This window comes from Macaca mulatta, chromosome 9 (assembly GCF_049350105.2).
Source record: "Macaca mulatta isolate MMU2019108-1 chromosome 9, T2T-MMU8v2.0, whole genome shotgun sequence".
Taxonomy (NCBI): Eukaryota; Metazoa; Chordata; class Mammalia; order Primates; family Cercopithecidae; genus Macaca; species Macaca mulatta.
The window spans coordinates 83997885-84286242 of record NC_133414.1 but is presented as its reverse complement, the minus strand read 5'-3'; the positions used below and the strand labels follow the sequence as shown (position 1 = coordinate 84286242).

The window sequence follows — 288358 nt, the reverse complement described above, 5'->3', positions numbered from 1 at the left end:
GGTTGGTTGAAACCATTGGTGCAGAACCTATGGAAATGGAGGGTCAACTGTATATCTAATAATGCACTCCGGGAAAATGGCAAATAAAAGAACAAACTACAAAAGCAATAGCTTACTTATATTGCAGAAATAAAATTTAAAAACTTAAGAATATAAAGTATTCAATCACAATTAATTAACAAGAAATAAAGTATATTATTTGAAAAAATACTAATAAAATGTTCAAGAGATTTATGGTTTTACTTTTGTAATGCTTATTTTTATAAGGCTACAGAAAGTGTATTGGACCAGTTCTGCTTCTGATCAGTACATAAAAAATGAGATTAGATTGTTGCGGCCACCCTAACAATGACAAAAAAGGTGAATAGCCCACAAAATTAAAACTTTTCATAAAGCCCATAAAAGAAATGAAGTATCATGGTCACTAGGTGGAAACACCATAGAGTAGATGAAAGAAAATGAATTTTGAAAGATTAAGTGTTCACTACTATGAGGGTTTATAATACCTGAAAGCTCCAGATGCAAGATTTCTTGGCTTGACATTGATTGACCAACTCTTTTCACAGACCCCCTCCTTGTGTTCACAAGAAAGATTTGAGTTGGATCCAAAGACCTAAAAAAATTCCACTCTATGATGCGCAGCAACATGACTATATACTCCCTCAGACTATACTCTTCTATAAAATATGTGAGCCATAAAATAACTCCCTGCAATTTCAATAAGATTGAAATCACAAAATGAATTTTCTCTGACTGCAATGTGATTAAGCTAGAATTCAATAACAGAAAGATATGTGGGACAACACAAATTATTTGGAAATTTTAAAAAGCATATCAAAATAATTCATACCTCAAAAACAAAAAAAGTCTTTTGAAAAAATATTCTATGCAAATGAAAACCAATAGTGAGCAGGAGTAGGTATTCTTATATTAGATAAGACTTTAAAGGAACCAAAGTATTAAAAATAAGACAAAGAAAGTAATTATGTTATAATAAAAGGGTTAATTCAACAAGAAGCCATAACAATCCTAAATATATATGCACCTAACTCTAGAGCACCCAGATTCATAAAACAACTACTACTAGACCTAAGAAAAGAGATAAACAGTAACACAATAATAGTGGGGGATTTCAAAACTCCACTAATAGCACTAGACAGGTCATCAAGGTAGAAAGTCAATAAGCACTGTACTTAAACTGCACTCTAGAACAAATGGGCCTAACAGATATCACAAAACATTCTACCCAAGAATTGCAGAATACACATTCTTCTCACTGGCACATTTTCCAAGATAGATCATATGATAGACTACTAAACAAGCCTCAATAAATTTTGACAAATAGAAACATAGCAAGTATTTTCTCAGACCACCGCAAAATGAAACTAGAAATCAATTCCAAAAGAAGCCCTGAAAACTATACATATTAAACAATCTGTCAGAATGATTTTGGGATTAACAATGAAAGATGGAAATCTAAAATTTTTCAAATGAATGATAACAGTAACACAAATTATCACAACTGCTGGGATACAGCAAAAGCAGTGCTAAGAGGAAAATTCATAGTGTTAAACAACTACATCGAAAAGTCAGAAAGATGACAAATTGACAACCTATTGTCACACCTCGGGGAACTAAAATAATAACAATAATAAAATAAAAACAAAATAAACTCAATCCCAGTCAAAAATAAAAAATTAACAAAGGTCAGAGCAGAACTAAACTTAATTAAAACAAAAAAAAATACAAAAGACCAGTGAAACAAAATTTGGTTCATTTCAAAAAATGAAATTGATAGACCACTAGTTAGATTAACCAAAAGAGAAGACAGAAGATTCAAATAAGTTCAATTAGAAATGAAAATGGAGACATTACAACTGATACCACAGAAATATAAAAAATCATTTGAGACTACTTTGAATATCTCTATGTATACAAACTAGAAAATTTACAGTAAATGAATATACTTCTGGAAACATACAACCACCCTACCTTGAATCAGGAAGAACAAAAGTGCTGAACAGGCCAATAACAAGCAGTAGTTAAAAAGCTGCCAAGAAACAAAAGCCCAAGACTGGATGGATGCACAGCTGAATTCTACCAGATATTCAAAGAAGAATTGGTACTAATCATACTGAAAGTATTCCAAAAGGTTGAGAAGGAGGGAATCTTCCTAACTCATTCTATAAAGCGATTATTACCTTGATACCAAGCCAGAAGGGACATAACGGAAAAATAAAACTACAGATCAATATCCCTGATGAACATAGGTGCAAACATTTCTTAACAAAACAATCCCATGAAATTGTGGACAAGTGACATGAACAGACTTTTCGTAAAAGAAGATATACAAATGGCCAATAAACATTTGAAAAATGATCAACATCACTAATCATCAGGGAAATGCAAATTAAAACCACAACCAGAATGGCCGTTATTTAAAAGTAAAATAATAATAATAATAATAATAATAATAATAGCTCAGATACTGCTCAAGATAAAAAAATAATAAATAAATAAATAAATAAATGTTGGCACAAATGCGGTGAAAAGGGAACACTTATACAATTCTGATGGAGATGTAAATCAATACAACCTCTGTGAAAAACAATATGGAGATTTCTCAAAGAAAGAAAAGCAGGTTTATCTTTCGATTCAAGCATCTGACTGGTGGGTATCTATCCAAAAGAAAATGAGTCGTTATATCAAAAACACACCTGCACACACATGTTTATCACAGAAGAATTCACAGTTGCAAAGGTATGGAATCAACCTAAGTGCCCACTCATGGATGACTGGATAAAGAAAATGGACTACTATTGGACTACTTATTCAGCCATCAAAAAGAATGAAGTAATGTCTTTTGCAAGAACTTGGATGTAATTGGAGGCGATTATCTTAAGTGAAGTAACTCAGAAATGGAAAACCAAATGTTACATATTCTCATTTATAAGTGGGAGTTAAGATATAAATGAGATAACATATAAATGTGGGTAGGTACACAAAGGCATACAGAGTGGTATAATGGACATTGGAGACTCAGAAGTAGGGGAGGTGGGAGGAGGATAGGGATAAAAAAGCTACTGTTGTGTACAGTGTACGGAATTCAGGGATGAGTACACTAAAATCCTGGATTTCACCACTATACAATTTATCCTTATGAGCAAAAAACCACTTGCACCTCAAAGCTATTTAAATATAAAAATTTAGAAAAGAAAATATTTAGAATTGAAAAAAAATAAAAACACAAGTTATAAAAAATTGAAAGATGCAGCCAAAGCAACGTTTAGAGAGAAAGTTTTAGCAAAAAATGCTTATGGTAGAAGAGATGAAAAGTCTAAAACGATCACCTTAAGAGGTTGGGGAAAGAGCAAATTAAGAAAGAGATGAATAAATTTTAAAAAGAGCTTTAATCAGTCAATAGAAAACAGGAAATCAGTAGAAAACAATGAGAAGAATTAAAATAGAGAAGATTCAAATAATTAAAATCAGAAGTAGAAAAGGAACTTTGCTGTAGATACTAAAGATACGGAAGTAATAAGGTAATATTATGAACAAGTGTATGCCATCAAATTTGATAATTTAGAAAAAAAAGGAAAAATACTTAGAAGACATTTACTGAAGAAGAATTAGATAGCTTGTAAAGCCCTATATCTATTTTAATTTTTTTGTATTTGTAAGGGATCTGCCCCCATGACCCAAGCACCTCTTATTAGGTCTGAACTTCAACATGAAGGATCAAATTTCAACATGAAGTTTGGGGGGACAAACATCTAAGCTACAGCAATTCAAATACTAATAAGTGAGTTTATCAAGGTTATGGGATACAAGGTGAAAATATGCACATTGTTGTATTTCTATATATAATCTGCCCCCCAAATTCCTACAAAAGTAACTCTAACTGGGTATGATCTTTTGGATTCTGATTCATACTACACTGTTTGATATTTCAGGCTTTTAAAAATATGTAAACATGAAAATAATGAATATAATAAATTAATAAATTCAATTAGCATTAATTTACTATAGATAAAAACTATATATAAAAATCATTTTGGTATTTTAGTTGTCTTCATTGGGAGGGTTGGCTCAAATTGTCTTGTTCACCATTCCTGGAAGCAGAAGTCCAGAGACCCAAATGTTTCATCCATTAGATTGGCAAAGATTGTGATGTTGTGAAATTTAGAACTAATCTAAACGTCCCTTAATAGAAGAATGGCTAAATAGGTAAAATATGTTTTTAGGTATTAAGTTAGAAATAACTTTAAAAGCAGTTAATTTTTAAGTCAAGTTTTACAATACTTATAGTATAATACAGTATATTAAAAATATGTATTTTCTTTGAGTATACATTTTTTTCTTCTGGCATCTCAGCATTTTTTCCAATCATATGCTTTTTCACTTTATTTTTGAAAATATTTATTTTTGAGTAAAGTCAAATACTATTTATTTTAACCTATTTAGCATAACTTTGTATTAAAATGTGTTCTTAACATTCTGTATAGTTTTAACATTATAATTATTAATCAAAATCAAATTTACTTAAAACTCAGGGTAGTTTATTTATTTGAAATTAGGCACTCGTTTTAGTGGCTGTTATTATTATTCATAAGATGTGAGAAAGAGTGATATTCTATTAATGTATGATTACAACATGGATATACGTTTTTTAAAAAGATTTGTAAAGGAAGACTTTTATAAGTAAATAAAATGAGTCCCCCTGATTATAAGTCACTATTCAATAAAAGCTGAAGAAATTGATGTTTGGTTCATATCAAACAATGAAAAAAGTAGAATCTCTATAAATGTCTCATTGTTATATTGATACATTAAAAACATTAGAGCAACTATTTGAGTAAATGGTGTTATAATATCATAGTTTTGGAGTTCCTCCAGTAAATTAAATGTTTACTCAAAACAAAGTTAAGGTAAGTCATGCCTCAAATGGGTGACCAAAATACATTGAAAGTGTAAATATTTTGGTTTCTTAAGAAATGAAGTTGAACTAGCTTCATTACTTGCATTGTACATAAAATATGGATACTCTTTTTTTTTATGTGTGATTACTACTGTGTGAGATTTAAGCTAAAACACAAATTCAATAAAGGGATTATTCGATGTAGCTCTACACTGGGATATGCATTTGTTCCAATTCTGCTGCTAAATCATTCATGCTTGCTACTAATAAAGAATAGCTCAAGAGTAATCCCTAGAGGAAAATAGCATGAGGAAGACAAGTCCAATTAGTTTTAATGCTATACTAGGTATATATCTTATTTTTCTCCAACATAAATGAAGTTTAAAATATTGGTGCAAAAGTAAATTTACTGAGCTTCCTATTATTTAGTATTATATATAAAAAATGTATAGTGCTGAAAAACTATTCTCAGTAAATATTCAGGAATAAATGATGCAATACTAGAGCACTGCCTTTGGAATCAAACAGATGTTATATAGCTAAACAAAACCAACTGCCATAAATGGGTCTTAGGAATGACTGAAATTTAAACTATCGGTGTCAAATTCTAACCAAAGCCAATACATACATTATATAGGTTGTTGTAAGCTGCATGCTACATGATTATAGAGATTTTAAAGGCAGTCCCAGAGACTCAGGGTTGCAGCAAAGTGATCTCTACTTAATCTTAATTTCCCTGAGCAACCAGCGTAAGTCTTCAATGCAGAAAATGCTCTTAATGAAAGGGCAGCAGGTACTAGTGGGGATATCACCAGAATGATAATTGGAAGTCTGTAAGTTTTTGTCTCTGTAACCATGTTTCCTTGTCTGTGAAGGCAGTCCAGTTTCAGTGCTGGGGGTTCTGGGAATTATATGTAATTCCCCAAAAGCACTGACTTTTCCATCAACTGAGCACTTTCAAATGGAGTAATGTCTTAAAGACCCAAAGTACCACAGAGTTTCTGCAGTAATAATGACAGGATTTAGGTGGCACCTAAATGTTAAACATTTCCAGCTGCAGGCAGATTCTTCCTGTGAATTCAAGTAGCTTTTGGATTTGGTTTAATTATTTCTTATACAACTTCAAAATCTAGTGTGCTTTAGAGTAACTACTCTAATAATGTATGTACTCTAATACATTTGTCATTTCTTGACAAATGTATTACTTTTTTAATCTCAACTCAAATAGTGCCTTGCTTAAAGCTGGTATTCAACAGAAGTTTGCTGAATGAGTGAATGAAAAACTAAGTGAATGAAAAGCAGACCTTAAAGTCCGGCAAGAAAGCAGACCTTTTGAAATAGAAAGACGATTTAAAGAGTTAAATCATCTTTTGATGAGAATGAGGCAACCCTAGATTATAATCGCTCATTTTAATATTAAGAGAGCACATTTCATTATAGAGAAAACAGTCTTTTTTTTAATTGAGTAAGCAAGAGAGTGAGTGAATGAGTGAATAAAATTAATTATTATGATTTATAGAAAGCTTAGACTTTGATATTTTTTACAGTGTGAGCTGCAGTAATTAACTGCTGCTATCCCACAATCAGTTCATAAATATTACTTTAATAAGCTGCATAACATTTGGCTCAGATGTTTGCCTTAATTAAAATTTAAATCCCATATTATTTCCCTAATTTAACAATGCAATATTGTACACACGTTATTCAAGAAACACATTTGGTTAGGATCAAATTCAGAGGATAGAAAAAGGAAGTTGAAAACATGTAATTTGGTCAAGGAAGGTGGGAAGTACACTTTTCACAGAATTATATAGACAAAAAATTATAGTAGAAATATGAACACAAATGTCATACCCATTATTCAGTATCCGGAAGTATAAATATTTACATGATGGAAACTGCAGGTTGCTAGCAAATCTTTAGGTTCCTAATATCCCACTAAGTCTGCATTTAGTCAAATACTGAAATGGGAAATATAAATATTTTTAAAATATTTAATCATAAGTAATTAAAGCTATTTTACCTAAAACCTTAATATTTATATATCTGTATTAACTATGTTTTGGCCAGAACAATTGCCATGGCCATTTGAAATAAAGCACAGGCTATGAAGCACAAAAATATGTTTAAATTAGATTCATTGAGTAACTACTAAAGTAGTGCATTATATGGAATTGCTTTGAAAATGAATGATATTCAAATTATGTATATATAATAAATCCTAGAAAACATAGGAAACTCGATTGCCCAAGTATGTAATTTACCAAATCTGTTTGAACATTAAGTTGTCTTTTACCCAAGTAATCCTTTCATAGACCTACTATTCCCAATAGAAACTATTGAAAGAAGTGAGATTGAAAATAATATAAATATTCTAAAATCACTAAATTATAGGAAGTAAATTTTCAAAATAGAACAGTGCCAGGTTGTGCTTTTATAGCTTTTAAACTAATGATAAAATCAACTACTTAGTTTTGTCTTTGCAAATATTATAAATAAAACTAATTTCTTATCTTTACACCAGAGAAAGTAACTTTCTAGTATGGAATACACTGAATTTCTCAGGAGAAAGATGCTGTTTAATGCAGGCACTTTTGATTTTCAAGTTTAAATAACTACTCTAACCATGCTAGCAACATTCAAATTAATAGCTGTAAAATTTGCTATGGAGTGTAAACATTAATAAGCACTTGATATTTCCAAATGCTGATTAAAACTGGAACTCACTAAAAACCATAACCATAGTTTAATGTAAGTGATTTAGCTATTTCTTAATTTGAGGGAAAAAAAAGTCTATTTTTCTGACAGGAATATTCTACTGGGGTTTTTGAGAAAAACACACAGACCAATGGTTTTATTTTTTGTTTCTTTGTTTTTTCTTCAGACGGAATCTCCCTCTGTCCCCCAGGCTGGAGTGTAATGGTATGATCTCGCCTCACTGCAACCTCTGCCTCCCAGGTTCAAGCAATTCGACTCCTCAGTCTCCTGAGTAGCTGAGATTACAGGCGCCCGCCACCACGCCTGGCTAATTTTTGTATTTTTAGTAGAGATGGGGTTCACCATCTTGGTCAGACTGCTTGAACTCCTGACCTCAGGTGATCCACTCACCTTGGCCTCCCAAAGTGCTGGGATTACAGGCGTGAGCCACCGAGCCCGGCCCAGACCAGTGAATTTTCAAATGTCTTCCGCAGAGCAGCTGTATCAGCATTCTCTGTAAACTTAGAAATGCAAATTGTTGAGCCCTACCCTAGATATACCAAATCTTCCGGAAATAGAATCCAGAAATATATTTTATCAAGTTCTCTAACTGATTCTGATGTAGGCTAAAATCAGAAAGCCATTGGTATAATCAGATCCATGAAGCTGTTATTTTCTAGCTTCCTCCAACAGAAAGAATTGATGGCTGTTTGGAAAGCAGGCTGTATCGTTGGGTCTCACAGAGCTCAGGGTTGTCCTGGCAGTGGAGGGGCAGTTACCAATACAGGCAAGGTCATCATAGGTAGAGCCCATGGATGAAAATGGAAGCCATATTGTTGAAGGGGTTTGAGGTCAGAGCTGGAAAACGAAGTTTAAACAAAATGATCAATCAAGGTGTCAGAGGTGTTTGAAACAGAGCAACTCCATCTTGTATAGGGGCTGGGTAAAATAAGGCTGAGGCCTACTGGCCTGCATTCCCAGGAGGTTAAGCATTCTCGCCATAGGATGAGATAGGAGGTCAGCACAAGATACAGGTTACAAAGACCTTGCTGATAAAACAGGTTGCAGTAAAGATGTGGGCGAAAAGCTGCCAAAACCCACCAAAACCAAGATGGTGGTGAAAGTGACATCTGGTCATCCTCATGGCTCATTATACATTAATTATAATGCATTAACATGTTAAAAGACACTCCCACCAGCACCATGACTGCTTGCAGATGCCATGGCAACATCAGGAAATTACCCTATATGGGCTAAAAGAGGGAGGAAATCTCAGTTCTAGGGATTGCCCACCCCTATCCTGGAAAACTCAAGAATAATTCGCCCATTATTTAGCATATAATCAAGAAATAAGTAAATGCAGTCAGCAGACCATGCTGCTGCTCTGCTTGTGGAGTAGTCATTCTTTTACTCTTTTGCTTTCTTAACAAACTTACTTTCACTTTGTGGATTCACCTTGAATTATTTCTTGCCTGAGCTCCAAGGACCCTTTCTTGGCATCTGGATCAGGATCCCTTTCCAGTAACAAAGATAATCACAATAAGGGTAAAGAAACTGAAGCCTAGATTTAGGTGCAAGCAAATGAGATCAAGGAGCTATGGATTATTTAAGCTTTTTAAAATTCTTCATCTTTGAAATGACAAATACAATACTACTTGTAGAATTATCATGAAACTTAACAGCAATAGTTAACATAAGTAGAATTATCATGAAACTTAACAGCAATAGTTAACATAAAATTAACACCTAATATGTGCCAGGAATTTGTCAAGAGCATTATCTATTTTCCTCACAGATCTTATGAGATAATAATAAATATCATTCCCAGTTTATAAAGCAGGAAACTGCAGCATAGAGAGATTGAGTAACTTACTTAATTTCAAATGGCTGGTGAGTTATGGAGGTGAGATATAAACAGAGGGGGAAAAACTGGGATCTATGCTCGCAGATAAAGTACTTAGTACATTTCCTAACACAGAGTAAATCCTCTAAAAAACAGGAAAGGAAAATTAGAAAGCTTATGCAATGGAATTGGAAGGAATACTGATCACTGAGTAAGACCAGAAATACCTTCGTACCCATCACAGTGGTTTCTATTTCAATATTCACGTCTACAATGAAAGGCAAGGATGAAGTGAGGCATGAGTTATCTGGATACACTTTGATTTACTACTTTTAATATCATTATGATTTTGAAATTTCTTTCACTGTGTTTGGAATGTTTATCCTCATTTTAATTGAGAATCTGTTAAGACTCTGTGCCTTCCTATGTCATATCACTTTTTCCTGATAAGCAGAACATGATGCTAGCTAGCATGTCCAATTAATAATGTTTATGATAAACTCCCATGGATTCGACTATTGTTAAAGTAAAATATGCCAAAAATATTTGAGATTTATTTACTGGATGAAAAAATAATTTTCAACAATCTTTGAGCTCCAAAATGAAAAGCAGTGTGGTGATGTATCTCATAGAGCCTGACACCAGCCAGAATACTGTTTTTATTTTTTAAGTGCTATTTGCAGGAGAACTTGCAGTATTCTTCACAGAGGGGATCTGTTCTTGGGAATTCTGTACAGGAGAGGGCACTGGAGCTCTGTGACACAGCAGAAATGGCCTTGGGGCTTTTCAAAAGGTGCCAATAGAAATTGAACCAAAGGATAATGTTATAATTCTGTGGTATATTTGGCAGACACTTTTTACCATATATATTGCTATTGTATTCAAAGAGCAAAATCAGAATTTTGATGACAAGCTGAAAATGATTTGCAGAAAAAAGCTCTGTATTTGCAATTTGCCCCCAACGCCCTAGCCCCTACCTCTTGCTTTTACTGAGGGAAAGTGCTACTACAGGGAAACTTGCTCAAATTCACAAATTCTAATCTGGACCTCATGCTTTGGCAAGTTACTTAATCTCTTTCTGTCTTGCTTTACTCACTTGAAAAATGAGAATAATAACACTTTCTTCTTTCTTGGAGTATTGGTGAAAATTAATGCATTAATGCTTTTAAAGAACTTTGAATGGAAAAAAGATGTGCTATGTACAGAACAATATTGCTTTCCTTCTCTTTCAAAGTTAAACAAATACTTCCTGACCAGCAACGCTACGGAAAAAAGTTGATCTAGACTCAGCTCTTCGAAGGTATAAATATGCTCAAATATTTGGCTTTGTGCCCCACAGTCAACACTAAACAAGATTAGTGGAGATTTGCTGTTTTGGGCTACCAAGCAACAATTTTCTTAACTTCAGTGAAATTTGTTTTGGGAAACTAACTCTTTCTCATTCTTTTACTCATGGTGGTACTATAATTCAGTGCTCCCTGAGTTCCTTATCTTGAAAGGGTGAAGTAAGCTAATCCACTCTTTTTCCCAGGTATTTTGAATTCTATTCAAAGTTAATGCAAAGATAGCTAAAAACCCCCAAATGGTAGAGCATACCTTCCGGTTACTTTCTAAATTTATTTTTCTAGTTTCCAGCTGATTCTATCACTGTAATCAAAGAGAGACTCTATCACTCAAGTCAAATATCACTCTACTCAGAGTCATTGAGTCAACTTGTTTTACTTAAAAACTAAATATCCATAAAAATAAGAAAATTCTAGCTATGATGACTAGTCAGGAGATTCCTGGGAACAAAAAGTATCTTATAGAATTCGAATTAAAAACTTGTAATGCAAATAAATAAATAAATAAAAGAGGAATCAACTGAGTTGCCACAGTAGTATAAAATTATATAGACTTATGTATCATTTCATCTTTGTATTTTTATCTTTATGTCTTTAAATTTAAACCATTCTCACTCTTGAGTCTGTCTGCAACTCAGGCATAGCTAGAGAGGAGATTTTGAGTACTCCTAAGGAGGAGTACTTCTGTAACAACACAAGTGTGTATTATCAGTACTCTAATCTTAGATACACGTGACTGTTCTTGTATGAGTGTCTGTCCCATGAAACGAGAAAACCAAGTCTTTTAAGAAATGGTGTATTTGGATCTAGACCAACATAAATTCCAGGTTAGGTAGAGTGCCAGTGAGGTGTCCCTACCAATGTGGGAACTTACAAGGTCAACCAAATGATCAGTGAAATTTTAACCGTCATTCATATCTTGGAAAATCCTACAGGACTTGAAACCCTTCCTCGATTATTTTCTCAGTTACTGATTGTAGAGTCGAAATAGATAACTTCAGAAACTGAGAGGATTTCCCCAGTGAATTCCTGATTTGTGAAGTTGCCATTAAGGATATTTACTGAGCACCAGCCATTGCTATGACATAAGTTTTTAAACTTCTGAAAGCATCAGAATCACATGGAGAACTTCTTAAAGCAGAGACTGCTAGGCCACTCCCAGAGTTTGTAACCTAGTAGGTGTGGGTTGGAACCCCAAAATGTACATTTTTAATAAGTTTCCACTTGATGCTGATGCTGCCAATCTAAGGTACACATTTTGTAAACCACTGTGCCCTATCAAATAGGAAGCATAATATATGAAAGAACGAAGATTATAAAATAAGGCAATAATATTCTATTCAGTGACTTGAATGATGCAAAAAAAACAAAAAGAAAGAAAAAAACAAGAAGTGCAGTTATTGCTGCCTTCTCATTTCAATCACCATTTAACTGGGTGCATAACACAACAGGATCTGAGAATGATATGGGATTATTATAGATGTATTAAAGTGGCAACTCTAAGAAAGCTTCTATACATTACAGAAAATCCAATCATCATATAATAACAGGCATTCAGCAAATGACACATAAATTATTCTTCATTTTGATCTGAATTTGTAAATAAATGCTGAATAAGAGGTTTGGCCAAGGGCAAAACTATAATGCAATAGATGATGAAGAAAGAAAATTATTAAAAAAAACAGCTACAATATATTAACATGTGACAAATTTAGGACTACAGAGGACCTCTATTTCCTTTCTTGTTCTTTTGCTTACATTTATATATATTTTAATCTTATTTCTCGCCTTCTTTTCTTACACTATGGCATATAAGATGTGTTGATGGATTCAGGTATTAGCCAATTACTCTGTAGAATGAAAGAAAGTATTTATCACTTAATCCACAGAAGAAAAACAATGAATGAATTGGGTCCAAAGCAAATGAGAAACAGACAGCTTTTAACATAGAGTTTGTTTATAGCAGCAATAAGACTTTGGCTTGTCTCACTTTGAAAAGGGCAAAGTATTCTTAGGGTTGAGAAAGAGCTTTAGTATTGTAGATAGAGCATTTTGGAAGCCATAAGTGTAGGCAAAAAGGAAAGGCACCATAAATATTGACTACTTTTGACACTTTCCATCCACCGCATATTTTTTAAAGATCTTAATTTTCTTTTGGGTTATTATCTTTCTTCTATTTCATACTTAGGAACCAGGTCACCCTGCTCTTCCACAAGAGAAACCAATGTTCCTAGAGAATCTACTTCTAAATATATATGCTCTCTGTTTTGTAGTCCAGAGGCTATTTCATGATCCTATTTTCTAAGATTGAACACTTTCAAGTGTATTGGCAAGAAAATGAAAGAAATTCATGGATAATATTTTTTAGTGATATATTCAAGGTGAGTTTTAAAAAGATCTTCATAATATAAATACTCTGAAAATTCCTTATTCTTTGCTGCTCCAAAATTGATCATTCAAAGCTGTCATAAAACCCTGTAAACATCCCTTCATCTCATATCTCCTCAAGAATTTTCTTCAAGTTTGTGTGTGATCTTTATTATAAAATAACTGATTTGGATTTGAACATAATTTCAAACATTTAACAGGAATTTATATTTATTTCCTTCATCATAACTTTTACCTGTTTCCTAACATTCTATTTTAACTGATTCAGTCTAGCTCTTTACAAATACTTGGCACTAAAATTTATCTCTTTAATATATAACAAAAAACTTTTATGGTATTGTTTTCCTTTAGAAATTTTAAGTTTATATTACCAGGGAAATATAGACATATATAATTTTATTCCTTTTACCCCTCTGGCAAGAAGCCAAAATAACATTTTTAAAAATATTTCTTCTAAAGATTTTCTTTTTTTTCTAATTTTCTAATTTAGCACTTCACACAGAATTTGTGCATAATGTGAGGCAGATGTTAAACTTTTGTTTAAATTGTTGATGAATTTTCTCAGCACCATTTTTTGAATAGGTCATAATTTCTTAATTGACATGTGGTTCCACAGTTATGTCACATTTGCCTCTTTATTTCCACAATAGCACACTGTCATAATCTTACTTGTTAACTTGTATACAAGTTGTCTTTTTAACTCACCGAATTCAAGCTTCATAAGAGCGGTAACTCATGTGTCCTCTTCAATACTTCATTTTTAGAGCCTAGAATCACTTGCACATATTCGATTCCTCAAAACATTAATAGAATAAAGACATAAATTTAAAAAAATAAATGAGTGATTAAGTTTTTCAAAGCATAAATATATGTGTGTATATATATGTATTTGTGTATATACCTACATATATGTACACACATACACAAGTATTTGTGCTTATAGTGTTAATAAATCCACTGAAAAGATTTTTTTTTAAAAGAAAGATACCATTCCAGTGAGCAGTTTGCAAAACAGAGATGCAGCCTTCAGTACAAAATAAAGGTGCGCTGACATTAAGATTGATCACAGGTCACAGTCTATTGGTTAGGTCCAGTTGGTGAAATGGGACTTTCCAGCAGCCTTTGATCCAGACTATGTAAACAAGAGCAGACAGCTATGAAAGTTCCTATGCTACTTAAGCATGGTTTTTTTTTTCCTAGGAACGCAGAGTACATAGGTGACGTCTAGTCAGCAAATGGCCAATTAGCCCCAGTTTGAATATAGGCCCATTGAGCCACTCAAGATCCATCTGGAAGGATCGGCTCTTTGAAGGTTACAGGAGATATGTGTGTTATTTAGGAACTTGGTAAATTTGGGTCTACTTGATCTATTGAGAAAAGTAAATTAAAATCTTGTAACCCTACCTGGGTTTTCTCAGTTTCCTAGTTAATATGTTATATTTTAAAGAATATCATGTTGTTAGTTGCTTAATAAATAATGACAATTATTTATCTTAAATAGTAACTATATAATTAAAATGCCTGCAGTTGTTATACATTTTTGCCTTAAATTTATTATTTTGTTATTTACTTGTGTTTTTGTGTTTATTAGAGATGGTATCCTTGAATAGTACTGAAGCTAATGCCTGGTGTAGACCTGGTGTAGGCAGCATTGAATGAAAGAGTTACTATGCACAATTTATTCCAACCTGTGGATTTAATTTATTTAAAGTTAATTATGCTTCAGTTTGTTTGTTATGACAGCCCTCTATAATGTTATCAATAAAAAACAACTTAAATAGGAAGAGCTATGTAACTTTTGTCAACACCACCCTTGATACTAACCTGGGTAAAAGGTAGAAAGGTAGTCACCCTTTAGTGTGCCACATTGCTGTTCATAGATCCACCTACACTTGTTTCTCAGCCTGATACTCAACTACAAGAATTTTTACCTTCTCATCAGTAGAGGACAAACCTGACATGAATATTTGAGAGAACATGGGACAGAATAAAGGGCTGATATGTCAGAAGACGAAAAGTAATTCCATCCTAAAAGAGTATCATTTGTCAACTTAAAGAAAATCTGATACTTTGATCATGTTTGGTATTCTGTATGATATTTTCAGTCACATTTTTGAAAGGGCAGCTTAACCCAGTGAATTGTGCTTTGCCTGGGCATTGAGATCTCAATTCCAAATCACTTTTTCAGTGACCTTTCTTTGAATTATTAAATTTTCCTTGTTATTCAAATGGAAAGCACAAATAATGTGAAACTTCAAATTATGTGATGATATAAAACTTGAAACTAGAAATAAGGTTTTAGGTGACAGAAAACTTTAGTTTATAATATTTCTGAAGAAAATATTCTTCTTTTTATCCTTACTTTTACAGCAGAATTTTTTTTTTCTGGAAGCATTCTCTTTATTATTATTTTTATGAGAAAAAAGGGTCAAAAACATATTTGTTGGAGGTGATTTCCATTAAAAACAAGCTAGATTCATTGTCTTGGGGAATGAACAGTCTCATATGATATGGTGGGGGTTATTGTTTGCTTTTAGCAATTTAATTAAAAGTTCAAACAAGTAAAGCCCACAGGTGATTTCTACCAGAGAGTAATTTATTGCTAAATACTATTCTGCTATTCTGAGTAGTACAGCACAGAAAGTAGAATGTCTGCTATAAGCAGTCTAATTTATGAAGGGAATACATTTAGCAATTATTAAATAGTATACCTTTCTTATAGGTAGAAGGAGAAAACACTTTCGGCATTTAGCCTATCTATCAGTTTGTTTGGGACTAACTGTTTTATTATTTGTATATATTGGTACCATATCCAAAAAATATGTTTCATTGATTTCCCCTGATTTCAGTATGCATATATATTCAGTAAATCTATATATGTAAATATATGTACATATATACAGTATATTACTATATATACATATATGTATGTGTGTGTGTATATATATATAGGTGTAGGTGTGTGCACTTTTATGTATACTTACACACCCAAGAATGTATATATATTTCTTTGGTTTAGGTCATTATCTTATTTTTATAGGTTTATTTGTGAGAAAATGATTCTTCTGTCCTTCACCAGGAGTAGGAAACATCATGAGGAATCCCTTGGACTTATGTTAAATAGTAGAGTTATTAGAATGTCTAAGAACTTTGTTGTAACTAATATAGCTACAAAGTATATGCAAAAAAACTTACTTATAGCTATTTCACCACCACTATGCTTGCCTAAGATGCCTTATCTTCTGTCATATTTTTGGGTAGAGAAGGATATTGCTTTTATGACTCATAATAGGGTACTTGATCAGGGTACTGCAATATGAGACAAAAAAGGAATAATGGGCCTAATCTATGAATTTATACTGCAGGTCCTCATGCCAACTGTATTAGTCAGAGTTCTCTAGAAGGACATACTAATAGGATAGATAGATATATATATATAAAGGGGAAATTATTAAGGAGTATTAACTCACACTATCACGAAGTTCCACAATAGGACGTCTGCAAGCTGAGTAACGAGGAAGCTAGTCCAAGCGTCAAAGCTGAAGAATTTGGAGTCTATGTTCAAGGGCAGGAAGCATCCAGCCTAGGAGAAAGGTATAGGCTGGGAGGCTAAGCCAATCTGAGCTCTTCACATTCTTCTGCCTGCTTTTAACCCAGTCACAGTGGTGACTGATTAGATTGTGCCCATCCAAATTAACAGTGGGTCTGCCTTTCCCATCCCGTTGACTCAAATGTTAATCTCCTTTGCAACACTCTCACAGACACACCCAGGATCAATACTCTGCATCCTTCAATCCAATCAAGTTGACACTCAGTATTAACCATCAAAAGTCCACCCCTTGTCAACTTGAACACATACACACCTCCTGAGATCATTCATAATCTTCAAATAAGACAATTATAAGGTCATAATTATGCATAACATAATACAACTATCCTTCATACAGCTGGAAAGGCACCAATCCCCAATCCAAATGTTATTACATAAAGTTAAAAACACTTAAATGCTAACATGAAGTCAATAAATCTTATATCACATGATAAAGGAAAAAGGAAATAAAATGAAGATATTTTCTTAGTACAAGTGTATGCATGAACAAATATTTTTTTGTTTGTTTGTTTGTTTTGTTTTTGTTTTTGAGACAGAGTCTTGCTCTGTCGCCCAGGCTGGAGTACAGTGGCCGGATCTCAGCTCACTGCAAGCTCCGCCTCCCAGGTTGACGCCATTCTCCTGCCTCAGCCTCCCGAGTAGCTGGGACTACAGGCACCCGCCACCTCGCCCGGCTAGTTTTTTGTATTTTTTTAGTAGAGACGGGGTTTCACCGTGTTAGCCAGGATGGTCTTGATCTCCTGACATCGTGATCCGCCCGTCTCGGCCTCCCAAAGTGCTGGGATTACAGGCTTAAGCCACCGCGTCCGGCCAACAAATATGTTTTTAACAAAAGAAGGAGGAAATACTCATGACAATTACAGTCCTCCTTTCTCAACTAGTCACTTGGTTGTGGCTGGCATTGATGACTACCTTCTTCTACGACCCATTCTGTATTCCCTTTGCCTTCAGCAAGCACCTCAGCAGTTTGTGGATTTTTTTTCCTGGTGGAGTGACCCAAACCTTCATTCCTGAAGGATCTGTCTGGGCCATTTGTAGTCCTGCCTGGATTGGGATGTTGTAGTTTCCTATTGACCTTAATCACAGGGCATGGTGATACTAAGACACACCAAAAGGGATCTCCTGTATTCCACACGTACTCTTTCTTACTTCCATTATGGAGTAGTAGACAGATTTCATCTTGATAGTCCGGGTCAGTCACCCCAGCCAGTAATGTAACTCCCTTCTTAGCCTGTTGACTTAAAGGTAGGAAGAGCCCAAAGTGTCCAGGTGGCAATCTCAACTTCCAATTTAATGGAATCGTTGTGTCTCCTGGTAGGAATGTTCCTCCTTCTGGAACTAAGACCTCTAGGCCAGCAGAACGTAATGTCGTGGGAACAGGAAGCAAAAATTTTGTTAGTGAATCACTAGGGGTGATGGTGAGGGGTGTCACTTCCACTTCCACCCCTTGATTCCTGGACCCATGAATCCTGGCTATGGGAGAAACAGTATCATACATTGGATGCTAATTCAGAGCATACGTGGCCTTCCAGAGAACTTTGCCCTAGCCCTGCAAAGTATTGTCACCTAGTTGGCATTGTAATTGTGACTTCAAAAGGCCATACCACCATTCTATCAATCCAGCTGCTTCAAGATAATGTGGAACATGGTAAGACCAGTGAATTCCATGAGCATGAGCCTACTACTACATTTCTTTAGCTATAAAGTAAGTGCCTTGGTCAGAAGCAATGCTGTGTGGAATACCATGATGGTAGAAAAGGCATTCTGTGAGTCCACGGATAGTAGTCTTGGCAGAAGCATTGTGTGTAGGATAGGCAAACTCATATCCAGAGTAAGTGTCTACTCCAGTGAGGACAAATCTCTGCACTTTCCATGATGGAAGAGGTCCAATATAATCAGCCAGCCAATGAGTAGCTGGCTGGTTACCCCTAGGAATGGTGCCATATTGAAGGTTCAGTGTTGGTCTCTGCTGTTGGCAAATTGGGCGCTCAGCAGTGGCTGTAGCCAGGTCAGCTTTGGTGAGTGGAAGTCCACGTTTCTGAGCCCATGCATAACCTCTATCCCTGCCACCATGGCCACTTTGTTCATGGGCCCATTGGGCGATGACAGAGGTGGCTGGGGAAAGAGGCTGAGTGGTGTCCACAAAACAAGTCATCATATTCACTTAATTATTAAAATCCTTATCTGCTGAGTTCCCCCTTTGGTGAGCACTCACATGGGATACAAATATCTTCACAGTTTTTGACCATTCAGCGAGGTCCATCCACATACCTCTTCTCCAGATTTCTTTGTTACCAATTTTCCAATCACACTTCTTCCAAGTCCCCAACCATCCAGCCAAATCTTTGGCTGCAACCCATGAATCAGCATAAAATCTCACATCTGGTCATTTCTTCCTCCATGCAAAGTGCAAAACCATGTGCAATGCTCAAAGTTCTGCCCACGGGGAAGATTTCCCTTCACTGCTGTCCTTCAGGGAAGTCCTAGAAAGGGGCTGTAGTGCTGCAGCTGTCCACTTTTGGGTGGTGCCTGCATATTGTGGAGAATCAACTGTGAACCAGGCCCTAGTCTTCTCATCCTCTGTCAACCGATCATACGGAACTACCCATTAGGCCATTGGTGCAGGCTGGGGAGAGAAGGAAGGGTGGCAGGAGTGGAGACCATGGGCATTTGAGCCACTTCTCATGAAACTTAGTTGTGCCTTCAGGATGTGCTCAAGCTCAATCACATATATACCACTTCCATTTGATGATGGAATGCTGCAGTGCATGACCCACTTTATGACTAGATGGGTCATAAAGCATCCAGTTTATGAAAAGCAGTTTAGGTCACATGTTGACTTGATGACCCATAGTCAAACATTCAGTTTCCACCAAAGCCCAGTAACAGATCAAGATCTGTCTCTCAAAAGGAGAGTAGTTATCTGAAGAAGATGGCAGAGCTTTACTCCGAAATCCTAGAGGCCCCTTCTGTGATTCACTTTGGGGGCCTCCCAAAGGCTCCAAACAGCATCCCTCTCTGCCATTGACACCTCAAGCATCATTAGATCTGCTGGGTCATTTGGCCCAAGTGGCAGAGCAGCTTGCACAGCAGCCTGAACCCATTGCAGAGCCTTCTCCTGTTCTGGACACCACCCAAAACTAGCAGCCTTTCAGGTCAATCAATAAATGGGCCTGAGTAACCACCCACATCAGGAATGTATTGCATCCAAAATCCAAGTAGGCCCACTAGGAGTTGTGCCTCTTTCTTGGTTGTAGGAGGGGCCAAATGCAGCAACTTATCCTTCACCTTAGAAGGAACCACATCAACAGGACCCACAACATTGGACCCCTAGAAATTTTACTGAGGTAAAGGGTCCCTGAATTTTAGTCAGATTTATTTCCCATCCTCTTGCACACAAATGTCTCAGCAATAAGTCCAGTGTGTCTGCCACTTCTTGTTCACTGGTTCCAATCAGCATAATATCATCAATGTAATAGACCAGTGTGATATCTTGTGGAAGCAAAAAAGCAATCAAGGTCTCTTCAAGGAAGATTATGACACAAAGCAGGAGAGTTAATATACCCCTGAGGTAGGAGAGTAAAGGTATATTTCTGGCCTTGCCAGTTGAAGGCAAATTGCTTCTGGTGGGCCTTATGGACAGGAATGGAGAAAAGGGCATTTGCCAAATCAATGGCTGCGCACCAGATACCAGGAGATATGTTCATTCGCTTAAGCAATGAAACCACATCTGGTACAGCAACTGCAATTGAAGTCACCACTTGGTTAAGCTTATAATTAACCAAGATCCATCTGTCTTCTGCACAGGCCAAATCCGAGGGTTGAACGGAGATGTGATGTGAATCACCACCCTTGCGTCTTTCAAGTCCTTGATGGTGGCACTAATCTCCACAATCTTTCCAGGGATGTGATATTGTTTTTGATTTACTATTGTTCTGGGTAGACTAGCTGTAATGATTTGCATTTGATCTTTCCACCATAATGGCCCTCACCCTACTAGTCAGGGAGCCAATGTGGGGGTTGTGCTTGATGCTAAGTACATCTATGCCAATTATACATTCTGGCACTGGGGAAATGACCACAGGAAGAGTCCAGGGACCCAGTGGATCCACCATAAGTTGGACCTGAGCTAAAAATCCAGTAATTACCCAACCTCCATAAGCCTCTACTTTAACTGGAGGACAACAGTGATGTTTGGGGTTCCCTGGAATCAATGTCAGCTTAGAGTCAGTGTCTAGTAGTTCCTGAAATGTCTGATAATTTCCCTTTACCCAATGCACAGTTACCCTGGTAAAAGGCTGAGGTCTCCTTGGGGAAGGATGGGAGAAAGATTAACAGCACAAATTGTCAGTAGTGTATTGGGGTCCTTCCTCAAGGGGACCTAACCTCCCCTTCATTCAAGGGGTTGTGGGTCTGTAAACTGGCTCAAGTCTGGAAACTGATTGAGGGAATGTGGTTCTCTGTTTTTATGATTCAAATTAGTCTTTTGTCCACTCGACCTGGAAGTTTTCTGCTTATATAAATTAAGTAGGAGTGCAGTAGGTTTCCTATCAATTTCACTTCTAGGCACACTATGATTAATTAGCCAATGCCAGAGCTCTATAGGAGTAAAACTGTTCCAATTGCTGCTTTGCTTCTGCTGTCCATTACAGTAGCTATGCTCACCTTGCCTTTGATGATTGAGTGCTGCCATTTGGCCCCTGCCACCTTGGGATCGAATTATTCCCATTGTATTTAAATTTTGTAGTTGAGTGACTGCTGTTCCCACAGTTAGATCTGACATACAGAGAAGAACAATTACAGGGCTTTTTCAAAGATGCAGGTGCTGTGCTCACAAATCTCTTTCACAAAGCATTGGTCAAGGGTGTATCTTCTGGACCCTCCCAGCTGGGATGAGGAGGTCTAAAGTGACTAATCCACTCCACCATCCCAATCTCCCTAAGCCTTTGACTCCCATCCTCTACATTAAACCAAGGGAGATCAGGCATTTCCATCTCGCTCACAGTGGGCCATCTTTTAATTCATCTTTCAGCTAACAAGCAAATAAATTATTAGAACCACTTTTAACTCCCCAAGCTGCAACATTAAATGCAGAATCCCTACATAGTGGGCCCAAATCAATAAATTCAGCCTGATCCATCTCTGTTCCTTCCAACATTATCCTGTACCCTTAATAGCCATTCCTATGTCTGTTCTCCAGATTTCTGCTTATATAAATTAGAAAACTGATGCACATCTTTTCAAGTGTGGGTCACACTCTGAACCTCACCTCTAGGGACCTGCCAGGACTTTAGTCTAGCTATAAGTCTAGAAGCAAATAGGAATGTTGGAGGTGGCTCCTGAAGAAAATCAACATTGTCCTGCCTGGCAGCTGCCTCACGGGAGGATATCATTGTTGCCTTAGGAAGCACAGAGCTTATCTCCTCGGAAAAATGTAGAAAGGCTGATGGCAGCATGGGTCAGGGAGGGGATGTTGCCACTACTGGGGGTGGGAAAGCTGCTTCTTTTGGCAAAAAAACGTTCATCAGAGTTCACAACTCAATATCCCCAGCTTCATCAAGGTCCTCCCACACATCCCCATTCCAAGTTGCAAGGTCCCATTTTTTTCCAATCAATGCCCTCACTTTAACAGTAGATACCTGGTGAGGCTGTACATGCACCTTTCATTGAAGGTCAGCTGCTCACATGATAAGAGCTTGTCTCTGATTTTCCACAATTTTACCTTATTCTCTACAGGAGATAAGACTCTCACTCAGCAACCTTAGCAGATTTGAAGCTCAGTGTCTGCTTCTGAAGCTGGGAATTAGAATCCCTGAGTTCATTATTTTCTTTCATCCCTTTTCCAGTTAACTTAGAAGCAACCAACCAACTTCATTATATTCCTTGGTTCTCCACATACAGTCAAAGTTATTATGTATAGAGTCACTAAACTCCTTGCCTCTCACAAGCAGTGAATCAGGAGTGTCAAATGCATTTATTTTGCATAACTCTCTAAACAGTTCATGCCAAGGATTATCAGTATTGTCCGTGCTATTAGAAATAGAGTCCTTAGCATTTTTTAGTTTAATCATATTAAGCAGCCAACTCCAGAAACCCTAAAAGCACAAAAAGAACTCCATCCTTAATACTCTGCTCCTCTAGAACCACTCCTGTATCAAAATTGGCTTTAGTCAGGGTTCTCTATTGCATCCCTCAATCCAATCAAGTTGACATTTAACCATCACACCAACCATGACCAGATAAGGGCAACTTAATATTGAAACTTTCTCAATGTGAATACTGCACTGGTTTGCCAATGGTTAGATTGGCCACTATGATGAATCTTTCTGAAATGAGATTGCCAGTCTTTCTGAAACTAAATTAAATGGTTTTGATAACACAGTCATGTACCTTGTATCAATGTTTTAGTCAAGGACAGACTGCATATATGAGGTTGTTCCATAAGATGATAATGGAGCTGAAAGTTTCTTATTGCCTAGTGACACTATAGCTGTTGTAATGTCATAGCATCTTACATTATCTTTTCTATGTTTATATGTGTTTGGATAAACAAGTATTTACCATTGTGTTATGATTGCCAACAGTGCTCAATACAGTACCATGCTGTACAGGCTTGTAGCCTGGAGGCTATAATGTATAGCATAGCTGTGTAGTAAGCTATACCATCTAGGTAAGAACACTCTATGATGTTCACACAATAATGAAATTGCCTAAGGATGCGTTTCTCAGAAATGCATATATCCCCATTGTTAAGTGATGCGTGATTGTACTTACTTAATAGTATCATTTAGAGACGTAAGTTGGTCAACACGTGCAATGTTCTCAAAGTTACATATATTGTGGTGTTCAGTAATGACTGGAATATGGATAAGTGAAATTTTATATGAATGTAGAAGCTATATTTTTATACTCTCTCACCATGTATTCCAGATAACTTTTCTGTCTCGTTGAAATGCTTTGTAAAAATAAATCTAATGTTTGATCAATATTTCATAACATGGATTGAGCATAATTGTTTAACCATTCCTCTGTTGAAGATTTCATTTGGGTTCCAAATGTTTTACTACGCAAATACAGTACTAGCATAAATATTGTGATTGGGTTTTGGATTTTTTTTCCCTAGAAGTGAGTTATTCAACTGTAAGTATCGGTTCAAAAATGAACAATTTAGAGGCCCTTGGCACATATTTCCAAATTGCTTCATGAAAAAATTGAATAAACTTCCATTAACAAATAGTAGATAATAGCCTCATTCATACTTGCCATCATCAAATATTATCATATTTTGTTTTACTCATTTCATAGTAAAGATTTTGTTTATTGCCAGTGATATTGAACATATTTGTATGATTAGATTTTGTATTTTCTCTTTTTTGTCCTTTTTCAGATTTTTTTATTGGTATTTGCATGTGTGATGGTTGTAAATTAGGAGTTTCCTGTCCTTGGTTCACAGAGATGAATTATGAGAAAACTATCATGACTTACTTTATTAGCAATAAATTCATAGATACAGAAACCAATGGAGAGATATGGAAGAAAATAGTAAGATCTAAATGTAAATATTCTCTTTAGCTTCTAGGAATGTGGAAGCTCCTACTCCCCAGACCCTTCCCTGTCTTGGAATTACCATAGACTTTTCAGAGGGAAGTTTGATCAACAGTCTCCCAACAAAGTAGAGAGGAGACAAATTTTAATCTAATACTGGAAAGTAAAATTGAATTATTGGGTATGAACACAGAGGATACAGTCTTGACAGAAATTTCTCATAAAAATATTTATGATTTTGTGACACAATAGATTTCAAGCACTTTCATATTCATGGTATCATTCAATATTTATAAAAATCTTAGAGTACAGAAAAAGAAGTGGACAGGGAATATACACAACAGTGTGAATCCATGTAGCTTATGGAATTATGGAATATTTCATTTTTCATGTTGTGAGATGTGATGTTTTCAGAAAGATAGTGGCACACTATGGAGAGAAAAAGGAAAGACTGTATAGGTAAACATGAAAATGTTTACCTTTCACTGAACCCACTGCTGTACCCTTCTTCAAGGAGAAAAAGAAGATGTGGAGGGAAAATTCTTTTTTGCATTTCATAAGAATATTAGTATCCAGGATGAATAAGCAGAGATCTGGGCCTTGGAGATCTGTACCAGTGGAAACACCTCGGTCTGATTCAGTGAATTACCTTGTAATGGCACTAGGACCAAAGGCTGCCATATCACTGCTTGGCTGATGCTAATATCAATGATGATGGGATAACTTCAACTTAATCAGGATTAAAGTGTGTCTGTGACGGAGGATTAACAGCAGAGAGTCGCTGAAGCAATAGCCCTTTGTTGCAGTTGGCACCTCTATGGAGCTATGGTAGTCAGTGGCCACATAGTTCTAGTTTGGCTAACTCCAAAAGAGCAGGGGAACCATAACATTTTTCATGGACAGGGCTAAGACACTCCTGGAGGACTTCCTAAATTATCTTGGAAAGAGGAACTTTGTAAGGGCCAACGTTCCATCCAGCCAGAGGCATCAAGAGCCGTTATAATTTCAGCATTGTAGTAATCATTTCACAGAGTATATGCACAGCTAAAAATAATGCCCTTAATTTCTTCTCTCACACACAATGGTTTATTTCAATTATCTACATTTGTGCTAAGTAGCCCCTCCTCTTGGACATGGTTGATTGGAACAGAGAGGATGTCTGACACAAACTGCGCAGGTCAATGGTAATGTAAGCCAGGAAACTGTGTGCTTTCCACCTTTCATTCCCTGTGTAAACTAAATAGCAGAGAAGGCAGCTTTTCAGAGAATGAAGAATGAAACATCCTTTTGGTTCACTGGGATCCCAGGCTCCTGACAACTATTTAGGCTCTGCTTCTGGCCTTTCATAGTTCAGCAGCACCCTGCTTTTGAAATCTAAAAATCTTTAGTTTTCTTAAAAATCTAGGATTACAATAGCTCTAGCTGGCTAATTTTGGGGAAAACAATGTGGTTCCAACTAATTATATATTAATGTTAATGACATCTATTATATTTTCGTTATATCCCCATGCACTTAGGAGGCACAAATACACATTGTGTTCATTGAATTCTTCTCTCATAAAATAGGAACCTCACTTCTTAGAATTCTTAGAATTAAGCACGTGTTTTGAACATGGAAACAGTTCTCATTTAAAACTGTTTTTAATTTTTAACTTGTATGGATACATAGTAGTTATATTGATGGAGTACATGAGTGTTTTCATACAGGCATGCAATGCATAATAATCACATAAGAGTAAATGGGGTATCCATCATCTCAAGCACTTATCCTTTGTTCATGCTATAAACAATCCAGTTATACCTTTTTTGTTGTTGTTGTTGAGATGGAGTCTCACTCTGTCACCCAGGCTGAAGTGCAGTGGCACAAACTCGACTCACCGTAACCTCCGTCTCTTAGGTTCAAGCAATCATTCAGCCTCAGCCTCTCGAATAGCTGTGACTACAAGTATGTAGTACCACATCCGGCTTTTTGTATTTTTAGTAGAGATGGGGTTTCACCATGTTGGCCAGCCTGGTCTCAGACTCCTTACCTCAAGTGATTCTCCAGCCTCAGCTTCCCAAAGTGCTGGATTACAGGAATGAGCCACAGTGCCCAGCTCAGTTATATACAGTCTTTTCATTATTTTGAAATGTACAGTAAATCATTATTGGCTGTAGTCACCTGTTGTGAGACCAAATACTAGATCTTATTCATTCTATCTAATTACATATTTGTACCTGTCAACCTTCCCCATTTCCCCTGCTTCACTACCCTTCCCAGCCTCTGGTACCCATCATTCTACTCTGTATCTCCAAGAGTTCAAGTGTTTTAATTTTTAGCTCCCACAAATAAGTGAGAACATGTGAAGCTTGTCTTTCGTGCCTGGCTTATTTTATTTAACATAATGACCTCCAGATTTGTTCATGTTGTTGCAGAAGACAACATCTCATTCTTTTTATGGCTGAATAGTACTCCATTATGTATAAGTGACACATTTTCTTTATCCATTCACCTGTTGAAGAAAACTTAGGTTGCCTCCAAATCTTGACTATTGGGAATAGCGCTACAATAAACACGGCAGTGCGGCTATCTCTTCAGTATACCAAGTATCTTTCTTTTGTGTATATGCCTAGCAGTGGGATTGCTGGCTCATATAAAAGTTCTATTTTTAGTTTTCCGTGGAACCTCCAAACTGTTCTCCATAGGAGTTGTACTAACCTATATTCCCACAAACAATATTCAAGAGTTCCCTTTTCTCCACATCTCCTCAAGCATTTTTATTGCCTGTTTTTTGAAAATAAATAAATAAATAAATAAAAGACATTTTAACTGGGATGAGATATCTCATTGTAGTTTTGATTTGCATTTCTCTGATGGTCAATGATGTGGAGCACTTTTTCATACAACTGTTTGTCATTTGTGTCTTCTTTTGAGAAGTGTCTATTCAGATTTGTTGCCCATTCTAATTGGATTATTAGATTTTTTTCCTATAGAGTTGTTTGGGCTCCTTATATATTCATGTTATTAATCCCTTGTCAAATAGATAGTTGGCAAATATTTTCTATGGGTTGTTTCTTCCCTTTTTTTTTTTTTGTGCAGAAGCTTTTCAACTTGATGTGATTTCATTTGTCTATTTTTGCCTTGGTTGCTTGTGCTTGCAGGGTGTTACTCAAGAAATCTTTCCCCAGTCCAATGTCATGGAAAGTTTCCCCAAAGTTTTCTTTTAGCAGTTTCATAATTTGAGGTCTTAGATTTAAGTCTAATCCATTTTTATTTGATTTTTGTATATAGTGAAAGAGTGGGTTTAGTTTCACTCATCTGCATATGGATATCCAGTTTTCCTCGCACTATTTACCGGAGTCTGTCCTTTCCCCAATGTATGTTCTTAGTCCCTTTGTCAAAAATTAGTTTATGTAGGAATATGGATTCATTTCTGGGTTCTACATTGTGTTTCATTGGTCTATGTCTACTTTTATACCAGTATAATCCTGTTTTGGTTACAATAGCTCTAGTATTATTTGAAGTCAGTTAATGTAATTCCTTCAGTTTTGTTCTTTTTACTCAGTTTAGCTTTGGCTATTGTGGGTCTTTTGTGAATCTATATAAATTTTAGCATTGTTTTCTATTTCTGTGGAGAATATCATTGGTATTTTAAAATAGATTACATTGGATATGTAGATTGCTCTAGGTAGTATAGACATTTTAACAATGTTGATACTTACAATCCATGACCACGAAATATCTTGTGTGTGTGTGTGTGTGTGTGTGTGTGTGTGTGTGTGTGTGTGTCCTCTTCAATTTCTTTCATCAATGTTATACGGCTTTCATTGTAGAGATCTTTCCTTCTTTGGTAAGTTAATTTCTAGTTATTTAATTATATTCATAGCTATAATTTTAAAGTTTGTGAATGGTGTTACTTTCTTAATTTGTCTTTTACACTGTTTGGCATTGGTGTATAGAAATGTTACTCATTTTTTTATGCTGATTTTTCTTATCTTGCAACATTACTGAATTTATTCATGAATTCTAATAGTTTTTTGGTGATATCATTAGGTTTTTCCAAATTTAAGATTGTATAATCTGCAAACAAGGATAATTTGACTTCATCCTTTCTAATTTAGATGCCTTTATTTCTTTCTCTTGTCTGATTGCTCTAGCAAAGACTTTCAGTTCTTTGTTCAAAAACAGTGGTGAAAGTGGGCATCATTGTTGGGTTCCAGAGCTTAAAGGAAAGGCTTTCAGTTTTTGCCCATTCACTATGGTACTACTCGTCATATACAGCTTTTACTGTGTTGAGGTATCTTCCTTCCATACACAGTGTTTGGAGGGTTTTTATTATGAAAAGATGTTGAACTTTATCAAATGGGGTTTCAGCACCAATTGAAATGATCATATGGTTTTTGTCCATTATTTTGTTGATATGATGTATCACAGTGATTGATCTGTACATGTTGAACATCCTCGCATCCCTGTGATAAATCCCACGTGGTCATGATGAACAATCTTTTTAATGTGCTGTTGCGCTCAGTTTGCCAGTATTTTCTTGAGGATTTTTGCATCAGTGTTCATCAGGAATACTGTCTTGTCATTTTCTCTTTTGATGTGTCTTTGTCTAGTATTGGTAACAGGGAAATATTAGCCTTGTGGAAATAGTTTGGAACTATTCCCTCCTCATCTATTTTTGGAATAGTTTAAATAGGATTGGTACTAGTTCTTTAAATGTTTGGTAATTTAGGTCCTGAGCTTTTCTTTGCTATGAGTTTTTTTTTTTTTTTTAATTACAACTTCAATTTTGTTACTTGTTATTGGTATATTTGGGCATTGGATTTTTTTATGGTTCAATCTTGGTAGGTTGTATGTTTCTAGGAATTTATCCATTTCTTCTTGGTTATCCAATATATTGGCATATACTTGCTCATAGTAGCCTCTAATGAGCCTTTGAATTTCTGCAGTATTGATTGCAGTGTTTCCTGTTACATCTCCTACTTTATTTTTGGAGTCTTTTCTCCTGTTTTCTTAGTCTAGTTTACTTTAAAATTTTTACTTTAAAAAAACCCAACTTTTCATTTCATTGATTTTTATATTGTTTTATTTCTTTTCATTTCATTTATTTATTCACTAATCTTTAGTATTTCTTTACTCCTACTAATGCTGGGTTTGAATTGCTCTTGCTTTTCTAGTTATTTATGATGCATTCTTAAGTTATTTGAACTTTTTCTACTTTGTTGACATAGGCACTTATAGCTACAAACTTCTCTTTTAGCACTATTTTGTTGTATCCCATGGGTTTTTGTATGTTGTGTTTCCATTACCATTTGTTTCAAAGAAATTTTATTGTCTAATTTCTTCATTGACCCACTGATCATTCAGGAAATTAAAGTTGTTTAATTTACATGTCTGTACACTTTCCAAATTCCTCTTGTTACTGATTTCTAGTTTTATTCCATTGTGGTCAGAGAAGATACTTAATATAATTTCAATTTTTTGAATGTTGTAAGACTTGTTTTGTGGCCTAACATATGATCTATCCTTGAGACTGATCCATGTGCTTAGGAAAAGAATGTGTATTCTGCAGCAATATACTACAAGGCTACAGTAACCAAAACAGCATGGTACTGGTACCAAAACAGAGATATAGACCAATGGAACAGAACAGAGTCCTCAGAAATAATACCACACATCTACAGCCATCTGATCTTTGACAAACCTGAGAGAAACAAGAAATGGGGAAATGATTCCCTATTTAATAAATGGTGCTGGGAAAATTGGCTAGCCATAAGTAGAAAGCTGAAACTGGATCCTTTCCTTACTCCTTATACGAAAATTAATTCAAGATGGATTAGAGACTTAAATGTTAGACCTAATACCATAAAAATCCTAGAGGAAAACCTAGGTAGTACCATTCAGGACATAGGCATGGGCAAAGACTTCATGTCTAAAACACCAAAAGCAACGGCAGCAAAAGCCAAAATTGACAAATGGGATCTCATTAAACTAAAGAGCTTCTGCACAGCAAAAGAAACTACCATCAGAGTGAACAGGCAACCTACAGAATGGGAGAACATTTTTGCAATCTACTCATCTGACAAAGGGCTAATATCCAGAACCTACAAAGAACTCAAACAAATTTACAAGAAAAAAACAAACAACCCCATCAAAAAGTGGGCAAAGGATATGAACAGACATTTCTCAAAAGAAGACATTCATACAGCCAACAGACACATGAAAAAATGCTCATCATCACTGGCCATCAGAGAAATGCAAATCAAAACCACAATGAGATACCATCTCACACCAGTTCGAATGGCGATCATTAAAAAGTCAGGAAACAACAGGTGCTGGAGAGGATGTGGAGAAATAGGAACACTTTTACACTGTTGGTGGGATTGTAAACTAGTTCAACCATTGTGGAAAACAGTGTGGCGATTCCTCAAGGATCTAGAACTAGATGTACCATATGACCCAGCCATCCCATTACTGGGTATATACCCAAAGGATTATAAATTTTGCTGCTATAAAGACACATGCACTCGTATGTTTATTGCAGCACTATTCACAATAGCAAAGACTTGGAATCAACCCAAATGTCCATCAGTGACAGATTGGATTGAGAAAATGTGGCACATATACACCATGGAATACTATGCAGCCATCAAAAAGGATGAGTTTGTGTCCTTTGTAGGGACATGGATGCAGCTGGAAACCATCATTCTTAACAATCTATCACAAGAACAGAAAACCAAACACCGCATGTTCTCACTCATAGGTGGGAACTGAACAATGAGATCACCTGGACTCAGGAAGGGGAACATCACACACAGGGGCCTGTCATGGGGAGGGGGGAGGGGGAAGGGATTGCATTGGGAGTTATACCTGATGTAAATGACAAGTTGATGGGTGCAGCACACCAACATGGCGCAAGTATACATATGTAACAAACCTGCACGTTATGCACATGTACCCTACAACTTAAAGTATAATAATAATAAATAAATTAAAAAAAAAAAAAAAGAAATGTTCTATAAATATCTACTAGGTCCTTTTGGTCTATAGTGCATATTAAGTACAACGTTTCTTTTTTAAGTTTCTGTCTGGATGATCTGTCCAATGCTGAAAGTGTGATGTTGAACTCTCCAGCTATTATTGTATTAAGGTCTGCATCTCTCTTTGGCTGTAATAATATTTGCTTTATATATGGCTGCCCCAATGTCAGGCGCATATATATTTACTATTGTTTTATCATGTTGCTGAATTGACCCCTTTGTCATTACCTAATGACCTTCTTTGTTTCTTTTTATACTATATGTCTTGAAATCTATTTTATCTGACATAAGGATAGCTACTTCTGCTCTTTTTTGGTTTCCATTGGCATGGAATATCTTTTTCCATCCTTTTATTTTCAATCTATGTGTGTCTTTATACTCATCACATTAGTAGTGAACATACCACAATTACAATATTATAATTTTCTGTGTTTCTCTGTGCATTTATTATTACCAATTAGTTTTGTACCTTCAGATGATTTCTTATTGCTCATTAATGTTGTTTTGTTTCAGATTGATGAACTCCCTTTAGCATTTCTTGTAGGACAGGTCTGGTGCTGATGAAATCTCTCAGCTTTTGTTTGTTTGAGAAAGTCTTTATTTCTCCTTCTTGTTTGAAAGATATTTTTGCCAGATACATTATTCCAGGGTGAAAGCTTTTTTTTTCCCTTTAGCACTTTAAATATGTCATGCCACTCTCTCCTGTCCTGTAATGTTTCCACTGAGAAATCTGTTGTCAGATGTATTGAAACTCCACTATACATTACTTGTTTCTTTTTTTTTGTTGTTTTTAGTATCCTTTCTTTATCCTTGACTTTTGGAATTTTTATTATTAAATGTCTTGAGGTTGTCTTATTTGAGTTCAATCTGCTTGGTGTTCTATAACCTCATATTTGAATATTCATATATTTCTCTAGGTTTGGGAGGTTCTCTTTTATTATCCCTTTGAATTAAACTTTTTAACTTATCTCTCTCTGTCTCCTCTTTAAGGCTAATAACTCTAGGATTTTCCCTTTTGAGGCTTTTTCCTAGATATCGTAAGTGTGCTTCATTCTTTTTCAGTCTTTTGAATTTTATCTCCACTGACTGTGTATTTTCAAGTAGTCCGTCTTCAAGCTCACTCATTCTTTCTTAGGCCCAGTCAATTCTGCTATAAAGAGACTGATGAATTCTTTGGTATGTCAATTGCATTTGTCAATTCTAGAAATTCTGTTCGATTCTTTCTAATCGAATTTCAATTTCTTTGTTAAATTTATCTGATAGGATACTGAATTTCTTCTCTGTGTTATCTTAAATTTCTTTGAGTTTCCTTAAACCAGCTACTTTACATTCTCTGCCTGAAAGGTCACATATCTCTGTCTCTCTGTGATTGGTCACTGGTGCCTTATTTATTTTATTTTGTGATGTCTTGTTTTCCTAAATGATCTTGGTGGTTGTGGATATTAGTCAGTGTCTGGGCATTGAGGAGTTAGGTATTTATTGAAGTCTTTGAAGTCTGGGCTTATTTGTACTCATCCTTTTTGAGAAAATTTTCCAGGTAGTATTCAAAGGGACTTAGGTTTTATGATCTAAGTATCTGTTCACTGCAGTCATATCTGCCTTAGGGGGTCACCCAAAGTCCAGTAATGCCATGGTTCTTATAGACTTGTAGAGGCACAACCTTGGTGGTCTTGTATAAAATCTGGAAGATTTCTCTAGATCATTAGACATACTCTTGTTCTCTTCCTCACTTTCTCCCAAATAAATGGATTCTCTCTATGCTGAGGTAACTGGAGCTGGGGAAGGGGTGACACAAGCACCCCTGTGGCCAATACAACTCAAACTGCACTGGGTCAGTCCTGAAGCCAGCACAGCACTGGATCTCACTCAGAGCTTGTGGTAACCACTGCATATGTTTGCTCAAGGCCCTAGGGCTCTATAACCAATAGTTGGCAAAGCCAGCTTGGCTTGTGCCTTTTCTTTCAGGGCAGTGATTTCTCCCTGGTCCTAAATGAGTCCATAGCTGCCATCTGTGAGCCAGGGCCTGGAGTCAGGTACCTTAGGAGAGTCTACCTGGTGCTCTATTCCACTGCAGCTGAGCTGACACCCAAATCACAAGGCAAAGTCCTCCCACTCTTCCTTCCCATTTACACAAGCAGAAGAGTCACTTCCCACGGACACCACCACCCCAGGCCTGCAGTGAGTACTGTCTGGCTACTACTGATGCTCATTCAAGGCTCAAGAGCTCTTCAATCAGCTTGTGGTGAATGTTACCAGGCCTGAAACTCTCCTTGCAGGGCGTCAGGCTCTTCTTTGGCTCAGAGCAGATCCAAAAATGCTGTCCAAGAACCAAGACTTGGAATCAGGGACCCCAAGAGCACACGTGGTACTCTACCCCACTGTGGTTAAGCTGGTAACTAAGCTGCAAGACAAAGTCCCCTTTATTCTTTCGTATCTTTTTCCCAAACAGAGGAATCCTTCACTTTAGCCATCACAGCTAAGAATGTGCTGGGTCACACCCGAAAGCCAGCACAGCTCTGAGTCTCATTCAAGGCCCATGGCAAGTACTGCCTGGGTAATGCTGCTGATTATTCAGGGCCCAAGGACTCTTTAGCTAGCTCGTGATGAATCCTGTCAGGACTGGGTCCTTCCTGTCAAGGCAGCAGGTTCCCTTCCAGTTCAGGGTGTGTTTAGAAATGTAATCTGGAAGCTAGGGCCTGGAATGGAAACCCCTGCCTGGTGCTCTATCCTACTCTGACTGAGCTAATGTCCAAGTTGCATGTCAAGGTCCTCTTTTCTCTTCCCTCTCCTTTTCTCAAGTGAAAGTAAGGAGTCTCTCCTGGAGCTGCAAGCTGTGCTGCCTGGGGTTGTGGGAGGGGTGGCACAAGTACCCCTGGTGTCTCACTGGTTTGTGTGTCTCTCAGGTCACTGGCTCTGACCCTAGCACAACACAAGGACTTGCCCCAAAATTGCAGTCCTTGCAGCCTAGACTGACTTTCAAGTTTGTTTAGGACTTCAGAGTACTTTGGCCCCATGGTGGCAAGACTTGTTGGAGCTCAGGTTCCAACTACTGTGAAAGATAATTCCTCTCTGGCTAGGGTTCATCTAGTTGCTCCCTCTGTGAGCATTGGCTGAGTTTTGCCTGGTGTTGCTTTCTGCTATGATAGTGCACCACTGAGTCCCAATGCAGTGCCCCACAATCACTGCTTTCTCCCTCCCCCAAGTGCACAGATTCTGTCTGTATGATATGTGGCTGCTGCCAGGGAATTAAGGGAGTGATGGCATCAGCAATTCAATATTGTCTTTCTTCCTCTCCTCAGTGCCTCTTTTGTTAATATGAAGTTAAAACCAGATACTGTGAGCACTCTTCTGATTTTCTGGTTCTTATGAATATATATATATATATGTGTGTGTGTGTATATATATATATATATATTCATGCCAGTTATATATATTATATAACTGGCAACCTCCAGTTCTCATTTTTGAGAAACTAAATAGTAGAAAACTACTTCATCTGGAATCTTACAGAGGTAGTCAACCACTAGTTGGGAAATGGACTATATGAAATTTAAAATCTATATGTCCCCTTATGTTTTGCATCTAAATGAATTACCATAAATTAATTATTTAGCACTGTATTGCATTTCACAAAATAGGTATTTATTATTAGCATCACTCTAATACAGGGGAATTTGAGGAAAATATAATACAAACTCCCTTTATTCAGTATTTAATATCAGCATTCTCTGTGTGTGGAAAACAAATGAAGAGGAGAACAATGTGTCTTCAAGACAGGAGCAACCATAGACAGAATAACAGGCTTGAATGAACTTTGATCTACAGCAGAAGCCTCCTGCAGCTACCGACTTCACAGAGACAGGGAGGTAATGAGATTCCTGGAGAGGAACACTGCAAAGTAGGTAGATTCATTGAGCCCAACACAGTTGCTGTGCATTAATTTTCAGATAATGGAGCATAACTAAAATCAGTACAGGCTGAGGGCTGCAATCTAAACAGCTTCAAGTTTAGAAGCCGTCAGTGTAACATGAAGAAGAGTAGACGATGCTCAGTGCCAGAGAGTTAAAAAAAATCCTAGGCAGCAGTAATCAATATCAGATGTGTTGCTATAGTAAACTTATTAACTGTGTTTTAGAGTGATAAAATTGTATAATGAATTTAAAGATATTGATTCTAAATATAAACACTATTTTTGTGTAGTGTCTTACATTTTTCTAATGGAAATTTCATAGGATAGTTGTTTATTTATTCAATGAATATAAATACAACTCAGTATTTGCTATGTGTCAAGAGCTAAGCATGGAAACATAAACAAAACCACGTCCCTTCCCTCTAGGAGCTCAGAGTCTACTTGGTGAAATAAAACATCAGTGATTCCAGAAGAACACGAAGGGTACTGCACGAGATGTTAGGGATATGGAGAAGATGGCCTTACACGGATTAGACTGGGAAAGGGGTTTCAAGAAAATGTTTTATTCATGAAACTATCCTTGGTCTCAATGTTTCTCTCAGGAGGTAAACTACTTTTTTGTTGATTGCACTGCCAAAATCTGAAGGAGACCTATATTTCTAAACAAAGCTTCTGTGTTTTTTTCAGGGCAATACAGTTGTGTTTTGTGGTAGACTCAAAATTATCACTGAGAGATTCAGATACTCCATGAAAGATTTATATAGATATACATATTTTCCTGTGGCAGTCTTAAGAATTAATAAAAATGACTCTAACTGGACCATATCAATTATTCCATATGCCAATTATGCCCAAATTGTGAACCACAGGGAGGTATTGTGTATTGCATGTTTATGTATAATAATGTACATTTTTTATGTGTGTATACACACAGGATACTGAAATGAAAGTGGATCTGAATATTTTCCAGGCCAGATGTAGGGTAGTCTTGTTGGGAATGAGTATGCAATGATGACAAGTCTTAAACCCCTTTCTTCTTGAAGATGGATTAAACAAAAGATTTATTTCCAATGAATCAAGTTTAGAAAGAAAAGTAGCATTACAATAGAGAAACCTGGCAAAAACTAACACTAATCAGTAATGTCATGTGGATATCATGCCCATCCTGATATAATATAATGAGAAGAGTGCTTCAGCTGTTTGGTACTTTTTTTCTACAAACCTATAACCCCAGACTAATCATGAGAAAACTATTAGACAAATCTAGAATGATGGACATTCTTCAGGATACTTGGATAGCACTACTTAAGATTGTTAGTGTCCTGAAAAACAAGGAAAAACAGCAACTGTCACAGACCAGGGTAGCCTGGGAAGACATGCTTCCTAAATGCAATGTGGTAACCTCAGTTGGATCATGGAACAGAAAGAGGATATTAATGGAAAGGCCAGTGAAATATAAATAAAGTATGGAGTATAGTTAAATAATCATTACCAACATTGGTTATTAGCTTTGACAAAACTTAGTTTATATCACATTAGCGTAATTTGCAAATAATGGGGAAAGCTGAATGAAGGATGTACAGGAATGCTGAACCATTTTTGAAATTTTTCTGTAAGTCTAAAATTATTTCCTTCCCTTTCAAAAATTTCCTTGTGGGGAGATACCAAATCTACCTCGTGATTTGCCTTCTCGCTAATCCCTGGAAATCAACAGAATACAATGGACTTTAGAACTTTTACCAAGTGTGATGTGAGCTTGAAATCCTAGAATTGCGGCTCCTTTTATTCATGGCAAAATTCAGAAACATTTTTCTGGTTCTCTGAGCTCCACTTATGCATTGGGGATAAAAATTGATAAATTGATAAATCATATTTTATCCTTAACATGTTTTAGGAAGATTACATGAGAGTAAAAATATACAGTAGAGATACATGGTGGATTTTTAATAAATAGTAATTCTTTCTTTATATATTCTGTCAGTAGTACCCTCTGAATATCAAGGTAAACCATTAAAAACATTACAGGACCTAATTGGAGACCTTTTTTTTAGCAATTAATTAATGAACTCCTATGTGTCTGGCACTATGTGTGTTCTGATGATAAATGATTAATAAGCAAACTTACTATTTAATCAGAAAGCCCAGCAGAAAATGAGTCAATAAAAACATGAAATTAAAATGCAATAAATGCAAAGGCTTTGAATAAGAAAATGTGTGAAAAATAATAGAAGAATAATGATGTCGCTCACAGAGTCTACGACTCAGTAGAAGGCGGCAAAGAGGCACGCCTCTCTTCTATCTATTTCTCTTCCTCTTTCTTCCTCTCTCTCTCTCTCTCTCACACACACACACACACACACACACCCCTCTGTCTTCCCAAACCAATATCTGATTCCATTCTGCAGCTTCTGAGTTGGTTAATTTTGACAAAGAAAGTCAAAACACGTGGCCAATTACTTCAACTATAATAAATTATGGTTTAACCTTACTGGTATTTATAAACCCTAAATTTAAGGTCGCATAAGAAAGAAAGAAGTTTTCAGCAACTCAAAATATATTTTCATATTCAACCAATATGTGCTAGCAGGTTGATTTATTTCAATCACACTTCTGACTTTAGAGAGGCTGTTTTGAAGAAAGGGGTTGACAATTGCTTCTCAAAGATGAAGAGAAAAAGAATGCATCAGGAAAGCAAGTAGAGGCCAGGAAACGAGATTCTGGATATGCCAGAGGGAAAGGTGCGGGCAGTGTGATCACTTATAATAACCAGCCCCTTCTTTCTGGCTTTAATTATTTTCTGCTAAGTTCTCCTTCACCCGCCTTTTGCTCATTTTACTTTAGTGTGTGCTTGGTGTTCCTAAGGAAATACTATTTTAAAAGCTTGCTTGCCCATCATTTCCAACAGCTAAATTTGTTTCTTCCCATGGGCCCTCCGTAAACTTCCTATCTTCTCTAAATTCCCATACTGATTTATCATTCTGCTTCTCATGTTCCTTAAAGCTTTTAACCTTGAACTGTCATCGCTCAGATATATGTACCATTTCCTCTATGAGACTTTACCTCTTTAAGATCAGTGATCATATTTTATATGTCCACATCTTTCGAGATGTTTATCAAATTGCCTTGTATAAGGTATACATTTTAAAAAGGCTTGAATTAATAAATTTGACATAATAAATGTTTATCCATAGATATTTTTGATTATCACTAAAGGAACTTATTTCTACAGCTATAATCGGAGTGTTTTTCACATCAAAAATCATTAAGTTTTCTCTAATAAATATGTTTTATTCAGGCTGTGCTTCCAAATTGGACTAAATAATGTTTAAGATCACAAATATGGCTACCTTGAAGTTAATAAAACTTCTAAGAAAGTTAAGATTTAAACAAAAGATTTAATCCCTAAAGGACTGTAAAAATGTACAAGATTCTTTAACTGACAATTATTTTATAGCAGAGCTCTGTCTATTGGTTTCATCAATGAATCTAGAAGCAGTAGAGATATGATTAAACATTGAAAAATTGCAAATGAAAGTTACTTTAATAAATACAATCATATTGTTATTTAATATGCAACATTGGAATGTTAGCAATATGCATTTTACTTATTAATACCTACGTGAATCTCTCAAACTAGTTGTGGTGTTTTTAAATTTTAGATTCAGGGGGTACATGTGTTTGTTTATTACATGGTCATTATACGTGTAACAGTGGGGGGTGGGCTTCTAGTGTACCCATCACCCAAATTGAACATTGTATGCATTAGGTAATTTTTCAACCTTCATCCCCCACCACCACCCTTCCCCTTTTTGGAATCTCCATAGTCTATTCTTCCCTCTTTATGTCCATGTGAACCTGTTGTGCTCCCACTTATAAGTGAGAGAACCTGATACTGGATTTCCTGTTTCTGAGTTAGCTCATTTAGGATAATGACCTCCAGATCCATCCATGTTGCCTCAAAGAACATGATTTCAGAGGAATAAAATTAGACTCCTATCTCTCACCATATATAAAAATTAAATCAAAGTATTTAAAAACCCAAATGTAAAACCCCAAGCTATAAAAATCCTAGATGAACAACTAGGATTAACTGAGGAATTAACTTACTTCTGATAGAAGCCTAATCCTCAGAAAACTTGTCATTCAAAATAATCAATACATACCTGTCTAAACAGTGGTCCTCTGGTTGCTTACTATATAAAGAGACAGAAACAAACCACTACGTCTAGGGTACCTACCTCTCTCCTTTCCTCTTTCCTTCTTTTTTGACCTATTTTTGTTTCCTACTTTTATCCCTTTATATCTCTCAAACATGTTGTCAGTATGTACGGTGGATACATTAATATTTTGAAGTAAATTGATGATGGGATTTCATTCTGGATGTTATCATTTGAGAAGGTACTTGGCAGTATTCTGATCCACAGAGAAGAAGAATGATTGATAAGGCTCATTTATTTTCTCTGATCCCTCCTGAAAAGTGCTGAGACAACTTTTCCAACACCCTTGCTATCCTCATGGCCCATACCCAATATACTTCATCTGAACATTGCTGAAAAATAGGCATTATTTTTTCTTCTGCCATCACTTTGTTCTGAATAGTATAAAAATTTTTTGGTCCATGAGTCTAGATAAAGAATTCTTCCAGTTTATCCTAGCGGAAAAAATTGGCAGAGAATTCACACTCTACTTTTACCCTCCTAATTTGATATGAGGCTGCTAATAGAAACATTTATGTAAATGATACATATTAGCAACTGACCTTGAAAAATAACAACATTTCCCACCTACAAACAAGTCTCCACTTGGCACTTTACTAGTGATAATGATCCAGAACAGGTGTTAATTCTCAATTTGCAGGTTCATTATGAATCTGTTAAAGTTTAGAAGTTGAACATGTCTCTCATGTGATTCCAAATTTCGCCATTTTCATCTATATAGTGGGTTTATGTTCTCTTACTTACAAAGAACATATGCTCTGCAATGGTAATGTGGTCCATAACATATTCAGTATTACGTAAACATTCTTTCTCTTGAAGCATTTACCTACAAATGTGATGTATTCTCAGCTCCCCTCCTCATTTTAAAAGTTCGTTTAGATGACAAACTGTGGATTGCTTTAAAACGTTTTCACTTTTTCCCATGTACTTTTATAAAAGTTTGCACATCTTTTTTGTGGTGTACTCCGAAGAGCGTTTGTTTCTAACAGCATAGATAAATAAATTGCTGCCCACCTCAATCATTTGTTTTGTTTTCTATGGGGCAGATTAATCTGAAAACAAATTAGTATTAGTTATGAAAGCTTTCTCAAAAATCAAAGTGTTATGTATTCATAAATGCACTGTCCCTTTGAAATGGACAGCAGTAGGCACTGATAATATTTAAATACAGTGATTAAATTTTTCTTCTTAAAAAAATAGGTTTTCTTCAGGATAAGTCAGAGAAAACATAATAAAGTTACCTGGTGAATCTTCAAAATGTTGGAAACCAGAAATCTTACTGGAGCTAGTGAGAGAAGTATTTGAGCTTACACTGAAGTATAAGAATGTAAGTGTACTAGAAATATCATTTTCAACATGGAACATAAATAGAAATGGGCAGAACATATGAGAAAGCCAAGAATATTAACGTAGATACCAAGACTAGAATTCCTGTAAGTAAAAAACATAAATGAAACAATTTGAGGAAGTAAAAGTAAACAATTTAAATATGATTACTTTTACAGGAAAGTATTTGGAAACTTGAAATAGTCTCATATATTTTGTTATTTAAAATCCATTTTAAATATGTTGAAATCAAATTAGAGTTTACCAATTAGTTACAGGTATCTGAGAAACTATCGCTGGAATGCCAGAGAAAAGAAACAAGAAACAGAGCCATCATGTATTAAATGTCTATGGTGTGCCAGATACGCCTTTTAAAACTTCTGCATGATTTTTCCCAGTTAACCCTCACAAATAGCCTAACAAGTTAAAATGTTGTTATTTTTCAGATAAAATAATTGAAAATTTGAAAAATTTGATTCATGTACCTATACCAACACAAGCACTAAGTAGTGAAGCTAGAATTTAACTCATCCCTTTCATACTCTATCATTTCATATGTTTCTCAGAGGAACCTCAGTGACATCCAGTTGTGCAGAAATATATGTGCCTGCTTGTAGGAAGGATTTGAGCCTGCAGTAAGGAGCAATCTAAAGTTATTTCAGTTGGAGTGGCCATGAGGCAGAGACATTAGATTTTTTCATGGTTATTAATTGCAATGGGAGGAAGAGCTGCTACGTTAGAGGAGATTTAGTTTAGTAAGAGCTGTTTATGGCAGAGAAAGCAAGAATGGTGTAGTAAAGAGTCTGCAGAGACACTAAGTACTTTTTCTCAAACACATTTAACTCCCAGATAAGAGTGCTAACTAAAATGATAAAGTATGGTGTCCAGGCAAAGCTTATTGCTTGAGAAGATGCAGTTTAAACATGTTCTCTCAAGTAAAACTTGGAAAGACCATATTTTGAAAATGTTTGTTTGCTTTCTTGTTCTAATTGAATATAGCAAGTGTAAAAATGCCTTGAATTTCAAGGCCCTAAGAAAGTCAAAATAGCCTGAAGACTTTTGTTAATACAAAAGCTGATGATGTTTGTAAGAAATACAAACTCATGGCCCTCATAAAATAAGTTTGAGGCCAGAACCTTGAACTTATTATATGAGAGCCATAAGGTTCTATTAGTTTTTTCCAGAGAAACAGAACCAATAAGATGTGTATATAGGCACTGAGAGCAAGAGATTTATTATGAGAATTGCTTTGTGTGATTATGGAGGCCAAGAAGTCCAACAATATGCCATCTGCAAACTGGAGAACCAGGGAAGCCAGGGGTGGAGGGTGGGGGTAGTGGGGAGCTGGTATAAATCCTGGAGGCTAGGAACCAAGATCTCTGATGTTCAAATGTCCAAGGGCAGGAGAAGATGGATGTTTCAGCTTAAGGAGAGACAGGAAATGTATCCTTCCTCCACCTTTTTGTTCTATTTAGGCAGTAAAGAACTGGGTAAGGAACTATATAGGTGAAGGTGGATTTTCTTTACTCAATCTAGTAAATCAAATGTTAGTCTCCTCCAGAAACACCTTTACAGACACACCAAAAATAATGTTGTACCAGCTATCTAGGTATACTTTAATCCAATCAAGATGACACATAAAATTAACAGTAACAGAAGTAAATAGAGAAAAGAATGTTCAATAATAAGTGTGAATATTAGAAGATTGATTATGAAATAATAAAACTCTTCCAAACGTGGCTTACAGATGTCCTGCCTCAGGAACTAGAAGGAGGGTAATGCCATTAATAGAGCTCATGTGACAAAGCCATTTTCTAACTCTTGTGCAGTTGGCATCTAATGTAATGAAAGGTAACTCTTCCATCCAACTACAAAGTTCATGGATAGGTAAGACATTATTTGGACAACAGGTTTTAAAATTTGATTATGTATGGAATCTCCATTTTGAGAACTTTGGAATTCTCTAGTAATGTTGAAACACCCACCTTCTATGAACCAACATTTCCACTCTTAGTTATCTACACTACAGAGAAACTCATACACATATGCAAGAAAAAAATTTCTGATTGTAGAAAATTGAAAAAAACTTGTGTTCATCATATACACACACACGCACATTATATATACTATATACATAGCTATATAGTGTGTATATATAGTGTAGTGTGTATATATAGAGAGAAAGAGTGTGTGGATATGCAGTGTGTATACACATATAGTGTGTTTATAGTGTGTGTATATATAGTTCACACACTATATACACAATATATGTATATATATTACACACACTCATGCTGAGAGAGACATTACCAATTTCCTCCAGGAATGAATTTACCTCTAGATGAGGCATATATAGGATTAAGGTAAAATACAAAGGGATTTTATAAATGTTCAATTATACAGATGTTCTGGGGGAGGCACAGGTTGAGTCTTTGGGAAGCAAACATTGATTCAGAATTTAGTGTGCAGGATATTTATTAAAGAGTGTCCTTGAGATAGACATCTGTTGAAGGGAAGGGAAGGAAGCGGAAGAGTGCAAAGGGAAAAGTTAAAATGCAATGCAAGCCCAAAGGCAGTCTCAGCTGACCTTATGAGGATCTCTGTTGCTAACAAGGTCCATCAGGTTGGCTATTTATAGCCCAACCTGAAGTAGTCATTGGATACTGGCTATTCCAGAAGGGCCTTCCTTGCAGAGAATGGGTAACTAGAAGCTGAGGCAATTCATGAAGGGGCTGACAGCTGAAAACTCTCTCAGCGGACAACTTCTGGTAACAGCTGGCTCAATAAATTCTTCCTTTGAAAGAGAACTACGCTCAATTCAATAAACCAAGTCAAAGACAAATGAATAATAAAACTAGGAATAAATATTTGCAAAGAATATGGCTCACTAAGGGCACATTTCCTTAGTACATAAAGATCTCTTACCGCTCATGAGAAAAAGAAATAAATCAAATGATCTAATAAATACAAAAATGAGCAGAGAACATAGGCTACTCACTGCCACAATAAACACACATGGACATGTGCAAAAATAGGTAAATGACCATTAACAAAATGATATAATGACAAATCTCTGAAGGAAAAAGGACAACTTAAAACTATAATTAATTAAAAATCTTTGTTTAACAATTAAAAAGATATACTCTGTTAGCAAAAATATGGGAAGTATCACAATTGTATATTGACATATATTATTTAAAATGTATGAAGAACAATTTAGCACTACATACCATTTTATTAAGTTTATATTCTTGACCAAGAAATTTTCCTTCTAAAAATATATCCAGCAAATATAGTCACATGTATGCATAGGAAATATTCATCTGATCAAATTTCATAGTGTAAAACAGAAAACAAATAACAAAAATATCTAATAATATGGAACCTATTAAATAAATTACCCTAGAGCCACACAGTGGAATAACATGCAATCATTTAAAAATAATATATCTCTTTTAAAAGTATAAAAAATTAGAAGAGACACTTTTAGTGAAGAAAGAATAATAGTAAACACTGTATATAATGAACCATTTTTGTAAGAAAAAGTTGTCTCTATGTAAATACTCATTCCTCTCTCTCACACACACACACACACATACATGGACACTTTATACTTGTTTCTTCACAGAATCTCAAACCTCATTGGAAGAATACATCATAGAGAGGTAATGCTGATTTGAGGATAAGGATTAAGAACTCAAGGTAAGAAATAATCAATTTACTTTCAAAATTTGATGTCTAATTATTTTCCCTCTGAATAATTAAAATCTAATTATTTTCCCTCTGAATTTTAAAATAATTTAAAATTATTTTAAAATCTCTTAGGTTTTCCAGTGATAACAAATAAAACTGTGTGAAAGACATATACCAAAATCCAAATGCCTTCCTTAATATGTTAGTGAGATTTTTAGTTGCCTTTTTTTTTTGCAATGAATATGTTATTTCGATAAACAAGAATACAGTTATAAAAATAAATGATCATATTTTCCAAATTTAAATTATTAGAAATTATACAGTTTGAGGTATTAAGGAAGTAATATGGAAGTTTTGCCTGTGTTTCATGTTTCTTCAAATTTTACTTCAAAGCACATTTTCTATATTTGATTCGACAATTTTCTTCATGAAAATTAATAGAAATTTTATAAACTACAGATGCCTAAAAAGAAGAAAAATTCAAAGCTTTTATAATACCCACCAATAGGAAATGACCAAAGCAATCATATTTTTCTTGGTAGTATCTTTTGATGTGCATTTGCATGGGTGTGTTTTTTATAAACAAAACAGGGTTATATTCATTTTGAAGTTTCTTTATTGCAAGTAATCCATCATAAATATTTTAATGTTTTAATATTTTATAATCTGTTCAAAATATAACCTACATTTATGTTTCTATTTTATTAAAAAGATATTTTTGTTTAATTTGGTTTATTTTTGAAAAATCAAATATTTTGTCTTTTGTATTAAGCTGTTCATATTTAAGGGGATGTTAATTATTTTACATGCTTCAAAAGAATGTACTTCGACTATTTAATGACAATTTCTTGCAAAGAGAATCTTAAGGAATAAGATACGATAGTTACATCTCAAGTAATGGCCTAGCAAATTCAGTTCAACCTTAGCAATCACACACGAAAAAAAACACAATATGAAAGTGCAAGAAGGTAAACAACTCTTCTATGGAATCTACAATGAAAACTACTAGGTAACAAACCCTTGTAATATTTGAAGGTAGACCAACAAAAGCACTTCAAAACAGTTTGAACTCATATTCAGTAAAATTATTTCATCTCTGAAAATGAGCAGGCATACAGAAGAGTTTGGGGACTTGGTTTGCATTGCATGGGATGTGCTGATCCACTGCCATGAAAAGCTTTTGGGCATGTATTCTAGACATTAAATTATGGTAATTGAAATGGGAAAATGTCTGTAGCCTTTCTCAATGTGTTTGGGTTAGTTGCACATGAACATCTGCTTTCCCTTTATAACCCGAGACTGGAGAATAGCATCAATTTGCAGGCATTAACAACTTCTGCTCACAAAACAGCAGACAACTCTCTGTTGGAACATCACACCATATAGTCTGCTCAGGGAACAGTCTCTAAGCACTTACACCAGTATCAAGTCAATAAATGTACTTGCTAAAAAGAAAAGACATCAGTGTTCAGCCATTTTGTGTGAATATTTCTTTCTTCCTCTTTTCCCTTCTCCCATCCTTGAGTAGATGGAAAAGTTCATGTTTGTGCCATTTTAAATCACGATTGATAAGTTATTAAAACTATAATGTTTACACTATATTGATATGACTCAGAGTTCTCACAACCTATTCACTCTACTCCCTAGAGAAAACCATGGTATTGTTTCAGATCCTTTCTCTGTATAAATTATAAAGTATTATTTCTGTAACTAGCTTTTCCCATTCATATTATTGATATAGGTGTGATAAATGCAAGCATAGTAAGTATATCATGTCAAAAATCCATATGATTTCATTTAGGTATATAAAGTAATTATGTAATTGTTCTTCTGTAGAAAACTTTTTGCTAATGTAAATGATATTCCAAATATTAAGGACAAAATAATTTCAGTTTTATAAAAAGTATTTGAAGAGAAGAAAGAGAGGGAACTCTTTCCACCTTATGTTAGGAAGTCAGAATAAACATGACAATGATATCAAAAGATGAAAATGTAAAGGCCAATCTTTGTCAAAAACACATAAGCAAAAATCCATAACATCATCACTTTTTTTCAACATTGTACCAAATTGGGCAATAGAATAAATAAAGAAAAAGAAATAAAAGAATAAAAATTGGTAAAGTTAACTCTTGTGCTAATGTCCAAATGAATCTGCAAGAAACTCTTAGAATCATGAGTGGATTTGGTAAATTCACTGGAAAAACAATTATTATGCAAAAATCAATTTTACTTCGATACACCAGCAACATAAAATTTGAATAACCATTTTTAGTTTTATCAAAAATACACAGGTTTTGGGAATAAATCCAGTGGATGATGTGAAAACTACAAAACACTGTTGAAGAAAATGAAGAGTCCAAATAAATGTAGAGACATATGCTGTTAATGAATGAGAACTTCATATTTTAAATGTCACTTCACTCTAAATTTATTTTTTGATTCAATATATCCCCAACAAAATTGTGGCAGTTCTTTTTTTAATTGTTAAATGGTGAGTTGATTCTAAAATATATAGAAAAAGAATGGGCAACAAATAGTAAAAAAATACATTTTCCTCCATTCCTCTTGAAGTTCACAGGGCACTATCCTGTGTCTGATCAATTCTTGCCTTGGTCTAAGCAGGAGAAGTCAGAAGTGGAGGCAGGTCCACCCCAGCCTCTTCATGCTCTCAGTACCTATGCTTGGCTTGCATCCAGAGGGGCACCTTCTTTTTCTCACTAGTTTTCCTGAAAATATTGTGTGCTCTGGTTTCTTCTTCCATCAGATCTCATAGCACAATACCTTTGAAAGAGTACTTGTAGTTATTCTTCTAATTTTAAGTATTCAAGGTTATAGATTTGTTAGACAAAAGATAATTTTCTCTTTGTTTAGAGATATAGGATCAAAAGGGCCAGCTGTAATGTGTAGCTTGAATTTTGATCCAATTCTCCTTTGTTGTAGTTTTCTTTTTAGAAACTCTTCACAATGAAAATATGATGGATGTAGTATATGTACAATCTTAACAAACAATATCCTAAAACAAGAGGGTTGTTGGGTATTTAAATTAGTGAAATCTTAAACTTTTTGTTTGTCAAAGGAAATCTAAGGACACAAACAACATGTTATTGGGTATGTTTGAAGTGATGCATATCAACAATTTCATGAGTTGTCTTCAGCTTCAATTCTACATTTATCAATGCTGTTGACTTCTTTAGAAGTCCCTCTAGACTCACCAAGAAACTGGCAGAATCTCCAGCTAATTTGGAATAGAAATGCTATGTGATGAATTAATCTAGGTATTCAGCTTCTGATATGAGGACTCACAGCTCAGTTAAAATATTTTTCCTGAGTCACATAAATCAGAAATCCATTTGCAAAGAAGTGGCTTGCAGTTCCCATTAATAATTTTCTGAGGGTATCAAAATATACAGTTTTTCTTCATCAGTTTATCAACCACTTTATTTTGCAGGCATCATTTTTATACACGTATTACTTATGAATCCAATAGCTCTTTTTCTTTAAAATATCCTGACTAATAATAGAATTAAAATTATGAAGTGCATAGTGGCAGGGATATATTTATCTGTGAAGAGTGATGTTCTTAGAGACTTAGATACAGTGCTTAAATTGGAGAATATTACCAATATGTCTCCTATAGAAAAGATAACTCAGAATAACATATTAAAGGGTATTGGAAGTCCTAGCCAGAGCAATTAGGCAAGAGAAATAAATAATGGGTATCCAAATAGGAAGAAAAGAAGTCAAATTAGTTTTACAGATGACATCATCCTATAGCTAGAAAACTCCATAGTCTTGACCTCAAAGCTCCTTAAGCTGATAAACAACTTTAGCAAAATCTCAGAATACAAAATTAATAGCATTCCTATACACCAACAATAGTCAAGTGACAGCCAAATCAGGAACATAATCCCATTCACAATTGCCACAAAAGAAATAAAATACCTAGGAATACAACTAACCAGGGAGGTGAAAGACTTCTACATAGAGAACTACAAAACACTGCTCAAAAGAATCAGAGATGACACAAACAAATGGAAAAGCATTCTATTATCATGAATAGGAAGAATCAATATTGCTAAAATGACTATACTGCCCAAAGCAATTTGTAGATTCAATGCTATTCCTATCAAACTACCAATGGTACTTATCGCAGAACTAGAAAATAAAACTATTTTAAAATTCATGTTGAACCAAAAGAGACCTCAAATACCCAAGGCAGTCATAAGCAAAACCAAAAGAGCTGGAGGTATCATGCTACCCTACATCAAACTATACTACAGGACTATAGTAACCAAAACAACATGGTACTGCTACAGAAACAGACACATAGACCAATGAAAGATAATAGGAAGCCAAGAAATAAAACCACACATCTACAACTATCTGATCTTTGACAAAACTGACAAAAAAAAATAGCAATAAAGAAAGGAAACTCATTTCAATAAACGGTGCTGGGATAAGTGGCCAGCCATATACAGAAGATTGAAACCGAACCACTTCCTGACACCATATACAAAAATTAACTCAAGATGGATTAAAGAGTTAAATGTAAAACTCAAAACTATGAAAACCCTGGAAGACAACCTAGTAGAAATGGGAAAAGATTTCATGACAAAGACACCAAAAGCAATCACAACAAAAGCAAAAATTAACAAATTAAACAGCTTCTGCACAGCAAAAGAAACTATCAACAGAGTAAGCAGACAACCTACAGAATGGGTGATAATTTTTGCACACTATGCATCTGACAAAGGTCTAGTATCCAGAATCTATAAGAAACTTAAACAAATTTACAAGAAAAAAACAAATAATCCCATTAAAAAGTGAACAAAGGATCCTTTTCAAAAGAAGACATACATGTGGCCAACAATCATATGAAAAAAAGCTCAACATCACTGATCATTAAAGAAATACAAATCAAAACTACGAGATACCATCTCACATCAGTAAGAATGGTTGTTATTAAAAAGTCAAGGCCAGGTGCAGTGACTCACACCTGTAATCCCAGCACTTCAGGAGGCTGAGGCATGAGGTCAGGATATCGAGACTATCCTGGCTAACACGGTGAAACCCTGTCTCTACTAAAAATCTCAAAAATTTAGCCAGGTGTGGCAGGCACCTGCAGTCCCAGCTACTCGGGAGGCTGAGGCAGGAGAACGGCCTGAACCCAGGAGGCAGAGCTTGCACTGAGCCAAGATCACGCCATTGCACTCCAGCCTGGGTGACAGAGTGAGATTGTGTCTCAAAAAAAAAAAAGGCAAAAATAACAGATGCTAGTGAGGTTGTTGAGAGAAAGGAATCCTTATTCACTGTTGGTGGGAGTGTAAATTAGTTTAACCATTGTGGAAGGAAGTGTGGCAATTCCTCAAAGACCTAGATACAGAACTACTATTTGACCCAGCAAGCCCATTATTGGGTATCTACCTAAAGGAATATAAATCATTCTAACATAAAGACACATGCACATATATGATCACTGCAGCACTATTCACAATAGCAAAGACGGGGATTAAACCAAAATGCTAGTCAATGGTAGACTGGATAAAGAAAATGTGGTACACATACATGATGGAATACTCTGCATCCAAAAAAAGAATGAGATCATGTCCTTTGCAGGGACATGGGTGGAGTTGGAGGCCATTATCCTTAGTAAACTAACACAGGAACAGAAAACCAAATGCTGCATGTTCTCACTTATGAATGGAAGCTAAAGGATGAGTACACATGGCCGTAGAGGGGAACAATAGATACTGGGGCCTATCGGAGGGTACAGGGTGGGAGGAGGGAGAGAATCAGGAAAAATAACTAATGAGTGCTAGGCCTAATACCTGGGTGATGAAATAATCTGTGCAACAAACCCCCATGACACAAATTTACCTATGTAACAAACCTGCACATGTACCACTGAACTTAAAATAAAAATTGGGCTGGGCACAGTGGCTCAGGTCTGTAATCCCAGCACTTTTGGGAGGTCGAGGTTTGTGGATCACTTGAGGTCAGGAGTTGGAGAGACTAGCCTGGCCAACATAACTGTCTCTACTAAAAACACAAAAATTAGCCAACCATGGTGGCAGGTGCCTGTAGTCACAGCTACTTGGGAGGCTGACTCAGGACAATCGCTTGAACCCGGAAGGCAGAGGTTGCAGTCAGTTGAGATTGTGCCACTGCACACTCCAGCCTGGGCAACAGAGCAAGGCCCTGTCCAAAAAAAAAAAAAAGAGAAGAAAACAAAAGAATAAAGAAACATATATATACATGAGTTTAATATATAACATATATGTGTTATATATGTTTAATATATATTAAACATATATATTAATATATATTAAACATATATAATGTATGTTGTATATTATATATTATAAAATATGATAAACATATCTATATGTTTAACTGTATATGTTAAAAATAAAGAAAAATGAGGAAAAAAGACAAAAATAAGTACAACAAAAAAGAGGAGTGTTCTGACTAGACAGTAAAAATTTTGAAAGGAAAAGACAAAAGGAAAATATTTTCAAAATAATGTTTTAAATGTATGAAGGCATAAAAGAATTGAAGAAAATATCTCATTGTTCTACACGACTAAATATAATTTACTTTCACTTTCATGATCAAATTTATGATCACTTTTCTAAACAATTGTTTGTTTCACTTCATATCTGATTGACAAGTGTTTTCCCTTTTGCTAAATTAAAATAAACATGCATTTCTGCCTCATTTGATGGGTTTGGGAGAAAGAGAGACTTTTTATTAGTTTCACTTTTTATTTGTTTTTTTAAATCACAGAGGTGTTGGGATTTAAGCTTATGCTGAATAGCATGCTATTTAATGCTATCTTACAGTCATGAATGGATTTACAATGATTTTTCTGATAATGCCAATTTTGCAGACGTGTTATGACCCAGAATTTTAAGTTTATCTCTTTTGTTTTCAAATTTACTTTCCTTTTAAATAAAAAAAAACATGATTATCAACAGGTTTTATGTATTATTAATGGCTTAAAAATAGGGAATATTTTGGTCTTATAATGCATCCATTATTCATCCTACATTATTTCACTTACTCTTGAGCAAAGAAGGATGTGACCTTAAATTTTAAAGTAACAGCTGACTTGTTTGTCTAAAGCAAGTATCAAAGTCAACTGTCATTCCTTAGCTATAAGTTTAAAAGTTACTAACTTGTTTTTACGTTTAGAAAAGTCCCCAAAGTTTTTTATTTTCAACTTTGTATACTTAACAGATTTTGTCAGAAGAGTAAGTGCAGTTTACGATAGAAAGGTAACATGACAAATCCAAGAACTTTTGATGTACATTACTAACTGTAAATGTATATAACATGACTGACAATCTTGGTTAAGTTAATGTGAAATAGCTTTACAATTTCAATTTGCATTAGCCTAGTGATGATTTAGAATTTAACACCATTCACATAGTGTTTACTAAATACATACATGCAACATACACAGATTAAAAATATTACACAATATTTTAAGTTTTCAAATGTCCTCAAATAGTAAATATTATATAAAACTTAAGTTTCTTATAAAACTTTAAGAAGTTTGTATAGACACAAATATAGTTGATAGCATTATGAAGTTGGTATAAGACATTTACTGTTAGTAAGACATTTACTCTTTTGGACATCAGTGAACTTGTGTAAAATTGTACATTTCAGGGATGCTTCGGTGACTCAGTTTGGTGACAGTCTCTCCCTCACCTTCTGTTCTCTCACTCTCAGAGTAAAGGTGTCTCTTGTTAGGTTGACACCTCTCTCTCCCCTGTGTTTGTGCTTATATATGATATTCTCTAACATCAATGGATCGTTGTTTCTTCAGATTTTCCTTTTCTTCTCTGCATTCTAACCAGTCCTCTGCAACTTGGCTCTTTCTGTAAAGATTACGACTATGCTAAAATGCAAACTTCTTTCATATTATACTTATAATTATTTTACTGCCTTGAATATGATTCCTCCAAAGCTATGCACCTGTCTCTCCTCTTTCTTTCTGTTGATAATTGCCATTTATTTCTTAATCTTAAGTTTGAAGAATCTACCCCTGAATGCTCATTATATGAATTGCAGCTATCAAATGTAATGAATACTTTAGTTCTAATGTTGCTTCACCACATCCCCCCACAAAACATACCTAATCAGGTCCCAACTCCAATCCTACCTCTATAAAACCATGTCATATCAATTTTTGTTGATGTCTTTGTATTGCGCCTACATGGCTAGGATGAACTGTGTTTCTCAGAATTCCCATTGTTGTATATTCCTTCCAATGGATCACAGGAGAGATTTTAGAGATTAGAAGGCAAAAGTGAACCACAACCTTTTATTTTTCTAATGCTAAGAAAGGTCTAATACTAGGAAACAACAGAAGGTGTTGTAGCTCATGTATATTTTCATTTACCTGCTGGCTTGGGACACTAGATAACCTACTTTCTTCCAGATCTTTCTTCAACTTCTCCAAGTCCTGGGTAAGGACTTACTTAGATTCATGAGAAAAAGCACCAGTTTCTCTTGACACCATCATTGAAGTTAGAAGCAGTAAGACACTTAAACAAGTTCCAGTCTGTCCTCGTGGGTTCAAGCCCACGTTCATAAGTTCTAGTTTCTACTCATTCTCTCCTATTTCATATCCATCTTCCTTTCTGTCTGACCTCAGATGTCAAGCTCCAGGATCAGATGAGAAGACAGCAGCCTTTCACCAACTCTTTAGCCAATGTCCACAGTTGTACCAGGACAGATCCTTTTAATAAATTATGTAAGTATATCTATCTGTGTCTCATCAATTTTTATCTATCTATCATACACCTATCTTTTTACCTATCTATCTTTTATAATCATTTTCTTTGATGATCCTGCCTGGACTGATAGAGTCCCCTAATCTTTCCTTTTTTATCTTTTCTGACTTTGATCATTACAATCTCCTGACTGGTGTTTCTGCCTCCAGTCTTGCACCTCTCCAAGCATTCCCCCCAGCTATAAAAGTTAATTTAACGTTATCAAATTTATTTGTGTTATTTTCCAAAGTAAAACCCTGTTGTGGCTCTCAGTCACTTTCACTGCACACCACAAAACACAGATATGATCTCCAAGGCATTATGAGTTCTGGAATTTTAAAAAATCTCTCCACTGTTATTTTTCACTACAACCCCATCACCTATGAGCATTAGGTACACACTTTAGTTCAGCTATGCCTAAATACTTTAAATTCTTTAGACCTCCTTTGCTTTCATTCAAGCTCCTTCCTTACTTCTGTATTCACGATGAATATGTAACCATCTTCATGACTTATGTCAAGAAATATCCCTCCTGGTGATCCTTTCAGGTGAATAAAAGCTACTCCTGTATCAGTCATTTAATCCTGAATGATTATTGTTTATGTAAAGTCTTCCAATGATAAAAGTATAATTTACCAACTTTACTGATCCTTTACCTTTGTGCTGTGGCCCCTTAATGCACTAATAGTATTGGGGAGAGTGTGGTGGGGATTTAATTTTGGATCAACTTGGATGGTAACCTTAGTCAGCCAATGCAGTATGAAAAATATGTTGAACTCCACTCTGGGTCTCTTTATGCCTGATAAACTTGTCACAAGGATCTTTTGCTCTCCTGTGCATTTCAGTGCCTGTGGACAGCCTTTCTGACTCTTAATATTTAGTATATATAGACTGCTTTATCCACTTTTTAGCTTCCTCTTCCTATTCTGGCAAATATATGACAAACCCTCTTTAGTGATTTCAATGTGTATTTTGTTTTTTTGTTTGGTTTTGTTTCGTTTTCATTTACTTTCTTGACCCTTACTCTGGATTTGTGTCTCTCAGGTGTCATTCTGTATACTCGGCAGAGCTCTACGAAATTTGATTACGTCAAACATGCAAAAAGAACCAATGATAACTGATGCCTCTGTTCTACAACTCCTCAGAACATGGGACCTAATAATCTCAGATGATATTAGATTATATCACATTATAATTATAATTATAATCACAAACTAGCCCCACATAAAGCTGTGGGAGTCTAATATTGCATAACAGAGCTGATGTTTGGGATAAATGGAATTCTCTTCTCATCAGAGGCATCAACTATGACGGGAGCAGTGAAGGTGAAGAAGGATCGATTTAATGAGGACCGTTAGAATTCTAGCCCTAATTAACATTAGAATTAGCTACTTTTTCTCACACTACACCATGCACAATTTCAAACAGAAAAGTAGTGCCTAGTGAAACAGTGGAGCCTCATGTTAAAACATGAGGGTCTGAGCCAGAGGGTCTGAGCCAGAGGGTCTGCTTTTGATTTCTGCCTTAACTACTTACCAGCTGTGTGACTTTGGGCAAGTGTCTCTCTTCCCTCAGTTTAAAATTCTGCTGCTATTTCTCATAGGGTTGTAGTGAGAAATTCAATGAGTTTAATGGCAACCTTAGAATTCTTCAGGCAATGAAATATTAGCAATGGGAAGAATGAAAAGCCCCTGACATGGAGATCCCTTGATTTGTCATTTGAAAACAGGGAGTCTAACAGATGATTTCACATCTTTCCTTTGTTTCTTTCTTTCTTTACTCCTCCCTCTCCCTCCTTTTCATTCTTAATCAGACATTGCTCTGCTTTTCATGCTCAGAAATGTTACAAAGAATAATCCATTATTGCAGACTCTTATATGGAACCCTGAAAATGGGGCAAACCAAGTATTTATTTATTGCAGTAGGTTCACTTTGACACATCCACAATGGAGAGATGTAAGAGAGCTGCTTGTTTGAGAATTGTTTTGTTTTCTCTCGTTTCTTGTGGTCCTTTATCTTTTGACATTTCCACCTTCCCCACATTGTTCTTCTTCCTCATAGCCCTGATCCATGTGCAGGCATTTCGTTCTAAACAGCTTCCCTTTAAACTTTTTTTGCAGGTATTGAGGTATGAAGAGCTTCTCAGAGAGAAAAATGAGTGTAATGAACGCAGGAAAGGTGGTCTCCGTCGACTAGGAATAACCTACTGCAAAAGGAAGCATTCCTAATGTTGAGACTTATCACAGTCTTTTAGCTCTATTTGTCATTATGCCAAAAAAGTTTCCATTTTCTGTGTGTTTCCAAAAGCCTTTATTGTGATTTTATTTGGCTCAGAGTTTCAGAGTATAAAACTTCCTTCACATTGGAGATAATAGTTATCCTGCCCCATCAGGTTTTATTTTTAATTTTTTTGATTTCAGTTTCTAGATTTTTGTTTTTTGTTTTGTTTTGGTTTTGCCTTTGTGGCAAAGGAAGAAAAGAGAAAGAAATTTTTATTCTCTCTAGGAAGGAATTTTGTTCACAGTGGACATGACAATGAGGGTTCAAAGGCAGGGAATTCCCACACTCTGTCAATATGAGGGACACCTGTGACTCCTAGAGCTTAGGACAGGACTTTGAACAAAGTAAGTGTTAAATAAGTAATCATTTGACAGCTGAATGGAGTGTGTGTTCATGAGGCACTACTGATGGTGGCAGCAAAGTCAGAACAAAGACACTGAAAGCAACAATCTAGGCAGCACTGATGGCTCCTTCCTGGGTCACTTACAGCTACAGAAGAGTCCAGAGCAACGACTGTGACTGTGGCCCGACCAAGATGGACTTAGAGTTCCTTCCAACTTGACTATGCTTTAGACAAGTTTTTTCATGACTCCAGGCTGCTGGCCTCCCTTTTCTTGAAGCATTTACTTTACAAAACTTGAGATTGTAAATCCTGCCTCTGCCCCTTTTTACAATGCAAAAATGACTTTCTTAAGGTCCTGAGAACCATTTCTTTGAAAATGTGGTGCCTATACACCATGGAATATTACACAGCCATAAAAAAGAATGAAATAATATCCTTTGCAGCAACATGGATGCAGCTGGAGGCCATTATCCTAAGCAAATTAATGCAGGAACAGACAACAAAATATTTCATGTTCTCACTTAGAAGTGAGAGCTAAATACTAAGTACACATGGTCACAAAGAAGGGAACAATAAATACTGAAGATGACTTGAGGGTGGAGAGTAGGAAGAGGGTGAAGGTTGGAAAACTACATATTGGGTACTATGCTCACTACCTGGGTGATGAAATCATTTGTATACCAAACCCCAAAGACACGTAATTCACCCACATAACAAACCTGCACATGTCCCCTCTGAACTTAAAATGAAAGTTGAAAAAGGAAAAGCAATGTAAAATATAAACAGCAAGGAAGATAGTGCCCCTATCTCCCAGTTCCAGTGGGAGCGTAGGGGTCTTTCCACTTGAACAAAAGGGGCTTGCTATGTTCCAAGTCATAAAACCAACTCCTATTATGAAAAACAAGAACGTGGCTGGGCGTGGTGGCTCACGCCTGTAATCCCAGCACTTTGGGAGGCCGAGGTGGGTAGATCACGACGTCAAAAGAGCGAGAGCATCCTGGGCAAGATGGTGAAACCGCATCTCTACTAAAAATACAAAAATTAGCTGGCCATGGTGGTGGGAGCCTGTAGTCCCAGCTACTTGGGAGGCTGAGGCAGAAGAATCCCTTAAACCTGGGAGGTGGAAGTTGCAGTGAGCCAAGATCGCACCACTGCACTCCAGTCTGGCAACAGAGTGAGACTCCATATCAAAAAAAAAAAAAGAGAGAGAGAGAGAGAGAGAGAGGAAAGAAAATAAAGTTTACTTTTCCTTTGGGGAAGGCCAACTGGCAAACCCAGATGGCCTAGATTCCCCCATGTCCAGCTTTTAATAACTCCTCAGCTTTTATATCTGAGGAGCAGGGTATCTACACCTGCTCCATGCTAGCAACAGTATTAGAATAAAATTGTCTTCTGTCTGCTCATCGTGTCACCATGTCTGGTGCAATTTTGTCTTTAATAAGAGCAACCAGCAGAGTGTGGAATGTAAAACCGGTCACTTAAGGATTTGTCTTTAGGAACAAATCACCTGGAATAGCTTCAGCTACAGGTACCATAGAGCAGAGAGTTACTCAGACACTATTTATAACTGCCAGAGTAAGACATATGGGTAAAAAGAATTTGTTCAGTAACACCATATGTGGGGTAAAAAGAATCAGGTCTCCTGACAGTGCCATACACATACATTTATGAAAGCATGATTTACTTGAGGCTGGCTACTTAGGAGAGACTCTCCTCCTGGCTGTGTATGCTCTGAGTGACTGAATAATTTGGAGCTTTTTATGGAAAATAGATTGGGCAGAACTTTATTAATAATTTTGGCTTTCCTTTAACTAAAGAGGAAATCTCCATCTTTATTTATTAAGACTTCATGGAGGAACAAATCAAAGTCTAGCAAGACATTCTGGCCCGCCTCCTCCGACCCACTCTTTGAGTGAGGGTCCAGCATTTTTCTCTTGTGTTCTGAGGCTTCAATGCAGAAACTTTACTTTTCCTTTTCTAACAGTCACCTCCCTCCCTCACTCACTTCTCAGTCTTTGGTTATTCCTTTTCCAATAAAAACAGCCTCTGCAGGATTTTCTTTTGTGACTGTAGTTTCTGTGACAACTATAGAATTAACTGACTTGAAGACACAAAACTGGGGAGATAAAAGAAAAGAGAGAGAGAAAGATTAGGTGTGAGGCTATAGTTATAAACTGATCAAAGTTTCAGCTTATGACAGAAGGAGGTAAGTTAGTTGGAGAGAGAGATATACACAGAGCAGTATAGCACTTAGAGTGAGAAGTTATGAATATGGGACTGAGCCTGCTTTCTGTTTATAAAGCTATTTCTGGAACTTTCATGAACTTCTCTGTAAAATCACTACCTTACCCATCAAACAATTTTGATAGGAACAAGTGAGATAACACAAAATAATGTGCTATAAAGTACTATAAGAATTGTCAGTATTCATTTAAAAGATATTCAAAAGATGCTTACTCTAATAAACCTTAAGAGTTATTTTTATGATTTTTTTCTTCATTATAATTATAAATTTTTAATCCTGATGAGAGTTGGCAATAAAAGCAATTAAAGAGATAAGGCACTGTATTCATAAAGGGCCTGGACACATTTTTATTAACCAAAGGAAGAAATCTATCGTGGGAATTTATCAGCATGCCTCATGAAGCACAGGAAACCACTTTTAAACCTGTTTTTTTCACCCTTAGTCCCAAATCTATAATACAGCAACACAAACAGGCAAAATATGTTCCTCTGGGCTTCCTCTGTCCTAAGGGAGAAAATAAATTTATTCTGGTTTGTTTGTACTTTCCAGGAAATCAGCGTTTAGTAAATATTTAATAGTTTACTAACGGACTCCAAAAATCTGCTACCATAGCAGTGTCGGTAAATTAAATTTTGCTTGCTTCTCATTTCATGTATGTAATATAATTGGAATCTACTTTATTTTTAAAGAATGGACTTTATGTGTCATCTACAAGTCTTTAACATAAAATAAAGAATAACATTTATTCAATGTGTTGTGCGCAGTCATGTTCCTGTTATAGACAGCATAGTCTGTAAGACTACACATATTAAAATTGTTCACACATAGCTCCTATGTGGCATTTGATATCATAGCTCAGTGGTCTAAAAACTCGGTAATTCTCAGAAGACGACATGTTTCTCATATGCAGTCTTGCCATCTGCGGTATCCTGGTCAGACTCTATATATCCAATTACTGCAGTAAAAATAGGAACTACAATAACATAAACAGATGCTACACACTTGCTATGGTTGGAATGTGCCCCCTCGAACATTTATGTTGAAACTTAACCCCTATTGCAGTGGTATTAAGAGATGGTTCCTTTGGGGAAGTGATTAAATCATGAAGGTTCCCAAAACTACAAAAACCCTAAAACAAACCCAAGGCAATACATCCTAAACATAGAAATAGGCAAAGCTTTTTTTAACAAAAGCATCAATAGCAATCACATCGAAAGCAAAAATTGACAAATGAGATCTAATTAAACTGAAGAGCTTCTGCACAGCAAAAGAAACTATCTACAGGTTAAAGAGACTTGTAGACTATCCACAGGTTAAAGAATCTACAGAATGGGAGAAGTTTTTTGCAAGCTATATATCTGACAAAGTTCTAATATCCAGCATCTATAAGGAACATAAACATATTTGCAAGAAAAAAAAAAAAAAACCCTGTTAAAAAGTGGGAAAAGAATACAAATAGACACTTTTCAAAAGAAGACATACATGTGGCCAAAAAGCATGTGAAAAAAATGCTCCACATCCTAACAATTATAGAAATGCAAATCAAAACCACAATGAGATACCACATCATGTCAGAATGACTATTAATAAAAAGTCAAAAAATAACAGATGCTGGTGAGGTTGTGGAGAAACAGCAACACTTATACACTGTTGGGGGAGTGTAAATTAGTTCAACCACTGTGGAAAGCAGTGTGGTGATCCTCAAAGAGCTGAATGCAGAGCTAACATTTGACCCATCAATCTCTTTACCAGGTTTATTTACCCAGAGGAATATAAATCATTCTAACATAAAGACACATGCCCATGAATATTCATTGTGGTGCTATTCACAATAACAAAAACATGGAATCAATCTAAGGGCCCATCAATAACAAACTGGATAAAGAAAATGTGGTACATATACACCATGGAATATTATGCAACCCCAAAAAGAACAAGATTATGTCTTTTGCAAGAACATGGGTGGAGCTGGAGGCTGCTAACCCTAGAAAACTAACACAGGAAGAGAAAACTAACTACTGCATGTTCTCGCTTATAAGTGGGAGCTAAGCGATGAGAACTCAGGAACACAAACAAGGGAGCAGTGGACACTGGGGTCTACTTGAGGGTGTAAGGTAGGAGAAAAGAGAGGGACAAAAAAAACTATAGGATACTAGGCTGAATACCTGGGTGATGAAATAACCTGTACTACAAGCCCCCATGCCATGAGTTCATCTATATAACAAACTTTCACATATACTCCTGAACCTAAAATAAAAGCTTTTAAAAAAAAAAATCAGGAAGGTTCCACCTTTTTGAATGGATTAATCACCTGCAAAAGGGCTGGAGCGAACCAGCTTAGGCTCTTTTTCACTCTTTCATACTTCCACAATGTGAGGACATGAAAAACAGCTCTCAGCAGACACCAGATACAGGCACCTCGATCTTGGACTTTCCAGATCTGTAAAAACTTCAAAACACACATTTTTATTATTTAAGAAGTACTCAGTCTCTTTATTTTGAGGTTTTCCTTAAAACAGCAACAGAGACTAAAAGAACATTTTCTTTTATTTATCTGATAATAGACACATTTTATGAAGATTTCTAGTTTCTTGGATATCAATAAAATATTTTGTAACGTGACATTAGCTATTATCAAATAACGTATGGCAATGATTTTAAATATCAAAGTCTTATCGACTTGATTAACAAACAGCAGTCTCCTGCTCCTTTCCCTCCCCTGCCCTCCCTTTTCCTGGATTCCTACTCCACAGCAGTAATCATCCTCAGCTACTTTAACTCTAATTTAGTGCTAATTTGTTTGTTCTATTTGTCCATGTTCTTATAGAATACATTTGTACTATATTTGGAGGATTTTGAAATTCAGACATAGATATCCACTACTACCCTTACATTATATTCAGATATCAATATTATCTACTAATCTTGCACTGTATGTTGTAGGTACAATAATCTGTTATTTAGGTTTTTATTTCAAAATATCTAAATTTTCTTTCCTATATATGTCACTGGATATGATACTTGAATTTTGGAGATTGCTCTTATTCAGAACTGGCTCTGTTGGTTGTAAGTTCCTCGTTTTTGTTTGTTGAGGTCTTCGTCTTTCATACCACATCGTAATTACCCAGTAATCCTTGGTTGTCTACTCTATTACAAATAAAGCACTAAAAAGCTGATTGGAAGCCCTAAGTATATGAAAGAGATTTTTCACTAGCAGGTGGCACATTAACTTGAAAAACTTTCCATAAAATTATTGGAGGATTTCTGATTTTCAAAATCTATGGGTTATTTTCCTTCTTTGGGAAGGTAAATTCCCCTGAGAGAATTCTCCAGTCTTAGGGGAGAACATCTTGACAGCAAATGTCCTGAGAGCAAAATCAGGACAGGGGCATGAGCCCCATGGATTGCAACATAGTCCATCAATTAATCCCTCTGTTTCTGTTTTGCCTCAGACCCTAGTAATATCTGTTGTTCCCGGATTCGGAGTTTCTCAGATTCGATCTATACAAAGAGTATGCTGCCAATCTTCTACTGGATTGGGGAAAAGTTCTTCTTTGCTGTGTGGGCGGATGAGAAGGCAGCTGGTAGGCTAAGCGCTTTCAAGTCCCCTGGCACTTGGAGGGCTATTAAGTGTTCATGCTTGTTGAGTTATTCTTGGTTTTGCAGACGAGTAACTTGTGACTGGGTGTTGCTCCACTCTCAGCTTTGGTTGCGGATTCTGCTAAGTAAGCTGTCACTTTTCTATTGTCCTATCACCTCCTAAAATACTGCTGTTGTTGCCTCTCCTTTTCTTTTTACTTGGCGTGTATTCCCTTTGAAAACTTCTTCATTGTTAATTTAAAAGGATTTAGAATGCAACAGAGATAAACGTGTGTTTAACGTATCATGTTTAAAAAGAAGTTCACCATGTCTTTCTTTTATAGGATCTAAGCATGATCCTTCAGACGTAATATAGAGGAAATAAATTTCAAAAATTTTTAAAGTTACTTGGCAGAACTTTTGACAGCTATTTTCTGTTTAAAACATCAAGTCAGTATTCATATCTTTTTTTTTCTTTTATTCTCTGTTACGGCTTGGATACTTGATACCTCAAAACCTCATTTTGAAATTTGACCTCAGCGTTAGAGGTGGAGCCTCATGGAAAGTGTCTGGGTCATGGGGGCAGATCCCTCATGAATAGATAAATGCTTTGCCTCAAAGGGAGTAATGGTAAGTGAGTTTTTGCTCTATAAGTTCCCAAGAGAGCTGGTTTTTTAAAAGAGTCTTGTATCTCCTCGTCTCTCTTGCTTCCTCCTTGCCATATGATCTCTGTACATGCTGGCTCCCCGTCACCTTTCGCCATGAGTAAAAGTAGTTAGAAGTAGTCATCAGATGTAGATGCTGGCACCATGCTTCTTGTACACCCTGCAGAAGCATGAGCCAAATAAAACTCTTTTCTTTATGAATTACCCAACCTCAGGTATTCCTTTGTAAAACACTAAATGGACTAAGATAGTATGCAAGTCCTAATATTTTCAAGAAAATTGTAGCCATATTACCAACAACCGATGAGTCATTACTTCTCACTCTTTCTTCATTTTTAATACATGCTGCTCTTTCTAGCCACACCACTAGAATCTTTTATATAATCTAGGACATGATACTAATTATCAAATTATTTTCTATCTATTTAGGGTGTCCTTTGTTTGGCTACTTTGAGGTTTTACTTAAGGGGTTACCATTGCCCCATAGTAAATTCTTTACTTGTGTTCTGAGTGTGTTCACCTTTCCTAGACTGTAAAGCATAAAACTTGAGTTCATTCATTATTGAATGAGAAAATGCAGACTGCAAATACTTGTCTGTTAAGTTCGAAAACAGTGATTAATCTAACAGGTAGATTCAAATAAAACATTTTAAAGAGTATTTTCCTGTTCCCATGCTACATGAAAGATGCTTAAGTTAAAGAAAAAAAAAATAAGATGTAGAAAGGAAAGAAAGAGAAAGAGAGAATGTCAGGTGAAAGAAGAAAGTTTGATATCAGCAAGCCCCACAGAGTCCCAAGATGTCCAAGATGTCCAGAAGTCCTGTCATCACCTTCCTCTCTCCTTGCTGCTGCCTGGTGAGAATTGCCATGGAATGCAGCCAGAAAGTCACCAACCACCAGTGATGTTGATCTGTGCGGCATAAAGAGCCCCATGTAAGTGGCTTAGGACACTCATGAGACTCTTGGAATTGAAGTTGGGACATGAATCAAAGTTCTGTAAATGAATTATTCTAGTAAAGTCTCAATTAAGAATTAAATTATTATTTTTCCAGCTTTCTGAGGGTAAGGTAAAAAACTATATCTTGTCTACTTTCTTCAGTAACAGATTCCCAAGGTATAGTTTGTGGATTTCTACATTAGAATCACCTGGTGTAATTGTTAAAATAATATGACGCATGGCCCTACCACACTATCTTGGGAGAATTCCTGGAGTGGAGCCCAGGAATATGCTTTTGTTTGTTTGTTTGTTTGTTTGTTTGTTTTTTGAGATGGAGTCTCACTCTGTTGCACAGGCTGGAGTTCATTGGCGTGATCTCGGCTAAGTGCAACCTCTGTCTCCCAGGTTCAAGTAATTCTCCTGCTTCGGCCTCCCGAGTACCTGGGACCACAGGTGCCTGCCACCACGCCTGGCTAATTTTTGTATTTTTAGTATAGACGAGGTTTCACCATGTTGACCAGGCTTGTCTCGAACTCCTAACCTCAGGCAATCCACCTGCCTCAGCCTCCCAAAGTGCTGGAATTACAGGGGTGAGCCTCCACGCCCAGCCCCAGGAATGTGCATTTTAAAGAAACATCCTAGATTGGTGGTATGCACACTAAAGTTTCTCTACTATGATTATTATCTCTACTTTGAATAATCTCCAGCAGGGAGAAAATTGTTTATACTAATTAATAAAGAAATTTAAAAGTTTCTGTTTTTTGTTTGGTAGATTTTCTCCTACATTGGTATGAAGAACCTTCATTACCTGTCTAAACTTTAATCCTCTACACATGACTTCTTAAAATATTATTCTTAACTATAAATCTGCTTATTTGTTCATCCATCTATCCATCTCTTGTTCATTTGTTCATTCATGCATTTAACCAATGTTTATTGACTAGAATTATGTATTAAGCATTTTGATAGGCAGTGACCTAAAAATGTAACTTTAAGTAAAAGAATTATAGAAGAAAGGGTGAGGGCTTGAGGAATATATATCTGAGTATGGATCCTACATACGTTATTCATAAACTATATGAACTCAGGCAAGTTAGTTAATCTTTACACATTTACATCCTTAACTTTGATAGGTAAATAATGATTTCTACAATGCAGGATAACTGTGGACAGTAAGTCATATAATTGTTACAAATTATACCATGCAATTTGTGGCACATAATGCTAAGACTTCTTGCTATATTATTACAACAATCATTGTGATTATTATCCTTGTATACCTTGTACAATCTCCCACTACTGAATTACACAGGCTGAGGATTTGAGACTCTGTGTCTTGAAAGTGTAGCCTAACAGGGATTTCCTCCAGATGTGAAATGTACAGCTTGGAAATAATATCAAAAATGAACATACGGGCTGGGTGCGGTAGCTCATGCCTATAATCCCAGCACTTTGGGAGGCCCAGACAGGTGGATCACTTGAGGTCAGGAGTTCGAGACCAGCCTGGCCAACATTATGAAATCCTGTTTCTACTAAAAATACAAAGAAATTGTTGGGCATGGTGATGTGCACCTGTAATTCTAGCTACTTGGGAGACTGAGGCAGGGTAATCGCTTGGACCCAGGAGGCAGAGGTTGCAGTAAGCCGAGATGGCACTACCGCACTCCAGCCTGAGTGACAGAGTGAGACTCTATCTCAGGAAGAAAAAAAAGAAATGAACATATTATTATGTTTTTACATCAGTAATAAAGTGGACATTCAAGAATCAACTTAAGACTCTAATTAGAATAAAATACAGGCAAAGTAATGTGTGAAGCTAAGAGCACTGAGAACTGAGAAAACTGTTAAATAAAGAGATGCAGGAAGGTAAAAACTGAAGAAATTCTCTGAGTCTAAGTTTTATGTTGTGTGTAATCTTTATGTGGTATAATCATTGTAGGTAGAGAAGGGACTAGCAATGAAAAGAATGCTTTCTCTCCTTTAACTGTTAGCGAGGTAAAGGAAAAACCCATGAAGATGAATAATTAATATGCCAAATGGAAATGTGATAAAAGAAGTATATATGAAGTATTCAAACCACAGAAAAGAAGAAAATAGTTAAACATAGATATAGCATATAAAATACCTATTGAAAAAATGTTAAAAAACACAAGCCACTCAGCTGTCTTTAGAGCAGCAATCACAAACCCAAATGCTTACTAGGGACAGATATATAAATGAATGAAGCAGCTTCTGGGTGAGAGCATTATGAACACAGTGAGTAATTGGTGAAAACTGGCAAAATGAAGAGTATTCACATTGTCTGGTGAGAACAGCTGCTACTCAGGTGCAGGCAATTATTGCCATTTGAAAATAAGGCCCAATGTTGTCATCTAAAGATTTATGAGGAGCTGAATATCTACAATTTCAGGTGAAGTCTCTTACTAAAAGTGTGGCCAGGAATTTACAAAGGAAAAATCATACTCTATTGGAAAGAATAAAAGTCTGGTTGCAGACTATCAGTTTGAGAAATCTATTTAGATTTTAAGAAAATCTGAGCTGGCAAATCAAACTCTAACCCTATCAGGAAATCTCTGAGCACTAGCCTAATAAAAGTTCAACAATGTTAAAAGTTATTAAACTCTTTTATGTCCCCCCTCTCCACTGGTTTCTATATAGACAGGATTTTCTTAAGCATATTTCTGGCCTCTAACTATATCATTACTTACTTTGTCCCAAAGGGTAGTGAAGGGTAGTGAAGTGATACTTGGTTAGTGAGTATGGGAGCAAGAACTTAGTATGCCTAGCCCTGCTCTTCCTTTCTTCCTCTTGAAGTAAACTGCTCCTCAAGCAAAGGGACCTGCCACTGTTCTGTCAGGTACTTTACTACTTAGAAAATTGCTGCCCCAGACCTGAGTGGCTTGGTTTCAGTGATTGAATAGTTTGCCCAATTTAGGGACTGTGTCTGAGTGAGCAGACAGGCTCAGTGTATGCAGAATAACATTCTGCAGCCTGAACGTTCTATGAGTTATAATTTAGCTTCCATATGTTACCCATTCTATTTTACAAATGAAGTCTTATGGGAAAGAGGGTTGCTGTTTATCAGTTGCCTCTGAAGAACTTTAACAAATTTATTTTACCTTCAACTAGTGTTCTGTTTTAAAGTCTGCTAAAATATCATAAAGTTTATTTTGAAAATATTGATCTTGTCTAATTTTTATTCATACAAACAAAACCTAGGAGTCAATGTCACTGATTTACATAAGGTTACCCAGAAGTTACTGTCAAGACTATGGTAAAAAGTAAGATGGATTTCTTGTTTTGGGACTTGGAAGTTCTCACTCTCATTATCACAACAAGAAAATAATGGAACAATTTGGAAAAGAACAACTCTTCTTAAATCTATCTAATAATTGCTGTCACAGGGCAAGCTGCCAACATAGAAACTGGAGAGAAGGGCAATCAACTTACGATTTTACAACTTCACAACGTTGCAAAACCATCACAATTTGACATACTTCGAATTTTGAATTCTGATCTTTGCCTGGCCTAGGACTATGTGGTACATAAGATATTTGACACTTTTTTTTCTTTTATATATATATATATATAATTGCTTTGTATTAGGTGATTTTACCTAACCATAGACTAGTGTGAGTGTTCTGAGTACATTTAAGGTGAACAAGGCTAAGTTCTGTAGGTCTGGTGTATTAAATACATTTTCAATTTACAAGATTTATGATGGGTTTATCAGGATGTAACCCCATTGTATGTAAAGGAAAATTTGTACTGAGAATCACAATACTTTCAGAAGTCTTACCTTCAGGAGTCTAAATAGATTATTACTGAGATGAAAAAAAAATATCCCTTCCTGTTTCCAGCAGAGGGAAGGGAAAAGTAGCCATTTTGAAATGCACTCAGAGCTTTCTGTCCTCCTTAACAAAAGCCTGTCCTCAAGGGAAGCTCTTCTGTCACACCTTAATTGACTTTATTTTTACTAGAACAAGGTCATTTAATTCATAAATGGAACTGAAACAAATACACATCCAATGAAATTTTTTAAAAAAGGAATCTAGATAGTTTTTACAAAAAATAACAAGATATAGACTTAAATGTAAAATGAAAAACCATAAAAATCTAGAAGATAGCATAGGAGAAAATCTGTGTTGGGTGTAGAGTCTTAAACTTAAGACCAAAGCAACATGGAATTAAAAAAAAAAAAAAAAAAAAAAAAGGCATAGCTCAAAGATAGTGCAGGTTTGGTTCCACACTGCCACAATAAAGTAAACATTACAATAAAGTGAGCCATACAAGCTTTTCGCTTTCCCAGTGCATATTAAAGTTATGTTAACACTATGCTGTAACCTATTAAGTATGTAACAGCCTTATGTTTTAAAAAGTACAAACCTTCATTAGAAAATAATTTGTTGCCAAAAATAATTGCTGATAATTACCTGAGCCTTCAGCAAATCATAATCTTTTTGCTGGTGAAGGATCATGCCTCCATGTTGATGCCTGCTGACTGATCAGGGTAGAGGTTGCTGAAGGCTGGGTGGTTGTGAAAATTTCTTAACATAAGCCAGCAGTGGAGTTTGGCATATCACTTGACTCTTCCTTTAACAAAAGATTTACCTGTAGCATGCAATGCTGTTTGGTAGTGTTTTACCCGTAGTGTAGCTGCTCAACAGGTTCACCTTGCCTGCTGCCTAGACAGAGTCAATTTATCAAAGCAGGAGAATTGCAACAAAGAGAAAATAATTCATGCAGAGCCAGCTGTAAGGAAAAGTAGAGTTTTATTATTACTCAAATCAGCCTCCCTGAAAATTCTGGAATTAGAGTCTTTAAAGATAATTTCGTGGGTAGGAGGCCAGTGAATCTGAAGTGCTGATTGGTTGGGTTGAAGATGAAATCACAGGGAGTCAAAACTGTCCTCTTGTGCTGAGTCAGTTTCTCTATGGGGGCCAAAACTCCAGATGAACAAGTATATCGATCTGAGTAGTGCCAGCTGATCCATCAAGTGCAGAGTCTGCAAAATATCTTAAACACTCATCTTAGGTTTTACAATAGTGATGTTATCTGTAGGAGCAATTTCAGGAGGGTCAGAATCTTGTGGTCTCCAGCTGCATGACTCCTAAACCATAATTTCTAATCTTGTGGCTAATTTGATAGTCCTGCAAAGCCAGTCCAGTCCCCAGGGCAGGAAGTGGGTCTGTTTTGGAACAGGGCTGTTACTCCCCAGGGCAGGAAGTGGGTTTGTTTTGGAACAGGGCTGTTACCAACTTTGTTTCAAAGCTAAACTATAAACTAAGTTCCTCTCGAAGTTAGTTTGGCCTACACCCATGAATGAATAAGGATGGCTTGACAGTTGGAAGCAAGATGGATTCAATCAGGTCAGATCCCTTTCACTGTAAATAACTTTCTCAGTTATGATTTTGCAATGGCAGTTTCAATAATAGAACTTGCTATACTAGAGTCAATCTTTTCAAGCCCTACCACTGCTTTATCAACTAGGCTTAGAAAATATTCTAAATTCTTTGTTGTCATTTCAGCAATGTTCACAGTATCTTAACCAGGTATAGATCCCATTTCAGAAACAACTTGCTTTGCTAATCCTTAAGAAGCAACTGTTCGTGCATTCAACATTGATCATGAGATTGTAGCAATTCAGTCATATCTTCAGGCTCCATCTACAATTCTGCAGTTACTTTCTTCACTGAAGTCTTGAACTCCTGAAAATTACCCATGAGGTTTTAAATCAACTTCTTCTAAACTGCTGTCAAAGTTAATATTTTGACCTTCTCCCATGAATCACAAGTGTTCTTAATGGTGTTTAGAGTGGTGAATCCCTTTCAAAAGATTTTCAATTTATTTTGCCCGAATCCATCAGAGGAATCACTATCTATAGCAGCTATAGTCTATAAACCAAAAATGAAATTCTAAGCACCCCCCAACCACCTCAGTGGACCCCTCCTCTTGGCTAAGGGTATTCTGGAATTTGTCTGAAAATCTAGTTCAGGCTATGATGGAGTAGGAGGTTGGACATACCTCATTATACTCCTCAAGAGTTAATATCAATGCAGAACTTAAGTCTAATCAGAAACATTTTCAATGTATTCTCTCTGAAGCCTGCTACCTGGAGGCTTCATCTGCATAATAAAACCTTGGTCTCCCTAACCTCTTATCAGTTTTTTTTTGTGTGTGTGTGATGGAGTCTTGCTCTGTTGCCCAAGCTGGAGTGCAGTGGCATGATCTCAGCTCACTGCAACCTCCACCTCCCAGGTTCTAGCGATTCTCCTGCCTCTGTCTCCCAAGCAGCTGGGATTACAGGTACCTGCCACCACATCTGGCTAATTTTTGTATTTTTAGTAGAGACGAGGTTTCACCATGTTGGTCAGGCTCATCTCAAACTTCTAACCTCAGGCAATCTGCCTGCCTCAGCCTCCCAAAGTGCTGAGATTACAGGCATGAGCCACCATGCCCAGCCCCAACCCCTTATCTTAACCCTTTTTACCGATAGACATTCCTTTTTACCGATAATAACTCTTTCAACCAATTACCAATCAGAAAATTTTAAAATTTACCTATGACCCAGAAACCTCACACCTTAGCCCTTCCAGGTCCAACCACTGTAGATCTTATATGTATTGATTGATGTAATATGTCTTTCTAAAATGTAGAAAAGAAAGCTGTACCCATGGGCACATGTCATCAGGATGCACTAAGGCTGTGTCACAGGTGCATCCTTAACCTTGGCAAAGTAAGCTTTCTAAATTGATTGAGACCTGTCTCAGATGTTTTGGGTTCACAAGCCCTACAAAAGGTATTTATTAAATACAAATACTTGAAAGTCTAAATGACTCCTTGATCCATGGGCTGCAGAATAGATGTTGTATTAGGAGGCATAAAAACAAAAAAAAACAACATTAATCCTCTTGTTTATCTCCATTAGGCCTCTTGCATGACCAGGTGTATTGTCAATGAGCAGTAATATTTTGAAAGGATTTTTTTTTAGTAGTAACTCTCAAAAGTGGGCTTAAAATCTTTAGTAAACCATACTGTCAACAGATGTGTTGTGACCTAGGATTTGTTTTTCCATTTATAGAGCACAGGCAGAGTAGACTTGTCATAATTCTTGATGGTCCTAGGATTTCCAGAATGGAAAATTAGCATTGGCTTCAACTTAAGTCCCCAGCTTTTTTAGCCCTTAACAGGAGAGTCAGCCTATCTGTTGAAGCTTTGAAAACAGGCATTGACTTCTCCTCTCTAGCTATGAATGTCCTAGATGGCATCTTCTTCCAATAGAAGGCTATTTCATCTATATTGAAAATCTGTTGTTTAGTTGTTTATCTTAGCTACTCAGGTCTTCTGGATAACTTCCTATAGCTTCTACATCAGTACTTGCTCCTTTACATTGTGCTTTTATGTTATGTACATGACCACTTTCCTTGAAACTTATGAACCAACCTCTGCTAGCTTCAAACTTTTCTTCTGCAGCTTCCTCACCATTCAGCCTTCATAGAATTGGAGAGAGTTAGGGCCTTGCTCTGGGTTGGGCTTTAGCCTAATAAGGGAATGCTGTGATTGGTTTGATCTTCTATTCAGACTACTAAAATTTTCTCCATATCAGCAGTAAAGCTGTTTCTCTTTCTTATCATTCCTGTGTTCACTGAAGTAGCACTTTTAATTTCCTTCAAGGACTTTTCTTTTGCATTCATAACTTGGCTATTTGGCACACAAGGCCTATCTTTCAGCCTATCTCAGCTTTTCACATGTTTTTCTCACTAAACTTAATCACTTCTAGATTCTGATTTAAAGTGAGAGACGTGTAACTCTCCCTTTAACTTGAACATTTAGAGACCACTGTAGGGTTATTAATTGACAGAATTTTAATATTATTGTGTCTTGGTTAATAGGGAAGTCCAAGCAGGGGGTGAGACAGCCAGTCAGTAAAGCAGTCTGAAGGTACAGAACATTTATTATTCGTTTGCTGTTTTATATAAGTGCAGTTCATGGTACCCCAGAAGAATTACAATAGTAACATTAATAAACACTGATCACACATCACTATAACACATATAGTAACAATGAAAATGTTTGACATATTGTGAAAATTGCCAAAATGTCACACAGAGACACAAAGTGAGCACACACTGTTGAGAAGATAGCACTGATAGATTTGCTCAGTGCAGGGTTGCCACAAACTTTCATTTTCTAAAAAGCTGATATGTGAAGGGCAATAAAGCAAAGCCCAACTAAATGAGGCAGGTCTGTTTTGATAAATTGAACTTCATTAAAATTAAAAACTTCTGCTCTGAAAAGACATTTTTAGGAAAATGTACAGACAAGCTATGTGTTTTGCAAAAATCAAAATATTTGCAAAAACACATATCACAATATATAAAGAACTCTTAAGACCCAACAATAAAAAACAGAACCCAATTCAAAAAGCGAGCCAAAAATCTAAAAAGACACCTCACCGAAGAAAACATACAGAGGCACAAGCAAGCTTATGAAAAAGTTTTCTACGTTATATGTCATTAGGAAATTGCAAATTCCCTAATTTCCACTATTTCATTTAATAACCTCTATGACATACCCATGAAACAGTGCCAGTTGTTTGGTTTGCTTTTTTATGCTGGGGGGTAAGAGACATATAGCCATAGCTCTCAATTAATTGGGCTACTCCCTTCCTTCATGATTTAATTATTCTAGAATGCTTGAAAAGGTTACACTGCAGAACCCTGTCACAGCTCTCCACAGACTAGAATCCTGAATAATAGTATAGTTTATTAACATAGTTAGCTTACAGTGTGTATCTACCATACATGATTCAACAAATCAGTGTCAGCTCTGAGATACACTTAAAATACATTATGCGACCATATATACCTCCTCTAATGACCCAATGAAGTAAATAATGAGACATTATCACAACATAAAAGCAAAACCTTCACAAATAAATGTTTGAAAACACTCAAAAATATTTACCAATACTTATCTTAAAATACAGTTGGAATTTGCATTTCTATGTGAATATTAAATTGAGATAGATAAAATCTGAATTTCAAATTCTTAGAGTCATTCAGGCATTTCCAGTTCTTAATATCTCATTGACAGAGTGAATAGGATTATATTTTCATATATCTGTTATTGAAAGAGCCTGTTGCACAGAAATACAGATTTTTCAGTTTGGGAAAATTACTAAATTTTTTAGTATCTTCCTTTTTTTTTTTTTTTTTTTTTTTTACTATTTCTTCTTTTTCATAAATCCAATATTGAATATATAGAGATATTGGTATTTTACTTGTGGGCACAAGGAAATTGCAAAATAAAAATTCTACTTAGACAATTTTCTATAACAACATCACCTTTCAAATTATAAGAATAAATAAAGCAACATATAATAAGAATTCTTAGCATCTTTTGTTTATATGAAGAAAGCTGCCTATTTTGGACTCCTATATGAATGTGCACATTCACAAGCCTATGTTTGTATATGTGCTGGGTTAGATTAGGATCAGGGAGATTTGGAATGCAAAGGAGACTAGCATTAATATGAACATATGAAATTACTAAAATTTCAGTGATACCACCATCTATTTACACAAAGGCAAATGTATAGTTTTGGTTGGTTTAATATTAATAATACAAAATAAAAATAAATATTGAAATGTCAGTGCTTGAAGTTTAAATTACTAAGGTCTTTTGGAGAGAGTTTAGTAGTGTTTTAAAATACACACACACCACACACACAAATACACACATATACACACCTAAATTGTGTTAGAAAATATTGTATATTAAAATGTAAATAGTGGACACTCTTCTATTGTAGTATACATACTACAATATGTATGTATACTTCTACATCTAATGTATACATACATGGTATATTCATTTTATACTCAATTTACTAAACTAAGTAGAGTATACAAATTCATTATGTTTTAATTAGTGTATCTTTTATGGTACATAGTTCAGTGAAAGCCACAAAATAAAGAGAAGTTTCAAAGTTCTTTGATTCCAGAAGTAAATAGTTAAAAACCATGGGAATTTACTAAATAGCATTGAGCCATGATAATTCCTGATGAGCAGACACATATAATCAAGAACGACCATTAAAGGTATGGATACCTTTAAAGCTAAACCCTGGGGAATCTATGCCTTCATAACTTACCAATATGCTCCATTGTTAACTGCGATATACTTAAGGACCTATGGCTGGCACTTACCGATACAGAGAAATAGAAAAATAAAACTGAAAGGTTTATGAACTATATACTTTTGCCATGTAAAGAATTAAAGTCTATTTCATAGTTTAAACAGCCATTAACTAATTCTAGTGTTACTCTGATTAAATTCAGCAAATAATACTTAAGCAGACCATGGTAATCTCTGTGAAGAGATGAAAACTAGTGACTCTTGCCTTTGAGAAGTTTTCACTGTAAAGAAGGATGAGTTATTCTTCATGCTTTCTTTGGCTATAATGGCAAAATCATACTACTTACCAGCCATGAATGAATCTAGTATGGTATATGTAGTTATATACATGTTTAGAGGTATATTTTGTATGGCTTAGTATTATTTTTGAAAGAGAAAAATATGACATTATAGGTAGGTTAATAAAGCAGATAGAATGACAATAAAGCAATATTTTACGAATTTTGGAGAAATAAATAAGAAAAAGAATGAATGACATAAAGTTTCTAGTTTACTGTCTTCATGAAGAGATTAAATATCTGTAGGAAGTGTCTTGAACACAATTGATAAGTAATGTACTCCAAGAATACAATGAGAATGTACAAAAATAATCTGTAAAGCATTAAGACCGGTTGAGCAAGATTGTCATTTGAGTCCTGTGGAAAGAAACTCAGACTGATATTTTTTTTTTCTAAATGCTTTTCAGAATGACAATGGAAAAAGCAATAAAAACTCCATACCTTGCTCAATGTTGCATTATGCAGATAGAACAGGATACTCTCAATCTTCTTGAATTTATGCACAAAACAGTTTATCTTTACGTAGAAAACAATGACTTGTCTGCAATTTTCCTTGCTTGATATTCTAAAACATGAATATTCTTTATTAATTAAAAAGGTGTGCATGGTTGCAAATGAGTTCTCTATAAAATATCTCTTGCTAACCAGTAACCAAGAAAACAGAATGCTTCATATGATTTTGAACATGAACGTATCTCAGCAATCCTATTACAAAATCCACTTATGCTTGTCTCTGCCTTTCTGTTCCTTTTGAATGTTTTTAACATCCTTTTTCATCTCCACCTCAGGCAGTCAGGGCTCCTTTTCATTTCGCCTTCCTCAAAAACTTCTATGCTTGAACCTCACAAATCCTGGCATTTCAAAAACTAAAAGGTATTTCCCAATTAATTCATTAACAGAACATGTTGAATATACAACTACTTTTGCTTACTCTGAACAGAATGGAGGAGTTAATACATTTCTTCCATCTGAAAAGAAATTGTAAAGATCTAAACTCTTTCTTTGAATATCTACTTGCTCTCAAATAATTTGGTCAGTTGTCTTACTTTAACTTGAAAACTATATTCTTAAAAAACATACATACACAATTCCAAAAAAATGTTTTAGTCTCAGTTAGAAAAGTCATATGTAAATAGAGATAAAACTAATTATTCATGTCTTCTCTTTCTAAAAAATGTTTATGTATATATAACTTCACCTGTTCTAAAAATAATTAGGCAAAGCGATCATGTTAGAAGACACTTCGCTCTGATAAACTGTTGAGATGTTAAAATCAGGAGAAATTGGTAGAATTACAGAAACTACAGTTTGGAAGTGACCTTAGAGGGCATCTCATTTAACTGGCTGCCTCATGGATTGATGCCTTCAGAGAGGTTTAGGAGTAGTGACTGTGCGGTTTCTGCTTGAATACCTCCAGAGAAAGAACACTCACTCTTACAACCATACAACCAGGTTTCAGTTTCTGGAGAGCACAGTTAGAAATCTCTTTCTATTCTTCAGATCAGGGTCTACTTTATAACTCAAACAATAGAACTCCCATATATTTTTGTAAATAGCTTTACATTTCATAGCTTAAAGTTGAAATAAAAATGTGCATCCGTGGCCCTAACTAGGAGAAAGTAATATTCAAAACCAAGAGTGGCATCTGACATTGTCCACTTTGAGACTGAGTTTTGTTTTTGTATTTTTAAATCAGGCAAGATGGTAATCTGTTAGCCTAAGAATATCTATACTTATGTGTTCAAACTGTGGAATAATTATTTCTTACAATGACTGTCTAGCAGACTAGAACAACTAGGGGGCACTGTGGAAAGTTAAGAAAAATCGTATTAGTCGAGGAATATGTGGCTATTAGTGTGTGTGTTTGTGTGTGTGTCTATATAAGTGCTTGTAACTGTGTGGATGTGTCTATGCAGATTTTATGTTGTGTGTGTAGATGTGTCTGTGTGCATGATGAGTAAGAAAGGAGAGAAAATAAAGATTTATTGTTAGCTCTGACTTCTTCCTTGCATATCATTTAAACATAACGACAAATAACACTGGAGAGAACACATTTCACTGTTATACCTCATAGTTGAATCATCTGTGTTTTTACTTGAATATTGGACAGGTAGAAATTTATAAACAGCTTTAGATGAATTGTATATTATGTTGACTATTACATAAAATCCAAAGATTTTTCTGGTGTCATGTTGTGTGTGTGTTTGTTGGAATGTGTGGAGTTTTTGTGTGGGGGTGGATAATAATCATTTCTGTTAGGGAGCCATGCAACTTGACCACATGTAGCCAAGTTAAAGATTGGGACTCCCAGCCCAAATTAAAGATTATGTTTTGTTTTTTTTTTTTTTTTTTGTATAGAAGTAAAAGATTTCACCTCCAAAATGTGAAGAGAAAATGAGTAGATTTTGCAAGCACATACTAATACCTTCTGAATATCATATTTTGAATATTTTAAAACTTTGGGATTGCATTTAAATACCATTTATACATTTGAAATCTATGTTTTCTAGATATCCAGAAAGTAACACCAAAGGATTCATAAAAATATATTGGCAATTTTACTAATTAGAAGTTCTATACACAAATAAGTGAAACCAAAGATATGAGGTTATAAGAGCATAGATTTGGTTGTCTTTGTTCTATTTTCTGTGCTAAAATTACCAGCCATCTTGAATATGGCATCTATTATATAATTTTTGAATATGCCAAATAGTAAATGATCAATTTTATTTTATAAAAATATAGCAGTTGTTGAATTTTATATTTTCCATTGTCTGAACATATGCTATTGTTTGCCCTGTAAGTTTAAAAATGTTAAAAAGACAGTTATAAAAAGTTAAATCTTTAAATAATTACAGGCTTTGGAGAGTTTTTTTCCTTTGTGTTCTTTTCTATAGCTTTTAAAGTTACTTGGATAGAGGACCCCCTATTTACTTCTCTTGGCTCTGATATTTTTTGGACTCATTGCAGTTATAGCATACTCTCTGATATATTGTGGTTTACTTTAAAAAAATTCCAACTATCACTGTATGCTCTGCAAAATTTTGGTTGTGAAATAAATCCTCTATTTTGTTTTACATCCTGAGGCCATAGCTTGTAACTCTGGTGGCAAGGATTTGTTTAGCAATCCTGCCTTAGGGGAGGAGCCTTCTCTGATTCAGTATTTGCATGTCCCGTGTCTCTTAAAGGGCTTCACTCCCGTCTATAATCCCAACACTTTGGGAGGCATGTCTCGTGTCTCTTAAAGGGCTTTCACTCACGCCTATAATCCCAACACTATGTGAGGCCAAGGTGGGTGGATCACCTGAGGTCAGGAGCTCGAGATCAGCCTGGCCAACATGGTGAAACCCCGTCTCCACTAAAAATACCAAAATTAGCCGGGCGTAGTGGCATACAACTATAGTCCCAGCTACTCAGGAGGCTGAGGCAGCAGAATAGTTTGAAGCTGGGAGGCGGAGTGAGCCGAGTCGGCGCCACTGCACTTCAGCCTGGGCGACAGAGCAAGACTATGTCTCAAAAAAAGAAAGAAAGAAAAGATTATTGGGAAAATGAAGGTTAGATGCAAGGTTTGCTAAGTGTTTTGAGGTTACAAACTGCTTTTTGGGTTTTGAGAACTATTTGACTTGCTGGCTTCACAGTTGATGAGGCCTGAGGACATGTGGAACTAACCACGCCCCTAACTAAGAAGGCACGCCTTGGCTGCAGTTAGCACACGATTAAAGCAACTTTCCAAGTTTTACCTTAAAGTTCAAAATTGCTAGGAGTTGGAACTACTCGAAATATATTTACATGCAAGGTGAGTAAGAACAGTAAAATGTGTTTTTTAATAAAATGTTATAAGAAGGCATGGAAATGTAAACTTCTGTTTGGGATTAAAGGATTGTTTTGAGTTAAATTAGGAAAAAGCTGAAGGTTCAAAGAAGTGCTGGGAGAATTGTGGAAATTAATCTTGCAGAAGAGGTTCTCTGTGTGAACATACTGACTAGATTCAGAAAAGGGTATTATTTGGTTTTTCTGTAAATTGAAATAAAAGCATAACAAGATTTTCCTCAGGTGCTAATCTGCTCTTTGGCACATTTGTAAAGGGTTATAACAGGCTTTTGCTTCTTTAAAATTTCTGAGTCATGATTTTGGCAAAATAAATAACTTATGGTAATCTGGAATTCTATTTCATTGTATCAAGTTATTTAAACCTCAAACATTTAGCAGCCTTCCCAAAATCAAACCTCAGTTTCAAAATTGTCTTCCCTGGCACCTGGCTTTTCAATATGTCAGAGGTCTCCTGAAAAGAGAGGTAAACAGGAATATTTGACACGCTTAGGTCCATGGGATTGCAAAAATTATGCTCAATCTTCTTTAAGTTATATCTTGGTGAATAATCCTAATATATGTTTCAAAATTGTATGAGATTTCTAGAATTCCAATGGCTGACTATATGCTATCAATCATTAAAAATTAAGGTTGTTATGTTAAGTTATTGTAATCCACGGAGATAAAAAAACTTCAATCATGTTTCTAACTGTAACTACCCTGGACATTGTGGTGTTCACAGACAATTGTTGTCTTGTTTTAATCCTTTTCAAAGATGATTTATAACAGGCTATAGAACTTTAACAGGTGCTCTCAAACACAGGCTTCTGATAACTTTGGAAATTGTAACATTAGAATAAAGGAAAATGTACAGGACTCACAAGGAGCTGAAATGCTCACGAATATCAAACAAAACTAGAGTTAACTAAATGGACTGAACTCAAGAAACTGAAATCAGGCTGGAAGCAATGGCTCACACTTGTAATCCTAGCACTTTGGGAGGCCAAGGCAGGTGGATCACCTGAGGTCAGGAGTTCAAGATCAGCCTGACCAACATGGCGAAACCTTGTTTCTACTAAATGCAAAAAAAAAAGAAAAAGAAAAAATAGCCGGGCATGCTGGCGCATGCCTATAATCCCAGCTACTTGGGAGGTTGAGGCAGGAAAATCACTTGAACCCAGGAAGTAGAGATTACAGTGAGCTAAGATCAAACCATTGTACTCCAGTCTGGGTGATAAGAGTGAAACCCCGCCTCAAAAAAAAAAAAAAAAAAAAAAAAAAAACCTGAACAAATCTTTTTAACCTTTGCTTGGAATATTGCTGATCCATGTTTTGTTTTTCAGAGTCAAAGAAACTTTGAACTATTTATGGTCTTTAATAATTAAGTAAGGTAGGCGGGGCACGGTGACTTACACCTGTAATCCCAGCACTTTGGGAGGCTGAGGTGGGTGGAGAGGTCAGGAGATCGAGACCATCCTGGCTAATGCAGTGAAACCCCATCTCTACTAAAAATACAAAAAAATTAGCCAGGTGTGGTGGTGGGCACCTGTAGTCCCAGCTACTCGGGAGGTTGAGGTAGGAGAATGACGTGAACCCAGGAGGTGGAGCTTGCAGTGAGCTGAGATCATGCCATTGCACTCCAGCCTGGGCAACAGAGTGAGACTCCATCTCAAAATAATAATAATAATAATAATAATAATAATAATAATTAAGTAAGGTATACTCCTGTGATCAAGACTTGGAGCATGTTTGTTTTTCCCTGCCTGGCTGCTCTAGAAACTGGAAACTATCAGTGAGTATTCTTATGGCAATATAGTTGTTTGCATAAGTGCCATAAGAGTCCATTTGCAATGGCAGAATTCTTTTCTCGCTCTTTTCATTGTTTAATAATTATTATAGCAATAATAATAAATATCAATTATTACATGAACTTTCTGCATTTCTATGTTCTTACTGTGTTTTCTTATAGGAACACAAGACATATTGGATTATGACCCACCCTAATGATCTTATTTTACCTTTTTAAATATCCTATCTCCAAATACAGTCATATTCTGAAGTACTGGGAGTTAGGATTTCAACAAAGGATTTTGAAGGGGCACAGTTCAGTCTGTAACAGTGGTTAAAAACCCAAGCTCAGAAACCAAATTTTCTTTGCACAAATCTCAGTTATGCAGATTAGGAGATATGAGACCTTGGCAAACTTGCCAAGACCTTGGTGACACTCTATATGTCTTCTTGTTCTCATCTTTAAAATAAGAGGTAAAAGATGATTAAAAATTATTACATAAAAACAAAAGACTTAGGATGATGATGACACACTGAGAACTCAATATATGTTAGATATTAGTATTTTTTATCTCAATAAATTCAATTGCCGTAACTCTAAGTCCTCATCTTGCTACTGTGAAATTTCCCTTCTCTTCCCTCAGGGTCACCCATCAAAGGGTAGATAGTCTCATTACAATACTTACTTCTATATTTCCTTTCCGATTTATCAGTTCAACCTCTTTATTGACGCTGGGATTTATATGCATTGACTTAAGAATGGAGAAACTACAACAGCATTAGAGGCTGTTTTTAAATTAATGAGTCTTTCCACTTACACAATCAAACTGAAGATTAGTTGTTGATTTATGAGATACCCTCAGCTTGTATCTTGTGCCACATCCAAATCATTGCCAATTTATTTCCAGAAGGAGGATCAGTACCATTATCTGCTCAGTATCTCTCGTTTCAAGCACCTCTCAGAGAGAGAACTGAAACATCTTTATCATTACCAGAAGTAAAGCTAAAGCAAAAAGCTATTCTCTGAAGTCTGCTGGGGGGATGAAACTTCTCAAAAAAATACATCTCTGGGAGATGGGAGAGAACCTTTTTCATACCTTCCCTGAGAGAAGCAAAAGGGATGTGGGAAAGGGAGCATTCTCTTCTGCTAGGATAACATACTCCTCCTATAGTAATCCCATGCCACTGAGGGCCTAAGTTCTCAATGCTTCCGCTCTTTATTTCATCTAGACAGCCATTATTCTTTTTTTTTCTTTTGAAACAGAGTTTCGCTTTTGTTATCCAGGCTAGAGTGCAATGGCGCGAACTCTGCTTACTGCAACCTCCATCTCCCAGGTTCAAGCGATTCTCCTGCCTCAGCCTCCTGAGTACCTGGGATGACAGGTGCCTGCCACCATGCCTGGATAATTTTTTGTATTTTTAGTAGAGATGGAGTTTTACCATGCTGGTCAGGCTGGTCTCGAACTCCTGACCTCAAGTCATCCACCTGCCTTGGCCTCTCAAAGTCCTGGGATTACAGGCATGAGTCACCGTGCCTGGCCAACAGCCATTATTCTTATACACACCCACAGACCTAGAGAAGTTAGGTTGAAGTTTCTGTACCATATGCTACACTTGAGACCAGCCCCATTGCTCCACTTTCCCCATGGTAGGAATGTCAAGTTTTATCCAAGCCTTCACTCCAAACTCATTCTCTGATGCCTAATTAGTTCTTCCTTGTAGAGCCCTGTTTTCCTTTTTTTTTTTTTTACCAAGAAACTCCTTTCCTTTCTTGAACAAGTTAGAATCTGGTTCCATTCATCAGAGCTATTCTGATACTATTGAGTCTATATAGGGAAAGGGTTAAAGCTTGTATTCTTTAATTACCCAGGAAAGGTTGCATGCACTATCACCAGCAGCTGTCAGGTACAATACAGCTTCTGGCATGCGTTGGGAGGTGGAGGGTAGGGGGAATTATTGAAGCCTTTGTCAAAACAAAAACTTACATTTTACTGAAGATGCAAATTTAGTCAGTAAAGGAAGGGATACCAAATTCTCTCCCCATCTGCTCTTGGTTGATATGTTACTAAGCTTGGAAAAATTAGATGATTTTTTATATATATATATATTTTTGAGACGGAGTCTCGCTCTATCGCCCAGGCTGGAGTGCAGTGGCCAGATCTCAGCTCGCTGCAAGCTCCACCTCCCGGGTTTACGCCATTCTCCTGCCTCAGCCTCCCGAGTAGCTGGGACTACAGGCGCCCACCACCTCGCCCGGCTAGTTTTTTGTATTTTTTAGTAGAGACGGGGTTTCACCGTGTTAGCCAGGATGGTCTCGATCTCCTGAGCTCGTGATCCTCCCGTCTCGGCCTCCCAAAGTGCTGGGATTACAGGCTTGAGCCACCGCGCCCGGCCTTAGATGAATTTTTTAACCAGTGGTCTTCCCCCGTTTTGTAATCATCTGTCTTATAAACCAATAGTTTTATAGGGACATATTTTTAACTGCATGGAAATAAGAATATGTATATACATATATATGTATATAATTAATTCGTTTTGTATGCAAAGTTTAACAGAAATCATAATATTAAGAAATACAAAAGATTTGGAAAGAATCTAAATTAAGAAGAGAAAATAAATAATAAGAAGTGAAACTATAGGATAGCAAAAAGAAATAAATATGTGGTACTTGAGACTTCAGGATTAATTAATTCATTTTCAATACTTTTTAACAAAATAATTGTTTTATCTACCATTGATTTAGAATTTACTAGGATCCGGGCATTTCTCTAAATTTGTTTATATTATTATAAATCTTTATAAGTATAATATAAAAATTACTATGTTTATTTTACTATATTTTAAATAATTTATTTATAAATTCACTACATTTATTTTAAAGATAATGAAAGTGAGGAAGTCACAGAGAGATTAACTTTATCACACACAGCTAGTTAGTTGTAGAGCCATGGTATGAATCCAAATCTACAAATTCCAATTCTCTAAATTTTTTCTAAGTTGTTTTATGTTTAAGCTGTAGTTCTTAGTAATATATTTATATTTAGTGTTAATTTTTAACACAGCAATATACTATTTTTTTGTGTGTTGTTGTTAATAAAATTATATGGTCTTCAAAAATGTTTAAATATTTTTCAAAGCTTTTTAAAATTTACACTTATAATCATTAAATTTACTTGTGATTTATGTGGCACAAAGACAGGAAAGCATGTATATGACAACAGGTAAAATAATAACAAATCTAAAAATATAATAATGGCAAGAAATTAAACGAATTCAGAGGATATCATTTTATATTTAAAAAATCAAGAATTAAAATTTTGCAATATAGGAAAAGAAAGACATATAATACAAAGGCTAATGAAGAGGAAGATGGTTGATAGAAAAATAAAAATGATGTTGAAAAATAAAAATGATGTCAGAAATAAAAAACCATTGTAAATTAACAATTAGAGCAACACCAGTATTATCTTAACACACTGAAATTATAGAGAAAAAAATTATAGTACCCAGTTTCAACAAAGGGAGAGGAGAGCAAACTCGTTAACATTCACAAAAGTATAGGAGGAAACCATAAATACATAAAAATGGTTATATTAATGAATGATCATAGAGAGAAGATATCAGAAAGCCAACAAAGATATGATTGGTGTCCTTGATACAGGAATCAGAAAAGGAGAAAAAGAAGCAACATTCATTCTTATTTCTTTCAGCCTTAGGAACAAGTTAATTTGAAAATGTAAAGATAATTATATAAAAAGATAAAGAAATATCAAAGTCATTATAATACTAAGTAGGTCCACACTGATACATATATTGGCAATTTCAAGCAGAAAAAGAAAATGAAAAACCTATGTAAGAAAAATGAGGACAGATTCAGATGTATTCTACCACATAAAATGCCAGAACAAAATGAAATAATCTCTTATTTCATTAAGAGAATTAAGGAGGAAACGATTGTGACAAAAGATACATTAGCCAGCAAAGATTTTTCACTTATAAAGATAAAAAGCACATCAAAACAAGTATCTTTTCATGTTTAAAGCAATAATGCATGTATGAAGCAAAAACGAGTGATCATAAAAACACATAACATTTAAATAGTCTTTTAAGAAACAACAATGTGCAATGAGATGCACATCAAGATAAAGAATTCCAAAACAAGAAAGCCAAACACAGAAGGTGTCACAGTTGACACTGCGACTATTGAAACATAAAATAAAACTACTTTTTGCAAGAGCAGCTATAAAATGCAACATATTACTATTAATGAAGAATATGTAACGTAAAAGGTAAAACAAAATTAAGAAGTGTCTAAAATCCTAGACTATTCCAAAAAAAACAATGGTAAAGACGCTAAAGTTTCGTATTTGAGATGAACTAATTTATTCATAATATACATGTACATAAACATGTATATGGAAGTCAGTATATACTATTTCATGCCTTGAGCTGGTCAAATAGGTAAAATATATCATTGCTATTTTTGTTTTTAATAAAAATTTAACAAATAGAATAATTAGAAAGAGAATGCATAGCTTAACAAAGAGTAGTGAAACAAACCAAAATTACAAAAACTCTAAAAAATGGGGGAGGGAGACAGATTTCATCAAATAAAAGACAGGGAAAGAAAAAAACCGAAAGAAAACAAAATATAGAAAAAAAAGGATTACAGTTCTGAATTGCTAAGTTCTGCATTAAGAGAAAGTGATCCTCAAATTTAATGAAAACCAAATATATTTATTTGAATTCTATAAGAAGTGCAATCAAAACCACATTATAAAATGGACACAAACATTGTATTATGATTTATTTGTTAAAAACAATAGTGTCAAAATATAAAATAAAATTTTTTCATCTTTTTTTACATGAAAGATGTAAAAAAAGACATCTATACCTAATTCTTGATCATTAAGTAATCAAAAATAATAAGTATTCTGAAACCAAATAGTATCATTATAATGTTGTATTGATTTAATTAAGATGTATCTAAATCCATAATAGGAAAATAAAAATCTTAATTTTTACCCTCAAAAGTTATACCATATGTAGTATTACTGGGTCATTTATTAGGACAAAACTTTCTTGTATATAAAGTTTCTTGTATATTATTATCAGTTATTCTGTGGTATTAGAAATATACACATCTAGCTATTTAACCAAAATTTTAAACAATAAAGGAATTATTGAATAATTAAGCTTTAAGCTATTTATTCTAAATAAATTGAATTTTTGAGCAAAGATATATGTAAAAAGAGTACCGCTATATTATTTTTAGTATAGAAACATGACATGACCTATGCTGTGAAACTGTTTAATAATAATCTACTATAGGTAGAAGAATTGCCATGGAATATCTATACCTTATTATCTTGTACATGTTATATACACATTTAAATATAAATGTTTTCTAAAGTAAGATTATATTTAAGTTTACTAAGTATAAATATTTGTTTACTTTGGAGATACATAAGGTTTCAATTGATTATTTTAACTGCCTTTTGGGGGCTTGTAACATTCCATCATTCTTAAAGAAAAGTTATTTCTGATGGCAATCTCTAAGGTAATATAATATAAATAAAAAATATTTGTAGAATGCAACAACAGAAACATTTCTTGAAGTGTTTTCTTAAATACTAGACCTCATTTTGGTTATATAATCTGCATAACTTCTCCAGAACTTTCAGATCTCAAGTAAATTAAATGCTGAAGTCAAATAAAACTGGCTCCATAATGATAACACTGAGATATCAGGTACAGATTGCCTGCCCCCTGAAATCTGTGTTTTACATATTTAACTATAAATTTGAAATTGTTATCATCAAAAAGGTTTATTTTAATAGCTATCTCTGCCTATTTGTATATTCTCTATATACATATCTTTATTTTTAATTGATAAAATTTATATATATTTATGGGGTACAATGTATACCTTAATAGATGTATATGTTGTGAAATGGCTAAATCAAGCTATTTAATATATACATTATCTCATATACTTATCTTTTTTTGTGGTATGAACACTTGACATCACTTTTCAGCAATTTCCAAGAATGCAATATATTGTTATTAACGACAGTCACCATGAAGTACAGTAGATCACTTGAACTTGTTCCTCCCGACTAACTGAAATGTGTCCTCTAAGCAACATCTCCCCAGTTCTTCCAGCCCACAGCCATTGGTAACAACCATTTTACTCTCTGTTTCTATGAGTTTTATGTTTTTAGATACCACGTAAATCTCTTCCATGAAAGAGATCATATAGTATTTGGCTTTCTGTGCCTAACTTATGTGTTTAAAAAATATCTTGAGTTTTTTTACTTTGATTTAAATAAGTACTAAACATACTCCCAACATTCTGGTAATTCCTTCACCTTCTTTTAAAGTTGAATTTTCATGCTGTGGAATAGTTACTTTGTGACTATTCCCACTCTTTTCTCTCTAGTTTTATACATCTTTTCCTATGTTATCTATGACCTACTTAAGAAAACAAATGATTCCATTGTACTACTAGGTTTGTAAAGTGTTTTATTCATTTAAGGAAGCTTTTAGTGAATACCTACTATATGTCACATATACTGAGGGTGCAAAAATAGGTCAAACATGGATTTGCTCTTAAGGAAATCACATATATGTCATCATTTATATCTACCATTCCTGTTTTAAATTGCAAATCTTTGCCATTAGGTCTATAAGAGAAGTCCATCATCGAGCTGTGGTAGCATAGAAATGGAGGAATTAATAACTCCTTTGGACAAAATCATCAAACAATTCAGGTAAAGCTGCACTAAGAAAACATCTAATAGCAATTTTAAAGAACATTTTAGATCTAACAAATGGGCATGTGGAAAGATAAAAGTGTACAGAAAAGAGGGAGAGAAGAAAGAACTAATATTTATTTAAGGCCTGTGATGTGTAAGACATTATGCTAAGTGCTTTACATGGGTTATTATATGACAATAGGTAAGTAGTTTGACTTTTATTGTCGTAAGCAGGGGAGTGATATTACCCAATACGCATTTTATAAGGATTAGTCTTGATGTTGTAATGTAGAGGGTAAGTATGTAACCAGGAAAACCAATTACAGGTTATCATATTTCAGGGGAGAGATGATGGCAGCCTGAACAAGGTTGGCAATAATGGAGACAGAGAGAAAAGGACAGATGTGGTATGTGTGCAAATATTATATTTGCATATTTAATGTAAAGTAGAGAGAACTTGGTGATGGATTTATTGTAGTAAGAATTAGGAAAAGACATAAATCAAGGCTGCATCTTAGTATTTGTTTTTGCAACTGTGGGTATAATATTACTAATTACCAAGAGGAGAAGCACAAAGGAATTAAACAATCTGGGGGGATACCATGGACACGGGAGAATGAGAAGACAGGAAAAATTAATAGCTCTATTTGGACATGTTTAGTTTGAGATGACTATTTGGGCATTCACGTAAGACAAGAAGGAAGCTGTAGACGAGTAAAGGACTTAGAATACCTTGAGAGAGAATTTAGAACTAGCAAGAGATAGCATAGAAGAAGGCAAAAGTTGGGCCAGGTGCAGTGGCTCATGCTTATAATCCCAGCACTTTGGGAGGCCAAGGCAGGAGGATTGCTTGAGCCCAGGAGTTTGTGACCAGCCTGAGCAACCTAGCAAGACCCCCATTGCTACATTTTTGTTTTAAATTGGCCAGGTGGGGTGCTACATGCCTTTGGTTCAGCTGAGTGGGAGGCTGAGGAGGTAGAATTGCTTGAGCCCAGGAGGTTGAGGCTGTGGTGAGCCATTGTTGTGCCATTGCACTCCAGCCTGGGCAGCAGCTAGATCCTGCCTCAAAAAATAATAATAATAATAATAATAAAAGAAGACAAAAATCAAAAGAATGATATATCAAAAGAGGAGAGTGTTTGAAGAGAAAATGATCAAGAATTTTGTTTACTGCTGAGTGAATGAACACAACATAATAGGAGCCATAAATATTCCTGTGCAAATCTGTTCCATCTTAGGGTGGTTTCCTGATTTCAGTCTTTGATACGTGATGCAGAATCAAGGCAACAAGTACTCCAGACAGCTGTGCCTTTTCCACACTTAATCACTATACCTTTGCAGCATTTTATTCTGGGCTTTGAAAATGTTAGATTTTTCTGGACTTTGAAAATGTTGGACTTTTGGTGTTGAGATGAAATATTAAATGTGCTTGTATTATCTAAACTTATTGCCAGAAAGCAATTTGCTCAGGTGAACATTCCACATTATCACAGTATACATGAATAGGTGAATGTATAAAAGAATGAAGGAATGGATAAATAAATGAATTTTGAATAAAATTCAAAAGGCTTAAATGTTTCATATGTAAAATCAATAGCAGCAGGAAGCAGACAAATCCTAGGCAGACAGGGGCAGGTCCCCAGTGAAACCCAACCTTCAAGCTGAAGACAATTTGAAACCTGGCTACAAGTCCCAGATAAATCCACAGACTAGGTTGAGAACCTCTCTTCCCATTTGGTGCACTTTCCTCTGATTGATCTCCACCCTTCACCTATTTTACAAATTCCCACTCTTCTCTAATTGATTTTTTACACTGTCATGCCCACCTTTAGATGTGCCTTTGTTTTAACCTTTTTTGGCATACTCACAAACTATTCAGCATGCACTCCCCCATTCTGAGTCCATAAAAGCCCTGGACTCAGCCACATGTTGGGAATACCCGCATTTGGGTGGTGGGAGGACTGCCTGCTTTTGGGTGATGGACCACCCCACTTCGAGTCCACTCTCTGCTGAGAGCTGTTATGTCCCTCAATAAAACTCCTCTCTCTCCTTCTCACCCTTCAGTTGTCAGCATAACCTCATTCTTCTTGGACATAGGACAAGAATTCAGGATGCACCAAATGCAGGTATAAGAAAGGCTGTAACACTGTGGCCCTTAGCCCTCCACTAGCGCTGGGCAGCCACCCCACACAATGAGAAACAACAGTGGGGCTGGGTCAGCCATGGGCCTGAGCAGGGGAGCAGGACTGAACAATCTGTAACACAGCTGTGCAAGGGCTCACCTGGCCCAGCTGCAGGCTGAGCACGGGATTTGGCTGGGGTGCATGCCAAGTGCAATCCGCATGATTGAGTGGGCCAGGTACCTCCACCTAGGAGCCCAGGACCAAGCGGAGCCCAGGTGGGGGTGTTGCTAGCAGTGGAAGTCTCTGGCTGGCAAAGCAGCACTGAAAGTCCACAGCTTAAAATACTAATATAGTACCAGAAGAAAAAATCCTATGTCAAAATAATTTAATATTTAAACTGTTACTATGATATTCTTAGTTTTTGTGTAAAGAAAAATGGAATATAGAAGGCTAGAGGTTCACCTTCATAGAAATAGTAAGCTGAAGAAGCAGAATTTAAGCTCAGATTTTCTAACTTGAAATGTTGTAATACACTGTAACTATCTCAACAGTAGCAAAGAAAGCCACAAATGTATGAAAATTCTACTGCTATTTCAATAAGTTTAAAAATAAATGTTTCGACAATTTAAAAATAAATTAAGTTGAAGCTATTGTTAAGTAAAACATACATGGTAGACACAGTTTCACATTTAAAGAAAGAAACAACAATATGTGTAAACTGAAGCAAGGTAAAACCTACATAAAAAGATGCTTACAAAATTTCCACAAGAGGCTTACTGGCATTGTGGAGATAGATATAAATTTCTGAATAAAATTGTTTACAGTGATTTTATTAACCCTTCTACTGGTAATATTTCTAATAAATAATTTGTTAATTAATATTTAGTGAAAAAAGTTTTGTGGAAAGATATACCTGAGAAAATGCTTCAAAGGGAGGAAGTGTTTATGAACTGGTACTTCAAGGATCTAATTAAAAAATGGAGAAAAGATTGGGAACTTCAGTGAACATGTTAGCAGTATCTTTGAATATTTCACAGTACAGTTCAGCTTCATCAGAGTTTATGGAAAAAGAAAACAAATGCAAAAGTCAAGTCATGAAAAATAATGTTTCGCTGTCTCCACAATACTCCCCTAAAAGTTGCAGACTTGTTTAGAATCAGGTGATTATAAAGGACAGATATCAACTTGGCATGCAGAATTTTAGGATATTTTACTGACCACTAAATATTTACCAGTACCATGGAATTAGTAAAGATAGTGAGATAACACAGATCCAAAGAAAGGAATAGTCCATGCCTAAAAATAACATAAATTTAGCATTATAATGTATTCATTGATTCCTTTCAAATTCTGTTTCTTCCTAGTACAATAACAACCATATCCCATAATAATCCCATAATAATTATTGCAATTATTTTATTAACCCTTCTATTGGTAACATTTCTAATAAATAAATAATAATATTATCCCATCAGAACCATTAGTCAGAGAGAAAAAAAGTATGCTTGTCTTCAGTGGCCATCAGGGGCATGTATCTTCCTCTTGAAAACTCTTTATACATCCGGAAATGTGGCCATTGCTTCTGTAAAACAACTCTGAGTGCTTCAACTGCTTTGCTCACCTTGGAGTCAAGGATACAACTTAAGCCTACTCATAATTCCCAATGTCAAGAATCTACATGCTATGTTCAGTCAACATAGCTATATATAACCTAAGCTGCTCTATTAGTCTCTGATTTTCTTGGTTGTAGCCTATACCCAAAATGATAATGCTCTGATATTAAACTGAATCTTTCACAATTTTAAACACACACACACACACACACGTGCATGCACATCTCAATCTTGTGCTTCATTCATTGGTACTGAACTAAATATTATTTGCCATATCACAGCATTTTACTTTTATTTTGTTTCAAACACATTTTCTTTTTTGCAACTCAAAAGTAAAACAAATTTATTGACAAATTTTACACATATTTGTTTAGTGATCACCTTTTGGAGATTTGAAAACATCCTGAGATTTTACCTTCTATCTTATTCTTTTAAAATAAATAGTGCTTACTCTAAGAAAATGTGAAAACTACATTTTTATTCACAAAAATATATGCTTATTCTTGTATATGTAGTCTTGGATAGTTTGAAATCAATGCTTCTATTACAAAAATAGGAAATGAAACAGAGAAGAGTTGTAGGTAACAGATTAATTATGTCTTATGGATATGCTAAAAAATAAGTATATACAAGGAATATAAAGTAAATGTTGTCTTATTGGTGGTTACAGATATAGGGCTGGAAATTGGGAGATATTTAAAGGCTCTTGGTAGACAAGTGAGTTACAAACATGTATGTAGTAGCTGAAATGAGTTTACTGAGAAAACATGAGCCATTGATAATATATTGGAGACTTTTTATTTTTGTAGAATGAAAGTATATAAACATCTAGGGAAATAAACAGGAAGGTTTTGAGATTTTGAAAACAAACTAAGACACTAAAGGACAAATAATAAGAAATAGCAAGTAGTCTACAGCTTAAAATACTAATACAGTACAAGAGGAAATTACTTATTATTCATGAGTAGAATTTATTGTGGCCTTGTATGAGGCATATGCTATTCTAGCCTCTGGGAGTATGATAATGTTTAATTTTTGGCCATTTGCCTTCATGAATTTAAAGATTAAGAGAAAAAAACAGACCCTATACCATAACTATAATGTGATTTGCTGAGAGTTAAAATAGAAGGTGCTTTAGAGGTGCCTTTAGAGAAGCACTGTGACAGAGACTGGCCTTTCTTTTTCCAGGAACAAATACAAGCTCCATTTCCCAATCCCTTTGCAATCTGCATTGAACCATGAGTCAAGTTCTTGATAAAGGAGTGAAAATGATAAGTCTAAAGCAACGAAAAGCTGCTCTATTGACTGCACATGCCTTCATTTCTTCTACCCTGCTTCCTTCATGCCTGCTCATCTGAATAACACCAGGATGACATTTAAGGCACACCTGAAGATGGGGCCAACCACAGCACAGAATGAGGCTGGGCCCTTGAATCAATAAATCGAGGAGAACTACTCAAGAGAACATAACCACCAGCAATATCCACCTGTATTTATCTTTTCATAAGTGAGTAAAAAAGTATTCACATATCATTGGGATTCAAGATTTCAGTTGTTATGCCAGCATAGCCTATCCTAGATGAGATTTTCATGTTGGAAACAGGTTACTGGATCTGGAAAGTAGTGGATCAGAAAACATTGAGTGAATAGTTCTCATAGGTAGAAAAATTTAGATTTTAAAGAATATATTTGTTTAGATTGTTCAATATATGCATTTCTATAAATGTGTATTAGGGATGTCAATGTGGTTAAAGTAGAAAAATATTTTTACAATCCTGCTGTGAAACAAAGAAGGGAGATAACTTGGAAACTTGGTAGGGAGCAGGGAAATTCAAAAGGAAAGGCAGAAGCATGGGCGTACAGGGATGTAATGTGGTCGTTGTTATAGTTGAGGGGAAAGCAGTATCATATAGCAGATGTTCTATGGCTCTTTGATGAACATATGAAAATAAGTAAAATCAATAAAAGGAAATGGATTTATATCAAGTACTATGATCCAAGTGGTGAAATCAATTTAGATGAAAGAGTAAACTATGATTGAAAACACAGCAATAAACAAGATGAGGAATGGCAATGAATTGCCTAAAAAGATTGTGAGAGAACTTTTCTAGGAAAAATGACAGAAAGGAAGTTGTTAGTACATGTTTGCAGAATAAAAGTCTGGACTAGAAGCAACAGTAAAAAAGCAAAGAGCATGTTGGTCCTCTGTTTTATTCCTCCGAACAGTAAAGAAAAGTAAAAAAATAAAAATAAATATATAAACTTTTTCTGGGTTGATCCCAAGAAAAAATAATGTTATCAAGATATGATGAATGATATGGTTTGGCTGTGTCTTCACCCAAATGTCATCTTGAACTGTAAGTCTTCTAATTCCCATGTGTCATGGGAGGGACTCAGTGAGAGGTAATGGAATCATGGGGCAGGTCTTTCCTGTGGTCTTCTTGCAACAGTGAATACGTCTGGAGAGACCTGTTGGTTTTATAAAGGAGAGATCCCCTTCACGCGCTCTCTTGCCTTCCGCCATTAAGATGTGACTTTCTCCTCATTCACCTACTGCCATGATTGCGATGACTCCCCAGTCATGTGGAACTGTGAGTTAATAAATCCCCTTCCTTTATAAATTACCCAGTCTCTTGTATGTCTTTATTAAAGGCGTGAGAACAGACTAATACAGTCAATGTTGACACATGTGAAAAGATAAAAAGAGTTTTTATGTATTAAAATGAAATATCATAGAATGATGGGTTTATGGTGGAATTTGCAAAGAGCATGGTGGCAGTTGTCAAACTGCACTGAGTTTGATGGGGATAGTGATATAAGAAAGTATGGCATATGATTTTTTTAAAAAATAATTTTTTTTTCTTGCTCTTCTTTCTTCACTGGTTCCATTCCTTTCTGTCACTCTGTCCACTGCTGTTTGACAAACTATTGATTCAAATGCATGGCTAAGATACAAATCACATGCAACAGATAACAGGCAAGGCAGAATGTGGGTAACAGAAATGAAGGCAGCGAGAGGAGAGGAGCTAAGTTATATAGGAATATGTTTCGACCTCTGGGGCTTTTTTATGATGTTTCAGTTTTACTAAATTAAGCTTGGAACTTTGAAGCAGTATATGAACACCAGGCACTGTTTATAATGTTAAGACAGCTACATTTATCTGCTTTACTTTGGCACAGTGAAAAATCTAAATTACTGTGGGAAGAAGAAAAACAGGAAAAGACGTGTTAATCCTGTTTTTTTTTTAATTTTTTTTAACACATTATTTGGCATTATCTTTGAGAAGATGTTTGGTCTCTTTTGCTTAGTTTCTTGATTTAGAAGCTTATTACTTTACTGATTGTCACCTAGCAATATTGTAATTTGAACTTGCTGAATTTTTTGAACTAAAGTTCCAGTGTCAAAAGAGAACATATAGTGGAAGATTTATTTTGAAAATTAGACCATTTTCTGCACCAAACATGGATTCAAACAATCTAAATAACACAATCTATAAATCTGGTAAAGAAAAAAAAATTGTACAGCTCTTTTTAAAGTATGAAAAAAAAAGAAACAAAAACTGCTCCTATGGCAGCTTCTGCCAGTACACATGGACGTAACTATGACTGCCACACAGGTGCAGGTGCACGCCAGGAGTGAGGGGGAGAGGCCAAGTTCTCATATCTGTTGAACTTACCTTAGACTTTCTGAGAGAGCTTTTCTGGGGAAAATGACAAAATGGAGCTGCTAAAGGATAAAGTTGATTTTTTCACAAAGTAATCTACTAAAGGAGACTAAAGCCCGGGGTTACTGACCCCATGTGTAGAGCACAACAGGGAAAATGAAATCTAATATTGGAAATCTAAGACAGAATTTACAAACCTGAAATCAATCTATAAGGTCAAAATCAGTGCTCTTCCCTAAAAACATTCATGAATATTTGTTATTCTTCTAAGTTATTGATGTTTGATAAGGAGTAACAATGGGTAGTTTTAAACTCAATTTATCTTTCTAGAGTTAGTTTCAAAGGAAGACACAGAATCTACTAGGGAAGAGAAGCTGAGCAAGTAGTAATTTAAAAACTGTAGAATTCCTTCTCCATTGATAATTAACATTGTTTTGCTCTTGTGACCTTAGAAAATACTACATAATAAAAATATTAGGGATTAAAATGTATATACTATATTACCTTAGCCAGGTGATCAAGATTAACATCAATAGTCATAAGTCTTGTTAAAAGTGTGTGCCCTTGGTATGATGTGATGAAAATGTCACCTACCTCTGTGGTCTTCCTCCCAATAACTTATAACCTCCATCTAATCATGACAAATGCACCAAGCAAAATCTAACTGATTGTCATTCTGCAAAACGCCAGACAAGTATTACTCAAAAATGTCAAGATCATCAAAAACAAGGACAGACAGAGAAAATTTCACAGCTAGGAGAAACCTAATAATAATTACTATTGCAATGTGATATCCTAGATGGGATCTTAGAACAGAAAATGGATGTTAGGTAAAAATTAAGGATTTCTGAATAAAATATGAACTTTAGTTAATGATAATATATTAATATTAGTTCATTAATTTAAAAAAATGTACCATAGTAAACTAAGATATTTATAATGAAGAAACCAGGTATGGGGTATGTGGATTCTCTATACTGTTTCCTCAATTTTTCAGTAAATCTGAAACTGTTCTAATAAAGTATCTTTTTAAAGCATTATACTTAATTTATAGGTAGAGTTTAATGAGTAAGAATAAAATTAACACCATATGCCATTGTCTAACTTAACACAGAAATGTGACTATTAACCTTGGAGTCTCCTTTGTGTACTTCTCTACTAATTTTTCTCTAAGTATTCCATTTTTAAAAAAATTTTCTTTATGATTTAAAACAAGTTATCTAAAAAAACATATACTTTATTGTTTTATTTTAAAAATGTTAAAGCCTGGTGCAGTGGCCCAAACCTGTAATCCCAGCAATTTGGGAGGTGGAGGCAGGAGAATCACTTGAGTCCAGAAGTTGGAGACCAGCCTGGGCATCACAGCGAAACCCCGCTCTACTAAAAATACAAAAATTAGCTGGGCATGGCAGCATACCTATAGTCCCAGCTACCTGGGAGGCTGAGGTGGGAGGATTACTTGAGCCCAGCAAGTCAAGGCTGTGGTGAGCTGTGATCGCACAACTGCACTCCAGCCTGGGTGAGGGGAGTGAAATACTGTCTCAAAAACAACACAAAAAAATTCCATCAAATTATATATTTGCTCTTTTTTTTTGTTCGATATTGTACTTTTAAGGTATTCGTGTTGATTTAACTAGCTATAGCTTAACATTTTTACAAATAAAATTGTTAATTTTAACCCTATTTCTTTCTGGTTCGTACGTTTCTGTCATTTTTTTTTTAAAGTATGTTTCTTTCCATGGAAGAGAAAATACTTTATATTTTTCACTACAAGTGTGTGTGTATACATATATATATAGTGTGTGTATATACATAGGTATATATGTGTATGTATATATACAAACATATATGCATACCTATATATACACCTATATATATGTATAGGTATGCATATATGTGTATATGTATAGGTATGCACATTGGTATGCATATATGTGTATATACCTATATATGTATATATGTTTGTATATATGTATGTATATATAGATATGTATATATGTGTGTATATATTTACACACACACACATATATACTTAAGAACTTTTTTATCTAAAATTTTTTATTTTCGTTTTCTTGTTGTTTGTTTGTTTATTTATTTATTTAATTGTTTTTTGAGATGGAGTCTCACTCTGCCACCCAGGCTGGAGTGCAATGGCATGTCTCAGCTCACTGCAACCTCCACCTCCCGGGTTCAAGAGATTCTCCTGCCTCGGCCTGCAGAGTAACTGAGATTGCAAGTGTGTACCACCAGGCCTGGCTAATTCTTGTATTTTTAGTAGAGATGGAGTTTCACCATATTGGCCAGGTTGGTGTCGAACTCCTGACCTCAAGTGATCCACCCACCTGGGACTCCAAAGTGCTAGGATTACAGAGATGAGCCACTGCTCCCAGTCTCTTTTGATTTTTAATTAAAAAAAAATTTTTTCTGTATAACATGTGGACCCAATTTTATTAAGAGTTATAGAAATTTAAAAAATCAACTTGGAGATATTCTGTAAAAAAATTATTAAAACATTAGTATGTGGATCAATAAAAATCTTCCTGTGTTGCAAGTGAGAGTATAATTGGTACAATACATTGATAAACTGTTTGAAAGTATCTATAAAATTTACATATATGTATACCGTAAATGCAGCAATCCCACTCCTAGGTGTATACCTAACAAGTATACATTCTGTTCATCTAAAGATAGACACAGGAATGTTCACAGAAATCTTATTCTTACCACTCCAATGCTGTAAATAACTCAATGATCATTCACCGTGGAATGGATAAATTGTATCATATTCATAAATGAAAAACTACAAAATAATAATGAACAAACTGCAATTACATGCAATGTGGATGTATCTTGCAAAGGTATTTTTGGGCTAAAGAAACCATATATAAAATAAATAATTCCATGTGATTTCACTTGCATATACATTTATATATATTTATATATTATAGAGTGAGTTCAAAATTGACAAAACTAAACTCTGGTGTTACCGATTACAGGGTTTCTGCCCAGAAGGAGCCATGAAGTATGCCCAGAAGGAGGCATGAAGTGCTAGCAATGTTCTATTTCACGATAAAGGTTATGGATATACATATGTGTTCAGTTTGTAAAAATTCATTGAGTTACACGACTATGATTTTTCACTTTCTACAGTCTTCTATTATTCAATTAAAAGTTTACTACAGATCTTAATAGTAGTTATATGATAAGAAATAAATTTTTGCTTAATTCATGGTATTTCACTGTATTTTTCTAATTATTTATGGTAATAAGTATTCCCTTTTTATGAGAGCTTTACTGAAATATAACTTACATAAGAAAAAATCAACTCATTTTAAGGGTACAATCCAAGATATAGAACATGCTCATTTCCCCAAAATTTCACAGTGCCCTTTTGCTAACATTTCCCTGGGCCACTGTGATCTGATCTCTGTTTGCTTTCTGTTGCTACAGTTTTGCCTTTTCTGAAAATTCCACATAAATGAAAGCTTTTTGTGTCTGGCTTCTTTTACCTAGCATATTTTCAAGATCATGTTGCTGTGTGTATGAGTAGTTCTTTCCTTTCTATTGCTGGGTTGAATTCCATTGTATAAATTATTGCATAGTTTGCTTGCTTATTCAGCAGCTAAAGAACTTTTGGGTTGTTTTCTTTTCTTTGGTCTTGTGAATAAAGCTTCCAGGAGCATTTCAATACATTTCTCTTTCTTTGGGACAGAAAACTAGGAGTAAATTTCTTAACTTTGCAATAAGCACATATTTAATTTTATACAAAATTATCAAGCTATCTCTACAATGGCTATACCATTTGGGGTTTTGTTTTGTTTTGTTTTGCTTTTTACTTTGTTTTTTTTTTTTTTAATTTATTTTTTACTTTTAAGTTCATGGGTACAAGTGCGGGTTTGTTACATAGGTAAACTTCTGTCATGGGGGTTGTTGTACAGGTTATTGCCTCACCCAGGTATTAAGCCTAGTACCCACGAGTTGTTTTTTCCTGATCTTCTCCCTCCTTTCATCCTCCATACTCTGAAAGGCCCAGTGTGTGATGTTCCTCTATTTGTCCATGTGTTCTCATCATTTAGCTTTCAATTATAAGTGAGAAAATGCAGTATTTGATTTTCTGTTCCTGGATTAGTTAGCTAAGGATAATGGCCTCAAGCTCCATCCATGTCCCTGCAAAGGACATGATCTTGTTCTTTTTCATGGCTGCGTAGTATTCCAAGGTGTATATGTACAACACTTTCCTTATCCTGTCTATCACTGATGGGCATTTATGTTAATTCCATGTCCTTGCTATTGTGAATAGTGCTGCAGTGAACATACACAGGCATGTGTCTTTATATTAAAATAATTTATATTCCTTTGGGTATATATCCAGTAATGAGACTACTGGATTAAATGGGATTTCTGTATTTAGTACTTTGAGGAATTGCCACACCGTCAACTAATTTATACTCCCATCAACAGTGTATAAGTTTTCCTTTTTCTCTATAACCTTGACAGCATTTGTTATTTTTTGAATTTTTAATAGTAACCATTCTGACCGGTGTTATATGGTATTTCATTGTGGTTTTGATTTGCATATCTCTAATCATCAGTGATGTTGAGCTTTTTTTCATGTGATTGTTGGCCATGTGTATTTCTTCTTTCGATAACTGTCTGTTCATTTCCCCTGCCCACTTTTATTATTTTTGTTTTTGTTTTTGACAGAGTCTCACTCTGTCACCCAGGTTGGAATGCAGTGGCATGATCTGGGCTCACTGCAGCCTCTACCTCCCGAGCTCAAGCAATTCTCCCACCTCAGCTTCTCAAGTAGCTGGGATCACAGGCGCACACCACTATGCCCGGCTAAGTTTTTATATTGTTTTGGTAGACATGGGGTTTCGCCAGGTTGCCCAGGCTGGTCTTGGACCTGAGTTCAGGTGTCCAACAGTGCTGGGATTACAGGCATGAATCACCATGCCCAGCCTTTTTGTCCACTTTTTAATAGGATTGTTGGTTTTTTTTTTCTTTTAAATTCGTTAAAGTTCCTTATAGATGCTAGATATTGGACCTGTGTTGGATGCACAGTTTGCAAAAATTTTTTCCCCATTCTGTCAGTTGTCTGTATACTGTTGATGGTTTCTTTTGCTGTGCAGAAGCTCTTTAGTTTAGTTAGATCCCATTCGTTAATTTTTGCTTTTGTTGGAATTACTTTTGTTGTCCTCATCATAAAATCTTTGCTTGTGCTTATGTCCTGAATGGTATTGCCTAGGTTATCTTCTATGTTTTTATAGTTCGGGATTTTACATTTAAGTCTTTAATCCATCTTGAGTTAATTTTTGTATATGGTGTAAAGAAGGAGTCCAGTTTCAATCTTCTGCATATAGCTACCCAGTTAGCCCAGCACCATTTATTGAATAGAAAATCTTTTTCTCATTGTTTTTATCAGCTTTGTTGAAAATCAAATAGTTGTAGGCATATGGTCTTATTTCTGGGTTCTCTGTTATGTTCCACTGGTCTATGTGTTTGTTTTTGTACCAGGACCATGCTGTCTTGGATACTGTAGCCCTGTAGTATAGTTTAAAATCAGGTAACATGATGTCTCCAGCTTTGCTCTTTTTGCTTAGGATTGCCTTCACTATTCAGACTATTTTTTGGTTCCATATGAATTTTAAAATAGCTTTTTCTAGTTTGTAAAGAATGTCAATGGTAGTTTAATAGAAATAATATTGACTCTATAAGTTTCTTTGGGCATAATGGCCATTTTAATGATATTGATTCTTCTTTTCTATAAGCATGGAATGTTTTTCTATTTGTTTCTGCCGTATCTGATTTCTTTGGGAAGTGATTCTCCTTGTACACATCTGTCACCTCCCTAGTTGGCTGTATTCCTAGGCATATTATTCTTTTCATGGCAACTGTGAATGTGATTGTATTCCTGATTTGGCTCTCAGCTTGAATATTATTGGTATATAGTTAATGCTAACGATTTTTGCACATGGATTTTGTATCCTGACACTTTGATGAAGTTGCTTATCAGCTTAAGGAGCTTTTGGGCTAAGACACTGGATTTTTCTAGACATAGGATCACATAATCTGCAAACAGGGAGAGTTTGACTTCCTTTCTTCCTATTTGGATGCCATTTATGTTTTTCTTTTGTCTGATTGCTCTTGCCAGACCTTCCAATTCTATGTTGGATAGGAGTGGTGAGAGAGGGCATCCTTTTCTTGTGCCACTTTTCAAGGGAAATGCTTCAAGCTTTTGAACAGTCAGCATGATGCTGGCTGTGGGTTTGTCATATATAACTCTTATTATTTTGAAGTATGTTCCTTCAATACCTAATTTATTGAAAGTTTTTAACATGAAATGACATTGAATTTTATCAAAAAGCCTTGTCTGCATCTATTGAGATATTCCTGTGTGATATTTCCCTATTTGATGAATCATTTTATCATTATACAGTGTCCCTCTTTGCCTTTTTTTACTGTTGTTGTTTAAAGTCTGTTTTGTCTAATATAAGAATAGCTACTCCTGCTCACTTTTGGTTTCCATTTGCGTGGAATATCTTTTACCACCTCTTTACTTTAAGTTTATGTGAGTCCTTATGTATTAGGTGAGTCTCTTGAAGACAGCAGATACATGGTTGGTGGATTTTTATTCATTCTGCCACTCTGTATCTTGTAAGTGGAGCATTTAGGCCATTTACATTCAATGTTAGTATTGAGATGTGAGGTACTGTTCTCTTCATCATGTTAGTTGTTGCCTAAAAACTTTGTTTCCCCCCCTCCTTGTGCTATTGTTTTACAGACCCTGTTAGATTTATGCTTTAAGGAGGTTCTGTTTTGGTATATTTCAAGGTTTTTTTTCAAGATTTAGAACTCCTTTTAGCATGTGTTGTAGTGCTGGTTTGGTAGTGCCAAATTCTCTCAGCATTTGTTTGTCTGAAAAATACTTTATCTCTCCTTCATTTATGAAGCTTAGTTTTGCTGGATTAAAAATTCTTGGCTGACAATTATTTGTTTAAGAAGGATAAAGATAGGACCCCAATGTCTTCTGGCTTATAAGGTTTCTGCTGATAAATCAGATGTTAATCTGATAGGTTTTTCCTTACAGGTTACCTGATGCTTTGTCTCACAGTTGTTAAGATTCTTTTCTTTGACTTTAGATAACCCAATGACTATGTGTCTAGTAATGATCTTTTTGCAATGAATTTTAGGAATTCTTTGAGCTTATTGTATTTGGATGTCTAGATCTCTAGCAAGGCCAGGAAATTTTCCTCAGTTATTCTCGCAAACAAGTTTTCCAAACTTTTAGATTTCTCTTCTCCCTCAGGAACACCAATTATTCTTTAACATAATCCCAGATTTCTTGTAGGCTTTATGCATTCTTTAAAATTCTTTTTTCTTTACTTGGCAAGTCAGATATTTCTTCTTAGTTTGCATCCATTGCTGGGGAACTAGTATGATCTTTTGGAGGTGTTATAGAGCCCTGTTTTGTCACATTATCAGAATGATTTTTCTGGTTCTTTTACATTTGGGTAGACTATTTCTTAAAATTAGAACTACATTTTAATACTAAGTCTGTTGCTACTGATTGGCAAGCTATCTTGATGATATTTAAACTCTACCTTGGCATAGGTTTATGTCTTAGTTCTCTATTTAGTTGCATTGGTTTCTTTCTATATTCCTGTTTCACTATCACACTGCATTAATTAATGTACCACTATAATTAACATGATATTGTGTAATGTAATCTTCTCTAATTGTTATTCAACTACAGAATGTGCACCCTTGAAAATTTAAGTTGAAACTTAGGTCCTTTTGGGAAATGATTAAAGCATGAGAATTCCAAAAACTATGAAAACCCTGGAAGACAACTGAGGCAATACCACACTGGACATAAGCAGGGGCAAAGTGGTTTTCTGAGATGGAATCTACTCCTGGTAAAGATATTGGAAACATGGATGACACAACCAAAAACAATTCAGAATGTTATGGAAACTTAGTTGATAGAGTAATTGCATTGTTTAAGAGTATTGACTGTAGTTTTAAATGTTTTCCTGTGGGTAAAATACTATCAGACAACATCACATGCTACAGAGAAATATTTTATGAAAGGAATAGTCAAGATGCAACAAACGTTACTTTCGTCTTATTTTAAGAAACTGCCACAGCCACCCGCCCTTCAGGAACCAGTACCCTGATTAGTCAGCAGTCACCAGCATGGAGGCAAGACCTCCCACCAGCAAAAAGATTATGACTCCCTGAAGGTTCAGATGATTGTTAGCATTTTTAGTAATTAAGTATTTTTAAATTATGATATGTACATTGTTCTTTTTAGACATTATGTTTTTACTACTTAATAAACTACAGTGTAGTGTGAAGATAACTTCAATTCACTGAGAAACAAAATTTCTGTGTGTCTCACTTTATTGCAATATTTGCTTTATCGTGATGGCTGGAATTGAACGTGCAATTTCTCCAAAGTGTGCCTGTATACTCAGAAATAGGATTGCTGGACCCTATAATAGTTCTATTTTTAACAATTTGGGAAATGTTTATATGATTTTCTATAATGGCTGCACCATTTTACACTCTAATCAACAGTGTACAAGTGTTCCTTTTTCTTCATATCATCATCAACTTTTTTTATCTTTAGACTTTCTTAAGTCTAAAGGTGTAAGGTGATATTTCCTTGTGGCTTTGATTTGCATTTCCCTGGTGAGTTGTCTGTCAAGCATGTTTTCATATACCTGTTGGTCACGGGTATGTCTTCTTTGGAAAACTATCTATCCAGGTCCTTTGCTCATGTTTTAATCTGTCTAAAATATTTATCCATTCTTAAGCATCCATCTCAAGTACACTTCCTCTTTAAAGGTCATCTCACTACCTAATATTACTCTATCACTCATTTGTGTTTCCATAATGTATTTACCTCCATAACTTGTGTTTTCTATTTTGTCTTGTATATAAGTCTGTGTCCATGCTAGACAGACTCTTGAAGGTAAGACTCATGGTCATACCCCTCAAAACTCATTCTGAAAAAAGACGAGTAATAAGTCTTATTATTTATCTTTGTATCTCACTTCCTTACACCTAGCATAACGAAGGGCCTCAGAAAATGTTGATTGATTTAAATGATTTAATTTTAGATATTTGGAAGAAATTTCTATACCCTTGCAAAGAGAGCAAGAGAGTGCATATAACCTTAAGCTATAAATGACAACCAAGTGACTGGAGATTTTCAGAGTAAATGACCATTAATCTTGATTTCTTTTGAGCATATTTCATTTTCATTCTTTCTCTTTCCTCTTTCCTTGGTGTTTACTTTTCAAACCATATCAAATACCACATACTTAGGATGGAGTTGAGTTTTCTGTATTTGACTATTTTATTAGACATCTTAGAGAATAAATTCAGTACAAGATCATGTCTTACATTGGAACCGAGGTCTTTTGAGGAGGCAAATGGCTAATGGAATTTCTAAATAACCATGGGTTTGTTGTGGCCTTTTTCTTTTCTAAAATCGAGATAGCTGTCTATCTCAGTTTTAACTCACACAATTTGCAACTTGTAGGTAATTTATTAGTGACAGATTTAGTTATAGATCAACTAAAAATATTGAGTGTTTGGTTTGGGGACATTCTAATGGAGCTGGTCTATTATGTTTCATTTTGATAAAGATATTAGACTCAATAAAGTTTCCTCCAGCTACATCTGTTAAGTTCCTTTTAACAGGAAAATCTTTCATTGGTATTTTAAAGTTTTTATAGTTTTCTTTGTGTGTTTGGAAAGTGTTCAAAACATTCTAACACTAACAAAAAATTACGCAGTTACGCAATAATTCCAGGAATATTAGTTTGTCTTGTTCCAAATGTACTATTTTCATCCTCCTTTTAACTAATCTTAAATGTATTCAGCCCTTTTCCTTAATAAATTTTGATTTTTTAAATCAGTCAGATATGAATTGTTATCATATCAAGACTTCCAGCTAGCCAAAAACAATGACGTCTAGGTCTCTATCTTCAATTATTTTCCCCAGAAATATAGAACAATGAGGAGAAAAAAAAATAAAACTAAAGGAAAACCTCAGCATAAATTCAAGACAAGAAATGCCAAAATGTCAAATTACCTGAAAGTACAAAAGGAGAAAAAAATGCCAAGTTATGGCACGTGATCTCTAGTGCTCCTACTCTATGAGGCAAAGGCAGGTAAGAAAAATGCATGGAATGGAGAAAAATGCAACAAACAACAGGGTCTAATTTTAATGTAAAATCACAGTCAGAAAGAATAATTTGTCCCAAGTCTAAAAATACTATAGAAGTTTCAAGGTAGACCAGAGAATAGATAAAGGGAATGGACTTACTAGTGTATTTTATTTGAATAAAACTTTGTAGCCTCTGGAAGAGGAAAAAAATGAAAAAGGAGAATTAGAAACAACTTTTGGCAACTAGGTGGTTAAAGGAAAAGTTTATGGTGCTAAAGACAAAATGTAACTAAAAATTCAAGAGACATGACTTCTCTATCCACCATAAAAACTAACAAACAAACAAACAATTTAGCGTATGTCTTGATTTTGCTTTGTTTACAGAGTAATGACTTTCCAAAAGAGACTACACTAAAATAAAAATGTATTAAGTGACACTGAGGAAAGACAAGAATCAATCAAGCTAAAAAAATAAAATAAAGACATAAAAAAGTTCAAAAAGAAAGTAATAAACATGAAAGACAATAATCACATTTTTATTGAAAAAAATAGAAAGTATACTTAAAACTTTAATGCAATAAACTGTCAGAGTTAAAATATTTTTATCTACATATTTGAAAGGTTCATCAGGTACTTGGAAAAATAAAACCAAAATGAAAACAGAAATATGTGCTAGTAAAAATATTAGTTTAATAAAATATTTGATATTATTTCAGGCCAAAAAAAATCAAATAATGTCAAAAACAACAGGAAAAAACTTGAAATATCAAAGGACTAATGAAAAACAATATGCACAATAAGATAGCAAGTGGAGAGTATTTTTAACTCAATAATAGTAGATCTGAATAAAGTAATTTATATGCAGTTATACTTTCAGTCAAATATCAAGGTTATTGTGAGGGAAAAAAGCAGTTTTCAGAATACTTAGAGAATTCCACTTCATCTATGTACCTATCTTAAGGTAGGTACTAAAGAATGAGATTCATCACCCATAAGATGACTGAAAAAAATCTGGAAATAGGATGGTGGTAAGTGGGTATATATGACTAATCAAAATTGGGACAAAGATGGAATTTGTTGGTTCTGACCAATCTTACATAAATATAGCAACAAAATAATGACAAAAAGGAATTACAACACATAAAATAAAATAAATATCAATTAGTCCATACTTATATAAATAATCGAATGAATATATAAATAAATAGATATAAGAATAAATAAATGAATCATAGCAAGAAATAGTTATTCCTCAAAGTAGACTTCCAATTCATAAATGTAGAAGAATTGATGGAAAGAGAAAATCACCATCAAACAGATACCACAGTAATAATATTCCAGGCAGAAATAATGAATGGAATCTAACATTAATGAGTACAGAAATGTTGAAAAACAGGATATTTGCATCACCTTAAAATATCTCCACATAAAATATTTATTAAATACAAAGGAAAAAATAGTAGCATTATAATGAAGAATCATGTAACTCCCAAAGCAATATACTTCAAAAGAAACCATGTGACTTCTTTGGTTATGTTTTTCTAAAAATGCATAACATTAGTTTAGCCATCAAACATCAGAATATCAAACTGAAATTGAAAGACATTCTACAAAATAATTTACCAGTTATTTTTTTAAAGTATCAAGGCCATGAAAGATAAAACAAGACTGAGAAACTACAAAGGACTGAAGAAGACTAAGAAGTCATGATGATACAATATATTATAAGAGCCTGGATAGGATCTAAGTCCAACAGTATAACAGTAGTGGAACAACTGGCAAAATTCAGATAATGTCCACAGGTTAGTTAATAGTATTCTGTCCGTGTTAATTTCTAAGTTTTGATAATTATCTATGTCATGATATGTGATGTTTTAAAAGTAATGAACTGGCTGAAGAATACATGGGGATTCTATACTATTTCAAAAATTTTCAGTAGGTATTAATTATTTCAAAACAAAAAGTTCTAGATTTGCTATTTCCTAATGACTAATAATGTTGAGCATCTTTACATATATTTATTGAACGTTTGTATATCTTCTCCAGAGAATGTCTATTTAAATCCTTTGCCCCATTTTAAAATAGGATTGTTTACCTTTTTATCTATATCTTAATAAGAAATGGTTTTTTTGTTTGTTTGTTTTAGTGTGGCAATACCATTGAAGAGCATTTCACTATTAGGTAATTTTCACTTTAAAATTTTTCATTATAATATTTTCACTATGCAAATGTCATTGAATTTTCCACTGCAGATAGATAAAATGTAGTTTTACCAACAAAATTCCTTGAAGCTGTTATGAAAAACCCTCTAAACATTCTACCCATCTGAAAAATAGGCACATGATTCAAAAGGTTGAAATAGCAACAGTAGTAGAAAATCTATGTAGGAGAACACTGCTCAGATATATCATTCCTGTGAAGATATCTAGAATTTGGGACCTTGTTTAAGGTTCTTCTGCAAAGCTAAAATTCTCCTAAATGTTTGTAAAGGGGATGGAAGGACCTAACCTGACCTATTCTCTCTTCTGGTCCTGAAAGACAAAAACTGGACTACATCTATATGACTATAATAGAGAAGAATGTTTCTGTGTTCCAGCAAAGTATCTAGAAAAGTCGATCAGAAGATAGCATGGTTACTTGTTTACCAATTCTTACTAATTGAAGTCATGCTTCCTTCCTTGTGAAGTTACTAAAGATGGTTAGGAGTTACAACAAGCACATTCAAGAAAACATAGTATATATTTTATTCATTAGCACCAACCTGGGAAAGAAAAGGGAATTTTTTACCTATAACTAAATTAGTCATATATCCTGGTTTATAACTGTATGCCCAATATTATATCGGATGATTCCTTCTTTCTCTCAAAATTATCTAAATTTGAACAATAAATAATATGGTTACACTACCCATATATTAATATAATAATAAATAAGATGTTATTATATGTTCTTCTGGATTATTTTTTTCTTCAGGTAGGTCAGCCACTTTTCACTTTATCTGGAGCTTAGTGAGTTTGGATTAAAGTTAATCAGCATGAATTGTTAACCAATATGACAGAAAAGCTTTTTGCCAGGAATAACTATTTGCCTGAAAAATAGGTGTTTTTCTTCTTTTCTCTCCATGATGTAACATCTAACCCATAGTTTGTTCCCACATATCAGAAAGCATTGTTGGTTCCATCAACAGAATAGGACACTGAAAAATTTAGGTAGTCAATGTATCCATGAGAAACACTGGAGTACAAAAAGGCTGAAGTAGACTTGGAATATTGGTCATAGCTAAGGTGACCCTAAAGTGCCAAGAAAGAGGAAACTCAATAACCATATTAGGAAAAGCAGTCTATCTGGGATGCTTCCCCTGCTGCTGGATGGTATTTGGTACAGGACATTCTTACTGACTTGGGGAATGTGTCCTTTATATTTGCCCACCTACAAAGATTCATAGTCATTGTGGAGTCTTTCTTTTTCTTTCTTTCTTTCTTTCTTTCTTTCTTTCTTTCTTTCTTTCTTTCTTTCTTTCTTTCTTTCTTTCTTTCTTTCTCTCTTTCCTTTCTTTCTCTCTTTCCTTTCTTTTTCTTTCTTTCTCTCTTTCTATCCTTCCTTCCTTCCTTCCTTCCTTTCTCTTTCTTTCTCTTCCTTCCTTCCTTCTTCCTTCCTTCTTTCTCTCTCTCCCCCACCTCCCTCCCTCTCTCTTTCTCTCTTTCTTTTATTCTTTCTTTCCTCTCTCCTTCCTTCCTTCCTTCCTTCCTTCCTTCCTTCCTCCCTCCCTCCCTCCCTCTCTCTCTCCTTCTCCTCCTTTCCTTTCCTTTCCTTTCCTTTCCTTTCCTTTCCTTTCCTTTCCTTTCCTTTCCTTTCCCTTCCCTTCCTTTCCTTTCCTTTCTTTTCCTTTCCTTTCCTTTTTCACTCTGCCTGGATGAGCAGACTTTTGAAGGACTTTTCCAAAACAAAATCAGTCAGCAGAACTGGAATAACTACCTATAACTACCTAATTCTTCAAATGTGCAGACATCAATGTATAGCTACAAGGATCAAGAACAATCAAGGAAACATGCCATGACCAAAGGGATAAAATAACATGCCAGTGACCAGCATGAAAGAAATTAAGATATATGAACTGTTTGACAATCCATTATAACTATTTTAAGAAGGCTTAATGGACTTCAATAAAAGTCAGAGAAAAGATTTAACAAAATAAGGAAACAACAAGTGACCTGAATGAGAAATATGGAAAACATCCCAAACCTGGAGGAAGATGTAAATATCTAGGTACAGGAAAGTTAAAGTTAATAAAACAGATTCAATCCAAATAAAACTAAACTGAGTCAAACTGACAAAAACCAAAGAGAGAATACTGAAAGCAACAAGATAAAAGAAGCAAATAATATATATCAGAGTTCCAGCAATGCAGATGCAGCTAGAGGACATTAGCTTAAGTGAACTAATGCGGAAACAGAAAACCAATTATCTTATATTCTCATTTATAAGTAGGAGTTAAGTTTTGAGTACGTTTTGGCATAAAGACAGGAATAATAGACACTAGGGATTCCAAAAGGCGGAAGGGGAAAGGGTTGAAAAACCTCCTGTTGGGAGGTTCAGTATCTGGGTGATAGGCTTAATAGAAGCCCAAACCTCAGCATCACACAATATACTCTTGTAACAATCCTGCACATGTACCTAGGCCGTACAGCACAAAAAGAGATACGATCCACTTGTGGAAGACAGAGAAGGCAGTGAACACAGAACTTTGCTTTAGACTCCAATAAAAGTTGAATTAAAAAAAAATAAGAAAAGGACCTGAATAGAACTTTCTCAAAAGAAGACATACAATGAACAGTGGGTATATGGAAAAGTAGTCAACATTACTAATTTTAAAAATGCAAATTAGAACCACAACGAAGTAGTACCTCATACTTGTTAAAAAGGCTATTATCAAAAAGAGAAAAGGTGACAATGGCTCATGAAGATGTGGAGTAAAGGGAACCCATGTACACTATTGGTGGGAATGTAAATTAGTAAAACTATTATGAAAAATAGTTTGGGGTTTCCTTGAAAAATTAAAAAGTTAACAAAACTTTTGATCCTGAAATCTCACTATTCAATATATATCCAAAGGAAATAAAATCAGGACATCAAAGAGATATCTGCATTTCTGTGTTTATTGCAACACTGTTGAAAATAGTCAAGATATGGAATTAACTTGCTTTCATCAACAGATGAATGGATAAATAATATATGGCTTATCTAAAAAGTTGAATACTATTCAGTCATAAAATGCTACTACATGGGTAAAAATGGAGGACATTAAGTGAAAGAAGCCTGGTACAGAAAGACAAATATTGCCTAATCTCACTTCTACGTGGAATCTTCAAAGGTTGGTCTCACAGAAGTAGAGAGTAGGGCTAGGCACAGTGGCTCGTGCCTGTAATCCCAGCACTTTGGAAAGCTGAAGCAGGAAGATCACTTGAGCCCAGGAGTTCAAGACCAGCCTGGGCAATATAGCAAGAACCCTTCTCTAGAAGAGAAGAAGAAAAGAGCAGGAGAAGGAGAAGAAAATAGTGAATTGAATAATAGTGGTTACCATGGGGCCGTGGAAGTTGTGAAGGGGTTGGGAGATGTTAGTTGGTCAGTAGATGGGAGGAATATATTCAAGAGATTCATTGTATAGCATGACCTCTAGAATTAATGATGATAAATTGTACTCCTAAAAATGCTAAGAGAGTGGATATTAAATTTGCTCACCGTAACAATGATAACTATGTGAGGTAATTTATATATTAATTAGCTAGATTTAACCATTCCACAATCTATATGTACTTCCAAACATTGTGGTTGCATGATAAATATATACAATTTTATCTATCAATTGAAAATATAATTTTAAAAAGAAAATGTTCTTCCAAAGGCCCCAAATCTTATAGAAACTAAAGCAGATTTGTGGCAGCTTGAGAGTATGTGTCTGGGTTGGGACATAGAGAGTCACTGGTAATGGGTGTAAGATTTTTATCTGCTGTGTTCTAAAATAGATTGCAGTGATTATTGTAAATCTCTGTGAATACACTAGAAGTCCTTGAACTATACTTTTTAAATGAGAAAATGTTATGAGATATAAATTATACCTCAATAAAGCTATTAAGAATATATCATGGCCAGGTGTGGTGGCTCACGCCTGTAATCCCAGCACTTTGGGAGGATGAGGTGGGTGGATCATGAGGTCAGGAGATAGAGACCATCCTGGCCAACATGGTGAAACCCCGTTTCAACTAAAAATACAAAAATTAGCTGGGCATGGCAATGTGTGCCTGTAATCCCAGCTACTCAGGAGGCTGAGGCAGGAGAATCACTTCAACTCGGGAGGCAGAGGTTGCAGTGAGCCGAGATCATGCTACTGCACTCCAGCCTAGCAACAAAGCTAGACTCCATCTCAAAAGAGAAATATATATACATATATACACACACACATACATATTGAGATGTTGCTATTGAACATACTTTGCACCACTACCATTGCACAGAATCATAACCATGCCTAAACTGTGCAACAATGTACTATATATAATTTACAAGCATTCATGTGATTAAAAAGCATAAAAATTTGTAAACTTAATGTAGGTTTTAAAAGTCACGGTGGCATACAATGGATGTGTAACAATTCTTTGCTACCATTTAGGTGAATATTTCAGTTGATTACACCTTTGTGTTTGGTGATTTTGTAATTTTTCTCAATAAAATAGAACCCATTCAACACTGAATATACATAGCTAGCCTCTAATACATAGATTAGCCATTCATTTTGTATCTTTGGTTTCATTGTAGGTAATTTCCTGTCTATAAGAGTGTAGAAAATTAACACTCAATTTTAATCTTGTTGCAAACTTCAAATAATGGTGGAAGATAGAATCTTTAAGAAAACATATCAATATTAAAATGTAAAATAGTCTGAGTTGAATTGTGGCTCAGCAGGATTACCAAACTTAAAATTTGTCGATTTATATCTGCTCTGCTAAAAATGTCAATGTTAAGTTTGTAAAATTTGAGAGTAGAACAATAAGAGGTAATGTTACATGTCCTAAGCGCCTTCTGAAAAAAATACATACTCTTCACTTTTACCCTGTAGTCTGTGATTAGCATATCTGTCTGTAATAATCAGAGCCATTTGTTTCAAAGGCAACAATGCTGACTGTGGTGGACATGTGCCAGTCTGCAGAGATTTTAGTCATACTCCATCCATATAGTGTGTAAGATAATACATAGTTATTATTCAGGAGCCATTTGGATGAAGAAATAAGTTGCTTGAAGAAAATAAAGTCATAAAGTTCACTTCTAAATTGTAAAATAATAATTGAAGGCTTGCCCTTGCATTTGAAAATATTAACATATTATTTAAGTCATCTACATGCCAGATAAAAATATACCACAAGCCTCCAGAAAAACTGAGCAAGTATTTAGAAAATGGAAGCAACAGCTTACAAGATATCATTTTAATGGGTTTATAAAAGCTCACGTCTCTGAGAGACTTTTTTTGCTCAAGAAAATGTCATGGAGATGTATGTCTCAAACAGTGTTTATGAACAGTATAGTTATTCATAGTTTTCTTTACACAATTCCTATGGTCTGTGTGTCAAACCGCCTGCATGCATTTATGATGGCTTCCTGCCATATGAAATCTGGCTGACTTAATCTATATGAACTTGTGTTATGCATAGAGCTTTCATACACCAACTCACTCAGAAGTATCCTTGATGTAAAATAATTTTTATGTAGTTATTCAATTAAAGTTTGTAAAAAGAAAATGTAGATGCTTTTAAATCAGGCATAGGTTGAAAGTAAGCTCATATCTGTGATTATCTCATTAAGCTGCTTGTCCTATTGATAGAATTGAGAAATTGAATTATGAAAATTTTTTAAAAATATAAAATATGTTTATTTGAGTGGAAATGTATTGATAATCCATCCTAAGTAAAACAGAAAATAAGAGACAGAAACAGCTTGAACCCAGGAGGTGGAGGTTGCAGTGAGCCGAGATCGGGCCACTGTACTCCACCCTGGGAGATAGAGCAAGACTCTCTCTCAAAAAAAAAAAAAAAAAAAAAAGACAGAAACAATGCAGCAGAGAAAACAGTCTAGCATTTTTATGGGTAGGATGTACTTCCAGAGAGTATTATTTGAATAACTTTTCTCTCTGACATTAAGTTGTATAGCTTAATACAGATATGTAAAGTCTGTATGTATTTATTTACAGATATGTAAAGTCATTGTCACAAGCCTAACACACAGTGAGCTCTGTCTAAATGTTTTTATGTTAATTACTAATGAAGTTCGCACCTAAGAAAGGCATTTTTTCAAAAAAAAGAGTTTTGCCTTTGAGTCCTTTCATTTCTCTTATCAGTTTTCTCTCTTCTCTTCCTTATCCCTCAATCAATTTCTCTTGACAATTTCACACTGATTTCAAGATCTTGTTGTCAGTCCCCTTTCATCCAGTAAGATTCTTTCCTAAGAAGCTTCCTCATATTGAATATGTCTTATAAATGTATATTACATAAAGTACAATGCCTGATGGTGCCTCACCATTCTTATATTAACAACTGTCAAGATTTTTGAAGTAGAAGACATATCCTTACATTCACATTTACAACTTTCATGTAATTATGCTTGTCAGAGATTTAACACAGTTGACTACCTGTTTCTTCCTATTACACACCTTTTTTTTTTTTTTTTTTTTTTTTTTAATCTTCACTGGTCACTCCTCTTTAGTTCCCATAGTTTGTTCTTCCTACTTGAGTGAATGCTTCAATGATGGACTTCTTCAGGTCCTGGTGCTGAATTTTTCTCTATTCTCTTTCTTTAGTCCCTTCTAGGAACTTTCATTTCCAAACCGAAATTTCTAATCTATCCTAGATAACCCTGAACTCAAGCCTTCCACTGCAAATTTAGCATAACTAAAATAAAAAATTTATTCCTGCAAACTTCCCCTTGCTCAGTTGTCACATCTTTGCCCATAGAACATTTTTTAAAATGTTACCTTAAAATTAAAATTTTAAAAAGTTAGAATTTTTAAAATGATAACTTTCACCCAAATTCTTGCTAATGAAGTATCTTGACATAATTCTGCTTCCCTCTTTTTCAATGACTCTTACAAATGTACCTAGACAATCCATTACTGCTTTTCTAACTTAATATGTTGAATTATGATAACTGATTTAATCCACTTCAAATTTCTTTGACTTCATTTTTTTCCTTTCATATATTCCTTATAGCTAGAGATAACCATATAATTCATATGTGAACAAAGAGACTTAAGCACAAGCCAACTGACTCATACTGACATACTGCTCATTTAAATTAAGTAATGCGGATGTACTAAACAAAAATTGTTATTATGTAATGGTTTGGTTAGTTATTATAATGAAATCAAACAATTTCATGATCTTATAAGATATCTATTATTATTCTTATGATTCTCAGTACTATTTCTTCTTTAGTAGTACTTCTGTTTAATATCTTCTTAATAGTGTAAAAATGTCAGTTAAACTGTTGCTAACAATTTACTTTCTTTGGGGAAATGAAGTGATACCCAGATAAATACATTTAAAAGATGTAGTTGAAAGGAAAGAAAATCATTTTAAAAGAATAGTCTTCAGTGCAATAAAGGTAAATTCAGTTGAAAGGAAAGAAAATCGTTTTAAAGGAATAGTCTTCAGTGCAATAAAGGTAAATTCAGTTATAGCTAGCATTATTTCTAATATTGTACCATATGGAATCTATCATTCTGAAATACGCATATATTCAAAAAGTTATTGATTATCTGTTATGTTCCAAGCACTATTCCTGGCACTTGGGATGTAGCCATAACAAAATACAAAAAAAGTCACTGCCTTTATGGAACTTACATTCTAGAGAATGAGACAGACAACACTTCAGTATGTAATATGAAAAGTGGTGATAAGTGAGATGAAGAAGAGCACAAAATCAGGAGATGGAGAGTGATAGTCCAGTTTGAGTGAGTAGTATTTTGTATTCCACACAGAACAAATGAGTAAAAAGTCCTTTAAAGTTGGAGCATGTTCTGTGTATTTAAAAACGAAAACAAGGAGGTTGATATAGGTAATGAAAAGTATTTTGTAGGCAGAGTAAAAGGACATGAGTTTAGAGAGATAAGAGAGGATCTAGCTCATGTAGTGCCTTGAAGGACATGGTAACAACTTTGTATTTTAGCCTTAATAAGACGGAAATGCACTGGAGGGTTTTGAGTCTAGAAGTGAAGTGACGTAATTCAGGGAATTACTCTGAAAGGGAAAACTATAGAAATAATTTCTCTATGGAAGATAGAGACCCTTTAAATACTGGTAGGAAAAAGGAAAGAGATTTCTCAGTCAGCACAGGGAATATTGAGTGTTTGTAATACAGTGGTCTTCTATTTAATCTCAGGAAAACTCAAGAATATACAAATAAGAGGAAAAGGAATATATTTTACTATAAATAAAGGTGGCAGTTATTATCAATATTGTTAGTAATCTGTCTTCTTTCGCTTTTGTAATTTCAGTGATCATACAATTGCAACATTTTACCTATATAATGAGTGATGAATCAGTGAGTCTTTTTGCGTGTGTGTGTTATATTACAGTAACAATTAGCCTCACATTTTCATTGGCTTATAAAATAGCAAAGTTTATTTCTTACATATATGGCAGATTCTGTAGATTGGTTACAGGTCTGATTTGCTCAAATCAAGCCACCTAGACATGATCCATGCTGATCATGTAGCATAAGTAAAGTGAAAGGCAAATAACAGAAACATCATGGCTCTTAATACTGCCACTTGGATATTGTGTGTGTTAAAAATAATCAGTGCTGTGAAGAAAAGTCGTCGTGGAGACAAAGGATCTTTCATCAAGACAATCTTTACTTTCTGCAGAAAGGGTGCTCCTCACAGATGGAACAATGGCGAGAGCACACTTGAACAAAGGAAAAGCAGACATATTTATCCCTTACGCATTTGGGTTGTCCTTATTGCTGTGTCCTGCCTCCATTGGCTGGAGCTGGACCTCACGGTCTTAAACTGATACCTGATTTGCTAACAACCTAAAACATTTCTAAATAAGTAAGTGCAACGGAGAACAAAGAAGGAGAGGAAGTTGCTTATGAAAGTTTTAAGGAAGCAATAACAATTCCAAATAAGGAAGGGGCATAAGCTGTGAGCTAAAACTTGCCTGGGCCTGTCCAGACATGCCTGAGTAAGCCAAAGCAACTAACTGGGCTAAAGTGTAAGAACTAATAGTTGATAGGAGGCTTTAGAGTAAGAAGTTATTATTTCTAGTGTCTATTACTTTATTTTTAAACCAAGACGAGATTTGAAGAGAAACTTTTATAATTTCTACAGCGTGTGACACATGTGCTCATGGATTATTGTCCGAAGCAAGTCATGTGATCAAGGCTAACATCAACTGGGTGAAGAGTTATATATTCCTTTCTGAAGAGGCACTACAAGTTACATGCCAACAGGCAGGTAAGATCCTCTCAAATGAATGGGACCATAAATATTTGACTAATAATACAAATATTTACTGGCTATTTTACAGTGATAATTACAAATATCACTTGCTAACTTTTCCCAGCTTGATATCCTGAAAGACGCATAGTTTCAATAGTAAATGGTAAATTTACCTTGATTGCACTGAAGGCTATTTCCTTAAACCTATTGTCTTTCCTTTCAGCTATTCCATGTATTCTTTCAGGAGTAAACATTGTTTTTACCCCTTTAAAAAGTCTTTACTTATAACATCTATTTAAGTTGGAATTTATCTAACATTGCCAGTTTGATATAGGTACAGAAATTTAATGAGAAAATGCGGTTCTATATTTAGAATATGGATTCTTCAAGATGTTTCTGACATGCATTTGTTTTAATTGAAACCTTAAAAAATTTATTTAGCTAACATTTTGTACCGTTCAACTTTTTAAAATGAAAGAACTAGTGTTTCTTGTAGAAGGGAAGAATGGAGATTAGCACCGAAGGAAAATTTGACTCCTTCTGTGTCACATTTGGTCTTGAAGGTTAAAGTCTGAATAAGAGAAACTATGTCCAACAAGTGTATCTTATGAATAAGAAACTAATGCATCACATTTTCATGGAAATTATTTTTAAATAATCAGAGTTACTAAATTCAATTTTTGTCTGTTTTTTTTTTTTTTTTTTTTTTTTTTTTTACCCTAAGGCAAGCTCACAGCCCATACTTAAAGTTGTAAATATAAACCTGAAAGTGTAAATTTCTAGGCAGGGCATGGCAAGGTAGATGAATGGATTCCATTAATGTCAGCGGAAGCAATGGAGTTAAATCCTTTTTTCGTTAGTCTCAAAAATGAAGCCCTAAGCGAGTTTCGCAAATGGCAAGAGTAATAACAGTTAAGGCATGAACCTTAGGCTCTTAGTGTTAATGCTCTAATTCATTAAACCAACGACTTTCCTGATGGAACTCAATTTCTAAATGGCTTCTAAGCCAAAATGCCTGGCATAATTAAAACTTAAATTTTGGTTATTTTCTTCACTCTTCCCCATTTTTTTAATTCTTAAAAAATACTTTGTATCAAATACAACTCTTCAAAATGTATGACAATTTTCTTATTTGATAATTTTAATTTCATGATTTACAAAATTAAGCTCACTAAATATGAAGAAAATTCACAACTGAATGTATTCTAAATCCTAGGAAAACATTCACTAAGGATCAGCAAACTGTGGACTGCAGCCTATTTTTTAAAATAACGTTTATTTGTTTACATATTATCTATAGCTGCTATTTTTGTGCTACCACGGCAGAGTTGAAGGAAAGGAAAAGAAAGGAAAGTAAAGGCTTCTTTCTCCATAGTACTCAGATGCCTGCCAAGATGCTGGAGCTATGTGGCATAGAAAGAATTAGGTAGTCATTTTTTTTTTTCTCCTCAGATTCTCTCCCTTTAGCACACACTGTTTAGCCCATAAAGTAGAACCATTTTCTTTGTGGAAGCATAGGGAAAACATCTGCCTTCTCTCTAGATCTAGCCCAAGGCTTGGTCCCTTCAGACCCTCTTGGCCTTGAGGGCACCCTGTGATTGACAAGTGGGAAGAAAGTCAGAATTCTGTTTGTGGCTGCAATAGAAAGATCTTCTTCTGAACAATGAATTCCACTATTTATATGTGAATATAGAGAAATTCAGGGCTAGCTTCATGGATATATGACCTGTGTACTTATACAGAGTCCCATGCTTAGAAGAGTCCAATGTTTGGTTTAATATTCTGCTATCACTGTCTCGAAATAAGCCCAATAAATTAGGTAGGTATCCTAGATAGGGTATGAGAAGTCAAACTCTCCTGTTACATTCAACCAGAAATAATGTCATATTTAGATGTTTATGTGTTTCCGTGTACACTTCTTAATTGTTGCATTTATCAGTTGGGGGAAAAAAAAAAACTGGTGTAATATTGCCCACAAAGAATCTTTGTTTAAAGTTAGTCAAATTATCATTTATGTTTTCCCCACCCAGGATGGGTTACCCAGAAATCTCACATTTAGTACTTTGCTTAAGCAGATTATTAAATGTCTATCCATGAATAACTTCTCATAGACTTGCACAACCACAACGCATCTTTAGAAGCAAAACCCCAGTTTATGTGTGAACAATGATTTAGTCACAAATCCAAGTGTAACAATATTTGGACTATGAATATTGGTGGCACATAATAGTAAATACATCAATTTATTTACATTAAATAAATTAGTTTCAGAAAAGACACAATCTAAAAATCTATTTTCATGTAGGAGGGAGTTTGTATAAAAATATATTATTCGGCTCCTATTAAGAATAACTAATATTATTCTGTAATTATAATTTTACCATGCACCTTTGTTAATAAAACAGCTACCTGAAATGGATATTTTAACCACCGTATCTGCTTATTCTGGCCTTAAATACTATTTTGGATTAACTAATTCATACACTTTTACATTCCTAAACAAGATTGCTAATCAAAGTCCAATCAAATTTTTAAATTCCTAATCACAAAATGCATCTATTTTCAGTAAATTCACAAATTAAGCAGAAAAAAATGTATAAACCTAATAAATTGGACTTTTAAATAGTAGTGATTTTTTTCGATCTTCCATTTTTCTTTCATTTTGTTTACAATGACTGAAATTATTTGCTATTTAAATACCTATATTAAAGTTAAGATGTTGTAGTAAGATGTTGTATATTTTGGATGTATATTACTCCAAAATATAATGGCTTAAATAAATCATAAATACAGTTCTCTCTCATGAGACAGAGCTGAGTGGTACAAAACAGAACAGCTCTGCTCTATAAGGCCATTCAAAGACTTGTATTTCTTTGATTTTCTTACTATGCCATTTCAGAGTTGTCCTTGTCTCAATGGTTGAAGCTAGCCACTGCTATATCCAGTCTGCCAGTGGGAAGAAGAAAAGAGGAAGCCTAAGGCAAAAGGCTTCATTTTATTTATTTATTTATTTACTTACTTACTTATTTATTGAGACAGGGTCTTGCTCTGTCACCCAGGCCAGAATGCAGCGGCATAATCGTAGTTTACTGCATCTCCAAACTCCTGGGTACAAGCAATTTTTCTGTGTCAGCCCCCTGAGTAGCTGGGACTACAAGTGCACACCTCTATGCCTGGCTAAGAGGCTTCATTTTTAAAGAGGTGACCTACAAATCACATGCCTGACTTTACTCAAATATCATTTTTCCAGACTTAGTCATGAGGCCAAGGTTATGAGTAAAGTTGGCAGCCATGGTCCATGCACCTAACTAAAAGTCAGCAACCAAGAGCGAGAGAGAGAGAGAGAAGGAAGGAAAACCATTCTGGGCTTACAATTAATGCTATAATATCTCAAGTGTTTAAGCTGTTGTATCCGACACATAATTCTAATAAAGTCCAAAAGACATGAAGGATTTAATGTGTACAGCCTCTTAATCCTTGGCTAAATAGAACTAAATTAAACTAAAAGGTTAGAATTACTATGTTCCTTATTTCACTTGTAAATAGAAACATAAAGTGCTATTAATAAATACTAGAAATATTTCAAATATGGAATATTATAATTAAGAATTTTATGAGAATTTAGAAATACCTCTATTTGGAGAAGCAATACTTCTTAAAGTTCCATCCCTTGGCCTCACATTGGTCTTTTTGAAGTTGGGTTGTTTGCAACGTAATAATACAATTACAGTGAATATATTTATTTTATATAATTTGTGTTCCTTATTCTTAAGTTTACTCTTTTTCAAAAAATTTGATGTTGATATATTTTCATTAATAAACTGACAGTGATATAATAGGTTTTGGATATTGTTGTGAATTCCATATTCCTAAAATATAAGTTGACTGTCCATGGTGGTCCCCCTATTAAAATAAATAAATTAATAAGTAGTACTGGTGCATAAGATCCATAAACATTGTGGCCGATAACGTGAAGTGTAAATGGGACTTTTCTCCATTATGAGATTACATTGCACAATGCAACTCTGAACAAAAGGTATTCCTAAATTAAATCCTATATCTAAGGTAATGTGTGATGAAGAAACAACACAGAAGCCTTCAAGGATTTGCCCAAGTTTGCACGACTTGGCAAATGCATTGCTAGCCCTAAAACACTGGCTTCAGCTTATTTCTTATATTTTTTCTACTGCATAATAAAAGTAATGCTTTCCAAAGTTGTAAACGGTGAAACATAGTTCCTCTAGATATTATTATTTACAAAAAAATTGTAAAACATGCCAAATAAGTTCATGAAAAGACTACAGTAAAAATTAAAAAGAAAAGCTAGTGTCTTCGTTGCAGCCTTTTCTAACTAAGGTGCTTTGTGAGTTACAAGAGATGGATAGAGGACAGAGCATTTTACGCAGCTTCCTGCCTTTGAATGAGCATCCCTTTATTTCTACTTACTTAGAGTATTTTTTGAGAAACGTTTCTCTCTTGGAAATGATTTTAAGCAGGCTGTCAACAAACTTTCAAAAGCTCTCTTGTATCGGTGTATTTCAAACACACACACCTTAAGTTATGTCATACGACTTGCACATAACACGCAGCATACTGAGATACCATTAACTGAACTTCCCTGTATTCAAGTGCAGGGTTCAAGAGGTGCAAATCAATGTTTACTTTTCTGTTCTTAAAAAATTCTGGTGCTTCAGAAGACCAAGAAAATACATGAATTCAGGAACTTTCACCTTTAAGTCTTCAAATGGCATTTGGTTTATAATGGGTACTAAAGAAATATGTAACACAATTCACTTACAATAGCATCCAACTGCAGTCTTTAAAATTAGTCCTCAAGTGATTGAAAACATTAGAGGCACATCTTTTGTCGTTTTTATATGTGAAACAGCAACAACAACCTGCACCCTCCACACACGCACACACACACACACTCGCAAAATTAAGACAATTGGAACTAAAAATACAATATCATTAGCAGGTTATCCATTTTTGTACTTGTGCATATTTTTATCTACTTGCCCTGATTTAGTATTTATTTTTTTGCTGGGTTCCCATTTTCAACTTTCTTCATCTGCCATTTCTTTTGTTTTTTATATGCACTACTATTCTCACTCATTCTTTTACCCATAAACGTAACTTATTCTCACTGAGTCACAAATGGCTCCAAGGCATAGAAATATCTTTAAAAGACCATTTCCGAAGTCCACAGATTTTTTTTTTTTTTATGTTGGTCAATAAATGCTACATGTTTGGGCTTGATTCACACTTTACAAGAAGGGTAATGGAGATGTGATTGGAGTCAACTAACAGGTATTTTTTTTGGAAAGACGTTTGGTAGAAGTTTTGCATTTTATCTTAGTTGACTTGTTTGACGTTTATTAAGTTTCTCTATTGAGGTTTATCTGATGTTTCTCTTGATCAGACTGGGGTTATGTGATCTTGTGAAGAAGGCCACAGAGCTAAAGTGCCATTCTCATCAAATTATATAAAAAGTATGTATTTTCAACATGACATTACTGTTGATGTTGACCTGAGGTAGTGCTTGTCAGGTTTCACCACTTTAGAGTCATTCCTTTTTTCCGCTTCCCGTACTGTATTCCATGAAAGAAAGTCACCATTTAAAAATCCAAACTAAAAGAAGGGGGAGTCATTTTCCACCTCCTTGAGGGCAAATATCTACATAAATTATTTGAAACTGTTCTGCAAGGGAGTATTGTCTCTTCTCTCCCATTTATTAATGTATTCATTTATTTATATCTGTATGGACTCCCTGATATTTATTTTATTCTTTGGGTTATAATCCAATAGCACTTTATTGTATTGCTCAAATTGTCTCAGTTTTGACAGTTGGGAACTCTTTCAATGGCTCCTGTGTCTCTTTGACATATCCCCATCATTGTGGTGTTATGTTTTATTTTATTTGTTTTATTGTTTATGTTTGTTTTATTTGCTCTTGCTAAGTCCTGGAATGTGCCCTTTCTGCAAGGAGCCTTGGTTCATTTTATTGGAGAATTACATTAGAAACAAAAATCTGGGTGATAGGTATCTGTGCATTCTTTAATAAATCCACCCTTTCTCCAATTGAAAGTAATATTCTATATAAGTTCTTGTAATGATAGATAGTATGCATTGAGTAGTTGCTGAGTTCTCGGCACGGTTTTCAGTACTTTATCTCTACCCCCTCATTTAATCTCTAAAATAAGTCTTTGATATCAGTACTATTGTTTTCCCTACTCTGTCCAGAACGGGGCTAATTGCTGAAGGTCACACAGAATAGTAAGTGATGTAATACACATTCACACCCGTGCAGTCTGACTTCTCTAGTGTCACTCATTCAAAAACTGAGTATTTTCTCCATCGTTTTAAAATGACAATCCTTTCTTTGTTTTGTTTTGTTTTGTTTTGTTTTGAGAGAAAGTTTCACTCTGTTGCCCCGGCTAGAGTTCAGTGACGCGATCTCGGCTCACTGCAAACTCCACATCCAGGGTTCAAGCGATTCTTGTGCCTCAACCTCCTGAGTTGCTGCAACGACAGGCGTGTGCCACTGTGCTCTGCTAATTCTTGTGTTTTTTAGTAGAGACAGGGTTTCATCATGTTGGCTAGGCTGATCTTGAACTCCTGACCTCAAGCGATGCACTCACCTCGGGCTCCCAAAGTATTGCAATTACAGGCGTGAACAGCCGGCCGTGCCCAGCCAGAACTTAATCCTTTCTTTCATTCATTGTACTTTTTTGAATGTACAGCTATTTGCTTCTTATATTAAAAAAGAAAAAAAAAAAACAAACTCATTTCTGACATTATGGAAGCTTTCCTAAAAACCTAAAAACTATATGAAATTTAAGCACTGTTCTATTTGCAATACTTTATCACACTATATTAAATTGTACATATTTAAATCTCTCTCACAACTAGCTAATAAACTTAAGATCTGGAATTTCATCTCTTATATCCCTGATCTTGTCATTATTTATACTTGCAATACATTTGAATAAATGAGTGTCTACTTTTCGTTATGAGGCTGCAAGCAACTAATACATCTGATTCATATTAAAGTTTCATTTTTAATAATTTATACTCTCTTGACCACATTGTAGATGTTTAATAATGAATGAATGAGTATGGATCTGTGAAACATGTCTTATCACTCCTACGTGGATGAAATTTGCATGATATTTTTTAAAACAGAAAAAAAATATAGGAAGACTAGGTCTAAATTTCCTCAAGATATTTTTGCTAGGAATTTGTTTCTCTAAATAGTGTGTGGTCCTTCAATCATTTCAAATTGTTTTAAAGATTTATGGACTTTTATTTTGCTTTGTTTTGTCTTAGTCTACAATTAGTAATTTTTAATTTACCTAATAAATACAAAACCCAAGGTAAATAAGATAATAGGTTTTTTTAAAAAGGAAGATTGGGTAAAAGGGTAAATTTAAAAGAATTGTGGTGGAGCAGGCATGATGGCTCATACCTGTAATCCTAGCACTTTGTGGGGTGAAAGCCAGAGGGTCACTTGAGATCAGGAGTTCAAAACCAGACTGGCAAGATCCTGTCTCAGCAAAAAAAAAAAAAAAAAGAAATTTAAAAATTATCGAGATGTAGTGGCATACATCTGTAATTCCAGTTAATGGGCAGGCTGAGGTGGAAGGATCCCTTGAGCCCAGGAGTATGAGGCTGCAGTGAGCTATGATCATGCCACTGCAACAAAGCAAGATCCTGTCTCTAAAATAAAATAAAGTAAAATTAAAAATAAAAAAAGAAGTTGTAAATACTGAAACAGAAAATAATTATTTTAGGTACTTCAATATTTATTTCTGATTTCTCGTCTCTGGCCGAAAGTAAGAGAGGGGGAGTTAAAATTGAAGTGAATTTAATCCTTTATCATTATTCAACAAATTCAGTGAACAGAAAAATATAATGGATTTTCCAGGAATAGTTTCTGTTATTTTAGAAATGCTGAAAGTAGATTAAAAGCTGCATAGTTATTGACCTAAAAATATCCACTGTTAGAATTTTTCTTTCATTATTCAGAAGTAAATGCTTTGCTAAAAATCTATAAATAAAATTACTGATTTTTTAAAGTATGTTTGAAGAACTAACTTTTGGAGCAACTGCATCAATCCAAGATAATGTTAATCTGTTGGAAAAAATTAGAGAACATGTTTATTAGACATTTAACTCTGTGTGGAAAGTAATTTCTTATTCATCTCTCTGCTCCTTCTTACACCTAGTGTTTAGCCCATAAGAGTCAATGATAAATATTGTATGTATGCATAAAATACTGTTTAGAATTAATTTTAAGTTAGTTTTCTGATAGAAAAACTCTGGTTTAACAATATTGCTAACTTAATTATAAGTAGGTATTGACATAATAGTTATTGAACTTAAACTGTATTCTACTATTTATTGAATGAAAAACATTTTGTATAAATTCACCTATACAACTGTTATTTCACCTTCTGACTTTTTTTGGAAGAAGTCAAAATCATATTATGCAAGGAAATTTTTGACGGAATATAAGGGACAGATAAATTCAAGTGATTTTCATTTTCTCAATTGCATTTGGAATTTTATTTTCCATTTTAATAATACATTTTCATAAGCAAGGACAAATGAATCATAAAAAGTAAGCAAATTGCAGCCTACTAGTGGCACTAGTGCTTTCCCACAGATTCTTAGGTTAAGTCTTTAAGAAAAAAAATCAGTAATTTGAAATGTTTCTAGGTTATTTGTGCCCCAAACTTAATAATAAAAAAAAGTATACTCAGATTTTCCTTTACATTTGCATTATGGACACTGTTTTTTTAAAATGTTAACTTCACAGTAATTCTTAGCCTGTAGTCCACTAACTGTGATATACATAATAAATATTTGTTGGATTAAATTTCACTGTTCATTAACATGACTTTGAGTAAGAAGACTGACCTAGTAAATTTCCACAATAAATGTTAATATTCCCAGTAAATTCTAGTTAAGTTCCATGCAAAAGCTGTTTTATTATTTTAAGCAACTTGAGTTATCAAAATATCTAACCTTCATGTATTTTAAGTATTGTTCTGGAGACTCATCAATTTAATCAAAGCTATTGCTTCAGTCCTGATAAGTATTCTTATTGTAAAAGACTCCAAAGTACTGTACAGATTTATACTCAGCAAAAACCAACAAACACATGCAATATACAAAATTGTTTTCTGACAATGTGCCCAAAATATTTTATTACTCTATTTCTTATATTTTCCAATGAGTTGCAGAATATAGTTTACAAATCATTACATTGACTATTAGCACATTATGAGCCTTCAACATATTCCATTATATATGAAGAAAAAACTGAAGTCTTAAGATGAATGCAAAAATATACATGTAACAATAGCTCTAGAGGAAGATATACCATTTATAATTCTTCATATAATCTACCTGAGGGCAAAAAAAATTATCTTATATCAATAAAGAATTTGCTGGTCTTATACTTTCTTTGTGCCCAGTGTATATAATCTCTCATTCTCTTAATATATATGTGAACTCACAACTGATTCTACATTCATTATGTTGTGATATTTTGTTTTGGTTTAGTATGTGAAGAAAATCTGGACTCATATAGATGTGTAATTGAAAAAGGGAGGAGTATTTTAATAGCCTTATGATTGCTGCAGTTAGTCCAATTTGATGTTACCCCCAGCTTTACAAATAGTAGTTTCTTAAAGATTAGTTGCAATTTGGAATGGAACTTGTATCAATGAACTTCTTATAATCTGTTTAATTTCACTGATATATCTTTGATATAAAGTGAAATTTGTGTAAGGTCACTGATCATTTGAAAAATTATCAGTTTACTGGGTTGTGTAGACTTCACAAAAGTTGATACACTTAACTAGGGTTAATGTGAATAATCACATGTTAATATCACCATTGAGCTCCTTAGAAACATTTTCTTGTACTGAGAAACTGTCAAGCTCATAATGGTGGATAAAAATTTTGCAAAATTCTGTTTCTCTTGAAATTAAAATTTCATTATTTGCAACACACACTGTTAGCTGTTTTCCTTTAAGTAAACAGTTCTGTTCCTTAACTCTGTAACACTAAATTCTGAATAACAATACTTTGATAGTCATTCTTTCAAGTGAAGATGGTGTTTAATTACAACAGATAGCCACATCAGCCCAGAAGTCAAACAATTGCACAATTATTTTTCTTGATACAATCTTCGTACTTCAATGGGCAGCAGAAATGCACTTTATATATATTTCTCATTTTCATCACATAGAGTATAAAAAGATATGTTTTCAAAATAAAAGATTTAATAAAATTAATAATTTTCTAAGACATTCTTAGGTGAAACAGGTATTTTTTTCCACCTGTGTGGTGGGAAAAATTATTTGGTATCACTGCCTCAATTCTTGTTAACACATCAATGATTTTACATATCACTGCTCTTGTATCATGAATTCAAATGCATACACAGTGAGAAAGGCAAATACTTTCTTAGCATTCTTGAGAAAAAAAGTTTTTAATTGGACCGGCTGAGAGGATTACAGTGAAATTTGGAGCCACAAATCACACCTTAATAATTATTGTTCTAAATATATCTACCAAAAACCGATAACATTCTATGGAATAGAAAACAAAGTAACTGTAATTGCAAAATCTTCCATATGTGCAACAAGAAAAGATTTTGTATGACAGAATTTTTTTTTTTTTTTTCTGGGAGAATCCTGCTTGTTGAAGGTATGTTGGAGGATACATTCTTATTTATGAATTAAATACAGGCCATTTGTTTCTTATTTTGTCTTGACTCTTACAGGTTTTTTACTTTTCTGTTCACCCCCACTGCCTTTTAAAAGCCCATCAGAATGATAAATATTCAGAGTTCATATTGTAGCTTACACAAAACAGAAGAAATTATATTTGGAGTAAAAATAAAGAACCTTTACTTTCATCTTTATATTCAAAGCCCCTCAACTCAGGAGATACAGTGTGGAAGATCCTATTGAAACAGCCTTTGCAAAAATTATAACTGAGAAAATTATGACAATGTAAGAGATCTACCTGACTCCATCTTGCTTCTAACATCTACGCTGTCCTAATTCATACCTGGGTTTAGGCAGAACTATTCTTGGGAGGAATTTAGTTTATAGTTCAACTTTGGAACAAAAATGGTAACAGTCCCATCCCAAAATAAACTCACTTCCTGCCTGGAGGCTAGATTGCCTTTGCGGGGGCTAACAAATTAGCTACAAGATTAGAGATTATGGTTAAGGAGTCATGCATCTGGAGGCTGCAAGAGTCTGAACCTCCCCACATTGCTTCTGGGGATAACATTACTTTTGTAAAACCTGAGATCAATGCTTGAGATATTTTACAGACACTGTACTTGATGGCTTTTTTGGTCTTGTGGCCTCCCACCCAGGAACTGACTCAGTGCAAGAGGACAGCTGGGACTCCCAGTGATTTCATCTCTCACCACACCAGTCAGAAGTCCCCACTTTCCAACCCCCTAGCCACCAAATGATCCTTAAAAAACTATGTCCCCAAGTTTTTAGGGAGACTGATTTGCATAATAATAAAACTCTGGTCTCCTGCACAGCTGGCTTGTATGAGTTAAACTCTTTATTACAATTCCCCTGTCTTGATAAATCGGCTCTGTCTAGGCAGAGGGCAAGGAAAACCCCTTGGGCAGTTACATTATCTCATTCCTTCTTAGAACATAAGTCTTTCTCCATTGTATAGAAAGGACATTATCTGTTCAAATAACTCATATGTGAAATATGATGAGGATTCTGTCCTAATATAATGTTATCCAATTATATTTACAGCGAAGTTACTATTTATGCAGTGTTTTGCTGGAGCCAATTTATAATGGCACACAAGAGTCTACTGTGCACCTCTCTTCCCAATGCTACATTCAATGATGTTATCAAAGCAAAGCAGAGATTTGCCAAACTCATTGTCAGAGTTTGCCTAAGGAGGTGTTTCTAAGTATAAAACATAATTGAGTCCTGAAAAGATACATAAAATATTCATTTTTAATGATACTGCTGCTGTTACTGACAATTGTAATTATATTTATTTTTTGGCCAAAAAATTTAATTATAAACTTTTGCCAAATTGTCTTTGTCAATTAATAAAGTTTAAAATTTATCAGGTATTTCTTCTACTGTGTTTGGAAAAATTCTCTGGATATCTATTGAGCTTACTTTGAATAATAAAAAATCTCTTATTTTAATATGAGGAAATATTCCAGTGCTGACTTTGCCCTGTATCAGACATAAATTCTAAAAATAAAAACTAAATATTTTATGTAAGCATTTTAGCAAATGTTTCCAGTACTTTGGATGGTATCATGTATATGTATTAGATAATATGTACTTAAGGATACCAATATAAAAAAAATAGAATTTTAGCAAAAACCCAACTCAATATAGAGTTATCCTTGTGTTTGTTTGAAATAAATTGTTGACTTTTTGCAAAAATAATTTCCATATCTTCAATAATTTTGCTAAGAAGTGTTAAAAAACCATGAGAGATTGGTTTAAAGTTAATATGATGAAAAAATAGATAAACCTCATAAAATAGAACTACATGAGAAAATAGCACCTAGCACGGTCCCAGTGGTCAATCTTTCAATGTTAATTAAGAGAAGTTCTGCCTGGGTCTAAAGAAAAGGACAGAAAATGAGAAATGTGGTCATTAAAGCAACAGTGAGAAAAGAAAGAGGGCTTGGTTACATATCAAGATACCCTTCTGGTTTTCAGCCCAGTTCTGCCACTAACTAGCTGTGTCCCTTACTCTTATGGAATGTGTTTCTTTGGGCCTTTGTTGGCTTAAATGTACATTGAGAGAAATTAATTGGTCTGCTTTAGATTTCTTACATTTCTAAATCTTACAGTATGATTAAGCACATAGGATAATCAAGGATATACACACACACACACACACACACACACGCATATTATCCAACACCTACTGCATGACATATATAGAGTGTGAACCATGACTTTTGATCAAATTCGTTCAGCTGCGATGAGTTTATAGAACAGCCTAAACAAAACAATCTCCTCTCTCATTTCTGCTCAGAACATGACATCTGCAGAAAACCCATGGTCAGTTTCACAGTAAATTATATTATGACACTTCTGCCAAAAACGATAACACAGATTCCAAAACCTCTGGAAATTTTTAAGGTATTTCCACAGGTTTCAGAAAAACAAAACAAAGCAAGAATATTTATTACAATATATGATTTTGGTAAATGTGTTTTTCTCTTTCATATATGATATTGAAAAAGTATTATGTGGCTGAGCGTGGTGGCTCATGCTTGTAATCCCAGCACTTTGGGAGGCCAAGGAGGGTGGATCACCTGAACTCAGGAGTTCAAGACCAGCCTGGCCAACATGGTGAAACCTTGTCACTACTAAAATACAAAAATTAGCCGGGCATGATGATGGGCACCTGTAATCCCAGCTACAAGGGAGGCTGAGGCAAGAGAATTGCTTGAACCTGAGAGGCAGAGGTTGTGGCGAGCCAAGATTGTGCCACTGCACTGCAGCCTGGGTGACAGAGTGAGACTCCATCTCAAAAAAAAAAAAAAAAAAAAAAAAGATATCATGCGTAGCACTAAATACAGTATAAACTAAGACATATTCTTGGCCTGGTGGTTAATATTTATAGTGGATGATTATAATGAACTGGTTCAGAAAGTTTTTAAATTTTTAGAGTATAAGACTTCTTGGCTATAAGAAGAAAATAGTAATTTAAAGGTATAAAATTCTTTTATTAAGACATAAAATAAAAGCTACACAAGTAATTGAAAATAATGGGCTATAAAACCAAAGGCGACGACAGACATCAATGTTACTGATAGCTATATTATAGCGTGATGTACAAATAAAAATCACAACTTGGAAATATATGACCAAATTTCCTCAGAAATCATAAGTTGAGAATAAATGTTCTTTAAAGAGGAACTCCAGGCTCAGATGTTAGCTGACCTGGATTTTAAACTTGACAACCTTCTTTCTCGTCATGTAATCTTTCAGATCTATCTCTATTAGTAATAAGGTTAATATAAAGTAAATGATAATTGTTCTGCTGTGATATTAATTGTTTTTATTTTATTATTATATATTTTCTCTCTTATTTGAACTTTGTATAATAATCGTATATCACTTTTAGTAAATACATAATGATTAAATCCAAAGGAAATATAGCAAGATTTTAAGAATTTATTCTGAACAATAAGAGTTTGAAGAATTATTGTTCTTTTCTGCATTTTTTGCATTTTAATAATTAAAATTAAGTTTATTAAGATAATTAATCATACCATCCTTAAAAGTAAAAATCTATTTAATGCATTTTATACCTTAAGCTCTCTCTATATTTTACATTTATTTCAACAAATATTTATAACAACTTTAGGCAACTGAAAATATTATTACTTTCCTTGTATCAGTTAAAAAATGCAGGTTGAGAAAGATTACTATCTTCTCCAAAGTTGTAAGTGTTACAGATAGGATTAGAACATAGATATGCCTTATTTTGCTCATGACATTGGTAGCCCACATTTCCCACTGAGTAAAGGGACCAATTTGTTCAGCCAAAACGGCAAATTCAGTTCTCTTCTCTACAAATAGCCTTAGGGTTGTGAAAACCATTTTTATTCATCATCCATGTCCAATAAACAGAATGCCCTTTTTCTTTCATTCATGCCTAACATAAATGTAAAATCAAAGGTGTTTTGGGGAGAACATTGAAAATAAGGATTTCAATATTAACATTGACTGAAATAGATGACAAGATCATAGGAACCATCTAAGCGTGTTTTTCTTTATAATGTGTAGAAAAATCAGCACTGGTGGTTTCTGTGTAGAAGTTCAATAATATTTTATCTCATCTGTAATATATAAATAATTATGGTAGAACAAGAAATAGTTTCAGACCAAACCCTATTTTCTAAGATTGCTACACTATGGGATCAATTTATTTGTAAAAGTTTCTTCTTTTATTTTTTTTTCCCTCAGGATTCTCCTTTCTACTCTTCTACTTTCTGAGCTACTTTTCTTCCTCTGTAAGTCTTAAAGAAGTTCAATGAGCTATAAGTGAACTCAGGTAGACAACTAAACAAAATCAAGAAAACAATATATGAACAAAATGATACTTTTAATAAATAAATATAAACCATAAAAAACCTTGAGTTATTCAGTTCAGTCATAATACAATGACTTTAGACTTCAAAACAGTTTGTTATAGTACAACCAAAATCATTAAAATTAGTCAACTAAGAAGTATATATTTTTTCAAGTTCTCTAACATTGTATTCACCACTTACAAAATCTGTCCAGCAAGGTAACAGAAGACACTTAACCTTCCCCAACAAAGGTATAAGTAGCAACTATTCAAAGACAATAAAACTACCCTGAAGTTACTAAAACTTGAGAGAGAAGCAGAGAAACTGATGGAGGCTGCAGAAATGAGAGAAGCTGTGACTGATAAAAGAAATGATGATTTTAGAATCTACTACCCACTACCCTAAGCCACATAACACAGCTCACAGAAAATTTCTGTACATTTAGGATGTCTGAGTTGGAAGGAATTGGGAGTTGAAAATAAACATTCAATTTCCCTATCAGTTGAGGAGTCTTCATGGGAAGCCTATATGGGTCTCATCCTGTGGAAGACACTGAGAGCTCCAGGAGGGCTGAATGACTTGGGTGAATTGAAGATAAAATCAGGAGAGCTGATTGCAGCAACTGTCCTGTGGATCTTGGTAGCTGCTCTGCATTTTGCTCAGCAGGAATGCCATGCTGAGGAGACTGTCAAGTCTCATAGCGCTGCAGAGGTTATGAGCCCTGGAAATGCCTGAGTCCTTTTTTGTGTTTGTGTGGCACCTTCCCCTGCCCTAGAAGCAGCTGAAATGTTTAGTAAGTTCTGGTGCTCACAATAAGTCTTTTCCAAATAACAAACAATGGCAGAGCAGTGATTTCACTCCAGTGCAGCATTTAAATTTTGATACACACTAAGTCCTCCCCAGTGGAATCAAAAGCTGGACAGCAATTAAGTAATGATATTAAGTTGTAATGATCTAAGACCACAAAAAACACCTGCAAAAACAGAAAGAGGTGACCATCTCCTCAAATTCTCAGGCATCAATATGAAGATAAAAGGATTATGAAAAATCAGGAAAATATGACACCACCAGAAAAAATAAACAAAGCTCTATAATGGACACAGAAGAATTGATCTGTAAAATGTCTGAATTCCAAATTGAGAATAATCTACTTTAAAAATTTCGGGGAATCACATAAAATATAAATAGAAAATTAACTAAAATTTGGAAAACAATCCATAAATACAATGAGATATTTGATAAATAAACATATTTAAAGCCAAAATATAAATCCTAGAAATAAAGAATACAATAACTGAACTGAAAATGCTCAATAGAAAACTTTTACAATAGACATAATCAGAGGAAACAACTTGAAGACAGATATATGAAATTAATCAGAGGAGCAAAAAGAAAAAAAATATATGATGATGAAGATCTACAGGAATTGTGTGACACTATTAAGTAAACTAACCTTCACATAATAGGAGTTTCCAAATGAGAAAAGAGAGAACAGACCTAGAACACATATTTAAGGAAATCATAGCTAAAAATCTCCTAAATCTAGATATAGAAAACAACATCCACTTACAAGAAACACAGAAGTTACCAATCAAATTAACCCAAAAGGAATTCCCCAACACCCATCAAATTATGATTTAAAAAAATCAAAGATAAAGAAAGAACACTGAAAACAAGAAGAGAAAAGAAACATATCATATTAACCAGGGCCCTAATACAGCTTTCTGCAGATTCTCAGCAAAAACCCTGCAGGAAAGGAGAAAATGATACGGCATATTCAAAGTAGTGAAGGAAAAAGAAACCTGCCAACCAAGAACAGTGTACCAAGCAAAGGTATTCTTCAAACATAAAGAAAAGATAAAGGCTCTGCAGATAAACCAAAGCTGAGGGAATTCATCAACACCAGACCTACTAAAATGCTAAAGGAAGTTTTTTAATCTGAAAGAAAAGGATGGTAACATGTAAAAAGAAAACATCTTAAGGTATAAAACTCATTAGTCATAGTAAGTAAAAAATTCAGGACACTCAAAAACTGTAATTGGGCCAGATGTGCCCGTAATCCCAACAGTGTGGGAGGTTGAGGTGGGCATATCACCTGAGGTACCAGCCTGGCCAACATGGTGAAACCCCATCTCTACTAACAATACAAAAATTAGCCGGGCATGGTGGCATACACCTATAGTACCAGCTACTTGGGAGGCTGAGGCAGGAGAATTGCTTGAACCCAAGAGGCGGAGGTTACAGTGAGCTGAGATCATGCCACTGCACTCTACCCTAGGTGAATGAGTGAGACTCTGTCCCCCACATCCCCCCAAAAAGAAACTATAATTGTATATAAATCACTTACTTTTTTTTTTTTTTTTTTTGAGACAGCATCTCACTCTATCACCCAGGTCAGAGTGCAGTGGCATGATCTCAGCTCACTGGAACCTTTGCTTCCCAGGCTCAAATGAATCACCCACCTTAGCCTCCCAAGTAGCTGGAACCATACATGTCACTTTATATCTTTATATAATGTCACTTTCATCTTTTAGTATCTAAAAGAAAAAAAAAACAATTAATGATAATAACAGCAACTGTTTAAGAGAAAGGACATGTAAAAAGAAGTAAATTTACATACCAAAATTCAAAATTTGGAAAAAGAATGGTTTAAAATGTAAATGCTTATAATGAATACACTAAAAATAAAAAGTGCTGAACCAAAGCATACTAGAGAAAATCACTTAACCACAAAAAAGACAGAAAAATGAAAGAAAGAAACTCCAAAACAGTTTTAAAAAGTGACAAAATGACAGTAAAGTCTTTACCTAGAAATAATAACCTTGAATATAAATGAATTCACTGATTAAAATACATAGGGTTGTTTAATGGATTAAACACACACACAGCACACACACACACACACACACACAACCCCCCCACACACACACACCCAACTATATGCTGCCTACAGAAACTCATTCCATTTATGAAGATACAAATGGACTGAAAGTGAAGAAAAGCAAAAACACATTCTACACAATGTGCACCCCTTAAAAAGCAGAAATAGCTATACTTACATAAATAACCTTCAAGTCAAGTACTGTAAAATAAATACAAAGAAGTTTATTATGTAATGACAAAGCTGTTATAACATTTGTACGTATACATGCACTCAACACTGAAGCACCTTGTATATAATATTGTATATAATACTTGTATATATATACTTGTATATAGTATTGTATATAAAACAAATACTAACCTAGAGGAAGAGATTGACAGCAGGACAATAATGGTGAAAACTTTATCACTCCCCTTTTCAGCAATGGATGGATGATCCAGAGAGAAAAATCAACAAAGGAACATCAGAGTTCAACTGCAGTCTAGATCAAATGAACCTAACAGATATTTACAAAACATTCTATCCCACAACTACAAAATACATGTTCTTTTCAAGTGCACATGGAACAGTTTTTAGAATAGACTATGCTGAGTCATTAAACAAGTGTTAGAAATTTTTCAAAAATAAAAATCACATCAAGTACTTTTTCTAAACACAATGGAATAATACTAGAAATCAATAAAACTAGAAATCAATAACAGAAGGAATGGTGGAAACTTTACAGATAAATGGAAATAAAACAGCATGCTCTTGTATCCCCATGAAGAAAAGAAATTTCTGAAAATTTCAGAGATAATGAAAATAAAAGCCTATGGGATATAGCAGAAGCATGTCAAAGAGGAAATGCTAGAGTAATAAATTCCTACATCAAAAAAGTAAAAAGATATTCAATTAAAAACCAACTGGTGCCCTTCAAGGAACTAGAAAATTTCTAAAAAACCAAATGCAAAATTAGTAGAAGAGAAGAAAGAACAAAGATCACAGCAGAAACAACAAGAGAAAAAAAAAAAGAGAGAGAGAGATTTTAAAACAATACAAAAAAATCCATCAAAGAAAAACAATTTTGTTTGAAAATAAAAAAAAAATTAACTACAATAAGAACAAAAGAGAGAAGATTCAAATAAATAAAATCAGAGAAGAAAAAAGATATATTACACAGAATTTGTCAACAGAAATACATAAGAGACTTTTATGAACAACTATAAATCAACAAATTGGAAAGCTAGAAAAAAATGAATCAAGACTGAATTATGAAGAAATAGAAAATCTGAACAAATAATGAGTAACAAGATTGAATCAGTAATAAAAAAAAATTATCCCATCAAAGAGAAGCCTAGGATCTGACAAATTCACTACTGAATTCTACCAAACTTGCGAAGAACTAATACTAATTCTTCTAAAACTACTATGTTAAATTGAAGAAGAAGGAAATGTCTAACTCATTCTACCAGGCAAGCATTACCTTGACACCAAAACCAGATAATGACACAACAGTAAAAGAAAACTACAGGTTAGTATCTCTGAAACACAGAGGCAAAAATCCTGAGCAAAATGCTAACAAACTGAATTCATCAACACATTAAAAAATCACTTACTATGATCAAGTGTGATTCATCACAGGAATTTGAGGATGATGTGTTAGGCTCTTCTTGCATTGCTACCTACCAACACCTGAGACTGGGTAATTTATTTTTTAAAAAGGAGATTTGATTGGCCCTACAGGGTGCCAACATCTGCTCAGCTTCTGGGGAAGCCTCAGGGAATATTTACTCATGGTGGTAGATGAAGTGGTAACAGGCACATGCTGAGAGCAAGAACAAGAGAGTGAGTGGGAGGTGCCACACACTTGAAAACAACCAAATCTCATGAGAACTCATTCACAATTACAAGGATAGCACAGCACCAGTCAATGAGGAATCCACATCTATGATCTAATCACCTTTCACCAGGCCCCACCTCCAACACTAGGAATTACATTTTAATATGAGATTGGGGGGACAGATATACAACCTATTTCAGATGGTTTATAATATGCAAATCAATAAATAGTACATTAACACAATCAGATACAAAAAACATATGACTATTACAATAGATGAAGAAACAGCATTTCATAAATTCAACCTCCCATCATGATAAAAACTTTCAATGAATTAGGTATAGCAGGAATGTAACTCAACATAATAAAGACATGCAAATGGCCAGTAGATGTTTGACAAAAAATGATTAGCATCACTAATCATCATGGAAATACAAATCAAGACCACAGTGAGATATTACCTCATACCTGTTAGAATTGCTATTATCAAAAAGATAAAAAATAACAAATGCTGGTGAGGATGAAGAAAAAGAGGAACACTCATACACCATTAGTAGGAATGTAAATTAGTACAGACATTATGGAAAACAACATGAAGGTTTCTCAAAAAATTAAAAATAAAATTATTATATGATTCAGCAGTCTCACTGTGAGGTATATATTCACATAAATAAAATGAGAAGTCAATGAGATATATGCATTTCTATGTTTATTGCAGCACTGTTCACATTATGTAAGTGATAGAATTGACCTAAATATTCATCAGTGGACAAATACATCAAGAAAACATGCTAAACATACACAATGGAATATATACAGCTACAAAAAGAATGACCTTCTGTCATTTGTGACAACATGGATGAACCTGTAGGACATTGTTAAGTGAAATCAATCAGGTACAGAAAAACAAATATTGCATGAGCTCACTCATATGTGGAATCTAAAGTAATTGTACTCATTGACCAACCTCTCTCCATCCTCCATCCCCTTTTCTCTCCTCGACCTCTGGTAACTACTATTCTACTCTTTATTTCTATAAGATCAAAATTACAGTTGTATAGTAAGAATAAATTCTGGTGTTCTATAACATAGCAGAGTGACTACAGCTAAAAATAGTGTATTATATGTTTCAATATAGCTAGAAAAGAAGATCTTGAATGTTATCACCACAAAGAAATGATAATGCAGTGGTAATGGGTATGTTAATTACCCTGATTTGATCATTATACAATGCATATATGTATTAAAACATCACAGTATACCCCACAAACATGTACAATTATTATGTGTCAATTATAAACAAAAATAAGAAAGAAAATTCAGAAGAAGGGAGTTTTTTGAATCTTGTCCTTTTTTGTTCACACTCCAGGAAGATCCTTACGTTTCACCATTTACTTCTATTGCAACAGTTGAGTTTGATATAGTTAATTAGACTAGAAAGTAGGGCAGGTTATACACATCAAGCACATTGGAAGTAATGTACCATGATTCTCTCTTTAATGTTTTCATGTAAAATCAAATTTGACTGTTAAACTCAAGATCTATGTGAATCATACACACCTTCTAGTCTATAGTTTTGAACTTCTTTTATTTGGTTGTGGCTTACTAACATTAATTTCAATATATGTGTTACTGCCTCACATATGTACTTTTTATATCTAGAAAATATAAGGGCTCCTGAAATTTAAAAATAGTATGAAATTAGTAGCCTTATAGTAAGAATCTCTAGCTTGACCAACTATGAGGATTTAAAAGGTGGCATGAGGATATGTGGTTTTATTCTAACATGTTTTAAAATATATGTAGCCTGATAAACTTTTAAATAAATAAAATTGCCAGTAATAGCTATTTTGAACATCACATAAACAAATGTGTAAAAGTCCAGTGGTGAAATGATGAAGCTTACCTGTGGTTGGCAGTAGGCATAATGCAAAATATAGGCTACAGTGTTGAACCAGTAACTCAGTTCCAGCATGGTTTTGCCATTCAGGCTAAAGGAAATACAAGAATTCCTGTCCTATCCCCCACCTAGTTTTTCTAAAGAAATGCAAAATTCAGATTCTTATTTGAAATCTTCTGATTTCTATATGTCTCTCAAAGAACAGTTGATATTTAATGACTAGTGTTTCCAGGTAGATAAGCTTTATATTCTACTATCTTGTTGGATTCTCATACCACTTTAATAAGTCAAGCAAAGGAAGCAACTGAAGACCCAATAAAGGACAGTAGATCAGCAGTAATGATTGATACCTAAATTCTGATAACAATTCTTCCACTTGATTCGTGAATTTATTATCACTGAATAAAGAGCCCTTCTGATTTTCTCTACTTTGTCTGAAAAATTCAGCAGGGATTTTTGCTGTTGTTTATTTCCCTTCTCAACAGGTGTTTCGCCTTCATGCTTAATAGCTATTTCAATTAAACTGTCAGAATATGTTTCACACTTCCCAAAACCTGGCATCTTACAGCAAAGTGTGTGCAACCTTTTATTAGGAAGTTTGGAAAGCTTGCAATGGATATACAAATTATTTTTCCATAAAGACTTTCTGACTTCAGAATGAACAGCACTAGTTAAGTCCCTATATAGTTTATTGTTATAAGAAAAATCAAAGATTTGGTTTAGTTATACATAGATTTGAAATTCAGTGGCAATGGGGACTGAAAGGAAAGGATATTAAGTTTTGCTTTGTAAGCTCTTCCAGGAATGAATTGCATTGGCCTCTGGAAGTGGCTCCTAGTCATCACTTTCAAAGGCATTTAATGGTTGTAGTAGATCTAAATCATAACTTACACGTGCATTGATACTTGCTAGCTGTGTTAAGGCCTGAGTCAGCAGTGGCCATGGCTGAGCAAGATCAGTAATTTGGTGGCTTTCACCCAACTGGAAAAGGGTTGCAGTTTTCACAGTGACTATGATAAACCACTCTCTCTTTTGGACTGATACAGGAGATTTTTGAACTCGATCCATTGTGGTGTTTTTTGATGTCATTTTAGGTGAACTCCTGAGAAATTTGTTTTAAAATAGAAATTTAAACCTGGATTTTATCACTAAAAATAATTGTAGGATTTTGATATTGAAAGTAATCAAGAGATAATAAAGTCCAATCCCTCATTTTAAAGATAGGACAAATAGGAACGTGCAAGGTGACTGCTCCAGGTCATATAGCTTTTTAGTAGCCAAGCTGAAACAGCAACATAGGGATCCAGTTTATAAGGCCAATGTTTGAGCACCTGTACTATGCTATTAAGTAGTAGCATTTGGTATTTAGCCATGCCAATGTAAAAAGGAAGAACAGGAGAGGTGGAAAGTCAAACATGGAGAAACAACACTGATAGTCTTCGTTAGTTTAAATTTTTCTTTACAAGGTGTCTCAGTAAGGTGATTTTATTTCTCTCTTTTGCTAAAAAGCATCTGAAAGAAATCAACAATTTCACAAAAGGGACAAAATCATACAGTTGAGAAGCAATTACAATATCTTTCCATAAGCAAGGATTCCTTTCTAAAAGATACTTGCTTTACTTAATCTCTGACCATCTTCTGCATTCACACTACTTTCCTAAGTGCAGTGGGTATAAATGGCTCCCAGAGTATGGAATTTAGAGTTAATGAGGAAATAATATGGGTTCAATATCATTATCCTATCAAATGTTGTTTAGGCTTAGTAAACAACAGGTGATATTTCTTCTGATTAATACATTCAGAACAGGTTCATGGAGAGGGTGACATTGTATTTGTCCTTAAATGGTAATAAATTTTTCAACAAGTGGAAGTGAGAGAAAAACTGTAAGTGTATATTTCAGGTAGAAGGAGTGACAAAGGCATCAAGGTACAGTGGTAGAGGAACAAAAGGAACACAGCAGAGGTATAATCTGGTTCAAGGGCAGTGTGTTTCTAAGGCCAACAATTGAAGATAATTTTGGTAAATAAAAGATCTTTAGTAACATACTATGGTACCAAGGCATTATAATATAGGAAAATGTTTAAACAGAGAAGTGATACATTCAAAACTGTTTTAGAAAGATAATGCTAGCAATAGGTTTAAGATGGATTGCACAGTGATGATACTTAAAGGAAAGAAGGATTCTGAGACTTGGATTTGGTTGGAGCAGTAGAAATGGCTGATAAAGAAGCCTGTGACTTTCTTCAGAGAAAACCAGCATATCTTTGTAACTGATTCAACAGGGAAGGTGAACAATATAAAGAAAAGAGTACCATAAAATATGAATTTGAAATTTCGGGCCTTTGGAGAATATGGATATAATGAATGAAGATTAGGAAATAAGTGGAAAAAATTTGGAAAGAAAGATGAATCTTCTAAGAAGATGCTAATCTTATTAGGTGAATTTTATTGATAGCATTAGATATGTAAGTATGGGGGGCATCCTAAAAAATGTGATATCAGAAACATTGAGGGATATGATAATTAGAAAAATGAACGAGCATTTCAAGAATGACCCTATTGCCGCAGAAGGTAGAAAAGATGATCCAGTGAAGCAACAAGAGAAGATGTAGCCAGGAAACGTCTGAAGCAAACTGGTGGATGCTGAATGATTAAAACTAATAATAATAACCAAAGAGAAAAGAAGTACTGGATGAGGTTGGCAGAGATGAGGAACTGCCATCTCTTCAAAACTCTGAACCAAAAGTAAAGACTCATTTGAATATTTTACCAAGCTTGAGCACTTTACAAAACTTAAAAGTGTGCAAGAGCAAAGATGTAGCATTAAGCACACTATAAATAGCATCTAGTTTAAAAACGTTGTACTCATTTCTCATAGTTGAAAGTAAATAACCTGAGATTTAAAACATCTGTCAAACAATCTGTGAATGTTATGTGCCATTTTAATACATTATGACATTATTTCATATTGAAAAATACTTTCTCTGATTGTATTGACTGGATTATATAGAACCTCTTTGACTGACTTAGTCTATAACTGGCCCAGATAAAATGTACATTGCAAGTAAATAAAATGTGGGTGATATGGAAATGAAATTTCAAGGCAAATTTCGTGTGTAATCTGTAGCTCCTCTCAAACTATATTATCACTCACAAAGAATCCTTTATGTGATATGAATGCCTAATAATAAGCAACATTCCTTTTTATGCTATAATTACACTGTATTAATTCTTTTTCTAAAATGGAAATGCATGTCATCAAAGAATAAAACAAAATGTTAAGAATTTCACACATTTATATTTGATAAAATGACACATTTGTATTCAAATGACACATTCATTTTTTCCCTATGACTTGAATGAATGAAAATATTCTTTATTGTTCATTAGCATTATATAACATAATTTTCCAAAATAATAATTATGAGTGATACTTTCTAGCAAGTACAAAATCTCTTTAAAACAAACTTTATTTGGGGAAGAGATAATTGAACATATCAATTTCTTCAGTTTATAGAAGTGATAATTTTACTCCAATATTTGAAGAATAAACATATATTTGAAGAAGTACATTTGTAGAATAAAAAGCAACTCTGATCTGATGTGCAATAATAAGATTATCCTATCATCTTTAACGGCTATCCATCAAAAACGAGAAAATTACAGAATATAAAATCTGTGTCCCAAGTCAAAAGTAATTAAATTTACTTGAATTTTAGAGTAAAAGATTATTAAAGAAAAAAAGCTATTGCTTATTATATACACACCACACAGACACACACACACACACACACACACACACACACACAAATACATATATACCCCTCTACCTTTGTATCATATGCATTAGAGAAATTTTTAGATTTCCTTAAAAGGAAAGGTATGGACTGCCATTTCTCACAACATAGTGAAATGAAAATTTTGTGAAACTTCTAGATCATATTCATAACTGTTGGCATATATGTATTTAAAGTTGATATGCAAAATTAATATAATTTTATGGAGACAATTTTTTAAATTGTGAACTTATAAGGATAAAGTAGTTGTAAAAAAAAATTTGTATTGTGTAGGTCTACTGGTCCCTGGCTGTCTAGAAGCTGGGATTTACCAAAGGGTCAACATAAAAGACTCAAATGACAAAGCCAAATTTGTAAGCAGAGTTAAAGTTGGGATTGGGACATCTAAATGGAGCTGAGACTTCAAAATTACAAAATCCTCAGTGAGTGGAGCCAGGTAGTAACTGAGGGATACATGCATGCTCCAAGTTTGACTTTGGGAGAATTAAAATAACATTATGAAACTTTTCAACCACAAATTGATATTTTAGATTCGAGGTTAACATCCACCTGGATTTATGACCTGAAACTTCAAGGAGAAACATAATTTAGAATAAATTTTTGGTTATAGTACCTTTGAGTCCATTGCAGACAAAGGCGGATACACTGCAGAAGAAAAGTTTAATCCAAAACTCAGTTTTCTTTCTTTCTCTCTTTCTTTCTTTTTCTTTTTCTTTCTTTCTTTCTTTCTTTTCTTTCTTTCTTTCTTTCTTTCTTTCTTTCTTTCTTTCTCTCTTTCTTTTTCTTTCTTTTTTCTTTCTATCTTTCTTTCTTTCTTTTTCTTTCCTTTCTTTTCTTTCCCTTCCTTCCTTCCTTCCTTCCTTCCTTCCTTCCTTCCTTCCTTCCTTCCTTCCTTCCTTCCTCTCTTCCTCTCTGTCTCTCTGTCTCTCTCTCTCTCTCTTTCTCTCTCTCTCTCTTTCTTTCTTTCTTTTGATGGAGTTTTACTCTTGTTGCCCAGGCTGGAGTGCAATGCCATGATCTTCGCTCACTGCAACCTCTGCCTCCCAGGTTCAAGCGATTCTCCTGCCTCAGCTTCCCAAGTAGCTGGGATTACAGGCATGTGCCACCATGTCTGGCTAATATTTTTGTATTTTGTTTAGTAGAGATGGGGTTTCTCCATGTGGCTCAGGCTGGTCTTGATCTCCCGACCTCAGGTGATCCACCTGCCTCAGCCTCCCTAAGTGCTGGGATTACAGGCATGAGCCACCACGCCCAGCCAATATTTTCTTTATTAGTATAGCTTTAGGGTAAGTCTTTTAAAAGTTTACTATGAGTCAAAAGCCTACTGAGAATTTTTTACTAGCATTACATTGAATGTAACAATATAAAATCTTAGAATCTATTAAAATGCTATACTTCTCCATACATTATTTAGGCATTTTTTAATCAGTGTTTTCTAGTTTTCAGTGTATATATCATGAGAACTTTTTTTTTTTTTTTTTTTTTTTTTGTATTTTTAGTAGAGATGGGGTTTCACCACGGTCTTGATCTCCTGACTTCGTGATCTGCCTGCCTTGGCCTCCCAAAGTGCTGGGATTACAGGCATGAGCCACTGCGCCTGGCCAAAAACTTTGATTTATATCTAAGTATTTTAGTTTTGGGAGATTTTATATATGGTATTAATTTTTTAATTTGAAATAATTTGCTTCATTGCTAGTGTATAAAAATATAATTTTTTTTTGGTATATTACCTTGCACTCTGCAGCCTTAGAACCCTCAGGTATAACTTCTTAGAAGTTTTTATGAGTTATTCTGGTTTTCTACACATAGAATAATATCACCTGTGAGTTGAAACAGTTATTTCTTCCTTTCTATCATGGATTCATTTTCTTTTTCTTGCCTTATTACACTGGTTAAAACTTAAAATACAATGCTGAATATGAACTTTGTTCCCAGTCTTAGAGAGTAAGCAAGCATTCAGTCTTTTACTATTAAGTGACATTACAGCTAAAGGCATTTTATTGATACCCTCTGTTATATAAAAAGAAGTTCCACTGTATTCCTATTTTGCTGAGAATTTTTACAATGAATGAATGTTAAAGTTTGTCAAATGCTTCTGCATCTTTTGTGATTGCCATATCATTTTTGATTGATAAGTTGAATTACATTGATGGGGAAAACTGTTGTTCAGAATTATTTTTATATGTTGATAGAATAAATGTATTAGCATTTTACTAAAGATTTTTGAATTTATGTTCATAAATATTATTGCTCTATCATTTTCTAGTATGTAATTTGTGTTGATTTTGATATTTATGTAATGCTAGTCTTATAAAGTTTATTCGGAAGTATTGTTTTATTTTTTCTGAAAGTTCCTGTTTGTAAATGTGCTGTAATTCTCCCTAAAGTGTTTGAAAATTTTCACCATTGAAGATTTCTTTGATTGAAAGATTTTTACCACAAGTCCAATATTTTAGTAGACATAGGACTATTCAGCTTATCCGTCATCTAAGTGAGTTTTCACAATTTGTGCTTTTTTGGAATTAGTTCACTTCAACCATTTGTGGAATTTATAAGCATAGAGCTTTTTGCAGAGTTCTGTATATGACAGGCAGAAGAAAGTCTACCCCCTGAAGATATCCACATCTTAATTTCCAGAACTGGGGAATATGCAACCTTATATGGCAAAATTGACCTTACCAATGTAATTTAATGAAGAATTTTGAGATAAGGTGGTCATCCTGAATTATCCAGGGGACCCAACTTAATCATAAGGGTTGTCATAAGAGAAAGAAGAAAGTAGTAGAGTCAGAATCAGGGAACATGATGTGATAACAGAAATAAAAGATAAGGCAATATGAAAATGGAAGCAGGGGTCAAAAGAATGCAGGCAGTCACTAGAAACTAGAAAAGGCAAGAATACAGATTCTCTAATAGAGTCTTCAGAAGGAATTCAATCTGGCTGATATCTTGGTTTGAGGGCTTCTGATCTCCAGAACCGTAAGAATCAATATCTACTGCTTTAAGCTAGTAAGTTTGTGGTAATTTATTACAATAGAAAATTAGCACACCTTAGTATACTTTCAATGGCTGTGTGGCCCATATTGGTGGCCCCTCTTTATTTCTGATATCGGTTATTGTCTTAACTCCTTGTCTACTTGCTCAATTTAGTTAGAGTTTCTTCAGTTTTATAGATTTTTTAACAAAAAAACTCTTTCCATTTCACTGGTTTTCTCAATTATTTCTTTGTTCCAATTTATTTTCATCTCGAGTTTTAAATTCTTTGTTGTTTTTATTTATTTACTTATTTTTTGAGGTGGAGTCTCACTCTTGTCACCCAGGCTGGAGTGCAATGGCACAGTCTTGTCTCATTGCAACCTACACCTCCCAGGTTCAAGTGATTCTCCTGCTTCAGTCACCCAAGTAGCTGGAATTACAGGTGACCACCACCATGAATAGTTAATTTTTGTATTTTTAGTAGAGATAGGATTTCACCATGTTGGCCAACCTGGTCTTGAACTCCTGACTGCCAGTCTCAACCTACCAAAGTACTGGGATTACAGGCATCAGCCACTGCACTTGGTCTATTTCTTCTTTCTAGTAATTTTGAATTTAAACCTCTATCCTTTCTCTAGTTTCTTAAGGTGAAAATTTTATTTATTGATTTGACACAGTTTTTTTCTACTATAGGCATTTGAGACAAAAAGAAATTTTTCTAAACAATGCTTTAGAATAATTCTACACATTTGGATATGTTGCATTTTCATTTTCATTCACTCCAAAATATTTGCAAATTTATCTTGAGAATTTCTCTTGACTCATGAGTTACTTAGAATACTTTTGCTAATTTTCAGAAAACTGGAAATTTTTCAGTTATCTTTCTATTACTGATTTTTTTTTTTTTTTAAGACACAGTCTCACTCTGTTGCCAGGCTGGAGTACAATGGTGCAATCTCAGCTCACTGCAACCTCTGTCCTCCCAGGTTCAAGCAATTCTCCTGCCTCAGCCTCCCAATTACCTGGGACTACAGATGCATGCCACTATGCCCGGGTAATTTTTAAATTTTATTTTATTTTTAGTAGAGACAGGGTTTCACTGTGTTAGCCGGGATGGTCTTAATCTCCTAACCTTGTGATCCGCTCGCCTTGGCCTCCCGAAGTGCTGAGATTACAAGTGTGAGCCACCGCATCCGGCCTCTGTTACCATTTTTTAACTTAAATATATTATCATAACAACATATACATTACATGATTTCTAGTCTTTTAAATTGTTTAAAGTTTCTCCCAGAATAGCATCTGTCTTGGTTAATGTTAAATGTATACTTGAGAAGAATGTGCATTTTATTGCACAGTGGTGTGTACTATAAACATCAGTAAGCAACAAACAATAAATTTTTAAAAATCACTTTTAGACATATCTTAATAAAAATATTAGAAATATAAAATAAAGAAAATCATCTGAAGGCAGCTAGAGTAAAATGACACAATGCATGACACGTGGTAGAACTTATCCATTAGTATAAATGACTATAGGTGTCACATAAGAAACACTAAATGGTAGAAAACAGTGAAAAAAGATTTTAAAGGAAAAAATGTGAAAATAAAATTCTATAACTAATGAAAATATTCGTTATATATAAATGCAAAATAAAGTTTTTTTATATGAAGTCAATTGCCAGCAGACTTGCTATATACAAAAATGCTAAAGGAATTCTTCAGGCTGAAGAGAATTAATACTAGAGGGCCAATTAGATATTCAGGAACGAGAGGGGATCAATAGAAATAGTTGGAAACACATGAAACACTACATTTTTTTCTCTTAAGTTTTCAAAATTAATATGTATTTTAAATGGAGTTAATATTTGCTGGTAAAGTTTTAAAAATACAGATACATTGAATGCACATGAGCACTATAACATAATAGTTCATGGGGAAAAATGTGTTCCTAATAAACAGTCTCAAGATAAAAGAAAATAAAATGGAGATCAAAGTAAGCCAAAAGTAAGTAATATGAGGAAATAATTTTAAAAAACACAAATTGATGAAATAATAAAATGGACATGTTTCAGAAGATTAAAAATGCAAAACTGGTTCTTTGAAAAGATCAACTAATTACCAAACTGTTACTTACATTGATCAAGAAAAATAAGGAAGAAACACAACTCAATATCAGGGATAAAATAAGGTATTTGATATATAGTTCTGATAGACATTAAAATGATAGTAATAGAGTATTTAAACACTGTTACATCAGTAATTTTTATAAATTCAATCAAATATGTATATTTCCTGAAAAATATAACTTACTGAAATTGACATAAGAAATGAAAACAGATTCTGAAAAGCATTATATCTGTGAAGTAAATGGAATTTATCATGAAAAAAAATCTCAGATATGAAAATCCTTCTGGCTTAAAGAAGTTTACTGATTAATTCTATCAAGTATTGAAGAAACAAAAAATACCAAACTTACACAAACCATTTTAGCAAACTGTGGAGGAATGGTCACTGTATATTTCATTTAAGTTGTCCAATTTCTTAACATGCTTTTTGAGGGCAACATAGCCCTAATACGAAAACCTTACAGACATGATGCAAAAGTGAAAAGCACAGATCAATTGCACTCATGAATATGAATGAATATATTTATAAAATATTAGCAAATCTAAACTTAATGTATATAAAAAGAATAGTATATCACAACCAACCAGCATTTATTTAAAGGACATAAGGTTTTAAACATTTGAAAACCACACAATGAAGTTTATAATATCACATAACAAGTAATAAAAGTTACGTGATCATTGCAATAGATTTAGAAAAAGTATTTAACAAATTTAACACCCATCTATATAAATAAAAACAACAACAAAAAGAAACTCTGAGAAAACTGAAAATAGAAACTTTCTCAAACTGATAAAGAGCATACATATGGAAACCTTTAATCAGCGTAGTACTTAATGTTGGAAATATAAATTATGTTTCCCCTTGTTATCTGGAAAAAGACAAGAATATCCATTTTAACCACTTCTATTTATATTGTTCTAAAGTCCATAATTATTGCAATAAGCCAGATAAAAGTAATAAAAACATCAAGATACAAAGGGAAAAAATATATTATCTCTATGTTCAGATTATATAAATTGTTTACCTATAAAATTCTAGAAAATCTTTGTAAAAACTATAAGAACTGATAAATGAATTTAGCAAGATTAGATAATACAAGATTGCTACACAAAAATTAGTTATATTATTTTACATTAGATTAAAAAAATTGGGAAATAAAGAGAGGAAAACACCTTAATTTACAGTAAAGCCTAGAAACAACAACAACAATAACACTTAGAACTAAGTTTAAGAAAAAGCATTAATGAACTTTACACAAACGTTATTAAAGAAATTTTTTAAAAGACCTAAGCAAGTGTAAAGATATACCATGTTCATGATTGAAAAACCCAATATTCCCTTAGGGTGTCAATTCTTGGCCAGGTGCGGTGGCTCATGCCTTTATTCCCAGCACTTTGGGAGGCCGAGTCAGGCAGATCACGAGGTCAAGAGATTGAGACCACCCTGGCCAACATGGTAAAACCCTGTCTCTACTAAAAATACAAAAATTAACCAGGTGTGGTAGTGTGCACCTGTAATCCCAGCTACTCAGGAGGCTGAGGCAGGAGAATCACTTGAATCCGGGAGGTGGAGGTTGCAGTGAGTCAAGACAGCACCACTGCACTCCAGCCTGACGACAGAGCGAGACTCCATCAAAAAATAAAAAATAAAAATAAAGATGTCAATTTTTTCCTAATTGAGCTGTAGTTCTAAATGTCAGTAAATATTACAGCAGTTTATTATTTTTTTGGCAGAAATTACCAAATATAATCTAAAATACATGTGAAAATGCAAAGGACCTAGAAAATATCCAAAGCAGTTTTCAAAATAAAGGAAAAGTTAAGAGAATTTATCCTACCTCACTTGGAGACTTAGTATAAAGATACGGAAATTAAGACACTCAGTTATTGGAGAAAATAGATGATTGATAGATAGATAGAGAGAGAGATGTACTAGAATAGAAAATCTACAAATAGGTGCCAAAGCAATGCAATGGGATAAGAAAATCTTTGAAAAATGGTATTGAGTTACCTGACTATCCTTATAGAAATAAGTGAGAACTTACTGTAACTTCATTCAATACTCACTCATATGAAAACAAATTAAGTTTAACTTCATCAGAATTGATAATTTGATTTATAGCTGGAAATAAAACCTAAAACTATAAAACTATTTTTTGTTACAATTAGTTATTTCTGGAACAAATGGCTGTTATTGTTCTGATACATTGATCATATATTCTGCAACCTTGCTAACTCTCTTATTAGTACAAATACTATATCTGTTTATTTTCCTTCATTATGAGCTACAAATATATATCAGCTACAAATGATAACAATTATATATTTCCTTTCAAAACTTACACCAAATCTCTCTTTTTAGGCTATTATCTTATTATTGACAAAGCATTCCAATATGTTGTTACATAAGAGAGGAACTTTGGTTATAAGTACGTTTTCCTTATTCTTAAAGAAATGTGTCTCAAGTTTTAGCATAAACTGTAATTTTTATTGTAGGTTGTAGTAAAAAACAAAAATAAAAATATCACTTTATGGAAGTTTATTTTTATTCCACTATTTTCCAATATGTTTAATATAAATATTTATTGAACAATAAGAAATGCCTTTTACATTTATTGATAATAATTAGCTTTTTTAGATTTTTAATCTAATTAATTATAATAATAGATTGTATTAAATCATATCTGTGTTCTTTATCTAATACTCATCCAGAATTTTTATTACCTAATACTTATCTAGAATTCACTTATTATCTAATACTTATCTGGATTTTTTTTTACATCAATGTTTCTGTATGACATAGGCTTATTTTCTTTTCTAGTACCATACTTATTCATGACTGGTAATAAAATTAACTATACATTTTATATTTGTATAATTTTAGTTGATAACTTCTCCCTGCACTCTGATTTTTTTTCTTAATGGAGCTGAAGCAAGGGAATGTCATTAATTATCTAAGTACCTAAGTATCTGAGGCTAGAAAATGGCATTATTAGATTTGCATTTTTAAAGGTCATTTGGATGTAAGAGTGGAGAACTAATTTGAGGGTAATAATATTGTTAGAGTCAGGGAAGGCAGTTGAGAGAGTGAATTTTTTGTAGTTTTGATTTGTATTTTCCTGAAGATTAGTGATGATATTGAACATATTTTTATATATTTACTGACCATTTGTAGGTCTTGTTTTGAGAAACGTCAGTTCAGATAATTTGTCCATTTTTAAATTCGATTTTTTTGCTATATAAATGTTTGATTCCTTGTGTATTCTGAATATTAATCCCCTGTCTGACGAATAGTTGACAAATATTTTCTCCCATTCTGTAGGCTGTCTTTTCTCTCTGTTGATTGTTTACTTTGTTGTACAGGAGCTTTTTAGTCTAATATAATTCCATTTGTTTATTTTGCTATTATTGCCTGTGCTTTTAAACTGTTAAATATTTTCAAAGACCAATGAAGTATCATCTCATCTTAGTTAGGGTGGATATTATCAAAGAGACAAAAAAAAAAAAATGCTGGTGAGGATGCAGATAAAGCAAAACATTTATACACTCTTGGTGAGAATGTAAACTTGTTCAGCCACTATGGTGAAGAGTATAAAGTTTCTTCAAAAAACTACAAGTGGAACTACCATATGATCCAGCAGTCCTAATACTGGGCATTTATGCACAGTCAAGGATATTGAAGAGACATCTGCACCCTGATGTCTCTTGTAGCACTATTCACAATAGGAAGATATGGAACCAAGCTAGGTTCCCAACAACAGATAAATGAATTTTTAAAATATGTAATATACACCTTGGAATACAATTCAACCATAAAAACAATACAATCCTGTCATTGGTGGCAACGTAGATGGAAATGAAGGACACTGTTAAGTGAAATAAGTCAGGAACAGAAAATTAAACACTGTATGTTCTCACTCACATGTGTGAGAGATAAAAATAAAATCCTAAGCCCCCAACCAGCTGAGCATACCTTCTCCTGACCAAGAAGACACCAGAGAAACCTTGAAAACAGAGTTCTCAGGCACGGCAGGATAGGAGATTGGACATGCCTCATTATTCTCCTCTCTCACTAACTCCCGTTAGGCTTTCTTCCCTAAAGGCTAAATGGAAATCAGCCATTTCAGAGGACTCCACTACCACTGATGTCAACCAAACACCTGATGTTGCCCCTCCTTTTATGTGCAGAATGACCACAGAGTGGGGTTCTGGCCAGTCTATGTGAATGTGCAGTGAGGGTTTTTATGTCCTCTGCTTTACCTTTTTACACTGAAGGGCCAAAAATTTCACACAAATCATACTAACACACCATTTTTTTTGTCCAGGGACCCATGAAGGGGCATAACACTCAATTCCTCATGCACATGTTTCTCCTTTCATAAATATTCATGAGTCCTCCTATAGCTTATTAAATATGTATATTTGGTCACCCCATTTAGTATAAATTCCTATTTTCTTTGCCTCTCTCTTGAAGTGTCTGTTTCTAGACTTCACCTCTCCTACTCCTCAGTACACATGTGTGTATGCATCCTGCCATCTCACCACCATCAGTGGGAGCACAGCTCTCAGTCCCACCCCTACTGACATGCAGGCACCCCACAATGCCACCAGCGCTGGCATGAATGCTGGCAACGAGGCCTCTGCCAGCAAATTACCCCTGCCATGCCACCACTGCAAGCATGTGCAAGAATGCTGCCACCCCACTCCTGTTGGTGCCCCACTAAACCCAATGCGCATGCACACCAACATGCCACTGTTGAGAACCAACCAAAATATTCAGGACCTGAACTGGACACTTGACCAAATGGAACTAACAGATATCTACACAACTCACCACCGAAAAACAACAGGGTATACATTCTGTGCCATTGGGACTGCTGAGACACACAAGTGAGCATGTATTCTGTTGTCACTGCCAAGATGAAGTGCTTTGGCCAACACCATCACCTGGAGTGTTGTGGTCAGCAGACTGAGAATTCTTCACGCCCTTCATTACAACAAGTTCCCAACCACCAGGGGCCAGAAAACAAAGCTGGGGACCTGTTACCAGACCCAGAGTTAGAGCACACAGCCCAGGAGTGCGGAGGTGCACTTTGGTCCCCTAACATGTTTCAGAAACAAAACCAGTTAACTTAACCCACCTTGTATTACAATCAAACCTCCAAGGACATCAAAGAAGAAAAAGGCAAAAAAAAAAAAAGGCCATCCAAAGGATAGCACCTTCGAAAATAAAAGGTACATCAGCACACAGAGATGAGAAAGAACCAGCGCAAGAACTCTGGCAACTCAAAAAACCAGGCAGGGCGTGGTGGCTCACGCCTGTAATCCCCGCACTTTGGGAGGCCGAGGCGGGTGGATCACCAGGTCAGGAGGTCGATACCATCCTGGACAACATGGTGAAACCCTGTCTCTACTAAAATACAAAAAATTAGCCGGACGTGGTGGTGCATGCCTGTAGTCCCAGCTACTCAGGAGGCTGAGGCAGGGGAATTGCTTGAACCAGGGAGGCGGAGCTTCCAGTTAGCTGAGATTATGCCACTGCACTCCAGCCTGGTTACAGAGCAAGACTCCGTCTTAAAGAAAAAAACAATAAAAAAAAAAAAAAAAAAAAAAGCCAGAGTGTCTTCCTGCCTCCAAATGACTGCATTAGCGTCTTACCAATGGTTCCTAACCAGGCTAAAATGGCTGGAATGACAGACATGCAATTCACAATATGTGTAGGAATGAAGAACATTGAGATTCAGGGAAAAGTCATAACTTAATCCAAAGAATCTGAGGAATGCAATAAAATGATACGAGAACTGAAAGAAATGGCCATTTTAATGAGGAAACAAACTGATATGATAATGCTGAAAAACTTACTGCAATAATTTCACAATACAATTGTAAGTATTAACAGGCAAATTGACCAAGTTTAGGAACAAATATCAGAGTTGGAAGACTAGTTCTCCGAATGAACTCAATCAAATAAAAACAAAGAAAAAAATGAAGGAAATAACCCCGGAGAAATATGGGATCAAGTGATGAGAACAAATTTATGACCCATTGACATCCCTGAAAGAGAGGGAGAGAAAGCAAGCAACTTGGAAAACATACATGAGGATGTTGTCCATGAAAATGTCCCAGACCTCACTAGAGAGGCCAACATTAAAATTCAGGTAAGACAGAGAGCCCTTGCGAGATACTATACAAGATGACACCCCCAAGACACATAATCTTCAGATTTCCCAAGGTCAAAATGCAAGAAAAAAATGTTAATGGCAGCCAGAGAGAAGGGATAGGTCACCTACAAAGGTAATCCTATTAGGCTAACTGCAGATCTTTCAGCAGAAACTCTCCGAGCCAGAAGAGAGAAATAGTAGCGGTAGGCTTCGCCATTCCACTGACCTTATTAAACAGAACACTGATGTAGAAAATTAATCAAAATATTCCAAACCTGAACGAGACACTTGACCAAATGGAGCTAACAGATATCTATAGAACTAGAACTCTCCACCAAAAACAACAGAATATACGTTCTTCTCATCTGTACATGGCATATACTCTAAAATCAACCACACAATCAGCCATAAAACAATTCTCAGTAAATACAAAAAAATACTGACATCATACCAAGTGCACTATCAGATCACACAGCAAAATAAAAATTGAAATCAACACTAAGATCGCTGAAAACCATACAATTACATGGAAATTTAAAAATGTGCTCCTGAACAACTTCTGGATAAATAATAAAATTAAGCCAGAAAACAAGAAATTCTTAAAAACTAATGAAAACAAAGATACAATGTAGCAGAATGTCTGTGACACAGCTAAAACAATGTTGAAGGGAACATTTATAGCACAATATGCCCACTTCAAAAAGTTAGAAAGAATTCAAATTAACAACCTAACATCAAACCTAGAGGAACTAGAAAAACAAGAGAAAATGAACCCCAAAGCTAGCAAAAGGCAAGAAGTAACCAAAATCAGAACTGAACTGACTATAGTTGAGATGTGAAAAACAATACAAAAAATCAGTGAGTCTAGAAATTGGTTTTTTGAAAGTATAAATAAGATTGATAGACTGCTATCTAGATTAATTAAAAAGAGAAGATCCAAATAAACACAATCAGAAATGACAAAAGCCTCTAGACTTGATAAACAACTTTGGCAAAGTTTCAGGATACAAAATCAATATACAAAAATCACCAGCATCCCTATATACAAAGAACATACAAGCTGAGAGCCTAATAAGGAACAAAATTCCATTCACAATATGTACAAAAAAAATTAAAATACAATACCTAGAAATACAGCTAAGCAGGGAGGTGAAAGATCTCTACAATGAGGATTACAAAACACTGCTGAAAGAAATCAGAGATTATATAAACAAATGGAAAAATATTTCATGCTCATGGATAGGAAGAGTCAATATCATTAAAATCGCCCACAGGAATTTACAGATTCAATGCAATTCCTATCAGATACCAATGAGATTCTTCACAGAATTTGAAAAAAAATAAAAATAAAAAATAAACCTGTTTTAAAATTCCTATGAAACCTAAAAAGAGTCTGAGTATCCAAAGCAATTCTCAACAAAAAGGACAAAGCTGGAGGCATCATATTACCGAACTTCAAACTCTGTTTACCAGGCTACAGTAATGAAAACAGCATGGTACTGGTACAAAAGCAAACACACAGACCAATGGAAGAAAAAGGGAGCCAAGAAATAAAGTCCCACACCTATAAACATCTAGTCTTCAAAAAAGTTCACAAAACCAAGCAATGGGGAAATGAGTCCGTATTCAATAAATGTTACTGAGGTAACTGGTTAACCATATTCAGAAAACTGAAACTGGACCCTTTCCTTAGGCAATATGCAAAAATCAATTCAAGATAGATTAAATACTTGTATGTAAAAACTATAAAAACCCTGGAAGATAGGCTAGAAAATACCATTCTGAACATAGACCCTGGTAAAGATTCATAACGAAGATGCTAAAAGTCATTGCAACAAAAACAAAAATTGACAAATGTGACCTAATTAAACTAAAGAGATTCAGCAGAGCAAATGAAATTATCAAGAGCAAACTGACAACCTACAGAATAGAAGAAAATATTTGTAAACTATGCATCCAACAAAGGTCAAATATACAGAATCTGTAAGGAACTTAAATTAACAAGCAAAACAAAATAACCTCATTACAAAGAGCAAAGGAAATGAAATTGACGCTTCTTAAAAGAAGACATACACACAGCCAACAAGCATATGAAAAATCACTCCACATCCCTAACAGTTATAGAAATCGAATCTAAACCACAATGGGATATACCCTCTCACACTAGTCATAATAGCTATTATTAAAAAGTCAAAAGATAACAGATGCTGGTAATGTTGCAGAAAAAAAAGAACACTTTTATACACTGCTGGTGGGAATGAAAATTCATTTAGCCATTGTGTCAAGCAGTTTGGTGATTTCTCAAAGAACTAAAAACATAACTATCATTTGACCCAGCAATCCCATTACTGGGCATATATGCAAAGGAATATAAATCATTCTACCATAAAGATACATGCAAGCATATGTTCATCACAGCACTATTCAACAATAATGAAGACATGGAATAGACCTAAATGCCCATCAGCAGTAGACTGTTAAAGAAAATGTGGTACATACACACCATGAAATACTACACAGCCATAAAAAGAATGAGATCATGGTGTTTGTAGCAACACGAATGAAATTGACGGCCATTATCCTAAGCAAATTAATACAGGAAGAGAAAACCAAATACCACATGTTCTCATTTACAAGTGAGAGCTAAGCATTGAGTACATATGGACACAGAAAAGGGAACAGACAGCAGGGCCTACGTAATGGGGGAGTGTGGAAGGAGGTTATGGATCGAAAAATTACCTATCAGGTATTATGCTGATTACTTGAGTGAGAACAGTATCTGTATACCAAACCCCCACAACACACAATTTGCCTATATAACAAACCTGCACTTGTTATATATTTGCCTATATAACAAACCTGTACTAAACCTAAAACAAAAAGTTAAAAAATAAATAAATCATTCTTTTAAAGATTTTTTTTTCTTCTTTTTATATATTATGAGTGGAAATGACGAGGCAGCGGGAAGAGATAAGAATTTTAAGAGCTGTAACTAAGATGAGATCCACATAATTTTGTGGCCATGACATAAGTAGGGCAAAGCATGATGAAGTTACATTTTTCCAGTTGGGAACCTGATAAAACCATTACTAAGATATGGAATATGGAATAAAAATAGTGGCTACAAACAAAAATGGTTATGATAATTTTTATGTATGTATAGTAATTGGTAGTCATTTAGAATTTATAGGTATAGGCCTTTAAGGTGAAATTCATTCTGGAGAGTTCTATTTGAGAGAGGGTAGAGATTATGATTCTACCACAGGAATAGATGAAAATATTTCACATTCAATAAGTAATTTAGCAGAAAGCAAGAGTTCCATGAATTTAGAGGCAAATTACAGGAGAGTCATGAAAACTATGATTTAGCCTAGGTTTTTCTCTGTTTTTTGGTTAGCAATACTTCTTGCTGAGTTGTATTTCACAGTCAATGTAATGATGGCCCCAAATTTGAGGCCTCAAAATTATGGTATATAAGGAATCCCCTGAATAGTTATTTATACAGTACCTGGACTGCAGTCAGTCCTCCATATTCATACTTCTGGATCTCAGGCTACAAAATGCGTATTTAATAGAGAAATCAGCACACATGGGACAGGTTTTTCCTTTGCAGCCCTGATGTGTAATTCAGGGCAGAAATGACAATATAAACGCAAAATCTTGAGTAGGATTCTCTGTACCTTTGTGAACTAATAGAGAGCAATCCACCTAAGATTGTAATGTTGGCAGGGAATAGATTTGAGTCTGAGCACACCTCTTGTAAGAAGAGCCTTTGTTAAATGGCTTAACACCTTGTTATATAAAGAGAACACAGGTCCTATCTTTACAGAAAATGTATCCAAGCAATCCTTGTTCTTGTGCAAATGAATGCTAATGCTTCATTCTTAAAATTTCACCTACAGAAAAAAGTATCACGTAAGCTCTTTGCATTCCCCAAAGTGGCTGCTATGGAAACGAGTCCTGATGCATGACAGAGGAGGAAAGCTATCAGCCCTGTGGCTAAACAAAGAGGGGACATGTCCACTAGATTTCCAATTGCATATAGAATCAAGAAAGAAGCAACTGGGAATTACTCCACACAGCAAATCTAAGGCAGAGATTTGCCTTAGATTTGTTCATTTGGCTTTGCCAGTTACTCCTTCTCAATGCCCATAATTAAATGTGAGTTTCTGGGCACTAATGCAGAAGCCAGATTTGCTCTGAGCCTGCGGGGCTTATAAATTGGTTGCTTTTGCAAACTGTTATTGTTCCTTTAGGTCAAGAGGGGAAGAATGATTGTCTTTGTTCTGTTGAATAAATGCTCCCCTTGTGGTTCGAAAGAAGAAATTTGCCTTTCTCACCCTCTAAGATTACATACAAAGGGAGAATTGGCTTTGGGCAAGTTAGACTTGATGAAAAAATACACAGTTCTACTGGATTATAGCATTGTGTGCTGCCTTAGAGTCACGTGACTCCAGTTTTGCCTTCTATATGCCCAAGGCTTTAATCTTTTTCTGATATAGTGGGATCTCCAGCCTAAGCACTGACTTTCGTGTGATAGTATACAATGCCTGTACACTCCCACAAAAAGTTCAAGATGTCCTTACAGGTATTCGCTGTAGGTATCTTTCAGCTGACTTTGGTGCCTAGAATCTAGATGCTTTGCAACTAGTTTCACCTTTGCTCACAGATACTGTAGCAGGACGAGTCCTGACAAAACCCCTCAGACACAGAGTTGTAGAAGGAAGCGCTTTATTCAGCTGGGAGCATCGGCAAGCTACCGTCTTAATCTGAGCTCCCCAAATGTACAATTTCTGTCCCTTTTAAGGGCTCACAACACTAAAGATTTCACATGAAAGGGTCGTGATTGATTAAGCAATCTCGGGGGTACTTGACAGGGGCTTCATGCACCTGTAGTCAGAGTGAAACAGAACAAAGCAGGGAGTTTCACAATGTTTTTCCATACAACGTCTGGAATCTATGGATAACATCAGTTGCTAAGCCATGAGTTTATTTTTAACTATTAGGTTTAGGCCCAGCAGGCCCAGGCCTGGTTTCGGGTCTAGTTTTGGGTCTGGTGCCTGGTGCCGGGCTGCCTGCCTTTGGTTTCACTTCCTAGTTTTTTTCTTAAAACAGGTACTGAGTATAAAACAATATAAAACAGTGTGGGAGGGTCTCTCTCTCTTCCCTCAGTACTAGTGCCTTTTAGAATCCCAAGAGGCCAAACTAAAACTAAAAAGCCTAGGAGGACCTGGTGTGGCAAAATCTAATCATGGTCCACGCAACAGTGGAGGCAATGTTACTGTCTGCCCTAGGTTATTCTTATATGTAAATTAAAAATAAAATGCATAGGAAGCAATTATATTAGAGTTGGTATTTAATCCAACATTCTTCTGATTTATCTCACATATAAACTTACTTCATCTTAATATGAGAATTAAATCAAATAATAAATTTGAAAAAATCTAACAGATTTGTTCAAAATATGATTGCTGAATAAATAAATTAATAGTATATGCTAGCACAGTGTATGCATGTGTGTTGTATGTGCATATATGTGTGTATAATGTCTAATTTTTAATATTACCTATACTAATGACTCTAAAAGTTAAATCTTGATATACACTAGAGCAAGATTGTCCAACCCACAGCCCATTGGCCACATGCAGCCCAGGATAGCTTTGAATGCAGCCCAAAACAAATTCATAAGTTTCCTTAAAACATTATGAGATTTTGTTGTGATTTTTTTGTTTTTAGCTCATCAGCTATTGTTAGTGTTAGTGTATTTTATTTGTGGTCCAAGATGATTCTTCTTCCAATGTTGCCCAGGGAAGCCGAAAGGTTGGATACCCCTGCGTCAGAGTAAATACTTTGCATTCATAAATGAAATATAAAAGAGAGTAGTATAATAATCCAACAAAATATTTCTGCCCTTAATACTTACGAGGCATATTTAACCTAAATTTAAACATTGTATTGGGCAAGTCATCATTTCCCTTTAAAAATTTGTATATTCCAAAAATATTAGCCCAGGGTGGTGGTGCACACCTGTAATCTCAACTACTCAGGAGGCTAAGGCAGGAGAATCACCTGAACCCGGGAGGCATAGGTTGCAGTGAGCTGAGATGGTGCCACTGCACTCCAGCTGGGTGACGTGCATATTCATGATTACAAAATCTCATTCTCCATTAAAACCATTTTGACTACCCTGAGAAACCTGAGATAGTTTTTGCAACACTAATTGGTCATATCCTCTGGTTGTTGACTACCGAATAAATCTGCATTTCCTCTCAGCAACACTTCTCTTTTGAGTTTGGCTTTTGAGCAGCAGGCAGCTGAACCTGGGTTACACTACAATTTTCCGTGCCCAACATGGGATTGTAACCTACAAGTGGTCTAGCTTGCCTGGTATCCAACAGATGGAGCAACTGGGCACAGCAGTGTTCACACTACCAAGCAAAGCAACAATCACTTTGAATGCAAGCTACTTGTAGCTAGCTGATCCCATGGCTGGGATTCTAGGGACACCCCAGCAGCTGCCAAAATTGCTCTGGCTTGAGGGATCTCCCTTTTTTCCTCTTTCCAGCATCAGCTGCCTGCAACACTTCACTGGTGTTAGGAAAAGCAGTGTGTCTGGGGAAGTCAACAGGCTCCAAGACTGAGTAGGTCACTCTGGTGTGTATAGCTGGCAACTCCTTTTCCCTTCTATTTGGGTTTTTCCTGGGAATAAGCCACTTTGTGTACTGACTGGAGTACCCTGTTGGAGAGGGGAATAGCTACTGGATTTTTTTTTTTAGATGAAGTCTTGCTCTGTTGCCCAGGCTGGACTGCAGTGGCACAATCTTGGCTCACTGCAAGCTCCACCTCCCAGGTTCAAGCCATTCTCCTGCCTCAGTCTCCCAAGTACCTGGGACTACAGGTGCCTGCCACCATGACCGGCTAATTTTTTTTTTTTTTTTTTTTTTTGTATTTTTAGTAGAGACAGGGTTTCACTGTGTTAGGTAGGACGGTCTCAATCTCCTGGACTTGTGATCCACCCATCTCAGCCTCCCAAAGTGCTAAGATTACAGGCGTGAACCACTACGCCTGGCCAGCTATTGGATTTTTACCCAATTTGAAAACAGTTCATTTGCATTTGTCTTCCAGTTGTCTTTGTGGGCTCTGGGGTTACATCTTTAAAAAAATGAGAAAAGACATGCCAGGTTTTCTGGGACTCTAGATGGTTACATATTATGGCCCACTTGTGCACATTTTAAACTGATGGGCAAATTACAGCAAGAAAAATTCAGAGCTCAAGTGGTTAACTTGCAACTATAGAGTTAAGTAAAGTCTTCTAAAGCTCTCTATTTTTCTCTTTATTTTCTGCCTACTTTGAATCTACTGTGAGAGGAAATAGCTTTGTAAGCTATTGGTGTTGGGATAAAACTCACTGTTTATGCTAACACTAATTCAAGGTTACTTGGAGATTTTGTTTTTCTTATACAGTTAAGTCAGTTCTAGCTAAAACAAAAAGACTGAAAATTCATTTGAAACTGAAGGGGAAATGGGGTGGTAGTAAAAGAGGCTTTTCTAAATTATCAAAAGTCCCTGAAATGTGCTTGACCCAAAATTTTGGTCCACGGCCTTCACTGGATTACCAGTCAGGCAACGTTTAGCCATATGAACAGGTCTCAATTTTGTCAGAAATAATTTGGATCCAGCTATATCTTTTATAGGCTGGTGACTTTGTGATGCTGTCTTATGATTAGAGTTCCAAGATAAAAGATATAGGATCTTCGATTTTGTGTGTATATGTGTTTATATGTGTATTTACATGTATTATGTTAAAATCATGTCCTGCATGTTTCCAAATTGGCTTATAAGTAAATGATTACTCATAAATTAAGTAAACCCAAATGCTTTTCAAGTTCACATGAATTTAGTAATCTTTGGTAAATAAAAATAATTTTAAAATTATTAGTAAAACAAAACTAGAAATGTACTTGGAATTGTAGGCATACATTTTTTAGGTGGGCTTACTGATTATTTTATATTTTGCCTCTGCTAGAAATTTTAAGGTGTCAGGGGTTGGCATAACCACAAAAGTTATGACTATAAACCCAACCAAAAAAAGAATTATCTTTGTGTGAATTTTTTGACAAGTAAGACTAATTTAAGATTGTTAATTCAATAAAAACACCTGAATTTTTTGAGTTATCAGCAAAATACTCATGTGTTTCACTTTAAGGTTCTTTCTTAGGTGAATACTTGGTATTCCAAGGGTACACTCAATGGTTAACAAGAAAATAATTTGAAATGATGACTAGCTTTGTCTAATATCTCAGTTTTCACAAATAATTTGTATAAAATGTTAATAAGTAAAGAATTTCTGGGTACAGGGCTTCACACCTATAATGCCAACACTTTGGGAGGCTGTGGTGGGAGTATTGCTGGAGCCCAGGCGTTCAAAAGCAGGCCTGGCAACATAGTGAGACCCCCATCTCTAAACAAATTTTCTTAAAATTTAAAAAAAATAGTTTTAGCTGGGCATGTTGGCTCACAACTGTGTTCCCAGATAGGAAATTTAGTTGGAAGAATCACTTGAGCCTGGGAGGTTGAAGCTATAGTGAGCCATGAGCCTGCCACTTCACTTCAGCCTTGGCAATAGAACAAAACCCTGTCTCAAAAATAAATAAATAAATAAGTACATGTAAATGGGATATATGCTTACATATAAACTTAGTAATTTAAAATCTTCAAATTATTTTGAATTGAATAGTAGATGCTTGTTGGATATCTGGGTAATTTACAATTAAAAAAGGGTTATCTTATGGAAAATGTTACTAAAAATTGTGAAGTGGTTTCATCTATAAAATGTTAACATCTATAAGATGTTAACATAGGATTTGGTGTTTCCTAAAATTTAAGGTTACTAAGAATAAGAATTCTAGTTAATATATAATTCCATAAGTTGTTTTCTTATTAAGAAAAGGCATAATTTTATGTAATTTGTAGATTATTTAAAAGTTATGAAAGAAGGTAGGAAGAAACAAGTAGGAGAGGATGATGCAAAGAAGCTTAACGATGTGAAGATGCATTTTTATAGGGAAAATTATAAAGAAAAAATAATAATTTTTTATGAAAAAGGATCTTGTATGTTAAATTTTTATCCTAAAGTACAATGACTGGTTATATAAAAGAGAGGAAAGTATGGGAAAAATACAAAGTCCAAGAATGTCATACATGGTCTCTGTACATCATGATAAGGTTTGTGAAATGGAATTTATGAAAGAAATTGTGTATGTAATTAAGTTGGTTATAATTAAAAAGGAAAGTATTGATTTACTCTGAATAAAATTATAAGAGGTTTTTATTTAATTCTGTGACCTGTCTCCTTTTGAATATTTTTAGATTTATATCTTGGAAGTTCAACTTTCGGTCAGGTGCTCATACCTATAATCCCAGAACTTTGTGGCTCATACCTATAATTCCAGCACTTTGGGAGGCTGAGATAAGTGATTTGGTTGAAACCAGGAGCTAAGGAATAGCCTGGGCAACATAGTGAGATTACAACATCATAAAAACTTTAAAAAATTAAAGTAATCAGGACATGATGGCATGTGCCTTTAGGCCCAGGTACTTAGGAGACTGAGGTGGGAAGGTTGCTGGAGTCCAGCTGGTCAAGGCTGCATTGAAAGCCACAGTTGCTGCACTACACTCCAGCCTGAACAACAGAGCAATACCTTATCTCTAAAGAAACAAACAAACAAACAAAAAACACAAAAGAATTTTCAGCTTTTGCTGTGTCTCACTATTTTCAGTGTTTCTCTCCCTTTGAAAAGGCCTGAGATGATCATTGTCTCTCAACATGTTTGTTAGCTCCCGTAACTCTTTTTCTCTGTTTCCAATTGTTGTTGTGGCCTGCTGCTAAAATGCTTCATCTTGAATGTCTAAAAAAGTAATGTTTTCCTACAGTCTAACTTGCTTTTCTTCATATTTCTTAATTGTTTCATGTAACTGGGAAACTTCTCATGCAGTTACAAAGAGTCATATATTCTCCTGCTATACTCATACCTTGAACACACTCCCTATGTCTGGTGAATGTCAAGTAACCTTTATTATCAAGTCTGACTTCTAGATTATATAAATGGGCTTTCCATAAGGAGAAGCAGTCACAATGCAGGTTTTTCTTTGCCTTTATCATAATCGAGTTAAGAAACAAGAGTTTGCATTTTATCAAGATAATTACTATGCTGTCTTTATTAGGTTTCTGATTACTCAGGAAAGGCTTAAAAAAGTTTAAGGCTTTTATATTCATGTAATTTTCTATATTGCTTTTAAAGTCTTTTGATATCACTCTTGCCTAAATGAACAACTATTATTCTATGTTGATAAAATGTTGTGAGCCTTTAATACCTTTGATAAATGTCCTCAAAATCAAAACTCTAAACTAAGTCTCTGAACTAGACTTATTACTGGGGACTTATCAAAGCTATACAAATTAAATTACTATAAGATTGAACAATCCTTTTTACGACTTCCAGTTAGATCATAAACTCCAGTATCACCACCTCCACTCCCCTTGAAAAGGTCCTTCCTTTATCAGGTGCTATTAATTAATCCTGTGCTATTAAGTTACAGGGCTTTGATTCAGAGTACAAAGATCTTATCTAAAGATGGCACCAACTACTGCCAGTATCTGACACCAAACTTTAGTTAACCACAGCCTTACCTTCAGACTTAAGAAAACATAACAATCAAAGTAACTACCTTCATGCGATATATGAACAGTCCTCCATTAAAAAACACTGAGACTCATTTAATAATTTTCCTCCAATCTGAGTCCTAGATACCAGATAATTTGAATGGTTAGCTATCTGTAAGCTTCCTTTTCCTGTCATTGTCAAAATCAGACAGAATTATGATCTTTTTATTTGAAATGTTGTTAATTCTTTATGTTTGGTTTTACAGAGTTAAGAAAACCTTTTTTTTTTTTTTTCTTTTTGAGCTATTTAGGACTTACAGAAATTGGGTAAAACAATAAAGATTACATTTCTCTCTCATCTAATATCTCCAGAATTTCAAAGCTGTTCAATCCCACTGGGCCCATCTGCATTGCCCACACACTGCTGCTAAAGCTATACAGTGTCAAGCACCTTCCCTTTAAGTCCAGGGACTGTCGTAAAAGAGGTGGGCATATGAGTTTTTAAGTGCCAGTTTTTAGGGATGAAATTAGCTCAGACCTTCCAAATCAAAGATGAGTACACAGGTGCCCATACAGCTGATGAGTCAACACATAGAACTTACAGATAAGTCAATCCTATAACCTTTCTTTTTGGCTTTTGGTTTTTGACTCTTATGTTACTCAAAAGGGTTCTAATGGTTAATGACCCTCTGCCCACTTCCATTCCCATATGGCCTAGAATGTTTAATTGGCTGTAAGTCTTTTGACTCTAAGCCACTTGGCCATAGGGGTCAAGGGACATAATAGATCTGAGGCAGGTAGCCACCCCATCCTGGCAATGACATTAAACTAAATAAAACTTTGGTGATTGATGTTACCTGTGGTATGTCTTGACCAAAAAGGAAGAATGCAAACTATAAAAATAAAATCCTAACATGCTACCAACTGAATGGACACCTTCTTTGGCCAAGCGAGGCCAATACAAGTGTCTTCTGTGGCCTCTCCAAAAGTGTCTTAACAATTTAATTCCCAACACTTATGGGACAGGAGGTCAAATAAGCCTCATTACACCTTTCATTTTATGGTTTAGGCACATCAATTGATCAGAGTTAATGTTAAAATAGAGATTATAAGACTGACAGAACAGATTCTTTTAGAAATAAGACACAGATTATAAACAAAACCTAAGGCCATGCCTGGCAAGGATTAAGTCTCCACCACAAGGTAATCAGGGTCATATGTTGCATGAATGTTTGTTCAATATGCATGTGTCAGGATCACCTTCATGAATATAGATCCTTGTGTAACTAGTTAAATATGTATTTTTAGCCAATCCATCCTTATATCTCCACAGGAACCCCAGGTGCAACTGACAGTGGAATACAAACTTTTGTTTTTTTAACTTTTTAAATTTTATTTTATTTCTTATTTATTTATTTATTTAGAGTTAGAATCATCCAGGCTGGAGTGCAGTGGCACAATCTTGCTTCACTGCAACCTCTGCCTCCTGCTTTCAAGTGATTCTCAAGCCTCAGCCTCCCAAATAGCTGGGATTACAGACACCCGTTACCATGCTAGGCTATTTCTGTTGTTGTTGTTGTTGTATTTTCAGTAGAGACAGGGTTTCACTATGTTGGCCAGACAGGATTTCACCATGTTGACCAGACTGGTGTCGAACTCCTGACCTCAAGTGATCTGCCTGCCTCAGCCTCCCAAGGGGTTGGGATTACAGGCGTGGGTACCATGCCCAGCTGGTACAAACATCTGACATTCTTATATGGGGCCACAGATTGTGTAGTTAACACACATCTATTCCCTGATTCAAAAACTATGATGATTACAATAATGTCAGGGGAAACTGTGACTCACTCTTTCCTATAACCTTTAGATTGACATCTTGGTGACAATAGTTGATGGGAAAAACTGAAAAGATTAACCATAATCTTTTTAAAAAGAACAAATATGTTAAGAAACTAATTTAACTTAAGATAATTCATTGCTGGTTGCTCTGTTGTGGATTAGAGTGGCTCCCCAATGTAGTCCACAATTGAGTCCCCCTGAAATATGATATGGTAGTCCACTTCCAGGTTTCTGCCCCAGTGGAAAAACCAACTGATGCTTTAAGAGATATAGCATTTGCCACATATGTTAACACTCTAGGCACTATGCTTACTACCTGTCATGAGTTTGCTTCTACCAGGACCATTCATCCCACAGACATGGCCCTACATCCTTTTCAATTGGGAGATAGGGTCCTTCTAATGATTTGGAAAGTACAAGGACCTGAACACCAACTTGCTACCAGGTCAAATAGTTTCATTTCCACAGTTGCCCCACATTGACCACGTTCAGCAGGAAGTGCCCAGATGAGAGACAATGTCGCATTGTCCCTAACTCCACAAGATTGTGGAATGAGCCTTTGACAGTGGGGAATTGTAACAATGAAACAGCAAAAGAGCTAACGTAACTAACTCAATTTTTGTTTAAGGAGCATTTACCCATGCCTGCACATAGACTAGGATAATTTTAGAGCACTAAGAGAAATCACAAAAACAACAATCATGCAATTTTTGAAACTGTGGGATTAAAAGGGTAATATATAAATAACTAACTACACTTTGTTAAAGATTTATAGGAACATTGTGACCTGACCAAGGGTGAAGAAGTTCCCAACCTCTTCTGATCCTCACTGGTACTCAAATGCTTGTGGTCGTTGGTCACCTCTTGATTGAAATCCCTTTCTCTTCCCTCTGCCCTCAACCTAGAAAGAGCCTGAAATTTTTACTGACCTAAGATAGTTCTTTAGAACATCACTTCACCATTTTCAGGGTTTGCTGGCTCTTTCCTTGCCGTGAGCAAGGAAAGCAACTTTATTTCGAAGAGCCAGCAAACCCTGAAAATGGTTGTTGTGTGGTAAGCCGGACAAGTTTGGACTTGGTTACAATATTATCACATAGTGAGAGAACACCTTAATTGTGATGCCCTGATTATATAAAAGGCTTAAACAGAAATATAAAAACCTAAAGTTTATCCTAAAAATAACATTAGCCAGTATCACAAATGCAAGGAAAAATATAAGGAAAAATATGTATAGTCAACAAGAAGGTAAACTTTTCAAAAATGAGAAAGGTGGTAGGAAAAAGACTTGCTAAAATATTTCAGCTTTTTCCTTTGGATTTTATTTAATTATTATGTTTATAGCAGCTCTGTTAAAAAATATGGGTAGAACTTTAATGAACATTACCATGAAGTGTTGGCATTTGCGATCTTTATGCATTACCAGCAAATTTTCTCTTCTAACACAAAGCAGATTTTCAATCCCATAAACTAGGAGGAGGAGCATCATCATATCTCATTCAACCTGCTGATTACACAAACCTTCCACTAAGTCAAATAAGTTCCTCCTGTGCTGAAGAATCTCTAATGATTTCTTGTTTAGCTTATAAGGAAAGGCAATCCTCATGGTGCCTGCAGATCTCCATATATTCAGGCCTGGATATCTCCATAGACATTTTCCCTTTGGGCATAAAGAAATTTTGAGGCATAAAAGTAATATTATCTATCTTGATTGGATACTGGTTACTTGAGTGATTACATGCATTACAATTTAGAAAAAAATTCAAAATGTATTAATCTGTTTACCTTAAATAGGTGCATTTTATTATATGAGTTATAGCTTGATAAAGTTGAATATAGAAAAGAGAGAAGAGGGAGGAGAAGGAAGAACAAGTGGAATCCATCAAGCACAATAAAATTTATTTGGCCTTTCTAATGAAAAGTGAAACTTCCATTTTTATTCAGAAATTCTTGAATAAAGATGAAGGAGGTATATATCAACTAATAAATGGTATCATGGTAATTTGGAAGGTTAAATATAAAGAGTAATATAAAAACAATACAGTTATAAAGTATTCAAATATGGTGTATATTTACTATGACTTCTTTCAGAGCTTTTATGTTATGTGATAGTAATGAAACTAATTCTATAAGTCTATGTTCTGCTCCTGTCCCCTAAATTTTAGGATTTTTATGTCATTTGCAATGAATGAAGAAGCACAGCTCTGAAAGACTCTGAATTCCCAGCACTGGGTGTCAGCTCTACCAAATGCAGTACAGATTGCAATCTGACCACAGAATCTCACCACAGAGAATGCCTGGGTCTCCTCTGATTACAGTTACTGGTTGTAAGTTCTGATTGGCGTTTAATGTAAATTTTTCCTGTAGACTACTTGGGGAGTTGGCCTCATTCTTGAATTTTTCTTAAAAAATTATCCACAAAAATGTGAGTTGTCACCTCAGTGAAAGAGGAAATCCAGCTATGAGCATATATTATACAGGAGAAACAATACAAAGAAAACACATTCTTTTCTTCATACTCAGTTGCCAGAGCAGTACATCTATAATATTTTCAGTTGTGATACTATGTCCCATTGAATTCAACCACACATTGGAAAAATCAGTTTACTCTAGAATCGATTTATTATTGTGGTACAGTTTAATTTTTGTCAAATAATTCTTTCTAAAATTTCTAATGTAAGTCTTCAATTTTCAAGATATTTTGCTTAGAAGATGATATGGTTTAGCTGTGTCCCCACCCAAATCTCACCTTCAATTCCCACATGTTGTAGGGGGCAGGTCTTTCCTATGCTGTTCTTGTGAAAGTGAATAAGTTTCATGAAACCTGAAAATTTTGAAAAAACAGGAATCTCCCTGTACAAGCTCTCTCTTTGACTGCTGCCATCCATGTAAGACATGACTTGCTCCTTCTTACCTTCTGCCATAATTATGAGTCTTCCCCAGCCATGTGGAACTGTAAGTCCAATTAAACCTCTTTCTTTTGTAAATTGCCCAGTCTTGGATATGTCTTTATCAGCAGTGTGAAAACAGACTAATACAGAAGTAGTTTCTGTGACATTATATAAGAGCATAACTAAAGATTTATTTTTCCAAAAATGTTGAGTGTTGATGCTATATTCTGGTGATGTTTGTTTTACCAGAAAAATACATCATATTCAGGATGTGAACTAAATTAGTTGCTACTGCTCAACTAACTTAAATATGAGATCTTGTCTAATTATCTCTGATTGCTTCCTTCGGTTTCTAGTCATTAATTATGCCTAATTATTTCTTGATTATTTGGAAAATCACATTTAAGTTTCCTCTGCAAAGAAAAGAATAGGTAAATCAAGTCCTCTAGAATAAAAGCATAAAAAACATAGTTGTGAAATTCTAAAACTCATAAAGGTAAAATAAAAATACCATTTGTTTTTATTTAAATATTTTGCTAGAAAGTACAATGGAAGGAAAGCAGTCTTTTTTCTAAGACAGCAGTATTGTAGTCAATTGTGTATCAACAGACTCTATATAATTGGGAGCCACATCTTGGAATTGCTCTTTCCAACAGCAGTAATGTCTGAGGAGAGTCCACTGTGATATGGACACTATACTAGAAGGAGATAAGAGTACAGTAGGAAAAAATTAGTCTGTGCCATGAAGGAGTCTTCTACTGTCCCTCGGTAGATTTCTATAACATTTCACTTAATTAGTAGCAAGTAACAGAGTTGGAATGAGGACCTAGATCTTTCCATATTAATCTAATACTCTTTCTTCCACTATTTTAGTTAGAGTGGTATGGGCAAGCCCACAATTAGTACATGAGGACATTTTTAATGGGTAAGATTACAGAGAACCATTAATTCCAGCTATTAAATCTAGCAATTCAGCAAACCTTTGATTCCCCCTTCCCTCGTTAAATCAGTTGTTCTCCATTCAGTTACTGAAGGATTATTTCTTGATAACAAAGAAATAATAAACTTCTTAAGACAACCTGGTATGCATAGCTGAAATTGATTGATAGTAATTTTAGTAAATCGTTTCATTCTAATTTTTGGTATATCTATACTGCTTTGAATAACTCTTCTACCTACGGCCTATTAATAAATATTTGCCTAGTCAAATTTTAGTTTATGCAATACTCCTAGAAGGACATGGGGTGTATGGAAGTGAAACTAACTGGACATTTAGGGCATTCAATAATGTCTTTTTGCTTCTGATTCTAGCTGTATAACATAGGTAAATCTCTTAAATTCTCAGAACCTCAATTTATTTATGCATAAAGTGAGGAGCTGTATCATATTGGTAGTTATCAATATGTACTATACTTGTGAATCAATCTGAAAATCTTGCTAAACTGCATATTCTGAGGTTTTCTTAATTTTTTTTTTGTTTTGTTTTCTTGTAAACGCTGATTCTCTAGGTCCTGGTTGGAGCCCGTGTATCTGCAAATTAAATAAGCACTTGAAGTGATAGTATCTGAGTGTCTGTAGGCAAATGTTAGGAGAACTGAATCAGATGTTCTTTGAAAGGTTTTCATGGTTCTAAAATGTTCTGATTTAAAATCCACGAAGAAAAAAAGCCTTGAAAATGAATCAGCACACTAGATGTAATTAAAGCTTCTTGCAGTTCCATTAGTAAACTTTTTAGAATGAATTACACTTTAAGTATGTCTTCGTTTTTTTCTTTTACATTGGCATGAAAGCAGTGAACCCTGAAATGTTTCAGTCCTTGAGTTCCAAAAGTTACGTAAAAGCTTGATAATCTTAATTGACCCACATTATCTCTGATATAATAATAGTGCTTTCTAGAAGTTGACTATCAGATGGTGAAGTCAGTTCACTAGATTTATATCAGCTGGTCATTACTTCAAGTTTTTAAGCTGTAGACGTCTGAACTACACCAAAAACAGCAACTGTCATTTTTTGCTCAAACAAAGAAGTAAAAATCCTCAACATTTTCTCAAGTGTTCTATAAATATTTCTCTCATTTTCTAAGAAACCACATAAAGTATATTTCAACTGATAAACTAAAATCTCTTGGAGTTTGCTAATTTTGAAGATCACAGAGGAACAGGAGTTTTTACACAGCTCCTCAGCAGTTTCAATGTGGTCTGACTAGTGGCTGGACTGTGCCACAACAACTTATTTTAAAGATCTTTGTGATAATATTGGTAAATAAATGATTGGAAAACATAGATACCTATCTGCATGTAAAATAATAGTCTCCCACCACTTTCTCTTTTTCACTTTTCACATTTCAATCTTACCCCATTTTACTACTTATTACCATGTTGTAAAATAAGTTTATATTAGATTTTACCTAAAGATACGAAAGATAGTAAGGACATTAAAGATTTTCTTAGGATACTTAGAAAATACAGTACTTCTGCCATCTCTCTAATTATAATAAGATTATTGACTAATAATCTGGAAGTATGGCCTCAGTACACTCACCTGAGCAATGAGAGACTGGTTGGGCTTGATATTCTTTATCATAGAAACATACTGTTTAGAATAAACAGTTATATAATCAGACTGCTGTGTTAATGTCTTGGTTTCATCACTTGATTGCTTTGTATACTGGGCAAGTTATTTCAATCATCTTTGATTCAATTTCTTCATCAACATAAAAACCATGATGACTATTGTACACACTTCATGAACTTCTGCAGATATTAAATTACTTAGGGTACATAATTATACCAGTTATGTCATTTTTTAAATTGTTGCTAATATTGTTAAGCCATTCAAATATTAAATTAAAGCATAGTTTGTAGTTCTGCAAGTTTCAATACTCACTATATAATTTGCGTACAATGCGTTATTCGTAAGCTGAATATAGGGTTTTGGATATCTTCTGAAGGGTAGGTTACAATTAAATTGCTAATTAGAGAGGGTTGCTAAAGGTATTTGTACTGCGCAAAGTATCCTATTATCAGTTCTATCCTGGTTATTCAATGTCAGCCACAATGCCTCTAAAAAATTTGAAGTCAGCCTTTATTTTAAAAGTGTCTTAAACATTTCACTGAAATAATTTAATGTATTGGTTTAATGGAACTCTCATGATACAGTAGAATAAATGGGCTGTTAAGAATATTGAAAGAATTAAGAAGCAGTGAATTTAAAGCGCCCTCTTCAACTTTTCTTAGATGTTATAAATGTAACCATTAATATACAGTTTCCTACTAAAGTACAGCATACTCAAAAGATCTTTTCTCTTTCTTTATGATTTAGAAATGGTAGTTACATATGTTAAAAGTATAAGCCTTAGTTTTTTATATATGAAAGCACTATCAAATCATAATGAAGGTAATTTTTCCTATAGTCTTAATTTAGCTATTTAATATAAAATTTAAAAATGGCATACATGATTGTCTAGAAGTGTCAGTAAATAATTAGAGTGGACATTCAGTCTTTCCAGTATATAATTATTAACTATAGATTAGGTTGCTTTGGGACAATGTAACACCCTAGAACTTTACTTCATGATAATAATCACCACTTATTAAATATATACTGTATGTGACACTACATACTAAACCCCTTTCATTTAATCTTTATATCTCAATAACCAGTGCTGAATTGTCTTACAAAGTTGGTATCAGCACCACCCCCTCTGAATTCTCCCTGATTCAAGGGAAAATAGGAACTGAGCTCTATTGAATTCACTTCCACTTATGGTTTTGACAGAGAGAAATGAGAAATTCTGTCTGATATATAAAATGTAGGAGACAAAGACAGAGCATTATGCTCCAGAGACAGTTGCTCCTGGACAGCTACAAGGTTCAAAGTAACTCAGATGAGCTATTTGAGAAGAACCTGCATCATTGCTGCAAGCTGAGATTATCCGGATGAGTTTCCCAGAGATCTTGAATTTGCTACAGCTGTGGACTGAGCTGTTCCTAGCCATATACTTCTGTTGTGTTGACAATGGTTTCAAATCTTCCATTTGTTTCCTAAGCACAACATGTAAATCCTTTCTATTGATAACAAATAAGGTGGTGTCTATTTTCCTAACTGAACTTTGATTGACTCAATCCTGATAAAGTAGGTATTATTCTTCCCTTTTAAAAATCAGGAACATTATGTTCAAAGGGATTAGGTAATATATTTGAAAATCACATGGCTAATACATGGATCCACTGAGATATGTTCCAAATTCAAAGATGATTTTGCTCAATGAAGAACATATCAGTCACTAAGTTCTGAGGCTGGTTCTGAAAGTGGTACGTCTTATACTAAATTAATCTATGTTGTATCTACTCAAAGGAAAGAAATGGGTATGTATCATCACAAAATGTAGGATATCGGTCAGGGTGGTGGGAGAAGTTATAAGAAAAGTTATAGGGAAAGATGCAAACCTTCTTGGAAGGCTGGGAGGTTTTGCAAAGCTTTGGGAGAGAATAAAAGCTGAAGGCAGCTAATTCTTTTACCTTCAGGCTGAGGGCAACAAGTAGATAACAAGGGAGTGTAAAGGAGTTTATCTAGATAAGTTTGTTTACTTATGTTGTCTGGAAACTGACCTTTGATCATCTGCATGCAAGACTGCTCCCTGCAAGGGGGGACAACAATGTTAATTATCCACAGGTTGCGTTGGCTCCAAGTCTTTGTCATTAATCTGCACTGAATAAATACAAGTGGCTACAGCTTATCAAGACTGCTCACTCTCTTCAGCCCCTAGTGCCAGCAGTCCCCTAGCCCGTTCTTTTACTGGATACCTGTGTCTGAGTACTGGCCAGGATCTGTGGCCAGTGTCTGTGGTATGGACCCAGCAACTAAATATAGTAATATAAATTTAATTTAATGTGCATTTATTTTCTATCTAATATAGGGGCAGCTTAATAATGAGAGAACTTCATTATGCAAGTTTATAAGGTTTTTTTTTTTTTGTCCAAGTTTCCATAGGCATACACAACCTTAAATGCCTGATGTGCCCTTAGAGTCTGTTGGTATTAATACATGAAGACCATTTCCTCATGCAGCAAGCCACCCTGGGACCTGAGACATGACAACTGAAAACTTTACACAGAAGATAAAAACCAATAGCTCAGTTTTTTGAGGAAGGTAACACAGAAGGAATAAGAAAATTAAGAGCCAAAAAGAAAAATAATTTAATGAAAGTGGGCAAATGAAACTAAACAGACTACTCTCCATTTACATGTTTTGAGACAACTTACTCTTCTAAGACTGAAGTCAATTGTCTTGTCTCCTTGGAAATATCTCTGGATAAAGCCCTCTCCTTTCCCAGGCTAAGTTCAATAACCCTTGCTCTAGCTCCATTATCACCATATGTATGTATTTATCAGAAAGATTTCAAACTTTCTTGCCCTTTAAAATGGTGGACAGAGGCAATATCTTTAGCTTTGGCCTGTCGAGAATCTTCAGAGTCATGGAGAATTGCAGATGCTTAGTAAGCAGTCATAATAATAATGACATGGGTCATTTGTGTATCTCTTTGGTGAAATATATTCTCAACTATTTTGCCCATTTTAAAACTTTTTCTTCTCATTTATTGAATGGTGAAAATTTGCGTATATTTTGGATACAATTTCTTTACCAGATACATGACTTGAAAGTATTTTCTCCTAGTTTTTCACTCATATTTTCATTTTCATAATGATGTCATTCGAGATGCAGAAGTTTCAAATTTTGTTATAGTCCAGTCTATCAATTTTTTCCTATAAGAATTATTATTTTGGTATTATATCTAAAAATTATTTGCCTTATCCAAGGTCAAAAAAATTTGTTTCTCTCTTTTTTCCAGATGCTTTTGTTTGTTTTATGGTTATAGCTCTTATATTTAGGTCTTTGATCCATTTTTAATAAATTTTCTATGCAATGTTAGGTAGAGGTGCAAGGTTCCCCCCTTTTTTCTAATTAAAAAATATTTTAATGGAGATATATAATTTTCCCAGCAGCATTTGTGAACTGACTATTCTTTTCCTATTGAATTATCTTTGCACGTTTGTCAAAAGTCAGTTGGCCATAAATATAAAGTTGATTTCTAGACTTTTAATTCTGTTCATAATCTATACTCTTCTCTTAGTGTCAATGCCAAATGGCATTGATTACTGTGGACTTATTATTCTTCCTCTTATTTTATATATCATGAGTATCATTTCAGGTCAATGTTCATGCTTTTGAATAATTTAAGGAATCTTTCTCATACTTTGTATTAATAAACATAATTAATGAATAATGCTTTTCAACTGGTCCCTTATGGATTCATAAAGATTGCCTCCTATGTTGTATTATAAAAACTTTGTTTGGCTAGTCACATGTAGTCGATAAATTATTTGGGAAGAATTTTTGTAGTATAAATTAGAGGTACAATAATTTTCATAACAGTACTTAAATGCCTCTGCATAATTACTTGAAAAGACTATAGGTTACTCTCTGTTCTGTAGTGCAATCTATGCCATAAATCTATTTTTTAGACCTTCTTAAAGATTTTCATTAAATTTTTATACTTTTATTTTTTGTACTCAAGTACATCTTTTGTCAAAATTATTACTATGTACTTGATATTTTTCATATACTGTAAATTATATTTTTTTCTTTGTAGTGTGTTTCTGAATGTTATACTAGAAACCAGGAAGTTTGCTCAACTTTCCAATTAATTCTGAAAAATTAATGTTTCCAGTCTATTGAATTTTTAGCACACACACAAAATCCTATTGTCTATAAACATTTAGAGATTTTCTATTTGCAATATTTATAGTTTTAATTTATTTTAGTTCTTTACAGCGTTTTCCAATATTGAATAGAAGTAGTAATTTTGAGTATTTCTTTTGTCCTTGTTTGTATAGAGAAAATATTTTAATGTTTCACGTTCAGTATGATGATTCTAAAATTTTTTGTTTTGTTTTGTTATGTTTTTGCTTCTCTGTTTATTGTTGAAAAAAATCTTTGTTTAATTAAGTAAGCTCCACTCTATTTGTATGGTAGCACAAATTTTATAAGACAATATTTTGCTAAAACTACTGAGATACTCAAATGATTTTTCTTCTTTAGCTTGTTAATGGGATGCAACATGTTGACTGGCTCTTTTAGGATTGACGGTGGTAATGTTGAATTCTCTTTCTGTATTGGTTCATTATGCTTACTAATATTTTATTTAGAATTTTGTATCTAGTATCTTTTAGTTTATCTGTAATTTTCTCTGCTGGTACTGATGTTCCCAGTTTTAATATCAAAGTTATAATTACCATTTAAATTAATTTAAGGGGTGTTTCCTCATTCCAATCTCTGGAATAATTTATTTAAGATTTGAAATATGGTTTCTTCAAATGTTTGGTAAGTTTTCCCAATGAAAACATTAAGTCACAAAATTTTCACAATGGTAAAATATAGAATTACTAATTTCTTTTCTGTATTAAATATACAATTACATAAGTTTTCTATATTGTTTGTTTTATATGTATTGTTAAAAGCTTTGTCAATTTTATTTAGTTTTTCATTTTAGCTGAAATAAATTTGTTCACAGTATTTTATTGTCTTATTTTCTGCTGGGCCTAAAGTGAAGCAATAAAATTTTCTTACTCATATCTGATATCAGTGATAAGATTTCTCTCTCTTTTTCTTTTTCTCTCTCTCCTTTTCTTTTTCTCTCTCTCATTAGTCTTGCCAGAGTTTTATCAATTTTATTGGTCTTTTCAAAAAGTTACTATTTTACTTTGTTGATCCTCTCTTTTGTATTTTTATTTTCCTTTTTATTTATTTGTACTTTATTCTTTATTATTTGTACATTTTTACTTACTTTGGATCCTTTTATTTTTATTTTCTTTTTACTGAACTTTGCCTAACTTCTTGGGGTGGATATTTGATTCATTAATCTTCAGTGTTTCTTCTTTTGTAATATATTCACTTAACAAAGTTCTTCAGCAAATTGTTTTTCTGTATCTTACAAACAATGTATGTATTGTTTTCATTCTCATTTACTTCAAATATTTATAAATTTTTTTTCGGCTTCTTTGTCGTGTGTGTTATTTAGAATTGTATTTTTAGATTTTAATTATTTGGAGATTTCTTAGTTTTATTTTTTATTCATTTTTAATTCAATTGTACTGCAATTAGAGAGTATATTCTGTATGATTTCAGTGCTTAACATATGTTGAGGTTTGGTTTATAGACCTGCAATTAGTCACTTTTTATCAGTGGCCCATATGTACTTGAAGAAAACATATTCTGCAATTTTTGGTTTTACTCAAACCTTCCTTGCCCTTTCTTAATTTTTTCAACTCTTTCTTCAATAACTGGAACTCACACTTACATAAGTTTCATTTCTCCTTCAATCATTGTTAATATGGCTACTTCTTTGTAGTTTCTGTTTATCTTTGTTTTGTATAATTTGAAGCCATATATTTGAATGCATATATATTTTGATTTGATGTATTTTCTTGGTACCTTATAAATTAAACCTTTTATTCTTGTGAAAAAGCCCCTGTTATCTCTTATAATGCTTTTTAATCTTTCTTTCTGAAAGGAAAACAAAATGTGAAATTGATCTCCATGTACAAAACTAAGTCACACCATCATCTATTTAGGTAACTTTTCTCTACTTTATATGCTATTTTATTAACAATGACAGCATTCCACATTCATTATTATTATTGTTATTATTATTTTAGAGACAGGGTCTCACTCTGTCACCCAGGCTGTAATGCAGTGGCACAGTCGTAGATCACTGTAACCTAGAATTCTTGGCCACAAATAATCTTCTGCCTTAGCCTCCAAAAGCACTAGAATGACAGGCATGAGCCACTATGTCTGGCCACAATTTTTTTGTTGCTGTTGTTCCTTCTCACTTGTGGCACTGAGTGGTAAGCTTTCTATGTTCTCTAACAAAACTGTTACAAAACAGCAAGCATACATGGCAAAAGGACCATGGAATCTCAACATTTTACTCATTCCTATGATTAGAACTTATATAAGCTAATGGAAAGCTAAGAAGTAATTTGTAATAGTAAGTAATTTGTCTCTTGTGGATTAACAGTCTAAATTATATTTTGTACTGTGATCTCCTGGTGATAGTTTTAAAAATCCGTATGTTGGCCAAGGAATATGTTATTTGGAATGTATTCTATCTTTCTCCTAGCTCATCAGAAATAAAGGGCATTGTCTAAAATTCCTGTGATGGTTCTTGGCATTAATGAAACTTGTCTATGTGTATCCATAATAATGTTTGTGTTGATTAAATTATCTGGTCTGATTTTTTTAACCTAATGAGAAAAGCTGCTTTTTAAAATGTGACTAGACTTCATATTTTAAAAGAGTCCCAGCCAGTAAAAGTTTCCCTTACTGGAAAATAAATATGTATCATTTTCATTGGAAAAAGTAAATTTAAAAATATGAAATGAGGAGACACTGCCCAAATATTGTCAAGGCTTCACGGGACAGAAATGATCTCTAGCTTCACCCACAACTTAATTATTCTATGCCCAATTGACTTTTTATTTTTCGTCTCCCCAACTCTATCAACATTTTTTAAGATATGAAATGCACAGAGTTAGTGGGACTAATACTGAATTTCTGTGACTCGGTATTTAGCAATCATGACTGTGTTTGCTTCACTGATTTTAAGTAATCTAAATGTATATAAATCAGAATGTACACCTGACATGAATCTAAAGATTTGTTAGGAAACCTGCAGAGAGGTCCTCATTGAATCTAAGCATTCATGGCAAATGGAAAACATACATTCTGAAAGCAGAAAATGGCCTACGCAGGTTGAATTAATCATGTCACTAACTATTAGATCAGTTTCCTAAAAGTAATCTGAAATATGAAATAGCAAATCTTGGTGATTTTTTAAAAAAATTTTTGTTGTAGTAGTGAGTCATGTTTGTTGAAAAATACATGGACAAAAATCATGGTAAAAGATGAGAGGCAGGTACTGCTGTTCACTTTTTTATATTTTCTATTTTAATCTTAGTTTTATTACTGTATATATATGCATTATTTTAACCATCTCTAAAACTTTAAATCTTTTATAACAACATTTCATTTATTACATGTATCATTGATATATATATATTTTTCATGTATCATTGATATATATATATATATATATATATATATTTTTTTTTTTGAGACAGAGTCTTGCTCTGTCACTCAGGCTAGAGTGCAGTGGTGCGATCTCGGCTCACTGCAACCTCCGACTCCCGGGTTCATGTCATTCTCCTGCCTCAACCTCCTGAGTAGCTGGGACTACAGGCACCACCACCACGCCCGGCTAATTTTATATATATATTTTTTTTTTTTTTTTTTTGAGGCGGAGTCTCGCTCTGTTGCCCAGGGTGGAGTGCAGTGGCCGGATCTCAGCTCACTGCAAGCTCCGCCTCCCGGGTTCATGCCATTCTCCTGCCTCAACCTCCCGAGTAGCTGGGACTACAGGCACCTGCCTCCTTGCCTGGCTAATTTTTTGTATTTTTAGTAGAGGCGGGGTTTCACTAGGTTTGCCAGGATGGTCTCGATCTCCTGACCTTGTGATCCGCCCCCCCTTGGCCTCCCAAAGTGCTGGGATTACAGGCGTGAGCCACCGCACCCGGCCTAATTTTTTATATTTTTAGTAGAGACAGGATTTCGCCGTATTAGCCAGGATGGTCTCGATCTCCTGACCTTGTGATCCACCCACCTCAGCCTCCCAAAGTGCTGGGATTACAGGCGTGAGCCACCGTGACTGGCCTAAAATATTTTTAAAACCTGTAGAGTGTTTGTATTACTTTTGTCATAGTACGTAACATTGAAATGGATTTCTTGTTTGTGTGTGTGTGTATATTCATTCACAGCCCTGTTAGTTTTTCTGAATATTTACTTTGGATTTTATTCTTTTTTCATTCAACTAAATAAGAACTTGCAACATCTTTTTCTAGTTTAAAAATTACAATATCTGAAGTGAAATTACTAGAATAAATAAACTATTCTTAAGGATTATCTTTTAGTCAGTATGGTTTTCAAAAAAGATTGTACTGAGTTTACTCCCAGTGGAAATATTTAAAGGCAATACTTCCATTTCAGTTTTACAGAATAGAATCCAATTATTCTTTTTCATCCCATTGTTGTATACAGACTTTATTTCATTTACTTGTAGATCAAAGGTTTTTTGGTTTCCTATCTTTTGGACACTGGTTTGGATACTAGAGAGATGATGAGTAGGTAAGTTTATAAACTTTACAATGAATGGAAAAAGGTAGGCATAAATGAAACAATCACAAAAATAAATGTAATAGCTACAGTTTCAGTTGTAAAACTGTGGTCGGTGCTATGGAGGAGAGTACAAGGTGATATGAGAGATCATAATAGGGAAGTTAAATCTCTGGTTCATGTAAAATTGCCATGGATGCATTCTCAGTGAACTTAGAGCTAAAAGAGGAGTAATAGCCATTAGACACAAAAAAGCAGAGAAAAAATGTTCTGGGAAGACTAATGTGTATAAAGGATCTGGAGTAGGAGACAGTGTTGTTCTTTGGTGATATTAGTCTGGGGAGATAGGTGAATATAAAATATAAGCCTAAAAACTAGATAGCATTTAAATCTTTTCCTTGGATCTTAATGAGAAGCACTAAAGAGATTTAAATAGAGAATGACAACACGTTCACTTGGCTTTTAAACAAAGTTATGTTTTTTAATGCAGAAAATAAATTGGAATGAAGCCCACGTGAATGCATGGAGACAAGATGAGAAGGTAGATGAGAAAAGAGTTGGAAATATTTGCAGGTGCATTTGACAGGACCAGGAGATGTCTTGGGCATTCATGATGACGGAAGAGTGGTCAATGATCACTCTATTTTCTAGCTTGTATCATGAGATGGATGGAGACCCGTAAAAGAATAAGTTTTGTGAGTGACTGGGTCATGTAATATATTTTGAATTTGTTAAATGTGAGCTACTTTTAAGAAACTGTGGAGAAAACCTTTGTTTTGTTTATATGCATGAATCACTTGAAGCACAAAAAATAATTCTCAGCTGAAGATACAAATGTGAGGGTCCTGGGAGTATAATTGAAGGCACAGGCATAAATGGGATTATTTAGGGAGGGCTTAAGAGCAGCTAGAGAGTAAATTCACAGGCCACAGGTACAAAATAATCACCAATGACAATACATTATGCAGCTTAAGGCCAATTGTGTATATTTTCCTGGCAATGTCTTTTAGAGCCCGTGACTATTTTTCTGCTGAAGGTGTGGTGATCTTCTTATCAATTTTTAAGAGTACTTAAATGTTTTAACAATTATATTTAACTCAAATTAGTTTCTAACTTGTTTTCCTTTAATTATAATTTAAAGTGTATATTTTATGTGCACGAATATTCAAAATTTATGAAGTCATATCTATTGCCTGTGTCTCTTATTACTTTGTCAATGCTTAAAAAAACTTTCCTCATTAGTGCTTACATAAATCTTCTTTTTTATTGCAAATTCTCCCATTCTTCTGGTTTTTAAAATGCCTAAAGTAAAATGTATATCTGAATTAATTAATCATTAAATGTCTGTTCAATTTTCTCAACTCGATATATTGGACAATTCACCTCTTACTCCCAGAGTTTTATCTCTACATATTATTCCTATGAAGCTTTTACACATACTGAGACTAAATGGTCCGTTCTATGTCACTGATTCTATTTGCCTAGTTGTATATTTACCTTGTAGTTTTGAGGTAATAAATGGTCCTTTAAACTGTGTGTGTTTGTGTGTGTGTGTATTTAAATTTTCTCAATGTTATTTTTAGTAGGTGGATTAAATGTGATAAATAGCCACACAAATGGAAACAGTTGAAGTAACTTGATGAATTGACTATAGTTATAGTCTTTTAACCTACCTATTAATTATTTATAGAAAGCAAAATTAAAATAAGCAAGAAAGAGAAGATTAAATAAAGAGAGCAATGTACTGGAAAATACTTACCAGGTATTTAAAATTATCATAAATAATTTAAGTATTCTAAAAACCAAGCAGAGGGGGCTTTCATTTATCTGAAATTTTTGGAGAATATTTTGTCCTGGATTTATAAATAGATTTGCTAACTGGTACTTTGTAACTTCTAAAAAGCAGAATAGTTTATTTTCCAATATAAGTGAATTCTTCAAATGACTCACCACCAACTTAGACTTATATTGAAGAAACATCTAGAAAGAAATACTTTCCAATTTTTTAAAACTTGACTTTGGTGTCATGAAGTTAATATTTATTAATTAATATTCAGAATATTCTAACATTTTAAAGATGACAATACAATTTATATACAGCAGTTTGGTAAAGAAAACAACAAATAATCAATTTAAGTGAAATAACCCATTTTGAATATATATCTTAATTAATTTATCAGAGATGTTAAATGGCTTTCCCTTTTTTTGGACAGTTGTGTATAATTATTTATTTTCATCTCTAAAATCTTAGAAATCACTTCCCAACATTATATATAAAAGAAACACTATCAGAAATGAGTATTTTTAAAACTTATTTCTATAGAGTGAAGTTTTGCTTCACTCTTTCATGATGGCCAAGAATGCCTTCCCTAAATCTTGCAATGTGGCTACCGCTACTTATAGAAGCCTGGTGATAATTGCTCTATGGGCCTTTTATGTAAGATGAATCAAAACTTGCAAATATATAATTGCTGAACAGAACACTCATCTTAAAGGAACTGGTCCAGAATATAACAGGTAATCAGCCAATGTCTTTATACAGGTTCCTTGATTTTAGCAATTTTCAAACATAGATATGATTAGGTTGGTGAAAAAGTAGTTGCGATTTTTGCCAATGAAAGTAATGGTCAAAATCTCAGTCACTTTTGCACCAACCTAATAGGAGTTTTAATTGCTGTGCAGTCACTTGTAGAGTGCCTTGAATAATATAATAAGCATCCACACTCTAGCCTGAATCTCTTAAATTGGAACCTGTGAAAATGAGTCCCAGGTGTCTATAATTTCTTTAAAACGCTGTGGAAAGATGGTCTTAATGCAGGGCAGTGATTAACACAAGAAAATGAGTAGTAGAATGCAGCTAAGAATTCATTACTTACTACTATTTTATAACTCTCATGGAAAAGGACCTCGATTTTATTAGACAGGTTTAGAAGAAACTAAGTAGAGGGATTGTGAAGAAATCGGTATGATAGAAAGAGCTCTGGACTGAAGGTCAGAGGACACGAGGCATTTTTTCCTTTGAATGTCTGAGCCTCACTCTGACTCTGTATCCCAGTCAATAAACACAAGAGCGTACCGGGTAATTGTAACAAACATGTGGTTGCTTTCTAACAACCACATTTTTCTTTCATTTTCCCATTATTTCTATACCTCTTTTTAATAATCCATATGATCCTGGATTAGGTGACCCCATTAACTCGGACTTTCAAAGTCCATCAGTATATCCCATCTCTCCTGGCTACAGGTATGAGTGCAATGCTCAAACCAAACGAATTCGAGTAAATATTAAAATATTGCTTATTTGAAAAGGACGTGTAGGTACCATTCATACCTGCTAGGCCCCCACACCAATACTAAAAACCAAAATATTAACTCTGACTTTTGGTGGGAATTATTCAACACTTAAAATCTAACACTTTGAGGCTGTAAATAATTCTCCCTACATCCTATATGTCTCTGATTTTATTCAAAACTGTCTTTTGTTTTGCCTGGGATGTCACGCCAACCCTAAGTATGCCCCAGGATATCCCTAAACGAATGATGGCCTGACATTGGGGTAGCAAAGGATAGTCTCCTTGCCTCAAGCTCTGACCAATTCATTGGGGCAATTGGTACTCCTGAGTTGCCATTGGATCAGGCTGAGGCTAGTCTTCAACTGAGATCACACTTTTGCTTATGTCTTTTCTTTGGCTTGTCCTATTATCTCACTTCCCCCTTCCAGAAAACTCCCCCTCCATAAATCATGTGAGTAAGAATGCACCTCTCAGCTTCTAGGTAACCCTTGTTCCCTGCCTTTTCCCCTGGTGCTAGAGTCTCTGCCTCAGGAACATGCCAACTTCTCCAATCTCTTGAGAACGGGAACCACCCTTTTCACTTAACATTTTCTCTTTAAAGTCCTGGAGTTCAGATGCTTGCAACTTTTCTTTCTTTCTTTTTTTTTTTTTTTTGAGACAGAGTCTTGCTCTGTCGGCCAGGCTGGAGTGCAGTAGCACAATCTCAGCTCACTGCAACCTCCGTCTCCCGGACTCAAGTGAATCTCCTGCCTCAACCTTCCGAGTAGCTTGGATTATAGGCGTGTGCCACCATGCTGGCTAATTTTTGTATTTTAAGTAGAGATGGGTTTTCACCATGTTAGCCAGGCTTGTCTCGAACTCTTGACCTCAGGTAATCTGCCTGCCTTGGCCTCCCAAAGTGCTGGGATTAGAGGCGTGAGCCACCGTGCCCAGCCTGATGCAGCTTACTCTCCACTACCGTGCTTTTCCTTGTGTCTCTAAAAAGCTTTGTTTCTGGGTTCTATCATTAGTTGATATTTGTTTTGCAACATGATTTTGGAAGATGGGGGAATCGACTAAGATAGCCTTACTTAAATGGAACAGATTTTTTAAAACATTTCAAATACCAGCATGTTCTCATGAAAAATTTCTGTGTCTGTAATATAAAAATAATTGCAGATATAGAGATAAAGTCATAGAATTTTACATATGCATAAATTGCTAAGTCTGTATCTATATTAATTTATCAATTTTCCAACTATATATTATATGTGGAGGGGTGGTGTTTTCCTTCTACTTGTCTTTCTAAGGACTATATGTTAGGATCATGCCAAATGCATGCCTGTCTCCTGGATAACACCTTTGTTTAAATGACAATGCCTCTTCTTATAGTTAGAAAGTACTAAGAACAATTACCCTTCTAAGTGTCTTCCTTTTTTATTTTCTCATTTTGTTTGTGTTCTTTTCTCTGCAAAACATAAGGGCACAGATCTATCAAATAACATCATACTGTGTAGCTGCAGCTGCTCTTTATTCTGATTTTACTTTATTTGAATATAGGATCTAAGTCATCTCTAAGTAAATTTAAGATCAATATAAGCAATAGATAACCAGGTTGTTCCAAATTGAAACAATTTGTGTGAGGGAGTAGATAGGAAAATAAGCCAACATTCAAGTGAAATACAATAAAAGAGGTTAAGTCATTGACCCTGTTGGAATAGATAACCCTAATATTTCTTCCTACTCTGAGATTTGTTATTCCCTAATATAATAGAGAGTAAAATAGTGAAGATTCCAAGTATTAAAGCATTGCTCTTTTTAAGTTAAATAAAGTCTAAACATTTTAATCTTTTATGTCTCTGACAAATGAGAGGATTTGTTGACATTTAAGTTTGACCCAAATTTCTTACATCTTTTTTTATTTCTCTTGCATTAATTTTTTATTTTTTTAATTACATCACTTTCAAGATGAACCCAGAATGTTTCCGATTACTTTTTACTCAACAAATGATGTTTTGAAAGAGGTAGTCAGGGTCTTGAAAGATCTTATAGGCCTTTTTACTAATCCTGTTGGAGTGTTTTTTTAAGACCAAAATTTACATTGCATCGGTCTTCCTTGAAATAAAATTATTATTGTTGCTAAAGCAACATTTTAATATCTGTAAAAAATCTACATTCCATATGGTGAGATCCTCCTTTTCTGTTTAAGCCATAGTTATTTCAACAATTATTTTTCTTTTTTACAATTAGCAAAAGAGAAACAAACAGATTAAGTAACTTTGCTAAAAGCCACAGTAAGGTGGTAATAAACTAAAAAATCAAATTGACCACTTCCAGTTACCCATCATGTTACTTTCTAGGTTTAAGAGAAAACTAAAATTCATGTACGTTTTAAATTAGGCAAAAGACACATACAGTGTATTTCTATGTATAAACAGATAACATTTAATTACTTTGTGGTGTGAAATTTCTGAAGTTTAATCTCCACTTTTCACTTATATTGGCCCAGTTTTTTTTTTTTTTCTATAAAAGAATATATAGAATACCTAAGAAAAATGTACCCTCACGATATATCAAACCAAAGAACTTTTAAAAGAAAAATCCTATAGGCATAACATTACTTACAGCCAAAGTATTATAGTAATAGAAATAGCATGAAATATTTTTCATTATTTTATAGCTTAAAAAGTTATTTTACTTGTCCCATAAAACCATTCATGATATAGGTATTATTTTTGTTCTCACTTTTTATAGATTTGAAATTTAAAAATACTTAGACTAGTTAAGAGACTGGCATGAAATCACTCTCAAATTCAAGTTGTCTCATTTATCCATGCATTCACCCATCATCAGGATTCATATACTGCAAGACTATAATATGTATCTGACTAAGTAAGATGGCCAAAGATCTTAGTGTGACTTAGGTAAGAACAATAATTAGTAGGCAAAATTTGTAATACTAGTATTTTCACAATAGAATGAAGAGGGTATTTCATGCATGGTCAGTATCAGAGGGCTCTAGATCAATAAAGAGGTATTGTGTGAAGGGTCTCTTTGAATAAGAACTAATAAAATAGTATGATTAAAAATAAAAAATAGATCTTTTTAATAGCAGCAACTACTAACTGGGGAAAATTAAAAATTTGATAATTACAAAATAATTTTTAAAACGCCTATAAGTTAATCTTAGAAGACATGTCCAGAAACCATTTAAAGAAAAATATGAAAGGTTGATGAGAAATGCAAGATGTTAATAAATGATAAGACATGCCTTCTTTTTGGTGGCAGTGTCTCAATATAAAAAATATGCCAACTCTCCCTAAATGTATTACTTACGTTTAAACAATCAAAATCTCAACAAGATTTTTATAAGAATTTGCCAAATTAAATTTTATCATATAAGTAAGATATATACGTATATCTGAACATTTGGGGGGAAATGAAGCCGTGGTCACAGGGTCTTATAAGAAAACTAAACACATTATAAGCAGTGCAAAATATAACAGAAATGTATAAATGAAATAGAACTCTTCCTTATATTTTCACAAAGTTCACCTTCAATTGATTGAAGAACTAAGTATACAAAAGTAGAAACTTATACATAGGAGAAATTAATAACATTGCAGTACTGGAAGTTTCCGTAACATAAAAATATAGTCAACCTTCCTCGTCCACGGGTTCTGCATTCATACATTTAACCAACAATGGATTGTAAATTGTTTTAAAAAAAGGATGGTTGCATCTGTACTGAACACGTACAGACTTTTTTTGGTCATTATTCCCTAAATAATACAATATAACAACAGTTTACATTGCATTTACCTTGTCTTGGATATTATATGTCATCTAGAAATGATTTAAAGAGAGGAGAAGGAGTGCAAGACCAGCCTGAGCAACATAGCAAGATCCCAACTGTTAAAACAATTTTAAATTAAATAAAAAATAAATTAGCTGGGTGTGGTAGCATGCATCTGCAGTCCTGGCCACTCAATAGGCTGAGGTGCCGGGATCGTCTAAGCTCCCGCGTTGGAGGCTGCTTGAGGCATTATTGTGCCACTGCACTCCAATCTAGGTGACAGAGCAAGAACCTTTCCATAAAGGAAAAATGGAAAGAAAAATATATTATTATCTTTTAACTGTGGCTAACTCGTATGTTCATTGAGTTTAGCAAAAGCTGGAAGTGCCTTGACATTTGCAGTACACAGAAACAGTGACTGGCTTGAAAAATCCCAAAACGATTTTCTGCGGGAGAGCCCTTTTGACTAATATGAGGTAAGTTTCCACAAAATAATAATGTGTAAAATCGTCACCTTCTATTCTAAAATTTCTGGGATGATTTGTTGTCAGTTTGTTTATTTTAAGGAAGATAAAGATATTTACAATGAGCTGGAATACTATGAGTTTCTATTCTGAATCTTTTAATATATGAAAAAAATGTTGAGCAGGTTCATTTTAAAAAATCGTTTTATACTTAGGCATTTAGCATCTGTTTTATTTCTTAGAGTGTCTTATAAGACTGACACAACATCTTCTGGTCCATTCAACATACAAGCATTCTATAGAGTCTAATAATACAAGCTCCTGATTCAACTCCAACCATGTCTATGGTAGCTGCACATTCCATTCACACTGATTAGAGTCCAAAACTAAGTATAATCCCTAATAATTGCTTACCAATTCAATTTGCTTTCTGACTCAGTGTTCTAGTGAGACTCTTATTAAAAGGTCAGCAACTTGTCTCTAACTCATTTTGTGAAATATGAAGAAAAAAGCAGCTTTATATTACTCAGCAATGACAAGGCGCATTATCACAAAGTGAAAAGTGTTAATATCTATTCTTACTTCAAATGAGTTGCAGAATTTCTTCAACTTTTGTCAGAGCTTTAATTAGCATTTTAAAAAGGGTATCATATACGACAGAAACATGGTAAAGAAGACAATGGCTAGCAAGAATTTTCATTATTAAAGAACACTTTTAGTCATTTGAAAGGGAAAAAAGACTTAAAACAGTTTGTTAAATACTAATTTCATGCATTCGAAATCAGTGGTAACAGCTTTTCAGTCACAGCAGACCAAGATGTCATTGATGATGTGGATTCTTATTAACAAGCTAAATTTGAATGAGAGATGAATAGGGTTTTATTTATGTGCCAATTTAATTCTTTCCTGCAGAATCTTATTTCTATTTTCATCACAAAATCAACTAACCACTCCAGCTAGCACTGGCTAGGCAGAGTTTAATGGTTAAGGTTTACATCTGGCCTTGTCCACTTATGAGTTATTAATATATCATCAGTATCAACTTACTATCATTACTGAACATCAGTTTTATATATGTAAAGTAGGATAATTAAATACACTATAGTACCTGTCTTATAGGGGAACAGTGAACACTAAACAATCTATATAATACAGTTTGCACAGGACTGATTGTGTAGTCAGTGATGATAAAAATGGAAGTTATTAGCATTGCTATCCTGTAAGTGGGCTCTTTTTCAAAACTTTTCTTCAGGCTTTTAATGAAATAGAAACAGTTTCCTTGAATGCTCCTCTACTCTCCACACAGGTAAACACTAGTCATCATTTTATATCCAGCTCACATATTTATAGTGTCTCTAATGAATACTCTTCTGATCACTTCTGTAAGTTTTTATTATCAACATCATATTCTTTGCACTTGAAAAAGCCTTTCCTATTTATTAAAATGATTTTTCTATTACATATATATTTTGGATTTTCATTTCTTCTTTTGAGTCTTGGTTCTTCTTGAGAATCTGATGAAAGCAATAAAACTTCTCCTAAAAAAGTCATCTATTTTTTTCTCTCTCTCTATATATATATACATATACATATTTTCTCTCTATATATATACACATACATACACATACATATGAGGTATATGTGTGTGTACATATTTACACACACAGAAACACACAGGATTTTTGCCACCCAATTTCATAAGAGTTCATAACCTACATCAAATCACCACATCCCTGGTTCAACAAGGAGTTATTTAGGGGTGTTATTTAGGGGTTTATGAAACCAGCTTTAAATATACTGGTGGAATATTTGGATTTCTAAAAACCTCGAGCTGGCACAAACCCAATTCTGCATGAAAAGACCCTGATTTCCTTAAGTTCCAGATTACAAGATAATGTAGATTTGATATAAAATACTTGGTAATTCAATGTGAAATCAGTTTGAGACAGGAAATGTGAGGTCAATATAAGCTTGAAAAGACAGGGGCTGAAGTCTTAAAAGGGCACTTATGGAATATATCAGAAGATGAAGACAGAGCAAATGCAGATCTCATTGAGAAAAAAATGTAAGGTAAGTGAAAAACAATATATCAATACTTTGCTTGTGTTAGAGGTACAAAGAAAAAGAAGTCTACCACAGATGTGCTGAAGCTCAGAAAATGACACTACAAAGTATGGCACTTTGACATGCTAAGTACTTTGAACTAAAGTAGCAGCCTCAGAACCAAGATCTTTCTGAACTTGTCTTCCCACCCCGTCTCTCTACCCTGTTTCTCCCCTAAAACTCTCAGAGAAGCTTTCTCTGAACTTTGCCTTATCTGACTAAGGGAAGTTCCTCCAGAGGGAACGCAATTATTATGAACCCCTTTCCTGGAATCTACATTAAACAGAGAAGATTATTGCACGTAGCAAGAGAGGAGACTAAAGGTCTTCCTGTCCAGGATATCATATCTAGAGAGGCTTTACATCCATTTTTCTGAGAGTTCATCAGACCATGTCTGTGCAAAAACCTGGACAATTCCATTGTACACTAGGAAAAAGTTATTCAGCTGATTTCAGCTTTACCAGAACTTTCTCATCAAAGAAACACACAGGCTTCTTGGAAATCAGTGTGGGAAAGACAGTGAAGAGCCAAAGAGAGTGATGGAGAAAAGTGGTCCTATGTCTAATGCACTCATGTGGAAAATTAACTGTTCACCCATCTAGGTCATTAGGACAACTTAAGAAGACTCAGGTAGGCTTAGTGATTAGGCTGCTCAAGTACAAATTCAGAAATCTCAATTTTGTTACTAGCTTTCTGCCTTTTGACCTTTTGAAAAAGTAATTTCAGATCTCATTTTCTCTGGCTCTTAAATAGAGTCATACTTGTCCATAAGGCAATTTTAAGATACTCAGATGAATGATGTTACACATGTTTAAATGCAATTCTCTACTGATTTACTGGAAGACATATATTTCTTTATTTGGAAAGTGTCATATATTTTATTAGCTCTTACTATGTAAAAAAAAATGTCTGAAATAAGCTACTAATAGAATCCCCAGTTTGCCAGTATGTAAACTGAATAATAGAAGTGCAAATAAAAGGATCAGAAATCAGAGTTTCAGAAATCAAATATAGTTACTCCAAAAAAAAGGACAGCAAATAATGACTTTGACACATTCCAACAATCTTAGAGCAAATAGAATAATGTCCACTGTATCTAACTTTAATTAATAGTAATAGGTAACACAATGTACTAATTATGTGCAGGTACTGTTCTAGGCATTTTGCATGTATTCATTCAAGTATTCTCACAACAATCCTTTGAGGTATATAGTATTGCTTCACTTTACATTGAGGAATCTGAGACACAAATGACTAATACACTTGAGATCAATAAGTGCCAGAGCCAGGATTTGAACCTGAAAAAAACAGATTCAGAATCTAGGCTTGTACCAATTCTCTATGCTACATATCAAAAATCCACGAAGTTACCTACCAGCTAACTTCAACTGTTTTAAAAATTGTTTAAAAATCTTTGCTTTTAAAAACGAGATAACATTTATTTAATTTATATAATGTATAAGGGGCTGAGCTTTACATTGGTTGGATGAAAAGGACTAAAAGGCAGTGTCGTATTCTTGCTGTTTTCTATATTCTAGCCATAAGAATACAACTTTAATTTCCTGGCAACATTACAGGGCATAAAAGAACAAATTAGTATAGTCAGATATTTACCATTAAAATAGCTAAATTACCCAATTGCCCAAAATTTATTGACTAGTTGGCAATATAGACTGGGCCTTAACTTTTTGAAACAAAAACAGTTCCATAACGATTGTTTGTTTGTTTGTTTGTTTATGATTACTCCTTTAAACTCTACTTATTTAAAACTCACATGCATCTCAAGAAAATACTGGGAGTAACACTTTGTAGTTTAGAAATATTCAATAACAGCTGATATATTTTAATTGGTGGTGTATTAATGAATGATTCAAAACATATTTGACCCCAAATATTTGTAACAAATCAGTATATATTTAAACTAATTTAGAGAAAGAGTATAGATTCAGATTCACAGCTCTTAACCAATATCTAATCCACAGCCACAGGCCATTCCTCCTAATTAAAACTTGGCTTCATACAATCCTAGGATATGCTAACAGATTTAAAGAAGTGTTTATGCGAATACATCTCAACAACTTCGTATAAATTTGTTTCCTAAATGAGTACATAAATATTATTTATTGAAATGCTTATAGGTTTTCTTCTTTAGTATTCTAATCAAAATGGGTTGCCCAAATTGCTTCCATAAGCAATACTTTCCAAATCACTTTACCAGCTGAAAGATCTGGCTTCTAGGTAAAACAACGCATTACCTTGTATCTAGTTACTCTTATGTAGAATGAAAAAGATTTTGAGAAAATCACTTCACCAAAGTTTTTAGAAGACCACAAATACCACATACATTATTTTACATTTCAAATCATGCTGAAGTATGTTGTCTGATTTCCACTTTAATATCTTATAAGCAGAGGAAAAATTTATTATATTCATTCCCCAATGCCAACAAACTGCATATAGATAGATACTTGAGATTCTGTTCAACTTGCTAGAAATGAGGCTTGATCAATATAATTAACCAAAATTATATGTATATTTGGCTGCCAATGGCTACAATTTGTGTTTAGGATAGTATTTATGTAGTTTGGATATATTTGAAAGACTTAACATCACAATTTTTAAACAACTTTAATTGCAATGTGAGACAAGCATTGGTCTTCTTAGGATAGTATGCCATATGGTAGATTGCCACTTAAGTATCTTTCTTAAATTACAGATTATCCCATAAAGAATAATGCACCAGAAATGACAGACTTTGATTCCAAAAGGTAATTCATCCATGATGTGAGACTACAGATTATAGGGATTGAGCTCAGTAACATAAAGGTGAAAATCAAACAGAAAACACATCATATCTGTTTTTCTTTGATAATTTCACGTTTAAAGGAATACAAGGTTTCGTATAATAAAGACTCAGTAACTATAGATAGGCCAACCTAATAAGACATTTAGAAGTAACACACATAAGAATGTGATTTAAATCGAGAAGAGCTACTTCATTATGTACCATGGAATACAGGTTTTATTTTAAAAAGAATAGATAGAGTAAAACTTGTGTTGTGTCACAAAACAAAATAGCCACAGGATCTAAATTCCCCAAAGAGATTCCCATGGTTGAAATGTTTATTTCTGCTCTGTGAACAAGGACATGTCAGAGTTTTCTATGGAGTATCTGGGGAAACTAACATATCTTTTCACTTCTATTAGATGTTACAACTTCCTGCCAGTGGAACAGACAGAGGTGCCATTTGTGGGTTTCTTCTGACAGAATGAACACCATAAAAATATTAACAAAGAAGTTTGTGCTCATTTTCTATGATCCTTAGCATAATAAATCTTGATTTTTTTTTAGATTGGATATTGGACATTGGTAGCACTTCAAAGATAATACACCAATAGTCTCAATTTGCTCTTTGAATGGACATATTAAAAATCGCTCCACTATCCTCAGTTATAAGGATAAAAGCTACCAATTTATATAGTAAGCAAGGTTTACTTTCAACAGGAGCTGATGTATAGGGCTGCAGATTGACCTCATGCTTCTTTGCTACATGTGTTAGTTATGTTTATTTTTTTACAAGGTATTTCTACAGCTATCTCAAGAGCAACTTCTTTGTTGCACTACCAATACAGAGTGGGATGCTGAACACAGAATTGGCATGCACAATACATCTTTGTTAAATTCAGTCTATTAGCAGTTCAAAATATTTGCATGGAATTAAAACATCTGTGTCTAAGTCCAGTTATGCCACTTCAAGCTCTACAGCATGGGATCAGTTTTCTCATTATCATAAAAAGGATAATGGCAATGAAATAGGTTGTTATGATGGTCAAATGTGGTAATATATGAGAAAGTGCCTTGTTAACTCTAAAGTGATGTAGAAGTGGATATTATTCGGGATATGCATTTAGCTATATAACTATTCATTTTTAATTTTACATCTAATTATATTTTATAAAATGTTTTGCATTTGTATAAATTATATTTGCTATAAGCTTTCCTTCATGCAAAAGAAGTCTCAAAAGTTCTAAGGTTTAATTATTTCACATTTAAGCATCACTCAACTCTACCACAATTTCACTAAGTCAGGAGCTAATTATATGGATTCATTTTTGTCACCAATTATGTATGTGCAAAAAAAAAAAACACAAAAAAACCCTTTGATATTTATCAAGGTTATTTGTGATTGTAAAGTGCCCAATATTAAATGAACTGGTTTTGGAACTATAAATTTGTTCCAAAATAGTGTCAGTAAGTTCCTCACCATAAAATAAAACAAGCATGAATTGAGAGGCACAATCTCTGAAAACATTCTCTATCACAAAGAAATGTTTTTGAGCGCCTAAAAATTATTAGTACTGTAAGAATAAAGTCCATGATTATTCCATACCGCATAATAGGGCATTCTAAAAATTGGGCAAAAAACTTTACTGTACTTCTCTCTATGTTTCAGGTAAATACGATATTGCTATCCGGGTTTCTTTCTTTTCTTTTTTTTTCTTCTTGAAACTACACAAGAAAATAGCAGGCATCTCTTATTCTGTTCAATGGAGGTATTAACTTTAGAGCTACCTGTCTTGAAGAACAGGACTTGAATTGAATTCTTCAATTAGTTGGGATTTAACTTTTGGGTTCAATATAGTACTGAAGAAATGCATTCAGGCACAAAGCCAATTTAGTTCTTACAGATTTCCTGTTCTTGGGACTACTAGACTTCTATCCAGAGGCAAAGTTCTATTTTTTTATTGTTTTATAAAATGTAAAATAAATAAAAAGAGGTGCTGCTACACTTCCCTACGTATTTATCTGACATTCTATACACACATAAGATTAAATTCTCAAGCAAATTATTATTTTGAGAGCAATTTTTCTTACACCCTTCATGCTACTTGTGACAGCCTAGGACTCTTCCCTACTCTATCTCCCCACAGGTATAACACTTGAGTAAGGTCCTTTCTGCCTTGTCAGTGCTTGCCTATCTAATATGTCTCATCTTCTGCGTAAAAAGAAACACATTATATATATATGGTATTAAATTTTAAGAAAATTTCAGTGACTTATTATAAATATTACAGATGTCAGAACAAAAGCAACAAAATAAAAAGACTATAGGGAAACATGGCAGGCATATGTTCAAAGTCAATTTTGAAATCATAGTCTGTGTCTTTGGTCATGATTGACAGTAAAGGAATTCAGGCAGAAAACGTGGGAATAAAGTTTTATTTCTAAAGCTAAAATGAAAACCTGATATTTTCGGTGAAAGTGAAAGACAAATATTTGCCATAAGAGGTAGATCAGTGGCCATCTGAATAACTGTATCTATACACAGGTATTTCTAATTAATAATTCAGTGTAGAGAAATCTCAAATGGAGAGCTGAAGAAGCCTGTTTTTATCTATACTGTACATATTTTAATTAGTTTCATAGATTAAAGTCTTCAAAAGATACTAACAAAATTTTCACATGTGAAGCTTAGTTTGTGATAGACTTTTACGGGAGGAAAGAGGTAAACAGTGGACTAGGTAAACAAAGAGACAAACCAACAAACAAAATAAAATAGAAAATAAAAAACAAGTAAAAAAGACTTACCTAACTGAAATGCCAATTTTACTTTTTACTGTACTTTTTCTGGGAGATATCTGAGAGAGTTTAAGAAAATATAAACAAGAGATAGTCATGCTAACTTTTAGAAAAGATGACATCTGTTGAATTCTTATTTGTAGATGAAATTGCTTTGGAAACATCTGCTTCTCTCTGTTACTCCCTGGAAGTGACAGTATGATGCAAAGAACACTGTACCTGATTCCTCGTAAATTCTAGATGAATATACATTAAGAAAGAGTACAAATAAAGACATATCCCTCCCTGTTTAACCCTGCCTATCTTTCACTCATTGTAAGTCATGGCAAAGTGTATATAGAATAGGTATTGGAAGAAGGTGGCTATAAATTCCATTTATAAATACCAGCTATGATTGCGTCAGTAGTTTCAGAAGTATGAACTAAAATAATTATGAAAATGTGTGCCAGATGTGGTGGCTCACACCTGTAATCTCAGCTACTCAAGAGGCCAAGGTGGCAGAATCCCTTGAGACCAGGGATTTGAGGCTGCAGTGAGCTACAATCATGCCCATGTGCTCCTGCCTGAATGACAGAATGGGACCCTGTCTCTAAAAAAAAAAAAAAAAAAAAAAAAAGGAAAGAAAAAAAAGAACATGTATTCATTACTTTGATTTAAATATGTTTGTATATATGTTAACCAAATATTTTTCTACTCTCACATTTTCCTCATACATAACATAGGATTTATTGATGGTATTTAACTTTACTCTTAGTATTTTTGTTGCAGAATGTTTACATGTGAATCAACTAGCGGAATGAACATCACCTAAAGACAAAACGGGATATTTGTATATGTCTTCTGGGAAGAAGTTGTTATTATTTCCACAAGGCCAATTGCATCATTCGGATAAAAACATTATATTGTTGTCGTTATTTGGAAGTAAAATATATTTTAAAGAGATGTGCATGAATATAAAGTTTATAATAGGTATACTGTGATGACTTTGTGGAACATTAGCTTGACTAAGCTGAATGATATTTCCTAGAATTCCCTTTCCTTTGTTGTCTATTAAGGATGGAATGTTTTCTGGTAGACTATGTAATAGAGATAGAAGTTCTTCTTTTTCATGCATTCATTCATTATTATAGTTTAATGAATCTTAAATGAAAAAAAAAAAAAAAAAAAAAAAAAAAAAAAAAAAAAACAAACAAAGAAAAAACACCTCTCTTCCAGAAGCATTTACTAACACTTTCAAGTATATGAGAATGGAATAATTTTCAGAATCTGGGCTTTCTGTATTTTCCCTGTTTGCTATTTCAGACCAATTCCCCACCCTTCTCCATCCTTCTCCATGCCCTGGGAAACCAACTTTTATAGACTGCAAAAGTATGCTCTCTTACACTTCGGTTTCCTATTGAGGTCAAGTAATAAAAATCACTGCCAAAAATTGGAAGGCAGAAGGACAGTGAGATGGTGCATTTATTCCACTCTGATGAACAATATATTCATCTATATTGATGGTTGTCTCTTATAACATTTTTAATAACCACGTTCTTTGACCTTTGCAATCTAGAGAGGTGTAAGCTATTTTCTGTTGCTAGTCTTAATATACCTTGCAATCCCTTTTTGGTTTTATGTAACCCTACCCATAGCTTTATAAATATTCTCTTTGTTGACCTCTTCCAAATTGCCATATTAAATGTACTTAACTTGCTGGGATCTGGACTTACACTGAAATGGCACTGGGAAATTGAATTATAAAATTGGTGTATAGGATTGGCTTCCTTACTTGTCTGAAGAGCGTGCAGAAAACTGACCTGGCAGGGAGAAACAGGACACAGGTAATCTGTGGCATGGGATGACTTCATATTTCTCAAATTATTACCAGTGGTTGCAGGATACAAGATTCAGGAAGAGACAAAACATTGGGAGATCAAGACACTATCACATTTAGTTGCCAAGATTATAATTGTAACTGTAAGGAGTGCAGCATGAAACATCTGCCTTGAATTACCTGAGAGCACATACTCAGGAAAAATAAAAATGTGAAGGCTTTCAATAACAAACATAACACAATGGGTGGGAAAAAAGAAACCACTATGACACATTTTAAGAAGGAGTCCATATCTTTTAATGTCCTTGAGACTATTGAAGTTATAGTAGCAGACACTACGTAGCTGTGCTTCAACGTCAGAAAAAGTGGGCACAGTGGCCACTATGAGTCACAGAGACTGAGTGCTAATTAGAGTGCTTTGACATACAGTCATCTTTAATGATGGCTAATTAATCATGGGATACTAAGTAATGGAACAGATTGATGCCCTACTAAGGTACCACACAGGATGTGGTAAGTGTCTTAAAATATAGGCGCTATAGAGTTGCATTTCTCACAAAACCCACCAGGACAGCTGTGCAAACCAATAAATGGTGTTTAGAGTGACTGCCTTATGATTATACCTAATAAATGACTTAAATAATTTGTGACCTTGGGCTCAGTGAATTAGAAGTTCATAAAACTCAGGACAGGAAGATTTTCACAAAGAAATGCAATCACTATTTTTGTTCTCTCATTTTTCTAAACCAGTAGCTAGAGAAAGAGATATTGGCTAAGGATATTTATTTCAATCTCCAAGAGGAATTTGGGCCTTGATAGTTAATGAGGGCAAGGAAGACTACACCTGGAAACCAAGAGATTCATTGAGGCACTTCTTAGTATTCCCTTAGCCAAGAGTTTTTGTCAAAAAAAATTATGTTAACTCAGTAAAAACAGGTCCTTAAGAATTTGTATCATGTAGGAGTGGATCTGTGGTTCACATCACTGTTTAAAGAACCCTGTCTAGCTAAGATCCTTATAGAAGGGAAGAGGCCAATGGAACACATATAAAATATCCTGGCAGTCATTATCAATTTTTGCCTTACAACCAGCAGAGAAGCAGGCTTTATAACAACAATGACTTATGTAAATTTATCATTTAATTTCCCCTTCTATAACACTTTATATAAAATGCACAGATGATAGTCACCATGATACATTTTAAGCAAGAATATGATGAATGAAACTAATAATTATGTAGTAGTTAACAAGTGCAAATCTGTGTGTGTTTGTGTGTGTGTTGTGTGCGTGTGTGTTCCATTGTTGTGGAAACTTTTTTGAGAGGATCCGGTAAAATATCAGCAGTACATGTGAAGGGCAGAAGGAATGGTTTTCTACATATTCTCCTGTCTGCCCTTCCAAATCCATTTTTCACCTTGATTATGCCTCTCCAAGCTAATCTTTATGTATTGCATCAGTATTTCCTTTGATGCCTGCCTTCTGGTTAGATTTGTTAAATGAAAGGCAATTGTAGGAGACTAGACTTAAAAACAGAGTAAGATCAGAATATTTATTATCTCTGTTTACTTTCTGCGGGACTACAGTTATATTCTTCAACCAAAGCCCACAACTCCTATTGAACAGCACGAGGATAGTTCTTCTGAATTCTAGTAACCTTGTATAGGTGGGTAGTAGCAGTTCTTTACTTTCGATAGTCCTAGGATTTTTCATTGTTGATTTCCAGTAACCTTTCACACAACTTTTGTGGGTTTCCACTAATCCTTCACCTTTCTGTGAATAGTTCTTCATTGAAATCTACTACCTTGAGCGATGACACTGATATAACACAGTGTTGAAAAAGTAAAAATTTGCATATCACCTATTGAAATAATGAGAAAAATAAGTTTTTATCTGCCTAGATTTGGTTTCCTTAGATCATCACCTGCACTTTACTTTTCTAAGTATTTTATTTACTTTTAAATTAAAAACTAAGAAATATTATGTATGGAAGAAGTATAGTATGTATAAAGTAAAAAATGCAAGTTCCATTTAATCACCTACACTCTCACTAATGATACCCCACTTCACCCTGACACTTCTTGTACACAGAAAAAGCTATTGTTATTGTAGCCTTTCAGATTTTTTTCTATACATGATTTCTGTTGCTGGGTAACAATTTACCAAAAACTTAGTGGCTTGAAACACCTCGTTTCTCTAGGTCAGCAGTCTGGGTCTGAGTTTCCATTCAAGGTTTCAAGATAAATAATGAAACCAAGGTGTCAGCCAGACTGCATTCTCCCCTGGAGGCTTAAATAGGGAAGAATCTGACTCCAGGATTCCTCTGGTTGCTGGCAGGCAGAATTTATCACCTTATAGGTAGGGAATTCATGGAGTCTTGCTTCTTCAAAGTCAGTAAGAAGACAGAAAGAGAAAGAGGGAGTTGAAGAGAAACGGGGGCGGGGAGGGGAGAAGGACGGGGAGAGAGAGAGAGAGAGAGAGAGAGAGAGAGAGAGAATATGAATCACTGAACTCTAGAACCTGTTCAAAAGATTTCACCTGATTATGTCAGGATCATGAAGGAAAATCGAGTTTTGATTATCTTAAAGTCACAGTTGGACATTTCTTTAGGTTTTTTTAGGTTGCATAAAATTGTTTGTTACTCAAGTAATTCATTGAATTACTGAGTAATTTCAATTTTAGGAAATTTTAGAAAATTTTCTTTAATGAGACCAGCATGTTTTTAAGCTGTCCTTAAAAGGTCAATATCATTAAAATGGTCATACTGCCCAAAGCAATTTACAAATTCAGTGCTACTCCTATCAAAATACCAGTGCCATTTTTTTACAGAATTAGAAAAAACTATTCTAAAACTTACATAGAAAGACAAAAGAACTTGAATAGACAAAGCAATCCTAAGCCAGAAGAACAAAGTCCAAGGCATCACATTACCCAACTTCAAACTATACTGTAAGTCTACAGTAACCCAAACAGCCTGGCACTGGTACAAAAATAGACAGGTCAATGAAACAGAATTTAAAAACCCAGAAATAAAGCCACACAGCTACAATGATCCAATCTTTGACAAACTCAACAAAAATAAACAGTGGGGTAAAGGACTTATTCAGTAAATGATGCTAGCCATTTGCAGAAGAATAAAGCTGGACCCCTACCTTTCACCATGTATAAAAATTAACTTAAGGTGTACTAAAGATACAAATGTAGACCTCAAACTATAAAAATCCTGGACAAAAACCTAGGAAATATCCTTCTTGACATCAACTTTGGCAAAGAATTTATGGCTAAGTCCCCGAAAGCAATGGAAACAAAACAGAAGTTGACAAGTGGGACCTAATTAAACTAAAGAGCTTCTGCACAGCAAAAGAAACTGTCAATTGAATAAAAAGACAACCTGCAATGGGAAAAAATTCACAAAATATGCATCCAGCAAAAGCTTAATATGCAGAATTCAAGGAACTTAAATCAACCAGCAAAACACAAATAATCCAGTTTAAAAATGGGCAAAGGACATGATCAGACACTTCTCAAAAGAAGACATACAAACTGCGAACATATAAACAAAATACTCATCATCACTGTATCATCAGAGAAACACAAATCAAAACCACATTGAGATACTGTCTTATACTAGTCAGAATGGTGATTTTTTTAAAAGTCAAAAACTAACAGATGCTGGCAAGGCTGAGGATAAAAGGAAATATTTATACACTGTTGGTGGGAATGCAAGTTAGTTCAGCCACTGTAGAAAGCAGTTTGGATATCTCTCAGAGAACCACCATTTGACTCAGCAATCCCATTACCCTGTATATACCAAAAGGAAAATGAATAGTTCTACAAAAAAGACACATGCACTCATATGTTCATCGCAGTGCTATTCACAATAGCAAAGACGTGGAATCAACCTAGGTGCCCATCAATGATAAAAGAAAAAGAAAATGTGGTACATATACAACATAGAATAGTATGCAACCACTAAAAAAAAAAAAAAATCATGTCCTTTACAGCAAAATGGATGCAGCTGGAGGCTATTATCCTAAGCAGATATACATAAGAACAGAAAACCAAATGTTGCCACTTATAAGTGGGAACTAAATGTTTGGTACATATACACATAAAAATGTGAATAGACACCGAGGACTATGAGAAGCAGGAGGGAGGAAAAGTGGCCTGGGGTGAAAGACTACCTGTTGGGTACTATGCTCATCATCTGGGTAACAGGATTATCCATTTCTAAACCTCAGCATCATGCAACATACCCGTGTAACAAACCCTTTGAATTTAAAGTAAAAGATGAAAAAACAAAAATTAAATAAAATGTCTTAATATTTTTACTGAAGATAAACATGATTAATGTTATCTGTCTATCATCTGTCAGTTATTTTACTAAGTGTACATAGTGTCTTTTCACTTTTTAAAATATAAATGGTATAAAACACACACCAAAAGTTTATACTTCTATGCCAAGTATGGATATATATACCCACTTTTGATAGCTATACAGTATCATATTAAATGGATGGGCCATAATTTTTATATCCACTCTCCTAATGTGTGGAAATACTGAGTTTTAATACTTTCTTTTATAGCCAATGCTAATGTGTGTTTTTTATACTAATTTTCTTAGGATAAATTTTTTAACATTATTCACATACTTAATACCATTGAGTTATTATCTAAATTGCCAAATTTCTACTTAGAAAGATTATGCCAGTTTGAACCCATAAACAATATGCAGTAAGTTCATTATTCACAATTCTCTAATTTTTTGCCAATCTAACAATAAAAATCGTATCTTATTTGTTTATATCTTTTTAATGCTGTTTGACTATTTTTCCTAAATTAGGAGATTTGCTTATCTTCTTTATTTAATATTTTTTATTATTCTAATTAACTTTTGTATAGGAAAACTAAATATTTATTGACTTGGAAAGCATGTAAATATTAATAATCTAAATTTTGATCATAATTTTGCAAATATGTTTTCCTGTTTGGGTATGTCATTTTACTGTTTTAAGACAGTTTCTGTTTTTTCATTATTATTTGTGGCTTTTATTGTGTGGATGATTTTAGTCAGAGTTAATTTGCATGTAGTTAAGTAAAGAGGTTATGTTTTATATTTTTTCCTTTGATTTTATAGTTAAAATTTCTCTGCAAAAATTATGTAGTCACATATATTTTCCTAGTTAGTAATTGTGAGTTTTTTTCTTTTTCTTGTGTTAAAATAATGCTTAGAAACATACTTTAAAAACACAAAATAGCTCATTATTTTGTTCTTCCATAATAGAAATACATGAATATATATATACATACACCCATACATTCGTGTTTCTGTATGTGTGTATATATTCAGCTTTCACTCATAATGACAAACCCTAATTTGTTTCTAAAGTTTTATGTCATATAGAAATTTGTCTTAGCTTTATATATATATATATATAATTTATCTACCAATAAATATACACTCATTTTATTATGTTCTAAATATTTATCTTAGAATACCTGTTGTGCATTTTTCTATGTGAATGCATAGGACACAAACTATTTTTAGTGACTGTACAGTTATGCATCATCTAGCAATGGGAATAGGTTCTGAGAAATGCATAGTTAGGCAATCTCATCATTGTGTGAACATCCTAGAGTGTGCTTACACAAACCTAGATTGTGTAGCCTACTGCACACTTAGGCTATATGGTAGAGTCTGTTGCTCCTAGGCTACAAAAGTGTACAGTATGTTATTATGCGAAGGACTGTAGGCAGTTGTCACACAGTGGTATCTGTATATCTAAACATATAAAAGGTACAGTTAAAATATAGTAAGAAAGATAAAAAATAGTGCAGCAGAGTAGGGTGACTCCATTAGAATCTTATGGAACCACCATCATACATACAATCTGTTGTTCACCAAAATGTCATTATGCAGTGTGTGACTGTATTCCATTTCTGATCATGCATATATCACAATTTATTTATCCATTCACCTCCTGATTAATATTCAAATAGCTTCCAATTTTTTGCTACTGTATATTTATGTGTACTAGTGGCTTCATTTTGACAAAATCAATTTCTAGAATGTTTATTTTGGAAAACATCTACAAATATGTATTACAAACTACTAAAAGTTGCTATTTTGTAGTGGGATTATGACAGCATTTTTCTTCATGCATTATATATTTTATTATTCATATTCTTTATATTTTACTATTTACAAGTGGATTTTTCTGCAATGAAAAAGAATATTTGTTTAAAATGATGGAGGGTCTCCAAGTACATACAGTGATTCAACATGTATATTGAATGAACCTCTTCCTAATGTTCTCTTAAAGAAAAGACACTTTTCTTAAATTCAGGAACACACAATGATGAAGAGAACAGACAAGACAAGAGCAAGACAATAATAATTGGGGAAGATGGAAGGCATACCAAAGCCTAACTGATTTAGAAAATCTGATATAGCCAAATTATATATCAGAAATGGGAAAAGCTAAGGAACAACAAAATTTAGTTGAGGGATCCCTCAGAAGACTCAGAGGTGGGTAGCATCTCCTACAAGGAGGGCATTATGATTGTATGTGTGTGTGCATGTGTGTGTGAGTGTGTGCATGTGTGCGCATACATGAGTAAAAGTGGAGACTCTCTTTAGCAAGTCCAATATCTACCATACCCACCCAGAGTCTGATACCCCTCCCCCTGCTGTCCTATAGAGATTTAATTCACTGTTACAGTAAAAGTAGTGTCTGGAGTGATGGATATCATGAATAATTTAGAGTGGTGATACTGTACTGAAATCAGGTTGTTATATGAATATTTGCATAATGTGTGTTGAGGTTTCCTAGTTTCTCAGAATTTAGTTAACTAAGCCTAAACTGTTAGGGAAAAGTTAAAAAAAAAAAAAAACTTTCTCCTGGAAATTTGAACAGACCAAAATAAAAGGGATAAAGATACTAATAATGGGGGAATCCAATGAAGCTTGCTTAGGTCTTTCTCCCAAGCCTACAGATAAGACGTCATTGTCTTGAGAAATTTATATTGGCCTTGTGACATCCTGAGTATAAAGCCTAGTTAAGCAGCCTGACCTCATGGAACTACTGTTTAAGCCACTATGTGACAATCTGTTATGCGTCAATACAAAAGTCATTCATGAAAAGTCATAAAATGCTTTCCTCCAGTACCCTTCCTTAGAAAGTTTCTGAAAACTGTGCACTTCCTAAACCAGGCTGAACCAGATCCAGGTTTCAACCTTAGGTTGAAGTTAAGAAAGTAATGTACAAAAGATGCATAAAATAAGAGATTCAAGACAAAAGGCAACAGAAGGAAATAGCCAAGATATAAGTGAAGAGAGATGACAGGTAACAACTGTGTACCAGACTGGAGCAGAAGAGAAGGCCCCAGGAAAGTTTTCCTCAGTTAGATTGATTTGATAGAATAATTCATGAATGAAGACACTGGGGAAAGATTTAGACAATTGTTAGAATGTTTAGCATTAAATAAGTGAAAAATACATCAAAAACTAAGCAACCTTCCTTCTCGGCATCCCTAAAAATAAGATAACTATTAACTCCAGAGGAAAAAAAAAATTGAAGCAGGAAATTTTTTCAGTGGCCATTGTAAAATAGATGGTTCAGCTTGAGTCATGTTTTCATACTTACAACATGAATACTGAAATCAACAAAAATCAAAATTACAATTTAACTAGATTAGATGTATGGGAAAAAGGGAGACTACATATGTTGGGGTGGTTTAGGGCCTTGAAAAGGGTTGAAAAAGACCTACCTTCTAATATTGTCTAGTAGGGGCAGTATATAATGCCTAAAACTTAGAAAATAATCAAGGAACAGCTAAATAGCACATTATTTGGAAATATACAGCTAAATTCTAGAATAAATTTTAAACAGAATTGAAAGTGGTAGCCTCGGGTTAGAAGGAAATTTAGGATGTGTGAATTGCTACAAGGACCCTTGTAGAACTATTTTACCCCCTATTTATATTGTTTGCAAGTATAACTTTTAATAACAGTGAAAACCATAAATAAATATAAAAACGAGAAAATGTTTCATATAAAACAACAGATTTTATATGAATTTCATCAGTTTCCACTTCTCTCTGTTTCAGTATCTAACCCAGAATCTTATTTTCACACTGTACATACATCTTCTTGGTTTCCTCCAGTATGTGACAGTTCCTCCTTCTCTCTTTGTACCAATTACCTTGACATTTTTGAAGAGTATTGGTCTACAATTTTTTTCCTTTATAATTAAAAACATCCCACTAAAATCCTTGCAAAAATTACGTTTCTTTTCGAGTTTCAATCCACTAAATTTAGAATCCATTAGTGTGTTTTGTTTGCAACAATCGTTACTGTGATGTTTGCTTAATGGTGATTTTTATATTTTTCCTTTACCCCTAAATTTATTAATTGAAATTATTTTGCTAGGAAGATCTTTCTTCTCTCGTAATTTACCTATTTATTCAATCATGTATTGCTATCAATGTGGATCCATATATGCTTTTATTATTCTGTGGATTCATATATGCTTTTATTATTCTGTGGATTATAATAATTACTATCAGCATTTATCTTGTTATTCAAAATTTTCCAATTCTAGCCATGAGTAGCTCCTTCAGGTTGACTCATGTGTCCTTTCAACACATTACCCCTCTTTTTTGAACATGTGCTTACTTTCTGACACAAGATGCTCTAGGCTCAAATTGTATTTTCCCTAAATAAGCCTTGGGTTCAACCATTCCTCCAAAGAAGTTTTATCAGTAAGGGCTCTCCCAAGAAACTAAACTACTAGGATGTGTGTATATATGCATATAGAAGGATTTATTTTAAGAATTGGCTCACACAATTATGGGAGCTGGCAAGTCCAAAAATCTGCATGGCAGGCCCATAGGCTAGAGACCCAGAGAAGAGTTCATGGTGCAGCTCAAGCCTGAAGGCAGTCTGCTTGTGGAACTAGCCTTTTCCTCTGAGAACTTCAGTCTTTTTCTGTTAGGTCTTCAGCTGATTATATGAGGTCCCCTCACATTAGGGAAGATAACCTTTTTACACAAAGTGTACTGCTTAAATGCTAATCTCATCTTAATAACACATTCATGACAACATCTAGACTGGTGCTTGACCGATTATCTGGGAACTATGACCTAGACAAGTTGACACACAAAATTAACCACCACAGAGCCCTAGTTCCTCTTATTGGATAACACTTACAAACCAACACATGGGTGCCATGTATGCTCACTGCTGCTGGGAAATCAATGCCTCTCAGTGTACAGAGCTAAAAACATGTGTATAAATACTGTAAAGTATATGTATAAATACTCATCCACACAATTCTTTCTCTCCCTCAATCTATCTCTTTCTTTATGTGTGTGTGTGTTTATGAGTTCTTACTTATACTTTTAATTCTAATTCAATGTAACAAGACCCTCCTCTTTATTTGTAACTTTTTTCTACAATGCTGATAAAACAATATATGTGTGTAAAGTCATTTCAGAATGACTCACTTACACCCTTAGGAGAAACAAATTTACTAATTATATGACAGTATATATGTGTACAGTTTATTGTGTCTTTAACTTTACAGTATCTAGTCAAAATATTTTTTCCAGTGTTATTTGGGTTAGCTCTTTTCTTCCCTTCTACCTTCACTGTGTTTATGTTATTCATCTGTAATGCATTTAGATTCTTTTGTTCCTGTTTTTATTACCTTTCTGGTGGTAGGTCAATTTTTAATTTAACATTAAAGGACAATACTTACATAATAAAGAGTGAATTTTTTGATTTAAATTCCTATTAATTTTTTTAAAACTCTGTATTAATCTTTAAGTATTACTTAATGACTTTCATTTTAGATTTTGGGTAAGCTCAGTCCCTCATGGGAATATGGAGGGGAAGAAGCCATTGACCTTGCTCAGCATATAGATTTATTCTCTCCTCCTCTAGAATTTGCCAGTTCTTTTGATGCTCACCCAGTATCTATAAAACTATTAATGTTCAAGATCAGAATAGGGTGATAATAGTGAGCACCAATGTAGTGTATATTTCAAAATAGCTTGACAAGGGGATTTGAAATGCTCCCAACACATAGAAATGAAAAATGCTCAAAGTAGTGGATATCCTAAATACTCTGACTTAATCAGCTTTAAAGCTCTGACTAATAAAGCTATTAAAAAACAAGCCAAAGTGCTAGCATGTTGCCTTGAAACTGCCAGGATAACTCTCAAGAATTCTCTAAGACATCTGGTTTGTTAAACTAATTTTGCATTAGCTTTTCTATCTGGTGAGAGTTTTCCACAGAATATTGAAACTATAAATGTACTTCCCAGAGATTACTCTAATTCAACAGTAATACTTGATCTGTTTTAAATGATTTGATTGCTATATAATATTTGTATACATTTTTACAGTATATGTAACATTTTGTTACATGCATAGAATGCATAATGATTAAGTCGGAGTATTTAGGATATCCACTACTTTGAGCAATTTTCATTTCTATGTGTTGGGAGCATTTCAAATCCTCTTGTCAAGCTATTTTGAAATATACACTATATTGGTGCTCACTGTTGTCACCCTATTCTGATCTTGAACATTAAAACTTATTCTAACTGTATGTTCACTTGATCACATTAATTAAAATAGGTTTGTCTTCAGACAAATTGAAAACATCATTTTTCTACAGAAATCACATGAATCTACTGTGTGATTCCATGTTTATGACATTCTAGAAAAGTCAAAAACTATAGAGACAGAAAATGAGTCAGTATTTATTTACTAGGGTGAAGATTGACTTTAAGTGGGCATGAGAAATTTTTGTCCAAATGGAGATGACCTATATCTTGATATTGAAGACGGCTACATGAAAGTATACAATTGTCAAACCACATTAAACTGTATGCTTTTAAATGGTGTATTTTATTGTATTATATATTGTATTTCAATTATAAAAACATGTTTAATCACAAAGTACCAGAGAAAAATATAATATATTGAAAGTAAGATTTAATGACAGCATTTATAAACATGTTGGAATATTAGATAATTCAATGATATGCAGTGAATGACTAAAAAGACTATTTTATCTTAGGCTAATTTTCTTCTGCAGCTTCCTCACCTCTCTCAGCCTTCATAGAATTAGAGAGAGTTAGAACATTGCTCTGGATTAGGCTTTGTCTTAAGGGAATGTTGTGGCTGGTTTGATCTTCTATCCAGACCACTAAAACTTTCTCCACATCAGCAGTTAGACTGATCTGCTTTCTTATCATTTGTGTGTTCACTGGAGTAGCACTTTTAGCTTCCTTTAAGAACTTTTCCTTTGCATTCACAACTTAACTGGTACAAGAGGCTTTGCTTTCAGCCTCTCTTGGCTTTTGACATGTCTTCCTTTCTGGCTAAGCATAATCCTTTCTAGTTTTTGACTTAAAGTGAGAGATATAGTGACTCCTCTTTCCACTTGAAAACTTAGAGGCCATTGTAGGATTATGAATTGGCTTAATTTTAATATTGTTGTGTCACAGGAAATAAGGGGGCCCAAGGAGAGGGAGAGTAATGGGGGAAGAGCTGGTGAGTGAAGCAGTCAGAACACACACAACCACAGGATTTATCCATTAAGTTTGCTTTCTTTATAATGGCATGATTCATGGCATCTCAAAACAACTACAATAATAAAAAAAATCGCTGATCACATATCACCATAGCAAATATAATGATAATGAAAATGTTTGAAATATTGCAAGAATTACAAAAATGTGACAATCAGAAATGAAGTGAGCATGTGCTGTTGGAAAAATGGCTTCCTGTGGATTGGCTTATTTGAATAATTTTCCAGGTTCCAAAGCATAGGACTATTCCTAGTTGTCTGAAACCTGGCCCCAGGGTGATTTGGGCTGGAGCATAGTGGCCACGAAGGTGATGGCCACTTTAATGGAAATGGTAGGGGTATGAACTTCATTAGCTACTAAAAAGAATGGAATCACCTGTAGCTAGAGACTCAACATTGGGTTAAATTACCATTTAGCTAAAACACAAACCAAAAAGCTCTATTACAGTCCTTACCCAGGTCTGCTGAATCAGAACCTGTGTTTTGGAAATACCTCCAGAAGATGCCAATGCATTTTCAGATTTGGGAAGCGCTGCTTTAAACAATGCCTTTTCAAGAACAGTTGAAACATTAGAAATGTTTAATTTGGAAAAGAAGAAATTTTAGATGGATATGGAAAGTGAGTCAAAATATATTTTGGGGACTTTGTGTGGGTCTAAATATATGAGGGCTCTCATGAGACATTTGACCCCATAGGAAAGAAGAAGAAATATCAATTACAAGTTCAAGAAGACAGATTTTGTTAAAATAAGATCCTGGTAAAGTGACTACATTATTTGAGGATCATCTTTATGGAAGTATTATATATCCGCATTCTGTTTGACTTAGCCATGAACACTCTACCTGTTCCGGCCAATGAAATGTGTGAGAAAAAGACATTTGTTATCTCCAGACAGAAACTATAAGAAGCAATGAATATTTCACCATTTTCCCTTTCTTTGATTCTGGAATCACAGAAGTATATGTCAAGATAGAGCTTCCAACAGTCTATTATCAGAGACTAAAATAAATAGAGTGTGTTGGCATACTGCAATAAATATATAGTGTAAACCATAAACATTTTATTTTAAAAAACTCTTTGGGTTGATTTGTTTGTTTTATGCCTCTGAAATTTGGAAGCTACTTGTTATTGGTGTAACATAACCCAAGGTGACCTGACAGATATCTGAAAATGATGATAGAACTTTCTAAGATATGAAGTTTACAAAAATGCAATGAATTTTCCTCTGAGAAATAAGAATGAGAGTCTGCAATTAATGAAACATAGATTTAAATAGCAATTCTATTTCCATGCCATTTGTATTGGCAGGTATTTCATAGGTGTTTGATAAATGTCATTTTTATTCCATTAGTGCAGTGCTTTGTAAATAGTCTTCTGGAGCTCCATATTTTTATGCTGGTGCCTATGGGATCATGGTATACCTCAAAGAGGATGGTGTGGGTATAGGTTTCAGGTCGACAGTCTCCTATTCAATTAGTGCAACCCTACTTGAATATTTTTACATATTATGGTAGCATTTAAATTTAGCTAACTAAAAGTGTTCAAAAGGGCATGGAATGTGAAAAACAGTGCTTTACAGAATTGCTTGTGAATGAAAATGTTCTAAACATTTCAGTTAAGTATCGTTGAGCACCATTGGTGGCAACGTGTCTCAGTTTTCTCAGGATAGTCCTAATTATTAATTAGCTATTTTTCCCTCTTTCACTCTCAAAAATTACCTACTTGGTTAATAAATTATATGGTCACCCAAATAAAAAGTTGAGAACAATGACTATGAATAAATGATGATAATAATAAATAGTTAAAATGTATATGTCACAATATACTACAGATTCCTTTGTTAAAAGTGATTCTTTGTCATCTGATGAGTCAATCAACTACATGCACTTTAAAATTACATTTAAATTTTGCAAGTCTATTACAGCGTAAACAGAAATAACCTAGAGTAATACTCTAAAGAATGAGGAGACTGTCATTGCTAAGAAGAATACATTTTGATAACACCAAATACACAGAAGCCATGAGAAACAGACAATGCTAATGGAACATGATTTTAATATTTGCAAACCTTATGTTCTAAGAGATGAGACATATATTTTAAGAGTGCAGAATTCTACCAAGTTCAAAAGTCTTTAGAGTTGTAGGGAAAAGTTAATTAACTTGGAGAACTTAAAAGCAACAAAATTAATATTACAACCAAGAACTATAGCCATCAGGTACCAGTTACATATAGTTTTACTCAAAACATAGGTTGTAAACCTAAAGGGCATGTTCAGCATCATCACTTCATCTTTCTGTAATAGAGCCTGACGACTACAAATAGTGTTCACCTATATCATCAGTGTTATAGTAAGTTGTTCAACTGCATCCCAGCCAATCGTCCTGTTTCTTAAGTACTTAGAAACTCAAAGAGGCAGCTCCAAAAATGTTGCTTCAGGAAAGCAACCCTTCACAGTATTTGGGCTTATATAATTGTGATTGCAGTGGTGAGCATTTGAAAACTTATGAAAATTTAGAATCACTCAAAATACAAAATGACTCCAGGTTATTAATAATTTACATTAGGAAATGTAAGTATAAATACTTATATTTTAACTATTTTATTTAAGACAATTTGACCTTTTAAGAAGATAATTTTAAAAAGTAACTCCAATCTCAAATGTGTAATTGTAAATTGAGATTTAATTTGAAGACTTCATTAATTTAAAAACAATATTGAATTTTTTAAGATAACTTAAAATTACTCTATTAAAAGGTCTAATGTATTATGATTTTAAGAGTTACAAAAATGCTTGCCAAGGCTTGTCACCTAGATAATGGGGAAAGTTAAAAAGGATATCAAGTATTGCAAAGTATCTGATGAGCAGAGAGACTAAATTCAGATGCCAGCATAAAGTGTAAGTATCTCACACTGTTATTTAACTTGTGTTGGCTAATAAAAATCAAATTTGGAAAATTCATCCTTCATGCCTAATATGTGAATGAAGAAAAACAAAAAAAATTAAATAAAATTCATCCTTTTATAAGCATAACTGTTTGTGGGAAAAACACAATTACCAAAGCAGTCCTAAAAGTATCAGTGTGCATTTTCCTAAGTAGTGATATACCAATTCTGTTTCCTCATAATTTCCAGCCATACTTTTCAGATGTATAAATGGCAGCATATGACCACATAACAAAGTTTAAGAAACTAAGTATCATCATAAATTTCACAGAACGCTAGCCTCTTATGAGCAATGGGAATTTGGGAATAAATGTAATCTTTGTGATAGAATGGTATCTCTACATTTCATTAATTGAAATAGATAATTTTCAAGACTTTTTAAACCATAAATGCAACCCAGTATGAAAAGTCTAAAGCACGGGTATAGAGTTCTTATCTGATGGAATGTTTAATCATGAAATCAGTATTTCGAGAACAAAAATTCTAGTGAGCTGTGTGTGCCTGGGGAGAATATTTTCATGGCTCGTGATGCTACTTAATAAGTGAACATCACTGAGACACAACCTGAGAAGGAAGTTTGTGAAATAAAACATTTAGCTGTTTTTACAAGATATTGGGCAATGCAAATGATGTTGTCTAACCATTGTGATTTTTTCAATCTTGCTGATGCCTATGCAATGACTTGTCAGGGTGATAAAACTTGTGGTGCTTTTTATCCTGAGTTCATTGATACCTGATTTCATTTTTTAAAATCACCCTGCATCAGCATTGAAAAAAGGTAAACAAAGCTTTTACAAGACAAAATTTGAGGTGGAGAAAATAATGGCACATCATTTCCATTCCTGTCTTCTTTTATTTTTTATTTTTTTTAATTTATTTATTATTATTATACTTTAAGTTGTAGGGTACATGTGCATAACGTGCAGGATTGTGGTTTTTTTTTTTTTTTTTTTTTTTTTGAGACGGAGTCTCGCTCTGTCGCCCAGGCTGGAGTGCAGTGGCCGGATCTCAGCTCACTGCAAGCTCCGCCTCCCAGGTTCACGCCATTCTCCTGCCTCAGCCTCCCGAGTAGCTGGGACTACAGGCGCCCGCCACCTCGCCCGGCTAGTTTTTTGTATTTTTTAGTAGAGACGGGGTTTCACTGTGTTAGCCAGGATAGTCTCGATCTCCTGACCTCGTGATCCACCCATCTCGGCCTCCCAAAGTGCTGGGATTACAGGCTTGAGCCACCGCGCCCGGCCATGTGGTTTGTTACATATGTATACTTGTGCCATGTTGGTGTGCTGCACCCATCAACTCGTCATTTACATCAGGTATAACTCCCAATGCAATCCCTCCCCCCCCCCCCTCCCCATGATAGGCCCCGGTGTGTGATGTTCCCCTTCCTGAGTCCAAGTGATCTCATTGTTCAGTTCCCACCTATGAGTGAGAACATGCGGTGTTTGGTTTTCTGTTCTTGTCATAGTTTGCTGAGAATGATGGTTTCCAGCTGCATCCATGTCCCTACAAAAGACACAAACTCATCCTTTTTTATGGCTGCATAGTATTCCATGGTATATATGTGCCACATTTTCTTAATCCAATCTGTCACTGATGGACATTTGGGTTGATTCCAAGTCTTTGCTATTGTGAATAGTGCTGCAATAAACATACGAGTGCATGTGTCTTTATAGCAGCATAATTTATAATCCTTTGGGTATATACCCAGTAATGGGATGGCTGGGTCATATGGTACATCTAGTTCTAGATCCTTGAGGAATCGCCATACTGTTTTCCATAATGGTTGAACTAGTTTACAATCCCACCAACAGTGTAAAAGTGTTCCTATTTCTCCACATCCTCTCCAGCACCTGTTGTTTCCTGACTTTTTAATGATCGCCATTCTAACTGGTGTGAGATGGTATCTCATTGTGGTTTTGATTTGCATTTCTCTGATGGCCAGTGATGATGAGCATTTTTTCATGTGTCTATGGATTAGAGACTTAAATGTTAGACCTAATACCATAAAAATCCTAGAGGAAAACCTAGGTAGTACCATTCAGGACATAGGCATGGGCAAAGACCTTCATGTCTAAAACACCAAAAGCAACAGCAGCAAAAGCCAAAATTGACAAATGGGATCTAATTAAACTAAAGAGCTTCTGCACAGCAAAAGAAACTACCATCAGAGTGAACAGGCAACCTACAGAATGGGAGAAAATTTTTGCAATCTACTCATCTGACAAAGGGCTAATATCCAGAACCTACAAAGAACTCAAACAAATTTACAAGAAAAAAACAAACAACCCCATCAAAAAGTGGGCAAAGGATATGAACAGACACTTCTCAAAAGAAGACATTCATACAGTCTTCTTTTATTTTATTTTGTTTTTTTAAGGAGAGCATACAGACTGGAAGAACAAGTCCTGTATGAGTCCATATAAACATCTGTAGTGCACTGGGCAAGAGTATTGACACTTTCCCATGTCTTGCACACAAGGTTTCTGTAATTCATTGTAATCACAGTTCCCCACACCCCTACTTGCTACAAAGGTCTACAGCGATAAAGCATTTTGGTTATGTCTAATGCTCTTAGATAATGATTCTCTAATTCAAGAAAACACAGGAAAGCCACCAACAAAAAGACTTTTTTTTTTTTTCTTGAAACAGTAAAAATAACATGGTTAAAAAAATGAAAGAACAAATATGAGGAAACTCTGGTCAAACAAGATGTCACTTACTAAACAGAAAGATAGAAGTAAAGAATTGATGCCTATAAGTATGTGTGACTGTGTTGACCTTGAGCAAGGGAAATGTACCACTGATTCTCTCTCATCCTTCCCTTTTGGGGCTTCTCTCTTTTCTTTTACTATCCTTACTTTCTCTGATCTATGAATCTAGGTACCTATGCTTCCCTAGTGGGTAAGATGCACACAATGTGAACAAATGTGAAGCAACTCACCAAAACCAGTTGTTCTGAGCCTCTCAACAAAATATATGTCTGTCGGCATCTCATTGACTCTAGGCCCACTTCACTTCTCTGAAAAGATAGCTAATTAATCTAAGTATGATAGATATAGATACATGCCACCTGTCAGGAAAGAACTGCCATGCTGCAGGAGTGTAATCAGCAGAGAGCCATCAATATTCAACGCCTTTATAATCAGCCTCTGCTTCAGAAAGTGGCCTTGCCAGCAGTCATGATTTTCCCTGGGCAACCCACACTGGATAAATAAAAGTACAGTGGCATAAAGGTACAGTCATTTCAGCTGAAAATAGGACAACTAGACAGGTAGTACTTGCTCCTGATCTCTTCCCTCACATTGGCTGAATGTTTGACAGACCTACATCAGAGTTGGACTTCTTCCTCTACCCAATCTTTCTTTCTTTCTTTACCTTTCACAGGTATTAATCCCTAATAAATACTTTGCACCCAAAACTTCATCTTAGTGTATGCTGCTGGAACTTTCCAACCTGTGACATCAACTAATTTCTACTAAAGTGTTATTAGCAAATAGCAACTTAATGTGCTACACCTCTGGGTACACTGTAGTTTAAGAAGAGACCCCTGAAAACACAATGCCTTTATCCAAAAATAGTCATTCTAAAATGCTAGAATTCTTATAACTTGGTAGGCTAGAAATTTATACAATACTTAGAGAGCAAAAAAAAAAAAAAAAAAAAGTTTTCCTAAAGTAATTTTAATGGATCTCATTAAGAGGCTACTTATTGTTCATTAACCTTTTATCAACACAGCTAGAAAAAAAAAATCAATTCTATTAAAAATGGATAATTTCACTTTTGATAGTATACATAATTATTTTAAAACTAAAAATGTTTCAGGCACTGTATTAAATTCTGTAAATTCATTTTCACAAATTTATACTTGGAGCAATCCCTTATCTAACTTTATAGGTAAGAAAATGGAGGCTCGGAAAAGATAGATAGATAGATAGATAGATAGATAGATAGATAGATAGATAGATAGACAGACAGATAGATAGATATGCAAAGCAGAAGTACAAGTCAAAATATCAAAAGCCTATGATCCTAACTTTCTGAGTAAAAGCAAAGGTGAAATTTGGGAAGGGGAAATAGTACAGGTTCTATGATTAGTGCTCATCCTCTCGCTGGCAGACCCAGAATTTTGGAGTAGGGACTCAGCAGAAAGAAAGAAGAGGAAATGTTAGAGGCCTGAGATTATTTCAGGACTGATTCTTTTTGGGGGGAATTGCCTTAACCAATGTCAAATGCTGCAGAAAAATTTTGTGTGAAGTTTGACTTAAAATGCTATAAATACAATATTTTAACTGGAGTTCCCTGTTTAGAAAGTAGAACTTTAAGAATATAGTAAAAATCAATATATTCCTACCAAGGGTTTAGATAGCAACTGACTAAAAACACAAATAAAACTCAGCATTATCACATATTTATTGAGTCTCAACACTAGACAATACCATTTGAAGCACAGACACGTTATCTTGATAGCTGTTATTATTTACATGCAGTCAAGGTTTTCAGGTGTCTAATGATAAACTCCTAAAAGCAACCAACACACATCAAGATGGTTACCTTGGCAACTATGACTAATCAGCCACATGTACATTTTAGGATGACAGCCGACTGTCAGTGATAACAGTTTTAGGTTGACACAGGAGGAAAAATTGGCATTCTGACCACTAATAGAGTGGGAACACACTTAAGGTAGGCAGAAATAAATGCTATAGTAGAATGTGTTCTAAAATTCTACTTACTAAAATAATCATTATGGCTCAAATAACTCAATTAGTTTCCAGAGGATGTTTAATATTCTATCATGGACTGAGCTTTCACAAGGTTGAAGCTTTAGTTGCCTACCATGATCTTTATCATAATATTGTATGGTCACGCTCAATTGAATCTAGGTACACAGATATTTCCAATGGAGGCTTCCGGGGCACTAGAAAACTCTTGGCGAACTGTTCCATGAATGCCTTTTAAATAAATAGATATAGAAGATACTATTCGAAAGTTGAAGCTTAATTCATTGATCTCGTTTATTAGGTAGATGTGGAGAACTGAGAAAATGTATGGTCTTGCTCATTCCCCTTCAACTGTATCACATTGGGCATATCCAACACGCTTGATTTTTAAGGCTGAGTTTCAGTTGGTGGACTTCTGAGAAAGTTAATTGAAACGTCACTTTTTTTATAGACCAGACCAGTATCTTACATACTGACTTTGGTTCTGCTGGATAATTTAGTATGTAAATAATATGCTGAGCAGCAAACTGGGATCCTTTCCTATTGTTTCAGTATGGATAGGCAGTTGGATTACAAACACCACACTATAATTAGCATGTTTGCTCCAAAATAGTTCATTTATTTAGGATGAATACATGCAGACATAATATGACTCCAAAAAGATGTACTGTGTATTTTTTGCATTAAATTATTGGACCCTACCAGAGATAGTGATCCATTTAATGTAGCTTCTTTTGGCCTGACTTTAAAGATTGAGTCAAATACTCCATTTCTGTCTGCTTAAAGAACACTATAATACTATTTAAGACATTATTTTGTAATTTTTGTATCCTGGCTTGTCTCTTCTTTTGACTGAAAGCTCTTTGAGAATAGCAATTCTATATGTATGCATTTATATCTCCGTGTCTAGCTCAAAATAAACGTAAAAAACGTTTGCTGAATGTAAGAATAAAATGATATAAAACACATGTGAATTAGAATTACTCCCACTTAGTAGAGTGACCTGTTCCATGGCTTCTGATAGTCCTGATGTTCTGATATTCCTGTTGGCTTCTGACAGTCCCTCTGATGTGTCTCAAGGTGTGCCCGACCCCAGCCTTTCGGTAAGCTGGGCTAGCTTATAAGTAACTAAACTGCAAGTGAAGAGGCAGTACCTATTCCCCCTCTCTTTCTTTCTCTGTTTCTCTCCCTCCCTTTCTGTTTTGCTGGTAGACTCACACTCACTGTAAATTATACATTTTCCAATGCTGCTTTGAAACAATCTTACCTTTTGTAATTTTCTCTGCCCAGACTCCTAAGCTATAAGCCTCAGATCTAAGATACTGAATTTTCCGTTCATCACAGTGGACTGGTGATTCCCTGTGTTCCTTGTCTTGATTGACTAATTCCTGAGAACTGGCTGATTGAGCCCCACCCAGACTGTCTAATCCTTGCCAGATCTGCTTAAATTCTCTTATTAACGTGATAAACAAGAATTGTTTTCTTATTAAATTTTGTGCATTGTCTTTATGCCAAGAAATATCTAGAAACTGGGCCAACTACATATATTGTCTTCAAGAAAAGCTTACCAATCACTTCTTGGGAAACAAAATGTATAGGTACACTGCTCCATTGTGACCTTTTTTCCCATTGTTTTTTTCAGAGAGAAATATTTACTTTGCAGGTGTCATTTAATTTTTATGTTAAAAGTTCCATTGTTCTCAAGGCAAATATTCTACCCCTCCTTTGGGTGAGCAAACTATGGCTTTGAAGTTTTGTTTGAACCAGCAAAATGTAGAGCCTGGATAAAAATTCATGTTTACTTTATCCTTGAGACTCCTCAAAGACTCTCCAAATAACAACTTATCTCAGAAAAAGAACTTAACAATTTCATGAATTCCACTTGGGTCACAAGAAGACGCTATGTTATTCATGCTATTCTCAAATAAAAGGATGTTATGGTGATTTGAGAGGATTTATATGTAGTAGCAACAATATAGTAGATTATTGATAAGAATAAAAGGCTTTTGTCTATAATTTTTCAAGTGACTGTGATGTGAAAAAAAATGCAAAAGGCTTTTAGAAATGTTTATTTTAAAAAATGGTGTATATCTTTGTCCCTGTCATTTTTATTAACACGATTTGTGTATATAAAGGGACTCTGACATGAGTAGATATCTCATAGTTGATTTTAGGTACCTCTTGTATTGGAAGCTTATCTTTATGTTTTTATTCATTATTTCATTTCTCCCAGAAATCTAAGCAGTTTCTTTTCTATGAAAAGTATCTTTTAATTTGATGAGCTAGGAAGCTCTATCTTAATAGATCTCATGATAGACAGACATAATAAACATTTATTTAAATTGATGTCGTAAAGGCAAAACAAATGTCATTTTTAAAAAATTACGAGATGACCTTTTAAAACAAGGCTAATGCTCTCATACCAAAATGTATAAGTGATATAGAAAACATTACTTTTCATTTGTCATGATCTACAACCACACACATGACATTTCTATTTGAAAAGGTCAGGATGGATGATGTGATTGTTTACCAAGAGTAACACTACAATTTAAATTAGGTATTTTATGAGTGTATTATTGAAATTTTTAATGATCACTGGGGAAAATTGATTAATACATCAGAAAATTTCCCATTCTAAAATTATCATGGCCATGTGCAATCATCTAAACTAGAAGGTGGTAAAATGTTTGGTCTCAGAATTTTTATTCTGGGTACTATCTTGAGCTTGCATAAAAAAATTTCTGGCCTCACTTCCACAGAACATATATGGCCCATGCTTTCGTTGTGCACCATAACTTTTAAAATATGACAAATTCATCTTCTGATCAGTTGATTGTTAAAAATATATGGAGCTGAGATGGGCAAACTTTATTCTTAAGGCACCAATTAGTTAATGTTTTAGATTTTATAGGTTACTCAACTCTGCAGTTACGGCATGAAAGCAGCTGTAGAAAATATACAAACAAGTGTGTGTAGCCATGTTCCAATAGAACTTTATTTAGCAAACGGATGGGGGCTGGATAGGGTGCAGTTTGACTCCTAAAAGAATACCAGCATTTTACAGTTTTGAAAGATAAAGTTCCTTTGAAATCATAATGTGCAATTACCAAATTATCTATTGTGAACAGTATTACTCGTGCAGCTTTCCTTGAAGGAGAAGCAGTTCTTCATTTCTTTCATCAATTACCCCAGGCTTTTGTGGAAAATAGTATTTCTATACAATATTCTTAGATTGGTTTGTAGTTAAAATAAGTTTGGCAAATACAGTAGCCCTCCCTTATCCACAGGATATGTGTTCAACCTTCCCAGTGGACGCCTGAAACTGTGTATAATGTCGAACCCTACATACACTGTTTTCTCATATACCTAAAAACCTATGATAAAGTTTAATTTATTAATTAGTCGCAGTGAGAGATGAACAACAATACATAATAAAATAGAACAGTTACAAAAATATACTATAATAAAAGTTATGTGAACTGGGGCTCTCTGTCACTTGCTCTCTCTCTCTTTCAAAATATTTTATTGTACTGTATTCACCTGTTTTCTTTTTAAAAATTTTAATTTATTTCTTAATTGATAAGTCAAAAATGCATGTATTTATGGTTTACAATATGTTGCTTTGATACACGTATACATCATGGAATGGCTAAATCAAACTATTTAAATATGCTTTACCTTACAGACGTAACTTTTGTGGCCAGAACACAAAATTTACTCTCTTAGCAGTTTTCAAGTATGCAATATATTGTTATTAACCACAGTTACCATGATATACAATAGATCTCTTTAACTTATTCCTTCTCTGTTACTGAAATGTAACAAACCTGCCTGTTCTGCACATGTATCCCATTACTTACAGTAAAATTTAAAAAAATAAAAATAAAATGCAGGTTCCTCCTGCCAAAAAATAAAAAATAAAAAAAGACAAATACTTCACGATCTAACTTATTATGTGGAATTTTTTTAAAAAATTAAACCCAGAAACAGAAAAATGATAGTTACCAGAGGCGGGGGTTTGGGGGATTGAGAGATTTTCAAACTGTGATTGACTGTGGGTAACTGCAAGTGCAGAAAGTGAAACCACAGATCAGTGAGGATTACTGTACTGGAATTAAAAAACATAATAAGTCTTTTCTGGAGCAGGATTTGTCCTAACTTTTAATAAGACAAAATGTACCATGTATCTTCAGAGGGGGAAAGGAGAAATTTTCTACACTTATTTTGTGTTTTAGAAGCTTGCTTTTTTTAAAAACAATTTTTTTATGGATTGCTATCTGTGGGACACAGTTTGCAAGAAAATTACTTTTAGTTTAGCTTGTAAGGTAGTGATTTGTTTTTTTAATGATTTAAAACATTATTTTAGTCTTTTTTGTTTGTTTCTTTTTACAATTGGGAAGTGTTCACATTAGTTCTTAAAAAAATTGTGTTACCTCTCAATATATATCATTGAAATCTTTGCCTTTATGAAAGGTTTGAGATTAAGATAAAATGGAGAAAGGTGAGATGACATTATTGTCATCACATTCTTTATAAAAACTTCACTCGTAGAAGGGAAACTGTATTCACCTGTCAAAGATCTCACAATTAACACTTCCACACTACAATGTTGTTGGAAATTTAATGCAACTTTCAGAAACCTTTTCCACTGCTGCCTCCAAGTGAAAACAATTGTATTAATACTAAAAGTAATGTAAATGAAAGTACCCTCATAATATATATATAAATTTTCTTTTCTTAATTCAATTCTCAAACTTTTAATTGCTATAATACATAATTTCAAACAGGCTTACTTCATATAATAACTCTTTTGTTAACAATTTTTAGCAAAATAATTCCTGTAAAGATATATCACTTTTGGAGAGAAACTCTTCTTAAAATTTTATAATGGCATTTTTTGCAAAAGATACTAAAGAGTATGGTGTAAAATACGACGTTTCAATTAAAAGTTCAGGTTATAATACGTTCACACTTTTTAGGAACACAATCCACTTTATTCAGAGAATATTATATGGAACTAATGTAAAGTACATGTCATATTTGGATGAATCCACAACAATATGCTTTGCATACTTAATCAAGGATGTGGGATAAACAAGGAGTATCTTCCTCAACTTCAGTTTCTTGCACAAGTGTGTCGTTTCCAAATATTTTGAAGCTCTCCTACTTTTATTTTTCTCTTACTGGTTTTCTGTCTTAAAAGTTATTTTCAGTGTATTTTAAATTCAGTATAACCAAAAGCTCCTAATTGATTGAGAAAAATGGTAAATAAAAGAGCAGAAATAAGACTGCATTTGCTGATAAAACTCTCATATCCCTATTCACCAACTACTACCCGCTGTCAGCCTATCCCTTCCTCTTTGGAGATTACAACAGAGGCATCCTAATTATTCAAAGACTACATGTTTATGTTTAAATTATTCTTTGCTACTTAGACAAACTCTTTCTCTTTTGCTCAAACGATATATATTTTTCTTTTCCTTAAAATTTCTTGAATTTCTTTGGCTATGATATAATGTATTATATTTTCTGAAAAAATAATAATAAAAATATTTTCTGTAAATGGCTTTTATTCAGTAGCAGAAGGAATAATTAAAATTATTCAATTGAAGGAGAGGCCAGGTGCAGTGGCTCACATCTGTAATTGCAGCACTTTGGGAGGCCAAAGTGGGCAGATCACTTGAGGTCAGGAGTTCAAGACCAGCCTGGCCAACACGGTGAAACCCTGTCTCTACTAAAAATACAAAAATTAGTCAGGTATGGTGGCACATGACTGTAATCCCAGCTACTTGGTAGACTGACAGGGGAAGCACCTGAACCTGGGAGTCAGAGTTTGCAGTGAGCAGGGGAGATTGGGCCACTGCACTCCAGCCTGGGTGACACAGCAAGACTCTGTATCAAATAAAATAAAATATAAATAAATAAATTGAAGGAGAGATATCATATATTTCATTTTTATTAAAGTCAGTCAAATATTCCAGTTAATTTTAAGTTCTTAGAATGTAGAAATTATGTCTCATATGCCTTCTGTATGACATAGTATTATGCTGGATACATGGTATACTAATGGAATGGGTTAAACTTTCTCAGGGAACAGCTGATTGTGCTTTCCTATAGCCCCTATTCCTTGAAGATTTTTATTTAGAAAAAACAATTCCTCCAGGAATGCTCCTTTATAATAAAGAGTTTTGGGGAATTACAATAATAGATATAAGGTGGAGAAAGCACACGATGTGTGCTCAGAGGACTTGAGTGTAAGTTCTGCCACTGTGGTTACTAGTAGTTTCACCATTAGCAATTTAGATCACTTTTCTAAGACTCATTTGTCTCATCTTAAATGTTATAATAATGGACGCAATTTTTCAATATCATTGTGGAGATTCAGTGAAATCATGAATGTGCACATGTGGTGGGGACATCTAGTGAGGCTTCATGTTCTAAATGGGCAAAATGAACACAAATTAACAAATAAACAGACATAAAATAAAATGTCTAAGCATATAGCAAAGAGAATATTATCTTTAGCTAAGCGCGTCCAAGACAAAGGAGGTGATATATGAACTGGAGTTTGTTTTGTTCTATCAGATCGTTTCACACCTCTGTAAAGAACTACCTGAGACTGGGTAATTTCTAAAGAAAAGAGGTTTAATTGACTCACAGTTCTGCAAGGCGGAGGAGGCCTCAGGAAACTTACAGTCATAGCAGAAGGCAAAGGGGAAGTAAAGCATATCTTACACAGTGGCAGTATGGGAGGGAAGTACTACACTTTTAAACCATCAGTTCTCATGAGAACTCACTCACTATCATGAGAACAGCATGGGGGAAACCGCCTTGATGATCCAATCACCTCCCACCTCGTCCCTCCCCTGATACATGGGAATTACAATTTGAGATAAGATTTGGGTGGGACCACAGAGCCAAACCAGATCCTTTGTAGAATGTTGAAAGTAGAACACAGTGGAACGCATTTCAGGTGAAAGGGGATATGTTAATAAAGGTCAAAGTGTAGTGAATAGAAGGAAAGTTACATCAGGGAAGACAAAGTAGGCATCTTTGGCAAATGATGGGAAACTTGCTTTGAAGAAAACTATAAAGGCAAATTGACATAGATCTGAGTGGACACTAGTACTACACTAAGAGTTTTAGATTTATTTTTGGAAATTGGTACAAACTTTGGGTGGTGGACTCTCTAGGACATATGAATTACTGGATAAACATTAATGGAAGATGAAGGTGCAATACAGATAATTTCAAGATTGCCTGAAATGTGATGCCGATACCAGGAAAGAGAGAGAACAGGAATAGGGCAGACAGATTTCAATTCCAGAACTGGAAAAACAAAGATTCATATAGAACATTATAAATATGTCCAGGAAATCAAATAAATTTAAAGACATATAAATTTGGCTAAGTCATACATTGACACTTGACTGTGTTTGAATTGACTGGGATTCTTTAATCATGAACCCATTTTGTGATTTCAAGTTTATTTTCCAATGAGATAGGAATTTAAAAAAAGCAAAATTAAGCATTTGGTTGGATGTTGATTTTAGGAGCTATGGTAAATAACTATCTGTGTTCACATCATTTCATTTTGGTAATTGCAATAGGATGAGAGCAGTTTTAAATTTCTACCTCTGAAATAAGTTCAGAAACCATAAGATTGCACAGATGAATTCTCATATCATTTAGTTCAAGCACTTTGTTTTATAGAGGCCCAGATGACTGAAGTATATTGAGCAAGCTCTTCAAAAGCTAGTTTGCTAATCTTTTTAAAACATGGTTTAAAACCTTCTTATTTTATTGTAGAAAACATCACAGTATGTGACAATAAATAACAGAAAATAATTAACATTAAAAGAATTCAGGAATTCTACCTACCCTATCCCTTAGACAGGTTTTTAATACTTTACCCAGGGCCTAAAATGTTTACAAATTTGGTAAAAGGCCTTGATTAAAAATGGATTAATTTCTAGAGACTGACATTCCAAAGAAAGAAAACTGGGAAAAAACTAAATCTAAATCACAACAACAACAAAAAGAAAAATCAGCACATGACCTTTCTTCTTGAAATAATTTTTAAGATTGTGTTTGCTAAATGCACTGTTAAACCAACTAAAAAAAATCAATCTAAAAAATCTGGAAGTAAAACAGAAGCCTTGTGAATCACATCACTACATCAGGAATATTTCTTTTTCAGCATTGTATCTTTTGCACATACATATGGAAAAGAGAAAAACAAATATGAAAATGTAAAGCTAAGAGTTAACAAATAAATATCTCGGTTTCACCATGAGTGATATATAAGATGTATATCTTTTTAAAGTGGTTTGACTTTTCAACTTTTTTAATGTATTTAAAAAATTTAAAAAATGTAAAAGACTGGATCCAGATATGCAATGACACTAACAGTGATAAAAATATATATTGAACAATGTCAAATATTTTCATTTAGTTCCATGTGTATCAATTTTAAAAAATCGTATCTATCTTTGAAAAATGTAGAAATATTACTAACCTTCCTTTTATATTTTGGAAAATTTGTTTATTTCTAATTCCCTAAGTACTTTTCTTTTTATTCAGATCAAACACTCTTCTCTGGATCTTTTTCCTCCTTGAAGGATTTGGATATGTCTGTAGAAGGTAGTTTTTTCAGGGATGATTTACTTGGTGAAACACCAAAGAGGACCTGAAACAGGTCAAGCATTTTATGTAGATTGTGACTTGGAGCACCCATTCAATAACAACAACAAAACAAAATAACACTACCATGATTTCAAAGCAAGCTTGAGAGGTTGGCAGCAAGATGGTAGCATCAGCAACATAGTACGTGAAGCAAACCACACTTCCCCAGAAACTCTTTAAAATTAAAATTATAAAAGCACGACTTAAAATAATTCTCATTATTTCTGAAGCAGTTAGCTAGAGACAATGCATTGCATCAAATGCCTATATCAATAAAATTTAACATAATTTTATTATAAAACATAATTTAAAAATCTAAAAAAATTCAATAGAATAGGTTGAAAGAAAGCAGAGGGAAGTAATGATGAAAATACAAGCACAATTTAATAAGGTAGAAATCAGCAAAGTAATAATTCCAGAAGTTGTTTCTTAAAAAACAAAACACTTAGCTTACCTAATTAAAAAAGTGAAAGAGAAGAAAGTGCTAATACACAATATTTGAAATTATAAGGTATAAATATAATGTAAAAAAAGATTTTATAAAAACATAGAAAACAACTTTTCTAACAATTTGTAAATGTGCTTGAAAATCCAAGAAATTGATAATTTTGTGGGAAAATAGAATTTACCAAATTGTCTTCAGTAGAAACAGAGAGTCTAAAAAACATTGTCAAAAAGAGAAGAAATAATGAATACAGTCAAAAAGCCTCCTCCATATTAAAACACCAGGTCTTTATATTTTTCTACAACAAATCAACAAAACTATGCAAGAATAGGCAATCTCAAACTATTCACAACACAGAAAAGGAAAGAACTATCTAATTATTTCCATGAAATGAGCATGACTTTGATTTGAAAATTTGACAAATATTTCACAAAATATCTTAAATTCTGATTTATAATATGAAATCTGATTTTTGATTATAATATTGTAAAAATATTGAAATTTTAGCATTAAAATATTAAATAGTTTTAAATAGCAAGAATAAAATAATTATGTTTAATAATCAAGAATGAAAGAGTGTTTTAATATTATGAACTACATCAACATAATGAATTATATTAAAGAAATACAGGGATAAGCATATTGCTATTTCCGTGGTGTCTATCTACCATTATGTAACAAACTACTTCAAAACTTACAAAACAACCAATCTATTATCTCATGATTGTGTGGGTCAGAAATAGAGTGCAAGACTTTGTTGGAGAATGTATCAATTTTTCATATCATTGACTAGGATCACTCAGGATATTCATCTCATGTATGGGCTGGTCTAGAAGATTTTATAACAATTTCATTCACATAACTGGTATATTGCCATAGAGAAGGCTGACAGCAAATCACCTGGGTGCCATTCATTTCCTGTACCTCTCTAGGCATTCTCTGCAGGAAAGTAACTATACTTTCTTCATTGTGGCTTAGACCTGCCATCCTCTAAAATACTAAGCCTAGAAACTGATAGAACATTATTTCTATTGTAATCAATTGGCGAAAGCAGTCGTATAATAGTCTAGGTTCAGAGGAAGGGAACATAGACCCCACATCAATTAAAGAAAACCAAAATATTGGTCATCATTTTTATTTCCTGCAGAGGTAAGCTATGCATTTAAAAATAATAACAGCAATTTAACAAAAGTTTTAAAAAATAACTGTGTTAAAGTTAGGAATTAGATATAGATGCTGCCATCTTCACTATTATTGTATTATTATATTAGCCAATACAATAGGCAAAAGAAAGCAAGTAGAGTCCTAATAATTAAACACATATATTTATCTGAAAATTATTTTGTTATAGGTGGAAAATTTAAAAGAATATGTGGAAAAACTAAAATCAGCAAGAGAATTTAATGAATTCATTTAAAGATCAACATACAAATATTAATAGCCCTCATATATATATATAAAAAAAACCCAGTTAGAATACATAATGAAGACCAGACCCCATTTGCAATGGCAAAAATTTTTAGAGGTAAGATAAAATGTCACATGTATACATTGAAAAAATCTAAAACTTACAAAAAGAAACCCTAAAACATCGAAAAAGCATACACAAGATAATACATTTTGTAAAATGAAAAAATTACCATGTTTTTTGACAAAAGGCTTAAAATTATAAAGATGTTAAACATTTCCCACATTAATTTATAACCAATATATGTAATTATAGTTTATGATTTATAAATTATGTTCTCTAAATTAAAAACATCACTAAGTTTCTTTTTACTACAGCAAGACAAAGTGATTATTAGGTTCACATGGAAGAACAACCAAGGCAAGAATAGCCAGAAAAATACTGCAAAAAAAGAAGAACAATGAGAAGGGAGAAGGTCTACCAATACTCAAACACTGCGATATGGTGTATAAAGGAACAGAATAGAAATCCAGATATTGATTCAGTTTTGTATGGAAATATATCATAAAAAGGCAACATGTTAAACAAATAGTAAAAAAGAATTAATTTTAAGTTGTTCTGTGATAAACAACTATTTTTAAAAAACTAATAATATACAAATGTCTGAAAGCTTAAAATTATACCAAAACAAAAAGTTAACACAAAAATTATTCTTTTTTACATACAAGAATTTTTCACACAAGAATATTACACACCAGAATATATTCTCAATGGATTGAGAATATGAATGTAAAAATTAAAGCAGAGATTTTCTTTTTAGTACCTAGTTGAAATCTCCTAGTATAAAACATACCAGGAAACACAACTGAGAAAAATTGTTTAGGAAACTATCATAGGCAGTGAACAGTAGACAGTATAACACTCAGATCACTGAAAGAAGACAATATTACAAGTGGGCATCATAACTGCCCTCAGCTTTGCCTAGGAAAAGTTACCCTGCTGCAGCATAGTGAGCTGGATTCCAGGCTGAGAGCCTGTTGTTCCTGTTGAGCTGTGGAAGCAGTCATAGGGTTTGGAGCAGATAAGGTAGCTCTAATCTATCGGGAAGAAAGTGGAGAGGAGGACACTGGATGTGTAAGGGTCTGAGAACTGTGTGTGAAGAGTCTCCATGAATCCTTGAGCAAGGGTTGTGCTGAGCACATGTAAGGTACAACTATATAAGGCTTGCTAGGAAGTATCTGCTATTGGGATGGGATTGGAAATATCAGAGATCTAATTCAACTGAGACTTTGTTAATATGTTAACATCACAAGCATCTATATGAAATACCAAAAGGCTGTACCTTAGAAGTAAGAACCACAACTTATAACAGGGCCTATTCTAGATCCTCCTTAAACACATGCACAGCCATACACACATACACTCTTATGGAAGAAAACAAAACTTCTGGTAAAATGTTATGGGGAGAAAATGGTTGGGAATTCTTGAAAGTTAAAGGATCTTAGAGAAAATGCTATTTCTACACTTCTACCCTTTAAAAAGCTCAAAAACAAGGCTATACAAGTTTAAGGTGACATGCCAAAAATTGAAATACCTATTCCTGGTGAAAAATCTGGTAAACAAGTCAAAAATAGTATAGAAAAATAAACATACTTCAGAGAAAGTTAGCAGAATCTAGAATCTTGAGAAATCATCAAGAATGCCCAATATACAAAAAATATGGCAAGACATGCAAATAAATAGGAAAATGTGACACTCATCAAGAACAAAACCAGTCAACAGAAATGAACCCTAAGATATCTGAAATATATTTAGCTGATAAAGATCTAAAAACAGGTATTATAAAAACGTTTAAAGAGGTAAAAAATTAAAGAAAAAAAATATAATCTTAATGAGTGAATTAATAAGGGAACTAGGCAGAGAAATAGTACCTATAAAATGAACCAAATAAAATAAATTCAGAATGAAAAACTACAATACATCATAAAAAATTCACTGGATAAGATTAACAGTACATTGGAGATGACAGAAGAGTAAGTAAACTTTGAGATCAACAAAATGATCAAATGTATCAAAAAAGAATTCAATCCTATACTCACTGAAAGTTTTCTTTAAAAATGAGGGTGATGGGTTTTTTTCAGACAAATTAAAGTTGTATACTTGCACTACAAGAAATGCTAAAGTATGTTCTTCAGATTGAAGGGAGGTGATACCAGGTAGAATCTCAGATCTACAGGGAAATAAAAGAAGAGCATAGAAAATAGTAAATAAGAAGGTAAATGTTGATGATATTGCTTTTATCTTCCCATAATTTTCCTAAAAGGCAATAAAATAGCTCTGTATATCTGAGTTTACAATATATGAAGAAATAGAAAATACAACAAAAAGCAAAAAGACAGAGATATTTGGGTAAATGGAAAGAGAGTTGACACTGTTGAATATAGGAGTAAGAAATAGAAAATACTAAATTGAAGTGCTAGGTAGAAAGTGTGAATGGTCAAGTGTGAAATGAAGAAAAGACATAATGTACCTAGGAATAAACTTAAGAAGAAAAGCAGAAAGAGACAAAAAGCATCATTCTCTTGACTGCCTGATGTATGTGACTATTGCATTAGTCAAGTCTCTCCAGAGAAACAGAACCCATTGGATGTGTGTCTCTGTGTATTTCTCTATCTTTCTCTTTTTCCTTCTCTCCTTTCTCTCTTTCTTCTTCTACACACACACACACACACAAATATTTATTATAAGGTGTTGGAATGGCATCCTATAATTACGGAAGCTTGCACCTCCAAAATACGCAGTGTGGGAGACCATGGAGAGCTGATGGCGCAGATCAAGTCTGAATGAAGGTGGTAGGCTAGAGAATTTCTTCTCGGTCTGGAGGCCACGGTTTTTGTGCTAGTCAAACCTTCAATTAATTGGATGAGGCTCACTCACATTAGGGAGGGAATCTGCTTTATCCAGAGTTCACCAATTTAAATGTTAATCCCATCTAAAGACATCCTCCAAGTTGACATGTAAAATTAACCATCACAACTATTTTCTTTAAGTTAATGCACTAAATTTATTACAATTCCAGTTAAAACACTGCTAGAATAATAGGAATTATATAAGCCAATATTAAAGTTCATATGGAAAATAAATAAGAATTTCCAGGGAAATTCTAAAAATAGAGAGTAATTAGAGGTAACAATTTCTCCCAGATATAAAATATGTTTTGAAGACACCAGTGAGTTCCTGGTGAAAAATCTGGTAAACAAGTCAAACGTAGTATAGAAAAATCTAAAAATTCATAGAAAATGAATAAAAATGTATCTTAATAAGATACCTTAATAATAAGGTCCAATCCTATCCACAATAAAATGCATACATATAAAACTACGTTGAGATATAATTTTTATCTATTGCATTGAGAAAAAAACAAAAAATGAAATATTTACTGCACTTTGAAAACCTTTTTCCCCAGCACTTTGGGAGACCAAGGCGGGCGGATCACAAGGTCAGGAGATCGAGACCACGGTGAAACCCCGTCTCTACTAAAAATACAAAAAATTAGCCGGGCGCGGTTGTGGGCGCCTGTAGTCCCAGCTACTCGGGAGGCTGAGGCAGGAGAATGGCGTGAACCCGGGAGGCGGAGCTTGCAGTGAGCCGAGATCGCGCCACTGCACTCCAGCCTGGGCGACAGAGCGAGACTCCGTCTCAAAAAAAAAAAAAAAAGAAAACCTTTTTCTACCCTTCCCTCATCATATTCCTCACAATTTCTTTCCAAAAGCAGCCATTCTAATTAATTTTACATTAATCTTTCTTTTGAGTTGTACCTAAATTGCTTTTTTTTTCTTTTGTGATGTCTATTGTTTCCTTTATCTGTTCTCCTGTTTTTTCTTAATTATAATTAATCTAAACCAACATAGCCTAGTTATTTTTAGTTAGAGATGAATTTGCTTTGATGAGATTTCTTTTCTTTATCTGCAATGAAGCTATGTCCAAAGAATGTACTTTTCTGTTCCCTGGGTTTGAGCAATTCTTGTGCCTCAGCCTCCCAAGTAGCTGGGACTACAGGCACATGTCACCATGCCCAAATGATTTTTGTATATTTAGTAGAGATGGGGTTTCACCATGTTAGCCAGGCTGGTCTTCAACTCCTGGCCTCAAGTAATTGGCCTGCCTCAGCCTCCCAACAGGCTGAAATTACAGGTGTGAACCACCACGCCTGGCCAGAAAGTACATTAGAGAAGTTTCATATAGATTCTTTTCTTGTTGCTTAGAAATAGAGGGCAGTCATTCAGAGAACCAGAGAAACTAAAGTGTGCACATTTTCCAGTCAAAAATAAATAACAATTAAAAGTATTGACTATGAGCAGATATATTGTCTGTTGCCTGTTAATTATCCGTGTTCAAATGCAGTTAGTAATATTTGGCACACTTTTTTCTACATTCCTTATTTTCATCCAGAGTATAATTAATGTCTTAATATACCAGAGAGAAAAAACGCTGTCCTCTATATTTTTGAAGGAATGAAAGCTGAAAACAGGGTGTGAAAATGATTTGTTTACCTTGGTCCACAGTAAAATTGCTTTAATTTTTCTAGCTGCATTGCTGCAGTAATTTGAAAGCCAGAGCACGTCTCCTAGTATCATTGAAACAAAACTGGAATTAAGACACAACCCACTCAATTCATATCATAAAGCAGTCAAGGAACTGCTGATGGTGGTTGAACTACTGAGAGTTGGTTGAATTTTATGAATTAATGGCATATATATCATCAACAGTTATGTGGATAAAAACTGATTCTGTTATGCTTGAACAAAAAAAGGGTGTGCTTGCCCTAAAGATATGCCATTTGAGATATTACCTTTCTTTTACTTCATGCCTAAAACATGGATATAGGCGGGAAAAAGAAGACTGTCACACTGATACGGAAGGGGGCAGGGACGTGTTGGGTAGAGAAAGGTGGGTCCTCTGGCTAGGGTTCCACCCCTGGGCCTGTGCCCACAGACCTAGGTGAGGACGGGCACTCCTGCCTTCAGGCCCAAATGTTGTATTTTCCAAGACCACCCTGCTGACCATGCCCCCATCCTGTGCCTATGGAAACCCCTAGACCCTAGTGGGCAGAGACATGAGCAGCTGGACATTCAGAGGAACACATCAACTAAAGAAGAAAGGGGCTGGACGTCAGAGCACGCCAGCAGAAGAGCATACCACCAGGCCGGAAGGCCATCGACTGGTGGAATGATGCCTACTTTGACCAGGGTGGTCACAGGCGAGTCTGTGCTGCTGAGCGGCTGAACTCCCTTCTGGTGCCCCTATCTGCTGAGAGCTACTGTCACTCAATGAAACCTTGAACTCATTCTCCAAGCCCATGTGTGATCTGATTCTTCTGGTACACCAAGGCAAGAAACCCTGGGATACAGAAATCCTCATCCTTGTGATAAGGCAGGAGTTCCAATCGAGCTGACTAACACAAGCCACCTATGGGTTGCTAAACTAAAAGAGCACCCTGTAACACATGCTCACTGGGGCTTCAGAAGCTATAAACATTCATCCCTGCATGCTGCCATGGGGTCAGAGCCCCACAGCCTTACCCCTCTGCCTGCTCCCCTCAGAGGCTTGAGTCTCAGGGCACCGAAGAAGTAAGCCACACCCCCATTGTATGCCCTATGAGGGGGATAAGAGAATTTTTCCCGTTTCAACACAAATAACCTAAAATGTGAAATGTGTGAGCCAGATGGAACACTTGGGTTCTACAAAAGTGCACTTTGAATACACCATTTTCTGGTAGACGTATGTTAATTTTGAAACACTTGGCACTGCAATGAGATCTTCACTTCCTGCAAGTGCCTCTGTTTTGAATATTCTAAGTAGCCTAGTATTGTCTTTGTGTCTTTCAGGAGAGTGTCTTGGTGTCTTTGCGTGTGAATTTGAGAGTGGAAGTGTGTGTTTGAGATGGGAAGAAGGCAAGGCCATCTAGTGATGGTTCTCTGAGATACCAACAAAGTTAATACTGAAAGAAAGGAAATCAGTGGAGCCAAAGGCCAAGGAGAACCTGAGGTCAGTGACGTGAACATGTGTCTTACCTACAACCTAGCAATTCCAATTCTAGGGAGGTAAGTAGGGACATTTTGACATAGGTACACAGGAGACCAGCACTAGAAATGTTCATGGCAGCATTTTTTTGTAATATCTCAAAACATGCAAACAACCTAAATGTCATCACTGTTAGAATAAACAATTTAGCATATATTCATTCAGTGAATACTATGCACAGTGAAAATGGATCAACAAGCTATATTTATCAACTGTGATGAATCCCAAAAATGTAATATTAAGAATGAAGCACGGGGCTGGGTGCGGTGTCTCATGCCTATAATCTCAGCTCTTTGGAAGACTGAGGCAGGAGTATCAGTGAGGTCAGGAGTTTGAGACCAGCCTGACCAACATGGAGAAACCCCCATCTCTACTAAAAATACAAAGTTAGCCAGGCGTGGTGGCAAATGCCTGTAATCCCAGCTACTCAAGAGGCTGAGGTAGGAGAATCACTTGAACCTGGGAGGCAGAGGCTGCAGTGAGCTGAGATCGTGCCATTGCACTCCAGCCTGGGCAACAAGAGTGAAACTCGGTCTCAAAAAAAAAAAAAAAAAAAAGAACCACTGCCAGGCACAGTAGCTTACAGTAGCTTAACCCTGTAATCATAACACTTTGAGAGGTCAAGGTGGAAGGATTGCTTGCGGTCAGGAGTTTGAGACCAGACTGAGCAACATAGCCAGACCTTATCTCTACAAAAATATTTTAAAAATTAGTCAGCTGTGGTGGTGCCTGCCTATAGTCCTACCTACTTTGAAGATTGCTTGAGCCCAGAAGTTTGAGATTACAATAAGCCATGATTATACCACTGCACTGCCTGGGTGTCAGAGCAAGATCCTGTCTCAAAAGAAAAAAAAAAAAAAAAAAAAAGCAATTTAGGTATAACTCAAAAGAAAGATTAATGTAAATTAATTAGAATGGCTACTTTTGGAAAGAAATTGTAAGGAATATGATGCAGGAAGGGTAGAAAAAGGTTTTCAAAGTGCAGTAAATATTTGATTTTTTGACTTGATGGGTAGAGAAATGTTTGCTCTATACAAAATGTAAATTGTGTACAAAATATAAAACACTATTATTGACTCTCTTTTCTTGAATATTGTCACATAAATTTTCCAATTTATTTTCCCAAAGCATTTGGTACTACTATTATTCCTTTTTATGTAGAAGCAAACTTAGGCACATATTAACCCAGCCAAGGTCACACAGAATAAATTATCCAAGATAGCATGACTAGCAAGTTTCAGATCTGGGATTTAAACCGTGATAATCTGACTGCAGTGCAAATGTTACTCTCTATATAGTGCTATGTACACTTTTCCTTATCTAAGCACATGCATGATTTTAATGTGGCTGAAATCATATTAAATTTTGCGTTTTATCTGTAACATTGCATTCAGGGATTGTCTGTCACCCATGCATTTTCTGTGTCAATGGGTATGGTTAAACACCCATTGAAAACCATATATTTTAATGGTTAATATTTTATCCTACAGTTGTGTCATACTTTATTTAAAGCCACCTAAGTGTTTATTTCCAATGTTTCAATATAATAGTTTCAAAAAAATTCTTGGATATATTCTTTCTTTTCAATAAAAAATACAAACATAATTTTATACATTATCATTGGTCTCTAAAGAGGCCATATCAACTGACGTTTCCATTAGGTATTTATGAGAGAACTTGTATTTTGAAAATTTGACACGTCATGATCATATAACATGGCTGCTCCCATCTGCACACATTTAATAAGCAAGAGGTTTGGATTTTTATATACATTTTGATAAATAATTTTCCTTTATTTTTATAGTATTTTAGTTTTTTTCTTTATTTTTTTTTCTTTTTCTTTTCTTTTTCTGAGAGAGAGGATCTCACTCTGTCACCCAGCTGGAGTGCAGAGACACCATCAGGGCTCACTGCGGATTTGAACTCCTGGGCTTAAGCAATCCTCCCACCTCTGCTTTCCAAGTAGCTAGAAACACAGGCTTGCCCCGCCATGCCCAGCTTTATTTTTTGCAGCAGCTAAGTTAGCATTTGTTTCAGTGCCAGGTAGGATAATTTAGTATAAAAAAGATTATGGTTATTTGTCATGTTGGTCTAAATGTTTTGTTATTCTATCTTTTAATTTTATTTTTGACAAAATATTTTTTAATTTTTCATGAATGTGTGGCCTTAAAATTACTAATATGTTTAGGAAACTATTAATTTGTGTGGGAAATATATTTTGTGCTTTCCACCACAAAAATCATATACAGACACCATTTTTTCTTCTTTATATGTTTTTAAATTATTAATTATTATACGGGCATCTTATTTTTGTCAGATATAATGCTATAGTCTGAAAGTTTGCATTCCCCTCTCCCAAAGCCATATGAAATTCTAATCCCCGAGATGATGGTGGCATTAGGAGATTGGGCCTTTTGAGAGTAGAGGCCTTAGAATGAAATTAGTGACCCTATAAAAGAGACACCCGAGAACTGACGTACCCCTTCCACCTTTTTGAGGGCAATGAAAATACTTCATTTATGAACCAGGATATGGGCCCTCATCAGACACTGAATCTGCCGGCACATTGATCTTGGATTTCTGTCTTCAGAACCATGAGAGGTAAATTTCTGTTGTTTCTAAGCTGGCCAGTCCATGGTACTTTGTGGTAGACACCCAAACAATCTAAGAAAGATGAGTATATAATTTTTTTTTTCCAAAATCATGTATTAATTTTCAGAAAGTTTTCAATATTCCTTGTATTTAATTAATTTGGAATATATATATGTAATATATATATATGTAGCCCATCCTTTTATTCTATCAATTCTTACACCATTGATTTCTAAATCATTTACTTATCTATCAATGTTTGTACTAATACAACATTGTTTTTCAATATATACAAAAAGCAAATATCTTTATAATTCTATTTGAAAAAGACTTCTAGATTTCAATACTATTCTCCTCTCTACAAATTTAGTAGCAGTATCAATTACTTGGACCATTGCAATGAAGTCCTAATTGGCTTATTTACTTCAGCAATATCCTCCTTGTCAATAGTCCACCTAGCAGCCAGGGTGACTCTTAAACATGTCAATCATATCATTTCCCAGTTTAAATAATCTAGTAGCGTCTTTTTCATTTTACATTTAAAGTGTTCATGGATTATACGTTTCTACAGAATCTGGACACTCCATTTGGTCACCAGTTTTGGCCTAATTTTCCCTATTTCTCATTTTGTTTTAGCTACTTCAGCCTTCTTGATATTCTAGGGACAAAGCAAATATAATTCTCTCTATACAAATATTGTTGGAATTTTTGCATCATTTTCAATCTTAAAATGATGTTGGTATTAACTAAAAATGATATTGCCGTTGCTTTTCAGTTTCTAAGTAACAAAAATTATAAAACAACTTTGTGTTTTTCAACAGCCTTATACATGGACTTAGATAAAAATTGAGCCTTTTGAACACGAAGAGTGGTGTCATATTGCTTTGCTGATGAAAACATCTACATTGTAGCCTCTGGGTCGGTGACTGCAAGCTCATTTCATAAGCAGGGACAGGATAAGCCCAGACGCATGCCTCAGTTCAAGAGTCTTGGGGAAATTAGCTATATCCCATCCCTAACACTCAATTTTATTGTAGCAAAAACTGCAATGGAAAAACAACCAATTGTCACATCCTATCTGGGAAAGGCATTGTGTGGAATAAACATAAGTCATCAGCTAGTCCAAGCACTTAGATTTTTTGTTTCTCTTTTTTAATCTTCAAGACAACCTAAGGACACAAAGAAGAAGTTATTATCAGGCTTTTTTTATAATTGAAAAATGTAACAGATAAATTTTCTATGCATGAAATCCCTTTATATTGAACATAAATTTTCTTGGACAAAAATCTTGGCTTTTAAGAAACATTAATAGCTATCTTTTTCCTTTTGTTAACTAGAATCCATTTATAATTCAAGCTTTTATTCCACCAGAAGAAAGTAACTTAGTCTGAGTTAATTGAGTTATGTTTATTGTACACAAGTATCCACTCTTAGGACATCACCTCTTCTAGGGATCAAATCTAATTTCCTGGAGAGAATGGCTTACAAGGAGGGCATTTTGTTTATCAGCATTAGCCATGCTGATACTAGCTGGGCATCCAAGTTACCATAAGTTTCCAAGTTTTCAGTTCAAAAGGCCCAAGCAATGCCGGGCATGGTGGGTCACGCCTGTAATCCTAGCACTTTGGGAGGCCCAAGAGGGCTGATCACAAGGTCAAGAGTTTGAGACCAGCCTGACCAACATGGTAAAACCCCGCCTCTACTAAAAATACAAAAATTAGCCAGGCGTGGTGGCGTATGCCTATAATCCCAGCTACTCAAGAGGTTGAGGCAGAAGAATCTTTTGAACCTGGGAGGTGGAGATTGCAGTGAGCCAAGATTGCGCCACTGTACTCCAGCCTGGGTGACAGAGCGATACTCCATCTCAGAAAAAAACGAAACAAAACAAAACAACAACAACAAAAGGCCCATGTGGATCACAGCTGTGTTCTTTTGACCTTAGCTACACAGTCACTTTAGACCTTATGCACTCTCAGTTAATTGGATGCACCCTACCTCTCAGATTTTATTCTTCAACTCATCTGTCTCTACCCCAGGAATTAACCCTGGTACAGCAGGTTGGAAACCTTTTTCTCAGGCATACATACAAATGATTGACTCTTTTGGGGGCATGAGACTTCACATTTTCTACCCTTTCTCTGTTTGTTTAAGAAAAGTGGCTATTACTGAAGTATTCCTGCTTAGTATTAATTTATAAAATACATTTATGTCCATAGCTATTCTAGGCTGTAGCTTTTGTAACACAAAGTATGTTTTCTTGAGAAATAATGCTTTTTAGAAAAAATGATTTTCAAAATCCATTGTGAAACTCAAAAACCAATACTTGATATGTTTTGTTCTACGTATTTTTATATGGAATCTTTCATTGAAAAAGCCAATTAATCATTCTTATCTGATAGAAAGAAACAAAAGGCAAGAAAAATGATTGTGAATGAAAAAGATGTCAATAAATAATTTCATTTAAAAATGAAACTATTAAAGAAAATAAAATCAAATGATGAAAGCTCCTATTTTTCAGTTTCTGGTAGACTGCTGTAGTTGTCCAGAGAAACAGAACCCAAAAGAGACATTATATATATAAAAATCCTTATATATAAAAATATATCTTAAATATATATGAAGTTTATATATAATATATATTTTATACATAGAGTAAATATTCATAATTTCTATATTATTTATAATTAATATATACTTTGGATATAATTTATATATTATATATCATTAATTTATATTAATATAATATTTAATTATTGATATATATAATTAACATAGGCTTATATATATTAGATATTATACATATAAACTTTATATATAAATTTATTAGGAGAGAGAGTTATTATAAGAAATAGGTCCAAGAATTCTGAAGGCTGAGAAGTCCCAAGATGTTCTGTCTAGAAGCTACAAACCCAGGAGAGGTGATGGTGTAGTTCCATCTGAGTATGAATCCATGAGAACCACGAGAACCAATGGTATAAATTCTAGCCCAAATCCAGAGCAAAGTCCTAGGAACTGGAAGGCTGCTATTTTAAGTTTCAGCCCAAGTACAGAAGAACAATATTCCAGCCCAACAGTCAAGCAAAGAGAGTGAATTCTCCCTTCCTTCATATTTTTGTTCTATTTGGGTCCTCAAGGAAATGGATGTTGTTCACTTACATTGAGGGCAATATATTTTAGTCAGCCTACTGATTCAAATGCTAATCTCATCCATAAACACCCTTGCAGACAGAAATAATGATTAACCAAATATCTGGGCATCCTATGACTCAGTCAAGATGATACATAAACCTAATTATTAAAAGTCTACCCTTTTTCAACATGGCACTCATCTGTGTCTCCTTAAACCACAAGTAATCTCCAAGTGAAGAGAGTAACCGGGTCATGATTCTGCCTAACATGACACAGTGATCCTGTGCACAACCAAAACCACACCAACTCCTTCCTAGAAAAGGAGATAAAGTACGTAATATTTAATTTTCTCTTTGATATACTGTGATATAAATACTATGAGGTAAAATAGACTATACTTAAATACTATGATATAAAGTTAATACATCTTAGTTAGATGATAACGGAATAAGACAAGAAAGAAAACAAAGATATTTATTATACACACAAACGAAAATAACAAAATAGGAGCAATACTCATGACAGTTACAATGCTCACGTTTTCAGTGGTCACATGATCGTAGCTAGTATTAATAATTACCTTTTTCAATATTCATTCTGTATTTCCTTTGTCTTCTTTCAGTAAGCACCTCAGCTGGTCATGGTTCTCAATTTAATGCGGGAACCCAAACCTTTATTCCTGAAGTACGCAGCCCATTAGTAGTCCTGCCTGGATTGGGTTGTCGTAGCTTTCCATCAACATGAATCAGAGGACGTGCTAATTCTCACAGACATGCTTTCTTATTCTCCATTGTGGAGTAGCAGTCCAACTTTCTATTGGTAGTGAGGATAAACCACTCAAGTCAGCTCAGTAACTCTATTCTTTGCCAATTTATTCAGAGGCACAAGGAGCCCAAAGTTGGCAGGCAGCAGTCTTAACTTCCAGTTCAGTGGAATCATTGCTGTGCTTCTTGTGGGAGCATTCTTCCCTCTGGCCTTTATGCCAGCAGAGCATAAGGTTGTGGGAACAGGAAGCAAACTTTGCCAGTGGGTCACTGGGAATGATAGTGAGAGGTACCACTTCCATTTCTATCCCTTGATTCTTGGATCTGTGAATCCTTACGGGGAAAACATCATATGTTAACTGATTCAGAGTGCAAACAGTCTTCTGAAAAACACTGCCAAGATTTGCAAGGTCTTGCTGCCTAGATGGCACGATGAGTCTTCAAAGGGCTATTCCACCTTTCTGTCAAGCCAAATGCTTCAGGATGGTGGAGAACATGATAATACCAGTGAATTCCATGAGCATAGGCCCATTGTAATATTTTTTTTGTGGTTAGTTCCTTGATTAGAAGCAATGCTGTGTAGAAGACCATGATGGTGGGTAAGGAATTCTGTAAGTCCACAGATGGTAGTTTTGGCAGAAGTATTGTATGCAGAGAAGGTAAATCCATATCAAGAGTAAGTGTCTATTCAAGTAAGAACAAAATGCTACCCCTTCCATGATGGAAGTAATCCAATGTAATCAATGTACCACCAGGTAGCTGGTTGATTACCCCAGGAAATGTTGCCATATCAGAGTCTCAGTGTTGGTCTCTGCTGTTGGCAGATAGAGCACTCAGATGCATCCATAGCCAGGATGGGCTTGGTAAATGAAAGTCATGTTGCTGAGCCCATGCATCACCTCCATCCCTGCCACTTTGGGCACTTTGTACATGAACCCACTGGGCAATGACAGGAGTAACTGGAGGATAAGGCTGACTGGTATCCTTAGAATGAATCATCCTATCCACTTGATTATTAAAAATCCTCCTCCACTGAGGTGACCCTTTAGTGAGCATTTACAAAGCACACAAATGTCTTCACTCTTTGTTTTTTTGCACCTTTAGATAATTCTATCTACATACTTCTTCCCCAAGTTTCCTTGACTCCAATTTTTCAATCTTGTTTCCTCCAGATTGCTGACTATCCAGCCAAGCTGTTGTTCACAGCTTATGAATTAACATATAATCATATATCTGGACATTTCTTTTTCCAAGATAAGTGAACACCAAGTGTGCTGCCTGAAATTCTGCCCATTGGGATAATTTTTCTTCACCATTATTCTTTAGAGATGTACTGGAAACTGGCTATAGTGCTGCAGCTGTCCACTTTTGGATATTGTCTGCATATCATGCAGAATCATCTGTAATCTAGGCCTAAGTTTTTGCTTTTTCTATTAACAGATCATAGGGTACTCCCCATAAGGCCATGGGTGCAGATGAGAGAGCAGAAGCAGTATAGCAGGAGTAAGGACCATGAGCATCTGGGCTATATTTTTATATAAATTACTTGTGCCTTTAGAGCCTGTTTGTGCCCAGTCATAATATAATACTTCCTTGATGATGCATCGCTACTGTGAAAGTCCAACTTCACGGCTTGGTGGGCCAGGTAACACCCAGCTCATGATGGACAGCTTAGGTTGCCCATGATTAAACATTCAGTTCTCTATGAAGGTTCAGTAAAGAGTTGTTCCTTAAAAGGAGTAGTTATTTGCAGAGGATGACAGAACTTTATTCCAAAATCCAAACGGCCTGCACTACCATTCGTCTATGGGGGCCTGCCAAAGGCGTCAAACAGAATCTCTATCTGCCACTGACACTTCAAGCACCATTGGATCTGCTGAATCATATGGCCCAAGAGGCAGAGCAGCTTGCACAGCAGCCTGGACCTGTTGCAGAGCCTTCTGCTGCTCTGGGCTCCACTCAAAACTAGCAGCTTTTCAGGTCACTTGGCACTGTCACACTCGGAAATAATGCATAATAGGCAAAACAAGAAAAAATGTTTAGCCAAATATCTTGGCACCAGTGACACAGGCCACTTCACACATAAAATTAGCTGACACAGTTGCACTGAATTAAAATGGCTTGGTTGGAATAGGAATGGTAAGAGTGTTAACTAACTCATAGCTCTATGTGTCTTTTGAATATAGCTGTCTATCTTTATATCCATCTACTAACCTATCTATCTAAGAGATACATACGTGTAAAGCTAACATTGTGAGTCACGACTCAGTTGAATAAGAACACTACAAATAACTTTAAAAACTCAAATGCCTTTGAAACCTTCTGTCTTCCCTCCAATAACAAATAAACTTCTAAATTTTGTTTTTATCACTCTCCTGTTTTCAAAATAGTTTTACTGAAAATGAATGAGTTTTGAATAGGATGCTGTTATACTTTGTATGTTTTTAATTTTATACTAATGATAACACTACATGAATTATTGTCATGTGCCTTTTCACTCAAAATTGTTTCTTGTCATTTATCCATGTTATTTTACACAGATATACCTTATTTTCAGTGCTATAAGTATTCCAGTGGATAGATATTCTGCAACTTTTAAATTCATTTTACTATGTTCTGCATTATACCATTTTGGAAGCATTTTGGGATAAGTTTTACATCTTAATAAAAAATAAATTTTCATAAGCATTCTATATGTGCTTAAAAAACCACCTTCTCAAATGTTTGAAAAAGAATCTTATATATGTGCATTTAATTTACTTAACCATGTTCTTTTAGTGTTAGATAGTCTTATTTTTTGTCTATCAATGACCAACATAATGCAAATGTTGAAATATTTTGAATATGATCATGAATTTGCCAATTCATTTTCTATTTCTATCTAGTATCATTTTGTATGTTCTACTTTTGATATATTTCTTGTCAACACTAATTGGAGACTATATTTTAAATATAATCTAGAAATCATTGTCTTTTAAATAGTTAATTGGTCTACATGAATATCTAGATTATTGCTATTATTGATATATTTGGAATGAAGTGAATATATCATATATTGATATCTCATCTATTGCTTTACTGTAGACTGAGTTTTCCCCAGGTTATGTCCTCCTTTCTTACCTTCTTGGAATTATTTTACTTCTCATACACATTGTTCAAACACTACTTTGGAAACCACATAATTCATGAATTTTCTTTCAGTGCACACTCATTAGAAAGTATTGTGTTTATTTAACATGACCATCTATCTTAACCACCCTCCCTCAACAGAGAAAGAATTTGGAACTCTATCTCTGATTAAATCTATCTTGAATGTTATCATTTTCCAGTATTTTAGTTCAATTTTTTATTGCCTAATCACAGACATATAAAATATTATCAACAGTGTTAGGACCATCACAATTCCATGGGCAAGGATATATCCAGGCAAAGATGATTGCATTTGACTATCACAGATCAATGATTCTAATATGAAATACAATCTACTCATCTCTCCTGTCTCTGATTTCTTGATCTGAAAGCCCCTCTATGCTTTTTCCTCAAAGGATGCTTCCTCGGTGGATGTTCATGACAGCATATTGCTGTCATGAACATTCCACACTGTTTGGCAGTATTGTGTTTCTCATTTTAACCAACAAATTGAATCTGTACTTTATATGCCGGTATCTTGGGAATATTTTAAATTATGGGAGGCATAAACTTACTCTAGAGAGATCAAATCCATTTCCTGGAAAGACAAACCCAACAATAAAATCCTGGGACATAAGCAATTTTGTTTCCTTAGAAGTCCTTTCATCTGTCTTGTTACTGCAGCACACAATTGGTCAGAGAAGCCCTCTGAAAATCACAGTAACAGTAATGCTAGCTCTACACACAGAAACTCAATTGCATATTTTCAGGAAAAATGTAAAAATCAACAATATGATACATATAACCCCCCAAAAAATAAAAACATCACATAGTGTTTATTCTCATAAGACATTAACTACAATAATGAATTAACATATAGTGAAAAAAATTATTTTTTAAATTTCTTCTCCTGTTTTCACTTACGTTGTTTCCACTTTTTTAAACTTCTTTTTTACTTTTCTTCTTGTTTTTTTCATTCATTTATTATTGCTTTAATTGTCTTTCTATGTTGATAACTGGGAAAAGTGTATAAGATTAGATCTTGGGTTACTAAGGAAAAGCTATAGAAAATAATCATATGCGGCCAGGCGCAGAGGCTCATTTCTGTAATCCCAGAACTCTGGGAGACAAAGGCAGGAGGATCCCTTTGGCCCAAGAGTTTCAGAACAGCCTAGGCAACATAGGGAGACACTATCTCTATAAAAAAATATGAAAAAATAAACTAAGTGTGGTGGTGCACACCTGTAGTCCAACTTACTTTGGAAAATGAGGTGGGAGGATCACAGGAGCCCAGGAGTTCAAGGATGCAGTGAGCTGGGATCCTGCCACTGCACTCCTGCATAGTTGACATAGCACGACCCTGTCTCAAAAAATAAAATAAAGTAAGTCATGCTATTAAAAAATATATAATGTATTAAGCTAATTCACCAGATGAAGAATGGAAGAAATCTGTTGAAACCTAAGAAATAATTAATGCCATTCAAAGATAACTGGTGAGAGCCAAGATAATTTCTAATTAATAATTGGCATTTTAATAGAAGCAGATACAGTAAAAAATACAAATTTGGAAATAAGATTTTATTCAAAGGAAGCATATTTTGACTTTCAAAGGCTAAATTCTGTCAGAATGTATTATTGTTGAGTGAACGAACAATTAAATTTCATTGTAGATTTAAGGAAAATTATTACATAAATATCATGCTAGTTCTGATGAATCCACTTTTCAGATGCTTTGCTTTACACTAATTGGCTTATGTTTGCCTAAGGATTATGTTTGAATGCCATCACGATAATCTTGCTTATTCTAGTATTTAGACACACAATATATTCATTCATACATATTAATGCTATGAAGGAAATAAACTGTGTCATTGCTATTGGCAAAATTGTGTGAGAAACAGAAATCTCAAAGGAGCATTTTTCAGACCACATTAATATTTTCCTGTGTCTGTCTCATTCTCCATTTGTATACAAATATAAAAATGTAGCTTTGAAGGTGATTTCTCTACTCAGGCAATGATTTTCCCAAATATCCTGAAATCACACGTTACCAAAATTCATATTCGCTAATTATTCTTTTTCTACTCTCCATATTTGCATATTTCTCTTTTGTGAAGTATTACAAATGACATATGACATATGATTATTATTATTTAGAATGTTCAGGCAAAATTTTTAATGATCATTTACAAACACTCCATAATCATCAAATACCAGTTACACGATCTTGCAGATTTAAAAAATCCAATATTGTTTAATTGTTAACAGTAACTAGTTATTCTTTTTAATATTTTCTTACATTCATTATTATAAATTCATCTAACACAGGTATTACGGAGGTGATAATTAAGTTTGGAAGATTAATTTTACTTGTCATGACATCTAAGCATGTAGTCAACAATGTTGTTAATTGAGATAAAGTAAGCATAATGATTAGAAACTCAAGTATTTCAACAGGTAATCATTCTCAGCTACCAATATTGTCAGACGTACTGTTGATGTTACAGTGCATATGTCAGACTCATATCACCTACAAGGTAATTTTAAATTAAAACTGGTGAGGATTTAGAAAATTCTACATTGATGAACATTTTCATAAAGTCTGATACAAAAAGCAAAACAAATTGAGGATATAGTTTGTTTCTGTTATTCTTGAAATGGCAAGACAGAGAAACGATACTCTTCATAGACTACATATATGTAATTTATTTATTTATTTATTTATTTTTTATTTATTTATTTATTTTTTTTTTTGAGACGGAGTCTCGTTCTGCCGCCCGTGCTGGAGTGCAGTGGCCGGATCTCAGCTCACTGCAAGCTCCGCCTCCCGGGTTCCCGCCATTCTCCTGCCTCAGCCTCCCGAGTAGCTGGGACTACAGGCGCCGCCACCTCGCCCGGCTAGTTTTTTTGTATTTTTTTAATAGAGACGGGGTTTTACCGTGTTAGCCAGGATGGTCTCGATTTCCTGACCTCGTGATCCGCCCGTCTCGGCCTCCCAAAGTGCTGGGATTACAGGCTTGAGCCACCGCGCCAGGCCATGTAATTTATTTTTAAGACAGAATCTCTCTCTGTTGCCCAGGCTGGAATACAGTGAAGTAATTTTGGCTCATTGCAACCTTTGCCTCCTGGGCTCAAGTGATTCTCCCACCTCAGCCTCCTATGTAGCTGGAACTACAGGTGCATGCCACCACACCTGGCTAATTTTTGTATTTTTAATGGAGATGGGGTTTCACCATGTTGGCTTGGGTGGTCTCGAACACCTAACCTCAGATGATTTGCCTGCCTCAGCCTCCCAAAATTCTAGGATTACAGACATGAGCCACCACACCTGGCCCATAGACAATATTTTTTGACTAGCATGAAACCAGAAACACATATAAGACAGAGCACAGCAAAAATTAGAATGTACTAACTCAAAACTTGGATGAACTTGATTCTTTGATAATCAATCTCTAACATATTTTCTAAAAATATCTCATTTACTGGGACAAAAAACTTGCCTGATTGCTCTCTCAAAGACATCTTATCTTTATCCATGTATGACCTCTGACAAGCTCATGCATGAAACCTAAACCATGGTCAAATTCAAATCAATATAATTTAATACCACTTTTTAGGAAAGAGAAAAGTATAACTGTTTCTTGTATGAATATTGTGTATCAAATATACAAAATCATCAACTGACCAGTAAAAATATCAACTTATGCCTGGTGGGGTTGAGTAGAGAGATTCAGAAATAGCCATAGACAAACGTTTTATAAGATATTCAACTTAAAAAAAATCACTGCAGTTACTAATTACTCCAGAACAAATGTGATTATTTCTATAAAATTGGAAACTAATAGGATTACAGAAATTTTAATCTACTACAGAGGGTTTACTACACATATATTCTGAGCCTATCAAATCAGCTATATACTAAGAACACATATGTGTGAGTGTGTATATTTTTATACATCCCTTTAACAAATACAAAAGTATTTTTATAGCCAAATTATTATTCTATTTTGAAGGAAGTCACTTTTTTGAACTACATTATCCAATTATATTGCAATTGTTTAAACTTTGCTAATGGAAAATGTCTTTCAAGTTTCAGTAGGGCACAATAATTAGATTGAGTTCAATATTGATTATGATTATTATTGAATGAATATTTCATTTGAAAATAGCCAAGACATTTAAAACAGAAACAAGTCTTGTAGAATATCAGATATTACAGAATTCTCTATATCATACTATAAATATTAAGTTTGTCCTAAGAGCAATGTGAACTGACCAAAATGTTTCAAGTGAGGAAACTGTAGCATAATGAAATTGTATTGTTCAATAATGATTCTTTCTTGAATGAGGGGAAATAATTAAAGAATATAATGATTTTCATGACGAATTATATTGAATGAAACTAGTGTGAGATCACTGATGGTTGAAGAAGTTGATTTGAGAATTATTAAAATTAAAAAAAAATTTTTTTTTTTTGAGACAGTGTCTCACTCTGTGACCCTGGAGTGCTGGAGTGCAGTGGCATGATCTCAGCTCACTGCAACCTCCGCCTCCCGGGTTCAGGTGATTCTCCTTCCTCAGCCTCCCGAGTAGCGGGGATTATAGGCACACGCCACCATGCCAGGCTAATTTTGTATTTTTAGTAGCTACGGGGTTTCACCATATTGACCAGGCTGGCCTTGAACTCTTGACCTCAAGTGATTCACCTGCCTTGGCCTCCCAAAGTGCTGGGATTACCGGCATGAGCCACTGCACCTGGCCTAAAAATTGTATTTTTATTTGACAATAATTGTATATCTGAGAATTTAAATTGACACAACTCAGTGACCCACTGTAAGTAGTTGGTGAAAGAAATGGACTTACGTGTTTCTGGATAGAGCAACTATGTAAATGATGGCACCTCTCATGAGATAGAGAATATTGGAATAGAAAAACATTTGAGTAATATAACATGTAATTTATTTCAAATATATTAAGTTTAAAGTGTCTAGTATGCAATTTAATAGTGAATTTGAAACTCAAAAATTTTTTACAGTTGGTGTTAAAAATTCAAAAGTTGTCAGAATATAGTTGATGGTGGAAATTGCTGGAGTCGGTTCATTGGGGGATATACAGAGTGAGAAAAGATAATTAGAGTGTATAGAATCTCAAACATCTGATGATTACTCGAAGAAAGAACAAGCAAAACAGACTGATAAGAAGTTGTTAGAGAGGTGAAGAAAGATATTGAGATTACGCCAGCATAGAAGCCAGAGAAAGGTGGCTCAAGACTTTTTTTTAATCAAGTGGTGCTGATATCTAGTAAAAGTTGTCTTACAATTATTTTTCAATAGAAGCTTTTAGGAGAATAATTAGATTTGGAGCCAAAGAGGTGTGTTGAGAATACAGTGGAGGTGAGAAACTGAAGACAATGAATAAATGAACCATTAAATATTTCAGAGTTTCTAAAGAATAGGAAACAGATAAGGCAGTAAAAGATATATTAAAAATATGTGAGATAGAAATTTTTTTAAAACATGGATTTTACTTGAGTCTGCACAAATGCTGCGTAAATTAATGTGTAGAGGGAAGAAGATGGGGGAATAGAAAGAAGAAAGAGAAAACTGAAATTAGGGAAACATTCCAGAACATAGGAAGAACTGGTATTGAGAAGACAGGTGGGGGAGGGTCTTTATTTAGGAACAAAATGCAAATCAGTGACTTATCTCATAACATATATGAAATTATTCCAGATAGATAAAATAATTAAATGTAAATAGAAAATATATTTACATACCAAAAGAAAATATTGATAAATACTTAAATGATTTTTTAATAAAAAAACTAGACATAATGGTTTTTAAAAGAATCAATAGATTTGACTGTATAAACTGTAATCTATAATATGTCACAAATGCCATAAACATAATACAAAATAAGTAGTAAAATGAGAAAAAATGCTAGGTATATGAATGCTACTAATGTAATATCAGAGTAGATATTAGAATGTATCTTGTAAACAAGGGCCACACATGATGATAAAACCAGAAACAAATGAAAAAACAAGGTTTGTGGGAAGAAAATGAATGCCTAGAATGTAGAAAGCAATAAGAGAAAGATGTTTAGACTTAATGAGGAAAAAAATGGGTAATCTACCAAAATAGATATTTTCTAAAACTCATCAGAGATGAGGTCACAGTAAAACCAGATATGTTGTTTGCAAATTTCCAAGTTCATACATTTCCTAGTTCATGCATATACATATATATGTCTGTCTGTCTCATATATATATATGTGTGTGTGAATACATATAACATATATATTTCTGTCTCTCTCACTTTCTGTCTATCTATATCCCCATTATTTGCCAAGCCCATTTTTGAAAATTTTCCTACTCATTAAAATTTTTTTGTGATAACAAAAGTAATACTTGCTGCACTTTCACAGTCATTAAAGAACGTGTGCAGGTTGGCAAAAATGTATTACCCAAAGCACAGGTTGCCCACTGAGGTCAAACCAGGAGATGCTCTGCCTTCTTGCTTTAGTTCTTACACTATTAAACAAGTGTCCTTTGGAATTCTACTTAGTGCCATACCTATGACATTTTTATACTTTGGTGATGTGGTTGTTTAGAATGACCCACAAACATAGTGTTGAAGTGGAAGGCTGAGATTTGCCTAGAAGAGAATATATGTTTGTTAGATAGATAAGATTCATTCAGGTGTGACACATAGTGCTGTTGGCCATCAGTGCATTGTCTTCTCTGCCTCCCGGGTTCAAGCGATTCTCCTGCCTCAGCCTCCTGAGTACCTGGAACTGCAGGCACCTGCCACCATACCCGGCTAATTTTTGTATTTTTAGTAGAGATGGGGTTTCACCATGTTGGCCAGGCTGGTCTCGAGCTCTTGACCTTGTGATCTACCCATCTCAGCCTCCCAAAGTGCTGGGATTACAGGTGTGAGTCACCGTGACCGACCAACATTATGTATTTTAAAAGATGTCTCCAAACAGAAACACACACAAAATAAGGCCATGTATGAATCAGTTGCAAGTATATATAAAATCTGGTTATATGAAAATATAACCAGAGCTCTCAGGGCCCTAATCCTGTGTTTCCCTTAGGAACAATGGTTTAGTATTTGCTAATTCAGTGTTTGCAGTAACTGTATATTGCCTAACTACCATGAATAATGAAAAATGACTCTAAATACAATCATGTGTCACTTAACAATTAGGTTACTTTCTGAGAAATATGTCCTTATGAGATTTCATCACTGGGCAAATATCACAGAGTGCACTTACACAAGCCTAGATGGTATGGCCTCCTACACACCTAGGCTATGTGGTATAACCTATTACTTCTAGGCTGCAAACCTGTACAGCATGTTACTATACTTCATACTGTAGGCAACTGTAACCAAATGATATTTGTAGTACCCAAACATATCTAAACATGGAAAACACAGAGTAGAAATAAAGTATTATAATCCTATGGGACCACTGTCATATACACTGTCCACTGTTAACTGAAACACCTTCATGTGTTGCATGACTGTAGGTGATTGGCAGCTAGCTAGCTAGATTGGTAGCTAGATAGATATGTTCATACATAAAATAGTGAAGATACAGGTGTTTTATTATTTTTATATCTTTTAACTTTCTATAAGGAGCTATAATATATTGACTAACACTCAACAGTTTACCTAATTTAAAAAATGTGTTTGGGATTGTGTATGTTATGCAACCACATGAATGTGTTTGGATATATGTTTTTGACTGTTATCCTTACAAAAATATTGCAATTTTTCTTTGTTCTTGAATTTCTGTTTTAGCACAAGATTATTGATAATTTCTGTTTCAGAACTGATCTGTGGTTTTCAAGGTATGTTCCCTGAACCAGGCATCAGGATCATCTAGAAAGTTGTTAGAACATTCTCAAGCCTCACCCCAGACTTAGTAATTCAGAATTTCTGGGAGTGGGTCCCAGCAATGTATGTTTCCACAAAACTCCAGGTTATTTTGACACATGCAAAAGTTTGAGAACCACTAGTAGGAATCACTGAATTGGCCACACAGATATCTGGCAACATTCTGTTACCACAATTTAAAAAGAGAATTGTAATTTTAGGGGAATAGTAGACTTTTGTCTATTGAATATTTAAGTCTTTTATTTGACAACATTATAAATAAAAATATGATGACATCCTCAGAAAATGCTAGTCATATTATCTCAACTATATGTTTCTGAAAATCAGTTTTTTTTTCTTTCTTTTATTGCAGCTAGAATTATCAGGAGATAGTTCTTTTAAAAAAATATGTAGACTCCTTTAGTCAATAATACATAATGACATACCATCTATACAATAATGCAACATGTCGCATACACAGTACAAACCCACACCTATGTACAAGCATGAAACTTCTTATTTAGGCTATTTGATGGGAGACATTGCCTCTGGCTAGTAATTTCTGAAATATTTATTTGTAGCAAACTTTATTTTGCTACAATAAAAATTTAAAAAGTATTGTATAAGCTACTTTTCAAGGACAAACTTATATAAACTCATTCATATAGCATGAGTTATTTTCTGAGGATCCTTGCATGTGATATGAATTCTAGTTCATTTCTATTCTACAAACATTGCTAATAAGGGATTTAGAACAAGGAGATCAGAATAACTGTAAATGTTGAGAAAAGTGGTTCAGACACTCAAGAATACTAACAACTACAAAATATCTTCAGATTTAAAAACAAACCTACATTTAAGAGCTTCTAATAAGAATATAATTTTAAAGTCTTGGCATTTTCCTGAAAGAACACTGATTAAAATAAAACACATCAAAATCTGCTTAAGTACAGTGGAACTACTTTAGATAACCAACAGTGACTTATTTTTAACCAATTTTAAAACTATTTTATATGTTTTTTGCAATTTTCATCATGCCACTGGCAAGTTATATGATGAAGCCAAACCTCAGCAGCTTCTTGGGCTAAAATCAATAAGCCAGGTATCTTTTATGACTTTCTCCAGGTTTTAAAAATGTCTTATGCAGGATCATCAGCCTCAAGTCTAGACACCTCTAAAGGACTTATTTTCTTAAAATGTCTGCACACAGACCTAAAGGTAGAAAAAGACCTGGTGTAAATAAGAGCTGTTGGAGTTAAACCAATAAAGTCTAAGGTTGCAGTAAGCATGATGATAACCTTGTCCATGTTTTGCAAGATTATTTACCTTTCTCTCATGGAATTATTTCATAGGCAAGGAAATAAAGGTTCAGTTTGCTGGTGATAAGTAGGTCACCAAGAATTTAATGAAACCAAAAGCTGAGAACTGAGGAAAGGGGAAGCTGTGTGCTGAGTTCACAGTGCAAGAAGCTGTGATTTTGCCCGTTCTAATATTTCCAATTTGAAACCAAATAATAGAAAATTTGATATTTACAAACGTTACCCGTGTTTCACTGTGTTATTGAGATGGCTCAGTTATTTTACTGAGTGGACCACTTCAATCCAGTTAAAGAACACTCTTCTACAGTTTTACTGCTTTAGATTATTTATCATCAGGATTTCTCAGAGCTTCCGCTCTACCTAGAATGTGTCTGGGCTTGCATTTCTATGAATCATAATTCACACATATTTATAATTCATCAAACCTGCCAGGAAGTGTTCTGTCAAGTAAACATTTTCTGAATTTTGTTATGCATATAAAGGATAGACTCATAATATGAGTAGAAAACAAAATTGTTATCTCCGGAAGATACCTACAGACACATTTTAATTCATTTGAAGGAAACTTGCTGTTACAGTAGAGCTAGAACAAATGGTTCAGACAAAATTACCTACTTGCTTAGGTACAGTGCAGTAACTATTTCCGGTGACTAGGAGAACTTCAAGCAAGTTTTTGTTCTGGAAAACTCAAATGGCCAGAGAATACAGTCATATATCCCACGTTGACATTACAATTGAAAATGGACAGCATGTATGACAGTGGTCCCATAAGATTCAAATACCATATTTATATGTCCCTTTTCTATGTTTAGATATGTTTACATACATAAATACTTGCAATTGTGTTACAATAGCCTGCCATATTTAGTACAGTAACATGTTCTACAGATTTGAAGCCTAGGGGCAATAGGCTCTATTATATAGCCTAGATGTGTAGTAGGTTATGCCATCTAGGTTTGCATAAGTACACTCTGATATTTGCACAGTGATGAAATCGCCTAAGGATGCATTTCTCAGAAAGTATCCCCATCATTAAGCAATGCATGATTGTGCAGCTTTGCTAATTAGAATGGTCCAATAAGTCAAATTGACCTAAAAACCATTAGTAAGAATATGAAGTGATGCTGCTTTCCAGAGTATTTCTTACTAACATTATAAGATTTTTAACATATTTCAGGATGATGCATAGCTAGAGCAAGTAAGAATTGTGAGAGGGGGAGGAACAAGATATGGTAACATCTTCAAAAATGAAAATATTTTATGTAATTTCTTTCCAGAATCCCTAATATAATAAGGAATAACCTAAGTGAGCTGATTAAGCTCATTAAAAATGTTACTAGCAATGAATGACAGATTTAAAGGGTTTACATTAATTCCTAGTTTTTTGATGTTACAAGTTGTCCTCATATTTGCGTACCATATTTTCTTTTTCTTGTCTTAGAACACTATCAAGTTCAAGAACATTTTCATCAACACAAAAGGAAACTCCATATCCTCTAACCAGTCATTCTCCATTTCTCCCTCTCACTAGCTCCTGGAAATCACTGATTTGTTTTTGGTCTCTATCGATCAACCTATTCCAGTTATTTCATATAAATGGAGCAATATAATATGTGATCTTTTTTGTCTGGCTACTTTCACATAGCATGTTTTCAAGCTTCATTCATGTGTAGTATGTATGAGTACTTTATCCCTCTTTATTGCCCAATTCCATTTTATTTTTCAATTTATCTGTTGATTCACACTTGGGATGCTTTCCACTTTCGGCTATCGGGAATAGCGCAGGCAGGAACACAGGTGAAAAATTTTTTTTGAGTACTTATTTACAATTCTTTTGCTTATATACCCAGGAGTTGTATAGTACGGTTATATAGTAATTCTATGTTTGGCATTTGAAACTGTCAAACTATTTTCTACAGTGGTTGTCCCATTTTACATTCCCACAATCAATGTACAAGTCTTCCAATATCTCCATAATTTTGGTTAACATTTTAAAATTTTGGTTTAGTTTGTTATTTGGTTATATCGTCATTTACTCACTTACATATTTCAGAGACAGGGTCTCTCTCTCTTATCCAGGCTGGGGTGCAGTGACACAATCATAGCTAACTGCTGCCTTGAACTTCTGGGCTCAAGCAATCCTCCAGCTTCAGTCTCCCCGATAGCTAAGACTACGGGCATGCACCCCACCATGCCCAGCTAACTGTTTAATTTTTTGTAGAGCTAGGTTTTCTCTATGTTGTCCAGGCTGGTTTCAATATCCCAACCTCAAGTGATCCTCTCACCTTGGTCTCCCAAAGTTTTGAGATTACAAGCATGAGCCACTGCACCTGGCCTATTTTCTTTTATTATAGTCATCTGTACCAGTGTGAACTGATATTCCATTGTGGTGTTGACTTATAGTTCCCTGACTAATAATATTGAGCATCTTTTCAAGTACTTGTTTTCAACTTTTAAATATCCTTTGGAGAAAGCTTTATTCAGATTCTTTGTTCATTTTAAATTCTGATTGCTTTTGTTGTTCTTGAGTTTAAGAGTTCTGCTTATATTGTGAGTTCTAATCCCTTATCAGATATATAATTTGCAAATACATTCTTCCATTCTGTAGGTTGTTGTTTCACTTTGTTTATAGTTTTCTTTGATGCACTAAAAAGTGTAATTTTCATAAAGCTCAACATATCTTTTTCTCTCACTTGTGTTTTTTATGTCATTTATAGAAATCATCGTCAAGTCCTGTTTATGAAGATTCACCCATGTCTGCTTCTAAAAATTGGAGGATTTTAGCTCTTATATTTGCCCCTTATATTAATTGTTGCTTTTTGTATGTGAATTGAAGTAAGTCTAACTTCATTCTTTTGCATGTTGATACCTATTTGTTCCAACACCATTTGTTGAAAAGACAATTACCTCCCCATTGAATTATCTTGGCAACCTTGACAGAAATTATTGTAGATATATGGGTTTATTTCTGCATACTAAATTATATATATCAATATATGCAATTTTTATGCTAATATCAAACATGATTATTGTAGCTTTTTTATTTTTATTTTTCAAAAATATTTAGAGGTGGGGTCTTGCTATGTTGCCCAGGCTGGTTTCAGATGCCGGGGATCAAGCAACCCTCTTGCCTCAGCATTCCAAAGTACTGGAATTACAGGTGTGAGCCACCACATCTGGTGATTATTGTAACTTTACAGGAAGTTTTGAAATTAGGAAGTGTGAGTCTTCCAACATCATTCTTTTTCAAGTTTGTTTTGGCTATTTGGAGAAAGAAGCTGTTGGAATTTTGATGAAGGGTGAATTGAATGTGTAGCTAGCTTTTAGTAGTATTGACTTCTTTACAATATTCACCTTACGATCCGTGAACACATAATAGCTTTCCATTTATTTGGGTCTTATTTCACTTCTTCTAAAATATTTTGTAGTTTTGAACATACATATCTTGTACCACCACAGTTATATTTATTCCCAAGTATTTTACTCTGGTGTTATTCTAAATGAACTGTTTTCTTTCTTTATAAATGTGTGGAAATATAACTAGATTTTGCATGTTAATCTAGTATTCTAAATCTTTGCTTAATTATTCACTTAGCTATAATAGTTTTTTTTTTTTATGTCTCCTTTAGGATTTTCTATAGATAAGAGCATGTCTTCTTCAAATAGAGGAATTTTATTTCTTCTTTTCCAGTATGAATCCTTTTTGTTTATTTACTTATTTATTTATTTATTGTTTGCCTAATTTCTCTGGCTAGAACCTTCAGTACAACATTGAGCAACAGTAAAGAAAGTGAGATGCTTCTCTTATTCCTGATGACAGTGAGACTTTCACCATTGAATATAATGTTAGCTTTGACTTATTCATAAATACTCATCATTGTGCAGAAAAGTCTCTTTTTCCACATTTTTCAGTGTTTTTTAATCATAAAAGGAAGTTTATCAAATACTTTTTCTATGTCAATTGGGACAATTATGTGAGGTTTTTTTTTTTTTTTTCATTCTGTTAATACGATGTATAACATTGATTGATTTTCATATGTTTAACCACTCTTGCGTTCCTGGACAAACCTCATTTTTTCATGGTGAACAATTCTCTAAATATGCTATGGATTCAGTTTGCTAGTGTTATGTTGAAGATTTTTGCATCTATCTTCGTAAAGGATATTGGTCTATTTTCTTTCTTTTGTGGTATCTTTGTCTGACTTTGTTATCAGTAATACTGATCTTATAGAATGAGTCAGGAAATGCTTTTACTTTTTTTTTTATTTGTTGGAAGAATTTGAAAAGCATTGATGTTAAATCTTTTAAATATCTCCAGTATAATTCACTAGTGAAACAATCTGGCTGATTTCTTTGTAGGGAGGTTTTTTATTAATAAATTTTTCTCTTTACTCTTTGTAAGTCTACTTAGATTTCCAATTTACTTGTGAAGTAGTTTTGAAAATGTGTATGTCATCAGGAATTTGTCCATTTTGTCTAGTTTTTCTAATTTGTTGCCATACAATTATTCATTGTATTCTCTCAGGAAGGGGAACATCACACACTGGGGCCTATCACAGGGAGGGGGGAGGGGGGAGGGATTGCATTGAGAGTTATACCTGATGTATATGACGAGTTGATAGGTGCAGCACGCCAACATGGCACAGGTATACATATGTAACAAACCTGCACGTTATCCACATGTACCCTAGAACTTAAAGTATAATAAAAAAAAAAATTCTTTTTGTTTTTGTAAATTTAGCAATAATGTTTTCTTTTTCATTTTTGTTTTACTTATTAGTGTCTTATTTGTAGCCAGTCTAGCTAAATGTTTGTCAAATTTATTGATCTTTCCAAAGTAATAGCTTTCATTTTTTTTTATCTCTGTTGTTTTCTGATGCTTTAGTTTACTTATCTCCATTCTAATCTTTATTGTATCTTTTGTTCTGCTAGCTTTGGGTTGAGTTTGTTTGTTTGTTTTTTAGTTCTTTAAAGTATAGAGTTAGGGTATTTATCTGCCATTTTTTTTTTAAAAATGAATACATTTACAGCTATGTACTATACTCTGAGCACTTCTCAGAGGAATTAAGTAATGGTGTAGGGAAAATCTTCAATAATTTTATCATTAAATTTCAAACTTTTATTGAACCTCTTTTCAAGGACTAGGGACTGCGCATGCATTTCTTTGCTTTTTCATTTTTTGACTCTTCTCCTAACCTTAGGCGAGATAGGAAGGTTAGAGCTGGATAATTTTAATGCCAGTTATCTCTGTGGTCCTGACTCCATATTATGTAACTTCAAAGGAGTCTTATGATTTGCACATGTCTGTCATTAAACTGACTCCCAGTTTACTTCTTGCTCTAGTCTGAGTTCCCTGAATCTCAGCTGATAGATGTAAGGCAGACAGAAGATCATCCAGAGAAGTGTCAAAAAAAATTGGGAAAGAGAACTTCAGAAAATAAGAAACATTAATAGTGCCAAATATAATGGAAACATAAAGAAAATCATATTCTAATGGCTTGGTCACTGGCATGCACATATATAAAAAGAATGTTTTTGAGGCCTTTCAAGAGAGTGTAGTGTTGGATACACAGAAAGTGTTCTTACTGCTATTTAGTTTGATGAAATAAATGTGTCTTTTTTTTAAAAAAAAGTTAGATTTGAAGAAATTAGTAGTCTCCACTTTTAGGCGTGAACATTTCCACAATATTCACTAATTTATCTCTCGTTTCCTCTAAAGTAAAAGAATGAAAAGAAAAACAATGTTTTAAAAAAGCAAATCAAATAGAGAGTAGACAAATAATCCATCATAATTCAAACTAAATGATTGTTATTTCTTCCATTTAAAAAAAGTTACCAGAAAGTCTTTTGAAAGATAGTATCCTTACGTTGAAAAATGACTGTGTTCATTTTCTTTCAAATGTAGCGTCAGTTCAATTGAAAATATGCTATGAAATGCTGTGTAAACACAGTCAGAATGTATTTAAATTTTTGTCAATACCAATGTTTAAGAATATTAAATTACACTTCCTACTAGGATTGGCACATTTCAAAATCTTTACAGGTGCCTATAAATGTGATCTCATGCATATACTTTTCGTTGTCATTAATTGAAAAGTTAGTGGTACAGGTAATTTTAGAAAACACCATGATCTATTATAAGTTTTAATTTGTACAGCCCTCATTTAACCTTTGTGTTCATATACTGACTGGATTCAAACTCAAATAACAATGAAATTCCTTAATTCTAGGATGTAAAAAGAAGCAAATTCTGCAGCTATTTCCCTAAGGATGCCAGGGTGACAGAGAAGATACATTATAATTGACATTAATTGGCGCTCCTGATTTCTGTGTTATATATTTATACTGATGTGTGCAGGATAGCTGGAGAGTCTGTTTTCACGCTGCTGATAAGACATACCCGAGACTGGGAAGAAAAAGACATTCAATTGGACTTATAGTTCCACATGGCTAGGGAGGCCTCAGAATCATGGTGGGAGCCTAAAGGCACTTCTTACATGGCAGCAGCAAGAGAAAAATGAGGAAGATGCAAAAGCGGAAACCCCTGATAAAACCATGAGATTTCATAAGATTTATTCACTGACACGAGAACAGCGTGGGGGAAACCGCCCCCATGATTCAAATTATCTCCCACTGAGTCCCTCTCACAATGCATGGGAATTATAGAAGCACAATTCAAGATGAGATATTGGTGGGACACAGGGCCAAACCATATCATTCCACCCCTGGCCCTTCCAAAATCTCATGTCCTCACATATCAAAATCAATCATGCCTTTCCAACAGTCCCCCAAAGTCTTAACTCCTTTCATCTTTAACCCAAAAGTCAACAGTTTAAAGTTTCATCTGAGACAAAGCAAATCCCTTTCACCTATGAGCCTGTAAAATCAAAAGCAAGCTAGTTACTTCCCAGATACAATGGGGGTACAGGTACTGGGTAAATACCGCTGTTCTAAATGAGAGAAATTGGCCAAAACCAAGGGGTTACAGGGCCCATGCAAGCCTGAAATCCAGCAAGACATTCAAATTTCAGAGCTCCAAAATGATCTCTTTGACTCCAGGTCTCACATCCAGGTCACACTGGATGTGTGCAAGAGGTGGGTTCCCATGCTCTTGGGTAGCTCTGCACCTGTGGCTTTGCAGGATACAGCCTTCCTCCCGGCTGCTTTCACAGGCTGGCATTGAGTGTCTGCAGCTTTTCCAGGCGCATGGTGCAAGCTGTCTGTGGATCTGCCATTCTGGGGTCTGGAGGATGGTGGCCCTCTTCTCACAGCTCCACTAGGCAGTGCCCCAGTACAGACTCTGTGTGGAGGTTCCAACCCTGTGTTTCCCTTCCACATTGCCCTAGCAGAGGTTCTCCATGAGGGCCCCGCCCCTGTAGCAAACTTCCCTGGGCATCCAGATGTTTCCATACATCTTCTGAAATCTCGGCGGAGGTTCCCAAACCTCAATTCTTGACCTGTGCAACCACAGGCTCAACACAACGTGGAAGCTGCCAAGACCTGGGGCTTCCACCATCTGAAGCCACAGCCCAGGCTCTATGTTGGCCCCTTTCAGCCACAGCTGGAGTGGCCAGGACACAGGGCACAAAGTCCCCAGGCCGCACATAGCTTGGGACCCTGGGCCTGGCCCACAAAACCACCTTTTCCTCCCGGGTCTGTGGGCCTATGATGGGAGGGGCTGCCATGAAGGTCTCTGACATGGCCTGGAGACATTTTCCCCATGGTCTTGGGTATTAATATTAGACTCCTTGCTACTTATGCAAATTTCTGCAGCTGGCTGGAATTTCTCCTCAAAAAATTGGTTTTCCTTTTCTACTGCATCATCAGGCTGCAAATTTTCTGAACTTTTATGATCTGTTTCCCTTTTAAAATGGAACGCTTTTAACAGTACCCAAGTTACCTTTTGAATGTTTTTTGCTGCTTAGAAATTTCTTCCACCAGATACCCTAAATCATCTCTCTCAGGTTCAAACTTCCACAAATCTCTAGGATGGGGCAAAATGTCACCAGTCTCTTTGCTAAAACATAACAAGAGTCACTATTGCTCCAGTTCCCAACAAGTTCCTTATCTCCATCTGAGACCATCTCAGCCTGGACCTTATTGTTCATGTCACTATCGGCATTTTTGTCAAAGCCATTCAACAAGTCTCTCGGAGGTTCCAAAGTTACTTGCATATTTTCAGATATCCTTTCAGCAACGCCCCACTCTAGCGGTATCAATTTACTGTATTAGTCTGTTTTCATGCTGCTGATAAAGACATATCTGAGACTGGGAAGAAAAAGAGGTTTAATTAGACTTACAGTTCTGCATGGCTGGGGAGGCCTCAGAATCACGGCAGGAGGTGAAAGGCACTTCTTACATGGTGGCAGCAAGAGAAAAATGAGGAAGATGCAAAAGTGGAAAACCCTGATAGAACCATCAGATCTTGTGAGATGTATTCACTACCATGAGAACACTATGGGGGAAACTGCCCCCATGATTCAAATTATCTTCTACTGGGCCCCTCCCACAATGTGTGGGAATTATGTGAGTATAATTCAAGATGAGATTTGGATGGGGACACAGAGCCAAACCATATCAATAGCTTACTACTTTTCAAAGGATTAAATACATTTCTGGTGTAAAATAAGCCTACTCATATCTATACCTGAGTAACAAACATTTTAGGAGCAACTAGAAGTGACATTCTGAAAAACAGATTATTGCTTTAGAAAAATACTCAGAAGCGGTGTAAAAAGGTGTAGACTACATATAATGTATTATTTTTAAAATTTCATTATTGTATTCATTAAAATCTAAAGATAAATATAAAAAAACTAATTATAGTATAATCAGTCAAGAACTGTAAATTATGTGTGTAGTTCCTTCAAGTTCTTCCCTTTATAGCAATGTTTAAATATAGTCATGTATGCTTAATGATGGGGATACTTTCTGAAATATGTGTGGTTAGGTGATTTTGTCATTGTGCAATTATAGAGTGTATTTAACACAAACCCAGATGGTAGAGCCTATTGCTCCTAGGCTACAAACCTGTACAGAATATTGCTGTACTGAATACTGTAGGCAACAGTAACACCATAGAATATACTGGTGTATGTAAATGTATCTAAGCAAAATAGCACAGTAAAAATATGGTATGAAGGTTGAAAAGTCATACACCTGTATAGGAAACTTACGACGAATTGAGCTCGCAGGACTGGAAGTTGCTCTGGGTGGGTCAGTGAGTGAGGAATGAGTGATTATGAAGGTCTAGGACATTACTGTAGACTAATGTAGACTTTATAAACATTATCCATGTTGGCTATATTAAAACTAAAGAATCAACCAAAGAACTGTTAGGACTGATGAACAAATTCAGTAAAGTTGCAGAATACAAAATCAACACACAAAAATGAATAGCATTTATTTGTCTCGATGGTGAACAATCTGAAAAAGAAACCAAAAATATGATCTCATTTAAATAACTACAAATAAAATAAAATACCTGGGAAAAAAACTTAGCCAAAGAAACAAAAGATCTCTACAATGAAAACTATCAAACATTGATGAAAGAAATTGAAGAGGGCACAAAAAATGAAAAAATAGCGCCTAGTTATGGATTAGAAGAATCAGTACTGTTAAAATGACCATACTACCCAAAGCAATCTACAGATTCCATACAATCCCTATAAAAATACCATTTATATTCTTCACAGAAGTATAAAATAATCTAAATTTTTTATGGAAGCAAAACAAAAAATTAAATACCCCAGAATACCCAAAACAAGCCTGAGAAAAAAGAACAAAATTGGAGGTATTGCATTATCTGACTTCAAATTATATTGCATACCTACAGCAACTAAAACAACATGATACTGGCATAAAACCAACACACAAACAAATGGAACAGAATACAGAACCTAGTAATAAATTTACACATTTTCAGCCTGCTTATTTTCAACAAAAGGGCCAAGAATGTACACTGGGGAAAGGACAGTTCCTTCAATAAATGGTGCTGGGGAAACTGAGTATCCACATACAGAAGAATGAAACTAGACTCCTATTTCTTGTCATATGTGAAATCAAATCAAAATGAATTAAAGACTTAAATCAGAGATCTGAAACTATGACACTACTACAAAAAGACACTGGGGAAACACGCCAGGACTTTGGTCTAAGCAGAGATTTCTTGAGTAAGGCCTCAAAAGCACAGACAATCAAAGCAAAAGTAGATGAAAGAGATTACATCAAGCTAGAAAGCTTCTGCACAGAAAAGATAACAAACAACAAAGTGAAGAGACGACCCACAGAATGGGAGGAAATATTTGCAAACTACCCATCTGACAAGGAATTAATAACCATAACTTAAAAGAAGCTCAAACAACTCAGTAAGAAAAAAATAAGTAATCTGATTTAAAGATGGGCAAAAGATCTAAATAGACATTTCTCAAAAGAAGACAAAGAAATGGTCAACAAGCATATAAAAAATGTTCAATATCACTTATCTTCAGATAAATGCAAATCAAAATGCTGAGATATTATCTCACCCGAGTTAAAATGGTATTAACCAAAAGACACATAGTAGTGAGTGCTGATGAATATGTCAAGAAAGGGGAACCCTCATAAACTGTTGGAAATGTAAATTAATATTTCAACTATGGAGAAATGTATGGAGGTTCCTCATAAAACTGAAAATAGAATTACCATATAATCCAGAAATGCCATTGTTGGATATATATCTAAGAGAAAGGAAATCAGCATCAAAAATATATCTATACTCTCATGTTTATTGTAGCTCTAGTCATGATAGCTAAAATATGGAATCAATCTAAGTGGCCATCAATGAATGAATGAAGGAAATGACGTACATGTGCATAATGGACTTTCAGCCATAAAAATGAATGAAAACCTACCATTTGCAGCAACATGGATGGAACTGGAAAACATTATGTTATGTGAAATAAGCCATACACAGAAAAACAAATATTGCATGCTCTCACTTATATGTGGGAGTTTAAGAAAAAAAAAACTCATGGAAATAAATGGTAGAAGGATGGAGGCTGGGAAGGGTAATAGGGAGGATAAAGAAGCGATGGTTAATGTCTACAAAAAAAACTGTCAGATAGAATGAATAAGACCTAGTATTCAGAAGCACAATTCTTTTTAACTATAATAAAAAATAATTTTTTGTGTATTTTTAAATAACTAAAAGAGTAGAATTTGAACATTCCTAATATAAAGAAATGATAAATGCTTTAGGTGATGGATAATCCAGTTACCCTGATTTGATCATTACACTCTAGATGCTTGTATCAAAATATCACATGTACCCTATAAGTATGTACAACTAACATGTATCCATAATAATTAAATATTTAAAAATATTTTTAATAATAAATTAACCCTAGTTTACTGTAACTTTTAAATTTTATGAACATTTTAGTTTTTTAACTTTTTGACTCTTTCATAGTAGCATGTATGTTAAAACACAAAGACATTGTACAGCTATACAAAATATTTTCTTTATATCCTTATTCTATAAGTTTTTATTTTTAATTTTTTTTAATGTTTTAAACTATTTTGTTAAAAACTAAGTCACAAACAAACGTTAGTCTGTATTAAGGTTTTTTAAGAGTGAATTTTATGTATATGTGTATATGAGAATTTACTTATATAAACATATAAACTCCCCTTTATATATTTTATATATGACTATATATTACAGTCACAACTTGCAACAAAAAAGTATACTAAATAAATAAAATATACACATATGAATAAAAATATATATATGGGAGATTTTAAAGTACTAACTTACATGATCACAAGGTCCCACAATAGGCTGTCTACAAGCTGAGGAGCAAGGAGAGCCAGTCAGAGTCTCAAAACTGAAGAACTTGGAGTCCGATGTTCGAGGGCAAGAAGTATCCAGCATGGGAGAAAAATGTAGGCTGGGAGGCTAGTCTCGTCTCGTCTCTTTGCATTTTTCTGCCTGCTTTATATTCACTGTTGGCTGATTAGATGGTGCCCACTTGATTAAGGGTGGGTCTGCATTCCTCAAACCACCAACTCAAATGTTAACCTCCTTTGACAACACCCTCACAGACACACTCAGGATCAATATTGCATCCTTCAATCCCATCAAGTTGACACTCAGTATTAACCATCACATAGCCTAAGAGTTCACGGGCTCAGGATCACTGTCTTCCACCTCCTCATCTTGTCCCACTGGAAGGTCTTCACGGGCAGTAACGCACACGCAGCTATCCACTATGATGACAATGCCTTCTTCTCGACCTGCCTGAGGCTCTGAGGCCGTTTTATAGTTAGCTATTTTAAATAAGTAGAATATGTTCTAAAATAATGATAAAAAGCATGGTATAGTAAATATGTAGGTGAGCAGCATAGTCATGTATTATCAAGTATTATGTACAGTACATTACCATATGTGCTATACTTTAATAGGACTGGAAGCACACTAAGTTTGTGTACACTGGCATCACCACAAACAGTAATGTAAGGACATTACAACAGCTACCTTGGCTACAATGTCACTAGGAGACAGGAATTTTTCAGCTCCATCATAATCTTATGGACCCACCATCGTGTATGCAGTTCATCCTTAAACAAAATAGTATGTGGTATGTGACTGTATTTGAAATCATATTAGATATTATTTTAGTCCTTCTTTTCTTAATATCTTCAACTAATAAGTGTTTTCTCAGTACACTTCAATAACATTGCCTAACCACAGTTAATATTTTCAGAGTCTATATGCAATAATTTTGTTAAATTGATTCATCACAATGTACTTAGCCTTTTTCCCGTCCTTGGAAAGGTAAGCTGTTTCCAAAAGCTGCTGTTACAAAGACAACTACATTTAAAATAATTTGTGTTTATTAATGTTTCCAGTTAATGATTATTTCTCAGTATCATTAAGCAGTTATAAAAATTCTAGAATAGACAAAGAAACATTTTAAAGAGGATACATGTTATCAGACTGCTTTATAAAATAATATTCCACTTACCACTCTCAAAATGAGGTCTTATGAACACTTCCAAGCCTATGCCATTTTTTTTTTTCTGACTGTTTTAGACTGTCTTTCTCTGAGTAGGGAGGCAGGTAATTTTTATGTGTTTGTTTGCTACTTGTATGACTAAAGAAATCTGAAGTTCATTATCTTTGCTCACTTTTTAATTAAAGTCAAATGTTTGCATCTTCTTGCTGTGTACATATTTTTTATTTAGTAAATACTGTATGTTATAACAACAATAAATGTATTCCCATCTTTTTGATCTGTGGATTTTGACACTATTTTACATATGCAAGTTTTAAATTTTTGTAAAGTGTATCCATCTTTTGCTTTTTAATGTCTTCTGTTATTAAATAAAAATGAATCTACCCAAAATAATTTAATTTTTATTCATTTAGAATAATTTTTTTGTTGAAAGATATGACTATAACTTTATTATCATAAATTAATAATCTTCCAAGTAGTTAATCAATTGCCTCAATACTTCCTTTCCTCCTTGATTTGTGCTTTCTCTTTTATCATGTAATAAACTGATACATAATAGGTCTTATTCCTGGCTGTCAGTTCTGTTTTATTGCTCTGTCCCTCTAATTTTATATCAGCTTCATACTACTAAAATTAGTTCTGAGATGGCTAATGCCCCCCTTCCATATTAAAATTCTTTTTGCAAGTCTTATTCGCTTACTGTACCTGATAAGCTTTAGAGTCATTTGGCCGAAGCTCAAAATTAAATTCTGTTGGGTTATATAGTAGAATTGAATTGAATCTATTAATGAACAGGAGTTAAAAATGGTCTAAGAGTAGCCTCAATCCAAATTGTGGGAGATAATCTGGACTCGTCATATAAGCAGCAGATATTTGTAGTTAAAATCTCCCTGATCAGTATTTCTTCACCATTGTGCTCCAAAATTTATAAATATTACTGCTTATCCACGTAATTCAGGATTTCTTACTTATTAAATGTTGACATTCAGTATCTGAGAATAGTTTGTGTGCAGAAATTGTGGAATTTCAGTGGACATTCATTGGCTAATGTGGGACATAAGGAGCAATTAGACATCCAGATTAACTAAAGGTTAATACACACTGAAAGCCTTGCAAACATATTAATTAACGAATTGCAAGGTTCACAGTTCAAGACTTACTCTTCTGATCACAAGATTTTTTACATGTTTCCCCATAGTACAGTTATAGGAGATTTGACTGAAAATTTGCAAGGAGAGAAAAGACTGTTCCTTCTTCCTGTGTAAATATTGTTAAAAATGTAAATTTCTGAGCTATCTGGAAGTTCCTTTCCTATTTATGTTAGTACACTATATTTGAAGGCCCTGCTCTGCAAAGTAATATCTGAATTCTATGCCATATTCCTGGTACCTCAAAAGTAGACTTGGCACTAGAAGCATTATTTTCATAAAATTTATTTGAATTGTTTTCATAAGAGATTTTACTCATACGTTCTTTTTTATGACAGAAAGAATAAAAGTGGCCGTTGCAAGAGTTTTCTGCTTTGTTTATGTTATTACAATCCACTGGATCTCACATGAGATATGAGGAGTCTTGAATGAATTAAGGCAATTTTAAAGAAAAAAATTGATGAGAAAATGAGGATCAAAAAATACAAAAAGAAGAAACAATTAAACATAAGGAAAAATGCATAATTTAGATATGTTAACCAATGTTCTACAAAACTAATATTGAACTGCAAATCTAGTTTAAGCAAAATAGTTACATTTGCAGCGATGTGACTCACTTTATCCATCAGGCTCACACTGCACTGATTTCTCCGAAGAAAAAAAAATCATTTCCAAGGCCTTTGTTAAGAAGAACTTTTAGACATGGGTCTCATAGTGAAGCCAAATTAGTGATGTGAAAAATGTTGCTAGCTACATCTTTTTAATAAGAGGTGGTAAGGATAGTCGCTTGTTAGATTTGATTTTTGCAACGGTCTTGAATGTCAGTCAACGTGACGGTGCTAACGTGTAGATTTATTGTCACAGTTTGAAGTGGGGAGAAAAACCAAGTGGCCAATGTAGTCAGCCTTTTGTTCATTTGGCCTGCATCAAAGAAACAGAAAGAAAATAAGGAGTAGTCCAATTAAAAACTGCAAGTGTCTTTTAAATATATCAGTTCTTTCAACCTGATCTTTAACAAAAGTTGGACATCAAACATTTTGATATTACTGTGTTCCTTCTGGTTTTATGTAGTTAACGAAAGGGGATGTATATATTTCACAAATTGTCTGAGTGAATAGTATGGTCTTTGTCCTCTCCGTGAGAGTCAAGGAGCCAATGCCAACTGTGGCTTGTAGGACTAGTTATTCTGCCTCTGAAGAAGCAGGCTGAGATTTTTAAAAGAGTGAGCTTCTTTCTCTGTTACAATTTTAGTTGACCTCATGTATTGAAATTCTACTTTCACAACATTTTCTTAATTTGTTTCTAATATTGATAACATTTTTGTTTTACATATTGTTTCATTGGGCAGAGATTTTATCTCAATATTAAAATACAAGTGAGCTTTTTGTTTTTCTTTTATTTATTTATTATCTGGAAATGTTACCTGAATTGTCCTTGAACTATGCAGAAATCTCATCTATAATCACACTTCAGTATCTTCTTGTTATCTAGCTCTTTGCTTAAATATCACTTCCTGAGACAGAGGTTGATGGATACCTTTGACTCATGTGTCTGTTCACTTACTTTCCATCCTACTGCCAGGTTTTATATTCTTCATAGCGCTTTAGTATTTCTCCCCCAGCTAGAATGCAAACGACATAAAAGCAGGAACTATTAGAACCTAAAACAGATTCTACCACATGGTAGTGTATCAAGGCAGTTTTGTAATGTCAATGAATTAGACCAAGATGAATGGATAAATGAAGAAAAATATTAATGTAATTAACCTGTTGACTGCTTAATCATGATATTGAATAGCAGTTTCTAGTAAACATATTTTAGCACGCTAAAATGTTTGCCTGTCTTGTGTAATAATTGTAAGTTATGAGTACTGGAGTTTATTAAAATTTCAAGAATCAGATTAGTGCATTATTTATCTTATTTCTCAGAGTTATATATTTTACTAATATATGCCCTAACATTCCTTGCATATTTGGGATAAATCTTACTTAATTATAAGAGGGTCATCTTTACATATACTCTTCATTTCTTTTTTTTTTTTTTTTTTTTTTTTTTTGGAGACGGAGTCTCGCTCTGTCGCCCAGGCTGGAGTGCAGTGGCCGGATCTCAGCTCACTGCAAGCTCCGCCTCCCGGGTTCACGCCATTCTCCTGTCTCAGCCTCCCGAGTAGCTGGGACTACAGGCGCCCACCACCTCGCCCGGCTAGTTTGTATTTTTTTAGTAGAGACGGGGTTTCACCGTATTAGCCAGGATGGTCTTGATCTCCCGACCTCGTGATCCGCCCGTCTCGGCCTCCCAAAGTGCTGGGATTACAGGCTTGAGCCACCGCACCCGGCCTTATACTCTTCATTTCTATGTACTATTAGTTCATCAAGGATTTTCAAACTTACACTTCACAATTTTTAGTTTATATTAAACATATTTATCTTTAATCATTTGCCTTACAAAAACATAAGAGTTTTTCTTTGTTGACTACCTTTACCTTTTTATCTTTTTTTAAGTCTTAAGTGTAAAATGGTCCATGCAAACCATATGACTCTGATATGCTTAAGTAATAAAAAATGTACTCCTAATTTCCAGGGTGAGGCAATGAAAAGCCAATCTGTAATTGTCCCCTCTGTCTTACCCTGCTGCTAACTACTGAGGAAGCTGCGACAGCTGGCAGAGCCTCCATCAAGCCAGGTTGACTGAGTAACGCAAACTCTCTCTTTGCCTGTGTTGGACAGGTAATGTGAGCAAAACTAAACTTCTGTTGTTTTAAGCCACTGAGATTTGAGGGTGGTTTGTTATTGTAGCATATTTTAGTCTGACTTGATTAATAGATGAGGGTTTGTGTTTGCCTCTAGGGAATTTTCTTTTGGAAAAATCCAAAGAAAATATTTGCCCTTCTAACCCTCTTTTAAAATTAAAATAAATTATGAACCAAAAAACTTCTTTATGATATCTGTCAATCTGGCTGACATCACAGCTAATATTAAATGATTTATACATGTGAAATATTTTCCTAAAGATCTGTTTTTTGTGGATATTTGAATACATAGAAAGCAATTTAAAATCAAATGAAATTATTTTTTAGGCAAAGAAACATGGTATGTATGTGTTTGTAGAGATCTATGTATTTGTGTGTGTGTGTTTGTGCATGTGTCTATTATTTATCCACCAATTTGTTTAGGTACAATTTGGATTATCTGTAACTAAAGGTGCTATGGTCTAAATAATTGCATACCCCACCCCAAATTCATGTGTTGATACCTAACTCCAAACCCAATAGTCTTAGTAGCTATAGCCTTTGAAAGGTGATTAGATAATGAGGGTAGAATCTCCTGACAGATTTGTACCCTTGAAAAGAGAGCTAGCTAGCTTCTTCCGCTATGTGAGGGCACAGTCGGAAGTTGACATCTCTGAGGAAAAGAGCCCTGGCCAAACACAGAGCATGCTGACACCTTGATTGTGAACTCCCCAGAATCCCAGAATTTAGCCTGAATAGAATAAATGGAAAATTTAAATAATGGATATTGAGACACAACTAGCACAATTATATAATCCCTAAATGATTATACATAGATCTGTCAACCTTAGATACATTTCTCTTTTTACTAAATCTAATGTTGTTTCTTCACATATTTGTGATAATGCTAAGAGGGCCTTAAGGAAAAATGACATTTGAGTTATCAACTGGAACAAACCAGCACTCTGCTTTGGTGCTGGAGGATTAAGGCCTTATGGCCTTAATGTAAATTATTCATTGGGGCATATTCCACAGGGTTATTTTATTTTTTTATCGTGCACTCTGGTAACACACATTTGTAGTGTGTTAATGCCAATAAATTATATATAATACTATGACAAAATGCCTAGTATACTCAGCTGGGGTAATAAAATTCGTGCATTTTCCTGCCTGAAATAATGTTTGTGAAAAAATGAAACTTCTCTGTGATTCTATAGAGAATCAAAAATTTCTAAAGCCCTAATAAGTCATAGCATTGTAACGCATATATATATATATAAAACATTATATATAATGCATATACATGCAAATATATATACATATATATTTACCTGTTCTTATTGATAGGGTATACTATAAAACAAAATTAAATTAAAATTTTTCTTTGAACACTGGAATTTAGAAACATTTTTTATTGACCATTGACTTAACGTTCAGTGAAAATTACAGCTGAGAAAGTTTTAAACAGCAATGATATAGCTTGACCTTGTGTCCCCACCCAACTCTCATCTCAAATTGTAATCTCCACATTCTGAGGGAGGGACTTGTAATCCCTACATGTCAAGAAAGGGAAGTGATTCTGAGGGAGGGAAGTGATTGGATTATGTGGGAAGTCTCCCCGATGCTGTTCTCATGATAGTGAGTGGATTCTCATGAGATCTGATGCTTTTATAATTGGTAGTTTTTCCTGCACCCACACATGCTCTCTCTCAACTGCCACCAGGTCAGATGTGCCTGCTTCCCCTTGTGCCATGACTGTAAGTTTCCTGAAGCTTCCCCAGTCATGTGGAACTTTGAGTCAATTAAACCCTTTTTCTTCATAAATTTCTCAGTCTCAGATATTTCTTTACAGTGGTGTGAAAACAGACTAATACAAGCAGTTATTTTGCTACCATCTACTGAACCTTATAACGTAGTATATGAAAACACAGGGAATTAAGGTGATGCAGGGAATACTGGAAATCTGCCTGCCTGCTGCTACTTTTCTCTGTAGCATTGGAAAAACAAGTTAAACTCTTTCCTTCCATTTCATCCTCCACTTATGTGACATGAAGAAGACTACCTGCTATTTCTAAAGAACTTTGAAGCTAAAAGCTAGTGTGTAACCAGAAAAAGTGCTTCAATTAAATTTCAAATGATTCAAACATAGTCCAGTGTAAAACATCTCCCAAACACCTGCTCTCTTCAAATGAGTGTTTTTCTGCAGGACATAAGTGTATTTGAATTCCTTTGGAAAGTATATGCTTCATGAACCTATTTTAAGAGTTTTAGTCTATTAAATACATTCATTCAAACCTTTCTTTCATTGTCTCACCACTGAAAAATAAATTCATAAAAGCGTAGACTAAATAAAATAGCTGACAAAACTGAGAAAGAGCTGAACAATTAAAATGCATAATTTAGTTAGCCGTAAGTTGCTTCCTACCTGTGAGGAGAACTACAAGTAAAAATAAGATTAAACGATAAAATCTTTGAACTGTGAAATGGCTCACTAAATGTGAACAGAAACACGCTATAACATTTACAGATTAAATTTCTCAGAAATCATTATTTCATGTTCTTCTGTATGCAGTACATTAGCTCCTCAGAGTTTTCAAGTTTCCAGTTTTAAAGGTTCTAAAGTGAATTAAAGTTTGTGGGATGTTTGTGTTATTCTAAGGCAATTTTATATTGGCTACTGTGAGACTTGTGAGCAATTGGGAAATGGTTTCTTCTTCATGTTTTGAAAATAATATATATTTACGATTGTCTTATAGGATCCATAATAACTTTTGCTTTTAATGAAAAAATTAGTTCAATTCAGATTTATTTATATACTAAAATGTATGCTAATACTTCTAACCATTATACTAGCAAAAACAGAGTTCTTATGCATTACGTAAAAATATAGCTTCATCCTTTTGTTTACTACTGAACCAAGACTGGCCACAGTGGCTCATGCCTGTAGTCCTAGCGCTTTGGGAAATTGAGGTGGGAGGATTGCTTGAGCTGAGGAGTTTGAAACCAGTCTGGACAACATAGTCAGATCCAGTCTTTACAAAATTTTTTTTTAATTACCTGAAATATTATATCATAATTGTCTACCAGCAAAATTGCTAGGATTTAGCCTGAGCAATTTTGGGTTTTTTTAAGCTATATCTGAATTTCTTAGAAGAAAAGCTTCTGATTCTAGCCTTCTTGCCTTTACAACATTACAACACAGGATCCCTGAGGCATTGCCACCTTGCTGCTCAAAACTGCCTTTCATTAATGATTACTGCTATCCCTCACACTGTTCTTGATTGTTTCCAGGAGTAACCATGGTATGTTTCTGTGGTGGGATGATGCAATGCTCTCCTAGGCAGTTAAAAAGTTGTTTTCGATCATCTTACATCCCATAAAATAACTTAGAACAGGATGCACAACTAACAAGAACTTACTGAGCATTTAAGATAACAGAAACACACGTGCACATCAAATAAAGTAAAGCTACTGCATAACTCCACACCACCTTAGGGAGTCATAATCTTATTTTCCATGTGACTCCCACATCCTAGACAGGAAAACTACTCCAGGTCTTCAAAACCCAAATAAACTGACCTAAAGGTCCCAGGTAAAGGAAAGGTCCCAGATAAAGGAAAGATTTTTATTTCAAACACAATTATAAGGTCTACTTTCAGAAGTTTTATTCCCTGTCCTAAATGTTTTTCCCAAAGTATTTGACAGTAGGGACAAGCATTCCATTAAGGCAAATATCCACCCTCATTTTGTATGTGCTTGCTTTATGGACCTAAAAAATCAAAATCAATCCTAACATAGTCTAGAGTTGATTCATTTCCTAAAGTCTGGACTATTTACTAGTTTGTAGCTACCATCGTGTAGCAGTCTGAAGATTTAGATATGTTGTATTATGCCTGAAAAATTAAAATTACAATTTATGGCTGGGCTCAGTGGCTCTCGCCTGTAGTCCCAGCACTCTGGGAGGCCAAGGTGGGTGGACTGCTTGAGGTCAAGAGTTCAAGAGCAGCCTGACCAACATGGTGAAACCCTGTTTCCACTAATAACACAAAAATTAGCTGGGTGTGGTGGCAGGTGCCTGTAATCCCAGCTACCAAGGAGGCTGAGTCAGGAGAATCACTTGAAGCTGGGAGGTGGAGGTTGCAGTGAGCCAAGATCGTGCCACTGTACTCCAGCCTGGGCAACAGAGTGAGACTCTGTCTCACACACACACACAAAAATACAATTTATAACATTTCATCAGTAAAATAGCATAAAATTGTAAAATTATATAATTTTATATAATGTATAAAAATATACATTTAATATTTTATTATATAAAATTATATAATTTCATCAAATTTTATATAATTTATAGATACATTATATAAAATTAGCTAATGAATTCTCAATCGGGTAATTGCTTCTATTTTTCATTTTGGAACAATAACTATTTTCACTATCTACAAGCATCAGATAATAGATAACTTGCTAATATGAGGGCTTTTTGAAAACTTCATAGAAAATCCATACTATGAAAAAACTATGCATGGATTTCAATTATTTTTTGCACTAAACAGAACTTGTACTAACTTGTTATAACATGTTTAAACAGGATCTAGTTTGAGGCACTAACAAGGTTAAGGTATCATTTGGAAAACAGCCTCTATCAGAGCAACATGAATTCTGCTAAAATTGAAGAAAGAACAAACATCAAATTTATAGTGAAGTTTGGATGGAAGAATGGTGAAATCACTGATGTTTTATTAAAAGTTTATGGGGATAATGTCAGCGGTTTACAAATGGGTAGCTTGCTTTAAGAAGGGACAAGACAATGTTGAGGATGAAGCCTGCAGGGGCAGACCATCCAATTCAATTTGTGAGGAAAAAATTAATCTTTTTTATGCCCTAATTGATGAGATACAATAACCAACACCATAGACATCTTGTAATCAAACCCAGGTTTCACTGCTTGCCACTGGAAACCCAAAGCTGAGAGAGATCAGAGTTGGTGGCAGGAAAAGCAGGTTTACTCAGAGAGCCAGCAAACCAAGAAGATGGTGTCCTAAAGATATGTCCTAAAGAACCATCTTCAGTCACTACAAATTTCAGGTTCTTTTTATGTTAAGAGAAGGGGGGAAAAGAGGGAATCTGGATCAACAACCACAGACATATAGGCACTAGTGAGGTTCCAAGGAGATTGAGAATTTCTTCATCCTTAGGTCACAATGTTCTTATAAGTGTTTAACAAAGCATTGTTAGAGGTTTACATACTTCTCCTTTCCAGAGTTAGTTTTAAAAACTACAGGATTGCTGTTTTTGCATATTATCTCAGTGCTCTTAAATTATCCTAGCCTATGTACAGAAATGGGTAAAAGTCCTTTAAACAAAAATGGAGTTAGTTATGTTTGTTCTTTTGCTGTTTCACTGTTACTATCTCAACTGACTCCACTTAACCAATTCTGAATGAAAAATTAAAGTTGAACAAACTTTTCATTCAATGTGTGCCAAAGCTGCTGTACCCAAATCAACTGTAGACAAGAGCACAGCTTTCAGTAAAAATCTTAAATAAGTGGGATCACAGTCCTGAAGGATTTATTCAAAGCATTATAGCAGGAGATGAAACATGGCTTTACCAGTACAATCTTGAAGACAAAGCACAATCAAAGTAATGGCCACTAAGAGGTGGAAGTGGCCCAGTCAAAGCAAGAGTGCACAAGTCAATAGAGAACAGCAAAATGTTTTGGCATGATCAAGACATTTTGTTTGTTGACTTTCTGGAGGGCCAAAGAATAACATTTGCTTATTATGAGAGTGTCTTGGGAAAGTTAGCCAAAGTTTTAGCAGAAAAAACACACGGGAAAGCTTCAACAGAGAGTTTTTCTCCACCACAACAGTGCTCCTGCTCATTCCTCTCATAAAACAAGGCAATTTTGAAGAGATTCAATGGGAAATCATTAGGCAGTCACCTTGTAGTCCTGATTTGGTTCCTTCTGACTTCTTGTTTCCTAATCTTAAAAAATCTGTAAAGGGCACCAATATTTTTTCAGTTAATAATGCAAAAAAAAAAATAAAAAAAAGACTGTGTGTGTTCATGCAATTAAATTCCCAGGATCATCAGTTCTTTAGGGATGAACTAAATGGTTGGTATCATCATGTATTGGTCCATTCTCATGCTGCTATAAGGACATCCCCGAGACTGAGTAATTTATAAAGGAAAGAAGTTTAATTGGCACACAGTTCTGCAGGGCTGGGAGACCTCAGGAAACTCACCATAATGACGAAAGGGGAAGCAAACATGTCCTTCTTTACATGGTGACAGCAAGAAGTGCCAGTCAAAAGAGGGAAAACTCCCTTATAAAACCATGAGATGTCATGAAAACTCCCTCATTATCACAAGAACAGCAGCATGGTATAACCACCCCCCGTGATTCAGTTACCTCTCACCAGGTCTCTCCCACCATACATGGAAATTATGGGAACTACAATTCCAGATGAAATTTGGGTGGGAACACAGCCAAACCATATCACATTGCTTACAAAAATATTCTGAACTTGATGGTGCTTATGTTGAGAAACAAAGTTTATACTTTTATTTTTAACTTTTTTTTCTTTTTTGAGACGACTCCCACTCTGTCATCAGGCTGGAGTGCCGTGGTGCGATCTCGGCTCACTGCAACCTCCACCTCCCGGATTCAAATTGTTCTCCTACCTCAGCCTCCCAAGTAGCTGGGATTACAGGCACACACCACCATGCCCAGCTAATTTTCATATTTTTAGTAGAGACGGGATTTCACCATGTTTGCCAGGATGGTCTTGATCTCTTGACCTCACACCTGCCTCGGCCTCCCAAAATGCTGGGATTATAGGCATGTGCCACTACACCCAGCCTATTTTTAACTTTTAATTCCATTTTTCCATGAACTTTTTGAAGTCCCCTCTTATTTACTAGAAAGATACAATGCTGTTTTAACACATTTAGGAGTCTCAATAACATAACCTACAAGGATAGTTTACATAAATAAAGCAGTATGGGTATTTTTCCAGAACCTAATAGAATTTTCAAGGTATTACTGTTAATGATTTCAAGAAGCTTAGAAGAATATGTGTATGTGTGGAGGGTGGGCATGTGGACTCATGCATATGTGTGTTTTGGAAAGTTGAATAACATACCACAACAAGAAGACTTTATACACTGCAACTTTTAAAAAAATGTATTTTTATTGTATATATTTCAGATGCACAATATGATGTGTGTCTGTGTGTATGATTACTACAGTCAAGCAAAGTAACATACCTATTATCTTACCTAGTTACTTGTCTTTTCTTTTCTTTTGTCTTTTCTTTTCCTGTGGTGAGAACACCTAAAATCTATTCTCTTAGCAAATTTCCATGATACAATAAAATGTTATTTACTATAGTCCTTCATTTTGTATATTAGGTCTCTAGACTTTCTCATCCTACATAATTACAACTCTGTACCCTTTGACCTACATGTTTTCATCCCACCCTGGTAACCACTACCTTACACTGATTCTATGTATTCAACTTTATTTAGATTCCAGGTACAAGTGAGATAATGCTGTATTTTTGTTTCTATATCTGGATAATTTCACTTAGCTTAATCTCCTCTAGGTTCATGTATATCATCCAAAGTCTGGATCTCCTTTTATTTTAAAGGCAAAATAGTATTCTATTGTGATTGTGTACACACACCCACATACATTTCTGTATTGACTCATCTGTCAACTGACACGTTGTTTCCACATCTTGACTATTGTGAAGAATGCTGCAATGAACATGAGAGAACAGGTATCTCTACAAGGTGCTGACTTCATTTCCTTTGCGTATAAACCCAAAAGAGAGAGATGATAGTTTTGTTTTCAGTTTTTTCAGGAAATTCCATATCGTTTTCTGTAACGGCTCCACCATATACATTCTCACCAACTGTGCACAAGAGTCCCCCTTTCTCCAACCTTCACTAACACTTGTTATTGCTTGTCTCTTTAATAATAGCTGTTCTAATAGGTGTGATGTGATATCTCGTTGTATAAAAATAAGCTGTTAATTGAAAAATCACTTTTTTCTCTTAATTCTTAAGGTGCTTTTGCCAAAGTGTTGTGCAAGACAGTAACTCAGTTTTAAATAGACTCTTAAAAGATCCATAACTTCAGCCTCTTCTTTGAAAGGATTTCAGTACAGTAGAAAGTTGAGTGGGTGAGTGAGAACTCTAAATTTCTTTATCAACAGATGTAATATGATCAGAATAATTTGGAGATCACCAGTGAAGAAAGCTAGCATTACACAGGTTGACATCTAAAAAGTAAAATAAAAATATGACCACAATAATTTATGTTTAAAACTTCCACCCCTTTTCTGTCATTGTATTTTAATATTTGGTTTTACTTCTATCCCCATGAGTAGATTCATGTTTAGATAGACTATATGATAATTTTTTTCTAAATATCACCCATATTAGTATTTTGCAGTGGCCTATTCCAAGAATGACTTCTTAAATATAGATTTTCAGTAATTTAACTTTCTTCTCAAAGAAAGATTAAAGACAGATACATTTCTATCAACTCAAGTAAGACCTTTCTGCTCTCCTCATTTACATTTTCCCCCTTATCCTTCACACCGATTTTTGGGTTCCAGCTATGTAGACCACAGTATTATTTAAAATGTTGACTTTTAAATGTGACACAAAATAAATGTTCAAAATGATATGAAATTAAAATTATTGTAAATTCACATCACTGTCAGCTGATTATAGAAACAGCAACTGTGTATGTCATGTGCTTAAAAAATAAGGAATAATGTTATTAACCAAGAGAAAACATAACATTTATAGTTTACAAGTCATTTTAAGTATAGATTTGTTTTGTAAACACTGAAAAATCTAAGCTGTACTAATTTTCTAGGTCTGAAATGCCCTTATTTACTTATTTAGACTTCAAAATACAAAAACAAGTGCCTCCAAAGAAGGGATAAAATTATACTGCCTTTAAATTCCAAAATATACCTTATTGAATTTAAAATATATTGCATATAACTAGATCTGGAGGTAAAAGACAGTCTAAATTACAAGTTAAAGTTATGTTCATTTAGTGATATTTTCAATAGCATGATAAAAGTTACTTTGATTATCTAATTATTTTTCATTAAATCCATACCATTAATAATCTATGCTTATTAATAATACCAGAAAAATAAAGAAAGGAAAATAAAAGGAAATTTTTGTTTATTTCACTTTATTTACTTATTTATTTACTTGAGATAGGGTCTCATTCTGTCATCCAAGCTGGAGTTCAGTGGTGTGATCATGACTCACTGCAGCCTCCATCTCCTGAGCTCAAGCTATCCTCCCACCTCAGCCTCTTAAGTAGCTAGGACTACAGGCATGCACCACTGTGCGGGGCTAATTTTTTAAATTTTGTATAGAGATAAGGTCTCTATGTCTATGTTACCTAGGATGGTCTCGAACTCCTGGCTTCTAGCAATGCTACCACCTTGGCCTTATAAAGTCCTGGGATTCAAGGCGTGAGCCAGCATGCTCAGCCAGTTTTGTTTTATTTTTAGCAGCTTTATTGAGATATAATTCATATCCCATACCATTCACTTATTCAAAATTTGTAAGCCAATGGTTTTCATCATATTCATAGAATTGTGCAATAATTACCATGATCAATTTTAGAACGTTCTTATCACTCTCCAGGAAAAAAAAAAAAAATTCACCCAACTCTGTCTCCCCAGTCCTAAACACACCTTAATCTACTTCCTGTCTTTACAGATTTGCCTACTCTGAAAATTTAGTATAAATGAAATCAAAATAGGCAGTCTTCTGTGACTGACTCCTTTCACTTACAATGTTTAAAAAGTTCATTGATGTTTTTGCATATAACAATACTTCATTCCATTTTATGGTTGTATAATATTCAATTTCAAAGATACAAAATTATATATGTGTATACAATTTAAAAAATTTTATTCATCAGTTAATAGGCATTTGGTTATTTCCACTTTGATTATTTTCAACAATGCTGCCATGAGTATTGTGTACAAATTAATGTGTAGACATACGTTTTTGTTCCTATTAGGTAAATGCTTAGGAATGGATTGCTGGCTGAGTCATATGGTAACTTCATGCTGAACATTTTGGAAAATTGCCAAACTCTTTTCCAAGGTGTCTGAGCAATCTTGCATTCTCACCAATAGTGTATGAGATTTCACATTTCTCCACATTCTCTTCACCACTTGTTAGTTCCTGTCTTTTTGGCTATAACCATCCTAGTAGGTGTGAAGTGGTATTGCATTGTGGCTTTGATTTACATTTCCCTAATGACTAAGGATATCAAGCATCTTTTCATGTGCTGTTGCCCATTTGTAAATTTTCTTTGAGAAAAAGTCTATTCATTTACTTTGCCAATTTTCTAATTGAGTTCTTGTCTTAATTATTGAGTTTTAAGGTTTCCTTATAGCTTCTACTTATGAGTTATTTATCAGATATATAATTTGCAGATGTTTTCTTTATTTTGTGTTTTTAAACTTTTTTAACGTTCTTCAAAGCAAATGTTTTTAGTTTTGATGAAGCCCAATTTGTTTTTGTCTTTTGTTCCATGTGCTTTTGTCATATCTAAGAATTCATTTCCTTACCCATGGTCATGAAGATTTAATCCCATATGTTCCTTTAATACTTTTATAGTTTTACAACTGATTTTATGTATTTGACCAATTTTAAATTGACTTTTGTTTATGGTGAGAGAGAGACATTCATATTTATTCTTTTGCATTTGGACATCCCATTGCACAAGTATTATTTATTGAAAAGACTATTCTTTCTACCATTGGATGGTCTTGACATTCTTGTTAAAAATCAAATAACTGGCATCTATAAACTATACATATTTAATGTACACAACTTGATGAGTTTGGGGATAAGTATATAGTACAAAACCATCACCATTACGACCATAAACATGTCCATCATCTTTCTAACTTTTCTTCTAACTCTGGGTGTGGTAAGAAAACTTAACATGAGATCTACTTTTCCCTTCTACTTTTCTCCTTTTCTGTTTGTGTCCTAAAGTTTACTGTCGTAGTGACAGCAGCTTAAAATAAATCAGTATTTGGTAGGATGAGTTCCCTACCTTAACAATATTGTCTTATTGTCTTAGACATTTTCTTTATTTTTCTCTCTTTTTCTTTCAAACACATACACATACACAACACACACGCACATAGTCACAAAGTTTCCATCTGATAGCTTTTATAATAAAGATGCATAATAATCTGGATGAAATGTTCACTTTACAAAATAGAAATAATCCATTCATAAACATGGTGTACACCACCAATTATTTAGGTCTTATTTTATGGTTCTCAATGATTTTTCTATATCAAGAGTTTTTGTGATTTTTTTTGTTTTTAATAGAGACAGGGTCTTACTATATTGCCTAGGCTGGCCTTGGTCTTGTGGCCTCAGTTGGCCCTCCCACCTCAGTCTCCCAAGTAGCTGTAATCATAAGTATAAGCCACTGCATCTACCTATACCCAATTTTTTCATGTTTTATTAGAACCATTCTCAGGTATCTTTAGTTATTATTGTTATTATAAACAGTGACTTTTCTATAATTACATTTTTAGCAATTCACTGAAATTTTATTCCATTTCTCTGTTCTGCCACCCTGAGAAATAATTAGACTTCCCTTAGGATATCAAGACTTCTAGAATTCCAGATATTATAGCCAAGTATGTCAACATCTGGTTATTGAGAAGGGCCTTTTCTCCTAGCAGTCACTTTTAATTACGGATGGTCCTTTATTCTAGAGTATCACAACTGGCTTGCTGTTGGGTTTCTTGACTAAGATCAGGTCACACGCTAATCATGCCCAGCCATAAAGGAGAATGAAACGTAATTATCTGAGTTTTCAGATGCTACACTAAAAAGTGGTTCTTTTCAATTGAGATGGGGTGGTGGTTGTACATGTTGGAAAACAGTAAACAAATGGGAGTGAATGTTACAGCTTTTCTATTTGAGAAAGCTCACTGAGATGGATGTTGGTGGCGGCACCAGCCTGTCTGGAGCAGCCACTGTGGGGATGCCAGCTGCTGTGGAGGAGGCATAGCTGAGGCTGTGTGCTCTGTGGAGCCAGTGGGGTCTGGGAACAGGCAGGAGCTCCACCCCCTACTGAGTTGATGAGGCAAGAGCCCCACACTCCTGGACACAGCTGCAGCCGCCCAGCTGCAGCTCTGGACCGGGGCATTCTTTCACTTTTGGGGGTCCGGGAAGCTCCCTGCACTCACAGGCTCAGAAGTGCCTTCTCCTGCTCCCTGGCCTCTCCCCACTCCTGTGCCCACTTCAGTTTTGAAGCAAAGTTGAAGCTGAGCCCACGCATTATCATGACCTGGCGTGTGTGCATTCCCTCGGGGAGGTGCTGACACTCCAGGTCTCCTGCTGTCTCGGCTTCCTCTGAAGCTTTGGGCACTGATGAGCTCAGGGAGGGAGGCCGGAGGTGGGATGGAGGTGCTGAGGGCGGCTCAGCACAGGCCTATAGGTGCCCTTTGGTGTGAAGAGCCTGGGATCCAGGAACAGCATGTTGATGGCAGCAGGAGGCAGACAAGTTCCTAAATGTAAAGGGGCGGGTCCCTGGTGAAGACCCACCTTCAAGCCAGGGGTGGCCCGAAGCTTGGGAGCCAGGCTGCCAGTTCTGGGTAGAGTCTGTGATGGGGAGTAAGAACTTATGGTGTTTTTCCAGGCCCATCCATGGCTACCCATGGACCAATCAGCATGCACTTTCTCTCTTCTGAGCTCATAAAAACCCTGGACTCAGCCAGGCTTGCATACTCATCAGGATAACATCCCTGCAGAAAGGAGCTACTCACTATGTTTCTCCTCTCCTCTGTAAGCTGGAACCCCATCAGGACAACTTGCCTATGGAAAGGAGCTACCCACTTTGGGTCTCCTGAGAACTGTTCTGTCACTCAATGAAGCTCCTCTCTGCCGTCCTCACCCTCAAGTTGTCCATGTACCTCATTCTACATGCAGGAAAAGAACTGGGACCTGCTGAATGGTGAGACTGAAAGAGCTGTAACACAAACAGGGCTGAAATATGCCCCCTGCTCACCACATTGTGAGTTATGAGGAGAAAAGAGCTGCAGCCCTTCTGGGATCCCAGACCTCAGGTCTCCCCAAACCAGGGCTGTGACACTGTCTTTGGAGCTCTGCTTTTGAGCACCATCTCATTCCCCTTGTCTAGATGCTGGTGCCCACAGCCAAAGCTACTTTTAATATGCCTAGTCTAGCTTCATTCTTGCACGGAGCTGGCGCCTGTGCCAGTGCCTGGAGCTGCCCACCCCTCTGCCACAGCCAGAGCACCTGGTTGTGTGCAGTCGCTGGACCCTGCACTCACTTGTTCACACGTCCCTCACTGCTCCACACCTGGCTCACCCATGGCAGGCATTGGATTGGGCTGGTAGCACAAGCTCAACACACTCTGCTGGGCTGAGTGGGTGGAATGAGCCCAGTGAGCACAAGCAAAACCTAAGCAGAGGCACTGCCAGCCACAGAGGTTTCTGGTTGGCAAAGCGACACCCTAAGGATCCCACAACAACCTGGGCTTCTTGGTTGCCCACTGCATTCTGGGAGAGCTTAAGGATCCACTATCTTTAACGTCAAGTTTTCCAACCTGTGTCTGTTGAGACTTTTTAAGATATGTCATTTCAGAAACATTAACCACTTTTCTGTTAGAATCAAAGCCTGAATTCCAAATCTTTTGGTACCAGTAGCATATTTTTACAATAATTTTGATTTTTCAACCCTGGCCATTCTGATTTTGTAGTGTACCAGCCCCTATTCTGGCAGGAGATGGAAGGGCTAGGGAAACTAGGGGTTCAAACGTTGCATTTTCAGCTGTTTGAGATAATATAACCTTTGTAATACAACCTGTGTGATTCTGCAGGAAAATAAATAAGTAGATAAATAAATAGCACCAAACAATAACCATTAAATGTCTCTGAGGGGCATTTAGACTGGTGATAAGCCATAAATTAGGGCATAAATACATTGGTCAGCTGACTACTAGCAAACCACCAGGACTCTGCCACTATCTGGAATGATAACCTCCGGGATAGTCAGCTTTGTGCCAGAGCTCCATTTGAGCTTGAGTCTGTCATACTCAACTGATACCCAAATGACCCCTTCTCTCATCTTTCATTCATTTTTCATGCTTGCATTTTCATACCTACCCTGCTTTATTCCCTTGCCATCTCTTACTTTCTTCTAGAGCTTTAGAGCCATAAGTCAATGGCAAAAATAAATAAAATAAAATGCCTTACAATACAGTGCCTCACTGTAAGATCTAGAAAAAGCTAGAAAGATGACAAGTTGAAAAGATGTTCTTCTCCCCCTTGTGATGGGCTGACTCCTGAATCTGTGTTACCTTCCTGTACAATTCACTGACCTATTTTTCATTTGTTTCTTAACTTGGTTTTAACTTTGGCCTGTTATTCTGAAGTTGGTTTCTGGGATCCAATCTCTATTCTAGTTATTCATTCTTTACTCAAATACAGTTTTAAGGCCCAGTCTTTGCCTAGCACACAATTGAAATGTTGACCATAATACCCCCTTGATATCTTTCTCATGTTTTATTCTCTGTGAAGAATAGCAGCATGCACCTTTGTTTATTCCTCATGAATAAAAATATCAATAAGAATACATGAGAGAGCATAATATGTATTTTATAACGCATGATTTGTCCTGTGACCATAGAAAATATATATTTTATTAAAGTTATACAACTGTGAATTCATCTTGTTCTTCAATAATTTATCTGAGTAAATTCTTTACAATGGGATTTTTAACACTATATATCACAAATAAAGTCTGGGTCTTCTCATCAGAAATTTTTTACAAATTATTAAATGAATTAGACATTACTTGGACTCACAGTTTCTAACCTTCAGTCTCACTTGGACTTCTGAGAATACAACTAACTCCTTCAAACTAGTGAGATACAGGAAAATGTAGCTACAATACTATATACAACATTAACACTCCCATACAAAAACCTGAAAGAGATCATATAATACTGGTGTGTCTACATTAAGATAACATATTGCACACTAACAAACATTGCAGAATCCAGCACATGAAGAAAATGAAAAATTGTTGAATAGCAGGTGATTGGAATGTTAGGTGCCAATGAGATCCACGTATTTTGCCAACTGTTCTAAACACATTTCTTCTATGAAGAGGAAGCAATACAATGGTGATTGCTTCTCTTCTGTGCCTGCCTTGTATCACACTTTCAAAAGAAAACAGTCTTTTAAACTACAATTTATAATGCATTATATAATTTGCTGCTATAGTGAATAGGCAGAAAGTATTTGTTTAATTTAGAATTTAAGAACTGCTGAGCTTGGTCCAATTAGTGTGGCAAAACAGAACTTCTATACTTCTGTTGAAAGTCAACATTCCACACTCAATACTTAAGCAAGTCCTTTCAATATGTCAGTTTCACCATACATCACTTTCTTTATAAGTTGAGTTCTATTCATGCAGTTTTGATTGCCATTTATGAAGACGAGCTCTTATTAAGGCCTTATATATATCTAAACTTGTGCTGTGGTTATACCATTATGTAAGTCATTTCCTTTTGTTTTTAATAGAAGATGAGCAGTTCAATGCTATTGATCAATGGTTATTGGCTTTTTATATTCTTCTCTAATAAATAATGTGAGGTTCTAGTGGTGCTATGTGTTTGCGTATGCATATTCATATATATACATATGAATACAGAGGTAGTTAAAATATTAAGACAAGTATTCCCATATACATGTATGAAATTTGTTTTCATATTTTCATACAATTTTTGAGTCATCATTAGTGCTATTTAAAGATGACCTACCCTTTAAGATATTTGGCCAAATACCTAAAATTTTTCTTAGGTCTTATCTTAATTATTTCCATCAAATTAATTTGTAAGTCACAGAATTTATGTTATCGGCAATCAGAAAAGAATAAAAAATATTATTTGAGCACCTACTAATAACTCAACCTAGGCATCAATACTTAGCCAAGCAGTTAACTACAATCCTCAAGATCCCAAATCATTAGCAGCAAATCAAGATTGACAATAAGGACAGTCTCCTAATCATTCCTCAGGAAAAGTTGAGGCTCCTGCATACATTTCCAGGGATCTTTTAATATCCAATATTGTAGCGACCTATTAACATTATAATTTCTGAACATCAACCACTCTCAGTTTAACCTCATTTATGACTCTTTGCCCTTAAGAGAACCAGTGACCAACTTTAGGCAAGGGTAATTCCATTTCTCTGAGGAAATCTGTTGTACATCCAATAGACATATTCAGTCTTTTCCAACTTTTCTGCTTCCATTTCCTCGTCTGATGTTTTCCCTCTTTACTTCCATATTCCTTATTTGCCAATCACCAGATACCTCACCTGAGTTAGGGTATCATTTCATTGTACCTCATTACCATCAGGAAACTGGCAGGAATATCATGAATTTTTTTATCATTAAGAAAAGGATCCCTTATTTCTTCAGAAGTCTCTTATCTTTTTTCACCTATATTTTAACCATTTTCCTTTGAGATATTTAGCTAATTTGGCATTGGTTCCCCTTCCCACCTGGTTAGTGGAGATAAGTCTCTCTCACCCCTGGTATATTTTACACTTTTTAAATCAATGTTATTTGCTTTACTCTCTGTTCTCTGAATCACTTTTCAGTTTTTACACAGATAGAGCAAAACACGGAGGTACATAATTTAAATAAACCTCCAACAACCCTACAGAGAGATATTGTTATACAAATTTTATAAACATAAAAACCAAGTTTAATAACCCACCCAAAGTCAGGCAATTACTAGATAAATGGTAGAATTTTGTATCTACTTTATCTCATTTTAGTATCTAAACCTTTCCTACAAGTAAACAGTTTCTCAAGATTTGAATTAATATCCTTAACTGTTCCTTTTCTATCTTCCCAACTCGTACACTTTGACCTTGCTTGGCAAATTTTCATAATAATATCTGGATGTAGCATCTTTTTCTCTGAGGAATATATATTTGTTTATCATTTGTCTTCTGCATTTTCTATAAATACCATAATTTTTTGTTAAGAGAAGTGGATAATAAACACTATGGAATCAGAAATATCTAAAACTTTTTTAAAAAAATTAATACAATTTAATACAGTGAGCACAAAATAAAAGTAATTCTGTGACACTGACTTTCTTCAGGAGACGTGAGTCCAGTAAGCAAATCTGACTGATTTGTTGAAGTATTCTGCCGGCAGGTGAGTGTTGCCTTGCTTGGTGAAAAGTCCACTTTAACCCCCGAGTCCCTGAAGGGTACATTACAGCCTGCTTCATGAAATGTACAGTTTTCAGGTATGGATGTTTGCCTTTTTCACAAATGAGAAATTTGAAATGTTTACAAATAAAATATGCTCTAAATGACAAATTCACTTACAGGAGGGTTAGAAAGCATCCCTATTTTGACAGCTAATTTTACTCTGCTAACTACAAAGAAATTATCCTGGAAAATCAGAATCTTTGGAGCAATATCTAAGTTCAAATCTTATATGCTGTGTGCATTATCAATATAAGCTTGGAAAATTAACACCTCTAATCAAGTTTCCTCATTTGTAAACTAAAGACTGTTTACTTAGTTGTTACGATAAGTGAAAGACATCAAACACCTCAGTGCTCAGTTAGTAATAAATTACTTTCTCACATTCCTTTTAATGGGAGCAGGATACTATCCCATGGGCCTTATGGATAAACAATTATCTTACATATGTAACCAACTCTTAGTATAATGGAGCCAGGAGAGAATCCTCCTACTGTATGTACTTCACAATTTTTTCCTCTGGCTACTTGTTTAAATGAGAATAAAATTAAGTAAAGTAGCTTAACAATTCAAAACTAGACCAGCAATAATGTATTTTTAAACCCTGGAAAATTTACTTATTCATCTTGGACTCTAAATTTCTTACTGAGATAATGCATTGGTTAAACAAACATGTATCTAATATTCTTTTTAGTCAAGAGTCCATAAAGTGACAGAATGAGTGAATGTGCAAAGAAACTATTCCAAGTTCCGGGCAACCAAATAACAAGGAAGATACCAGAAGAGTTAATAATAACCCAAGCAATTAAAGTGATGCATATCAGGTACTGGGAATGCTTTAGTGTGCTTGGACTGCCATAACAAAGTACCACAGATTGGGTGGCTTAGATAGCACAACTTGTTTTTCACAATTCTGGAGGCTTGAACTTCAAGAGCAAGATACCAGCAAATTTGGTTTCTGGTGAAGACTCTCCTCCTAGCTTGCAGATCACCCACCTTCTCGCTGTGTTCTTACATGGCCTTTCCTCTGTGCTTACAGAGAGAGAGAGAGAGAGAGAGAGAGAGAGAGAGAATGAGAGAGAGAGAGAGAATGAGAGAGAGAGAGAGAGAGAGAGATCTGGTGTCACTCTACTTAGAAAGATAGAACTCCTATTTCATAAGGGTCCCACCCTCATTACTGCCTTTAACCTTACTTAGCTCCTTGAAGATTCTCTAAGATGGTGGGGTGGGGTGGCATTCAGTTCAGAACAGGAGATATGACTAAAGTACTGGAAAGAAAAATGTACAGTTTAAAAGAGGTACCTGCCCATCCATTCATCTACTCCTCCCTCCAACCACTCCTCCCACTATCCATTCAGTATACATACATAAAGACAAATTTTAAAACTTAAAAAGATACAGACTTAATAGAAGTAAAAGAAGTTAATAAAATATTTTGAAATGGAGACATCTCAAGTAACTCCAAATTTCATTTCTTAGAACTAAAATCTATTAAAACACACACACACACACACACACAACATAACAGAACCAGAGAAAATAAACATTCTGCAAGTATGATTGAGAATCAGTGAAAATATTCCACATGGTTATATCAATAAATTTGAATATCCATGTGAAATAAATTAATTTCTGGGAAAATAAATATTACTCTTATTAACATGAAAATATAGAAAAAACATTAAATTAATTGCAAAGTCAATTAATGATCTATTTGTAATATTTGAGGACCATGTAGTTAATATATTCCCTAAACTGTTCCAAAGTACAGAAAAAATTTGGAAAACTTCAGATTCATTTTACCTTGCTATATTATGTTATTCACAAATTAATACTAGTGATTAATGTTAGCCCCGAAAAGAAAAGTTTGTGTCAATTTCATTTGTTAAATTGAATTTTTTTAAAACCATAAATAATTATCAACAAACAATATTCACCAGTTATTTAATTAATACCTTACCCTATTCTAGGAAGCATAATCATCCCCCACCAAAAGACAAGTATGGTACAAATTATGACGTATTATTATAATAAACCACATTGTCAAATGTAGTTATTCAGTCAGGGACCATAGCAAAGTCTGAGAGAAGTGAGCTATAATAGGTATTCATGAATAACACCAAATGTCCCAGATCTTAGCAAGAAATGTTTGTTAAGGCCATTTTACCAATAAATGCCTTGTGGATAGGGGTAGGTTTTCCCCTTGTTGCTGCCATCTATCACCACATAAGAAACTTCTACAAAATATATTATTTCTATGATTCTGCTGTCTGTGTGTTTGGCTCAGCCGGGCAGTTTGTCTGCTCTGTGTGGTGTCTATCGGGCTGAAACTTCCGAGGTGGCAGTATTAGGCTGCAAGGACAGACTGGGTGGCTGAAACAATAGAAATGTATTTTCTCACCGTTCTGGGGGCTAGGAGTCTAAGACGAAGTTGCTGGCAGGTGTGGCTTCTCCTGAGGCCTCTCTTCCTGACTTGCAGACAGCTGCCTTCTCACTGCGTTCTCATGTAAATTTTTCTTGTGCTTGTGCGTTCCTAGTGTCTTATCCTCTTCTTATAAGGGCACAATTTTCTTGAATTATGGCTCCTCTCTCATAACCTTATTCAACCTTATTTACATCTCTAAAGGCCGTTATCTCCAAATACAGTTACATTGAGGGATTAGAGCTTCAACATATGAATTTGGGAAGAGACATAACTCACTTAATAGCAGTGGCCTTATCACTCACCCGTCTGATACCTCAGTTGGAAAGGCTGGAACAGCTGGGAGGTGGACTAGACATTCTCTCTCCAAAAGGCTTTCCACTGTGGCTAGCTGGGGATTCAGCAGAGCTCGTGCTCTCACGGTAATCAGACATCCTATACGGTGCTGGTTTTAAAGAAAACAGAAGTTTCAAGGTCTCTTTCTTGGAAACTAATCCAGGAACTGACAGAGCGTTTCTTCTGCCACATTGTATTAATCAAGGCAAGTCACAGGCCCACTCAGATTTGTGATGAAAGTGGTGGAGAAATAGGCTCCCCTTCACCATAGGTGCAAAGGCATACACACGTAGGAGAAAGAGAATTGTTGATTCCTGACATTGGAGGCCACCACACCCCTGAGAAGAATTAATGTTCTCAATGTCAGTCAACTTAGAAAGATTAATATTGGAATAAGGAATAAATCTCATCAAAGGGATATTATATGAAGAAGAAAAGCTTCTTTTTCTGGGCAATAGAATAAGTGTATTCAAATTCTAAGAGCACAAGAGCCCCGAAACAGTTGTTAGGTAAAGATTGGATAAAATTGATTAGCAGCCCCAAGCTTGGCCAAAAGTTTTACTTTCCTCTCTGTTTTGTAACTCTCATTCATGATCCTTACCCTTTCATTAACCTCTGATTAAAATTATGGCCTTAGCATTAGTTCTGCTGTGGCGATAGAGAAAAAGAGTCTGTGTTCCTACTTAAGATGAAATAATGTAAAGGAGAACAGAGTGTCCCCAGCCCATAGCCCAGAGAGTGATTGACAGAAGCCAGCCCAACCAAGAAATTGCAATTAGGCGTAGGTGAGCTATAATAGAGGCAATAACAAGGCAACACGAAGTCATAATGTATTATCTAACAAGACGCAGTAACCTGGGAAATAATATTGGTGAATGCTGATGTCACTGTCATTTGGATGCATGATGACATCATATAAACTTCTATCTTGACCCATTTTAAAATCACTTATGTTTCCTAGTGCATATAAAGTA

The 288358-nt window shown here is 34.7% G+C and overlaps 1 long non-coding RNA gene across 1 annotated transcript; it reads left to right on the top strand.

Annotated features, from left to right (window-relative positions):
• The first annotated feature begins 77476 nt into the window (after positions 1-77476).
• Positions 77477-267193, top strand: LOC144331399 (uncharacterized). Its single transcript, XR_013398499.1, has 7 exons — positions 77477-77619; positions 78977-79023; positions 79351-79425; positions 115141-115266; positions 186097-186205; positions 234083-234185; positions 267130-267193. It is a non-coding gene; the product is annotated as an uncharacterized LOC144331399 (long non-coding RNA).
• The last annotated feature ends 21165 nt before the right edge of the window (positions 267194-288358 follow it).